Source organism: Ambystoma mexicanum, chromosome 6q (assembly GCF_040938575.1).
Source record: "Ambystoma mexicanum isolate Mex_15411 chromosome 6q, UKY_AmexF1_1, whole genome shotgun sequence".
Lineage (NCBI taxonomy): Eukaryota > Metazoa > Chordata > Amphibia > Caudata > Ambystomatidae > Ambystoma > Ambystoma mexicanum.
The window spans coordinates 158,311,619-158,599,976 of record NC_090937.1 but is presented as its reverse complement, the minus strand read 5'-3'; the positions used below and the strand labels follow the sequence as shown (position 1 = coordinate 158,599,976).

At 44.0% G+C, this 288,358-nt stretch overlaps 1 protein-coding gene and 1 long non-coding RNA gene across 2 annotated transcripts; one reads left to right on the top strand and one right to left on the bottom strand.

Annotated features, from left to right (window-relative positions):
- The first annotated feature begins 59,391 nt into the window (after positions 1-59,391).
- LOC138515839 (uncharacterized) lies at positions 59,392-273,445 on the top strand. Its single transcript, XR_011282171.1, has 5 exons — positions 59,392-59,513; positions 99,131-99,199; positions 181,523-181,561; positions 232,277-232,576; positions 258,321-273,445. It is a non-coding gene; the product is annotated as an uncharacterized lncRNA (long non-coding RNA).
- Positions 112,960-198,230, bottom strand: LOC138515838 (uncharacterized). The gene is made up of 2 exons (XM_069630583.1): positions 198,141-198,230; positions 112,960-115,908 (listed from the first exon to the last, which is right to left on the bottom strand). The coding sequence occupies exons 1-2, from the start codon at positions 198,221-198,223 to the stop codon at positions 114,762-114,764; spliced, it is 1,230 nt and encodes a 409-aa protein (XP_069486684.1). The 5' UTR covers positions 198,224-198,230; the 3' UTR covers positions 112,960-114,761.
- Positions 273,446-288,358: the final 14,913 nt, after the last annotated feature.

Here is a 288,358-nt window from a genome sequence, read left to right as displayed (position 1 = left end):
TGATCTCTTGAAACAACCTCCCTTATCATCTGTGCACCCAAATATATATATGATCAAAATCCATACTTCAGAGTTACACAGTTGTTTGAAATTACATATACATGGTGTGGCTGAATTTAGCCATGTCTATGTCCAAATCTGCTCATTCTCGGAGCTTGCATTCAAAGAGTGTACATAATTGACTTTTTAACTGCTTTTTCAATTTCCGACATGGACCCAACTTTACATACATGTGTGCAGGGGGTAGGGACATTAACTGATGAAGTTTCAGATTTTTAACATGCACACATTTAGAGTAATATCCACTTTTCCGCTAAAAACCCCCTGAACATACCACCGGTTCCTACCACGTCTTAAACTGTGGGCAGAAAAATCACAAGAATTATGGTATCATTTATAAAATTTTCACATGTCCGCACTATGAATTATCCCCCTTTTTATAAAACCATATCCTTGCTGCAGGGGTGTGTCTTTTCAGGTCACATGGTACAGAAACCAGTCTTTCCAGTTTCTGCCAAGCCAGCTTGCTTCTCACAGGCAGTGCCCCTCCCAGCTTCTCCAGGAGGAAGCCACTTTTTACGACGTCTGTAATAAAAACCTTTGCCTGAGTGGAGAGGGCTTTGTTCACTCTCTGGCAGAGCACAGGAAATTCAATTATCAGATAGATGGCATATCCTTAGTGTGGGCAGCAAAAGGAACATTGGCCTGGGAACATAGTTGTGACTCAAGTTTCACTCCTGATGGGATCCGTTGCTAGGCAAAATCAAGTTCCTTAAGCCAGACCTTCAGCTAACTTTTTGTTGCTTTTAAAATAACTTGTAATTTTACACATGCAGCTAGAATGCTGATTCTAAGTGCAAAACTATGACATTTCAACAGTTACAAAGGCATGTGACACCAAACATAGGTCACTCATTTAATTTAACATTTTCGATTTTGGTGGTTTTAAATCCAGTTGCAGTTAGGCTTAAGCTGCTGACTCCATAGCATTTTTGTTATAAGCATTGTTTTTGGGCTCTTCATTTCCCAGATTTTGTAGGCACACAAAACTCCATTGTGCCAAATGTCTGCTGGTGTTCAGTGAATATTTTGCACATGTTGCAAGGTTTGAAATAGGCATTTTGCTTGCCTTCAGAAAAACACACAGTGGGTTTTAAAACGCCGGCTTTTGGATAGTGGTGAGTACTGGTACTGCACCCATTTTTGGGATTTTCTTGGATTAATGCATTCTAAACAGGAATGGTTCTTACATGGTAGTAAATCCTTGCTTAACATTGTTTTGATGGGGCTCCTTACAGTAAGATGGTTATGTGGAACCCCACAAAAAGGGTTGAATCTTTAAAGTGGTCCAATGAGTCACGATTTCAGCAACTTTTTGACATCAGTAAAAGTGGATTTTGTTAACAAGGACCTTTCTTTACCCTGGTGGGTGGCAAGTTAGGTAACCATTTTGGTGTGCGCACAACTGCGCAGCTTTCCTGGATTTCGGCGCACTTGTGGGTTTTCCGCCATCTTGAATTTCCTAAGCCCACAGCACCAAATGTTGTAGCAGGGTAGCTTAAACGTGGGTCAGGACACCCTACAAGCCCCAGAAAGAGAGTACTAAAGAAATCTAAAGCACACCCGATGTTTGAAACCATATGGGAAATATGGCGAGAAGGCAGGGACATGAAAAACATCACTATGTGGCCATCGCCACTAAGTCACCTGTGGTCCCCTGCCATCAATGACCAGATTCCTAACGTAGAGAGATTTCAATCCTGGCATGAGGCGGGCCTGGAGAGGGTGGGGCAACTTCTGAAAAAGGACTAATTTATCACACTCCCCGAACTGGAGGAGGCGCTCGGAATTGGCACACTATCTGTATCCACTGTCCTGACAAAGCCCGAATGGAAGGATAAGTTCGAAAGGGACCTCACCCCATTCGAGACAATATTGGATTCTAGAACCGAAACGAAGGGACTGATCTCAACCCTATATAGAACGCTCAGAGAGGCAGGGGAAGGATCAACAGAACCTCTTAGATTGAAATTGGAGAGGGACATTGGGGACAGTATTGGCCCAGAGATGTGGGACAAAATATGTCGGGCTGCACCCAAAGCTTCGATCGCATGCCAATTTAAACTGCACGCAATTAAACTACTTAACAGATGGCAATATGACCCGCGCAGGCTCTCCAAAATGTACCAGTCATCTAGCCCACTATGTTGGAGGGGTTGCAGATCCACGGCAGACTATTGGCACATGTGGTGGAGCTGCCCCCGAATCCAAGTGTATTGGAACAAAGTCCTGGATGGATTAAAGAACTAGATGGGATCCAGAGGATAAAGGACCCCCTCCTAGTAGTATTTGGCTTTGAAATATTGATGATGAATGGAGGAGGGTCACATATATAGCCGCACCGCTGTTGCTAGCCGCGAGGGCTCTCTTGGCCACGAAATGGAAATGTCCCACAGTCCCAACCGAAAGAGAATGGGTCAATGTAGCCTCTAACATGTGCACCATGGAAAAGATCACGTCATCCATTCATGGATGGAGTTCCTTACCAAATACATGCCGGAAATGACACATTAACGCCCAGAGGTCCACCAGCCCCATAGCCTCACATTGCGAGAAAACACCTGTCAATGGAATGCACGATCCAGGACAACGAAAATCCATGCTAACTCTCCAAACAAGGTGGTCCCCAAAGCTTGATACATCTACTTTGCAACTCACCACGCAATAGAAAGCACATTCCTCGGCGGCAGACAATGAAATCCTGTAGGGTGGGGGGAGGGAGGGGAGTGAAGGGAAAACAGGGATTATTGTTGACAATTATTGCTATTTTAAATGGAAGTTACATGGGAACGGAAAGTTCACGAAAGCCTCGTTGAAATGCAGATTTTGACTGTGTTCTCTTTGCTTGGTGACAACACCATCTTTTTTTGTTTTGATGCTTGTTAATTCCTGATGGAAATGCCTGTTTGACATAAAATCAAATAAAAACAAATTTTAAAAAAATGGTGGACACCTTTTACAGTTTGCCAGCGTAGCCATTGGAAATATCTCCCCTCTCGGGTCATTTTCTGGTGTTGATTAATGTTTTTTTTTAAATGTCTGGTGCAAACTCTTCTAAGAGGAAAGGTCAATTGAATCAAAGTCGTGTATTTCACTTTCAGATATGTTCACTTAGTGTCCGTATGTTTATAGGTGCCAGATTTTTGTTTTTGCTATAGGGCCAGAGGTTATCGCACCAAGTCATGCATGGAGGCCAAGTCCATCCCATACTCGAAGCACCACATTTACAGCACATTTTGCAGCAGCAATGGGAAAACCTGCTCAGTTGCTGTTGCAACATTCTGTTATGGGATTCCGTGCTTCCCCTATCAATTCCTGCACCCCACTAAACAGTTGTGGCCTGCTCACCCCCACCAATGAAGGCTCAGGGGGTACATTGACGAGGTTCCCTTCTCATTGTGTCTGCTGCTACAAAATAAAGCCTCACTGCATATTTTCCGATATAGGTAAATGCTAACAGTGACAAATCGTATACTGGACGTCTCCTCCCTTACTAATGGCAACGAGTTCTTTCTGCCCATGATATTTTGTATATTAAAGACGCATTCTGTAAAATATCGCGGGACACCATTTATCCAAATAAGGGGGCTCAGCCCATCCTATGCCACCTAGGGCCCTGCAAATCCTGGGGCCAGCCCTGAGTGTTTGTGTTTTGTGTAGGCATTACATGCTGAATGCATTGTCATGCATTGGGCCTTAATGCACATACACATGAATGTAAACATTGTAAAAATCGGGCCCGAGGTACCTATTTATGAAGCAGGAATGGAAGCTATATTAAGGGTGTATTACATGACTTTGAACGACGAACTGTGCCAAAGCTTCCTATGAGAATTATGTTAACGGAATATCATGGTGTCTTCCTCCATCTAGTGGTGTGTAAAGAAATAGATATTCCCAAGTAATTGCAATTGTGATTGCGTCTTTCACTGGTGCAAGAATGGTTTTGGGTCCACAAGTATGCGGTATTATCAACGAATCGAACATTGAGCACATGGTCATTATGTATGGATTATTCGAAATAAGCATAGGAATGGCTTCCTAAACAAATTCCCAATAACTAATAACCAATTTCCTTTATAGCTTAAGGATGAGTCAGGTATGCTTGAAGAACACAAACAATAACCCTGTAAAACCTCAGTGGGGCGCCAAAACAGCTGCCTCTATGGTATTGCAATTGTAATGTTGGGATTATTTACTGGTATTCATTACTCCTAGATCTCAACTTCCATTTGGCAGTACTTACTTGTGAGGCAACCTTAACTCTTCACAGGAGCCCCTTTTCTATTTTCATTATTTTCTTTCTGGTCCCGCCTCCTCCCTAAGGGGCTTATCAGGCCCCTGCCATCCTCTGACAACAGTTATGTAAACTGTCGATAGAGACTCATGCAATCTAACAGTCATGGTGGAAGAGGTGGGAAATAAGTGCCGTGACAAGGAAGAGTGAGGGCTCGAAGTAATAAAAATTACCAGTAAGTAATCCCACCATAACCTTCACGTCCCTCTTCCTCGTGCCAGTACTTACTTGTGAATTGTACCAATTTGAGGTAGTGAGTGTATGGGCCTAGAACGACAACCACAGGGTGCCAGATGGTCTGCACACGATCCGTCACCATTTTATTGCAACACCAAACAACAGACAGCAGGAAAAGTTAATGGTAGTACAGCACTGAGCATCCCAATACCGAAGGAACCTGCCTCTTGATGCTGCAGATTGAGCATATAGTGTCTGATGAAGGTATTAGAGTCCAACCAGGTAGACACTCTACACATGTCATGTGTGGAGTCACCCTCGGCCTCTGCCCATGAGGCAGACATTGCCCTTGTTGACCTTCCGTGTACTGCAGAAGAGGGATCTAGTCTGACCCAGAGGACAGGCAGCGCAGGCAGATAGTGGGCCTCATTATGAGTGTGCCAGTGTGGTACATGCCAGTATTATGCATACTGAAATGTTACCACACCGGCACACTCCATGTTTGGTGGTGGGGTGGCCGGATTTACCTGCAGCTCAGGAGCTGCCGGTAATTCTAGCACCCCACCAACAACAAATGCTGGTGTTATTGGCACTGACAATTCCCTCCATGGAGTCCACTGGGACTGTGACAAACCTACTTCCAGGGCACCAGTGGTCCAGGGATGAATATAGGTTTATACACCATCAATCAGCCCCACACCTCTAATACACCAGAAGCGATCCGAACAGATTGGAAACACAAGCAAATTATAATCCTCCTGGTCCAATTTTGGTAACGTGGACAGAACAGCAGGCTTAAATCCAAAAGGTCGAGGATTCTATGTCAAGACGGAGGCGAGCATTATGCTTCATCTTCTCATTTATTAGCTCTCCAGCAGTTTCAACAAATCAAATAAAATGTCCATCTTTTCGTCGAAAACCAAACATTATTTATTTTATTTTTTTTACAAACTTCATTTCCCATCAACCCTAGGTCCCTGTTCCCAGGGTCCTGGTCATGTGACTCAGTCCTTCCTCTTCCTGTAACCTCCTCTTCTTTTCCTGCTCTCCAGAGATAAGTACCTCTTTCACTTAGCTGCGTATTCAGTCAGCATCTGTTTTGTTTTTTTTTCGTTTAATTTCGGATAATTAAAGATTTCCGTTATCACATAACGCTAAGATAGTGCGCAGGGACCGCGCAGCGTAGCGAGCATTACTTAATCCGTGAATAAGAAGATTATTCGGCGGCCCCGTGCTGCAGTATCAGCACTCCGGGGGTTTGCCTGAGGCCGTTTCGGCTCACTCGCGTTATGCGCGAGTGAGCAAAGGAGCCCCCACCCTCGTGGGGGCGGAGCAGAGTACGCGGAAGAGCCGGGCAGAGTTGGCTTCACCCGCTCATGACAGGCGCGAAGGAGCGAGAGCCCCCACTCTTGGGGGGGCGGAGCAAACGCTCTGGAGCGAAGGAGCGGCCCATGGAGAGCCGCTCGCACAGCCCCCACCCTCGCGGGCGCGGGGCTTAAAGCCGGAGAACCCGGCTACTCAATCGGGAGAGCGCAAGGCCCCCTCCCTTGGAAAGGAGGGGCCAAACGCTTCGCGGGCATTGCGCTCCGGTCTCCCTTCAGTGACAGATCGAAATAATTAACGGAAAGCCCAGAATATACTCTGGTAGGAGAGAAAGGGTATAAACACGTTACAGCTCAAGTCAGAGCATAAGGTGAACTCAGTGCCTACACTGAAGGAGAAAGAAGCTGCTTAGCAGCCCAGGTGCAACCTCAAGAGAGGAGAGTGAAGAGTGGACGTGCCAATACACCTGTTCAGGTACTATCAGGCACCTACCAGCACACAACATGGCTGAATTTGAATGGAGTGAGGAGGAGCAGGAAGCCACATACTCTGAAGACTTGGCTCAAAGCTTCAAAGATGTGCTGGGCGAATCACTCGTAGAGGCAGTGGCTGTAGGGGTTAGACCCCTGCAGGAACGCCTGCAGACAATTGAATCATTCCTGAGTCAAAGAGACAGAAGCACCACACCACGAGCAAGCACGTCCATAAGGGCCGCGCCAGAGGGCCCTCAGGGGTGTATTAAGGCCCGGAAGAGCGCAACCTCTTCAGACCCCCCGGGCCAACTTGAAGGGGTAGATCCAAAGGCCCCCGGAGGCGACCAACGCTTCCATAAGGCTGGAAGAAGCCTTTATGTCCAAGTCGGGGGTGCCGAGCCTCATGACCCCCTACCCAGGGGAAGAAAATATGGGAGACACAGAAGAAGAGGTTCCCCACGAAGAGGAACCCGCAGAATCTCCGACATCCTCGCAAGAGGAAGTTGATAAGGAAGGAGATGAAGGGAGTTTACCGCCTCCGAAAAAGAGACTGAGAAAGAGGAAGAAACCTCGGATATGTTTCAGCCGGAGGAGATCAGAAACCCAAGATCCTCAGAATGGGTGCCTTCTCCAAGAGTGGCGCGAGACATGACACAGAGGCTGTGCAAGGCTCTTGAGAAGGAGGTGAGGCAAAGGATGAGGGCAGAATGCCCTAGACCGGAACTCCTAGGAAAGGTAGCAGAAGCACCAGAATTGGATCCTAAAATGCTAGCTTTCGTAGCTAAATCAAACAGGGACCCTAGAAAAGGGATCGAACGCTAATGGAGGAGTTGCCAGGAGAAGGTCCTGGATCTAGCGGGTCCACTGGCCAAGATGATGGACCTGGCAGAGCGTGCTAAGGATACAGGGGAGGAGATTGGCCCGGAAGTGTTAGCAAATTGGGCTCAAAGAGCCGTATGTCTTTTAGGTAACGCAAACTGTGCAATATCCTCTGAGCGCAGAAGAGGACTACTGTTGAAAATAGACCAGAAATTAGGAGACCTGTCCTCATACGAGGCGGGTGAAGCTGCGCAGGGGCTGCTGTTCGGTGAAACATTCGGAAAGCAGATGGGGAGGTTCGTAGGGACCTACACCTCACTGGAGAAAGCACAAGCCTCAATAAAAAAGATCTTCCCTGGAAGAGTTTTTGGAGGGACCGGTCGGTACAGAGGCCGAGCGACCGGTCGCTATCAGACGACCAGAAGGCCTCAATCAAACAGAGCACAATACTGGGAAGATAAGAAACCAGACACTTTCTTCCAGCCCAGAGGTCGCTTCCCCAGAGGAAGGCGAGGCAGAGGACAAGGAAGAGGACAGTACGTCCCCACAGGTGAGAGCATCCACATATCCTTCAGTAGGGGGGAGGACAGCGAAGTACTAGGAAAACTGGCGCGCGCTCTCCAACGACGCTTGGGTGCTTCAGTCAGTCAGGGGCTTACACATACAATTTACCCAGACCCCAATCCAGTACAATGCCCCCAGACCAATAGTAGCAGCGCAAACAGAGAAAGATTTGTTACACGCAGAACTACAGAGTCTAGCGAAGAAACAAGCTATCAAGCCATGAAAAGCTCCGAAGTTCATAAGCAATATGTTCCTGGTCCACAGAAAAGAAAAAGTGAGACCAGTCATAAATTTGAGGGACATGAACAAGTGGGTAGTTTACAACCACTTCAAAATGGAAGGGACTCACCAGTTGAGAGACACGCTCGGACAGGGCGACTGGCTCGCAAGAATAGACCTGAAAGACGCATATCTCACGATCCCAGTAGAAAAAGAATACCGATCCTTCCTGGCGTTCGACTGGGACGGGCAATTATGGCAGTTTGCCACGATGCCGTTCGGATTAGCGTCCGCTCCTTGGGCGTTTACGAAACTGATGAAACCAGTAGCGGCAGCGATCAGGGAGAAAGGGATACGGATCATCATCTACCTAGACGATATCCTGATAATGGCAAGCAGCGCAGATGTTCTTCGCTACCAGACCAGCTGGGTAGCAAACCTCTTAGCCTTGCTGGGATTCCTAGTGAACCGAGAGAAGCCGGAGATGGTGCCAGCAAGGAGGATATAATTCCTAGGTTTTAACATAGATACCAGGTCAGCGACCCTGGAGCTGCCGAACAGGAAGATTCGAGATATAAGAAGAGAAATAAGGAACTGCCTCGGCAGTCCAACCACATCACTGCGAACGATTGCACAGATTGTAGGCCTGTTAGCAGCATCAATCCAAGCGATATTCCCAGGACCCCTGCATTACCGAGCACTACAGAGGCTGAAAATAAGACACCTTCAGCAAGGGCTCAACTACCACCAGCTAGTGCCGCTAGACCAAGAGTCCATGACAGAGCTAGAGTGGTGGCTCCAGAACATGGAGGCATGGAACAGCAGTGCCATTTTCGGTGACTGCCCGGACATGATAATAGAATCAGACGCCAGCAGGGCAGACTGGGGAGCCCAATCTGGGAAGCTCCAAACGGGAGGCAGATAGAGCTCGGAGGAGCTCAAACTGCACATAAACTGCCTGGAACTATTGGCCGGCTCGTTTGCGATCAAGGCCTTCACCAAGGCAAAGTGAATTCATGTATGTTACTGAAGATGGACAACATCTCGGCAGTCAGATACATAAATCACTTAGGTGGAACGAAGTCCAGATTGTTGGCAGAGATAGGCAAGGACCTTTGGCACTCCTGTCTGGAGTCAGGAACTGCTGTGATAGCAGAATATTTACCAGGCGCTCAGAATGTAGTGGCGGACTGGAACTCCAGACATCTAACAGACTCCAGCGACTGGAGCCTGTACAGAGCAATCTTCCAACAGATAGAAAAGCTCTGGGGGCCGATTCACACAGATCTGTTTGCGTCCAGACTGAATGCACAGAAGAGCAGATTTTTCAGCTGGAGGCTAGACCCAGCGGCAGCAGGGACAGATGCCTTTCTACAAGATTAGAGAGAAGAGACACTATATGCGTTTCCTCCATTTGTAATGATAAGCAGAGCTTTAACGAAAGTTCGCAGGGAGGCAGCAAATCTGATAATAGTTGTCCCGATATGGAAGTCGCAAGTATTATTTCCAGCTCTGATGGAATTGATAGCCGACTATCGAAGAATGTTGCCGCAAAGAGAAGACCGTCTCACGGACCCAGTTGGGTCATATCACCCTCTGAGAGCGAAGGGGACGCTGCCGCTGATGGCGTGCAGGATAGCAGGAGATGTTGGAATCTCCCAGGAATTTCAGCACAAGCTGCGAGCCTCATCGCAGAGTCATGGGCTCCGTCGACTAGAAGGAGCTACGACGCAGCGTGGAACAGATGGTCAAGGTGGTGCAAAAGGAGAGGTTTTCATCCCGTTTCTGCCCCTCTAGTAGAGATTCTGGATTTTCTAGCAGAACTTTTGCAGGATGGCAAAGCCTACCGAACGATAGGAGTATATAGATCAGCAATATCAGCAGGTCATACAACTATCGAAGGAGTACCAGTAGGGGAGAATGTAGCGGTGATCAGACTTCTAAAAGGGATAAGATTTAAGAAGCCACTGCAGCCAAGATACAAATCTCTATAGGACGTAACAGTCGTACTACAACTATTAGCAGACTGGCCCAATAATAGATACCTATCGTTAGGCAGATTGTCTGTAAAGTTGGCAATGCTTCTGTGCATGATTTCATGTAGAAGGGTGGCAGATGTCAGGGCATTAGAAATAGACAGAATGGTATACGGACCAGACGGAGTGACTTTCCATCTGGCCAGGAGAACGAAGACAGATTCCTCATCAATAACATACCCATATATGCAAGATCATCCTAAATGGTGCGTGGCCGCATGTATAAAAGAGTATGTAAATAAGACAGCTGAGCTGAGACCGATGGGGACGACGCAATTACTAATAGCGCGCAGGAAGCCGCATAAGGGCATAGCGACAGCCACCATAGCGAGATGGGTCAGAGATGTTATGACTCTAGCAGGGATAGACATGGCAAAATTTGGAGCACACTCAGTGCGAGGAGCAGGGGCATCCAAAGCACTGAGGCATGTTACAAGATATACTGAGAGCAGCCGATTGGGCGAGTGCTAACACGTTCAGAACGTTTTATTTTAAACCGATTAACACACTGGCAGAAGCTATGGTAAGAAGCTTTGAACAAGCATAATGCTCGCCTCCGTCTTGACATAGAATGAAGATTCCCCCTGCTAATAGCGCAGGGAGCTCTTGATTCTTTTAAAGACAAGAAGGTGAGCATTACTTTCCCGCCCTAGATACACCGGAGAGACAAGATGATGACAAAGAAATGTACGGTGATATGTATGTGAATGAGTAACAAGATTTTCCTCTCAGAATAGGGTGTGTATCCGCCGCCCTAACATGTACTGTTGTTTCGGTCTTAGGAGACGATCAGAAGAACGGCTGAAAACGTTCCAGAAGAGAACAGGACACATTGATCAAGATCGCAAGTTAGAATGCGAGGGATCTTTTCCGCAGAGTTCTGCAGTTCAGAGACTTTACGGAACAAGTTGACAGTTTAGTAATGGTTAAGATTGCAGTTGAAAAGCAGTCAAAGAAGAGGAGGTTACAGGAAGAGGAAGGACTAGGTCACAATACCAGGACACTGGGAACAGGGACCTAGGGTTGATGGGAAATGAAGTTTGTAAAAAAAAAAAAAATGTTTGGTTTTCGACGAAAAGATGGACATTTTATTTGATTTGTTGAAACTGCTGGAGAGTTAATAAATGAGAAGATGAAGCATAATGCTTGCCTCCTTGTCTTTAATAGAATCAAGAGCTCCCTGCACTATTAGCAGGGGGAATCTTCTTTGCTGGTTAGCTGCAACACAGCAAAAATACAAATATTACCCAATGATAAAAGGGACTGTCTAGTCAAGGTTGTATAAAAATATCTACTTCATTATTATCACATCAGACAGTTCTAGCACACTACGAAATCCAACCCACTGTGTGACGGAATTCAGAGGACAGGCAGTTTCAAAGAAGGAAAAGGGATGAACTCTGGATCCTGACAGGAGGATAGGCGGTTTAGTAAATAATCGCAACAGTTCAAGTATACTTGGTTTCAGCACAAAGGGAGAAATGGGTCATAAAATATCTATAGGGGCCTTCAGAGAAGAACCAGAGGACAGAACCACAATTTACCTTGTGCAGTAGATGTTCTTGATGCTCGACAGGGTAGAGGCAGTTTCACAGCGCTTTGCAGCTTCTGCGACAGATTCCAAGTCTGGAGACAGCTGCATGTATCAGGCAGCATTCAGTTCGGTGGCCGAGGCTGGATGGAAGGCTGCAGGCTGGCCTAAACGGCAGCTCAGGGTCAGGAATCTTTGTCTCAGTGCAGGTTGGTGGTTCTGAAGCACTGGTCGAGGCTTCTTGGATGGTGTTAGCGACTGCGGCGTAACAATAGTCAGTGGTGCAGTCAGTTGCAGCTCGAGGGGCTTGACTGGCACAACAATGTCCTTTCAGGTGGACATCAGTAGATGTATTTATTTATTTATTTATTTATTTATTTATTGGACATTTATAAGGCACTTATACAACAAGACAGAGTTTCAAAGCGCCACAAGGCACATGGGAACAAGGGAGAAAAATAACCAAAGGAAATAAAAATGAATAAATAGAAAGAGAGAGCAGTCCTACTAGGCCTTGTGACATTTGGTGGTCCAAGTGAAGTGAAAAGAAAAAAGAGGGGTGGGATGAGGCTAAGTGCTGTTAGGGTTCCCTGGGGGGAGGAAGTACCACAGGTGCCCTTTTGGGAGGCAACAGATAAGTGCATTGGTGGGGACATCCCAATGGAAGAGCGGGGTCTACCGCCCAACAGGTAAGTGAAGGGCAGAGGCAAAAACCAGCCAACAGGTGGATGTGTGCCGTGGCAGTGCTGGAGGGTTTTGGGGCGATTGGGACCCTATTTGACTCTTGAGGGGCCAGGCTGCCAATTTCAGCAATAGAGGGGACGGTTTGCACGGGAGGGGGAGCGGGAAGGAGGAGGAGAAGAGAAAGTTCTTGAGTTGTTTGCAGAACTTGAGATGGTCCGGTTCAAGATGGAGAGAAAGAGGGAGACTGTTACACAGGAGGGGGCCAGCTGAGGTGAGAGGTTTGCCCTCAGATTTCTGCTTGGAGAAATGTTTGTTCAGCAGATAGTTGGAGCCAGAAGATCAAATGGATCTGGAAGGAGAGTATTTAGTAAGAGATAGTTGCAAGTATTGTGGACCGAGGCCCCAGACAGCCTAGATTTTAGAGCTGGAGAGACACAGTCCCAGGGCTTGAGGCCAAGGATAAGTCTTGCAGCCCTATTCTGGATTAGTTGAAGAGGATGGCACAAAGAAAGATGTAGGTTGAGGAAGAGGCTGTTACAGTAATCTAGCTGGAGAGGACCAGATCTCTAGAGACATTGAGCTTCTGGGGGAAGGTGAGGAAAGGGCAAATGCCTCAAAGGAGGTGAAGATGAAAGTGGGCCGTTTTGGCAAGGTCAAAGGTCCAAGATGTGAGAAGTAAAGGAGAGAGAGGAGTCGAAGATGACCCAAGGTTTCTGACCTCAGTTGAAGGAGGTGAGCCCAAAGAGGGTGGCCAGAGTGCAGGAGGGAAACTGGGAGCAGGTTGCCCAATAGGCATGATATCAGTCTTACTGGCATTAAGACAGAGATCATAGGAGGTACACCAAGACTGAATAGCAGATTTGCAGTCAGGGATGATAGAGGAGGAAGAGGAGAAGGAGGAAGAGGGGAGACTGAGGAAGAGTTTTGTGTCATCGGTGTAACACTGGAAATGAGGAGAGAAGGCAGAGATCAGGTGAGCATGAGGTGCTATGTAGATATTGAATAGCAAAGGCAAGAGGATAGAGCCCTGTGGAGCACCACAACTAGAGAGATTGGTGAAGGAGGAGGAGGATCCCAGGAGCACCTGGGAATGGCGGTCAGTAATGAAGGAGGTCAACCAATCCAGTGCCTGGTCTGAGATACCAAGTGTATCTTGGTGCCATTTTGTGAGGATAGAATGATTGACCGTGTCAAAGGCAGAAGAGAGGTCAAAGAGTATGAGAACAGCAGGAGAGTTAGAGTCAAGATCTCCAAGCAGGTGTTTAGGATAGCAGTTTACATGCCTCTAGATGCTTGGAATACAGATTGATGGTCATGTAAACAACCAACGAACTCAGTATGTTGGATCAGTTGGGGGATGACCAACTCCTCCAGGAGTTTCCCAAGGAAGGGTGTAGTAGAGATGAGGCAGTAGTTGGCTGGACACGAGGTGTCGGTAAAAGGCTTTTTTAGGAGGGGTTGCACAAGGGAATGCTTGATAGAAGAAAGGAAAGAGCCAGATGCCAGGGAGTGGTTTGAGAAGTTGGCAAGAGCCAGATCAAGGGAGGAGATGTTATCTTTAATTGTTCTAGAAGAACAAGGGCACACATGCTTGGATGAGACCTTCATAGAGCGGACTACTCTAGAGATCTAATCAGTTGTGATAGGTGTGAAGAAAGACCAAGGGAGGCAGGGCGAGAGGGGGAGGGATGGAGAGAGGGGAGAAGGAGAGAGAAGTCAGAATGTCTTGAGTTTTAGAGGAGAAATGGGTGGCCAGTGCACCACAGAGGGCCTAAGAAGGAATAGGTGAGGTGGAGACTGCAGATTGATTGGCTAGTTTCTTGCACATTTTGAAGAGTTCAGCTATGTTGATAGAGGCTCCAAAGATATGGGCCTGGATGTGAGCCCTCTTCTTGCAGTAGATAGAGACGGTATTTTCTTTGGAGAACGTGACAGGGAAGTTTGTCAGGTTATGAGACCGAGGTCTGCCACTTCGTTCAGTAACTCTGCACTTGCGTTTCAGAGCAGCTAGATTGAAGCCGTACCAGCTGTTACATTTGGAGGCAGGTTTCAGGCAGATCCTCGTGACAGGGGCTAGAATGTCAAGAGTGTTAGTGATAGCAAGATGAAGATTGGAAAGGACAGAGTCAGAGGAAGAGTCAAGAGGAGGGGAAGGAGAGGAAGGAGGAGGGATGAAAGTGGAGGCAAACACAGCAGCTGACCCCTATTCCATCGGACAGATGACCGCGAAGGAGGCTGGCAATGCTGGTGGAGGCTCAGTCAGGGGGTCAAGAGGTCCCCGATGAGTAGAGAGAAGAAAGTGGTGAGACGAGGAGTGAGGGGTAGTGAGAGTGTTGGAGACTGGGAGATTTGCAGGGATGAAGGCATCAAGAGTGTCTCGACAGAGTGGGTAGGATCGGAGGGGACAATAGTGAGGGAGAGTTACAGGGATGCTTGTTGATGCACTCCTCCTAGCTTCTTCAATGGGCTTGTGTCATCCTTTCAGGCGAACGGCCCAAAACTGGGGAGAGTGTTGCAGGCAGCTACCTTTTCCTATGTTTAGGGTTCAGAGACTCTCTGGCACTTCTCACCTAGGAAGCTTGCTGCAGAGCCTTGCATGGCTGGCTGTGTGCTGGCTGGGTACTGGCTCTGGCGCTACTGCATGGTCGTCTGGATTCGGTATCTCCCTCTGTTCCCTGGGAGATGTTTAGGGGGGATGCTGCTTCCCTCTTGGCCTTCCTTAAATGGTGGAAGATGTAAGGCCGACTGTACCTTCAGTCAGGCTTCAGTGATTAATTGTTTCTTCTGTTTCTGATGAAAACTTCATATGATTTGTCAAACGAGGGGTTCAGCCCTCTTTTAAAGCCAAATGGGCCACAGGGATTGGTGTAGGCTACGCCTACCTTAATGAATCAATCCTAGATCCTAGGCCAATGATATCTTGTACTCATGAGGTCATAACCAGAGTGTGTTGCAACAGAAGAGGTAAAGGGGTGAAAACATATAATACTATGTCCCACCCATCTTCCTGTCTGTTGTGGATCAAAGGGTCCTTCTGGTTAATGGAGCTCTCTGTCATTTCTGATTAAAGTGGCAGGTCTCCCTTGAATCTGCAGGGAACTTTCTGTCTCCACAAAAACCACATACTCGTACCTTCTGAATGGGGTGCCCCTTCAGGGATGACTAGTGTAAATATGCAGTCCCAGACATGACATTTCACTGTCAATCAATACCAAGGGTGAGGCATGCATCAGGTTGACACAGTGCATATGAAAGGGTGTTGGTGTGTCATGTCGCCTTTGTTAGCCTCATCAGCCAGGCCCCATGTGGGCCTGTTTTAATTAAACCACCAGCACCAGGCCCAACAAAAGGAACGGGCAGATCCATGGAGCCTTTGTAAATTAATTAGGCTGTCCATGGCAGGCAGCATGTTTGGCCCTCCCCATTCTGGAGAGGTATTGCGTACTGGCAGATCCCAACTAAATACGACAGGGGGGCTGCATCTCTGGGCTGTGTCCATGCAGAGTACATAGACTTGCATATGTCATGCGGTGAGCATAGAAAAATGTGTGCAGATTAGCCCCACACATTTTCCTAAGGTTAATCTACCATCATTCAATTTCATTTAAAATTTCAAAAAAGTCCAGGCAAGCACACACCCAAGGTGGGGATGGCCAAATTCCTCACAGGGACTCTATGAAACGGGAAATACCCACCCTTACTGGCACTTGTAATCTGCTGGTAATTTCGGAAGAATAAGTGCCCATAACGGTAATATTGTTTGTTGGTATCCTGCCAGATTTACCGGCGGGATATCACCACACTAATAATGAGGCTCAGTAGTATCTCTCAGCTACTGGCTGATCATAGGAATTTAGTCTTTCTCCCCCGGGATGCCCCATCAAAGGTGACAAACAAGTTATTAAATGACCAGAAATTGCTACACTCCTCCAGATAGATGTATTCTGCCCACCAAGTATTCAGTGTACTCCATCACCTTTCCAGAAAGGAGGGATTAAAAAAAAGGAAAGGAGGACAATTTCTTATGATGTATAAAAATTTGAAATCACTTTGGGTAAAAATGAGGGCTGGCACTTTAGAAATAGGGTATCTGGACTAACCACCAGATATGGAGCTAGACAAGACAGATAACTAATCACCCCTATCCCCCTTGCTGATTTAATCACCACCAGAGAGACAGTGTTAAGAACTTCAAAACATAGAACTTCATAACACGTGCACGATACGCACAGGAATGATCATTTATTGAACATCCATTCATCCCTTTTTCCATCCTGACGAAGGCCACCCAATTCTAAGCACCTTACAACTGCCACAAGTGCTGCTACAAGTGGCCAAAACACAACCTTGTTGATGACTTTCACACACAGGGGATCATTACAAGGTAGGAGGTAGCCATGCTGCTATTTAGCATGGTTACACCCTTACCGTGTACCGGGTCTGGGTTTCTCGAATAAGGAATTACCGGGCCATTCCGACCTTGGAGGGCCCGGTAATTCCTCATTCGAGGAACCATTCCCCATTCCCATTCGAGTCCCCATAGGGCTTAATGGGAATGGGGAGGGTGCTAACAATGGGCCTGTTAATAACGGGCCCGTTGTTAGCACCCTGGTCTGCTCGCAGGACCACTAAGGGCGCCTGGTAAAACCAGACCCCCTTAGCGGGTTCCCGCAAGCAGACTGGTAATGAGGAGGTTAGGGGCTCCGGCACCATTACCAGCGCCGTCAACCCCTTACCGCCTCACTCGGAATGACCCCCACAGTATTGATTGCTCATACTGTTCATACAGCTGTTTGGTTCAGCCAACGAAATGACTTATAGCTCCAAATAGATGAAATCGGACCCACATACTTCTTGCAATATTTTATGTAAAACGGTTTGTCTTTACATGGGCATTTGCATTTGTTGTTTCTAACATTCATTTTTCTATGTCCTGTGAACACATCAAACGTATATTATTGTTTACGAATGATCTTTTGTAATGTAATGTCTATATTTTCTTTTCAACTTACTTATGAGTAAATTCATTCAAGTATCTATGATCACTGGAGTCTTTATATATTTGGGCACTCACTTATCAAGTTGTGTTTAGTATCTACTTCCATACCAGAGAAATGATCAGGGAAATGCCAGGAGCCTTTTAACTTATACAAAATCGTGCACCTCCAGCTCTCTCTGCACCTCTGCATTTCCACTGCTTTCTATTCCACTACAGCCTGATCTTTGAGATATTTGCTTTGCCATTCCCAGGGCTTGGTTCCATTCCCCTGGTTTGGGCTTTTGTCTATGACTTGCACATGTGTCTGATTATCATTACTGGCCTGGGATTGGTCATGCTGTAAGACATCACAGAATTCAGATGTGTTTAGTGATTCCTTTGATGTTTGCTTTTGCTACATGGACTCTGTCTTTAGTAAGTTGGTCCACTATCTTGGAACTCCCATGGGGAAACATATACATAGAGTTCACAAAGGGCAGTCAGAGGGGCCACTGCACCTGTGCTAGAAATTGGTAATTCTAGGAACTCTAGTAAACACTGACTCTCTAGTGTTAGTTTGTGCTTTCCACAGATTCACTTGAACATGTGTTGTAGCAGTTAACTCTGCCTATTGTGTTACTTCCTTTTAAGCTCCAGTAGGGGAAGTCAATTCAGCATGGTGGTCCCTTGCCTCAGGCTCTCGGGGGGAACACAGCATATTCCCATAGGGCAGATGATCTGCACCTAGCACGCGGTGAGGCCTAACCACTGTCTCAACCCACACACCATAGCGCCACAGAGAGGACATTATTGGATACCTCCTACCTTCAATAACTCCCTGTTGAAGATGCAATGGTGTCTTGGTTTAATGATTTGATGGTGGACTGAGACTCCCCTTTGGTTATATTGATGGGCCACTCTCACATACCCTAAACAGTCACTCCTTGATCTCTTTACCAGACAGATGGAGTCCTTGTTTTTTTTTATTATTTTGTATTTATTTATTTATTTATTGAAACTTTTATTTACAGAACATCAACATTACACACAATAGAATATACTCCATGAAACATTAAAATCCCTGAAACAATCAAAGCATTTTACAAAACAACTATGTACATTGCGAGACATAAATCATACATAGCCCCCAACCAAATCCATAACATCTTGCAATTACCCACCCCACAACCCCCATTTACACCTGTACAATACCACGTCTAGTATAACTGAAGAAATGTACCCCAGATTTTCTCAAAAAAACCCAATTTCCCCTCTCTTCTGTAAAGCATCCTCTCCATTTGCGCCACGTCTCGCATTTCAGTCAACCATGTCTCAATATTCAAAGTCAATACAGATTTCCATTTTCGCAAAACAATTTTCTTATCGATCATCGCCCCTCTGAACAACCACTTCTTCTGATTTTGAGTAAGATCATCCAAAGACTCATCACTCCCCAATATCACCACCTTGAAGTCCAGAGCAGGCAACTTCTCAATCACCTCATCCCACATCCGACCAATCTCACCCCAGAACAACCTCACCAACCTGCAGTCCCACAACATATGTTCCAACGTACCTAACACAGATTCCTTGTTATCACAACCAGGACTACAAGGGGCTGCTCCCGGCTTCACCCACATGACCAGCACACTCACACAGCACCAAGAATGATCCACACACATACTCCCAGCTTCACCTCATGGACCATATTGGTGAGAGGCTGAAGGAGGAGCCTAGGGTGATAAGAAGGACCAGGACGCATCAGCAATAGCGGCAGGCATGGGCATCAAGCCCCCACTCTCAGCACAAGATCCTACAAGATTATGAAATTGTGCGGGATCTGAGAATATTGGCAACAAACTTGTCAGTTGTTCTATTTAAACCCCACCCGCTGTACTGCATGTGCTCAGCGTTCGGACTAGAACACATTGGCATTGAACCAGAATCTTCACGTTCAGAATCAGTCTTCTCTCTTTAAGATATTCTGTGAATGCAATCCTTGATTCACGCCATCTGATTTAACACGCCCTAGAGCACAATCCCACCTCACAATTCTGGAACAAGAAACAAGCTATAATTGGAATTGACAAGGAACACAGTGGAGCGACCAAATTATACAGGAATCGGGTGATTTGGGTTTAAAAAACCACTTACATAACAAGGGTCCTTTTCTTGTGTTATGCTATGCTTACAAAGTCAGAGCAAAAAACCTCCAGACAAGAAAAGAAGAAAAGAAAAAAGGGGGAGTGAAAAAATAGGTTTTATATAAATGTATACATTTTATTCAAGCACATGTACAAAAATGTATGCAAATGTATACAAACTTTATTAAATCATTGGAGAGCAAACCATGAACGTCAATGTTACACGTGATGTCTCTCATATACATCTTGCCAAAACACACACCTACACAACAGGAGTACAAAACTTGGTAAAAACTAGACACCTAATTGGAATTGAAATGCTATTTTATTTGTATGAAGAATTGCAACCACAGGTGGTCCCTAAAAATGATGCTGTGGAAGTCACCACAATAACTCACAGTCACAAGTAGTTTGTCTAAAAACAGAAGAGTTTACCTGCCTATAAAATCTCACTACTTTTGCACTCACACGTAATTATGTGAATCAAGGAAGACTAAATCTAAACACCTATTTCTAAATGGCACAATACAATTTTCATTTACATTTGAGCATTGCTGCTTATCGGCTGGTGTAAGTTAAAGACATTAGCAAACATCGGCCATTTGAGTCGCTTTACATTGACTGAATGTAATTATTCCTTTATTCCTTGCCTTTTTTAAATTACCTTGGTATTGATGTGATCTGATATGTTATTGTGCTTGTTAACGTTTATTAGATGCTTTTTGGTTACTTGTTGATGTCATCGGTTCATTTGTTGTTGTATATTTAGTTTATTTGAAAATAAAAACTTTACATTTTACATTGACTGAATGACACATTCCTGGAAACACTTTATGCTCTCCTATATCAATAACAAGTACTGGTATCAGAGAAATGTTGCATTGTTCCAGAAATATCACACCAGTTTAGATTACACTTAATATGTTTACCCCATTGGTAGTGTATTCCTATGTGCAGATATGGCTCTGTGGGTTTTCGAGCATATGCATGTAAGTGAAATACAAGCTATGGTAGATTGCTTAAACATCTACAAGTTAAGGTTTAGGGAAGCTGTGTGATCCATTTAGAAGACACAGAATATTGGTCAATCTCCAAATTCTAGGTATACCATTTTAGGATTTTCGGAAAGCATAATAAGTATCCTTTCCACTTCACTTTACAGATTGGGATTATCTAGTGTTTACTTAACTTTTTAAAGTGCGGACCTAGCCCGAGTGCATCTGAGCTGTGCAGGATGCAGGTAGCCAAGTATTTGGCTGGCATCTTTTAACAGGAGCACAATAATGTGAGTTGCGGTTTGTGTGTCGGTATGTGCGTCCATTGGGATTACTACTCTGTCTTCCCCTTTTTGCACCATGTCATGACAGTGGTTGCAATGTTCATTTAAATGTTCATCATTTCTATGGCATGGAAAGTGCGGCTCCGCTAATTTTCCCTTTCATAATGACTAGGCCTTCACAGGTATCAAACTATTAATTATTTGTTAGGCCATGGAGCACTGTGCATAGGTTCATAGCCCCTGTTGTTGAGTATACCTATGAAAACACGTGTCGAATTTACATGGCTGATTTACACAATGCTGCATGTGCTGTGCAGAAATGCTTATTTGTTCTAAATCAGATCTCAATTGGCTGTGCATATTGAGAGAAAGTAAGATGCATTTCACACTAAAATACAAAAGCATTATTTTTGGAGTCATCCCCCTAGTGGCATCCCTCCCAGTTACCCCCATTCCAGGGTCTTCGCAGATAAATGATTCTAGAAGGCATATATCTAATTCTATTGGATTGTGTACTCACTTTCAGATAATGTTTTAATGCACAGTGCCAGGATGTACCCTCGCAACCACCAGGTAATCTCTCCACTCAGGTATACCTATCCACTGAATGCTTTATTCATCTCAGGAAAATCAGGTCTACATCAGGTACAATTTGCTTTAGGCTCCCTCTTCAGCAAAGTCATTGGTCTCCTCTTGAGATATTATCCCGGTCAAGGTCACCTCCATTCAGACAAAGGATCCCATCTGGAGATATGCTATGATATGATGTGGCATTTATAACGTGCCTGTACACAAGTGTTTCTAGGTGCGACAAGACAAGGAGGGGGAAACAAAGATAGGACAAAATAACAATCTTACTAGGCCTTGTGTCATTCAGATCACGCAAGTGCGGGGAAGAGTGGAGGGGACAAGTGCCCCGGGGGAGGGTAATGGTGAAGTGCAGTTAACTCACAAGTTCAGCAAGCAGGTGGCTCATGAGTGCAGAGAGAAGGGACTGTAGGTTTGCAGATACAGACCCTTAAGTTCTGGGGAGTCCGGAGGCAGTGCAAGGTCAACCAGACATGCAGGTGCCTGGGCCTGAGATCAAAGCGTGACCAGATGACTACTGCGCAGAGCAGTCAGGTGCATCAGCAGGGGAGAGGAAGAGAGAACGCAGAAGCGAAAAGGAAAGTCTTGAGTTGCTTCCAGAACCGGAGGTGGTTCTGCTCAAGTTTGAGAGAGGCAGGGAGACTGTTCCAGAGGGAGGCCCCAGCAGAGGAGATAGATCTGCTCCCAACTCTCTGCTTGGAGAAAAGTCAGGCCATCAGAGAGTTGGAGGTGGATGAGTGCAGAGCTCGAGGAGGAAGATGTTTTTGAAGAGAAAGTTGGAGGTAGAGCAGTCTCAGGCCCCAGAAAGCCTCGTGGATGATGCAGAGGGTCTTGAGGTTGATCCTTGCAGCCACGGGGAGCCAGGGAAAAGATTTCAGAGCCGGAGAGATATGATCACAAGTCTTGCAGTCCTGTTCTGGGTAAGCTGTAAAGGTCAAAGAGTAGAGGCAGGAAGATTTATAAAGAGGCCGTTGCAATAGTCTAGCCTAGAAAGGACCAGAGCCCTGTAGACAGTGACCTTCTGGGGGAAAGTGAGAAAAGAAAGAATACCTCTGAGGAGGTGCAGCTGATAGTTTGACTTCTTAGAGACGTCATATATTTGAGGAGAGAAGTAGAGGGTGGGCCAAGGATGACACTAAGGTTCTTAGCCTCACAGGAAGGAGCAGGAAGAGGGCCCAGAGTGGGCGGTCAGAGAGAGAGGAAAGGAGGGAGTTGGTGTCCCAATGAGGAGGATCTCAGTCTTACTGGCATTAACGGGGGATCATTGGTGGCACACCATTCCTGAATTGCAGCCATACAGTCTGTTATGAGAGAAGAAGCAGAGGTGGCTGAGGGGAGCCTGAAAAAGAGCTGAATGTCATCCGCATAACATTGAAAATTGGAGCAGAAAGTAGCGATGCTGTGGGCAAGAGGTGCCATATAGTGGTTGAACAGCCAGGGAAAGAGAGCAAAGACCCCAGTTGGACCTGAGAGGGTCGGTCAGTGAGAAAGGAGGTCAATCAGGCCAGGGCCTGATCAGTAATACCAAGTTAGTCGCTGAGGCGATTGAGCAGGTTGGCATGGTTGACTGTGTCAAAAGCAGAGGATAGATTGAGGAGAATGAGGACAGAAGGGAGATTAGAGTCAATGTTGGAGAGCAGGTAGTCACGGGTGATCAGGAGAGTAGTTTCCATGCTTCATGCAGCTCTGAAGCCAGACTGGTGGTCATGGAGGACACCAACAGATTCAGTATGTAGATTAAGCTGGGAGATGGCCAGCTTTTCCAAGAGTATGCCCAGGGAAGGAGTGATGGAGATCGGGCGATAGTTAGCCAGAGAAGAAGGATCGGCAGAGGGCTTCTTTAGAAGGGGGTGCACAAGAGAGTGCTTAAGGGGCAAGGAGAAAGTAATTACAGAAATCAGCCAAGACTGAAGGAAGGGTGTCGATTTGGTCCTTGATGGTTCTGGATGCACAGGGGAGAACCTGCTTTGATGAGACTTTCATAGATTGGACTTGTCTAGAAACATCATCAGGGGTGAACAGGCGAAAGGAGGAGAAAGGAGGAGGAGAGAGAGTTGTAGAGGAGGAGGAAAAGGAGGTAGAGGAAGAGAGGGTGGACAGGATGTCCTGAGTTTTAGTAGTGAAATGAGAGGCCAAGGCTGTGCAGAGGGCCTGGAACGGAACAGGAGAGGTAGAGACTTCAGCAGAATTGGCCAGCTCCTTGCAGTAGGAGACCTTCAGTAACCCAAAGATCCCCCTCTACTGTGTTTTCCCTCGTATACAGGCTCTAATTTTCCCCACAGTGTGCCAAATGACATCACAATTATGGATCAGTTGATTCAACCCATTGATTCTAACAAGATGCTGATATTTCCCTACAGAAAACATCCTTGGATTTGATTGATGCATCATACTTTTGGACATGTGACAGGGGTGGTTCTTTGCAATTTACATTCAAATTAATATTTTCTGCCAGAACCTTTAAAAGAAAGGTTTCCCATTATTAAAATATGGGGTTTGAGAACAGCACCATCACGCTGATTTCAGTTTTATGCAGCATTTGTTTGTAAGATGAAAATCAACTGAATTATTAATATTTACATCATTGATACATTATCAATATGTATCAATATATCATGAATTTCTTGTATTTGGGGCACATTTGCATGGTTTCAGAACATATGTTATTTTGTACTAAACCTAAGCATTGGTAATTTATAGCAAAGTGTGTTTTAGCATTGTGGGTGTTAAAGTGAACAGTTTAATTTCTGTGTAACTCATGTCAGCATAATGATTTCTGTTAACAACTGTCAGGGACCGCTTTGTTTCATTTCATTAACTAAAGCACAGATGGTATATTTATGCTAAAGGCAAAATTGGAATAGTAATTACATCTTGTCTCTCTGATGAAAACCAGACCCATCCACCATTTGACCAACTTCCAGATTTGATCAGCTAGGGGGACCATAAAGAAATTGAATGTGGGCCTATTTTCTGTATTTGTGTAGGCCCTGAGCATGTCATTCTACCTGGCCAAATGGTTTTCTTTTGTAATTGATGGTTGGTCTGCTTTCCCAGATGGCTTAATTCGCGACCATTCTGGACCTCCCCATTTCTTATTTTTGAGTGCAAAATTTAACGGAGGTTACCTTGTCTCATATGTTTTACGTGAAGGGCAGAAGCAATACATATACTTTACAAAGTTAAAACAACGTAATTTTTCAAATATTCATCTTTACACCAAGAAGTTCAGCGTTCTCATAAAAGTCATTTTCTTCATTCTTAAAATAAGGCTACACTCCATTTGAAACAGCATGGTAGAATTTTCCAGCTGATGTGCAACAGCACACGCACACGAGTCCTTTGACATTCTCACATGTTGGCATATGCAGTTCAATAAATATTTATCAGTCAACGTTTGTGGTGAGTTTGACACAATTCAAGAGAATTGTGTTACATATTGTCGGAAGAAAATGTGTGTTGGTCTGCTATTCACAGGCTCTGCATTTCTTGTTTGTAGAGTTTAGCAACAAGCATTATGTTCTAGTGTAGATAAGTAGCACACGTTTTGCTTATAGCTGGAGAAAAAGTATGCCATATGTAAACACCTAAAATCACTATTTCAGCAACTCATGCTCTGATTACCAAGTTGATATTTCTATTGATATTCCCCCTACATCTTTTTCAAAGACTTTATCAGAATTGGACTTTCTCAACTGGTCAGAGATTGGGGTTTTGGTTGAGGGAGTAAAAGGATCACTATCTTTAGGGAGGTTGTCTGAGGTATCTGAAGGAGGATTATGTTGTATTGCAGAAGCTACTCTTAAAACAATGTGGGGGTAACCCCCAATTCTAAGTAATACCACTTCTGACACCTGATGTCACAGTGATGTGGGGAAAACAAGACCAGAAAAGTAAAAAGTGTTTTTAGAAAAAAGAACTATACTTGTAATTCATAGTAACAGTACAATAGTAATGTGCAGAGGGTTTCTTCTTGGGAATACAACAATAAACATGCTAGAAACAATACCATGGATAAATATCCATAGCACCCTTCTTCGGTGAGGGGTCAGGGTAAGTCTGAAATCAGGATGACTTTATTGAAAATAAATTCTCTCCCATGGTTACCTTTATTAGGTAGTGCATAGTGCATGATTTAATTGCTTTCAAGGTTCCATGGGGTCCACTTTAGATCTCCATTCTGTCAATGGGGACCCACCGGCCATCTCTTGGGGTCTCAACATCCATACCAGATATGTTGAAGACTGAATCCAAATTTGTAAACAAAGTTACATATTATGTATTACCTCTCCCTAATATAGTCTCGCTCTAAGTCTCTCTCTTATGTCACTCACAGGCCTTGACTCTGTAATGCTCAGATGAATTTAAGTCTAATAGATGGATTGCTTTCTTTGGCAGGTTGTTAGTTGTGTAGCATTGTGGAGGTAGCTCTGGCAATTTTCTTGGGGATCGAAGCACCTCATGAGAAGTCTCCAGAGAATCCCCTGAAGGTGAGCTAGATCAGAAGAGCAAATAGGTGGTGGGTTTGGCTCACCTCAGGTTCCTGGATCAATTCCCCAAGTCCAGCATGCGGTCCTCATCACTGTGCCGATGCTGACTTAAGCCTATGGGCCTCTTTCTAAGTCACATTTCTATCCCTCAGGTTGGCTGTTGACTAACCTCCTTGTCAGTCTGCCATTAGCTCATTCATCCAACCACTTCTCCTAGGAAGTTTGATGTTGTCTTCTCTGGCTATCACTCTCCCTGCACCCTTAATGAAATTCTCATTGACCTTCTTTCTTGTGCCTTGCTTCTTCTCCAACTTTCCAATTAAGGACCTTTCCTGCCTTGCCTGGACTCATCCTTGCCATCTTCAGAAACTTCTTCTCTTTCTATCTCTACTTCATTCCCTCATTCAACCTCTTCTGTTTTCACTGTTCTTTCTTAACTTTAACCTCCTTCGATCTCTTAGCACTTCCCCTTCTTTGATGTTCACTTCCTCCAACCTCTTATGTATTCTCCCCTCTTACTTGTTGTTCTCCTTATCCAAAATCGTCTGTACTCTCCTGCGTCCTTGTTGGTATTCTCCTTTAAACTCTACTTCATGTTTCCCTTCTTCAACCTCTTCTATAACTCTTCTTCTCTAAAACCATTAGCTCCTTTTGCACCTCCTCATACACTTCAGCTCTCTTTGCACCTCCACCGCCACATGTACTGTCAGATCTCTCCACACCTCCACTTACCCTTGCATCTTCAGCTCCATTTAAATACCTGCATCTGCACTGCTCACTATCCTGTTACTCCAAACACACTCACCCTCTGTATCTCTGACTGGGCTTTAATTATGCTATAGTTCCGCCCTCAAGGTCAGGCCTATGTCTACGACTTGCACATATGTATGAACATCATTTTGGGCTTAGGATTGGTTATGCTCTATGACTTCAGGAAACTCATTTCTGTTTACTGACTTCCTCGCTGGGTGCTTTGCTGCATGGAAGGAGCCTTTTACATGCCAGCTTCCCATCTTTGGACTCTTGTTCCCATGCATTTTCAGGAAAATGCATATGTGGAATACATGAAAGGGTGATGGCAAGGCCAGCATCTCCTCTGTGTCCAGCTGGCAGGCCACTGAACCCCCAGGAAAGTTGTAATTGGGACTAAATCTAGTAAACATGGACTCCCTTCTTAGTGTCAAGGATAGCTCTGGTCTTCTAAACAAGCCTACACTGAGCAGCACAGGTTTGGTACTGCACTTAGAGGTTAGAGTCTGTCATGAGCGCAATATAAGAAACCAATTTAATTGTTTTTTTCTTACATGATATCTACACGTCCACATTCAAATGGGCTTTGCCAGTTAACTCTGCTTCCATAGTTTGATCATTTAAAGAACTAGCAGATTCAGTAGGTTCAACATGGTGTCGCTCTCTGTATTGTTCATGGGGTAACATGACTTTTCCCATAACAGCCCGGGGCCCGCATCACACATAGGGTCATGGAACCTCTCCCCTAAATCCAGTAGACAATTTGAAGTTTGTAGACCATATGAGTCATTTGGGTAATTGTTGACAGTAAGTCCTTTCTTGTTGAATATGTCAAAAAAAGGGGTGCCATTTAAATGTTGAAGAGGAGGGGAGAGAGTCTGAATGCACGTGGGACATTCCAGGTAAGGTTTTTCTGTGTTGATTTCAAAGGAGGCTGGTAGGTCCCTTCTGTTCTATTTAAGAGATATGAGCCAATATACCATAACACTGTCTGCGCAAGCACTGATTCTGCTAGTCTGTTGGTCAGGATTGTGTAGCTGACTGCATCAAATGTAGCTGAGATGCCCAGAAGGACCAGGGCTCTGGGAACTCAGAATCTGTTTTGCTCTTAAGATTGTCCCATATGTCCAGAGCCAGTGCGGATAGCTGTTTGCTTTTTAGAGTTTTTAAACCTAGATAGCTGCATATTGTCTTTAGAACTTGTGGGTTGCTTCCTTTCAATCGAGCTCATGAGTGAAGTCTGGAAGAAGTGGGACCATCATGGTTGTTGCAAGATGGTTTATAGATGCTTGGCAGCAATGGGTTCTCTAGTGATAAAAGCTTATATTACAAGATACATACTATGATATAACAAAAGGTGTTCTGAAAGATAATAAAATACAACATAAAAAATGCAAATGTACCCAATCAAAAATGGAAACAATTGTAAACAGACCAGGTATGCAGCTTAACAGGTAACATAGAAGAGATGACTTTTAGAGGCTTCAAGAACATATAATATCCATTTCTATTTTACTAACACTCTGGTCTTACGCAATTAATACAGAACACACTTGGTTGACTTCATTATTGTTGAGAACAATGTGTTATGTGTCTCAGATTTGTTCTTACTTCTAATATTTTAATGTATCAACATTCGTATTAAGACCCCAGGTAAAGCTGCCATTATTTCAGTATAGCCCATGTAAAGTAAAAATATATAAAACACACATTATATAAGATTGAATCTATTGAAGATCTTTGAGCCAAACAAGATGGTCTATCATGCAAAGACTGCTTTGCTAATGGGTACTAAAACATAGGTTTTACAAGAAAATTACATTTTCTTAAAGTAAAATTTAACTTCAGTGAACTTCATGAATGAGGATCATATTTTGCTTACTTATACCAATTCTTTGGCCCGATTCACAAAGATTGCATTGGAGAAACTTAGGAGATGCCCTGAGGATCTTTGATTTTCTCCTGCTATTGCACACATGATACACAAAGCCTAAAACTAGAGTAAATCTGGAGTTTCCTGCAGAATTTCTGAGATGTCCTTAAGCACTTTTAAGTGACTTTTATTTGCACATGGGAATCTCAAAGATGCTTCAAGCAGCCCCAGATGTGCTGCTGTTTTATGCTCTGGAAATAAGGTGTAAGGCTGCAGGAAGAAATCTGCCATGTTCAGGTCACCTCCTGTTTTGCACCAGTGTTTATCTTTGTGAATCTGACCCTTTGTATATAGCAGAGAATGTGGATCTCACTTTCAATGTATTGCTTTCCTTCATGTCAATGCTGTGATAATGGATGCCCGCCTTCAACTTAGATTCCATTAACCAATAGAGGCCTTCTTGAGCCTCAAACGCAAGATTGACCTAGGCATAGCCATCCCAGTTACCTGCGTAGACTATGTCAATAGCTCCTATACAGACCTATAAAAGAAAATATTTCATTTTCAAAATTCCAATTGCTCCAAAACAATGCAGCTTCACAGGTCCTCACCCCATAAGACAAGTCAACAGAACACTGGCCCTGAAATGCCTCCAATAACTGCTTGTGAAACAGAGGATTATCTTTAAACTAAAATGCAGCACCCATGGAGCCTATTTAACTAAAATGAGGATATGACAATTCACAACCCTGCAAGGAGCCTAAGATTAAACAACAAAGTCAGACTTTTGATATGCAAGGTTCAACAATGCATGTGCAGAGGAACATTCTTAGTGTACTAAGCACAAACCTAAGGAACAAGATACCATGGCACCCAATATAACAAAATTACCTCTAGTAACATAAGACTTCCATTATGTGAAGACTTCAAATGTATGACTTTAAAGTATGTAGTGATTTAGGGACTCATCACGGGTTGGGCGGAGCGGTACAAATTTGGCGTGAAAGCTATTGCTACCACATTACCGCTCTGCCCAATCCCGAGTTTGGGCGGAAAGTTGGGAGATTCTTCTCCAGCTTTGAGCTGGAGGTAAATCTGCGGACTTTCTGCCCATTTTCAGTGCATTTAACATGGTAAATTTTCACGCGGGAAATGCAATGTAAATGCCCCATGAAGTCCTATGAGCTCTGAATGAAATGGGGATTTGCAGCCTTGCCACAACTCGGGATCAGGCGCTAATAGCGCCAGACCGATTTGCGGCAGTGCTATTTGCATTGGCCAGTATCCCGGGGGATTTCCTGCCTGGATACCGCCTAATTTGTGATGACCCCCATAGGGATCTGTAATGTGATTGCCATCTACCTATGAAGATGATAGGACAAAGACCAACACACCGGTCCATCCTGCTTCCCTTCTCTCCTCCCTTTTTTCTTCTTAGCACTCTGAAACATTTACATCAGCCCTACAGAAATCACCAATAAAGAGATAATTAAATAAAGAGGAAATAGAAGATTTGATTGGTATGCTTATCTAACGGAAGCTTTAGCAATGACTTTTTTTTCATATTTTAATAATTTTTATTGTTCAAGATATTGTTAATGATACATGTGTTAGCAAGTTACAGACTTTGAGTGAAACAGTTAACCATAACGCATGAACAGAGTAACCAATTTTAACAAGCAGGAATATAATCTCTGTCCAAGTCATTAATTAATTGAATTACCTAATAGTACCAATTTAAACAAGAATAGAATAGAAATTGGAGATATTGCTAATTGAACATGGATTATTATATAACAACAAACAAGCGAGTACACTAACCACTAGCTACCCACCTCTAACACACCAAAGGGGCTACTTATCAGAAATGTTCCTCAAAGTGGAAGTTTCATCAGATTATATCTACCACCACGATCAAGTTAATACATTTAGCATATTTTAATCATTATTTTCTCAAAGCATAACACTAAAAAACATAAAACACCATTTAAAGCGTTCGTCATTTATGAAAACCACAATAGAGAGAGAGAGAGAATACCACTTCACATTTCTGGCTGTTGTTGACACCAATGTGTTTACAGTTTATAGGCATTCGTTGGTTTCTATGATGTTAGTAATGGTGTGACTTGATCACATTACAATTATACACAAACATAGTATAATGGCGTCTACAATCTGATTTGTTTCTGGGGCAAAGGACAACATTGTTGCAGTCTAACGCTCATCAATAGTGTCCCAGGACCCATCTTCAGGACGCAGTAAGTTTAGAACCAGGTTACACTATCAGCATGGCGCCTATGTGTCAGTATGGTAACCTATAGAATGGATAAAAATTGAGGCAAATGTATGACTTACTCAATGCATATAAAAGCCTTGTATCGGCAGTGTGATTGTCATAAACAAGAGAGTAGCCAGCTTGCTAACCTTATGGTAATTTCTTGTGGTGTGATGGGCGAGGTGATTGCGCAAGTCAATCTAGTTATGGCGGCAAACAAGTCTGTCCAGGGAGTACAAGCTGTAGATCAATACATATTTTTAATCAATAATAGTGTGACTTTGAGACAATTCCTGTCACAGTTGTATATTTAGATAATAAATATTTACCGTCTTGTGTGGACCTCAGTCAAATTAAAAATTCCCACGTTGCGTGTTGGCAGTGAACATTAGTCATGTAGATATTTGGGCACTACATTTCCCACAATGCATCATGCAGTATATAGAAGATAAATAAAGATGTATTTCAATTCCGTGTTGGTTCTACTTATTGTCAGTATATTAGTTCCAGGTACCCACCACTTACTTGATAGTATGTATCCAAAGTACTATCTTAGTTTGTATCTCCTATTTCGTTATTGGATGTCCGCTCGCGTGTTTCTCACTCCAAGGGGTTTAGTTCTGTATGGGGGCAAGGAGAACAGGTCAAAACGCTATTCGTTTGTGAAATGACCGTGTTATTCCTTCATGTATATGATAAAGAATCATAACAGGCTTACCTCTCATACCAGTGCTCCCAGTGAAAGGATACCGCTGAGAAACACGGCTCTGTTCGTGCAATGCCTATGAATTCAGCAAGCGCGCGTAGACATCAAGGAAGGACTGCCGGCATTATTGTGTCGGCATCCTTCAACTTAGACGTCGAGGACAGACTCCCCATATGCTGTAAAATGGGGAGCCATTTTAAAGTGGGTAAATATACTGTTGCAGGCTGCAAAGGGCAAATTAATACCCTAATTTGGGGACGGAGATAAGGGACAAAAGGATGCATCCTCTCATAAATATTATTATGACCACCATGTTGCATAGTTTTCGTGTGCAAGTGTGTATAAGCCATCCACTGCCATTATTTATAATTTAAATTCAAATGACAGCTAGTCTTTCTTCAGACGTTTTCACCGTGATCAGCTTGCTAGATAAGCAAGTAATGAACCGTGTGAGCACTCAGGCATTTCTTCATATATTTAGTCAAGATCAAGCTTGTTCATATGCTGACTGTGACCATCAGTCTTGACAAAACGATGGACAATTGTGTGTAAAGTGTGACTAATATGGAGAAAAGAGTAGAAATATGGGGAAACGTACTGGGAGACGAACAGGAGACATAAAAGAAACAGATGGGAGCAGGGTGAGGGGTGGAAGATGGGTATAATATGGTATGTCATAAAACTGATCTTTCCATTTCTGTGATAATAAAAAACAGGCATTTGAATATGAATATAGACATCAGATTAGTGAAGTGAATATGAGAATATAAATTCATGAGCCATGTGCAGGAGCCTTGAAACAGTTAAGATAGCATGTGAAATAGTACCATTTTGCATTGTATTTAGGAATTGTATTTTGATTATTAGCCATGCACATTTCCAATTTATGAGTGTGACAAATAGCGTTCCACCATGCTTTAGTAGAGAGCAATCGAAAGTCTTTCCAGTTAGCTGTGATACATTTTAAGGGGATACATATGAATAAATCGTATAATCTGGTAGAGTCTGGTGGAATATATGTTGTAATGGCCAAACTTCCTAAAAATATATTCACAGAAGAAAACAGAACATCAACAGAGAAGATACGCTTAATAAGCTTCCAGATATCATACCAAAATTTGACAATATATGAGCATTCAAAGAACATATACATATATGTAGCAGGAGATAGGCCACATGACCAACATTTAGCATCATAATTGGGGTTAGCTTTGGCTAATTTAGCCGGAGTAATAAAAGCTCTATGAATGAAGAACTAGTAGTGTTGTGTAATGTTTGCGGAGACCGATAATTGTTTAGTTTTAGAAAACAGGTGGAGCCATATCTGATCGTCAAACCTATATCCCAAGTCAAACTCCCACTTCAGACGAATTGGGCATACTTGAAATGTTGAGGTGAGCATATTATATATTTTTGAGGCTCTAACTTCGCCGGTCATGGTTAGTTGTAGTAGTCTGAGGGCGTCTGGAGAAAGAATCTCGTGGGAAAAGTGACCAAGAGCATCAAGACAGGAGTTGATTAATTTATTGTAAAACTGAAAGTCAGTCTTGGGTATGGTAAATATGGTAGAGTATTGATGGTAGGAGAGAATAGAAAGACCATCTATAATATGTTGGATGAATCTGATTCCTTTTTTGATCCATGCTTTGCGATTAAGGATCTTTTTATTTATTACTATGTTCTAATTATGCCATAGTAAAGGGGAAAGGTACTTATTGGGAGTTTTAGTATGGGGGAAGAGAAAGGTTTGTAGGGCTAAAATGGATGCTTTAACAGATTCTAAAATGTTCTTTGAGGTATGGTCAGATATGTATATATAATCAGTGATATTGTGTGGATGAACCGTGTGTTTTTCTAATGTACACCATGTAGGGGTATTGGCGAATTCGGGATCTGTAAACCATTGGCGAGACTGTTTTATGAGAAATGCTGAGTGATATAGTTTAAAGTCAGGAAATCTGACCCCTCCCATTTCATAAGGAGCTTTAAGTTTAGTAAGCGCTATTCTCTTGCTTTTTCCTATTCCCCAAAGAAAATGTAATAATATGGAATATATAGATTTGAAAAAGGAAAGGGATAGTGGAACAGAGAGAAGCTGAAGATAATATAGTACAATAGGGGTTAGCATTATTTTAATTGTGTCCAAACGCCCCCACCATGAAAGATCAAGGGGAGACCATCTGGATGTAATGTCCTTAAGAGTATCCATTAACATTTTAGTGTTGAGCTTGATGGTTTCATGAATTGTTGGGGCAAAGCGAAGTCCTAAATATTTTATGGAACCACTGCACCATTTGAGACCAAAAATGTTGATGTCGTGCTTGAGGCAGTAGGGATTTAAGGGCATGATTCAGATTTTTGTCTGTTTAGTTTATATCCTGATACAAGACCAAACTGAGATAATGCATCTAAGAGGTTAGGAATATGAAGTTTGGGGTTTTTGATTAAGATAAGAATATCATCAGTGCATGCAGCAACAGCGTATGGAAATAGAGGCGCTTGCTTGAATTCCCAGGATATTCTTGTTGGATCTAATTAATTCTAGTAATCGTTCAAGTGAAAGAATATATAATAATGGTGAGAAGGGGCAGCAATGCCGCGTTCCTCTGAACAAGGGAAAGAATGAGGATGTTTGTCCATTTAAATAGATAGCGGATTCGTGGGAAGAGTAGAGGAGTTTGACTAAAGATATACACTTTTCACCGCAACCGTGCCAGCCTAGGGTTTGAAACATAAAATTCAAATCTACACGATCAAAAGCTTTCTCAGCATCTAATGCAATGGCAGCGAAGCTTTGATTATCTTTTTTGTCTTTATCTGCTAGATTAATGGCATTAAGAAGAAGTATAGCATTAGAGGATTTATTGCGTCCTTTTACATAGCCAGTTTGATCCGCTTTAACCAGATTTGGGAGTGAGGATTCAATTCTGTTAGCAAGTATTTTAGCAAAAATGTTGCTTTCTATATTGATTAGGGAAATGGGTCGATAGTTACTGGGGAGGGAAGGGTGTTAGTCGGGTTTAGGGAAAATTATAAGAAAAGCTTCTGAGAAAGAACCAGAGGAAGATTTTTGTGATATGAAGTAAGAAAAAAGTGTTTTGAGTTTTTAATACTTTGTGTAAAATTTGTGTAAGGTTTGTGTAAAATTTAGTAAATAGTCCATCTGGGCCGGGTGCTTTGCCTTTACCAAGGCTGTGAATAGCTTTATTGATCTCTGAGGAGGTAATATCATTGTCAGGGTGAGAAAGATCTAATTTGGGGTAAGAAGTGCGGCTAATATTATTAAGAAAGGAATCAATATTGTCTTTTGGAATAGAGCTTTCTGGAGTTTAGATATCAGTATAAATTTTCTAAAGAATTCAAGTATTTCATCAGAACGGTGATGAGATATGCCTTGTGTGTCTTTGATATGAGATATTTGCACTTTTTCTTTTTTGGTTTTTAAATAAGAAGCAAGTATTTGCCCACTTTATTTGAAGTTTGATATATCTTTGTTTTGTATTTAAGTATGGTACCTGCTGAAAGTTCTGTGATTTCCTTATTGATTTCAAAGCATAGTTCTAAGACTTGTCGTAAGTTTGTTAAGTTAGTGTCAGCGTAGTAGCGATGTTCAGCAAGGGTAAGTCTAGAGTAAAGGTCATCAAGGTGTTTTTTCCTAAGTTTTTTGTTCATACCGAGAGGCCCATTAAGTAACCTCTTAAAGCAGCTTTGAATGCATCCCAGTTATTAACAACAGAGGTATCACAGTCTTGATTGTTAGTAAAATATTGTTGGATAAACGCTTGAACTGATTCCTTAAACTGTGGTTCATTTAAAAGGAAGTTATTAAGTTTCCATCTAGTAGTAGTTTTGTTCGCTTTTGCGAGGCAGAAGGACGTTATAACCGGTGCATGATCTGATATGATAACATTAAGATTTTAGAATCTATAATAGATCCAGAGAGGGTTTTACTTGTAAAAATATAGTCAAGGCGTGATAATGTGTTGTGTGGGGGAGAATGCAAGGTGTAGTCCAATTGTGTGGGATGAGATAGTCTCCATGTATCAATTAACCCCATTTCCGCTAGGCAATTAACAAATGATTTGTGAGTTTTATTGAATTTGAACATGCAGCTGGATTTTCGGTCTAAAAAAGGGTTAAGAACTTAATTGACATCTCCGCACATAATCAAATTGGTAAAGTTATTTTTAAGTATCATTTGTTTCATTGTATTCATTGGTAAGTATTCATTGGTAAGTAATATTTAAAAAAAACACCTAATGCACAGTTTTCATGTTGCATGAGGTGGAGCGGCACTCTTAGGCAGCCATCCTCCTTGGCGCGTAGCCACGCCCCAATTAGCAATGACTTTCAGGAAAATAGGTTTGGACTGCCCCAGTTTTTTTTTCAATGGTGCACAGTTTGTCATTCGCGTGTAAAACTTCTCGCGCACCTCTGAAATACACGCGTACAGGCCAATCGCGTCTGAAACTTCTCGCGCACCTCTGAAATACACGCGCCCAGGGCTATCGTGTGTGAAACTTCTCGCGCACCTCTGAAATACACGCACACGCTCCCCCAGGCCCGATCGCGTGTGGAACTTCTCGCGCACCTCTGAAATACACGCGCCCAGGCCAATCACGTGTGGAACTTCTCGCGCACCCCTGAAATACACGTACCCAGGTCATTCGCGTGTAAAACTTCGCGCGCACCCCTGAAATACACGCACACGCTCCCCCAGGCCCGATCGCGTGTGGAACTTCTCGCGCACCTCTGAAATACACGCACACGCTCCCCCAGGCCCGATCGCGTGTGGAACTTCTCGCGCGTGTAGAACTTTGGCACACATTTTTTGCCTGCGCAGGGACGCTACCGCCTTCTTTCGTGTGGCGGACATGTATGGGCCTGTGCGCATCTTTGGCCGTGCACTGTTTTTCCCTATTCCATTCCATGAATACGTCTTTTAGGCGAGCGTGTGGGCGTTCCGCCCTGTGACGCCCACATTTTCACGAGTTGTTCCCCATTCTGCGTGTAACGCCCCGTGTTACGCCTACTTTTGTTATGTGCGCCACGCTATGTGCGAATTCGCTGTGGCCTTATCGCACAGCGTTCGATGATCTGTGTGCCAGCGTGTGCCAGCGTGCTCCGCGCACTTTTTCAGCGCACCTCCAATATTTTTCTCGCGCACTGACTTCCATGAATCGATGTACGCTGGTTTCCCTGCGATTTTCGCACTTGCACTGCGATTTTCGCTCTTTCACTGCGAATCGCACTTTTTTGCACGCTTGCGCCGACATTAATTCCATGAATCGGCCTGTAAGTCTGCCCAGTTCCCAGCATTAGAGGTTAATGTGAATATCTTTTCAATTTTGTTTTTGCTAAAGGATGACCCTTAGGCCTCACTATAGTTGCTTTAGCAAGATATTGGATCTTATCGTGATTAAGCCACATATTTCTGATATAAAACGAATCAGTGGCAGCTTTAATGCCACCAATTTTCCATGCAACATATCCCACCATATTTTGTCAGGGATGACTCTCTCAGTATTTGAGACGAATTTACCAAAGCTATTCAGCCGTTGTGTTCTAATTGATTCACACTCCAGTAAAAGATCTCTGAGAGTTTCCTAGATGGGGAAATGGGGCCAGGTTTATCTTGGTCCATATGCCTAATACTCTGGACACCACCTAACACCGATTTAGGAGAAGGGCTATACACTAACCGTACATTGCTAGAGTCGGCAATAGGTGGTTCCCGGAATACTCCCCTCTAGCATTAGTGCAGTGTCGGGCGCAATGACCCGCTTCTCAATTCCAATTACTGCATTAGAATGTTTTCCCAGAAACACGATTATGTCATTCAGGCAGGAGGTATGGAGTTTAAGTTCCGACAATATTGGGAGAAGCAACTTAGTGTCCTGCAATAATACCTTTTCCCTAGCTTGATCTAACTTAGGTTGAGTCAAGGGAATCACATTGTCCGCCTCTTCCTGTCCCAGTGGATACTGATATAAAGCAAGTCATGTTACCTCCCCTGACTGAAATGTGGGAGGGGTGTCCAAAAAAGACTGTTGCAAACCTCACGATTTGCCCCCCCCCCACTCGTCCTCACCCTGAACAAAATCTCTTTGCCACCATTCATTATCTCAACTCAATATATGAGAATGGGTGAGCCCTGTAGGAGATTGTGTCTTATTGGGGTAAATTCGGTAGTTGGCGGTATTTTCTTACTGTAAAAATTTTGGCGGTAATTTGGCAGTATAGTAGTCTTCCATTTAGATTGGGCCTGGTGTCATACTATTTTTAGGGACCCTACCTTGTTAGCTTGTATTGGTGGTAGTTTTAGTTGTATCTTGCTTTGCAGTATTTTCAGAATTATATTATTCCTGTGGTATGGTGGTGAGCATGGTTCCTTTTTTTTTTACTATAACCCCATTATATGAACAAACCTTTCCTTTCCATTAGAATATTTTCTATTTGCCTGTAGAGAACCGCAGACTTAGCACATCTTGTAGAACCCAATGATTTTATGCATAGCACCACCTACAGTTTGTAGCTGGTGCTACTGGCTTATGTACATCCAGTAACCTATCTGTCAGATTAGACACCCCCTTCCCATCAGCATGCAAGCAAGGGCTCATTCATCACACTGCACACAACCCTCTACTTTGTAGCTGTTTATTACTAACCGTCTCTTGTTTGCTATTTTAGTGACAGTGGTAAATTGGTAAATACACTACTGCACTGATATGAACCTCCCCTTTGTACTTCACTTATGTAAATAATTCACAGATGCATGAATGACACAAAAATCCTAATTGTTTTTATATATGCTTTTTGTATTGCATCTCATTTACAAGTCACATTTTTACAGCATCTTCTGCAATATAAAAGAACAAACAGAACAAGCAGATATTTTGTAAACATGGATTAATGTTCCCACACTTTGAATAGAAAAAAAAATAAACATGCAAGGATTTCTAACTTCTCTTTACTGCAAAAATCCTAGCCACACGCACAGCTGTTAGGGAGAATTCTCTGTTTAGGCTGAATTTCCTAACCTAGTGAGTCCCCCAGCAGCTTTGCTGGATTTTTGGGGTTTATTTTTTTCTCCTGCCAAGAGTGAGACTCTTTTACCCTCACTGATGTGGTAATGGAGTTGGGGGAGGAGGATAGGAAAGAGTATGAATGTGTGAAACTAGCTTTGATAGCTAGATTTGGGAAGACCCCTTCCCAGTATCTTAAGAGGTTTAGAACCCTCAAAAAGAATGATGGTACCCCTTGGGCTACCTGGGTGAGAGAGTGTTTGAAAAACTTAGAGGGACGGATTAAGGGTTACAAGGTGAACACTTATGAGGGAATGAGAAATCTTGTAATGTTGGAGTCAATTTATGATGCCTGCTCTCCTGAGCTCAGACAGCACTTGGCTGATTCAAAGGAATTAGATCCTAGAAAGCTAGCTAAGGCTGCTGACTTGTGGGTTGCCAACAGGGCTACTCACAAGGATTCAGGGGTCACTCAGAAAAAGGATGAGGGAAAGCAGCCACCTAAAGTGAATCCAGAGAATTCTAATACCTCCCATACCAAAGAGGGCCACAAACAACAAAATAACCAGGGTAAGCCCCAGGGTAAACCGAATCAGGCTAGTGTACCTTCTGGTCAACAACCAGAAGGAGGTCAGAACAAGCCACCCTTTCAGAGAGCATTTGGACATTGCTATATCTGTAAGGCTACTGACCATATCAAAGGGTATCCCAGATGTAAGGGTAAACCTGCATGGATCAGCACAGACTCTTTAGCCTTCACTCCTGAGGATGAAGTACAGATGGCTAGTGCTCACTTTGAAGCTTTTGCTGAAGAACCCTTGGGTCTTCAAGCAACTGTGTCTACAGAGTCCATGGATCTGGTTAAGTCCCAGAATAGGGTTGTGTATAACTCCCTACCTGCAAACTCTAAAGTATATTACATGGACAGTGTTCTTGTCAATGGTCATGATACCCCTGCCAGGAGAGACACTGGGGCCAGCAGAATAGTAGTGGATGAAAGCTTCTTTCAACCTCAGGATGTAGCAAAAGCACCCAAAGGTCCCACTAAGATGTCTGGAGGCCCTGTCCAAATGGTTCCTATTCTACCAGCCCTCATTCAGTGTAACAACATGACAGTGAGGGTCCCTGTCAGTGTGCAGACTGAGGTGCCTGGGAAGGTCCTGTTGGGGAATGTCCTGAGAACTCTAGGAGTAGTGTCACATACCCCCAGGCCTCCCAGTATGGAGAAACAGAACCTAACCAAATTGGCTAGAGAGGCCACCTTAAGGGACCACTCTAAGCCTGTGGGAACCTCTACTGAGACCCCCACTACAAGCCCAGGTGTTAGTAAGTTGACCTCTAACCCAGGCACATTTCAGGCTAGTACATTAGGGAAATGGGAGCCCCAACCAAGCTCCATCATTGTTTCCCCGGTTTCAGAGTCTGTGACTCCCCCTGCTTCTGAGGAAGAGGAGGATAGACCTACTGGACCCTTACCTAGACCTGAGAGAACTGGTAATTCTCAATGCTGGTGGAAAACCAGGAAAGAAAAGTCTAAGGCCAAAAACCTTCAGACTGTTGGACCTTCTACTGAAGATCCCAACCCAAATCCTAAACTTAAGGGGGGAAACTCCTAAAGTAGGTAAAGGTAGATCTAAGAGGAAGTAGAAGCATGTACCTTGCTTATCTCCAACCCCTCCAACCAAGAGGCCTAAGACCCAACCCAAACTACTCCCACAAGAGAGGTAGTGAGGAACCTTGGAGGCCCCTCTAGATCTAAGGGAATCCTTTAGAAGGACCCCTTGCAAAAGCCTAACACAGGTTCAGAAGTTGTACCAACTTCTGAGGGACTGGTCAACCAGATCCCCTATAAACTCAAAAACACTGATGTTCCTCAAAGGGTTTGTAGGTCATATAGCTTACAAAGGAAAACCTTTGATGTCACCATTGAGCACAGGTCAGGGTGTCACCATCAAAATGCTGATGGACTCTCTAGGATGTATGTCATCGACTAGTGGTGTGAGGTTCATCCAGGAGTGGATTAAATCCTCCTGTCCCTTAGTCTGGGGGGGGGGCGAGTGTTAGGGAGAATTCTCTGCTTAGGCTGAATTTCCTTACCTAGTGAGTCCCCCAGCAGCTTTGCTGGATTTTTGGGGTTTGTTTTTTTCTCCTGCCAAGAGTGAGACTCTTTTACCCTCACTCTTGGACATGATTTGAGTGTGTTCCTTTGACTCTAGATGTGTTTAATGGGCTATGGGGTCTTTTACTCCATAGGGCTTCATGTGTTTGTGTGATGTGTGTTATACAGCACCCTCAGTGCAGTAACACAGGGGTGTCATAGTGACCCCCCAGTATAGACTCCATACCCTGGGACTGAATACTGTCTCCCAGGGCATGTAAAGTCACCATTGACTTTACTAGTCTTGAATTCTGAACAGAACCAGTACAAACCATCATATTGTGGACGTACAGGCTGGGGAAATTTGATTGCCCCGGGGTCTGTTAGTCGAGGGGGCACGTCTCCGTCCCCCCTGATCGAGTTTTGGCTGGTGGCAGTGGATACTACTTTTAATATTCAACTGCGAATATTTCTCTATGGGATTTTCCCATTGTTCGAGGCTACTATCTTTATTTATTTAATTACGATAGCCTCGAACATACCGCCGGTTTATTTATTTATTAGTAATTCTCCGGTTGGTATTTTTTGCCAAAACCCGGTTCTAAAATGGCGTTTGTGTTCTCTTCTGTGACTCCAAACCAAGTCGAGCCCTTTGTTCCACTTTTTGGCGGGCTTCTCCACAGAAGCCCTCCAAAGTGGTGCCACTCTGTCTGGGGTACTTAGGAGGGGTGGAGGGGGATTGAGGCACCCTGGACTGAGTTTCCTAGGCAACTCAAGTCGCACTCCGTCGTGATAGGCCCAAGTGGTGAGCCGGCCGGCTCAGCACTTAGCATGTTTGAGTGACAGCTAGACTGAGTGAATGGGGGTTTTCTGCATAAAAGCAGGGCTTTGGGGACTGGAACTTCAGAAGTCGCCACAGGACCTAAGAATCTGACGAGGGAAAAGCTGAGCCGACCTGCCACGACGACACCACCGGTGGAGCCCTGCTGGACCGTCTCACCACTTTTCCCAACGACAGAGGAGATCTCCCGCCGGAGAGTCTTCTTCCTTTGACTGGTGGGGATAACCAGTTTCACCGTCTTTTCGCCTTCCCAACACATCTCGTGGCCGCCTTGCCTGTGCCATGCACCCCGGCAACCGGAATACCACGTTTTACCACGACCGCGAAATAAAGGATAATACCTTTAACCGGAAAACTCTGCGGCTGGTTTCTTCCCTCGCAGTGCAACGACCTTCATCTTTCCTCCAAATTCGAGATCTTCTCTTCCCCTGGACGACGCCGAGACTTGCACCCGCTGCCAGGAACAACTGCCACCGCTGGAGGATCCTTCCCACTTAAGGTACCGTGTTCCGCCTGGCTTCCCTTGCCAACGACTGTACGGGGTAGATTTAGCCCCCGGCTTTCGAACCTGGGTTAGCCTGGGACACCCTGGCTAAACCTTTCTGAGCCTCTCTAAACTCTTTTTGAACTCTCTGCAAGACTTTCAAAGCCTAGTGTAACTGTGTGATCTTGGGCGCATTTGTGCTCTGCTCTCTCTAAGAGGGGGCCCAGCCTATGGACTTTGGCTCACAAGTGACTTTTGCTCTTCTGCCTTGCTAAAAGTGTTCCTAAATCTTAGAGTGGTGTATCTTCACATATTCTTCTCTTTCCCTCCCTTTTTCATGAACTTATTGGAGTGCCATCTATAGTTAAGCGCTCACCTCTGTCTGGAAATAAGTGGTGTTAACTAAGACTTGTCTTATAAGGAATAAGGGTTGTATATATCATAATAGTAACTGTGTTTAGAGTGTTTTACAAATAAGAGTGCTGGAGTGTTTCAAACAGTGTGTGTTTAAATAAATAATTATATACTTTGATACCAAAGCTCTGGTCAGTGTTTGCTTGTGCTATTGGATCTGAGTGCCTATTGTGTATATTTTGCATACTGCCTAACTCTTCTTGAGGGAATTCTGACTGCTCAGCCACAGCTACCAGGTAAATCTGGGTGGTACAGACTTCTACCAAGTGGGTTTACTGCTAACACCTGTAGTCCTAAATCTTTTGCAGTGTTCCCAAAGGGAACTGCACAGGTTTCTGCCTAACAACAGCATACAAATTCCTCACTTGGCACAAATCCCTTACCAAGGCCAGTTGATCTTTGAAGTCTCTGCACGACCTCACTGGATCTCGCAGTCCCACTCTCAGTGCGAAATGTTTCTGTATATGTGTGGGGAGCGCCAACTGATTATTTAAAGTTAGCGCTCAACCCTTTAAAAACCCTGTCTGTCTGTCTTCTGAACTCAGCAAGAACTGCCAATTGCTTTTCTTTCTCTTTCTCAAGAAAACCTTTACCCATCCCTTTATTGACGTGGATTGTCTGCCTACATTTGCTACCAATCAGGGTAAAAAAATGGGCTCTGTGCCAGCCTTCATTTTCAGAACAATGAAAGCTTCATGTCCAGAGTAACTGTTTCACTTTTGCTTCCTGCATCTTGCATATTTTCTTTCCTCACAAGCTGAATAAAACACTAGTGTGCATTAAAAATGAATTTTACATGGATTTAACCTCATTTTGCATAGAAGACTACATTCTCATGTTAAAAGTTAGCACATAGTAGTTATGTTAATAATGTTAGTCGGTTATGTATTCTAATGTAGTCTTCATACATGAAGCATCCAAAATACATGGTGCACCTCATTAATGTAACCTGGCAGCACACCAAGTTTTTCTATGTGCTCTGAATATCTGCATTTTCAAATTGGGTCTGGCTGTGTACTTTGTATGCTAGCAATAACGCTATATATTATACTGGCAAAAAAAAAAATGCTATAAAACCTACTGGCAAAATGCTATAATATGCTGGCAAACATGCTATCAAAAATGCTATACATGTCCTTACATCCCCCCTCCTGTTCCAGCATCAGGGAGTCGGTAATATCAGGGGGTGATGGCAGCATTGTTAGTGCCATTCACATTGTGCCTTTGACAGGTGTGAATACGAGGGGCGCGCATAGGATGTCATCAAACTTCCACACCCCTTGTAATTTCACACTTTGCGTGTGCAGTCCAGACTGCATTTTCAAATTATAACAGTATTATTATTATCTGGAAAGCCTAATATGCCTGGAAACAGTCGGGTCCAGTCTGATATTTCGACCGGATACACAATAACAATGGTTTGGTGATTTTCATCACCCACATATAACTCACATGACATAAGTGTGAAACCAAAAATAAGAGAGAAAAAAAAGAAAGAAATATGCTAGAGATATAGAGGAAGGTCCCCTGTTGTTGCAACAGGCATAACAGGCCACTTCCCAGGGCACTTTCTGCAAGGGCGCGCGCAGGACGCGCGCGCGTGCCATTTTGTAGAGAGGCAGTAGTCAGGGGGCGTGGCCTCTAATAAATTAAAGAAAAAAGAAGTTTTAATATGCAAAATGTTCAATTAATGTATAAGTGATTTTAAGTAATGAAATGTCCAAAATAATTTGACATACAGCAGCAGTAATAACCACAGGTGTGGCAAACATTGCAGCGTTGTTGAAGTCCAAAGTCCAATATTAGCCGAGTAGAGCAGAGTGAACAGGTATAACAGGCCACTTCCCAGGGCACTTCCGCAAGTAGTATTCATGTTGTCACATTAGTGGACCTCAATTTTGGAGAGCTCCTAACGTTCTATGGTTTTCAATACAATCAATGGAGTCTATATGCCTGTTTGTGCTATGATTTGTCTGAAAATCTGAATTTTACGGAAAGTAAGGAGTGGCTTTTATACGTTCTACTCTTGATGGTGTTAAAAACGTGCACTTGTGTTGATCAATATCTTGATGTTGTTTGCTCTATTGAAAATTGTTACATATTCAATTTGATTTAAGGAGTAGGAGGTCACATGCTATGGTTGTAATATAGGTGTTGGGGTTGAGCTCTCTGTTTGTCATTACAAAAAGCTACCTTTGTGTAACCGCTTTTTAACATGGAAAGTGAAAGTGAATGTTTTTCTGGTCACTTACAGCCTCATAGTTAAGAGCAAGATACAAGAATTGTAAACATGGTCAATTCTCTTTTTTTCCTTTTAGGGTTGGGGTTTGAAAAGTGCAGTAATATATTAAGAGTTTTCAGAGCTCTTTCATTATGTTGGCTCATAAAATGTAAGTTATTAGCATATGTTTAGGTCAAATCAGAATAAGTGTACGTTCTTCATGTTGGCTGTTTCAAATGGAAAAAAGTATCTATTTTTCTTCTTCCATTCAAGATTTTATCCAAGGCTGGTGTATCATTAGTGTACGTGTAATTAGGCTCAACAGATAGATCTTCCACTCTAGGGCCAGAAAACTCCATGTACGGCTTTAATTTCTGTGTAGGTTCTATTTCATTTGAAATAAAAAGAAGTAGTGAGTCTTTTGGTAAACTTTTTATCAAGGATAATTATATTTATTTTTAATGTGAGATTGAATTGGCAGTCTGCAACCAGCAGAATCCCTGCTGTCGTTTCTGTGCTGTACACAGACCTTGCTTCCACAAGTGGGTTCGGAAGAACATCAGTGTATTTAAAAAGCTGTTCTCCCTGAGCACCTTGATTACGGGGTGTTAGCTACTCTTAAGTGTTGTAGCGAAGTGACTTCATCTGTGTGGCCAAAACAGCTTTCCTATGAACCTTGTTTTAGTCATGTGCGTGAGAATAAGTCACCTCACAGACAGAATAAAGAGATGACCCACCCAGAGGAATAAGAGACTTGAGGCAACAGGAAATGAGAATAGATGATGGAGAGTCTGTGCAAAGAGGAAGCAGCTGAGGTGAACCACTGGAACCTGAGGGTGGAGAAATAGGCCGAGTGGGACGACACTGGCATGCAAAGAGAAGCTCACCAGCACTGCCCACAAACCAGGGTACGAGAGAGAGTCCAAGACCATACCAGAGAGGTTTGCAGATGCATACTAGGGGGTCGATGCTAATGGGTGTGCGACTCAATATCTCTGATTCCAAGGCATGGGGACTCATTATTGGGTTGGCAGTATTAGCTGTGCTGATACCACCAAACTGAATTACCATATGAGGTAATGGTTTTTTACTGCCCTATTTTGAGGCTTGATTATTACACAATATGAAGTCGCATTTGACTCCATTTGGGATAGACAGACGTACCTCAGGCTGTAATGCGTCCTGGTCTACTACTGCCATTGTAAGTGGAGGCGAGACCTCCACTTACAGGCAGGCAGTGTTTTGGCATATTGTTGATGACATCCGTAACTATTAGGAGTGTTAAACATGGTATTCCAAAATACTACCTGCTTAACCATTACTTGATTACTTGTAATGAGGCCTTTAGTCTTCATTCTTAAATCCTAGCCCTATAATTGAAACATAGCGCAGAAGAGCTAGCCGAGGTATTAACGTATCCAAATGTATTTAGTAAAAAAGTAATCACTATTTTGGTATATTAGAGTAAGTCAAATTATACTACCTACAATTTAATGTAATAGAAATAGATGACAGATATAATTTACTATTAACATTAATTCAAATGCAGAAAAAAAAACAATACAGAAGTACTCTGCTTTTCAACATATCAATTGTACGAACGCAAGTGAGCTCATCAATGTTTTAAGTGGTGGTGGCACATATTTCGGCATACAGAAATGTTGTAATTCTGCCACCTCTTTATCAGTGCCAGTGCTGTAACCCTAATAAACTTAGAATAAATCTGCCAATGGTAGGGAAAAAGGTTTGCATGGACGCTCATTTGGGGTTTGATTATTTAAATCATTCAAAGAAAAAGAACATGTGAATATTTACATTAAATCGTATTTTAAAAGAATGTGATAAAAAAGGAGTAAAACAAATGCTTGTTGAATTATTTGCTGTACCATTGAAAAAAGCTTATAATGTTTGCCCTGCAGTGGGGGCAGTCCAAGGCTCCTCCTGTCAACGTTCTGTATGAACCAACTGTCACTTTATCTTTACCTCAGAGAGAACAAGCGTTCTTAGCGTGTTCCTGCTTATTCTTCCGAATCCCACAGCAAGAGAGCAACTCTGCACTTCCTGCTCCAGGAGTGTAACATCAAGCGGCCATTGATTGTTTTCAGCTAGAATTATATGGTTTTCCTGAAAGATCATCTGCTTTTATTTAGAAATGGTGGTATTTGTTAACTCTGTGTCATTGTAATCTGGCCTCCCCAGTGACTAAGAAGGGGCTCTGCTCCAGTGCACACGAGTGGCTCAGGCCCCAGCAGTAAGGACATCTGAAGTCTTGACTGAGCCTGTCTTTAGCTAAAAGTAAGTTGGCAAAAAGGTTTGTGGTTTTAAAATGTGCGCAATATTTTCCTGATTGTGCATACTGCAGCTGTTCCTTATATATATATGCTGATCCCTATAATATATAGTACAAAAAGCAATTATTTCCCTGATGCTTACATCTCTACTAACCCATATGCCATCTGACGACACCACCTTGGCCAACAAGTCGAGCCAAGTGGCTAATACATGTTTTGACTGAAAATGGAAAGAGGGGAAATCTTCACATCTTTCTACTGTTATGCACCAAATGTTTGCTTTTAGTGATGACTAATTAGGGCACATCTTCTTCGATTGGGAATAAAAATAAGAGGTGAAGCTCTACAGACAAATTTGTCAGACCATTCTTTTCTGCTTAGCTTTGACGTGGCTTGTTTTATTGATGCCGTAATAGGTTTAAAATCCAGCTGTTTATGTGTTATAGAATTAATGTGCAAAAATAGGCCAATATACCATGTTGTAACTACAGTGTATTCATAAAATGTTTAGTAAGGTGTCTAATGTTATCTGTTTTAACTGTAGCATATTTATATATAGTTTTCTTTATTACAATGTCAGAAGCTCAATACAAACTTGTTGTTGTTGTACAAGCCAGAATGTTCGTTCTCAGCGATCTGAGGTCAATTTAGTATTTTATTGAGATTGTAGAACATCTGCACAGTATTCGCTGTGTTAGTCCAGTTTTGATACCTTTGTGGAGCTGTATAGGTGTTAGATAAGATTAACACAGCACTGCATTGCTTGCCTGCCAGCCTTGGATGTAAAACTCTCATCCCTGTTCTTTCCACTTACATTTGTTCATTACTATCTGATGAATAAGATCAATGCCTCTTTGAGAGTACACTCTTTATACCATCAGAGCATATTTTAATTTAGGCCAAAAAAGGTGTCAACATTTAAATGTGTGTGATTGTTGTACACTGAAAGGGCAGGTTCAGTTTGAGGTTTGGATTCCTCTCAATATCTTTAGTTATATAAACTGCCACTGCTTTAAAACTGTAAAATGTTGAATGCACCACTGTTTGTGAAACATTTTGCAGCTTTTAAAGTGCCACCAATTTTAAAATGCATTCTAGCATTTGAATCAGCCTATGCTTTTAAATACACTTTAACTTTACACGTGTCACTTTTCCTAAAGCCATCCACCTTGACTCTGTTATAAAGGGGAATCTCTTTTACTGTAGAAATGTTTTAATGAGTGTTCTACTGTTTAAATGCTACTCACCTCATGCACTTCCTAAAACTCAGTAGAGTGAACACATCTTATGTGTTGAGTGTTCCTTTATGTTGTCTTGCTCATAGTGTTGTCTTGAAATGAGGTTTGGTGTAGTTACATCCAAACCAGTGAACAACCCCAGGCTAAAGGAAAGGGCTTAGGTGCTATAGTCCTTCTGGGGATACAATGTACCCCACTCCTGTCTCCAGGTGAGTGCTAATACATTTCAGTATACTATTGCTTAGAGTAGAAAAAGAAAAAGGCACCCTTAAAGCAGTAATTAGGATGTTTGACCATAAAAACAACTAACGTGCAAGGGTGGGAACCCCAAGCTGGTACCTTTCATTTAGCAGGAGAGCAAAGAGGTGAATACATCAAATACCTGCATCGAGAACTTGGCCTATCGATGAGCCTAATTGGAGGTACTGCTTGCAACTAGTCTGCAGGAAAGCACATAAGTGCAATGGGGGCCTGACTTCCATCTCAAATAAACTCTGTGGGATTGGATGTCTGTGGCAGTTTCAATACTTCTCATTGTGAGTCCATTTGTAAGGTCTGATGCCGTCTTTGTAACTCCACCGGGATTAGCTCATTCTCTGAAGAAGCTGCACACTACAGAGTCTAGAACATCTACAATCTGGCCACCGAAATCTCATTGCAGAATCTCAAGCTGGTAGGATGAAAGACAATATCATTCTTGGCTTGTGGGTCATAAGTCAAGTCTGGTTCTAAGTAGATACTTCTGGTTTCATGTTGTGTATTCTATATTATTTGTCCTATGGCAATAATACATTGTTTACTATTACTCTAGGGTAACATAACTCAGTAGGTTAATGGACCTGCTGAAAATATCACTGTGCCACACGTGGATCATAGGTTTCAAACCGGGAAGAGAGAAATCAGTCTTTCACCCTCTTAAGTAAAAAAAAATATATATCATTGAGTTGGGAAATAACTCTTAATATTGGGCAAATACATACTTTGATGAGTAACTTTGTAAGTGGGAACCACAAAAGGGATTGTTTCTTGGCGCTAGTCTTTGAAAGAAATAACATGCCGAATGCAGGTGTCTGTAGTGGGTGGGCTTTGAACCCCCAAATAACAGGAACGTTGTTTAGGGGTTGCCAGATGTAGCAGCTTTTACCCCTAGCTTCCCCACTGACCTCTCTGGCACTGTCCATGTAACCTTAGGTCAGGCATCAGAGAAACAGAGCCAGGGAAAGGGGATACACGCGGCCTGTTTATACTATAGAGACAGAAGAGGGAAGAAGAGATCCACCCACGCCCCGGTGCACAGAAAGTGTGCTTTAGGTAAGGGAGAACAAGAGGAAGCCATCCAGAGAATTGCTCCTAAAGAATGAAAAAAGGTGCGACAGGGGTCTCAATCCCCTTTCCTCTTCCCTCACTTTCAAAAATATGTTTGCCAGACCTGTTCCTCCATTTTCTGACTCCCATTCAATTTTCTCCACTCTCCCATTCGATCTATCTTTCATATTCCATAATTGCCACTGCTATTTTGTAGATGGAGGTAAACTTATTACACCTTTGACCATCATATCATAATTCAAAAAGCTGTGGTTGCCCAAACGAGACCCATTAGCTCACCGTGTAGAGCGTGGGACTGGCAATGTAAAGGATGTAGGTTCAAGAATGAAAGTAAAATTGTGCAACACACGAAGGGAAAGGGTTAATATTCTCATTTGTATTATTCGAGAATTGTTTAATATTGATTTAATTACAATTGACCAATTGATAAAAGCAGTAATCCTGATCCTTAATGCCACTAATATTTTGTAAAGGGAGATTAATGTATTTCACCCTTGACTCATGCCATAATTGAAAAAGCGTTGGTTTGTATATAAAAAGTCTTTTTACTCATGGGATACAGCATGGGACTGCCAGTGGGAAGTTTGTCAACAATAAAACTACTCAGAAAGGAATGTTGTGCATACAAGGGGGAAAACTGGTTAATTCCTGTTTTATTTGTATTTATTTTTAAAAGGTAAAAGAGGTATGATTTTAATGTTATTAACAAAAGCAGTAATCATGATCCTAAAGACCACTGTTAATGAGCACATGGAGGTAACTGTATTACTCATTGGACCATAATGTAAAAAGCTCCTTTGTTTAAAGTGAGACCAATTAGCTCAGGGGATAAAAGCATGCACTGTGCAATGTCAAGGCTATCAACGGGTAAAAATGCTCAGAAACTAAAACTGTATGAAATACATAGGAACATCAAGTTATTGATTGCTTATTATTCAAAAATATGTTTTGTTTTGTTTAATTTCTTTAGAAGTGACTAAGAGCAGTAATCTTGATTCTAAATGCATTGAACATTTTTAAATGGATGTTAACTCACTTGATATTTAACCATAATGTCATAATACAAAAAATGCTTCTTTACCTAAAGTATGCAACTTTGAGTTTGCAGGCTTTTTTCTTTGCAAAGGACAACATCAATTTCCTTTGTTACAAATCCACAAAAATACTTCTTAAATATTATATTGTGAATTCAATGTTAATTCTCATGCACACTTACTGGTGATTCTCGTGTCAGCTGCATAAGTAAATACCAGCTGGATTCTCCAAGTGATGCACTTGGATTCCTTATCATTATTAATATGGATTGACACTTCAAATCAACAAATTTTACAAATGCATTGTCACAAAAAATTACGTAATTCATGATCTGTGTTTAGTCCTACAATTGTACTGCGTAAACAAATATATTAATTTAGTGTTTTGTTGCTTTAATGTTTTGTCACAGTCGCCTCTTCTTGTCATCAAATAAAAATACTCTGAGCGCAAGGTTTGTGCATCATGCATAGGGAAAACAGGTAACTTTTTTCATTTGTTTTGCTTTATAAAATGATATAAATATATTACTTTCTTCATTACAATTGATAAAAGCAGTAATCCAGATTCTAAAGGCCACCTAAACTTTGGAGATGTAGGGTCGCTGACTACACCTCTGACCATTATTCCATAATGAAAAAAAGATGCTCCGTCCAAAGGGAAACCTGTTACATTAGTGGGTAGAACATGGGCTTTTCAATTTAAACGCTGCAGGTTTCAGGCTGCTATAAACTAAAAATACTCAGAAAGTGAAGCGTGGTGAATGTGTCGTAAAAAGAGGTTATTTTTTTTTAAAATGTATGTTTTTGTGTTGGACTATTCAAAGAATAGGCATGCCCCCTTTTGCCTGCAAACTAAAGATCACAGGCAAAAGAGGGCACACACTAAAGACCGCAGACCACTGAGGCTGGCCAAGCCCCGCTTCATGCTGTACACAAATGCACATGGTCTGCAGAAGAAGCAAGATGTGGCCACGGACAACACTTGAGTGTGTGTGTGTTTATGTTTGTGTAAGTGTGGGGAGGGGTGTGAGCTACACGTGTATGTGAGGCAGGAGCATGCTGTTAGTGAAGCAATAAAGGGAGGAGGTGTAGCAAGGAAGGGGGCATAATGGTGAACCCCCCCCCCCCCCGATTTTGAGTTAATTCCAGCAAAGCAGGAGAAGATGGGGTGGGGGTTCAACTCATTTTCCCACTGGTTAAATGCTGCACCAAATCGACCTAAAAAAACAGCCTTTTTGGTTTGTAGCCTTCAACCGATGGCCAACACACATTGAACCAAAACAAAACTGCATGATTTCTTTCATTCCAAGTGACTATCAGATACCAGTAATGTTGATCCTAACTCCCACTAATACTTTGGAGATAGAGGTTAACTCACTGCACCTTTGACCGTTGTGTCATCATTTCTAAAAACGTGCTCCCTAAGTAGAAACCTCTCAGCTGTGTGGATCGAGTATGAGACTGTCAATGTGAAGGTTGTCATCAAGTAAAACTACTGAAAATGCAAGGTTTGCTCAGTCATCAGATGGGCAAAACAGGTGACTTTTGTCATTTGTATTGCTTTTTAAAATGTATGATTGTTTTCATTACAACTGACCACTTCATAAAAGCAGTAATCCTGATCCTAAAAACCATTGATACTTTGTCAAAGGAAGCGATCCGCTTATAGATTTGAGCATCATGCCATAATGCAAAAGCTACTCTTCCACAGGAGATAGCAAATAGCTCAGTGCATATGGGATGGGCCTTGTAATGGGAAGGCTGTAGATTCAAGGCTGTCAGTCAGGTAAAACTGCTCGGATAGTGAAGTCGTGAAGCGTATGTGAACAAAACAGTTTTTTGTACTGCTTTTTTATTATTCAAAAATACTGTTTTATTATTTTCATGATAAGTGGCTAACAGATAGCAGAATTCTTGATCCTAAATGCCACTCACATTTTGTAGATGAAGGTTAACTCATTACACCTTTGGCAATCATGTGATAATACAAAATGCTGCTCCTCCCACAGCAAGACCAATCAACGCAGTGGGCAGAGCACGACCCTTACAGTCTGAAGGGTGTAGTTTAAGGTCAAAGTGAACAGGTAAAGGTGTGCCATGTAAATGTGGAAAATGGGTTTATTTTTTCGTGTTTAATGCTTTGTAGTATGCAAGTAAATAATTGCACCAATTTGTTTTCAATACAAGTGAGCAATAGATAACAGAAATCCAGATTCTAAATGCCACTTATCTTTTGTACATGTAGGATAACTCACTACACCGCTGCCAGTGATGTCATAATGAAAACAGCTGTTCTTCTTAAAGAGAAAACCCTTAAGTTTGTGGGTAGAGCTTTGGACGTTCAATGTGAAGGCTCTAGTTTCAAGGTGGTCATTTAGTGAAAATGCACACACGGTTGAGTTGTGGAGCTTAAATGCGGAAAACAGGGTCTTTTTTATTGCTTTGAGTTTATTTTTAAAATTAAATGATGTTTATTTTCATCACAAGTGAATAGCAGATAGCAGTAACATTTAAGCTAAATGCTATTGAAACTTCTCATTACACCTTTGACCGTTATGTCATAATCAAACAAAGTTGCTCTTCCTAAAGAGAGACCGGACAGCTCATTGAGTAGAGCATGGGACTTCCTATGAAAAAGTGTAAATTCAAGGCTATCATCTGGTAAAACTACCACGAAAGTGTAGTTGTGCAGCATATGAAGATAAAACAGTTAGGGCCTCATCCCGAGTTGGGCGGTATCTGGGCTGTAATACTGCTCAACTATATTAGCGTTAGCACCCACTGATCTGGCGGTATTACTGCCGGATCACAGTTTGGGTGCTAACTGTAAGTCCCCATTCCCCATTGGGTCCATTGCTGCTGCCACCAAGTAAAACTCCTCAGAATGTGTACATGGGGAAAACAGGTGATCTTTTTGCTTTGTATTATTCAAAAAATATGCTTTGATTATTTTCATCATATGTGGCTAACATCCATAATCTTGATCCATGAAACATTGTGGTTGGGTGTTAACTCACCACACATTTAAACATCATGTCATAATACAAAAAGCTGCTTTCCCAAAAGAAACATTCATTTGCATGATGGGTTGAGCATGGGGCGTTCATTCTGAAGGTCGTAGGTTCAAGGCTGTCATCCAGTAAAACTACTGGAAAGTAAACGTGTGCAGTATATAAGGTGAACACCGGTTAATCTGTCATTAGTATTATTTGCAAAATGATTTTATGATTGTTTTAATTACAAGTGACCAATACATAGCGGTAGCCCTGATCCTAAATATCACCTATATGTTGAGGATGGAGGTGAACTCCCTACACCTTTGACCATTATGGCAGAATGAAAAAAGCTACACTCCCTAACACACGCCCTGTTAAACTGGTGAATAGAGCAGGGGCCTTTTAATGTTAAGGCTGTGTGTTCACAGCTGCCATATGGAAAAGAACTACTCAGAAATTAAGCCTTTGCAACATTGATAAAACAGGCTATTCGTTTAATTGTTATTGCTTTGTACTATTCAACAAATAATGTAATGATTATCGTCATATTAACAGATAGCCGTAAGCCTTATCCCAAATGCCACTAACACATTGTCGATAGATGTTAACACATTGGAACTTTGACCGGTAGGTCATAGTTTAAGAAGATGCACTTCGTAAGATATGTGTTAGCTCAGTAACTAGATCATTGGAATGTCAATCTGAGGGTTGTAGATTCAAGCTTGTTGTTGTAATAGGTAAAACGGTTTTAGAAGTGAAGGTGTAGAGGAGAAACCATATTAGTGTTTTCCTTTTTATTGCTCTCTATTATTTAACAAATGATTTTATGAATGTGTTTATTACCAATAGATAACAGCAGTAATACTAATGTTAAATGCCTCCTATGCTGTGTACTTGCGACTTCTTTGACCAGCATGTCATAATAAAAAAAGTTGTTCCACTTTATGTCAAATTAAGGTCCTATATAAATGTATATACTTTAATTAAACACACTATCTACAAATCTATCCCTAAGGAAAGAACAGGGAATAGTCAAATGTAGGTACATGCAGCACTCTGGGTACTGCATCTGGGTTGAAAGGCAAGTAAAATCCACAATGTTCCTTAAAAAGGATATGTTCTTGAGTGCAAAAGTGATTAAAGTGACCTAACTGGTCTCTACTGCCCAAAGAAGAACCAAGATTGCAGTTACCAATCAATAGTACCGCTTTGTGATTCGACAGTGTCGCACCAGGCTTCTTGGTGCTGTGTGAGCTCTTCAAGCCAAGTTCAGGTGCAGCTGATTGTGTTAACTCAAGTAGAGAGCGGGTGGCGAGCTGGTTCAAAATGGTGTTTCAGAGCAATTCAAGTGTGGCGTTCAAGCAAATCAGCTCAGATGGATCACCAGGGTCGGTTCAAAGGTAAGGTCCAGTTCACATCATGGTAACTGCCTTTTAGAGACAGTGTGTGACACTCCAGCAGTTCGAGTCAATGTCCGGTGAAGGTTCGAAGCTGTGATCCCAATTATCCAAAGTGTGGTTTGAAGACTCAGCAACTCAATGACAAGCCAGTTTGAGTAATTTGGTAAACAACTAGATCAGGTCAGGTTGATGCATAACACAATGCTTCCAGCAGTTTGAGATGAGGTCTAACAAATGAGTGGTTGGTTCAAGCCAAGCAATTGAGGGGCTCTGCTTGTGCTGGACAGTGTTGACCTACAGCTCAGTTCTAAGAGGTACTCAACCAAGTGCGAATCATCAGGGCCATCAGGGTCGGATTGACAGTTGGTTGCTGGTGACGGGAGGGGAAGTTTGGTTGGGTTGGGCGGTTGAGTAAAGTGTTTGAAGGTCACAGTTCGAAGAAGCCCCCATGGTCTGTTTGACTGTCAATGAAGATCTGCAAGGAAGATGGTGGCAGAGAGAAGTTTGAAGGGCCAGGGTCTGCAATGGTTTCTTGTTTGAGCTGAGGCAATGACACACTCAGCTGGCTCGGTGTGGCAGTGAACTCGTTTGAAAGATGCCAGAACAGGCCAGTGCAAAAGGAGGCCCATAGGGTCATTTAGGTTCAACTTCGTCACATAAAAGTAAAGACCGGGTATGAACCTTTACAGTGGATCAAATAATTCAACTGAAAAAGGGAAGAAAGAATTAAATTCTAGCCAATCAAATTTATTGATGAAAAACTGAAAACATTTTAAAATTGCTCAAGGAACAAGTGTTTAATTAAATCAGCAGACATTCATTGACTGTTGCTAAAAAGTAGTTAAATACTCAATATTAAAATAATAGGTGCAGAAAAACAAACACTTACAAACTTATTGAAAACCCCAAATAGTAAAACAAGACAAAATACCATCCAACAAATAACACACAAACTCAATTAATCAAAATACTATACAATCACAATACATTGATAAGTGTAAATCAAACATTAAACATAATACATCATTAAAATATAATTTATAAATTAAAACCTACAAAGATATGTATAGGAAGCCTAATGAAAGTCGGTCAGGCCAATAGCAAATTAGCTTGAATATTGGTTCAAAGCAGTTCTATGGTGAAAACCTTGGTATCCTGGCTGTTTCGACTCTGAGTTTGCTGTGAGTCCCAGTCCAGGAATGTAAGGATTCTCAGGCTCCCAACAAAGGGGAGGCTGGTGCATATGCAAAGTAGTCCTTCAGCATGGCGTGGTCCTGGATACAAGTGTGGTTGCCAGAGAGGCAGGTCTTGCTCCAGCAACAGGTCACTCCCAATGTGCCCTGGGAATGGTTAGAAAGCAGTGTTTGCCTCTACCTTCAACACTCAGTCTTCACCACCAGCGGAGGACTATGTAAAGTCAACCCTTGAACACAGAGGACCAATGAATTCATCCTTATGTGTTTGTTCCAAAGTGCATCAAAGAAGGAGTGGGAGATCCCTTTATTTAAAGACAAACATCCTCCAGTGGTTGGACTAAAAAGCAAGCCTGCTTTTTGGGGTCCAATCCCTATGCTTAAGACAAATGTTGTTTGCCTTCTGACATCACTCCCAATTACTTTGTGCTTAAGGGAGTGGACAGGAAACAAAGAAAGGATAGAGATAGCAAGATAAACTATAGTGAAATGTTCCTCAGCTGGTCTGAGCCCCCCCTTTTGTACAATAACTTCTCCCCTTCCCTTGTCAATAGCATCAAAGTCCCTTTTACTATGGAGCACCCTAGTGTGAGGCTAGCCCTTTTGGGATTGGTGTTTCCTTTGATCCCTGTTTCCAAGGCCAGGTCCTACTGGGTGGCTTACTTACCAGAGGTGTTACTCAACTTCACAATGGATCAAAGAGAGGCAACCCCTAGGGCTACAGTCTTGCAGGGAGATACAGCCTGGCAGGGGGTAATACACATAACCCTTCTGAAGATGAGCTGGGCTGACACCTGTTTGATATCAATTTGATGTGGCTGCAATAATTATGAGAGATACTAGCCACCATACCTTAAACTCAGTATGGCTTATAGTTAAAGTTTACATCTGCCACCAGGATTCTAAGTCCCATAGTTATGTGATTTTGGGAACAGGGAGGCATATCTTAAATGCATCCCCTGTTGTTTAATGATTTGGCTGTCAATGCAGCTGTCAGATGGGCACCTTTGACCCCTGAGCCTGCTCTTTGCCGATAGAGAGCAGGTGCAGAAGGATACTCATTCAGCAGGGCACATATTTACAGTATGCTTTTGGCACAGACCTTTTGAAAGGGAGATCGGATTCGCCAATTTCTTTCCTAATATGGAATTACTGGTACAATTGTATTTATTTAATAAAAATCAAAAAGGCCAGGGCTTCTATATCATCTCCAGAAGGCAATATGTCACAATAAATGAAGAACACTACCGAAACCAATAGTATTTGAAGTTTCCTATAGGCACTGACTGTGCATGTACCACAGGCAGAGCCGCACCTCGACCATGATTAGGGATATCATTCTGCAAGAGGAAAGCAGTGATATTATTAGCTGAAAGGAAGCAGCATCGCAATAAGGCTGTGAGGCTTTGACGTGCTTGGGGTCGGTCCAGGCCCACCACGTGACATGTGACACGTCACACATGAGAGCACGGTATTCTTGCCTAAGAACTAGAATAGGGGTCATGCAGGATGCTAGTCACCAGACCAGGGTCCATTACATACGATGGAGAGTTCTACTGTGGATGGAGAGTGTGTCTCGTGGATATGCTGAGCAGAACTGTACCGACCTAGCATGGTGCTGTTAAGCCCCGCCCCTTAAGGCTGAAGTGTGTTCTGTTAAATGTTCATAGTTAATGTAACCCACGTAATGTATAATGCTGATTTTGTGTATGAACCTCACTGTGGAACTCTTTAAAAGCCCTGAGAATGCAATGCTCGGGGGCCTCTGCTGGGAAGGGGATACTGTGCACATGTCTCTATCACTTTCTGCGCAGCTGCTTGGCAATTAACCTGACTCTGCTTCCTGGTTTCAATCAATGAATTCCCCAGGAGCTATCTACAACTTGTGAGTAGTAAAGGGAGCCAGGATGGGGAAAATGGGCAGACACTTGTGATATTACAGCGAGATCAATATTTAGCACATTAATACACCTCTGACGTCATTAATGTGCTGAACTCAGTTTTTATACTATCACAAAATATATGAATGAGTCAGTCTGGTTATTATAGCAGTTTCATTAGTTCATCAGCCATGAGATTTCTTGACACTGCCTTAATGTATGGTTTTATAGTGTTGAATTGTTTGGCACAACTGCCCGTGAAAGGGGCGACTAATGTTTAAGCCCGTGTGCGAATGAACAGCGTTTGTGGAGCGTTATGTGCATTCGGTATTACTGATTCGTAAGGGAGTATTTGCAGTTGAATTCCTTAGTAGAATATCATGCCCATAACTAAGCCTAAATATTTTCGAACTCCAACCCAGGGACATCATTTAGGAGTAGCCAGGGGTCGCAATTGCAACCCCTAAAGTCTCACTCACCTCTGTGATCTCCCTTGCAACCCCTAAAAAACAAATTGGCATGTATTTATTTATTTACTTATTTGAGGCTCTGGGTTGTGGACAGCGGCATGTGGCTCTATGTTTCTGAAGCAGCTGCGTTTGTGGTAGCTATAGCCAGTGATATAGCTCAGTGGGTAGAGTGCTTGCTGCTGCAATGTGTGTGTGATCTACAGGTTGCAGGTTCGACTCTAAGCAAGGTCAACTCAACCTTTTTTTCCTGCTGAGGTTCATAAATGAGTACCTGCACAGGTTGGGTGATATTGTATGTATATGTGTTCTATATGAAGCGCTTAAGCGTAAGTGTTATTTAATAACACATTATTATCGTTTGGCCTTGGACGTCTACTTGCATTCACAGCATTTTGGTAATATGGGCCTATACGCACTCATATTAACAATTGTTTATGGTGATCCATTCTTGAATGTAATGTATATCACTTTACAGTATTACTGTAACAATATTTGTCATAGCTATGTGATGCCACTTCCTGCTTTGTCAAGGGGTGAAAGGTCGTGTTCTATCACTTCCCGTGATGTCACTTCGGGGTGGGGTCAGATGACACCACTTCCTGTGGTGTCATCAGAACAAGGGTTGTGTGATGTCACTTCTGCGACCCCTGTCATTTTGGTGAAATGATGTCCCATAACTGGTTTGCAGTGTCCAGGGGTGGACTTGGAACCAAAAGAGGCCCTGAAAATAATGTTCAATTTGGCCACATTTACAGCAAGCCCAACCCTTTTCCTATGAGAAAATATGGAAATAAACTCGGTTACCACACAAAAGAGGCCGAGGGTGCAGCGGCCTAACGGGAATGCTAAGATTCAAGATTGACAGCATGTCTTCGTTTTCTCTGCAGAACTAATATGCATTGTACAAGTTAGCACAGCTAGATCCATGGCAGGCTGCCGGAGAGGACGGTGTTTTTTGTTGTAATAAACTATGTTTGTGCTGAGTGTGGTGGCTGTGGTCAGTTGACAAATGCTTCGGCAACGCATGGTTAATAGGTGTTTTTCTGTTTACGGCATCCGTGCTATTTAAAGTTTATTTCTTGAGCATTATTGAAACATGAACCTTACTTAACCTGCCACATACAAACCAATTATTTTTTTTTAAAAAAAACGAGTCGAGGATGTGTGTTCTCATGTCATCCTCTGACTCATGTCAGAGTGAAAATCCTCATTGGCTGGACTCGAAAACAACGAACGTGCAACACGCCTGCTGGCGGGTGCACTGCGCGAGAGCACCAGGCGGGGAGTGGAGAGGACAGACGCACGCTCTGGATCGGCCACGCTTGGCGCGTGAATCGTAAGTTACTCTACTCCGCTTCCCTATTAGTGCAATGCCTGTCTGTGATTGCTTCTCTTGCAACTTACTAATTCAGATCCATGCGGTACTCGGTTCACATTAATAACGCTGTCTTAGATTTCCGTCCAGGTGACGGCACTTATGATTGCGGTAAATCTGTGTTATTTTGTTTCAAGGCATGTGCAGTGTACTTATTTGCTGTATCATTAAGCGTGGAGTTTACTTACATAAGTGTATAGTTCTTATATAAACTCTCATTCAGATTTTGGATTTTCAGACAAAACAGTACTGTTATTTATGTCAGAGAAAAGATCTTCTTAAGTCAATCAGACAACAATACTGCAAACTCCACATACCGAATGGCCATTTTAGAGAAGAAATATGGAAAACTAGTGTGATCACCCGTGATGTTAAGCAAGGGTGCGTGCTGGGCCCCTTTCTTTTTAACCTGCACACCCATAGACATAGCTGCCCACATACTCAAAATCGCCCGAGCTGATGACAAGACAGGGTTCTTTGTTGACCTTTTCGAGAACTGCATAGCCTTAATTTTGTCACAATTAAGAACGAGGTCGTTTTCATCCGCATATAAGCATAACTCTTTAACCGTTCTTGACATGACCATAAACATATGGTCGAAAGCTGCAAGATCATTTGCGTGAAGGCGACATACAATACATTCATTTCCAAGTTTAGGAGGACAATTTGCCACGGAGTGGAGTCTGGCTGGAGATCCACCAAATAAAGGTTAAATAACAGAGCTGTATGGTAGCACTAACTTAATAATTTGGAATAGATAAACAGGGCATCCCATCTTTTCATTCTTACCCCCAAAGTATATTGTGGTTAACCCTATAAAAAGCAGCCCGAAAGTGAACAAATGTAGTGTATACCTGCAAAGGGCCTCAGCAGTTAACCTATCAACCATCCTTCAGTTATGTGAAGTGGATGAACCCAGTCTGAAAGCATCCTGGAAGACCTAAAGAATGCAATTGAATTCTACCCACAACTGGAGCCGTTTTGGGGTAAATGCAGCGCGTTTTTTCCCTGTCATATCTAGCATCGGAAGTATTCTTTAATTCAACGGTGATGGGCGGGGACCTATTTTATATACAAGAATCAACCATGCATGACGTTAGGAATCTGGAATCATTTTGTTATGACAAACCTTGGTGTGATGGTATCTAATAACTTAACCCAAATATCTGGGTCTCTTGGGTTCCACACTTACCAGACCATTTGGGCCAGTGGCCCTCGATCTCTTCAATTTACTGATAACAGTCTGGATGCTTTCCTGATCTATATCAAGTGACCAATCAGCAGAACCTGTGCTCGTAACAGATGATTTCTCTAAGTATACATTCATATTTTCAGAAATGTAATCCTCCCAACAATCGTTATTAATAATGTTCACAATTATTTGATCTTTTGGTCCCTTGGTTGCACATAAAATGTGCCGCATAGATCACACGTTGCCAGATTTGACAACTGTGAACATACGCTGTCACTGGGAATTTTGTACACAAACTATTCCTCCTCTTTACCCAATTTCAAGGCTTATTTTTATTTTTCTAATCCTTTCCACAGCTTTTAACACCTCCATACCTGATTTTTGTACCTGCCTGATTTCCAATTGCGTGGGACACTTGGCGTCTCTTATATTCCTATCGAATGCCTTAATGTGCATTTTGGAATTTGAAGCACTATAATGACAATCGTCAAACTTTGGAACCATTGTTCAATTTCATTCACCATTAAATGATTCAGATTCCGAAGGTATCTACGATTTAAGTTAGAGAGAAAATCTATAATCTTTCTTATATTTACCTCAAACCAATATACTCAATTACCTGCGTGATTAACATAAACAATTTCCCACTTTGCATATAGGCTGGTCCTGCACAAGGAATTGCAAATGTAAATACATGAATCTGTGATCACTCCATTCAGAAGTGCGTACCCTCAAGTGTTTTACATTTTGAATCAGGTCATTACTACCAAAGAAATTATATAAGGTAGCTTGAGCTTTGCCGTTATTCTAAGTATTACTGGCTGGATGATCAACTACTGTCCACCCAGTTAACATGGTTAGTGCCCAATCGTGAAGATATTCCAACCAGACTCTACCCTGACTATTTAACACTTTGTGTGCCATGATAACATTTTGCATTTAAATCTCTACCTAATAAAACCGACTCACCTTTACACTCATGACCCCACATAGTTATTAGCAAAGTGACTTGTACGAAAATCAAACCTGTTACACCTGCTCCAGGAGGATCTTAGACGTTTATGATGAGTCCGCATTTAGGTGGATTGTCTGACATCTGCACTTCAATGAACAGAATATTTTCCGTAGAAATTAAATTGCTCACCTCCCTCGATTTGAGATTATTTTTAATCCTAGTTATTAAACCACCATAAGGTCCCCCAAAGGGGCTTTTCTTAGCAGGGACCTGAAAAATGTGTAAGCCGTCCACCTGCTTTGAAGATATTAACCATGCTTCCTGTAGGATATAAATATTATATAAGCAATAGAACCCATAGGTAAGGACCCGAGCGAAGCGAGGGCCTTACCAAAGGCCCCGGGGCATTACCAGAGTCGGTAATACCCCCGACGCGAGGGTTATATTGCTATTAGTACCCCGGCCCGCAAAAATTGCGTGACCGGGGCACTAAAAGCTTTTTTTTTGTCCCGAAACGCTGCAGCGTTTCGGGCGCTGCAGCGTTTCGGGAGAAAAAAAAAAGAAAATGGCCGCCGCCATGGAAAACGGAGTCCGTTTTCCCTTTCCAATGCAGCCATCGGGAGCGTACGCTCTGAGAACACAAGTGTTGCCAGCGCGTCCGCTCCCGAAAAAGGATCAAAAAGAAGGTAAGTGGGGTTGGGAGGGCGGGAGTGGGTTGGGGGGAAGAGGGAAAAAAATGGCCCCGCTCCGAGTCTCCACGCGGCTGGAGGCTTCCCTCGTCCCCGCCGGGGATGCAGGACCAAGAAGGTAAGTTGGGGGGCGGGAGGGAGGGAAGGGAATTAAAAAAAAAAAAAAAAAGACTTACCCGAGTCCCCGGCGCGGGGCGAAGGCAGCCTCTCAGCCGCGGGGAGGCTCAGAGCGGGGATGGCCCCACTTCAAGTCTCCTCATTGGCTGAGGGGTTGCCATACCCCCCGCCGGGGACAAAGGCCGTGGAATCCTGACGGAGGGATTCCCGGCCGGGTAGGGACCTGGCGAGAGCCAATCAGAATGCTTGTTGCATTTAGATTGTCTCTCGCCGGGTTACTTATTGTAATTAATTCATTAACTAAGGCTTTTTGGCTCAGAAAATGACAATGGCCTTGTGTATTCCATGAGCTTATCGTATAAATTCATTCACCCGATTTTGGTTTCGCAGGCAAGAACCCCATTAACCATTCAGACCCTTGCATATGTACATTTTCATTAGAAGACCTAATCAAAGCTGAACTGCTCCTAGTCACGTAGACTTTAGGAAAACCTTCACTTTGATCACCTTGGTGACTTGAGGCAATGTCACACAGAACATCTAAATTATAACCCATCTTCTGAAATGTGTCGAAATGGGAGTGAATAAGTGACGCTGTATCTGCCATACCTCAATGCATTTGAGAGGAACGGCCATCGCCTAGATCTAGGGACTCTACAAAAAAAAGTCTTGAGTAGTCAAGACTCATAGTGTAGGTATTTGTCGGAGTATAAGGAGCAGTTCTAATCAATTTATTCTCTTTTTGTGCTGGTCTGGAAATATACTCATTATAATGAATATGTTTTCATCCAGGCCCAGCTCACTGTTTCTCCTTGTGACTAATTTACTTTTTGCATAAGTTCTTTGAGTCCCAATAGTTCCTGCACAGCCTGTTTGCTGAGGTCTTTCTTCAGGGATATTTACATTGCTTAGCATCTCAATTATAGATTGATTCTCCAGGGGGGTTTGCTCCATCACAGAGCTTGTTTTTCCCCCATCAACCAGCTTGTCAAAGTCCCTAGAGATTTTGTGAGTCTTTTCTTGTGACAAGTGTCTTTCTTTCTAAATTTCTTCAACTTGTGGAAACAAAGAAATTGATATGAGGCCGGGAAGCCCAAAGGAAACACACCAACACAGGTTACAAAGAACATACAAAGTTCTTTATTCAAAAGCTACAACAATTACCAAAAAGTCAATTGACAAACAGATAGCTATTCGGCCCTCAGAGTAACAGAATGAACTATCAACGGTAGTTAACTGTGTTAGCGTGAGAGACCGTACATTGGGATACTTGTGCTTTTATACTTTTTTATCCAGCTCTGGCCAACCCCCTCGCGTGTTAACCATTCTTAGGACCAGGCCTAGAGTTCGTTGCCAGGTCAATCCCATAATGTATGCATTTCGATCAGTTTCGCTGATACAGTTGTTCATTTACACATAGGTCAGGGATAGGACAAGGTCTCAGTTCACGACCCCAACAAGTGGCCTGCAGGCATATTATTCATTCATGTATGCGGAGGTCACAACGGCCAGAATCCCACTCGAAATATCATTCGGCCTCCATTTTGATGTTCAGTGTGACTTCCACATTGCAAGAGTACCTAAAATGGTGGCTAAATCCAAGATGGCCATTTACACAGTACATTAAGGTCAAGACCTTGCCGCGGAATCTATTTACACAATGTTTTTAGACAACTTGGCGTAGGCCAACACACATTCAAACAATGCGATAGGAGGTATAATATTATTTCGATTCCGACAGACCCTCCTTTTGGCCTATGCCAAGTGCTAATCATCATTCCTAAATAACAGGTTCCCTGCCAATCCTTGGGCAACCAGGGAAATGCTAAACTACCACAAACAAAATAAACAGGCCCCCCTACATACAGAGGCCTGTTTTCCCCAGTCAAATTTACAACGTTTTTATAAGCTTCAAAATCTCCCATTGGCCTAGTGCCATTTCTCTGTACACAGAAGGGAACTGAGTCGGGACTATGATTTATAGAATAAGAAGGAGGTAAAGCATCCTGATTGCCTATCGGAGCCATTTTAAAGGAAATCAGAGTTTGAAAAAGGAAGAGATAGTTTGTCAGACGGCCTAATAGAAGCGACGTTAGGCTTACTTCTATTTGCGAAAAGCGAGCATCCCAGGGGAGTCAATTCACGCTTCTCGAAATCATTCAAATTAGTTCCATCAAAGTTCCCTGAGATGCTATCATTCCATCGGCCAAAGAATAGTGCTCTAAGAGAGGCATAGCAAGCAGTCGTTAAAGGTAGAGGATGTATATACCATCCCAGTCCCTTGTTCCCATGTTGCGGTAAATGAGTACAAATCCAACAATTACTCTTATTAAAAATGGCATGAGTAGCATTCATTACTATCATCAGAGTGTTATTATGATACTTGTGTCTATGTTGGGAGTCTCTAGGGGACAGAGTGTGAAGGTGTACAGAGGGAGTCAAAACAGTTGGTACAATCTCGGTCGGTAATAAAGGTTTCAGAGGATAGATTTCTTCGAAATACCAAAGTCCTACCGCAGCAGTTGCAAAAATAACAATTATCATTATCAACACACAACAGTACGTTTTTGGGGCCCAGGCACATTGTTCATTGTCCAATTTGGTCACCCCCTTATTCACAAGTCCAATGCAGGGGGCAGCAGCGGAGGTGGCAGGCATCGTAGTTCCTCAATCGACGACCCCAATGTTCATTGCTGGCGACGCTACGGTCGCGCGATTTCTTAGTCCTTCCCAACCCTAGCCAGCAGAATCCTTTTTGTTCAACAAAACTTTCTTTTAACAAGAGAATTTCCGATCACTTCCTTTTTTCCGAATGCACGCAAAACTCGTGCCGTAGTTCTATTTCCTTGATCGAAGGTTGTACCTGGTGGTACCCAAAATTGACTGGCCCGGAAGTAAGGTATCGTCACTTCCTGAGGGAAGCGACGTGTCGGAAGCGACGCAAGTCGCAGAGCTCGAAACAGTGTTTTCCGGAAGTGATTTTTTCAGAGAGTGCGGAGACGGAATGGACTGTTCCCCAAGCTCCTCGGGCTCAGAGAACTTCTCCGACGCACTCACAGCGCTGTTTGCTACTCCAAGATCAGAGACTGTAGCGTCAGCAAGGGGTTCTGCTTCTTCTGTAGCGTGTGGCGTCGGGTGAGGAAGTTTCTTGACATGCGTCGCGTGAATCCAGTTCTTCTTTCCAGCCACCCGCACTGCTGTCCTGGTGACCAATAACACATGATGGGGTCCCCGCCAGCGAGGCGCGAGACAGGAAGACCTCTCGTAGGTCTTCACTAAGACCCAACTTCCGGGCTGTATATCGTGTCCTGGGCCCGTGAATCGTACAGGTAAAGCTGAATAAACCTGATGATAAATGAAATACAGGTTTTTAGTTAACTGGTTACAGTAGTCTACAAGCAATACATGTTCCACCGCTCTCAGGGCTTTAGGTTTTGGGAGACCCCAAATGTTAGCAGGTCTCCCCATCACTACTTCAAATGGAGAAAGCCCAGTTCTAGTCTGAGGTGTGGTACGCATAGCTAATAACACAATAGGTAAGGCATCTGGCCATTTTAGTTGGTATCAGCACATGTTTTTGCAAGTTTATTCTTTAGAATACCATTGTGTCTTTCCACCAACCCAGCGCTTTGAGGATGTCTAGCTGAATGAAATCGTTTCTCAATACATAGGGCTGTACATATTTGCAAAATTACTGCTGCGATAAAGTGAGGGCCATTATCCGACCAGATTATCCTCGGGAGCCCAAATCGAGGAAAGAATTCTTTTACCATAATCTTTGCAGTGGTCATGGCGGTAGCATCTTTGACGGGGAAAGCCTCGACCCACTTACTGAAGGCACAAATAATTACAAGAACATATTTTAGATTATTACATCGTTCCATCTCAATAAAATCAAAGTGAAGAACCTCAAAGGGGACAGAAGGGGGCCCAAAGCTTCCCCTTGGAGTCGCTGTCCCCTTCCCCACATTGTGCTGTAAGCAGATCATACAGTTCTGGACGTGCCTCTTTGCAATCTCCAGAATCTTGTCATTTACCCAAACTTGTTCTAGCATTTTCGTGATCTGCTGGGCACACACATGCGTAGGACCGTGTGCCATGGTAACCATTGCCAATACATATGAATCAGGGAGCAACCATTTCCCTTCGGATGTATCCACCCAACACCCTTCATCATCCAGTTTCCCCATCCCTTCGGCCCACCTTTTAGATTCCTCTACCGTGGCATCAGTTTGAATATCTCGCACAGACCCAATACCTTCATCCATTATGCAAGCATCTCTCATTTCCCTCGAGGCATACATGTCCGTGCTAAGGTCTGTGGCCATTTGTCTGGCTATCAGATCTGCAAAAGCGTTCCCTCTGCCCACATTATCTATGACTTTCCGATGTGCTGCACATTTTATGATCGCTAACTGTTTAGGGAGTGAGAGCGCCGAGAGTAATTGCACTATCAAGGGGCCATGCTGGATCTTGGTCCCATGTGAGGTCAAGAACCCTCTTTCCGACCAGAGCTTTCCAAAGTTGTGAGCCACCCCAAATGCGTACTGACTATCAGTATATATATTGACTCTATGCCCTTGGGAAAGTTCACAAGCTCGGGTCACCGCTATAATCTCTGCGGCCTGCGCGGTGTTATGCGAAATTCTCTTAGTTTCGACAACTTTGCTCAATGTAGTAACTGCATAAGCAACTGTAGATGTACCATTCGAAAGTTTGAAGCAGGAGCCATCACAAAACAGCTCCCCTTCTGAATTATCCAAAGGAGTATCTATGAGATCTATCCTGCCCTTCGTTTCTTGTTCAGTGGTATGCAGGCAGTCATGTAATTCTTCGTCACCACAAACAGTGTTTTGCGGGAAAGGTAAGAGTTCAGCCGGATTAAGAACACAACACCTCTTAATTTGAATATGAGTGGCAAACAGAATTAGTTCATATCTTGTTAACCGCGCAGAAGTGAGGTGTTGCGTTTGGGTTTTGTTCAATAGAATATCAACAGAGTGAGGTACCATCAAAATCAAATCATGGCCTAGGACCATTCCCTCACTCTGTTTTACAGACGCGGCAGCAGCAGCGACAGCGCGCAAACATCTTGGCAAAGCGCATGCGACAGGATCAAGGGCGGAGGAGTAGTAGCCGCACGGCCTATTCTTCCCTCTGTGTTCCTGTGTTAACACAGCCAAAGCACATCCATCACATTCATGCACAAACAACACAAAGGCCTTGTCATAATTTGGAGTACCCAGAACCGGTGCCGAACATAGCGCGGTTTTGAGAAGCTCAAATGATCGTTGATGTTCCGATTCCCATGGCAGTGGCAGAGAAATGCCCTTCTTCGTCAAAGCCAACATTGGTTTTATCACTTGTGCGAAATTCGGGATCCACAACCTACAGTAAGAAGCCATACCTATCAGGGCTCTGACTTCCTTCTGTGTATTTGGAACAGACATGCCAGAAATGTGTTGTATTCTTTCAGGTGTCAATCTTCTCCCCTCCTTTGACAGGAGGTAGCCTAGATAGGCAACCTCCTGACAACAATATTGACATTTTTTAAGCAAAGCTTTGTGACCATTTTTAGCTAGATGAACAAGCAACAGTACAGTGCCTTCTTTACAGGCACTCTCAGAGTCTGCAGCCAAAAGCAAATGGTCAACATATTGAAGCAGCGTGCAAGTAGGTAGCAATTCAAGGGTGTTGAGCTGCTCTTTCAAGGCTCTACTATAAATGCTGGGACTTTCAGTATACCCTTGGGGTGCCCTTGTAAATGTAAATGAGCGTCCCCCCAAGGTGAACGTAAACAGATATCTGCTTTCTTTATGTATAGGAATACTAAAGAAGGCGTTTTTTAGATCCACAATGCTAAAGTGTGTAGCCGTAGCAGGGATCCTTGTCAATATCGTCGTCACATCAGGCACAATAGGAAATTGTGGGGCGACCACTCTGTTAATAGCACAGAGATCGATTATGAACCGGTATGGAATTGCATTGTCGCCTTTCTTATATACAGGCAAGATCGGACGGTTACATAAACTACCTGTAATCTCCTCGATCACCCCACGATGCACAAAATCGGAGACAATGCATTTCAAAGCGCGTTCGCCCTCTACTGATATTTTATACTGCGGGATGCGTGGCAGTTTCACTCCATGTTTCAGAACTATTTTAACAGGTTCAATCTGTAACACTCCGACATCATTGTCGTCCACTGCCCACAAACATTCTGGGACAATGCTAAAGTCGGGGGGTAAAGGTCGAATCAAAAACTGGGAATTAGGAAGTTGCTGTGGTGAAACCGTCAGCCGTACTCCATCCGAAGAGCAATGAATTACTGCGTTCAATTTCTTTAACAAATTCAACCCCAGCAAATTCTCTCCACAATTTGAAGTGAGAAGAAAAGGACAATGGTCCGTAAAGGGACCCAAAGAAACAGATACCGGCGCAGAAACCGGACAGACAGTTGGTATACCAGAAAACCCTACAGAAACATTTGTTTGCCCTGACAGTGGGATGTTTGGAACCCGAGAATGATCAATGGAGCACTTCTGTGCTCCAGTGTCAATCAAAAACTGGTGTTTCCTATTCCCTACTAATAATTCAACGTAGGGGCCTTTCTGATTAACGGGAATAGGTGAAGGTTCCAAACCCTGCTTCGGGCAATCCTAATGAAACAGAGCCTCGTCAGAAGGAAGCTCTTCAGAAAGGTAGGCAGCAGAAGGGTGATCAAATATGTTTCTCGAGTCCATACTCGAGGTCTGATTTTCCCGTGAAAAAGGTTGCTGGGGATCTTGTAAGAGCTGACCTCTATCAGGGCCCCCTGCTCCAGGGCGGCCCCTAGGTCGTCTACCCATACCCCCAAACGCACTGCTTGACCTCTGTCGAAGGACAGGGCACTGTGCTCGCCAATGACCTTCCTGGCGGCAATAAGCACATTGATTAATATTCACAGGACTCAAAGGAGCATTTCCTTTTGGGACATACTGACCTCTAGTCTGTGTCGTACCTCCTCTGGGGTTTCTAACAATTTGCTGTAATAATACTTTGGTTTTCAAATCTCCCTTTCTCTTTTCAATTTTTTCCTTCTCATTATTAACACTGTTCTCATAATACTGAGCCATGTGCAAAACCTCAGATTGAGATTTTGCCTGCCAAGCGCTCCCAGAGGACATAATCTGTGACTGGATGTCAGGTAACAATCCACGTACAAATTTGTCCACGAACAACCTCTTCCCCGACTCTGTACCTAAATCCTGTCCACTGAAGTCAGAAAATACCTGCTCGAATCTATTAAAAAATTTGGTGGCGCCTTCAGTTTTCCCTTGGACACAGGCCGTAAACTTGTCCCAAATGATCCTTTTCTCTAGAATTATAGTTTTTAGTTTAGCGACAATTCTATCAGGTAAAGTAAGTATTACTTGTGGTGGTTTCTCACCAGCTGGTCTTTCTCCATCAATTCTAATCATATTAGCCCACGTATCTCCCAACCCCGGCACATCGTCTATAGTCCGAACCTGTTTCCATACATCTACGGGTAGGAGTACAGGGAATAACAAGTCAATGTCACTCAAGGTGAACACAGAGGACTGTAAAACGGACTCTATTTCTTTGTAAAACCCTGTCGGGTTTTTCCTAATATCGGGAACTGATTGTCTAATTGTGTTCACTTCCTTTCGTGAAAATGGGACGTGAACAAATTGTGATACATAATGTGCAGGAATATCCACAGCGGGGGCCCCAGTCCCAGCGTTGGCGGGGATCTCAACTTTTGGGACAAAGGTCGGGGGAACCTCTCTCATAGGCAACTGAGATATAGGTACCTCCGGCCGCTTACTAAGCAATAGAGCCAGGTCGAGCACTAAGGCAGCTGTAGAAGTGTCGGGCAAAAAAGCCCTTTTACAAATCCCCAATAATTCTATGGGGCAACTAACCCTCTTCCTTACACATTCCTCTTGCAGGTGCTGTACCATCACCTGAATTACCTTTCTTTGCATTTCTACTGTATACTGACTATACGTGTCACTTCATCTGGCGGTATCGATGAATCCGAGATCCATCGAACCGCATCTTTAGTACAAATTTGTACTTCCTCAGGTGCCGATCTACGGCACGGAAGGAACCGTGTCTGTACATATATTCTATCATCTACGTCGTCCTCATCTCGTGACTTTTCAAAGTCTTTCCTAAACTCAAACAATTTTTCAACATGTCCATATACTTTCTGCTCCGTGTCCCTCGAAAGTGCCAAAGCATTCAGATCTCTCACCCCTTGTGGAAGATCTGAATTTTGTGATCTACCCCACATCACATATAAATGAGTCCCCAGACCTTCGATAAAACATTTTTCTCGGGAAAACTATTCAAATTAGATAATGTAGAAAAAACATTAACTTGATCACCTTTCTCCATGCAATGCTTAGCCCATGCAAACAATTCCTGTTTCTTATCTGCAGAAACAGTACTACGAGTCATAATCTTTGATCCTGCACCTGGATCGACTTCAGTCAATACGGGGCCACTCGGGAGCGAAGGTATAGGTAAATTTAATAAAGGTGCAACTATCGGTGTAGAGGGAAGGGGCGGCGCGATAGGTGGAGGAACAACAACCAAAGGACTAGGAAGAATAGGCTGTACAGGGGGAACAGGAATAACAACAGGAGCGACAACAGGAATGGGCAGAGCGCCCAATATAGGGGCATACGGAGGTGGCGCTGAGGCATCAGGCCTGCGTTCATTTAATAACTTCTCAATAAATTCCTCAGAAACATGGAAATCTTTAGAGGGGTAAATTTTCTGGATTCCGAGTGAAAAGGCTCTATCCATATGTTTAACTGATTCTGAACGCTTTTCTTTATCATATAGTAATGCTTTTTCAGCGTTTGTTTTATGACGACGTGCATGCTTATCCCTACTTTTAAGCTGTTGTAATGCTTCTTTCTTCCAATTCTGTAACACATCAAAGGCTGCTGGTCTGGCCTTTTTCTTTAACAAGATCGATTCTAAGTATTCAATACGGGGGATCTCAAAACTACCGTTGATTGGCCACTGAAATTCGGAGGCATATCTGGTCTGTCTGTGCCAAATATCATTAAATACTATACTTCCAATGCCATACTTACAGTACATAGTACACGCCGGCAACCCCTCCTGTGGTGCCGGGCGGCTAAATTCCAAGGATTGTCGATCGCTGCGGAACAGAGCCCTAAAGCAGCTAGACAATTTCCCAGGCATTTCACAAAAAATTGGTGTTACCTAGGTCAATAATTGTGTCTGCAGATACAATACGCCAAATTCAAATTGTCAGGGTTAAATTAAGAGCCGGGTCACGACTAAACCTGACCAAACCTAAGGAGGACCGTACGGTTTATCAAAGAACTTACCTAACGAATTTTACCTTGTGTTTGGTGGTTTCGGCAAATCTGCCCGCCTCAAAAATGGACCCTCATCAAGATGCCGTGTCAGACCACACGACTATCGTCCAAGGATCGGATCGTGCAGCGCTGCCGAGGTATCGCGTCTCGATTGGTCGGGCCCGCAGAATCACGCCGTCCGATCCCGGGTCGATAGTCTGTGTCAACCTTCAATGATCCGGCACCAATCTTGAGGGTCCCTATTCGGGCGCCAACTGTGGAAACAAAGAAATTGATATGAGGCCGGGAAGCCCAAAGGAAACACACCAACACAGGTTACAAAGAACATACAAGTGCTTTATTCAAAAGCTACAACAATTACCAAAAAGTCAATTGACAAACGGATAGCTATTCGGCCCTCAGAGTAACAGAATGAACTATCAACGGTAGTTCACTGTGTTAGCGTGAGAGACCGTACATTGGGATACTTGTGCTTTTATACTTTTTTATCCAGCTCTGGCCAACCCCCTCGCGGGTTAACCATTCTTAGGACCAGGCCTAGAGTTCGTTGCCAGGTCAATCCCATAATGTATGCATTTCGATCAGTTTCGCTGATGCAGTTGTTCATTTACACATAGGTAAGGGATAGGACAAGGTCTCAGTTTGCGACCCCAACAAGTGGCCTGCAGGCATATTATTCATTCATGTATGCGGAGGTCACAACGGCCAGACTCCCACTCGAAATGTCATTCGGCCTCCATTTTGATGTTCAGGGTGACTTCCACATTGCAAGAGTACCTAAAATGGCGGCTAAATCCAAGATGGCGATTTACACAGTACGTTAAGGTCAAGACCTTGCCGCGGAATCTATTTACACGATGTTTTTAGACAACTTGGCGTAGGCCAACACACATTCAAACAATGCGATAGGAGGTATAATATTATTTCGATTCCGACGAACTCACTTCTGGTGCCTTAAGCCACCTCTGCTTCCATGATTGATACATTCCAGAAGTAGGATTGGAAACATTGTCCTCTTCATTTAAAACAGGGTCAACATGTTCATTAACCACACCCTCCCCTACAGTTGTACTAATAATGGACTCAGTTGATGCATCATAAGCTTTATTTGCCATGCTGTTAAGTAATTCAGGTTTCTCATCCACGATCTTCACAATCTGTGTAATCAGTTTGCTCTATGATGTTAAATCCTTGTGGACCCTTCCACATAGTTGGTGCAAAATATTTGCCGCAAATGTGTGTGTTGCCATACAAGAAGTAACGCCAAACGATTCCACACCGTCCGAGCTTAGATTATGCACATTCTCAGAATCAGCGTATAGAACTGGAGTAGTGGATAACCGTTGAGTGATGTTCTGAGGAATAACTGCTGGAACGTCAACTGCTGGGACCATAATAGCAGTCGTCACCACTGCTGATGCATTTTTTTCTATATAAGTGGTGCTCTTTTGTAGTGAATAGCAAAGTTCACATAGAGTTATTATCAATATTGAAAGTATTTCCAATGCTGGGGGCCCAAAATGTGACAGCAGTGATATTTTTCACTATTTCCGAAGCCCTGCGGGAGGTCTCCACAGTTCGATATCAGGCTGGAAAAAAGCCATCATTTTTCCTTTGGATGATTTATCTGTTACTTTTTTAGAGGCTTCCCCTTCATTATGGGGGACTTTGAAGAGTCACCGTTTTATCCTCCTCTTCAAAAATGGATTTAGAGTTGTTTACGGCCTTATAGTACATCTTTTTCTTTCTCAGATTGTATGATTTAGTTTAAGTCATTACTTTGCCCAGCCTACTTACTGACTGAGCAGAGAATATTAATGTACATTTTTAAGTATTAGGTGATGATCTTACCTTCCAGCTACAGTTAGACTCCAACCTCCCACCTCACACCGTGCGCCAAGCTGCCGACTGCAAGACTTTAGTCATACTTTTGCCCACACTTCTAGGTGTGCAATAGGTTGCAGATTCCACAGGCACCAACATTCGATCGCCGTACAATGGCCCCACTGCACTTAGGAGACCTGCCTCACAAAGGTAACAAAGTAACTCACTGTAATCCCAAATAATAGTCCAAAATGACTGCAAGATTGTAGCCACACTTTCAACCGCACTTCGGACCGAGGAACATTTGCCTGGAAACGTGGCAACTCTATACAAGAGAAAGTGACAGAATTCCCCTTCACGGGCTTGCACCTCAATGACAGAATCAGTGATAAGTCTAGAAAAAGGAACATGGTCAATAAGGCTAAAGCAGTGATGAGTTGCCCTTCTTGTATTTTCTTTGCTGTCTTTGGATCACAGCATATAAGCGAAACTATACACATGATATTCTATGGTATTGAAGCCAAGCGCTGGCTGGATTTTGATGGTCTATGGCTCTATACGTTAGGAGATAAATTGTCAAAATCGGCAATGGGTTTCTCAGGGTATGGGTAGTGCTTGTACAGTATATCTACAATGAGCTTGGACTGCTTTCTCTGGCTAGTCAGGATAAAATTAGAAAAGGCATACAATGTTTGAGGATGCAGATGGACAAAAATGCTCTATCGATGATACTAAAAGTAGCTGTTTCTAGCAGGAAAGATGAGCAACTCTTACATTTTGAATTTATTTTCCAATGAGCCTTTTTGTGAAATTATCAATTTGCGGGTGGCCTGATCCCTACAGATGACACGCGTATTAAACAACTGAAAAATAAAGCAGCCATTTAAGACTGGTTCCATAACACTGCAAAACTCTGGCCGTGGAATATGTCAAACATTTTCCTCAATATCTGGAACCCCAGCTGTTGGTTCATCTGGTCCCAGATAGCTATAACAGACACAATCTGGAATTTAATTTAAAGAAACAGGAGTCTGTAGGATTCGTAAGCAAGAAGGGGAAAAGGAGACCTTAAAGCACTTAAATGAGATCATATTTAATTTTCAGAGAAAACTCACAAGGGATCCTGCAACTATTCAATTGGAGCCCTTAGGAGTAGATTCATGCACGACCAGCAAATCTGCTTGATCATAAAGCTTTTACATTCTTGAGTAAAGCTTTATGAAGTAGCGAGCAATTGAGACGAAGAGCAAAGCTATGTTTAGAGTGATGTTGATTAGTACGTACTAAGAAGGTATATCAGATGCTTTATAATACATCTTGTTGTTCGTTTTCATAATTATATTGTAATTTTGAATATTGTAATGTGAATATTTTTTCGAAAAGTGTGTGAAAAAAATTAAATTGAATAATGATGTTTAATATTTGGCGAGGGAGTCCATGTTGCTTTAAAATTTTCAAAAAAGAGACAAAAATGTTTATTTATTGCAAGCTCTGTTCTAATGTCTTGAACATTAGAACGAATAACATTTCGCAGATATAAACAATAAATCCAATTAATATCTGCAGTAATAGCCATGACAACACAACATTCATTAGCAGAATGATTCAAAATGGCTGAAGCATTTTCATGTGGACGGAATTATTGGCAAAAGCACGTGCGCGCAACAGAACACACTAGCAAATCAGTCACTTTGCTACCTGGTAACAAAGACAATATTAGGAGTAGTCAATTCGCAATAAAGTTAATATCAGTAACACAGACTTACTGCCGCTTTACCCTAAGTAAGTCAGGGTTACTCAGAGAGTGATTTGCAGAAGGGTATTAGGACATAGGAAAGGCCAGAAATGCAAAGATGCGTTGTTGTTTTCGAGTCACAGACAGATGCAGTGTCTGTAATGTTTCTTTGCTTGCTGCCATCACCCAGCGCGCAGAACAATCAGCAGATCTGCTCGAACGTAGCATAGGGTGCCATCTTATTTAAATATAGATTGACAGCATTTTGAATGTACCAAACCACCGCGTTCACAGTGGTGATGGCAGTATGCAGTAGTTTGATTTTGAAAAACCTGTTTCCAGTGCTAGGAATGAAAAAAAATGAACTCTGGGATTCCACCCGTGTGAGGGGGGCTAGGAGGCCTAGTGATGGCGGAATGGCTGTCAGGTGCAAAAAAACCACATTGATAAAATACAGTGGGCCTCATTACAAGCATGGCGGTCCGGGAACAATGGTGCCGGTACCGTAGATCCCGGGCCGCTATACTACAGGCTGTGCCTGTGGGTGTCTGACAGCCCACCAGGTTTTTCCTGGCGGGCTGACCGGCACCCGCGAGCACAGCACGTCGGATGCACCGGCACAACTCTGCATGTGCCAGTGCATCCGATGTCGCCATCCCCATTCAGCCCTATGGGGCAGAATGGGGATGAGGAGGCCCTTGATTCCGGCACCCGAAAATGGGCAAGTACCGGGTCCGCTTAACTCTGCATGACCTGGTTCTTGCCCATTCACGGGTGCCGGAAAAAATGCAACTCCGGCGGCACGGCTAATGCCAGAGTTGTAATGAGGCCCAGTAACAATGTTTTGAAGCAGGCGCGGGTCTCATACTAAAACAACCTGACAATACATATACTGTTCTAGTTACATCATGAGCAAAATGTGTATGATAGCTTCCTGCCATTTCTACCATGCAAAGTAATTTTAGACTAACAAAATCTAATGGGGGTTTAATTTGACTATCAAAACTGAAAGAAACACAGTGAAAGAAAATGAATTCTAATGAGATGAAGTCATTATATCACAGAGCATGCAGCTTTATGCAGCCCACCCATTTCTAATCGCACCCAGGCGCTCTTCTGGAAGCTCATCACTGCACATTTAGTGGGCTTGTAGATTTTTCATTTCCCCAGATTAAGAATCTGGGGAGAAAATACTACCGCCTCTTTCTAAATCTGCCCGTCTCTACCCTTCGCCCTTTACAACTTATCCAGAACAGGACTGTGAGACTTATACTTGGCCTCAAGCCCAGGGATCATACACCTCCAGCCCTGAAATCTCTCCACTGGCTCCCTGTGGCTGTGAGTATCAGGTTCAAGACCCTCTGCATCATCCACAAGGCTTTCTGGAGCCGGGGACCACTCTACATCCAACTTTCTCTTCCTAAGCATCTTCCTTCTCGAGCCCTATGATCATCCACCTCCAACTCTCTGAGGATCAGCCGCTTCTCCAGGCAGAGAGTGGGGAGTAGATCTCTGTCCTCGGCTGGGGCCTCCCTCTGGAAAAGCCTCCCTGTCTCTCTTAACCTTGAACAGGACCACCTAAGGTTCTGGGTAGCAATGCAAGACCTTCCTTTTAGCTTCTTCTTTCTTTCCCTCTCTCCCTTGCTGATGTCCCTGTCTGCTGCGCATACTGGTTACCTGGCCACCCACTGAACTTACGGGACTAGGCTCCGGCACGACCAGTTGTCCTTGCACAGCCTCCTGGCCGCCCAACCACTTAAGGGACTGTATTTGCAACCCTACAGTCCCCAGACTCTACACTTATGAACCACCTCGCGGCAGCACTTACGTGCTACTTGCACTCTCCCCTCCACACCCCTCCAGCACCCCCGGCACATCTCTTCCCTCCCACCCACACTTGCACGATCTGAATGACACAAGGCCTAGTAAGATCACTATTTGTCTTCCTTCTGTCCTCCTTTTTTTGTTTTGTCACGCCTAGAAACACTTGCGTACAAGCACCTTATAAATGACTTATCATATTCTATCATATAATACCGGTTTTAGAATCCCAGGAAAACCAGCCAAATTCCAGCACTGCCTGTTTCAATCCAGTTAGAAACGTAATGCAAGTCATGTTGATTTTCTGCTCATTCATTTTACAAAAAGTGAGCAATCTGTGGTCACTTGTAAACGAAGCAGGTACAATTTTGGAGACACAATTATAGACAATATTTTTTAGCAATTCGCCAACCCTAAGAAGTTATTGAAAAGGAACAAGAATTGTAAAAGTGTATTACAGTTTAAGAATGAATGGGAAACAGAAAAATGCTGCAGACAATGCACTGTGACTTTTATGGGGCATTTAGAAATTGCTGCCAAATGCATTTTATGTGAAATAAAGAAAGACAATGGTGCAGTTTTGAAGCACATCTGGGCTAATCCAATGTATTTATGCATATGATTTTAGACAATTTGCGTGAATTACTTCACGCTTTTATTTAAAGAGCTGAGCAAAATGCTGTACTTGTTTGCAATTTTTAAGTGATTTCGTTGTCAGACAGATTAGAGATATGATACAGGTTAAAATACCTTTGTATGGTTACGTTTATAAAAGCATCTAGCAAACAGCAAAAATGGTTATACAAGTTTCACCTGGAATATAAAAATAAATAGGAAGGAAGGAATGAATAAAAAGCCAAGAACTCCCAAACGGACAGGCCCCAAAACTCCACACTTCGCAAAATCAAACCATTCATCCCGTTGCAGGGCTTCCAGACTGTAGTTAGGCCTTGGTGGTTTTATACATTGATGGGGGAAATGCCTGGGATCCTAGCCCCTCACTTGGCTCCCCTAAAAGCAGTGCACTGCACCGCAGCACTTCTTATTATGGGTCTGAGGAAACTTGACTGAATCACCCCATTCCTTCGCAAACTACATTGGCTTCCACTGTAGGCCAGGATACTGGTCAGGACTGCCTGTATCATGCATAGCACAGTCACGAGCAACACACCAGCATACGTTGTGGAAAAGCTGCACACAAACAATCCTTCTCTTATCACGCACCCACCCTCTGGAACTCAATCCCAGTATCGGCGCGCAGTGTCACTAAAAATCTCCAATTTCACAAATCTCCCAAAACTTGGCTTTTTCAATAATACCTGACCAGGGACGAATCCCAATGGATGCACAGACCACAACTCACAGTACTACGCTAAAAGATGTAAGTTCAAATGCTGGCTACCAGCACCCTGTACAGCGCTCCACTGCTTGCAAGCTAGGTCCACGCTTTAAACAATAAAATGAAATAAAAAAGTAACATAATATACAAGGCCAAGGACCTTTAACTGTTCATAAACAATGGCAAACTTTTCTTTTCATTCAATGCTCGTCAATTCTCTTCATTGGAAGCAGAAGAAAATTAATCAGTCATTGAAAATTAGATTCTGGCTTCCTCCCGGGCCACCAAAACCCTTTAGAATTACATATGGGGTTGGAAGGTTCACACTACACACTAATACACATCCTGACACCTAGAGGAACAAGCAAAGTAATGTTGCAACTGGCACGCCTCACAGCAAAGCTAAAGGAATTATTATTTGAAGTTGAGTTTCTTCCAAGATGGCAAAACACTCAAGCAGATTGCTTGCCATGGCTTCCCCTACCACACAAATCTCACAAAGGTTGGAATGCAAACAATTGTGTATTAGCAGTGGTACACGATGTGAAAGAAAATGCTATATCCAGTGTATCTGTGTCTAAATGGAAACAGCAAGTTCAACAGGACACAACACTGCAAATTGTGGCTAACAACACAAATAATGAAAGGACTCCTGAAAAAGACCTTACCCCAGGTCTATGACTATATAGCAACATTTCAACAGAAATATCAGAGGAACTTCGTTTATTACGCAGACATGACAAACTTATTCTTCCACTACTCTCATCATAACCCCAATGGCTTTGGTGCATGAAGGTCACTTAGGCAGCACACTCTCAGAATGAGAATGCTTCTGGTGGCCAAACATGGACAGTGACATGGAGAGACACATTGTAGCTTGCTCTGCTTGTAATGATGGAGACAAGAGAATTGTCATATGCACACCACCAGTGCAATCAGTGGAATGGACTAGAGTTCTGTGGCAGAAAGTCAGAATAGACTTCATCGGCCCAATGGAGCACATGCCTCCGGAGCACACCTATGCACTAGTTGTCGTTGACTACACATTGAAATGAATAGAAGCAACATCTTTTGCTAACAATCGCAACAGCCACTACAATCAAAGCAATAAATGAAATATTCTTGGAATAGTACCAGAGAAATTAGTGCAATTGGTCTCGAACGAGATGGTAGATTTCATCAAACTGAACAGCATTCGTCATCTAAGAGAAGCACTGTGCCACCCAAGAGGCAACAGACAAGTGAAAAGAGCCAAAGGAATGAAAAAGGAATGCATAAAATTAGCCAGAACTAATGGGTCAGACTGTCACAAAGCAGTCCAAAGAACATCATCGGCAAATAGAACTTCCCTTCATTCCATTGAAGGGGTCAATCCTTTCCAACTCATGAGGGGACACAAAGAAAACACAAAATTGAATCCTTCATGGACACATACAACCTCCAACAAATTGAAAAGGAGCACCCAAGTGACCTAAGAGATAGTAGAGCAGGTGCAGAGACACCAAAGAGATTTGTTCAACAAAATATAGATGACATCAACCAGACGAGTATGCATTAGAGACCTAGTGAAGATCAGAAAGCTGCACAAGAACCAAAACACTTTATCAAAATATAGGAGGTCAACGATGTCTACAGCCATACACAATGACACCATTACTGTGGAAGGGGGCTAGATATGGAATTTGTCATGAGTTGCTGTCTACAGGAGAGAAGAAGATGATAATTGATCGAGACATAAAGCAGTAGGACATCAAGGAATGAGTGAAACCATTTCCTTTGCTGTAACTCCAGCAGAAGCACATGAACAACTGGTGGCGATGGACAAAATGCAGAATGGACAAGAATTCAGCAGCATGGAAGGAGGCCAGCTCATGAGAGACAACAGAGAAAGTAGACATCTAGGTCGCAATATGCCATGAACAGACCTTGCAGAAAGAAGAGCGTTCCTGAGAGATGTAGTCAGTATGAACTTTATTGATTTCCAAAGGGGATAAAGTAATGTCAGGCTCATACGTGTTCCGTCTCTACGCTACATCACTAACGCGCCTTTGTGTGAGGATATAGGCACAGGGCTTGGTGGCACAGGTGAGCGCAAGAAGAGCCTAGCATCATCATAGAGTGGATGCTGAACACAGCGTGCCTCACTTCCCTGTGATTCAGCCACAATTGTCTATATATTATATATTGATTTTCTGTATATACAAAGTACTGGAAATAAATCCAGAGTTAATCATGCCTGTACTCTTCTTGTTTGTGCTCTACACAAATCCTCACAATTTGGCTGAGAAACTTGGGAGTAGGTTATCAATAAAGAAGAGTACAAGATTTGATAGACTACAGTGTTTTGAGTCTGGTTAGCCACTGATTTGGAAGATTGAGGTAGTGTCAAGACTTGATGGTCGTGTAGACGATGATACCTCCGTCCCCAAGTACCACTCGAGCAAACAATAAGTTACTGCCCGAGCGATCCTTGAAGCCACAGGTGGTGAATGTCGTCAGCCGGAACCAGGAATGCCGGAAGATGCCCCCCCGACCACTGTAAGGCAAATAAGTGGGTTAGATAATAAACACAAACCCAGACCCGAATACTTAATGAATCTACAAGGGGCTTACCCTGAGTAGTTGGTTGGAACCCAATGTTGGTGTAGGGAATGTTGTCTGAGGCAGCCGGCAGAGGTTGACGACAGGATGGCAGCCTGGCAAGGCACTTGAGAAGGAGTAGTCACCACCTGATGTAGGAAACTTGAAACTATGAGCCACTCAGGTAGAGGAGACCTGAATAGTACGTGATCCAAAGAACAAAGTCAAAGGCTGTAACAAAGGGGAAATCCAACAACAGTCCAATGGGTAAACCGAGGTCGTGTCCGGAGAAAGCAAGTTCCAGCAAAGGTACCAAAAAAGGAAATCCAAACCAATCCGAGAGAGGAGCCGAGGTCGTATCCAGGAGGTAGCAAGTTCCAGGCAAAAGTACAATGAGGGGAAGAACCAAATCAGAATCCAAAATTCAATCTGAGGTCGAGGTAGCAAGGTTAGTCCGTAGTCCGAAGAAATGCCAAACAGGAATCAGCTGTGAAGCGCTGAATGGCAGTCAGCGCGTCGCTTTTGAACGCTGAACCACGATCACATGACCGTGACGCCGTCACCCGTCACGTGATCGAACGTGCTGAGAAGGGCTCCCCAGGCGTCGGAAACGGAGACGTTGCAGGACGCCTGTGGCGCGTCTCCACGGCAACTGCCAATGCCGAAACGGGAAATGAGGCAGAAGTCGGCGTTGACGTTCCTGGCCAATCCCTTGCTGACAGGCCTGCAGGTGAGAGCGTGTCCTGACACGTGTGGGGACCTGGTGTGCTTTATGTGCCTGCCGTGTTTTCGTGGTGGTGGGGGTCGGGTTTCGGGGTTTGTCAGAGAGGAGCGTGGATGGGGGCTTGACAGAGCCCCCCCTCAAGGGCCCATGACCCCGTGGGCTAGAAGGGTGTTCCCTGTGGAACTGAGCCACCAATAACGGAGCATGAACATCAGAAGATAGAACCCAGGACCGTTCCTCAGGACCATAACCCAGCCAGTCAACCAGATATTGCAATCGCCCCCTAACAACCCGGGAACCCACTACAGCGCTAACCTCGTATTCCTCTTGGGAAACCACAGAGACAGGACCGGGAGTGGAAACCATGCGTGTGGTATCAGGACAAGGCTTGAGGAGAGATGTATGGAAAAAAGGGTGCAGCCTCCATGAAGCGGGGACATTGAGGCGATAGGCCACCGGATTCAGGACCTTGGAGACCCTATATGGGCCGACAAAGCGGGGCAGCAGTTTACGACAACCAGGTATATGTAGATGACGTGTAGACAACCATACCCGATCACCCTGTTTGTATGCTGGGGCATCTTTCCTTCTTTTATTAGCGGCAGTCCTCATCGACACCTGGGCCTCCTGGAGATGGACAAGGGTTTGGGCATGTACGGATGCGAGATCTCGGACACAATCGTTTGCCGCAGGGGTACCGGTACGTACTGCAGAGGCACTGGTAAGGTCAGAATCAGAAAACGGCAGGGTACGTGGATGCTGGCCATAGAGCGAGTAAAATGGAGAAAAACCAGTGGATGAATGCAAGTCATTGTTATAAGCAAATTCCGCTAAATGCAGTGAATCAAGCCAGGTATATTGAAATTGCAAAGCCAAACAATGTAAGTACTGTTCCAAGGCCTGGTTTACTCTTTCTGTCTGACCATCGCTCTCTGGATGGTAGGTTGAAGAGAAACGGGCATCTATGCCTAGTAGTTTGGTAAGGGCTACCCAGAAACGTGACGTGAACTGAGGCCCCCGGTCTGACACAATGACACATGGCAAACCGAACAGACAAAAAACAGATTTAAAGAACATCCTAGCCAATGAGGGAGCAGTAGGAATGCCTTTGCATGGTACAAAACGGGCCATTTTCGTATACGAGTCTACCACTACCCAAATCGTATCGTAGCCTTGTATACGAGGTAAGTCCGTTATTAGATCCATTGACACCGTATGCCAGGGTTTCGGGGTATGGGTAACGGTTGTAGTAGTCCCAGTGGACAGCCCCTGCGAGTCTTGCATTGTGCGCATGTGGAGCATGTGTTAACATAAGTCTCAACGTCTTGCCGCATCGATGGCTACCAGCACCAGCGTTTTAACAATTCTAGGGTACGTCGCTGACCTGGGTGGCCATTGATTAGAGCATTGTGGGACCATTCTAAAGCTTGGTTGCGAGTGTCACTGGTGGGCAAGAACAGTTTTCCTTGAACAAAGGGTAACCCATCCTGCATGACGGGATCCCAATCAGTCAATACCTGGGGATGATGTGTAACCCATTGGCGTATAGCCGTTAACATAGGAGGGGATGGAGTGCAAGCACACACAACATGGCCTTTACCCAAGAGCGTTTCAGGATATGACGGAAGAGGAACCCCCCCAGGTGAACGGGACAGGGCGTCAGCTTTACCATGGATCATCCCAGGTCTATGCTTGACAAGAAAGTCGTAGGCGGCAAAAAATAGGTGCCAACGGACCTGTCTACTATTGACACACTTCAGTGATGCTAGGTCCTGTAGGTTTTTGTGGTCTGTGTAGACTATAGTCTGGTGTTTGGCCCCAGAAGATGGTGTCTCCAGACTAGAAACGCGTCTCTGATAGTTAGAAGTTCCTTTTCAGTGATCGTATAGTGTGTTTCGGTCGGTGTGAATTTCCTGGAATGGTAAGCCACCGGGTGTAGTGCCCCGGTGGTGGGACATGGTTGGGACAAGACGCCACCTAACACAAACGAAGAAGCATCCGCTTCAACGACATGTGGGAGCTCCAGATCCGGATGTTGCAGGACTGGAGCTGTGGTGAACGAGGTTTTGAGGGTGTCGAAAACTGCTTGATGTGTAGTGGTCCAATCAAACAATGCCGCGGGACTTGTCAATGCGGTTAAGGGGGCCACAATGGAGGAGAAGTTTGCGATGAATCTTCTGTAAAAATTAGCAAACCCTAAAAAGGATTGCAGTTGCTTCAATGTGACAGGGACCGGCCAATTTGCAATGGCTTGGACTTTGGACCGATTCATTGTTAGCCCCCCAGGTGAGATGTGGAAACCCAAGAACTCGACTTCGGCTGTGTGAAACAGACATTTCTCGGGTTTAACATATAACGAGTTCCTTCTGAGTCTGGTGAGAACTTCTCTGACGTGAAGGACGTGTTCAGCAAGTGTTTGGGAGAATATCAATATGTCGTCCAGATACACTACGACATAAACGTCCAGAATATCACTGAATATATCATTTACAAATCATTGGAAGGTGGCTGGGGCATTGCAGAGGCCAAAAGGCATCACCATGTACTCATATAACCCCTGGTGAGAGCAGAAAGCTGTTTTCCACTCGTCGCCAGCGCGCATACGAACTAGATTATATGCTCCCCGGAGGTCCAACTTAGTATATATTGAAGCATTGGTCAGTTTGTCTAGCAGGGTAGGAATGAGCGGGATGGGGTAGCGGTTTTTTATGGTGATCGCATTCAGACGCCTGTAGTCAACACAAGGGCGGAGTTCTCCCTCCTTTTTCGGGACAAAGAAAATTGGACTGGCCACAGGTGAAGAAGAAGGTCTGATATGACCTAAGTGTAGAGCGTGGTGAATGTATTCCTTCAGGGCCGTTTCTTCTGATGGTGATAATGAATAAATGCGTCCCTTGGGAAGCGATGCCCCGTCGATCAAATCAATGGGACAATCATATGGCCTGTGAGGGGGCAGCACCTCGGCAGATGCTTTATCAAAAACTGAATGAAAATCATGGTACTCTGGGGGTACTCCCGACATAGTGGCTCCAACCGTATGCGTTATTTCGGAAGGACCACCCTCCACTACAGGGACCAAGTGTAGCCCCCCAAGTGCCCTTGCCGGGTTGTTAATGTTTTCGTCTTCCAATAAACAAAAGTGTTGGCAAACTTCTGATTCAAAGGACACCTGACCCGTACCCCAATCGATGAGTGGGTTATGTCTTTTCAACCAGGGAAGGCCAAGGATTATTCCGAACTGTGGTGTTGATATCAGGTCGAAGGACAGCTGTTCTTTATGATTACCCTGGATGATCACGTCCATCTGAGCGGTCTGTTGTTTGATCGGACCAGAAATGAGAGAGGACCCGTCCACAGTCTGGACAGGCTCAGGATGTGTCTTGGTCACCAGTGGAAGGTTCATTGCTTTGGCCAAAGAAATATCAATGAAGCAACCGGTAGCCCCTGAATCAATGACAATATGGACTGTGTGTGAACATTCTCTAGCAGGATGAAGCACTGCCTGAACGACTACCGGTCTCACTGGGCAGAAGGAAGGAACCCCGGGGTTGTGAACCGAGCTCGTCTTGTCCCCCGTACTCAAGGACGAGCTTTCTGAAAACCCGAAGTCTTATTCTTCGGATGGCGTGGACACTCTTTGACAAAATGACCATTGAGGCCACAATAGAAGCATGCATTGTCGATTCTCTGACGTTCTCTTTCGGTCTGGGTGATGGGACTTCATAGACCTCCTATTTGCATGGGTTCACCTGCGCCACCTGGTGAAGAGGGCAATGGTTTTGCTAAAAAACCAGACTCCGCCCGACGTTCGGACTTTCGAGCGTCTACTTGGAGGGCTAGGTCTACTAGATCAGAATATGCATCTGGAAGGGAAGGGACGACAGAAAGAGTGTCCTTCATAGTGTTACACAGATCCTTGTAGGACACCACGGCTTTCTTGTTTTCAGGCCATGAAGTCTCGGCTGACAATTGGTTGAACCGTGTGATGTACTCTATTAAGGTCTGTCTACCTTGGGATAATTCCAGTAACTCTAAATCTCGGGACTGGGCTTTATACCTGGTGTCAAATACCTTGGCCAACTCGCTTACCAGGAGATCAAAATCGTAAAGGGCCGGGTGATCGTTCTCAAGAAAGGGATTAGCTCAAGTAGCAGCAACACCGGCCAGGTGGGAGAGTAGGAAGGCGGCTTTTGTGGTGGAGTCATGGAACACCAATGGTCGACAAAGGAAATGTAGCTTACACTGATTGATAAATGTGCGATATTTCCTGGGGTCTCCCTGGAACTTCTCAGGTGGTGCCAAAGGAAACTGGGTAGGCAATACCACAGGAGCCGGTGGTGTGGGAGGTACGGAAGGACCCCGGTTGGGGGTGCCTGGTCACCAAATTCGGCATCAGCCGGTAACAGATTGCGGGTGCTTTGGATATTGTCTAAGCGATGATGTATCGCGGTGGTAACAGCCGCTACTTCAGTTCTAAGGGATGCAACAGCTTGCATTAAAGCGGCCACGGGATCCCCGGCAGCGGTTTCCATCGTCTGGACGACCAAAATGGCTTCACAGTCTGTCAAGACTTGATGGTCGTGTAGACGATGATACCTCCGTCCCCAAGTACCACTCGAGCAAACAATAAGTTACTGCCCGAGCGATCCTTGAAGCCACAGGTGGTGAATGTCGTCAGCCGGAACCAGGAATTCCGGAAGATGCCCCCCCGACCACTGTAAGGCAAATAAGTGGGTTAGATAATAAACACAAACCCAGACCCGAATACTTAATGAATATACAAGGGGCTTACCCTGAGTAGTTGGTCGGAACCCAATGTTGGTGTAGGGAATGTTGTCTGAGGCAGCCGGCAGAGGTTGATGACAGGATGGCAGCCTGGCAAGGCACTTGAGAAGGAGTAGTCACCACCTGATGCAGGAAACTTGAAACTATGAGCCACTCAGGTAGAGGAGACCTGAATAGTACGTGATCCAAAGAACAAAGTCAAAGGCTGTAACAAAGGGGAAATCCAACAACAGTCCAATGGGTAAACCGAGGTCGTGTCCGGAGAAAGCAAGTTCCAGCAAAGGTACAAAAAAAGGAAATCCAAACCAATCCGAGAGAGGAGCCGAGGTCGTATCCAGGAGGTAGCAAGTTCCAGGCAAAAGTACAATGAGGGGAAGAACCAAATCAGAATCCAAAATTCAATCTGAGGTCGAGGTAGCAAGGTTAGTCCGTAGTCCGAAGAAATGCCAACAGGAATCAGCTGTGAAGCGCTGAATGGCAGTCAGCGCGTCGCTTTTGAACGCTGAACCACGATCACATGACCGTGACGCCGTCACCCGTCACGTGATCGAACGTGCTGAGAAGGGCTCCCCAGGCGTCGGAAACGGAGACGTTGCAGGACGCCTGTGTCGTGTCTCCACGGCAACTGCCAATGCCGAAACGGGAAATGAGGCAGAAGTCGGCGTTGACGTTCCTGGCCAACCCCTTGCTGACAGGCCTGCAGGTGAGAGCGTGTCCTGACACGTGTGGGGACCTGGTGTGCTTTATGTGCCTGCCGTGTTTTCGTGGTGGTGGGGGTCGGGTTTCGGGGTTTGTCAGAGAGGAGCGTGGATGGGGGCGTGACAGAGCCCCCCCTCAAGGGCCCATGACCCCGTGGGCTAGAAGGGTGTTCCCTGTGGAACTGAGCCACCAATAACGGAGCATGAACATCAGAAGATAGAACCCAGGACCGTTCCTCAGGACCATAACCCAGCCAGTCCACCAGATATTGCAATCGCCCCCTAACAACCCAGGAACCCAGTACAGCGCTAACCTCGTATTCCTCTTGGGAAACCACAGAGACAGGACCGGGAGTGGAAACCATGCGTGTGGTATCAGGACAAGGCTTGAGGAGAGATGCATGGAAAACAGGGTGCAGCCTCCATGAAGCGGGGACATTGAGGCGATAGGCCACCGGATTCAGGACCTTGGAGACCCTATATGGGCCGACAAAGTGGGGCAGCAGTTTACGACAACCAGGTATATGTAGATGAAGTGTAGACAACCATACCCGATCACCCTGTTTGTATGCTGGGGCATCTTTCCTTCTTTTATTAGCGGCAGTCCTCATCGACACCTGGGCCTCCTGGAGATGGACAAGGGTTTGGGCATGTACGGATGCGAGATCTCGGACACAATCGTTTGCCGCAGGGGTACCGGTACGTACTGCAGAGGCACTGGTAAGGTCAGAATCAGAAAAGGGCAGGGTACGTGGATGCTGGCCATAGAGCGAGTAAAATGGAGAAAAACCAGTGGATGAATGCAAGTCATTGTTATAAGCAAATTCCGCTAAATGCATTGAATCAAGCCAGGTATATTGAAATTGCAAAGCCAAACAACGTAAGTACTGTTCCAAGGCCTGGTTTACTCTTTCTGTCTGACCATCGCTCTCTGGATGGTAGGCTGAAGAGAAACGGGCATCTATGCCTAGTAGTTTGGTAAGGGCTACCCAGAAACGTGACGTGAACTGAGACCCCCAGTCTGACACAGTGACACATGGCAAACCGAACAGACAAAAAACAGATTTAAAGAACATCCTAGCCAATGAGGGAGCAGTAGGAATGCCTTTGCATGGTACAAAACGGGCCATTTTCGTATATGAGTCTACCACTACCCAAATCGTATCGTAGCCTTGTATACGAGGTAAGTCCGTTATTAGATCCATTGACACCGTATGCCAGGGTTTCGGGGTATGGGTAACGGTTGTAGTAGTCCCAGTGGACGGCCCCTGCGAGTCTTGCATTGTGCGCATGTGGAGCATGTGTTAACATAAGTCTCAACGTCTTGCCGCATCGATGGCTACCAGCACCAGCGTTTTAACAATTCTAGGGTACGTCGCTGACCTGGGTGGCCATTGATAAGAGCATTGTGGGACCATTCTAAAGCTTGGTTGCGAGTGTCACTGGTGGGCAAGAACAGTTTTCCTTGAACAAAGGGTAACCCATCCTGCATGACGGGATCCCAATCAGTCAATACCTGGGGATGATGTGTAACCCATTGGCGTATAGCCGTTAACATAGGAGGGGATGGAGTGCAAGCACACACAACATGGCCTTTACCCAAGAGCGTTTCAGGATATGACGGAAGAGGAACCCCCCCAGGTGAACGGGACAGGGCGTCAGCTTTACCATGGATCATCCCAGGTCTATGCTTGACAAGAAAGTCGTAGGCGGCAAAAAATAGGTGCCAACGGACCTGTCTACTATAGACACACTTCAGTAATGCTAGGTCCTGTAGGTTTTTGTGGTCTGTGTAGACTATAGTCTGGTGTTTTGCCCCCAGAAGATGGTGTCTCCAGACTAGAAACGCGTCTCTGATAGTTAGAAGTTCCTTTTCAGTGACCGTATAGTGTGTTTCGGTCGGTGTGAATTTCCTGGAATGGTAAGCCACCGGGTGTAGTGCCCCGGTGGTGGGACATGGTTGGGACAAGACGCCACCTAACACAAACGAAGAAGCATCCGCTTCAACGACATGTGGGAGCTCCGGATCCGGATGTTGCAGGACTGGAGCTGTGGTGAACGAGGTTTTGAGGGTGTCGAAAACTGCTTGATGTGTAGTGGTCCAATCAAACAATGCCGCGGGACTTGTCAATGCGGTTAAGGGGGCCACAATGGAGGAGAAGTTTGCGATGAATCTTCTGTAAAAAATAGCAAACCCTAAAAAGGATTGCAGTTGCTTCAATGTGACAGGGACCGGCCAATTTGCAATGGCTTGGACTTTGGACCGATTCATTGTTAGCCCCCCAGGTGAGATGTGGAAACCCAAGAACTCGACTTTGGCTGTGTGAAACAGACATTTCTCGGGTTTAACATATAACGAGTTCTTTCTGAGTCTGGTGAGAACTTCTCTGACGTGAAGGACGTGTTCAGCAAGTGTTTGGGAGAATATCAATATGTTGTCCAGATACACTACGACATAAACGTCCAGAATATCACTGAATATATCATTTACAAATCGTTGGAAGGTGGCTGGGGCATTGCAGAGGCCAAAAGGCATCACCATGTACTCATATAACCCCTGGTGAGAGCAGAAAGCTGTTTTCCACTCGTCGCCAGCGCGCATACGAACTAGATTATATGCTCCCCGGAGGTCCAACTTAGTATATATTGAAGCATTGGTCAGTTTGTCTAGCAGGGTAGAAATGAGCGGGATGGGGTAGCGGTTTTTTATGGTGATCGCATTCAGACGCCTGTAGTCAACACAAGGGCGGAGATCTCCCTCCTTTTTCGGGACAAAGAAAATTGGACTGGCCACGGGTGAAGAAGAAGGTCTGATATGACCTAAGTGTAGAGCGTGGTGAATGTATTCCTTCAGGCCCGTTCCTTTTGATGGTGATAATGAATAAATGTGTCCCTTGGGAAGCGATGCCCCGTCGATCAAATCAATGGGATAATCATATGGCCTGTGAGGGGGCAGCACCTCGGCAGATGCTTTATCAAAAACTGAATGAAAATCATGGTACTCTGGGGGTACTCCCGACATAGTGGCTCCAACCGTATGCGTTATTTCGGGAGGACCACCCTCCACTACAGGGACCAAGTGTAGCCCCCCAAGTGCCCTTGCCGGGTTGTTAATGTTTTCGTCTTCCAATAAACAAAAGTGTTGGCAAACTTCTGATTCAAAGGACACCTGACCTGTACCCCAATCGATGAGTGGGTTATGTCTTTTCAACCAGGGAAGGCCAAGGATTATTCCGAACTGTGGTGTTGATATCAGGTCGAAGGACAGCTGTTCTTTATGATTACCCTGGATGATCACGTCCATCTGAGCGGTCTGTTGTTTGATCGGACCGGAAATGAGAGAGGACCCATCCACAGTCTGGACAGGCTCGGGATGTGTCTTGGTCACCAGTGGAAGGTTCATTGCTTTGGCCAAAGAAATATCAATGAAGCAACCGGTAGCCCTGAATCAATGACAATATGGACTGTGTGTGAACATTCTCTAGCAGGATGAAGCACTGCCTGAACGACTACCGGTCTTATTGGGCCGAAGGAAGGAACCCCGGGGTTGTGAACCGAGCTCGTCTTGTCCCCCGTACTCAAGGACGAGCTTTCTGAAAACCCGAAGTCTTATTCTTCGGATGGCGTGGACACTCTTTGACAAAATGACCATTGAGGCCACAATAGAAGCATGCATTGTCGGTTCTCTGATGTTCTCTTTCGGTCTGGGTGATGGGACTTCATAGACCTCCTATTTGCATGGGTTCACCTGCGCCACCTGGTGAAGAGGGCAATGGTTTTGCTAAAAAACCAGACTCCGCCCGACGTTCGGACTTTCGAGTGTCTACTTGGAGGTCTAGGTCTACTAGATCAGAATATGCATCTGGAAGGGAAGGGACGACAGAAAGAGCGTCCTTCATAGTGTTACACAGACCCTTGTAGAACACCACGGCTTTCTTGTTTTCAGGCCATGAAGTCTCGGCTGACAATTGGTTGAACCGTGTGATGTACTCTATTAAGGTCTGTCTACCTTGGGATAATTCCAGTAACTCTAAATCTCGGGACTGGGCTTTATACCTGGTGTCAAATACCTTGGCCAACTCGCTTACCAGGAGATCAAAATCGTAAAGGGCCGGGTGATCGTTCTCAAGAAAGGGATTAGCCCAAGTAGCAGCAACACCGGCCAGGTGGGAGAGTAGGAAGGCGGCTTTTGTGGTGGAGTCATGGAACACCAATGGTCGACAAAGGAAATGTAGCTTACACTGATTGATAAATGTGCGATATTTACTGGGGTCTCCCTGGAACTTCTCAGGTGGTGCCAAAGGAAACTGGGTAGGCAATACCACAGGAGCCGGTGGTGTGGAAGGTACGGAAGGACCCGGGTTGGGGGTGCCTGGTCACCAAATTCGGCATTAGCCGGTAACGGGTTGCGGGTGCTTTGGATATTGTCTAAGCGATGATGTATCGCGGTGGTAGCAGCCGCTACTTCAGTTCTAAGGGATGCAACAGCTTGCATTAAAGCGGCCACGGGATCCGCGGCAGCGGTTTCCATCGTCTGGACGACCAAAATGGCTTCACAGTCTGTCAAGAATTGATGGTCGTGTAGACGATGATACCTCCGTCCCCAAGTACCACTCGAGCAAACAATAAGTTACTGCCCGAGCGATCCTTGAAGCCACAGGTGGTGAATGTCGTCAGTCGGAACCAGGAATGCCGGAAGATGCCCCCCCGACCACTGTAAGGCAAATAAGTGGGTTAGATAATAAACACAAACCCAGACCCGAATACTTAATGAATCTACAAGGGGCTTACCCTGAGTAGTTGGTCGGAACCCAATGTTGGTGTAGGGAATGTTGTCTGAGGCAGCCGGCAGAGGTTGATGACAGGATGGCAGCCTGGCAAGGCACTTGAGAAGGAGTAGTCACCACCTGATGCAGGAAACTTGAAACTATGAGCCACTCAGGTAGAGGAGACCTGAATAGTACGTGATCCAAAGAACAAAGTCAAAGGCTGTAACAAAGGGGAAATCCAACAACAGTCCAATGGGTAAACCCCAATATCATAATCTATATGTCAGGTCCCCCAGGACTCTATGGGAATGGGGATTAACAAAATTGTCAGCCCCTGACTTTCCCACCGCCGGACTTGTAATAGCTTGGTGGTACCGGGAAGTCAGGAGTCAGAAATTCATTCCGAGTCTGGCGGCAACCTGCTAGTAGCATCGGCAGGGTTACCGCCGTACTTGGAATGAGGCCCTTATAAGGAACATCATTCCTCTTTGTAGCCCTTGCATTTTCTGGCTCAGGTATGGGGAAATGTTGGGCCACACTGGAAAACACCCCACCCTCCGAGAACAGCTGGAGAGGAAGGATCGCTGAGCAACCTGCAACATGAATATATTAAAATATATATGTTATGTAGTGAATATAATATATTAATAAATGTATACAACAAGAGATGGCCCATGCACTACTTTCTTACCGTATTCTGCATCACGCTACAGACACCAAGGTGGAATTCTTTAGAGCATTTTTATTTTACACAAAACACAAGAAATATATTACCCTTACTAATGAAAAACCTGATAACATTCCTATCCTTCAATCTCCTAGCGTGCTTTTCATCTGAGAGATTGGCCCGCCAGCCCACCTCTCCCTGAATGGAGTCAAAGATAGACCCTCAGGGTGGAACTAATGGGCCAGACCCCTGCTCCCAGCCTGGCATCATCCACGGTGGGGGAGGGCCAGGAATTGGCCCCAGTGGGTGGCTCCATCCCCTAGTTGGTCTTTAGTATGCCGCAACTTCCTTTAAGACAGGCTACCCATAGTTAAATCCCCTTTATAGTTGTTTTTTTTATAACATGCTTAATACAGAAGCGGTTTCTAAGCACGGACCCGGGATTTGAACCTGTGTTACCCTGCGTCGTCTTGCTTCCAAGACAAGCGTATTGCCATTAAGCTATACTACCCGTATACTACCCGTTTCCTAACAAAGCATACTAAATAACCTCATAAAGCCATGTATGCCCCTAAATGTCTAACAACCTATACCACTCTAAATAAATACATGCTCAAATATGTACATCACATAGTCAAACAATAATTACTATGCTATCCCCAATAAAACGAACTGCTAATACATGACTAATCAACATGTACATGGCACTTAACCTTTACACATTGGTAGTTTGTGTGTGAATGCTACAGTCAGCCACACCCTTATAGTCCCTATCTTGTCTTATGCCTGGAGGAGTGCAGATGCTGGTCAATGAGGCCCCCCAGCACCAGGCAATGTTCCTTTGCAGGTGGCGCCTCATCCCCCGCATAAGGCACCACTGCCACACTGTGCAGGGCACGTGCCTTGTCCTGTTTGTGGAAAATATCATAATCTTTATTTTTAAATAATTTAATTTGAGATGCTTTTTCTTTAAATATTCCTAATCAGGCTCTCTGTAAGCCAACTTCTGTATGATCGATAATGACCACTTGTTCTGCAGATGCCATCCTTCCCAGAGGCTCCAATCGCATGTTTTAGGGGAACACTATTTACACTATTACATTTTCTAGGGCAGAGGGAAGATCATCTGGCAAAGAAAGATTAAAAAGCAAAGGGGCAAGCACACATCCTTGCTTTAGCCCGCGATAGGTTTCCATACTCCTAGATATACTTCCTTCTGTGCTAAACTGGATGTTCATATAGCTGTATTATTGAATATAATACATATCATGGATTGTCCAGTCTTTTCTTGTCCAAGTACCCCCAGAGGCATTGCTAAAGGCAGCTGTATAATCTAAAAATGCCACATATACAGGAGGACGGCAGTGTGTTAAGGTGCGTGACGACAGAATATGTCTAAAACTAATAATTGACTGTAAACAAAAATGTGCTGAGCCTAGATTGGAATATTGGAATCATATTTTATTTTTTGGGCTACATGTTTTAGTTTTTTAATAACAATGATGCAAATATTGTATTACCTGGATCAAATAAGGCAATCATTAAATAATGTTGAGAAACTTCTTTATTGCCATTCTTGAAAATATGTGTCACAATGGATTATTTCCAGGATTTGGGGATAATCCGTGTAAAAACAGATAAATTTAACTTCCTGTTAAAAATAAGGCCCACATTCCTGGTTGGCTTAATATACCAATGTTTGCTTGTTCATCAGGACTGGGCACTCTAGGCTTTTTCAAACCATGAATAATGGTCCGTACTTCATCATGTTAGATGGCGCAGTCACTCCTTATTGATAAGTCTAGAAATATTAAATTGATTGCATTCTGGTATTGCAGCATGTCAGGTTGCAATATGCATAGTTCTTATTCTTTACTTAATGGATGTATTGAGCTGAATACATAGTATTATTTCTCGTATTAATTATTATCCAATATTTCTGTGACTTTAGATGTAATAGCCTATAGCATATACGCCCAGGCCTCAGACATTTTTGTTCTCTTATACAATTTTAACCATTTTCTTATATTTTATATTGTTGAATCAGACATGTTTTTCCCCATACATCACCATATACATTTTTTTGGTAAACGCCTCTCTTATAGCAGGCAGTAACTCCTGTTTCTGTTTTTGAATAACCATGTCATACTTTTTCGATGTTTTATCATTAATGTCACATAACAGTCTACTAGCAATGGGATTTTTATTTTATTTTGCATTCATAAATCTGGCCCCTAAATTCCTGTATTTCTGATGTACCTAAAAACTGGATTTGACCCCTAAAGCCCTGTATGCTCATGTACGTTGAGGTGATATGCTTCGAGGCGGCGGGCCCACCAGTAGGTTGTGGCACGCTGCACATGCTAAGGTCCTGAGCACAGCGAAGGTCCCTTAACAAGGGCAGCGGTACCATTACTGAGAGGGGTGGCCGCCACCAAGGATTTTTATCGCCATTAGCACCTGTGTAGTTTTCTACACAGCTGCTAATCCTTTTTTGTTGTTTAAATCAACAAAAAATGAAACTTCCCTTTCCTGTGCAGTGCTACTGAAAGCCGCAGTCTGTTTTCAGTGTTAATGAATGAACTGAGAGACAGCAACCCTGCGCGGACCAGCTCCATGCAGTAAGGGACGTTTCTTTTTTTTTGGGGGTGGGGAAGACATCATTAGCACCCGGGTGCTAAGGTGAGTGTTATGGGAGAGCAAGGAAGGAAGGAGGGCACTGGCTGCTCAGGCAGCTCGCAAAACAGGCTTGTACCATACAGTACAGCCTGCATTCCAAGCCTCCTGATTGGCTGGCGCCTGCCTGCACAGTGTTAATGAGCCGATATGCCCTGACGTGGTGGTCCCACCCTGTGAATAATGTCCTGCTGTCCAAGTTAAGGGTCAGAGTGAAGCGAGGGTCCCTTAACGAGGGTGGCAGGCCATTACCCACAGGGTTGTCCCAGCCGCTGAGGAGCATATCGTCATAAGCACCAATGTAGCATGCTATGCGGGTGCTCATTTTTTTAAAAGAATTTTCTTTCCGTGAATGGGACGACTCACAGCACCCCGTTCAAAGAGAGAAAATACTGTACCAAAATGGCCACCATGGAATAGGACGGCAGGGCTTGGTATGGAGCCCCTTTTCCATTTCCATTGCAGCCAGAGCAGGGACGGGAGCAGCAGCAGCTGCGGCGGCAGGACTCGCAGCTGCAGCTAACATGTAATGGAAATTGGGGGGAGGGATTAAAACAAAAAGCAGGGTCGTGGGGGGAAGATGGCAGGCGGGGGAGTTGGATGTCAGGCGGCATATAACGCAGGCTTTCACTGGTAGAGTCAACCGACGCTCCTAACCACCTGATTGGCTCTCTGCCCGCCCAGGGTGCTAAGAAAGAAATGTGCCTGACCTGTATATTGTGGCATTTAATAAACAAATCTGTCCCCTGAGGCCCTGTACTGTTTTCTAAAATTAAAAATGATCCTAATCTTAACACACTTAAGGAAATATGTATAATATTCACTCCAGCAATCTTAAGACTTTCTTTGGATGGTTGCGTATTACTGCTACTTTATTAACTCACCTCTGTAAACTGCAAGGCAGGCTCTAATCCGCCCAGGAGGGACGTTATGCGTGATTGAAATTGATGAGTAGCGTAAAGTGTGTTTGGAAGGTGTAATGATAGAAACACAGCACAAATGCTTATTTATAATCCGGCCCAGACAAGGCAGAGCACAGCTCATTAAGCTAATTCACATGTTTTACAAAGATGGGAAAAACATATACTTAACTTAATTGCAATAGAGTACAGTCCACCAGAGGTCACTGGTGGGCTGCCTTATGGTTATGATAAATACATGTTTTTTTCCTAACTGTCCCAAACGTGAGATCGCTCAATGAGAGTACAGTTCAACACCAACACATATGTTCACCCTAAAGAGCAGGTTGGAATCCCCAGTTTGCCTCAAGTGCGAGACCTGTCATACCATACAAGAATACCAATGTCTCCGGTGTTTTTCTTGTGCAAAATTCAGGTGCTGCACACAAATGACTCAAAGACAAACAAGCTCATTCATGGTTGTCATGAGATGCCCTGGTCGGTTGCTAGAAAAAGTATTTTCTCAGCACGAACCATAATTGTTTGCATTGTACCAGTGTTAAAGGCACCCTTGCAGGTGATTAAAATGTTCCACTAACGCAAATGTATGTTCCAACAATAGTCAGGAAAGGAGCTCAAAAGGTCCATCAAAATCGGGCCTTCGTGTACATGAATAATGTGTCTGGCGCTGTGTCATGACACTTTACATACTCACGGTGCACCCCTTCTTGCCGGCTCAGTCAGGTCACAGCATGTGTGGTTGGATTATGTGTCCCTCCTTCTTCATTATAATGGCTATTAAGCTCATAATAAGGCACCTTTGCTTTCCAGTCACTGCTGTGAAGAATACATTTTTAAGAGTTTCCATTATTTTAAGTCAGGTTTGCCAACATTATGGGGGTTATTTTGTAAAACGTTAGCACTTCCCTGTTGTTGGGTACCTTGCCTGCAATGTTCAAACAGGTGAAATCCTGGATGGAACTTTGCCTTTTTGTGTTAATTGCACGAAAGGGACCACTTGTCTTTGCAGACACGTCCCCTCCATGCAATTTGAATCGCTTGCACTATGAAGTGCAAAAAGTAGTTGTACAAATCAGCCACAATTGCCTTTACACTTTGGCTTTGCACTTTGCAGCCAGCTTCAAAAAAGGCCATGTTGGTGTAAAAGCAAGCGGTTTACGGTGGTGAAAGGGAAAAGGCACACGGAAATGTAACCTCCATTGTAAAGGCACACGGAAATGTAACCTCCATTCCGTATAGAGACATGCCTAGCACTTTTATGGCTGTCTTTAGCACCTTTATGCTCTGGGGACTCGCAAAGTCAGGCTCCCTTTGCTCTTTGCTTTTGCTCGCCATATTGTAAAAAATGTAACCTCCGCCTGCACATTACACTTGCAGAACACATTTACATTTCACTTGCGTCTATCAAAATGTTAACTTTTAAAGATCAAATTTCAGCAAAGTCCATTTTTATCAGCATTTTCATGAGTGTAGTGTTTTATTCATTATATGTATATGGTATGTTGTCTACCTGATGTGATGGCTATAAATCTATTAAAGATATTGTTGATCATGATGATTACATTTTGCAGAAGACATTTGCAATGGATCCCTGTGAAAAACACCTGCTTTATGCAGGTGCTAAAAAAGGGGATTTTGCAGGAAAATCCAGACCGTTTATACCTGCATGAAAATCTCATTCAGGCGTAAGAGCGGTATTAGGTCAAAAGACCTTTTTAAAAAAAGCAAGAAAAAAAACGATTTAGGAAGACCGCTTCTGTGACCGCCCACAGCGGTCTTTCTAAATCAAATTGTCAGCCCCTGTGACGCACACGTGTGCACGCAGGGGCTGACGGGCACGCCAGGACCGGGAAGCGGCCACGAGGGAGAACGGGTAAATGGATATGTGCGTGTGTGGGTGTTCGTGTGTGTGTTTGTGTGTGTTTTGGTGGGGGGGGGGTGTTGGGAGGGGAAGGAGGCACCGGGAGCCAAGAGAGGGGTAGAAGAGGGCGTGGTGGTTGGGGTGGCAGGGTAAACAATGTATTATTTCGATTTTTGTTGACCGACTAAAATCAGCTGAAAAAAATTGATCTTTTGGTTAGGTGACCTACAAAAATCGAAATAATGACATAGAACTGTAAGAGCATGTGCCCCTTGAAGTCAGAGGAGAAATTCACTGCAATATATTAATTCTGTTGAATGCACCTTTCCGCCCCCCAAATGCCTGTAAAATACCGTGGGTTGTAAAAGTAAGGCATACATGTCTAAAGTTTTGCTTTTACACCTTACTTGTACATTCAAGGGCTTTGAAAATGAGCCCCTATATTTTGAAACTCCATTTTGACATTTTGCTTTTATTTTTTATCCCATCCTTCGCGCTGTCCAGTTTCCATTATGGGGATGATTTTGAAATTCAAGCTCGCAGTGGAAAAAGAAGCATTTCAGTATTGTGCATGCATATTGGGTGCCTAAAACTGCGTATCTGAAACTATATTATGCCTGTTATCTTGCTACCTTTGATTAGAGTCTCAATAGAAATTATTTAAAAAGTTTGAATCCCGAAATGAAATGTATTTGACTTAGTTTACAGTTCTGAGGGTTAAATGAACACATTGGGAGAATGCATCTAATTGCTTTAAATGTTGTCATGTTTAGCGTGCTTGAGCAGATAGCCTAACCTAATGTGAAAGTACATGAGACGTTTGCATGAAAGAGTTCATTACCGTTCCCTTTTCTTTAACAGCGATTTGTGTGCAGCATGAACAGTGTGTTGCTGATCTGCCTCCTTCTCACCATTACCGCGTCCTCGGGTGTAAGTAATGCTCACAGTATTGTTTAGACTTTGTTACTCATAGAGATCATGTTGCAAAGCAACTGATGATGATGTGTAATACCTTCTTTCTGTTGACAATATCCCTTTTTCTTAATTAGGTTGCTTATCTGGTAAGTGAATGTTAGAATGCTTTTCTGGCAATCTGTCCAACGTAGTGCTATCAAGGCTCAGAGAAAACAAGCATTTGCAAGGCCATCACCTATTGTATGGGCACTAGAAAAGACATTTTGCAGCACTGGCATCCTATACCCAGGGATTTACACCTTTTACCATGATAGCACCATCGTCTGTCAGACATTGTCATGTGAGGTTTCTCTGTGTATCATCACTCTCTGCATGGTAAAGGTGTTTGACCATATGTCAAGTGCAGTTTCAAATGCCCTATTAGTACCCGGCGAGAGTCAAGCAGAATGCAACACGCATTCCAGCCGCCTTGTCCACGGCGGGGGTCGTGGCAGCCCCTCAGCCAATGAGGAGGCTCGCAGCGAGCCATCCCCGCTCCGAGCCTCCCCACGGCTAAGAAGCTGCTTTCGCCTCCTGCCGGTGACTCGGGTACGTTTTTTTTTTCCCCTTGCCTCTCCCCTCCCTACCCACCCCACTTACCTTCTTGCTCCTGCGTCCATGGTGGGGGATGATGGCAGCCTCCAGCAGTGTGGAGACTCAGAGCGGGGCCATCCCCGCTCCCCGCCTCTACACGGCTGGAGGCTTCCATCATCCCCTGGCGGGAACTCAGGTACGTTTATTTATTTATTTTCCTGTCCCTTGTGCCCTCCCAACCGCACTTACCTTCTGCTTCTTTTATCCCAATGGCCGCCATCGTTTTCCCTTTCCCGGCGGCCATTTTTTTTTTTGTCCCGAAAAATTGCTTTTAGTTTCCCGGTCACGCTTCGCTCGGGCCTATAATTATGGGCCCCGAGGCATTACCTGAGTCGGTAATGCCCCGCCGCTCGGGTCATATTGCTTAAATAACACCGCGCTGCTCCTTGCACAGTCACTGCATATACGCCTCGAAACTTCAAGAACACTGCTGTGGTGACTGGTGCAGTAGAACTGCAACCTTACACTACATGAGTGAGATTTACGTTTGCAAGTGCTGCCATCATATGCTAAATGCAGCCTCAGATGCCTCAATAATGCCATCATATGCCTGGTATAATCACTGTATGCAGGGAAAAGCCCTACATATCCAGGTTCTGCCAAGATATGCCATTTGCAGCCTCAAACGCCCCAATTGTGCAACAATCTCATCCTTGATATAGTTAGAAAATGTAATGGGCCTCATTACAAGTTCAGCGGTAGCCTTGCCGGTAAAACCGGCAGGGTGCCGCCGAACTTGCATTTTTTTCCGGCCTCTGGCAATGGGGCAACACAGTACAATACTTGACGGACTCTGTATATCCTCATTGCCAGGGGCCGAAATCCATTACTCCCCATGGGAATGGGGAGGTCGGATGCACCAGCACCATTCAGAATGGTGCCGGTGCATCCGACGTGCTGTATGGCCGCTCTGCCCACCAGGTACAACCTGGCGGGCAGAAATGCACCCACGATCACAACTCTTAGTTTGCCGGTCTGGGAACTACGGTATCGGCAAGCTTACCGGTACCGTAGTTGCGAGACCTGCAAACATGTAATGAGGCCCAATGTGTTGCTATCATATGCCAAGTGCAGCCTCAGATTCCCCAATAATTCAATCATATGACTGGTAGTCACCAAATGTTGGTTTAGTCCTCATATGCCAAGTGCATCCTCAAATGTGGCCCAATGTGGGCAATATAGACAGCTCACAGAGCAGAAAACCTGATGTGTTTAGTTTAGGAGGCATTAGGAGAGGCATCATCAGAGTATTTTGCTACAGTACCATGGAGGTTTGCCCAGAGCAGTGACATTGGTTAATGTTACTTTAAAACCTTCCACCCCTCAAGTTTTTGGTGATATTACGTAATTTTAGAATCGTTGATGTTAGTCCAGCCCTTCTTTAACTTCATATTAATTGTGTAAATCATGCATAAATCTCCTAATATATTTCGGAGATGGTTCAGCCAGGAGCATTTGTAGAACAGTTTAAGCATCATATTAATTTTAAGAGCATTTATTCTGTCGCTGATGGCAAGCGGAAACATGTTCTGTTGCAAAAGATCTTCTCAAAGTCGAGGACAGAAACATAGTTCAGGAAAAACAGATTAAATAATCTTCGAAATTCTAATCCCGGGTCACAACATCGCTGGGTGAGCAATTAGTTCAATGCGGTTTCAGTAGTGTCATAAGGGTTTGCCCAGTCTAATTATGTTAAAACTAGGGTAAGCAATCCACTCTAAGGAGTCACCAATAAGCATTTGTCGTCTACTGAGATCACACACTGGCCACCCATGGCATGGAGAAGCCCATATATCCATACACCATGGTCAGGGCACCTGCCCAACCAAATATTCATGCCCCTTCCTAAATAACCACATTCTCACCCCTCCTCCTTTTCCCTCCCCATTTGCTTTACATGCTGTGACATGTTAATATAACATGTCACACATAGGGAACCCATCCACCTTATAATCAATCATCCAGTTAGGAACTCCTATACAATCATCGAGTTATGATATATGTTCCAAATCCAGAAAACATCACGGCATATAGACTCCCAGTCCACAGGATCACACACGTACGAATCTAGATGTACCTCATTAATGACCATACTTAGATTAGACCCTCACCTACCATTGATGGGGTGTTTCAACCTGAAAACGTCACATATTTTGTGTTTTTGTGATCTGTTTTTGTCTTCCAGGACATGCGCTCTAGCAATTAATGGCACATAGGTCTCCCCTCCTCTGCATGATACGTATGTGCATTACCATGCAGTTTTGTGATAATGAACAATCCGCAAAATAACCCAAACCTAGACTGCATCATACGCACATGTCATCACATTGACATTGCATTATTAATGTATGATCCAAATTGGCAGTCGGAATCGAAAGATCACTGTCACAGCACAGAACATCTTGAAGCAGGCCTAACACAGCTTAGCAGGTGAGTGCTACTAGCCTATACAGGCTAAGCCACCTGCCATGTCGACATTCTAAGAATCATCCTTAGACCCAGGCACCCCTACCACTCCATCCCTCAAATGATATATCCTAATAACTCAGTACGCTCTGCATGTGCAATCACTGTAGCACATGGGGCAACATATTACCAACTAGCCCAGTGGCATTTACTGTGAGGCACACTTGCTTTCTATTGATCATGGTGCACAGGCACCACTTTTCACCCAGGGTCTCATCCAATACTTTGAGTGTGCATCGCTACTCAGAATAGGCACCCAGCCGACTGAGCATCCTATCCCACAGCAATGTTATGTACGGGCCACTCACCCACAATTAGGGGGCACTTGTTATCATTGCATGTGATACAAACCAGCCACTTCCAACTCTATTCGTTTTTCCATTGCTACTGCGATGACCCCCTTAATCAGGCCCATATATCTCCTACATGCCCCACAGTGCACTACTTTCACAACTCCTCACAAACCAGCATATGCTCCAAGCGATCCACTAAAGGCATTAATTACTCCTCATTTTTCCACAGATCATGCTTCTAATTCCTATGAAGGACCAACTCACCCTAGGATAATCCAAACCACACCATCATACTTTGCCCACCCTGGGCTTTAACATCTGTTATCCCATGCAAACAGACAAGTGCTAATTTTGCATTCTAGCCTATGTCTTATTGACACCCACACTGTGATTGTAATAACCACACTTCCCTTACATTTCTTTAACAGCTAGGCACCTCACTTGGGATTCATTGGAATCTCACTCGTATTTTGCATTGCCCTCACCAATTAAACTAAAGACCACCCGGTGAGCCCTGACCGCCATACCATGTGGCGCTTTGTGCACATCTGACACCAGGCCCAACGTGCCTCCTGTTAATTGACTAATGGACACTAATGATGTTCTCCTCTTCTCTCCATGGCCGTCCTCCGTCTCTCACCTTCATAATGTAGTCTCCCACCATGGGTCACACATGTAACTGATAATTGTATTTGCTACCATTACTCGTCACCATTATTATTGATTCTCTTATCAATCTAATCTGTGTACCAATACCGTATTTGTTGGGACACATGTCCAAAACTATCATTCAAAATAATTCAAAATGTATGGTGCTTCTCAATATCGGTGCCTATACCACTTTACTGGGAATCACTATTGAGGTTACATATCAATGGCTATTTATGTTTTTATGCCACATCATTTTGTTTACAACCTTGACAAAGTCCCAGGAGTGCCGAAACATGTGTTGGCTAGAATTCAAATGACATCAACCTGTATGGCGCACATAATTGGACTGGGTCAAATCTTTGTAGCCCTACTAAAACCTCCTTGAACTAATTGCTCACCCAGCGCTGTTGTGACCAGGGCTCTACCTTTGTATCTGTCAAACCCAATTAGGAATGGAAGGGCACCATCTCCCTTGAATCCCATCACAGGCAGCAGGGTCCCACCACAAGCTTTACTGATCAGCGCAGTGATCTAAACATTTGAGTGTCCTTCCTTTTCTGATTAGTCTAATACCAAAGTATTAGATGTTAATGTTAATGTTAAAGGACATTTGTTCCGTGCACTATCACCACCGTAGTGGTCCCTTGGCGCTCAGGCGGCTCTGAAAGAGGAGGGGAGGATGAGTTAGTGGGAGGAAGCAGGAAAAGTGCAAGAGAGCAGTGATGTACTGTTGGCGGCCTCAGCCCGCTGGGTCCGTTGGCTGAGCCTGGGGTGTTTGCGGCCGGTAGTCGTCGTGTACTGTTGTGCAAGGCTATGTGTGTTTTGTTTTGTTGTTGCCATGTAGGGAAGTTCGTGCGGTTTGTTGTGTTGTAGGTTTTGGTTGTGTTTTGGTTTGGAGTTTGAGAGGTGTATGCAGAAAGGGAAAATGTTAGTAGGGTTGGTTAGTTTGCGTCTATATCCAGAATTGAAGCGCTCGGCTTGCGTAGTCTCCCCTGTTGCGGCTCTGTCCTGATCTGGGTCTGACCGGCATGCAGATTCCATACTCCTCTAGTCCCCGCCTCTAATATGCTCTCTGATAGCTCCCCTTATCCTCCATTTAGACTCTAGTGGGCCTGCCAATGACACCTCTCGGGTAGTGGGGGAGGTTGCCAGTGTCTCGATAATTCCACACCAATGTGGTGCCTGACGGTAATTTAAATTAAGGGGCGGGCGAAAGTGTTGGTGGGATTGTCAGGGTTAGTCGACTCAGTCTCTGTGCGTGCCGCCTGTGTTCCTGTCTATCGATTAAAGGTTATTGCAATGTATTGATGTTTCTTGACCTAGATCCTGTGGGATGTCTGGTCTAGCTTGCAGTTTGGACAGCTTGAAGTTAATTTTGTAACCATTAATGTGCTAAATGATTTGAGAAGTTGAAGTAGAAATGGAAGAGCTCTTTTTGGATATGCAACATAAAATATGGCATCATGTGAATACATTGAGTTTCTGTTTTCTACATCACCCATTATTATTCCCTGCAGCTGAATCATCTTACTGATTTTGCATGCACATGGTTCCATGGATAAAATGTAAAATAAAGGGATTAATGGGCCCCCTTGCTGAGTTCCTGAGTGTAAAGTAAATGGGAGAGATGTATAGTCATGTGTTAGTACAGATGATTTAGGCCTATGCCAAAACATTCACATCATTTTGAGAAAAGGATTTATGAAGCCAAACCTTCCGGTACCGAGAACTAATAATCTCTTCTCACACAACCAAACACCTTCTCGGCATCAAGGGAAAGGATGGTGTCAAAGGGTCTTTTTTAAGCTCTGAGAGTTCGGCCAACTATACAGGGTTTCCAGTCTAGTTTTTGCAACATTACTACTTTAATGTTCAAATAAATCAATGAGGAAACCAGGTATTTCTACAATTCGCCCATAAATACTAACCATATTAACGTGTTACTGATCCAAGGTTCCCTAACCTCAAAGAATCTACTTTCTGGGTCACCAAATAAATCTCTACAAATAAACAGACTGCGCTTAGCCACTAAAATGTACACTTTTCTTTTCCTACTTTTGTATGAAGCATAAAAACCTAGGTCAACCCAACCCCTGCACATTTTCTTAGATTCTGCTACATCTAATTGTGTTTCCAGGAGAAGTTCTGCATCTACTCTAAGATCTCTAAGATCTCTAAATTGCTTACACAGTTACCTTGGTCTAATTGCATGACCAATTGCATGACCAATTCCCTTTACATGTTAGGTCACATAGTACAATAATGCCACAAATCATGGCCTTCATTCATGCTAATTCTTTCATGATGCATTCCACATTGTATCAGTTTTTTTTCTCCATTTGTTTTTAACTACATCAGTCAAGATCAAGTTTCATCCCAAACTGCAGACACCAATATGCATGGTTGTCTACATTGCTCTGAATCAAAGCAATTGCAAAACCGGCAAACTTACTAAATCAAAAAACACAAACATTGCATATGTCAAGAATATGTGCAAATTAATTTGACCAACTAGTCGTGTTCTGCAATACATATATCCAGGAGGCCAAAAGATGAGTTTTTCTGATCCGCCCTGCCTCACCAGGGTCTTCGTACCGTAATCAGGATGTCATTTATACATTCAATGAGCTAACACTTATATACAAGGGAAAATAGAGTGTCTAGTTTACGTTAAATAGCGAAGCAGCAACGGTTGGTCATATCTGGGTAAATAACAGAGAATTAGTATTTTCTACATTGCTCTTATAATGTTCTGTTTTCGACAAGTCTTTTTCTTTTCATCCGATTTTGTTTTGGTTTCTCTGGACATCAAAACCTTATCTGCGATTTTCTTATAAGGATAGTTTAAGTTCGAGCAAGCATCTTGAGAGTCTTTGTTATCTTTACATTTCTTAGTTTGATGTTTTCATGGCTTTCTCGTGCACTTTTTACAAGGAGCAGATGTTGATACGGAATTTGTTAATTCTTTCAGAAAACGCTTTTACCATTTGTCACATGTGCTAATGGGTTAGTGGGGATATTTGCATGAGCTGCAATATCATGTTGTCACACAATGTTGCACAATCAAATGTATCTCAATCATTGCTAATAAATAGATGCAAAGCCACTGCAAATGTAAAGGATTATCTGAAGGAGGAGCATTGCAGATGGTCAAGAACTGGAGACTTCCATTGAGAAGTAATTAAACATCCTAAGGATAGAGGTCTGCTTTTGCATTTCACCTTTTGCAGTACAGACCACCACTATTTTTTCTTTATGTTGGACATTTTAAAATGTCATTGTAATGATTTTTGTATGTTCTCCTTTATTTGGTTTGGGCATTGGTGCCCGGTGGTCCTGTTTAATTGGCATTGTGGAGATGCCTTGAACTCCCAATTCATTTTGGAATAAAGCAATGAGATAGGCAGACAGATCTTGTCCTTCTGCTTCCTCTGAAATCCCATCAATGCAGATATTATCCTGGGCTCTATGTTTTCTGTTAGTTGTATTTCTTTGATTGACGAAACAAGCTAACAGTCTAGATTGTCATGTAGGTACAGTGACATGGTTTTGCCACACTTCCTGTGCATGAAGCATTCGGACCCAGTGTACTTTTCTGTCATTAGTTCTGAGTTAAACTCTGCAGGAATCAGGGTTTGGATTGAATGCACACGAGGTCTGGCTTTCAGTGCAGGGAAGGGGCTGTTGTGTCAATCAGTCACTTGCTATATGCACTTCTCCAAAAAAAAGATCTCCCCACCATCATTCTTCGGATCAGTTTTCAAGTGTTCTCATTATTAGTACATGCTCTCAGTAAGATGTTGGCATCAAAGCTATCCTTATGCAGCCTTCGTGTTTGCTCATTAGGCCACACACCCCTGATTGCACATTGTTAATGAAAATATATTTTAAACATGACAAAACCTAATCCAGATAAACTTCAAAAATCTAAAACCATGTCCCTGTATTTGTAATCCAGTATTAAAAACAGATATATCTCAACTTCAAACATATGTTCAATAATTAAGTAGCTGTTATTAAATGTAAATCCACAATAAATATTATTGACCTGAACCGGAGTCATTTGAATAGTTTCACAACATATTTTGGGACATGCAATCAGTAGTCCACATCCCTTTTTCAAGTTTCTCTAAGAATATGTCTCTTTAAAATATCAATACCTTTTAAACCTATATATTTTAGTCCTGTCGTGATTGTCAGACTTTCATCAGAGGATTATTGACTGTGTAAAAAAAAAACAGCCAATTCTAAGTCTGTTTTAATCACTCAAGTTTCCTCTTCCTTTATGTTTCATTTCTTGCAAGGGGTCTTTACTACTGTATATCTGATCTTAATCGATATATATTATACAATACCATCAATTAGTACCCGGCAAGGGAGAATCAGAATGAAAGAGCCATTCTGATTGGCCCTAGCCAGGGCATTACCTGGATGGGAATCCCTCGGATTCCACACCTTTGTCCCCGGCGGAGGCGTGGCAGCCTCTCAGCCAAAGAGGAGGCTCGAAGCAGGGCCATCCCTGCTCCGAGCCTCCACATGGCTGGAGGCCACCTTCGTCCCCGCCGGGGATGCAGGTATGTCTTTTTTTTTGTTTGTCCTCCGAAACCCCTCCCCGCCCCGTCCCAACCCCACTTAGCTTCAGCCCGCTTTGTTCCTGGTGGGGAGGATGGCAGCCTTCAGCCGTGTGGAGACTTGGAGCGGGGCCATCCCCGCTCCGAGCCTCCACACGGCTGGAGGCTTCCTTCGTCCCCTGTCGGGGACCCAGGTAAGATGTTTTTTTCTTTTTTTTTTTCCCTCCTTCCCTTCCACCCTCCCAACCCCACTTACCTTCAGCCTGCTTTGTCTCCGGTGGGGGACGATGGCAGCCTCCAGCCATGTCGAAACTCGGAGCGGTTCCATCGCTGCTCCCACCCCCCACACGGCTGGAGGCTGCCATCGTCCCCCGCCGGGGACCCAGGTACGATATTCTTTTTATTTTTGCTTTCCCCCTCGCTCCCTTCCGCCCTTCCAATTCCACTTACCTTCTTCCGTTTATTTTTTCAGTAGCGGACGCTTCATTCTCGGGCCTATAACTATGGGCCCCGGGGCATTACCTGACTCGGTAATGCCCCCGCCGCTCGGGGCATATTGCTTAATTAATAGCAGGTGACTTCACATTGTGTTAAAGTCCTACGTTTTACTTTCTTCATCACTTTAGCATCCTACTGATTCCTTTTGTCATGAGTAATTATTCTGATGTCTTTCCATCTAATATTTTACTCCTGCTTCCTAACTGTTGGCGGTCTCCACGACCATCAATCTGGATTCCGGGCATCCAGATGCATGGAAAATGCTCTTCTGAACACCTGTGAAGAACTGCTCACATCCCTATTTTCCAACACCAGTGCTGTCCTCATCCTTCTTGATCTCTCCTTTGCATTTGACATGGTAAACCACTCCATCCTCATCGAAAGGCCCCATGACACCCTGGGTATCTCGGAGCGGGCACTGGACTGGCTCATCTCCTTCCTAACTGACCGTTCCTCCCAAGTAATCCTGGGTACCCTCTCCTCTCCTTCTTCCTTCTCCACCTGTGGTGTCCCCCAGGGCTCTATTCTCTCGCTTTGGCTCTTTAACATCTACATTACTCATCAAGCACTCCTCATCTCCTCCTTCTCTCTGAACTTCCAGTGTTATGCTGACAACACACAATTATTTTTCAAAATTCCTGCTGAACCTCTTGCATCTTCCATCCTCCCTGACTTCCTTTCTGCCATCCAGGCTGGTGCACTTCCAGTAATCTCTGCCTCAATTCCAACAAAACAGAAATTCTTCTGATTGGGACCCCTGCACCTGTCTTCTTCCCTTCACTCTGGCTTTCTTCCATGGACTCTCCTCGTGCTCCCTCTTCTGAAGCCAGAAACCTCAGAGTCATCTTCGACTTCTCTCTCTCCTTCCTCCCTGACACTCAGGACATTGCCAAGAAGTCCCACTTTCAACTCTTTCTTCGCAAAGGAATGTTACCCTTTCTCACCTTCCCTCAGAAGCTCAATGTTACCAGAGCCCTGGTTCTCTCTTGGCTTGACTATTGCAATATCTTTCTCCTGAATCTACCTTCTTCCACTTTGCGACCCCTCCAGCTAATCCAGAATGGGGCAGCAAGACTTATCCTTGGATTCAAGCCCATGGACCGCATCTCTCCTGCCCTAAATAGTCTGCACTGGCTCCCAGTTGCTTCACGGATTACATTCAATTCCCTCTGTATCATCCATAAGGCTGTCTGAAGCCAGAGACCACACTATCCACAACTCTCTGTTGATAAATATTCCCCCTCTAAACCTCTGCACTTCTTTGGCACCAACTCCTTGTTTGTAAAGCGTTTCGCTAAACAGAGGGCAGGAGGTTGATCGCTTTCCTCAGCTGGCTCCCTTCTTTGGAACAGCCTCCCCCTCCCCCTTCAGCCGGACTTTCTGAAATTCTGGAAGATCCTCAAGACCTCCCTCTTTACCTCCTCCTTCTGTCCCTCTCTCCTCTGCTAATCTCACAGTTGCTCTTTTGGTGTTAAGGGCCTTTATGCATCCTCGGTGCCCTGACCTCCCACACCGAATCACCCCAGCTTCTATCTATCCTCAGCACTTGCCTCGGCTCACCCTTCACCCCTGGAGGCTCGCACTTACCTTACATTGCACTTCACCTATTGCTCACCCATGAGCACCCCAGCACTTATCCCATTCCGTCTCCCTTCTGCACTTGCACATTCTAAACACTCACAAGGCAGAGTAGGTTTGCCCTCCCCCCACTGTATTTAATATTTGTGTATGTATTTTAATTGTTTGTCATTCCTTGTCACCTCCCTGTTGTCCTGCGGGCGATGTGAAACAGTATTTACTTACTGTATAAGCGCCTGTTAAGCCAACAATAAACAATTAAACAACCCCTACTGTCTAGCCACTTTTCTGATCTTCGGGGTGTCTCCCTAAAAGCCTACTGTATCAACACCTTTTGAACTTTCTAAATGTCCCTACTCTATCCAGAGGTTAATATTCTAAGTGATTGGAGTTGTGCCTTGCACTTGCTTGGTAGGATTTAGGTGATTGCACTCACACACACTGTCCCCTTACCCTTTCCACTCTATCTCCTTTTTATTCCTTAACTCCTCCACAGCTGTATTTCCAATGTTTTATTCCCCTGTCTCCTAGCTCCTCCCAAGGAGGTTAACACATTTCCCACTTCCACCCCTCCGATTCTGCTACTGTCACTCCTCCCATCCTACTACTACTCTCCTTCTACTACTCTCCATCCAATAGTACAACTCTCCTCCCAATATTGCTACTCTCTTTCTACTACTACTCTCCTCACCACTACTACTGTCCTCTTACCCTGAATGCTCGCATCTCACCACAACTACTATCCGTTTACCACTTGTACTCTCATCCCACTGCTACTGGTCCCCTCCCCACCACCACTACCAAAAGCCTACTGTATCAACACCTAAAGAACTTTCTAAATGTCCCTACTCTATCCAGAGGTTAATATTCTAAGTGATTGGATGTGTGCCTTGCACTTGCTTGGTAGAATTTAGGTGAATGCACTCACACACACTGTCCCCTTACCCTTTCTACTCTATCTTCTTTTTATTCCTTATCTCCTCCCACAGCTGTATTTCCAATGTTTCATTCCCCTGTCTCCTAGCTCCTACCATGGAGGTCAACTCATTTCCCACTTCCACTCCTCCGATTCTGCTACTGTCACTGCTCCATTCCTACTACTACTCTCCTTCCACTACTCTCCTTCTAATACTACAACTCTCCTCCCAATACTGCTACTCTCTTTCTACTAATACACTCCTCGCCACTACTACTGTCCTCTTACCCTGACTGCTCTCCTCTCACCAGAACTACTATCCTCTTACCACTAGTACTCTCCTCCCACTGCTACTAGTCCCCTCCCCACCACTACTACCACTCTCCTACCAGCATCACTATTCCTCCTCTTACTTCACAAGTACTTCTACAACACGCCCTTCTGTCACTCACAGCCACTACACCAACACTCCTTACACTAACTAAATTAGCTGCACTCACATCACATAAATGCTCAGTCAATCAAAAAACAATCAAACATTAGTTTCTTCGTGTAAATATTCATCAAACAATACTTCATTAAAAGGAGCTAAAATACAATAAAATAAGAAAAATTATACAATAGAGAGATTTACAATTCTTCAGCATCAACATCTAAAAGCTGCATGCAGGAAATGCTCATGACTAAATATAATCAGTTTTTTTTTGAGTTGTCATATATACATTATATGTAAATCTAGAGGTCAACAGATTTAAATTTCTCAAAACAGGTGCTATCAATCTTTGTTATTCCTTGTTATTTAAGGTACAGAAATATTGGGCATGTAGACTATTTCTGCCTGAATTTCCATCACACTTACAAGTAGGATTATATTCAATTACACTGTTGTCACAAGTATTTTGTTGTGGGACTTGATCAAATTGAGCTCTTGTGATAATCTTTCATTGTCTAGGATTAGTTATCACATTTAAGAATGATTTGTCAAGAGGCTGGAAAACAACATTCAAATAGTACAAACCTACTATGCTTTTCTGTTGAGTAACTCTGAAGACAGACTCTTACTTAGTCGATATAAGTTCCTTCAGAACACCTTTGTCTAGTTTGGAAATATTATACTTAGCCCAATAAAATGTCTCCAAATTTAAAGATGTTAAAACTGTCCTTACATAGGCTAGCCATCTAATTTCTTTAGTACCAGTCATCTTTAAAGCATCTTCTACAAGAAACTGAATTAGTTTAGCCTGAGGGTTGGACCAAACTGCTAAGCAGAAAACAGCTAGCATAGTTTCTCAAGTGACCTCAATCAGTTGCAATTGCAACTGTAAATATAGAACTTCATTGACCAATGTTTTCATCACTCCTAAAAGGCTTTAAAAAAATCCCATTTGTTTTCACCTAAAAAGACATGTTGTTTTACAGACCACACGCCTGCAGCATAGTGCACTCATCCACAGGTTTTAGCTCTGTATACCACCAGTGCAGGGAGTAAAGTGTAGAGAGTGTTGGATATTTTGTATAGATTTGGGGCCTAGCAGTATTTTCTTACCGCCAAAATGAAAATAATTCAGTAATAATCACTCTTTGCATTCAGATTGGATTTGGTATATAGTACTACAGTATATATATACATTATTTCAGCGCACAGATACATTTAGTGGTATACATTATGTTGGTATGCGTTATTGGTGGTATTTCTGGTGAGCATAATTCCTTTGTTTTATATGTAGCCCCAATATCCAGAACCCCTTATTTTTGTTTAGTTTGTTTGTGTGATCATTAGAGAGGCCTCAGGCTTACATTTCAGGAACACCACATTTTCATATGGAGTGCCACCATGGGCTGTCCTCACTGACTTATCTACGACAGCGAGCTAACATGTGGTATTCATCACCAATTTATCTACATTAGTGAACTATGTTCAGGGCCTCTCTTTCTGCTGACTCATGTACCTCCAGCAGCAGGCTATTTCATTATGTTAATATTATGTTCCTTTCAGAAAACACACACACTTATACACTGAATGGAATAGTGCACACAGCTACCGCCAAGTCTTATTTTTAGCTACCTTAAAAATGACAATTGCACTGTCTAAACATCTTCCCATATTACCAGTGCTATAATGGTAGATGCACAAAGAAAAGAGAAAAATAAAACACACTACCCGTATGCTTTCAGATATTTTTGTGTATTATAAACAATTGCATTTTAACACCATCTTACCCTTTTTACAGAAATAAATGGAAATTGCACAGTAACAACATTATCTGTAACAAAATGAGAAGAGAGCGGCGAAAACATATTCAATTTGCAACATTTAACATGTTGATAAAACACTGGAATTCCCTCTTCTACTCTGACTGAATACTTTTGCACGCATACACACTGCCCCCGCACTCTGCAATATAATTACCAAGCTTGTCCAGCGTGAATCCTTCGGCTGGTCGCCTTCTGGAAGTGGCTCAATGCTCCCTCTTAAAGCACCCCAGCAAGGACGTGCATCTGCCGGCACTCAAGCCAGGGATTATTGTCTGGAATTTCCCAGACTGGGCAGCAGTGCACTGGGACCTTCTTAGTCAGGAAACTCCAGCCACACCAGCCAAGTCTTTCCACAAGCTGTGTAAAATGTCTTCTCCCTTATTTCTTCCCCGAGATTCTACAGGAAAACTCTTGTTACCTCCCTTAATGTGACGTGCATCCAATGAAAATCCATCATGTCCTATACTCCTACTTTCAACAATGGCTTGGCTTATACAGTTGCAACTGTAACAAAACTGATTTCCTGCTTATTCGAGTCTTTGCTTCCTGCAAATACTGTGGACAGAGCAGGGATAGAAGCAAAGAGAAAAAAAATCTGGATGCACGTTTAAAATGTCTTTCAGAGCCTGTCTTTTCCATCTCATTTTGCACTGAAGAACACATTATATTATTAATGAGTTAGAATCATGTTAGTTTTGTTAATGAGGTTAGTTCATTAATCCTCAAATGTGTCTCCTGCAACAGAGACATTTCAGGTGAGAAAAACAAAATATGCTTTTAACTGTGAAAAAAAAATATTTGCATTTTAGATGTAGAAATCGTTTTTGACTGAATAGCCTGTTTTCATTTACATGTCCATGTCCCACTGGCAACACATGCCTTGCTGTACCGCATTATAGCAATGCACCAAACCCATGCAGTGGTGCTGCATGAAAAAAATGCTAAATAATCTTACATATTCCCTCCTTTTTTTTTTAGAATTTGGCTTCGATCCAGGCCAATTGGAAAAAAACAACTTGCCCCCCGTTCTTCTTTTAAAATGTGTGCATATTGGGATATCTTTCTCTTCCTGACGTAGTTACTAAGATTAGCAACATTTTCATTTTTACTGATAGCACAATCAACCATCCACCCATGATTAGCACCAGGACAGCTAAACCCACTATTGAACGTTCCCCCCATGTTCCCCAATTAAATCTTTCCACCTCCATTATACCCAGGTTACTAACTGTAATATTGTTTTTTCTCAGATTCATTTTCATTACATGTTTTTCTTTATGATTCAATAAAAACTCCACATCCGGATCTATTGGAAATGTGTCACTTTGAAAAAAATCATCATTTTCTACTTGGCTTTCCCAAATATCATTTGTCACGTGAAACAATGTTAACCCTCCAATTGACACAATTGTATCCTTCGGAAACCTGTAAGTAAAAAACATTATATTTCACCTGTTTAACCACATATGTTCCATGATTCAAATGTACTATTGTCATGTTCTTTAAATAGGTGCTGACCAACCATTTACCTCTGACCATCTTAGCCTGTGCCAGTTCTTCACTCCCCATATTGCTAATAATCACTTCACATCCTTCTGATATACTTGGGTCAGATTTCAAACCACAAATAGCATCTGTGGCATCAGGAACAAACGGTTTACACGGACACATATAATTTTGTTCTTTACATTTGACACACGTTTCCAAGTTTGGTATTAAGTAAACTTCAGGCTCCCATGACTGAAACACCACCACTTCTGGAGTCTTAATCTTAATAAATGTGTCCTCTTGCCAAAACCCCACTTGTGTACCCACTTGGTTTGATAAATAAGTTCAGGAGCTACATATGGGATGCATAGTAAAAAAACAATCTCCAACCTTTCCAAGTCCACATATAATGGCATTGCATTACCCATTTCAAATGCAATTTTTACTTGTACCACATCAATTTCCCTCCTGGTCAATCTTTCTATCATTTGATGAATAATATCCTGCGAAACAAAAAACAAGGGAATATGTCCTTGAATCAATTGTGAAACTGCAGTTTGAACTTCTCTCATATAATTCGTTAATAGTCTATCAACAGGACTCATTATATTCAATATTTCATTTAAAGTTCTGTCATGCTTAATAATTAGCTTAGTCGCCCGTTGCATCACATCCGCTTGTTCATTTAGAATGATTTCAGTTTCATTTATGAATCTTACTTGTTCATCCAATCCCCCTCTAATCCCATTTAATGTTTTTTGTATTATTTCTAGGACAACACTCAATTGTTGCGCTTTAGTACTCAGCATTCCTACCAAAATGGCATTGGCTGTTGATATTGTGGTACCTATTATGGCTCCAACTATAGACATTACCAATGACATCGCGAGCATCACCGCTCCTCTTTTTCCTCTCCTCTTCTTAATGTCTGCTGAATTCACAAATGTGTTTTCCAATTCCATCAATATATCTCTTATTGACTGCTTAGAGTCCTCTTTTCTTGTTTCCAACCACTCTTTAGTCTGTTCAATCTTAATTCCGGTATGTTTCAAATGTTTTTCAATCAAAATCTCAGGATTCAATGGTATGTAGATATTCTGGAAAATCATCCTTCTATCACTCATGATGAATCCTGGTGCCTTTTCTACCGCGATACCAGATGCTGGTCCAGGTTCAATGACAACCTGTGCTTCTGAATTTTTGAAGATCCCTCCGAATATCCTCATCATTAACCATATTGTTGGTATCATCTTCAATGCTGATCGCTTTGCAGCCTTGGTCTTCACCCCCCTTCGGGGCTTTTCCAGAATCCGTCCACGTGGGCTCCAGGACTCCATCGTCTCCCGTGACCTCCGGTACAAATATGTTAATATTCTAAATCAAATAGAAAAGAAACAGATTAAGTATATAGCACAATACCAACTTCACCCTTTTGCCAAAAATAAAACATGCTTTGTAAAACATTTCGCCCTTTTTCTTTCGCCTTCTGAAATTAAGCACAGGTTAAAAAGAAAACAATCATACATAAAACAGCATTCAATATTTAATACATTTTCATTCTGCACACCAACTCCATTAACTTCATCTTCTATTTTCTTTACATATATATATATTTACCTATATTACAGTGTTTACGTGCAATTATAACAATCAACCATCTTTATTTAACGTCTCTGTCACTAACTTCTGTCTGGACCCACTTACTTCGCTTTTTTTTATGTTCAAGGGACTTTATCTGTTTCTACACGCTCCAGATTTTTTATCTCATGTCTTGGATGACATGGCTTGATTTGGTTTACATTCACAAACTGTCCTGTTGCTGTTTCACCTTCAGTCTTTAACATTTTATAAACTACAGGAGAGACCTTATCTATAATTCGAAATGGCCCCTGCCAGGCTGCTAGGAATTAGGAATTTTTCTGTTTACTTTTTCCAAAATGAAATTTGTACACCTGATCCCCCACACAATACTCCTTTACTGATGTCTTTTTTATCATAATACGATTTGGCACTGTCAGCAGCTCTTTCTAGATTTCTCTGTACAAAAGCAAATGCATGTTGTAAATGCTTCCTCAGTTCATCAATGTATTCATGAACTGTGGATGCACTCACAAGTGTCTGCTCATGTGTTCTGTATAGCAGGTGTTGTGGCAACACCATCTTCCTACCTGTCAAGACCTCATGTGGGCTAATACCTGTTGCCTTGGCAGGAGTTGATCTGATTGCCATCAAAACCAAAGGTAAACGTAAATCCCAGCTGGAACCTGCTTCAGCCACGAATTTCTTTAAAATGTCCACAACAGACCTATTGCCCCGTTCAACTCCACCTGAGGAAGCCGCCCGATATCCGATATGTAGTTTCCTTTTCACACTCAGTATTTGCCATACCTTGCTCATTAGAGCACTTGTGAAATGACTTCCTCTGTCTGACTCAATACTTTGTGGCAACCCAAACCTTGAGAACACGTGATTCAATAGCAAGGTGGCTGCTGTTTGCACACTACAATCTGGTGCAGGAATACATTCAATCCACTTCGACATCAAACATACCACACTCAAAATATAACGGTTTCCTCTGCTCAACCTTTTTAAAGGCCCTACATAGTCTATTTGCAAATCTGACCATGGAAGGGTTAGGCCTCTTTTCATTAGTGGAGCCCTGTGCATTGGTGAAGCAGGTTTAAATTGGGCACATACTAGACATCCTCTAGCATACAATTCCACATCTTGGGACATATGTGGCCAATAAGCATAATCTTTTAGTATTTCCAATGTTTTTTGTGAACCTCTGTGTCCTGCAGTTATGGCATCATGTGCATGGTGTAGCATTTGCCCTCTAAATGAAAGGGGTACCACCCATTGTATCTGTCCTGTTATGGACTCTCTAACCATGAGTCCATCCTGTAATCTAATTTGTGTTTTATTCTTTAATAGCACCGTGAATTCCTCTTTTCCCACACAATCATTTTCTGTTAAAAGGTTTTGTCCAGGATCTATCAAATGGTTATAATAGATTCCAAAAATTCGATCATTCTTTTGTGCCTCAATCAAATCTTGGTCTGGGGTGTTGTAACTCCATTGTACACTGATTGTTCTGTCTCCTTTGGTGCTTTAGAACGTGTTACTGCATCAATCTGTATTTCACCCAGTAAATGTTCAATAGGTAGCAATTCTCCCATCACAGCCCCAATTTTAGCCAGGTGGTCTGCCTTATCATTCCCCTCTTTATCCTCTCCTGGAGTTTTTAAATGCCCACAAATTTTTCTCCAGTATATTGTCAAATTATTCTCTGACACCAATTTGTCTATGGCGTGTATCATTTTTCCATGCTTAAGTGGCTTTTTGTTGTATGTAATCATGCCTCTCGCTTTCCAGCCAGGTAGATATTTCACAAAGCTATTTCGTGCATAGTCAGAATCAGTCACCAGGACAATTTCGCTGAATTTATTATCAATTGCAGTAGCAATTGCTTTATAAATGGCTGCCAATTCCGCTACTTGACTGCTCCTAGCTCCAATTCTCATCCCTATGCTGTGGATACCTTCACATTTCAACCAGACATTTCCTATTCCTGACACTAATTGTTTATTACTGTCATTTTTAATGTGAAAAGCACAACCATCAACATATGCAGTTGGCAAGTCCTTGCATGTTTTTTCATCAAAAGCTTTGTGTGGTGATTGTTCAAACTCCTGTAAATTAGGTTCTATTTCCATTTCGTTTGATGCATGTTCAGCTGCACAGTCATGTAAATCTGCTAAACCTTGAGCAATTGGGCTCTTTTTATTTTGGCCATATCTCACTTCTACAGGAAAACCTTGTAATGCTAGCGTTCATGAAGTGATTCTGCACTGCGCTAGATTCCCTGACCTAATTCTTTTACTCTCTAAGAATTGCAAAGGTTGATGATTTGTTTCAATAATCACCTTTTCTCCCTGAACAATGGGGCGGAAATGTTGTAGCGCCCACACAGTGGTTAATAGGGCCTTTTCACATTCATTGAATTTCATTTCAACTTGGGAAAATGCTTTACTTGCATAGGCTATGGTTTTGTGATTCACATCATGTTTTTGTGATAACACTGCTGACATACAATGTTCAGAGAAACCTATTTCTATAAAGAAATCCCTGTCCTTTATGGGATATGCTAAAGATGGTGCCTTTACAAGACATTCTTTTAATTTAGCCACAGCCTCAGACTGCTCTTTTTCCCATTTCCAAGGTGTATTCATTTTTTAGCAGTTTAGTTAATGGTTGAGTGATTTTAGCATAATTTTCAATGGACTTCCTGTTATATCCTGTCATTCCTAATAAACTTTTTACCCCTTTCACATTTTTAGGGTCTTTTAGTTTTTGTATGGCCTCTATTTTCTTCTTTTATGGATTTAGCCCATATTCAGTTACTTCATGGCCTAGAAAATTCACTTTTTTCTTGCACCATTGTGCTTTTTGTAAAGACAATTTGGCGCCTGCTTTCTGCAATTGGCCAAGCACATGTCTTATTTCATCAAAATGGTTTTTTAAACTTTCATTTTTTATCAGGACATCATCCACATAAACTATGGTTCCTCTTTCTGCCGCATCAGGCATGGCCTTGCTCAAAAATATTCCAAATTCGCTCCCACTATTAACGTACCCGAACGGAGTTCTAACCCATGCGTATTGTGTTCTGTCAAATGTAAAGGAAAATAAATTCTTTATCTCCTCTGCCAATGGGACGCACCAATATCCAGAGGTGAGATCTAATGTGGTAAACACCTTTGAACCATGTACCTGAGGTAGGCCCTGATCAATGAATGGCAGTGGCCATCTGGACACTGGTACTCTTTTATTTAACTCCCTTAAGTCTGCACATAGCCGCCATTGACCATTTGGCTTTTACACACCTAAAATGGGCGTGTTGGATGTGCTGTGGATAGGACCGATGATTCCCCGCGATTATAAATTTTTAATAATCTCTGCCAATGATTCTAAACATGCCAGCGGTAGTCTATACTGGCGTACAAATACTGGACTTCTGCTACACCCTTCCGGAAGTGTGGCCACATGTAAATTAGTTAGCCCGCAATCATAAGCATCTTTTGCAAATACATCTTTAAATTCCATAAATATCTTCCTCAATTCATGTCTATCCTCATCGTTGTCACACGCATTCGCTAAGGAGATCTGCTATTCTACCATTTTGGAAAATTCTGGAAAATGTTCTGGTAGTGGAATCTCGGCGCTTTCCTCTAGCTGTGTGGCTGTGTCTCTTTGTAACGCTGCCACTTTTAAATGTTTTGGCATGTAAGCTTCCATTTCAACGGACTGATTTTCCATTTCATTTTCACTTAAATCAAATGTTATACAACTCTCTTGATAACAGCATACTGTCTCACTTGAATCATAAGGGTACACAGAATGAATTTTAAATATTCCTTTGGGCTGAGAGTCCAGGTATTCTGGCAACTCACCCTTGGCATCTACATACTTTTCAGGGATAATTCCAATCACCATGTTATTTAGATCTGCAGTATAATGTGATTTTTGTATGGCCATTCCTAATGGGGAGTTTTCCTCTAAATGAATATCTTGACAACCCTTATTATTTACCATCATTCTTACAGACCCTTCACCAATATCTACCAATGGAATGTATTCATAATCCAGGCCTTGATGTTTTATGGATTCATTCAGGCACACAAATGCATCGGAGTCTTTCATCTTCTGTCCATTTTTGTATTTCAGTGTTATTGCAAACTGTTTTGTAAATGCAGGAATAATAGTATCTTTCCTCATTTGTAGTTCAATTGCATAAGGAATCAGTTGTGCACAATGATAAGCCCTTCTTTTGTCTTCAAATTCAGGTGCCGGCACACCCAGGCGTGACCATATCTTTTGATTAAGGAAATCTAACACAATACACATTCTGTGCATGATGTCATTGCCCATGTAAAAGTCATTTTGTGCTCCACTCACTATCCATACATTATGGTAAATTGCTTTCTGCCCAATACTGATTTTCAGCATGCATCTGCCTGCAATTCGGTTTTCGAAGTCTGGACTGTCCAACCCAGAAACATATTGGTTTTTAATCCTAAATTTAGGGATCTCCTCCCTCTCCATTATTTTTTGCAACAATTTCTCATTGATGAAGCTCCTCTCCTTTTCAAGCGCTAAAGTGGCTTTTATTGTTTTAAAACAGTAATTTATACCAACATGAACCCATGGTTGCTTATCTTCCATGTGTATTTCAGCAAGAGTGGTAATGTGTTTTTCTGAATCTGTTTTAGGAGCAATATTCTGTTTGCATGTCTTCTCTTTTAAATAAAAACATGAACAAAAGTGTCCCACGCGGCTGGCGCACAGCGTGCCCGTGCGAATGTCTGCGCCAGCCGATTGTGCGATAAAATCAATTTCCGCGCACAGCGTATTGATGGATTCCCACCTCCAAAAGCAGACGTGGCGCAGAGTGGCGCAGCGACCCTGCATCAGCGCCAGTTACGCCCCCAAGAACGCCCTCGCGCAAGGAAAAGCCATCAAGATCGCAAAACCATCGTAAAGGGCTGCGCCTGCGAGAAGTATTACACGCGAATGGCCTGGGTGCGTGTATTTCAGGGGTGCGCGAGAAGTCCCACACGCGAATGGCCTGGGTGCGTGTATTTCAGAGGTGCGCGAGAAGTATTACACGCGAATGGCCTGGGTGTGTATTGCAGGGGTGCACGAGAAGTTCCACACGCGATTGGCCTGGGCGCGTGTATTTCAGGGGCTCGCGGGTGGTTTCACACGCGATCGGACCTGGGGGAGCATGTGCGTGTATTTCAGGGGTGCGCGAGAAGTTCCACACGCGATTGGCCTGGGCGCGTGTATTACAGGGGCTCACGGGTGGTTTCACACGCGATCGTGCCTGGGGGAGCGTGTGCGTGTATTTCAGGGGCTCGCGGGTGGTTTCACACGCGATCGGGCCTGGGGGAGCGTGTGCGTGTATTTCAGGGGCTCGCTGGTGGTTTCACACGCGATCAGTTCTGGGGGAGCGTGTGCGTGTATTTCAGGGGTGCGCGAGAAGTTCCACACGCGATTGGCCTGGGTGCGTGTATTTCAGGGGCTCGCGGGTTGTTTCACACACGATCAGGCCTGGGGGAGCGTTTGCGTGTATTCCAGGGGTGCGCGAGAAGTTCCACACGCGATTGGCCTGGACACGTGTATTTCAGGGGCTCGCGGGTGGTTTCACACGCGATCGGGCCTGGGGGAGCGTGTGCGTGTATTTCAGGGGCTCGTGGGTGGTTCCACACGTGATCGGGCCTGGGGGAGCGTGTGCGTGTATTTCAGGGGCTTGCGGGTGGTTCCACACGTGATCGGGCCTGGGGGAGCGTGTGCGTGTATTTCAGGGGCTTGCGGGTGGTTTCACACGCGATCGGGTCTGGGAGAGCGTGTGCGTGTATTTCAGGGGCCCGCGGGTGGTTTCACACGCGATCGGGCCTGTGGGAGCGGGGTACGTGTATTTCAGGGGTGCGTGAGAAGTACCACACGCGATTGGCCTGGGTGCGTGTATTTCAGGGGCTCGTGGGTGGTTTCACACACGATCGGGCCTGGGGGAGCGTGTGCGTGTATTCCAGGGGTGCGCGGGAAGTTTTACACGCTCGCCTACAACAAGTATTCATGGAAACGAACGTGGCCAATCCGGAAACACGTACGCCAGCAGGAAGTATGCGTATGTCCACCCGCACAGCATAAAAGTGCACGCAAACAACAAACAAGCTCAGACGCCAGGATGAACATACCGTTCCTAGCAGCAGTGGCCGTGGGATACCGCAGGAGGAGGAGGAGGATAGTCCGGCCCAGAATTTTTACACCCAGAACCAGCCTTTTTGGGATGCCTGATGACCATGTGTATGGGAGGTACAGGTTTCCACCTCACATAATACTCAACCTGGTCAGTGAGTGGGAGGATGACCTCACATCAACCACCCTGTGCTCCCAAGCACTCAGCCCCCTGGAGAAGGTCCTCAATGTACTGCACTTCCTGGCCACTGGATCATTTCAGCGGACAAGTGCCATAGTGGGGGGGGGTGTCACAGGCCACGCAGTCACGCTGCCTACACCAGGTCTTGGCCATCATCACTGCACGCCCATCAGTCCGCAGGCACATATACCTGCTCAGAACACCTGCAGAAAGGCAGGCTGTTGCCCAGGACTTCTACTGGGTGGCACAATTCCCCAAAGTGCTAGGTGCCATTGATTGCACCCATGTGGCTCTACGTCCCCCCAGGGCAAATGAGCACATCTATAGAAACCGCAAGCACTGGCATTCCATCAATGCCCAGGTAGTATGTGATGCCAAGGGAATCATCACCTCAGTATACGCCAACTATCCAGGCTCCACCCACGACAGTTTCATCTACAGAATGTCTACCCTAAACCGGGACATAGAAACTGGGCGGCATGGCGATACATGGCTGCTCGGTGAGTATAAATGCCACTGCGCATGCATGCATGTCAGATACTGAGTAATGTCACAACCCCACTGATGATACCCATCACCACCTCCCCAGGGGACAGTGCCTACCCTCTCAGCACCCACATGATGACGCCAATTCGGAACCCCACCACGCCGCCCCAGGTAAGATACAACACAGCCCACATTGCAACCCGGGGCATCGTGGAGCGCACATTCGGAGTGCTCAAGTCACGCTTCCGCTCCCTTGACCGTTCTGGCGGGCAGCTGTTATACGCTCCCCCAGTAGTGTGCAGGATCATAGTGGCAGCATGTGTCCTGCACAACGTTGCAACACGCCGGGGCCTGGCCGTGGACATGGTGGTGCCCCCACATCCCCAACCACATGCATGCCCACTGCACATGGGAGGGGAAAGGGCACAGGGTGAGGCAGCCCGTACGCAGCTCTTGGCTAATTACTTCACATAAAATCACACCCCTGTGGAGTGCACACAGCCCTGGCACATACCAGCTGATAATCAATGATGATTGTTACTGACAATTATGATGTGTCAATGGACAGTCAACTGTCACAACCATACCAGCCTGAGATTGTACATATGGAAGTGTTCCAATGTGTGCTTCCCAAACTACACAAACAGCACCAATGCTGTGTTCAAAAGACACACTTCTATGCTGCTGAAATCATTACCCCCTTGCAAGACACAACATGACAACAGTGCCATGTCACCCAACCCCTCCCCAGCACCGCCACCCAACACACCATGGCATGACATGCCATGTGAGAGCAAACAAAGTCATCCCCCAAACATGACATGTGTCACAAAGTACAGTGTCCCTAATGGAAACTGGCCACACACAATATGCCCACATGAATGTAGAAACAACAACACACATGACCAAATACTTACCACAATACAATGGACATAGCATAAACATGACAGTACTAAGGCAAAGGATACGTAGTCTTACAACATGAGAATGCCAGCACATCCACCACCTCCAACTGTACAGTGTTGTTGCCACACACATCTGGAAGTCCACTGCTCACAACATGAGCCCCATCTCCAAAGTGGACGGCCTTGTGAAGACATGAGGAATGAACCTGCAAATCAGGTGGGAGACATGGATGCACAAGCACACATCAATTCACCAAGCAGTGCACAATACAACAACAATATGCACTAGGAATGTATACACAGTATTGACTACAGACTGCCCACACAGCTCATGGGAGTCCAACTTCACTGTGTAATTCACTGTCACTTGGGCACACCCTTTGCAAGCCCATGGAAACGGGAAGCAGGAGGGGTGTGTGTCTCACTGACCCAAGCATCTAACCCAAACTCATGACAAGCCTGCATGTGCCCAGCCGGAATACAGTGGATGCCCACGGGAGCCACACAAGGCAACACACTGCAACAAAAAATCAAAAATCAAAAATCAAAAATCAAAAATGGCCATGTGTGGGCCAGGGGGGGTAGGGGAGGCCACCCAGGAGGTCTGAGGACAGGGTGCCCACCAACAGTCACCTGCGTGAATGTTGCGGAAAAAAAACACCTCCATGGGCTCATGGCCTGCACGGCTACTAAATAGTGGGAGATTCACTGCTGGATTCACTCTCCTCAACCTCTGCTGCTGCTGCCACAGAAGGTGGTGGTGCCATGGGAGGCAGCCCACACAATGCCCTAGTTTGGTCCTCCATGGCAGTAAGCATGTGGGCCTGGAAGGCCTCGTTCTGGAGGGATATGGTGCGGAGATCCCCATGCAACACCCGACGTGTTGCCCGGACCTCCTGCATCTCTGCTGAGAGCGTACGGGTGACGCGCTCCAGCAGCTGTTCCGTCCTGGTGACATTGGAAGCCTCAAGGTCCACAAGAGTCTGCCTGAGGTGCCGGACCTCTCCCCTCAGGGCTTCCCTCTGTCCCTGGGCATCTATTGAAATTGATTCCCTCAGATTGTCCAGGGCCGCCTGTCTGTCCCTGTTGGATGCCAACATGTCCTCCCTGACTGATTGGCAAATGGAGTCTGTTTCCTGCTGTAGTAGCTCCATCTGCCTTTCTGGGGGGACAATGGAAGTGGCCACCCTCTCCATGGCCTGAGCAATCATTTCGGATGATGCTGCCTGTTGGTTGGCCATACCGTAAATGCATTGCTCCCATGCGGTATTGCCTGGTGGCGGACGGCCACCGCGTTGGCGGGCACCACACCTGTCTGGGGCAAGGCGAACTGCACCTTGCTGTGTCGGCACTGCCTGAGGCTGCAGGACTGCGTTTCCCCTCTGAACTGCTGACCCAGGAACAGGATCAGATGTTGCGGAGTGTGGCACTGCATCCGTAACCACCACAGGCGCACCTACCAACACTGACATCCCCATAGTGGGCTCTACCCCTGATGCAGGTGGGTCGGACAGAACAGTATCCCTTCCATGAACACATATCTGCGAATCCACATAGGCCTCATCCGAATCAACACCTGAAAAGAGTTCTGGGGAGGTGCAGCCAGGGACACCCCGGGACAGTATGGCCTGCAGCAAGAGAGGGTTCTCCCCCACCACCAAACCACGTCCCCCACTGGTGCCTGGTCGTGCTTCAGATCCCTCCTGGCCCTGCACCATCTCCTCTCCCTCAACAGCATCAGGTGCGTCATCCTCTGCAAAAACAAGAAAGACAAAAAATGGAAACAGGCATTAGCACCATGGCACGCTATTAGGCCAGACAAGCCACAGTACCAGTACTTGATTTACACATGCCCCACATGACTATAACCCTCCCATGCATGCACTGTCCATGAGTTGGAAGGGGAGGAAAATGTCAGACACTGATGACACCAAGATGGGAGAGCAACACATCAGCTGCATGCTGGCTAGCAGTGCCATCACACATTGGCCTGTGAGTCGCATGTCCAATACACATACATGACACGTGCCATCACACAGATGGCATGTACCATGGGCATGACATATATGTGACAATGGGGCAGAGTGATGCGCAGTAGAACCAGTTGAATTCCTACAATCAGCCTGAATGAACACAGCTTAATACGGAACAATGTGGTAGCAAGATGCCACTTCAAGGGCAACTGGCGCAATGTAGTGCAAAACGCCTACTGTGGCCAGAAGGGACACTGTAATACCCAAATCCCGGGGCGCAGAATGCATTGGATGAAGCACATGGGTGGGACAAAACACTCAGGCACACACACCCTGACCTGGCACTCAACCGAATCCCCTCCCACAAACTACATACACATGGATCACACACACATGCATGTGCACTCACCGGACAATGCCTCGTAATATGGAAGTTCTCCCACACCTTGGATCTGCTCCTCTGTGACGTAGGTCCCAGCAACATGCTCATGTAGAGTGAGTTCTATGTCCTCTTGTGGAGACCCACCTCCAGTCACCAGAGTTGCGGCATGACTTGAGGCCAGCTTTTTCTTTGCCCTACGCTTAAGGTCGTTCCAGCGCTTGTAGCACTCAACAGCTGTGCGCCTCATAAACCCAAGGGCACTTATGCTGTCCGCGATGGACTGCCAGTGTGCCTGACGTCGAGCAGGTGTAATCCTACACCCTGAAGTGACCAACATTTCGGCGTCATGTTCGGACACATACTGCACAAGTGCATCCAGTTCGGCATCATTGAAGCTAGGCTTCCTTGGCGTGCCGGACCGTGTAGCTGTGTCGGGGTCATCAGCCTGTACTGGACGAGCACTCTTCCTCTTTCTTTTTGTGGGTGGTGGGGATCCGGAGTGCCCTACGCCGCTCTGGACACTAGAGGCAGGAGCACCGGTGGACTGTGTAGTAGTAGTGTGCGATGGCACACTGACCACATGACTATCTGCAGGCATTAGCTGAAGTGTGATTATGGCAGGGGGAACCTCAGTCTGATGTACCGGGACCAACACTGTCCTTGCTGGGGGAGTCAGAGCTGGGGTGGACGGAGCTGCAGCTGCCCCTGCAGCCTCCCCACCCCGCCTACTCGGGGCAGCAGATGACATGGCTGCCCCTGTACCACGTGGCCTGGTGACACTGGCTTGTGCCGCCACCCGTGGCCTAGACTTGGCGACCTGGAAGTCAGCCTGGGAGTCACCCTGTGCTAGGTCAGGTGCCACAACGGGCCGGTCCAACAAGGGCTGAGCAGGGATGGTGTCAGCCACGTTTCCCTCAACCATGGGGGGGGGGGATGTGTGTCCCTGACTGGTCCTCCACATGTGGGGGGCTTGGGGGAGTCTGCAAATCCTGGCCACGTCCCCTACCGCGCCCACTACGCCCACCTCTTGAGGCTCGGCCACCTTTGCCACCCTTACCACTTGCTCGCCTCCCAGCCATGGCACTGATGGAGTTGTGCGTATGGAAGTTGCAGTGGACAATTGTCCTGGGCAATTGGGGGTCAAAGGGGTAGGGTACTAGATGGAATTCATACCCAAGTGCTCTAGCAAGGCTGTATGTAACCCCTGGGGAAAGATGACGGGTCACGCAACGCACAGGCACCCCTAAAACAGAAAATGACGTGCACGCGACCCCTCGTAGACCACGTGCGTGGGAAAAGGAACCTGCACTACGCTGTGGCACTCAGGAACACAAAAATGAACGTATGCGTGTCACACGCAGCCTACAATGACCTCTGAAGGGGTACGCTACAAACGGGGCTAGCACAGTTGGTAAATACGTGCGCGACTCACCGTCTGCCTGGGAAAAGAGCGTGAAAAATACGCGCGTGTGCGCATTGGCAACACCCCCGCCAAAAGAAGAATTGTACACTGTGTGAGGAGACAGGACAAAAGGAGAAGTCAACGATGTTTGAGGAAACAGGTCGAAAAGAAAATCAGAAAAATACTGACAGAGGTAACAGTGAAGTAAATCGCGTGTGAACCGACAAGAAGTACAGATTTCACCCACTCGCTCTCCACGGGAAGCACGTACAAGGAAATGACGTACTACACGCACCTTTTAAACCACACCACACGTCCAACAACACTTCCGCGTATACGCACTGAGGCACTATCCTCCAATCACGCAGGCTGACACTCGGACGTGCAGTTTTTGGTCTTGTAACATTCCCCCGGGTACAGGGACACGCCCGCGCGTGTCATGTCACAAACGCGCCTGAGCTGTCAGGGCCTTTGGTCCAATGGAATTGCGTACACAGGCCAATCGCATGTGTAAACACCCATGAGCCCCTGAAATACACGTATCCCCCTCCCCCAGGCCCGATCGCGTGTAAAAACACCCGCGAGCCCCTGTAATAAACGCGCCCAGGCCAATCGCATGTGAGAAGCTTCTCGCGCACCCCTGAAATACACATGCCCAGGCCAATCACGTGTGGAACTTCACGCGCACCCCTGAAATACACGCACACGCTCCCCCAGGCCCGATCGCGTGTAAAAACACCCGCGAGCCCCTGTAATACATGCGCCCAGGCCAATCGCGTGTGAGTAGCTTCTCGCGCACCCCTGAAATACACGCGCCCAGGCCAATCGCGTGCGGAACTTCACGCGCACCCCTGAAATTCACGCACACGCTCACCCAGGCCCGATCGCGTGTGAAAACACCCGCGAGCCCCTGAAATACACGCGCCCAGGCCAATTGCGCGTGAGAAGCTTCTCGCGCACCCCTGAAATACACGCGCCCAGGCCAATCGCGTGTGGAACTACACGCGCACCCCTGAAATTCACGCACACGCTCCCCCAGGCCCGATCGCGTGTGAAAACACCCACGAGCCCCTGAAATACACGCGCCCAGGCCAATCGTGTGTTAGAAGCTTCTCGCGCACCCCTGAAATACACGCGCCCAGGCCAATCGCGTGTGGAACTTCACGCGCACCCCTGAAATTCACGCACACGCTCCCCCAAGCCGATCGCGTGTGAAAACACCCGCGAGCCCCTGAAATACACGCGCCCAGGCCAATCGCGTGTGAGAAGCTTCTCGCGCACCCCTGAAATACACGCGCCCAGGCCAATCGCGTGTGGAACTTCACGCGCACCCCTGGAATTCACGCACACGCTCCCCCAGGCCCGATCGCGTGTGAAAACACCCGCGAGCCCCTGAAATACACGCGCCCAGGCCAATCGCGTGTGAGAAGCTTCTCGCGCACCCCTGAAATACACGCGCCCAGGCCAATCGCGTGTGGAACTTCACGTGCACCCCTGAAATACACGCACACGCTCCGCCAGGCCCGATCGCGTGTGGGCCTTCTCGCGCGTGTAGGACTTTGGCGCAGATTTTTTTCCTGCGCAGTGACGCTACCGCCTGCTTTCGTGTGGCGGACATGTATGGGCCTGTGCGCGTCTTTGGCCGTGCTCTGTTTTTCCCTATTCGATTCCATGAATACGTGTTGTAGGCTAGCGTGTGGGCGTTCTGCGCACTTGCCTCCTGTACTTCCCCTGTGACGCCCACATTTTCACGAGTTGTTCCCCATTCTGCGTGTGACGCCCCGTGTTACGCCTACCTTTGTTATGTGCACCGCGCTATGTGCGAATTCGCTGTGGCCTTATCGCACGGCGTTCGTTGACCTGTGCGCCAGCGTGCGCCGCGCACTTTCTCAGCGCACATCCCACATTTCGCGCGTGCACGGACTTCTATGAATTGATGTGCGATGTTTTCTGTGCGATAATCGCACTTGCACTGCGATTTTCGCTGTTTCTCTGCGAATCACACGTTTTCGCACGCGTGCACCGTTTTTTCGGCGCACGTTGATTCCATGAATCGGCCTGAAAGTGTGCTCATCTATGGCAGTCTGCCATTTTTTCCTTGGGTACAAGTATATTTGTACAGGTAGTTTTTCTTTGTCGCTCTGCATTTTGTCTTGACACATTAATATAACAGTGACACTAGGTATGCAACTATTCTGGAGATATACCTCCACAGCATCATTTGTTTTGGCAACGGTGTGACATTCATTTATGTTGCTGTTTTGTGATTTTATTTTCTTAGGTCTCAATGGTTTTTTGGTTAAGGACCACAGCACTCCATTCACCCCATCTATGAGAGGAGACAATCTTTTCAGGCAATCTGCAAAGAAGCATAGCTTCTCAAGTGACCTCAATCAGTTGCAATTGCAACTGTAAATATAGAACTTCATTGGCCAATGTTTTCATCACTCCTAAAATGCTTTAAAAAAATCCCATTTGGTTTCACCTAAACAGACATGTTGTTTTACAGACCACACACCTGCAGCATAGTGCACTCATCCACAGATTTTAGCTCTGTATACCACCAGTGCAGGGAGTAAAGTGTAGAGAAGCAGATGTACACATCATCTCTATTGCCTACCCCCACACCTCCGTCATACTGGAAGATTACCAGGAAGACAATGTGTATGACACCAGGAATCATACCAATATCGCATTGAAGATACGAGAGATGTTATGTACTCAGACAACCGTTACGAATGTACCCTCACAAGGATGTGGTGGAAGGATGTCTGTATACCCCATTGGACATAGAATGCTATAAGTGAAATTAGACAAGAGTACAATTTCGTCATAAAGAGAAAACATGAGGACGCAATGAAAACAATACATGGATACTTAATAATGAAGATGTAACTGAAGTAACACAGTAAACATTTATGCGAACATGCAGAAATCATATACACTGAGAAGAAAGGTGAGAAGAGAATTAGTAGATGTATATATGCAGAAAACCAAGGTAGATTAGACATACAGAAGCTTGCTGCCGTAGAAACTATATCACAGGTAAAGTAGCCATGATGAAATGATGGACGTTGACTATCCATAAATAGTGAGCACGAAGATTGAAGAAGAGAAGCATGCTGCAGAGCTGACAGGCACTGGAAAAAGGCTTTGTGTGAAGAACAAAGAATATCTGTTTGGCTTAATATCAAGGATGCCACATCAAGAGGTAACTGCAAAGCACAAGGAGAGTCAAAGAGAATAAGCAACATACACACAACATATTTCTCTTACGTTAAGGAAAGGAGTGAACATTTACAAATGCCAAGTATTGAACAATAAAAGATGCAGAAAGCATATGCAAGACAGAGCAACCAACTCTCCAGAGGCCAAGAGGAGTATAATTGAATTAAATAGCACTAAATAAAAGACTAAAATTGACAAAATTGTGGTCTCCTCACACATGGTGCAAAACCAGATAACAAGGCCTATTTATTAAGCTCCAGCTGAAAATAGTCATATATCTACACTCCCCTAAAAGTCCAAAGTAAGAGAACAGTCCACAAGGTCAACTACAGAGATGAAGCCTTGGCTTAGGGCCTTACCGATGAGAGATTGTTGGCTAATTGGCCAAGTGGGCAGTGGTCTGACGCGATTCCACGCACCTGGTTTAGTTTTGCTTACGTGCTGCTAACAAGCCGAATGTCCATGGTTGGGAGAGAATGCCAACCAAACATGAGGGCATATGTGACAGGGTACCATACATTGTTGTAGATGCAAATCTGCTGTTGTTATTCTAGCAATATGTCTTATACGTAGTTAAGAGGTTGTTCAAGTCGTGCTTACCAGATAAGGGGCAGCAAATTATGTTACTAAAACTTAAACTAAGTATAGGTATATATGTTCCCTTAACTAATCCCTCCTTTTGGTAGTTTTTACTGTTTGCCATGTAGGATGACATCATGGCTGATGTACATCGAGATATAAAGCATTTGAGAAATTTGAATGTAGACCTGCCATTAGTTTGTTCACCAGTTTTCCCTACTTTATTAAAGTAGCATTTTGCCATATTCTTTGAGTCTGTCCATGTTTTTGGGTCTGAGATATTTTATTGGTAATTCCATCTTGCACTTGGAATGCTCGAGATGCTACTGCACATTTTGTTAGCTGTGCGGATGGTTCTGGTCCAGTCTGCAGGGCCCATATCTAGACTCTCAGATTTTTACGTATTCTTCCATTAGCCAGAAGATTGCAGGGGTGCCTATGGAGAGCGGATAAAAAACACATGTGTAAGAAAGAGACAGTCAGCAGGTACCCCTTTGACAAAATTCCTGTGCAGTCCCTGCAGGCGCCCATTGCACAGAAGGCGAAGTGGTCGATCATGGAAGAGTCGATATCGAGGGACTCAAGCTGAGCGACGTATGTAAGCATAACATCGAAAGTGGCAAATAAAGGGGAGGGATTGCATTGTAAGTGTAAATAAATATATAGTAAGGGGATTTGGGTTAAGAAAGAAAGAGATACCTCAATTCCTGGTTCGAAGGGGACGGAAAGGCACGCATTAAACTCCAAGTGGGGTATTTTTGGTGGGATTCCTGAGGCAAGGCTGATATGAGGAATGTGTGTCAAACTCCAAAATGGGGTAATCTTGAGATGAGATACATTTACTAAAGAAAGTAAAGGAAGTTGATCATAGAAAATGTAAGTGCACATTCATTTGGGGTTATAAATATGTCAGCGGAAAACTTTTATTTTATTAAACTAGGAGACATAATACGATAGTAATAATATAGCTGGTTATCTAAGAAGATTCTTAGAGTGTTAATAATAAAAAAGCAGGACAGCAAGAATGGATAGAACTATAAACAAAGAAATAAAGAGAACATCATTGTATTAGCTTTAAAATTGGTTAAAGAATTCTTTTTTGGTAATGGGCAGCAATTGATGGTGCTTGCCAGAATTGATTGTTGTGGCATAATTGATTAAAGTAATAACAGAATAAAAGGTTTGCTAGCTATTGACAGTTAAAAACAACTTGTCATTATGGGGGACACACCCCTGATACACTTGAGTAAAACACTATCGAGATACACACCCAAGATTAGGAAGTACCATGTTGAGTGGGTAAAAGGCAGGGCTGATAAAATGTTTATGCCTTGGCCTCAGGAAGGTTCATTATCAAGAACTGTATTGCAACACATGACAACATACTTACATGCTGCATATACAGGGAAAAAGTTACAGAAAAGGTTAGACATTTTAGAGCTATGTTAAATGTATCAGAGAAAGAAGGAAGACCTGCCTGAAAAGGAGTGGATGCTTAATCAGAATAAGGGGAAGAACGTAACACCCTTGGCTCTGCTTTTTCCTTCTGAAAAAAATAGTACAGACACTGAGAAACAAGGATTATGTCCTTTAGAGGAGTTAGAAGCAGCAGTGGGGTATGTGAATCCGACATACAAGCCCCCCGCTTATAACAGTGAGGACAACATGGAAGAAAGCAAGAACAAAGAACGCAAATATATGTCAACGCGTGATGAATATAAAGAGTGTGATGAAAGAGGGGACAGACAGTGATAGAGGAAGAATCTAAGAGACAAAAAGAAGGGAAGGACAAAGCCAATCAAATGATAATAGTGCAGAACAAGTGCATGGGAGGACAGATTTTACTCAAGTTAGACGGAAAGAGTATCGACAATGTTAGAGAAAGAGAGGAATGGGAAAAGAAGGAAAAGGAATGAGAGAGTGTATACAAAGAGGAGAAGGAAAAAGAGAGCAATCGAAAGGAAGAATGAAGAAGGCATGAGGAACAAAAGAAATTAAAAGAGAGGCTAGAGAGAAGAAATGTGATGAAATAGAAACACAGAGATTGAAAGAATGTAGGTTTGAAAGAAGACGACAGGAAGAAAAGAAAAGGGAGATGAGAAGAAGGGAAGAAGAAATGAGAATTTGTACGGGACAAAGGGATGATGAAATAGATTGCCTCGTTAATAGATGCATATTGCGAATTGAAGCACGAGAACGATGGGAAGAAGAGAGAGGGCCAAAACAGCCCCTTACGGAACTGAAAGGGATACAGCGAATACAAACATGGATTGATGAGCATGAGGCAGAAGACATAGGGAAAAGGATTGGGGATTTATATAGGCAAATGAGGGAAAAGATGGTTCAAAACCAAAGGGAGTATCGAAGGATCTCATTGAAAGAAACAGGAGACAGATTGGATGGCGGAATGATGGATAAGCATAGAACGCTGTCCTTAAGTAGACTAGATCATACAAGCTGCGGTATAATGATGACAGATATAGAAAGGGAGTAAAACGAAGGAGTACGAAGAGAAGCCTGGTTTTTCGATAGATCCAAGCATAGAAAGACTAGTAAAATTGTCAGATTTAGAAGACCCAAAAGAAAAAAACACCAACACCATATTCTGAATGACCACAAGCACGGCGGTCGCTCAGTGTACGAGATATATCCCCACCATATGTAAGCAGATTAAGGTTGTTGCCAGGACGATGACGAACGGGCAAAACTAGCCCCACCTGGAAGACGAGAAGTGTAGGTGGGTATGATTGTGGACCAGGATTTACACAATTGCCATTAGAGAAAGGGGGCGGACAAACCCAATATATGCTGTGGCCACAAATGAATAAAGATAATTTGAAATGTAAATTACCTAGTTTGACTGCAGGTGCAGGAAAATGGATTTATGAGTTTGAAAGAATGACTGTGGGATTGATGTTAGTAGTAGGTGACAGAAAAGGCCTGCTAGCAGCTATCCTATGGGAGAGAACTGACAACATTTGGAGACGAGCAGGATATGCGAGTGTGACAGCACAAAACATAACACATGATGGAGCGCTATTTAATAATTGCAGAGCAGACGTAGGGAGGTCACTTAGAGTACAATACCCTGACACATCAGACATGGGTGTGATTATGACAAGGAAAAAGGGTGATGACAAAGATCCTGTTGCTTTTATGTAAGAGATTCAAGAAAATTGGAGTCTTGAGAGGAGGAAACCGGGGATAAATAGTAGCATTATTCTATCATATTTTATGTCAGGAACTGCCTGAGACCGTGCAACAGCAGATTAAGAAACAGTTAGGGATGGAAGCGAAGCCATGGCCAGAAATACAGTTGACTATTGTGAATAATTGTCAATTATTACAAGAGAAGAATAAGAAAAAAGCTGAGAGTAGAAAGCAGGAGGAAGCAAAGTTAGTTCAGAAAGAATTGTCCAAATTCACCATAGAAGGAGCAGTATTGACAAGTGGTAAAGGTTTGGCAACACAAGAGTTACAGCCAGCGCAGCCAAGCAATGTAGGGTACATTATAAATCAAAGTGGGTTACATTTCTGGGAATGGACGTAGAGGAGGACAAGGCAGATTTCAAAACCTTCAAGGAGGAGCAGAATTTAATGGAAGACAACCACAGCAATGCTGGAATTGTGGAAGGACAGGGCATATGGCCCGAATGTGTAGAAGTAGAGTGGGCATGCAGCAGAACTGGAAAGCTACAAGAGGGGGGGTTGGGCTATTTTCTGCAGTATAATGCAGAACCGCAGGAATATTATGCCCAAGATCACATGCAGAATCAGACACGTGTTCTGCAAATACCGCAACTGCAGCAAGTTCCATGGTAAGCACAGTTGCCACAAGGGCAACCACAGCAAGCGCCTATGCAAACACAACCAGTACATCCCTGCGAGCACAGACACAGCAAGCGTTGGTGCCACAATGGAATGCAAGCACAGGAGTCCCACAAGCACCCACTCCTAGGGGAGTATGTCCGTGGTAGGAGGAAATCCTTTCACAGGTGCAGGGATAAATTTACATTCACAATAGGAAAGCCCACAGAATAACATGAAGTGTTCACTACTATCAGAGACACCAGACCCCCAACAGGAACCGAGGTTCAGGGTAACGATAAGAGGCAAGATATTTTCATTTCTTGTAGACACCGGAGTGACTTGCTCCTGTGTTCGAGAGGGAAGTACCCAATGTCTGGCATTGCCATGAATGTGCAGGGAATATCTAATGTCTGGCATTGCCATGAATGTGCAGGGATTCTTTAGGGCTATGAGTCTGTTCCTTTTACTTATGAATTACCAATTTTTATACGAGAGCATGACGTGTCTATGCACCATTGTCTTCTTGGCAGACACCAGTTAACTTATTAGGAGGCAACTTGATGACAAAACTAAACATGATGATATCTTTTACTGACAAGAGGATAGTGTGTTCCATTCCAGGGATACATTACATGAATATAAGACCATGTATATTAGCATTTACATGCCAAAAAGCATTACGAGTTGTGCCTTTATAGCCAGAAGTGTTTTTGTATGGAGTAAATATTTTGTTGACATGGCTTCCTAGACTGGTAGGTAAATTATTGAGAATATCTGACAAATTATTTTAGGCCAGAAATACCTATGGATGTTAAATGTTAAATGTTAAAGGTATTTGTACCGCTCACCGTCACCAACATAGTTGGTGCCCGGGCGCTCTGGCGGATCTGCAAATGAGAAGGTGGGATGGGTTAGTAGGTGAAGCGGGAGTAAGATAGTGAGAGGAGTGGTGTTCTGTTGGCAGCTTCAACTCGGTATACACCGGGTGCTGAGCTTCGGTGCGAGTATTGGATCGATGTCAGTCCTCGTGTGCTGTTGGTGTTGCTTATGTGTTGTTGCAGTGTTGTGAAGTGCGTGCGGGTTGTTGTGCGAGAGATGGTTGTGTGAGATTTTTGAGTGAGATAAATCAAGTCTTTTTGTTAGTCGGTTGTATGAGGTTTAACAGAAGTTCAGAAATCTGTCCGAGTGTGGCACTTGCCAATCCTCCCAATCTCATCAGGGTGGGCAAAGGGGCTACGCCTGGCAGGGTTTGGTTTGTGTGGGGCGCTCCCTGTGCTGTTCTAACGCGCTTTGTAAGTGTTCTGATGGCTCCTCGCCATTCTATTCTAGCCAGATCTGTAGGTGTTCTAATGTTGATGGATTGATTAATGTGGGTTGGGTGTCTATTCTCCTCCTTGGGTGCTGGGGCTGGTGTATTGGACTCCTCTCAAACTTTCTATCTAAATGCATCTGTCGGTTTGGATATGGTACGTCCGGGGGGAGTGGATGAGTCATTTAGGGCTTCTGTCTGAGTATGTGATCAGTCTCTGGAGGCCTCCTTTTGTGACTATTTCCCATGATATCTTGTGGTCTGACGTGTGGTCGGTTCTTTGGGTTTAGTGTTTGTCCATTTTGAGAGTGGCCGAGGTTGGTGTTCGTTATTTTAATGGGGTGGGCATTCTAGTGCGTCGCTGTTGTGGTTACGTTGTGAAGAGCCATGATTTGAGGAGTTTCCTGAATGTAAGGTGGTTTGTTGTGTTCCGTATATTCTTAGGTAGGTCATTGCAGGTTTTCGGTGCCTGGTGAGAGAAAGAGGATCCTTCGAGTTTTTCTTCTGTTATAGGGTTTTGGTTCCAGGCGGATCTTGTCGGTTGATGTAGGCGTAGTTTATCGCTTAGGAATTCTGCACCTTGTTTGTGTAATGCTCTGTGCGTGATGCACATGGACTTGAACTTTATTTGCTGTTTTAATGGTAGCCAGTGTAGAATTTTTAGCACAGGTGTGATGTGTTCTCTTCTGGGTAGCTTGACGAAGAGTCTGGCTGCTGCATTTTGTTTGCGTTGTAGTTTTTTTAGAAGTCGTTCGGGCCTGCCCAGGTATAGGCTATTGCCGTAGTCTACTCTGGACACATGATCAGAGCGATGATGGTGTTTTGTTGACAAACGACAGGAACGATAGGATCCTTTTGCTGCTCACAGGAGGAAGAAACATTTCTTCAGTAGAGAGTTTACTTGTGGCTATAGAGTGAGGTTGTTATCCATCAGGAGCCCTAGGTTTTTTACAGTTGATGATGGTTCTGGTGTGGTACCGAGCTCTCTTGGTCAGGGAATGTAGCTGATGTCTCCTCTCTTTTTTGAAACAATCATTATCTCTGTTTTGCCTGGGTTGATTTTGAGGTGGTTGAGGTTCATCCAGTTGAATATCTCACGAAGGCAATTCTCTAGTGTAGCGTTTTCTTCTCTGGTGTCTTGTATGTTGAAGATCATTTGAGTATCGTCAGCATAGTTGTAGCATGTGAGGCCGTGTTTTTTGATGAGTTTGATTAATAGGTACATGTAGATGTTGAATAGAAGAGGCGAGAAAGATGATCCTTGTGGTACTCTGCACGTGGAGTCTCTAGGTTTGGATTTAAAAGGTTTCATCCATACGGTTCTGTTCTGTTTGTTAGGAAGAGATTGATCCATAGTAGGGCGGTGTCTGTTATCCTTAGTCCTTCTAATCTCTTTATGAGGATATCATGGTTGACAGTGTCGAAAGCTGCAGACAGATCAAGGAGAATCAGGGCGGTGATGTTGTCCGAGTCTGCGTTCGTTTTTAGGTCGTCCCATATTGAGAGGAGAGCTGATTCTGTTCCTCTCATTGGTCTGAAACCAACTTGTGCCTGGTTTAGTAGGCAGTGCTCTTCTATGAATTCTTTTGTAGACGTACATTTCTATAAGTTTGGCTATGTAGGGTATGTTGGAGATGGGTCTGTAGTTGGACAAGTCCTCTACATTTCCTGTTGTGTCTTTGAGTAGCGGCTTGATGTACGCTGATTTGAACTGCTCAGAGATGATTATTGAGATGATTAATTTGTATTTTTCCTAAGTCGCACTTATTGGATTAAAGTAGAGAATAGAAAAATACCACAGAGAATGGTGTTGGGAAAAAAGATTTTTCCAGCAAGATTTAGAAAGGGACGTCCAGCATCTTATGGACCAGCAGTCCATATGATGTGGGCTTATTGAGTGGAGCAGGAGCAGTTAAAATTAAGCTTAAGCCAGGAGCAATTTTGCCACAAGCAAAGCAGTACCCCATGTCCAGAGAACCTGATGAAGGTATATTTTAAACAATTTCCGTTTTAATACAGCAGGGAACATTGGTGCCATAAGAGTCCCCATGTAAAACGGCTGTGTACCCAGTGAAGAAATCAACAAGGGGGTCGTGGAGATTTAGTCAGGATTTCCGTCCCCTAAACAATATAGTCAAAGCATAGTTTCCTCTTGTTTTCCGATTCCAGCTAAGATATTATGCAATATTCCAGCCACAGCCAAGTATTTTACAGTAATGGATTTAATGAACGCATTTTTTTTTAATTCCCCTTCATGAGGACTCACATGATTTGACCTCATTTTCATGTAGAAACTAGTGCTTGAAACACAAAAAACTGCCTCCGGGGTACTGTGATTCCCCTCGATATTTAATAGGGTCCTCCAGATCGACCTAGGTAATGAACAACTTGAGAGCACAATAATTCAGTATGTAGATGATATAATAGTGTGCAGCGAGACGGAAGAAAAGAGTAGAAAAGACTCTGTTCAACTAATGACAATACTAGCAGAAAAAGGATATAAAGTAGACACAGAGAAATTACTAAATTGCCAGGAAGAGGTCCTGTACATAGGACAGATAATCTCTCAATAAGGGAAAAAAGTGACACATGAGAGAACAGACACAATCATGAAGACTCCCAAACCAGCGACAGTGAGGGAAATGCAACAATTTTTAGGTATGTGTAATTATTGCAGAGCCTGGGTCTTTGATTACAGTACATATATTTGACCACTTTTAAAAGGACTCAATGAAGCACAGGTAGGTAAAAGTAAGATAACATGGACAGATGAGATGAGTGAAGGATTTGAAGAATTAAAAAGGGTGATCTGTACAGCCCCTGTGTTAGGGATTCCAGATTATAAGAGTTTTATATATTCTCATACTGAAATGGAGAAGTAATGACAGCAGTCATCACACAGAAGACGACATTAGGACATGCAAATAAACCATTATCTTACTATAATGGCATTGTAGACCCAGTAATGAAAGGACATTATCCTTGCAAACAAGCTTTAGCTGCTGCTGCTGCATTTGCAGTTGAAAAAGCTGCAAGTACTACTATGGGGTGCTCAATGATGTTATTTGTCGAGCATTCCTTATTTGCCAATTTAGAGAATCCCAAAAATATGTTGACTACACAAAGACCACCCCAGACACCTGTACAACTCCCCCAACTCCTAAACAGCTACATAATTCTCTGAACCATCCCCATTGTTTACACACAACACCCCCTATAACAGTACAGTTAGGGCATACCACTCTGTGCATAGGCACAACTCGCCTTGCACATCTTGGCTCCAGAACACCGGCAGTCCCTCAGCATATTACCGTACCTGTACTAGGATCACCTAGGCAAAGTAGAGTCTCTTCACGTACATGCCATAACTACCACCACACCTATTCTACTGCCCCAGTACCACACACTATTATCACCACACAGTTGGACTCACCCGTTAGCACACCACACAGTAAACGTGCCACTCCACAGCAGGAGCAGGGGCTGACAACGCAGAAGGACCCCATCCCAGCCACTCCCAGCACCGTAGACATGGACACCTTGCCCTTCACAGCAGCCTCCAACATCAGCCTCAAAGGCGCCCTAATCAATGCTCCCTCCTTAAGAGCTCATGCCATTGACATGCACAATCTATACTTGATCAACAACTAGACTTCCTAGCTATCACAGAATCTTTGCTACACCCAGCTTCATGCCCATCTATTGCACTAGCCATCCCTCCCGGCTACTCTATTCTCAGGACAGACCACCAGGATACCATAAGGGGTGGGGTAGCAGTAAACTACACAATTACTATGCAGCTCAGACCATACCCCATAGATGCGGTCCTAGGATACAAACTCCTGCTTCTGAAGCTCACTACAGACCCTAAAACAACCTTCAACCTCCTTCTTATTTACGGACAACCTAATAACACTACTAATGCTGAACTTGAAATCCCCCTGCTCATGACTCCTCTGCTGAAACCACACACCAAATGTATTATCCCATTATCAACCTTGGGTTTGAGGATATATTAGATCGCAAAGCCACTGCCCTCACCTCTGCCCTCCATGACATGTGTTTCACACAAACTGTCAACTTTCTGACTCACATTAAAGGAAGAATCTTTGACTGGATTCTAACGTCTAATGCAACTATAAATCTAGAATCCATCTCCAAAGTTACATGGACTGACCACTTCCTAATACATTTAAACTTCTCACCACTAAGGCACATGCCCCCTCATCCGCTAGTCATAGACCTATCTCTATCAGAAATACCCAAAAACTCAACACAGAAAATCTCTCCCCCATAGTTGTCAATGCGCTCAAGACTCATTCCGCTGTAGATACCAACCCAGTTTCTCCACTCTTTATCACACTTGCCTGAAATCCACTCTTGACATAGTAGCCCCACTCACTTCCAAAATTCCACACAAAACAAAGAGAGCAAACCTTTGGTTTGATGAAGAACTCATACTCCTACACCATAACAAAAGACCACTGGAGCACCTCCACAAAAATAACCCCTCCTCAAATACAATGATTGCACTAGCCACAGCTAATAGAAACTACAAATTAACAGTGATAGCTCACAAAGCAAACTTCCTCAACACTTGCATGACCAATGCATCATCAAGTACCTAAGAATTATTTTCCATACTTAGGGAATTAGAATCACTCACCCCCACAGTAGCAACTGCCCACACAGACTAAGCCTGGTGTACCAGCATGCAAAATGCACTGGCATATAAAATCCACACACTGCAAGAGAAAATAAATAGTAAAATAAAACTACTAGCGGGCAAATATGTGCCCTTACACTTACCTAGTATTAATGCTGCTCCCACTGCTCGACAATGTAAATTCAGTAAAGTATCCCAAGACCAAGTTCTAGCCACCATCTCCACCCTCAAGCCCTCTAACTGCAAAGATGATTGCTTTCCCGCCACATTGGTCAAACTCTGTGCACCAGCCTTAGTGCCTATTGTCACAGACTTTATAAATGCTTCATTCACCTCCAATTAAGTCCCAGCCAGCATTAAATCGGCCTGGGTAGCCCCACTACTTAAGAAACCTTCCCTCGATCCCACCATAACCACCAACTATCACCCCATAACCACTGTTCCGTTCCTACTGAAGATAATTGACCGAGTAGCTTACACCCAAATCCAACACTGCTTGGAAAGCAACCACTTGTTAGAAGCCAGGCAATCAGGTTTACGCCCTAAACATAGTATCGAATCAGCGCTACTAGACTTAAAAATCCTGATGGACAGTATCCAAGACTCTGGCAACATAGGCATACTACACCTACTTGACCTCTCAGCGGCTTTTGACATGGCATATCACAACAGGTTGTGCCTGGCACTGGTGGAAAATTTAAATTTTTCACCAGAAGTCACCCAATGGATTAAATCATTCCTGTCGGAACGCACATACAGAATTGTTATCCGTGATGAGGAAGCTGATCCCATCACAGTACCTATAGGTGTCCCTCAAGCCTCCTGCCTTTCACCAAGCTCCTCGCCCCTCTACACCGGAACTCTCTACCTCTCCTTATCCGCTCCATTTCCTCTTACCCCTCCTTCCGCTCCTCCTTAAAATATCATCTTCTTCATCCTCCCTCCTGACAGCTCCTTATTACTTCCTTCTTACTCTTCCTCTATTTTTTATCTTGTTCTTAGTTCTCAGCAAATTGTTCTGTATCCTGTTCTTGATTATTTGACTCTAGGTTTGTACTCCTGCTTCTAATGTAATATTGTTGTTGTAATGTAAAGCGCTTTGACGTAAAGCGATATATAAAATTTAATAAATACAAATAAATACAAGTAATACATACACCAAACTACTATTTGCAGCACTGGATGCCATGGATGTCATCAACACCAACTTCGCAGATGACACTGAGATATTGCTTCCCATCACTGGGGACGACAAACAAGACACTGCCACTATCAATAATATCTACGCAATTATCCAAAACTGGATGGCCACCCATAGTCTATGTCTAATTTATGAGAAAACAGAGATCCTCATTGTAGGCTCTCCCTCCCACTTAAAATCCCTAGACAATAACTACTCTGCCATAAATATGGATGGTACCGCTATATCAATTCTGAAACAACTCAAAACATTAGGCATCTACCGAGATGCTAACCTCTCCATGACCAAAAACATCAATGCCTTATCTTCCATTAACTGCTTATTTGACTAAACTTATCTCACTCAGTCAACAATTTCTCACTCCCCAGAATTGCCTGACCCTAGCATGAGCCCTCATCCTTTCAAAACTAGACTAATACAACATCCTCTTACTGGGCACTACAACCTCTAATCTGGCCAAACTGCAACTACTCCAGAATAAAGCTCTATGTGCTGCTTTTAGTCTAAAAAGAATGTATTACATCTCCCACATTAGAAAAGAAGTTCACTGGCTCCCTGTCAAAGCGGGAATCCTCTTTAAGGCCCTGATCACTGTCCACAAATGTATCATTAATGATGCCCCCATATATCTGAACAATAGCGTAACCCAAAAGATCTACATGCGTTCGGTAAGATCCTGCTCTTGCACATTCATGAATGTACCACAGTACAAAAGTAAAAGGGCTGGAGGCTCTAGCTTCTCATTAGCCGCATCAACACTGTGGAACACGCTACCGGCCCACATTACAAATAAGAAATCCCATCAGCATTTCAAGAAAATGATCAAAACATGGCTCTTTGCCTAATTTGACTATGGTCTTAACTAATGCCGATAATGTCTTTGAATATGTTGTAACTGATTATACATGTAGCAGATTGTAATGATGCAAGCATTTAAGTAACCAACGCCGTGATAACCTTGGGTTTGGGTGTGTAACAAATACAAAAAATAAATAAATATAAGAGCATCAGGATATGAGGTAATTATTTCAAACACATCAATTAAAATTGTTAGATGTAGAATAGTGAATACAGCGACATTCATAGCAGCACCAGTGCAGAAAAAGGCCTATGTACATGACTGCACAATGTATACTGAATTCTATGATGATATTTCCGATGTTAGAGAAAATGCCCTCGGAGGAGGGGAAATTCTATTCATTGACAGTTCTTCAAAAATTGACCAAATGACAAGAGAAAGGCATACGGGATCAGCAATAGTGAAGTTAAACTGGAATGGTGAATTTGAAGTAGTGACAAGTGTTAGACTGCCTTCACATTGTTCTTCGCAGGCTGCAGAATTAGTGGCATTTATTGCCACACTCCGGAGATATGAGGATGAGAAAATGACAGTGTACTCTGACTCCGTCTATGTGACATCAACCGCACATGCAGGACTGTCATCCTGGAAAAGGAAGGGTTTCCTTTGTGCAGACGGCACACCAGTTGAAAATGCGTCTCTATTGGATAAACTCATTAAGGCACTAAAGCTCCCATTGGCTAAGAGGGCAGACATGATTTCTCGCAGTAACAAAGCTTCAGATGTTGAAGCCAAAAGAGCAGCATATTTTACAAGCATTTCTGATTTTGAAGTACAACGTGTTAAGCAAATGTCAGGGCGATGTATGATGGTAAAGGAATGTTTTAATATGTTATCCATTGTACAGTTAATTGAGCTACAAGGACAAGCCACTCAGAAGAGCAGGATGTATTGAATAGACAGGGTGTTCTTTATCCCCCACTGAGACTCTATGGAGACAAAATAGTTTTGGAAAGCCAGTTATGCCTCTAGCATTATTGAAGGTGGCACTGGAGCAGCTTCACTACCCGGGCACACAACTAGAGAGAGTCTTGCTGCCATGACCGCAGAAGACTTGTTCTCACCAAATTTATTAGAACACGTTGCACAGTTTATTGTGAACTGCATTGTATGCCAGTAGCAGGGCACACTTTGAGAACAACAAGAGGGGCAATCCCCAGATCCAATGGTCCTTTTTAGCATCTACAAATTGATTATGTGGATGTTGCAAACATGCAATGTTTACAGATAAATGTTAGTGTTAGTATGTCCCTTTTCTAGATGGATTGAGGCAGGTCCATGAATGTACCCTGATGCAACATGTGCTGTCAAATTTCTCTGAGGTGTTTCCTAGATGGGGTGTATGCGAAATCCTACGGTAAGGCAATGAGCCCAATTTTGAAAATTAACTGTTTGAACAGATCACTCTTTTATTAGGCATAAAGCACATGTTTTCATCTTGCTATCACCCACATGTAAATGGTATTTGTGAGGGATTAAATGAACTCCTTAAAGAAAGGATAGCTAAAATAAAAATAACACTGAAGATGGAATGGCTACATTGCCTACTTTTTGGATTATTTTCACTTAGGAATCAGCTGGGCTCAGATCACCACCTGACTCCACATGAGTTGGTGAATGGACACTGCATGAGAGTACCTCTTGCTTCTCCCACTCAAGTAGGAACAGATGCCCACAGTGTAGCAAAAACTTTAGGTGATGAGATGCATGATTATTCAACAAATATGACCGCTGGCATTTCTTTTATTTCTCAACAGATCAAAAATTGGAGGGAAGGGTCGAAGAAGATTGAAGAAGACAACAAACTAGTTGATCCTAGTGACTTGCTAAAACAATCTAGTTTGTACCCAGGCGGCCAAGTGCTTGTAAGTAGTTTTGTGGGTGCTTGGAATAAGTCCCGCTTTGAAGGACCATACCTAGTAGACTGGGTCACTCCCACTGAAGCAAAAATCAAAGGAAGAAGAGCCTGGCTGCATCTGAATGATGTAAAGCCGTACAAAATATAGACCCTGCACCTGTTGACAGTGAATCAAGAGAAGAAGCTCCATGGATGATGACAAGATTGGCTACCAAGAGCCAAAGCAAAGACTTATTTAAATAAAAAACACATTTTACTTTAAAAAATCAAAAGGGACAGAACTAATCCACCTTACAGCAGTTCCAGAACTATTCCAGTTAGGTAAACTATTCCAGTTAGGTAAAAGAAACAATGTGTTAAGATAAATGCAAAGAAGAAGAACACACAACACTTTATGTTGCCTATAACAGTTACGTTGCTCACATTCTTGTGTGCTGTTTCCACTTGCATACTGCAGTCTTACCCAGCTTTAGTAAAATGACACGTTGATGTTGATGCATTTTTTGGAAATCCTAAAAATAGACCTAATAGTTTCAGGATCATCATTGCAATCATTTTACAATTTCTATTATAAAAAGTTTGGTTTATAAAAGTGACAAAAATTACACATCGAATAAAAGAGAATGGGAATTGTCCACGTTATAAGAGAATCACTGCCAGCAAGAAGAATGATATGTTTATTTGAAAAACTTCTTGTAACTTCATTTTGTACAATTATTTGTCCGTTCTTCTTTATTATTATGTAATTTTGTCTAATATTGATCCATAATGCAGATTAAATATTAAGTAATGAAACATCTATGTGTGTCCCTAACAAAAGCTCAAGTGATATTTTCCCTGATATTTTCAAACAAAATATTCGATTAAAAAGGGATGCTGAAGAGGATCATGAGGACATAAATACATCCCTTGATAATTCAGCCCATTTAAAGACTAACATGCGGTACCAGCACATGAAGAAGGTGGGAGGAGAACATCAGATGAGAGCTGCTATGCTATCAGCACAGCCAGAACATTAATTGTGAGAGAAATACCTGTACATGATGCGAGGTGTCTCAGCCATCTAGCTGTATGTACAAGAGGACAATTTGAAGGAAGATGGGCAACCCTACGATGGAGGTCAAGAATGAAATTTTCATATGAAGATGAATACATAAAAACACAGAAATTGGAAAAAGACACAGACTGGAAAAGTAGAATGCTCATGTACTCACTCAGTGGTGTGACTGGAGACCAGATAAGGATTGTTGAGCAAAAAATACTGGGTTGTGCACACGCATGGGAAATGCCAGGATTGCCAGGATGCTGGAAGAATCCTCAGCTATTAGTATATCGATCAGAAGCAACCAGCACAGGATGGGAAGATGGAATGCTAGCCTGCAGCACACATCTATTGATGACAGCACCGGTACAGATAGTGCAAGTAGTGAATGATGAATGTATACAATAGTGGGACAAGTTTTCGAAATTATTAATTTGTGTCAACAAAGCAAGGCCTGATTTATACTGCCAAAGAAGAATGCCATATTGTGCTTCAGAAACAGGGGTTTGACAAAGGTTGGAGAAAAATAAGAATGCAAGCAGATAATTGACGTACCAGGAATGAATGGAGGAACTGCAGTGCTAATGGACCACTATTGGGCCTGTGGATCCAGAGCTTATATGCAGCTCCCTAAGAATTGGGGAGGGATTTGCTCTATAGTGATCATATATGTTCCTGCACTGGTGATTCCCCAAAGGGATCTGCATATTGATGACTTTCCGAAGAGAGAACTATTTCTCAGCAAAATCAATAGAAGCCTATCATGACATTCCAGCTGAGGATAAACTGTTCAGTTGAACAGCAGTGATATTTACAGCTATATTCATGCAAGGAATTCAGACCACAGAGAACACCAACTGATTACAAATAACCAGGTGGGAGATGTTACAAAAAATAGAAACACAACAAAAAAAGATTTAATGTGATCAGAGAAGAAATGAGTGTCATTCATTCATGACCCTCCAGAACAGGTATGTACTGGACTTGATTACAACAATGGAAGGTGGTGTGTGCACCAAGATCTGGCCTTCCGTTAGCACATACCTATCTGCCTATGATGGAGAAAATGGAACCCTGGCAGAGGCTATAACTATTCTCTTGATCCTGCATTAAAAAATGAAGGAAGACGTAGATGAGATCATAGATGATGGCTGGCTCTCGTCCCTATTCTTGTGGGTTCCAACCTGCATTCATTTTTGCACAAGTTTTGTTATTAGAGCTTAATGAGTGGATTAGTGCCAATAATGTACTGCCCAGAAACAAAATCGGGTTTAGGAAAAAGTCAAACACCACGCACAACATGGTGCTATTAACTTGAGCGATTGAATACTCCTGGAAAAGGCAACAGTCGAGCATATTCCGCGCCTTCATTGATTTTACCTCAGCTTTCGGCTCTGTTCATAGGAATCGGCTTTGGAAGAAATTAAGTGAATGGAATATTGCACTAGGTTTTCTAAAAATGCTAATGCTACTGTATACAAACACTTCAGTACGCATTAGATTAGATGCAAAAGGAAAACGATCTGGCCTGCTACCTACTAATTGGGGTGTTAAACAAAGCTGCCTGGTGGCAGCCACTCTTTTTAACTTATATTTGGCCGATATGCAGCAGGGATTCGCGCTGCCTCTGTCGTGCACCATTAAAGTTGACACCACATTATTCGGTTGGTTGACATACGCCGAGAACTTGTTGTTGTTAGACTATACTCATGCAGGCCACCAAAGGATGCTGAATTCACTGGCCGATTACTCTGAACAAAATGGTTTGACGATAAATAGCAAAGTAATGATTTTTCCAGTGAAAATACCTAAAACAAAACATATGGTTTGGTGTATGAACCGCGAAAAAATGGCTTGAACAAGTAGAGCACTGCAATCATCTTGGTATAAGAGTAGATGATAAATTAAGATGGTAGGGACATTTGCTATCTGTTAGTGGGAAATGTAAAGTATCTGCCAGTGTGATCAGCGCCTTTATAGGAAGAAACAATGGTTACTTAGCAAATACTGTTTTAATGTTGTATACAGCTAAAATTCGATCTATGCTGATGTATGCCATTGAAATTTGGGGACACAAATATGTTACAAATGTAAAGAAACGTGAAGCCATGCTGCTGCAAAAGCTATTGAGATTACCAAAATGTATTCCCGCTGAATATTTATACCTTGAGTTTGACGTAAAGAGCATTGAATTCAAATTTATTAGAAGAATTGTAATGTGTTATGTGTACCTTACCAATCTAGTAAATGATACAATTGTTGTCACATATATGAAGGCCTTTGAACAAACTGAGAATAATAACGCTATGGGCAAACAAGGTCAAATTAAAACTGTTTATCTTAAATGGTCTGCCGGATTTCCCCAAGAGTTAGAGCATAAAATACATCTACGGTTCAAAAGTTTGGCTAAAGAAGAAGATGGCTATAGTTGTTCAAGAATATTGTATGATGGCATTAGCAACAAAAGTACATAGTGGCCCCTACTGCCAATACAGGCTTGAACGTGAATTGAAACCAAAATATATAATGCTGTTTCCTAGCCCCAAGATATTCTGTTTTTATCTACTGCTAAAATTCAATAATAGTGAGGCTCTTGAAACCAAAGGTGGCAGTCAGGTTTACCTAGACCCATGCAAATGTGCTGATTATGCGGCGAAGAGGTAATTGAATCACTGGAACACCTGATGCTATACTGTGACAGTTTGTTGGAACTGCGATTTAAATATCTTAAGTCGTATGATAAAACCTTGGATAGTAATAATCTTTCCAACATCTTATATAATTATATGGTTGTATTTTATTTAAGAATTGTTGATCTTTTTAAGTGTTTTAACATTTTGTAAAATTGATTTTAAATAAAGGCCAATCACAGAGCACTCTAAAACATATGTAAAGTGGTGTTAATATGACATTACAGGAGAAGCAGAATCTCACAGAATCTCAAATCATGTCATCATGTGATTGTTTGAAGGGTATGTAAAATGTGATATATTAACCACGAGATCTTTTTTATGCTAACATTTTAGAGGTTTCAATATTAGATTATGTATTTGAAATGATTTTAGACTTGTGTCTGTCATTGTAATGTATTAATTGTTGCATACACACAGCCTTCCGGCTATAAGTATAATAATAAGATCAAATCAAATCAGAAGAGGATTGAATGCGATCAGAGAAGAAATGAGGTTCATTCGATTCATGACCCTCCAGAACAGGTATGTACTGGACTTGATTACAGCAATGGAAGGTGGCATGTGCACCAAGATCTGGCCTTCCTGTACCACATACAATGGAAACCCTGACAGAGGCAATAACTATTCTCTTGAACCTGCATTCAAAAATTGAGGAAGCCGTAGATGAGACCAAAGATGATGGCTGGCTCTCATCCCTATTCTTGTGTGTTCCAACCTGGCTGGCAAATGCCTTCAAGTTGCTTGGAGCAATACTAGTGTTAGTATGGCTAGGATTCTGTCTTGCAAGAATCATCATAGGACAGTGCTCGAAGACAGCAAAGAAAGCTATTCGTATGAAGATAATGATCAATGTGAATGTTGAGACTGGTGAGCACACACAGACTAAAGGCACAACCTGTAAGCACCTGAAAGGAAGTCTCCTGGCAGGCCCGAGAATTAAGTTTTATTACCTTAAGGATCATAAGAACTATGTAGGACGTTGGGTATTCTGTCAACCAACTGGGGAGTGTTGCCATAGGAACTGGAGTATGGATGAGCACATAAAGAATACAGATGACCAGAAGGTGGTGACAAAGTGTGAAGAAAAGGTGAAGATTGAGGAGATGGTCGAGGACTCAACTTGAGGGGGGAATGTGGAGCGGTAGATGTAGACGTCATCTCTAGCGCCTGCCCCCTCGCCTACGTCATACTGGAAGAATGACAGGAAGACGTGTATGACACCAGGTATCATCCCAATACTGCATTGAAGATACGAGAGATGTTATGCACTCAGACAACCGCATCGAATGTACCCTCAGACTGATGTGGTGGAAGGATGTCGGCATAACCCATTGGACATAGAAGAGCTATAAGTGAAATCAGACAAGACTAAAGTGACGTCATAAAGAGAAGACACGAGGATGTACTGAAACGATATGCGGATACTTAAGAATGAAGATGTAACTGAAGTAACAGAGTAAACAATTATGTGAATACAAAGAAATCATATGCACTGAGAAAATACGTGAGAACATTTCTATTGTCTGGCGTGATAACTCAGCCCTCTTTAAATGGTAAAAAACACAAACCTCCACCATCCACAGGGCGTCCTCTCGGGAATTGCAGTGCATGCAGTGTCCTGTGCACATTCTGAATCATGAAAAACACTGGAATAATAACAAGTGATAACTCAAATATCTCACATGGTATGAAGCATACATTAATTGTCAACATGAATAGTCCACAAGAAGCTATGTCAACACAGTAACGGTGGAACCTAAACTGAGTTTCCACAATGCATCTAAGACGTTTTAACACACAATATAGTTGCCATTCACAATTTTAGATGCAGTATAGTAACAATATAACAACTAAGTAGCAAGCGTGGGGTCTTGAAACATCAACAACTGAGTGCCCTGCGCCTTAAGCAATGTCAACTGCCTGGTGAAGGTACAGAGAAAAAAAACCTTGCTTCGTATTTGTAGACACAAGATAGAGAGCAGAAAGCTCTACTTCACATGATAGGCAGCGCCAATAAATACTTAAAGGAGAGTTCCGGGACTTTTTTTTTATTGTCCCTACGGTTCGGCCATGTGTTTTTAAGCATAACTCGGTAGATCGTGGAAAACTTTCCTATGGACCTTACCCGACTTTTCGTCCATTAACGCACTCGAAATCAGCCGCCATTTTATGATAATCCTATCACTTGCCGCATCGCCCTGGCTCACCTGCTTTTGCGGCACTAAATCAAATCCCCCGCCCCTGAGCCTGACATCAGCAGACGCGTACCGCCCATTTCCCAACGCCAAAGCACGTTTCGTGTCAACAATCGCTGCGCCTCAGCTAATGACGTGTCGCCATGGAAATGGCAGGACGCCTCTTTCCTCAATAAGTATAAACACACCGTTTCACAACACACAGCAGCAGATTTTCGATTCCATTCTTCTCTCTGTGCTACTTTGAGTATTCTGTGACTCGTTTCTGTGCTCTGGTCAGCTACCTTCGCCGCTTCTCGGCCTTGTGAACACCTGTACCATCTCTGTAAATTATTTTACTTTCTTTACCACACAATGGCTACAATAATGCCGTATATGTACGAGCCCGAGTACACCGAGGAAGAACTACTGGAAAGGCAAGCACGCGAAAACGATAGGGATTCGGACGGCAGTTGGGAGGACCAGTCAACGGATGAAGAGCCTGGACCATGTCGCATGGACGGCGTCTCCACCTGGTGCACGTGCAATCGGTGCGAGCTAATGCCAACTGAGGAGGAGAACTGCTGCTGCCGTGAAAATTCCGGGTGCTTGGCCTACATTTCGGAAGGCGAGCCAAGTCCGCAATGCATCACCGAGCTGCCAGAGTTCAGGGAAGCCTGCCTCTCACGGACAGTGTTGAGGATGATGATGGTGCTTATGCACGAACTTTGCGGCACTGTTCGTCCGCGTAATCCGAGTAACGAGTAAGTATACTCTGGTTGTGATGTCAGTGATGCCACTACTATTTCATGGTCGTCTCCCACATATAAAACTACATCTACATATCATTCGAATGCATGTAAATTGGTTCCATGTTGTGCATTTTCTAGATAGATTTTTTTTCAAAGCAGAATGACATTTTTGTACCTGAATCGACAGTGATAAGAAAGTTGTCATTTTAATACAGTTTGCATCTTTCATTTTCACAGGTGGTACAGGCTGGTGGCCTATCGTTGCTTCACTTGGTGGCTTCACGGGAGGCTCGGACAACGCGTTCGGAGAGTAATACCTGCCTGTGCGGTACTTGCCATTAGACAACATTTCCCCAGCGACAGTGGACAATACCGCGGCTTTTCCCGGGATGTGCTGCAACCGCAACTTTACAATGTGTAATGTTTATTATTTATGTTCAATTGAAATTAAGATCTAAAATAAAACCCAACATATATTTTAACAATGGTTGTTTTGATTTTTTAAATGAATCTAGTGTGTCTCCATTGAATAGTCTTCCTGTGCCTTGTCTTGTCACACAACATGTCTCCGGCCAGCATCCTCCCTCACGCTGGCCGCCCACCTTCAATCCACATAACCGTTGAACCCATATGCAGCAGACATACATATGTTATTTTGCGGGTTGGCATCAAGCCTCCCGGCCTTGCCTCCTCCCCCAAAAATACTTACCACACCACTTTGTTCAGGGTCTCCAGGGTGAACTGCACCCATATATTCTCCTGGGAGGCTGAGGTATTTATAAACTCACCCCCCTGCCTTCCATGTACTAGATCCTGCAGCCTGCCTCTTACATGCAGTTAGATGGCCTCTCCTTGGTGAGGCCCTACGGCAAACGAGTCTTGTCTGCACGACCACCGCCCCAATCCACCCCCCGCCCTATCAAAGGCAGTTCGCACCGGGGTACTTGTGCTGGCAAGTGGAGCTGTCAGGGAGCGATAAAGGCCAAGAGGTGCCAAAGACCATGTACACTTCAAAGTGGTCTATAGAGCATGGGTTGTTGTTCCCGTGTCTCCTGCCAAGCATCTCCCCTCACGCTGGACGGCCCCCTGCAATCCACATAAGTGTGTCTCCATTCACGAGTCTTCCTGTGTCTTGTCTGCACGACCACCGCCCCAATCCACCCCCCGCCCTATCAAAGGCAGTTCGCACCGGGGTACTTGTGCCGGCAAGTGGAGCTGTCAGGGAGCGATAAAGGCCAAGAGGTGCCAAAGACCATGTACACTTCAAAGTGGTCTATAGAGCATGGGTTGTTGTTCCCATGTCTACCGCCAGACCCCGTGTCTCCTGCCAAGCATCTCCCCTCACGCTGGACGGCCCCCTGCAATCCACATAAGTGTGTCTCCATTCACGAGTCTTCCTGTGTCTTGTCTGCACGACCACCGCCCCAATCCACCCCCCGCCCTATCAAAGGCAGTTCGCACCGGGGTACTTGTGCCGGCAAGTGGAGCTGTCAGGGAGCGATAAAGGCCAAGAGGTGCCAAAGACCATGTACACTTCAAAGTGGTCTATAGAGCATGGGTTGTTGTTCCCATGTCTACCGCCAGACCCCGTGTCTCCTGCCAAGCATCTCCCCTCACGCTGGACGGCCCCCTGCAATCCACATAAGTGTGTCTCCATTCACGAGTCTTCCTGTGTCTTGTCTGCACGACCACCGCCCCAATCCACCCCCCGCCCTATCAAAGGCAGTTCGCACCGGGGTACTTGTGCCGGCAAGTGGAGCTGTCAGGGAGCGATAAAGGCCAAGAGGTGCCAAAGACCATGTACACTTCAAAGTGGTCTATAGAGCATGGGTTGTTGTTCCCATGTCTACCGCCAGACCCCGTGTCTCCTGCCAAGCATCTCCCCTCACGCTGGACGGCCCCCTGCAATCCACATAAGTGTGTCTCCATTCACGAGTCTTCCTGTGTCTTGTCTGCACGACCACCGCCCCAATCCACCCCCCGCCCTATCAAAGGCAGTTCGCACCGGGGTACTTGTGCCGGCAAGTGGAGCTGTCAGGGAGCGATAAAGGCCAAGAGGTGCCAAAGACCATGTACACTTCAAAGTGGTCTATAGAGCATGGGTTGTTGTTCCCATGTCTACCGCCAGACCCCGTGTCTCCTGCCAAGCATCTCCCCTCACGCTGGACGGCCCCCTGCAATCCACATAAGTGTGTCTCCATTCACGAGTCTTCCTGTGTCTTGTCTGCACGACCACCGCCCCAATCCACCCCCCGCCCTATCAAAGGCAGTTCGCACCGGGGTACTTGTGCCGGCAAGTGGAGCTGTCAGGGAGCGATAAAGGCCAAGAGGTGCCAAAGACCATGTACACTTCAAAGTTGTCTATAGAGCATGGGTTGTTGTTCCCATGTCTACCGCCAGACCCCGTGTCTCCTGCCAAGCATCTCCCCTCACGCTGGACGGCCCCCTGCAATCCACATAAGTGTGTCTCCATTCACGAGTCTTCCTGTGTCTTGTCTGCACGACCACCGCCCCAATCCACCCCCCGCCCTATCAAAGGCAGTTCGCACCGGGGTACTTGTGCCGGCAAGTGGAGCTGTCAGGGAGCGATAAAGGCCAAGAGGTGCCAAAGACCATGTACACTTCAAAGTGGTCTATAGAGCATGGGTTGTTGTTCCCATGTCTACCGCCAGACCCCGTGTCTCCTGCCAAGCATCTCCCCTCACGCTGGACGGCCCCCTGCAATCCACATAAGTGTGTCTCCATTCACGAGTCTTCCTGTGTCTTGTCTGCACGACCACCGCCCCAATCCACCCCCCGCCCTATCAAAGGCAGTTCGCACCGGGGTACTTGTGCCGGCAAGTGGAGCTGTCAGGGAGCGATAAAGGCCAAGAGGTGCCAAAGACCATGTACACTTCAAAGTGGTCTATAGAGCATGGGTTGTTGTTCCCATGTCTACCGCCAGACCCCGTGTCTCCTGCCAAGCATCTCCCCTCACGCTGGACGGCCCCCTGCAATCCACATAAGTGTGTCTCCATTCACGAGTCTTCCTGTGTCTTGTCTGCACGACCACCGCCCCAATCCACCCCCCGCCCTATCAAAGGCAGTTCGCACCGGGGTACTTGTGCCGGCAAGTGGAGCTGTCAGGGAGCGATAAAGGCCAAGAGGTGCCAAAGACCATGTACACTTCAAAGTGGTCTATAGAGCATGGGTTGTTGTTCCCATGTCTACCGCCAGACCCCGTGTCTCCTGCCAAGCATCTCCCCTCACGCGGGACGCCCCCCTGCAAACCGCATAATGCCACGACATATACACGTCATTCATTCACAAACACACCCCTGTTTCGAATTCTTTATAACCCACTTCATATTTCTAATGAGAACTTCTTTGCGCTTTGCTAGTCAACCCGTGAAGGTGCTGGTTATCTGCTCTTCGTCTCTGTGAACTTCCGTGACCACTTTGAGCAAACTCATCAGTTTGCAACCTGTGAACTGCTCCCTGTTCTACGACAAGAAACTACTCTGATCCCTGCATCTAACTGTTTGCTCGTCAAGGCAAGGCCATGTACCATACTCATTTTGCGTCCAATTTCTTTTCGTTCAAGACAGTACATGCAATGAACTAGTCACATGTTCTGAGTTTAGTCAAATTATTTTTGTATTTTTTTAAAGTTATTCAAATACTTATCCGCATGTGAATAACGTGTATAGTTCCAAGAACCAAAACATACCTTGCATTGAACCTTTTATGTATTTAATTTTTTAACACATTGGTATTCATAGAGAATTGTTGATCTTTACTTTTCAGAACTTTCCACAATGCCTGCCTGTTCCATTGGCGGTTGTCCTTCGAAGACCCATAATAAATCTGAAGGTAGTATAATGCATGTTTTCCCTAAGACAATAGATCAGATAAGAGAATGGGTCCGATATTGCGGATATCCACCCTCTGAGCTTGAAAGTAGAGTCCTAGAAGTCTTTGCGGACAAGAGGGGTGATCGATACCGCATCTGCAGCAGGCACTTTACCTCTGACATGTACTCCACATCATTGCTAATAAAGAAGAACACACCGCGAGCGAGGAGAAAATTGCTCTCAACCGCTATTCCCACTCTATTCGTCCACATCCCTCCCCTGGTGAGTCAAGTTTACGTATTTATCTCTCGGCCTTGCGGTAGTGTGTAGCATTAGCTAACAATAATTTCCCCATTTATGTATCCACTCAATATGAAGGCGGAAGATTCTCCATCCGTGTCGTTATTGCAGTCATCAGCCACTTCAAGCGCCTATCGGGTAATCTTACTTAGCTATTCTGCCATTGACTTGTTTTAGGCATGTAAATCAATAGTTTTAATTTATCGTGTAATTATTTTACCTAATGGTACACCCTTGTACTCGTCCTCTAGTCTTTGTTTTCAGTTATAATTATTGTTATCCAAAATAATTCAAGTACTGTCTTTCAGGGAGATGCTGAGGAGTCCAACGTATTGACGACTACCGTTGATGTCACTCAGATGCTCGAGGTACGTTTCAGGACAGTTCCATCGATGGAGATCATCAGATCTTGCATTCTTGTAGCGTGATTGTTACACACAATGTTTCTTTCGTTTTTAGCCATTGATATGTCCTTCTGTCGTCGCCCTCGTATGTGTCTTCTTTTTTCAATATTGTGTTCATTACTAATGAAAGTCCTATGTTTCAGGGAGTCGATGGAGCATTAGTCCAAGAAGAAGGGGGAGCGTGCAGTTACGGGTCGGCGCAACAGCTTGCAGAAGTGTGCACCGCAGTTACATCGTCCCTTGATGTTCTTATGCATTTCGAGGTATGGATACTGACAGCTCGATCAAGCGAGATCATATGACGTGATTACATCCGCTATACTTCCTTCTTTATTAACGCAAGTACTATGTTTCAGGGAGATGACGGAGCTTCTTCTACAAGAACATCACCCCTAGTAGTTGATGCAGATTTCTGGGTGGTGACACTTCCAACGATCGAGCAAATCGAATCATATTTAGATATCCATTATTTATTTTAGACAACTGATCATTTGTGCAGGTCTATTTAGATGAGCCGTTGACGCCTGCACAAACTTTATGTTCTTTTTATCAAAATAGAAACCCATACTAATGCAATTACTGTGTTTCAGGGAGTCACTGAAGCATCATCTTCAATAATATCATCAATGGAAGTCTATGAGGAGCCCGAGGTATGGATCTTGACAGTTCCATCTAACTAGATTGGTCCCCAAGTACATTTTGTGTTTTCAATATTATTATACATACTAATGAAAGTTCTATGTTTCAGGGAGTCGATGGAGCGTCAGTGCGTGATGGATGTGCTTATCAGGAAAACATAGTCGTTGCAGCGCAAGAGGAAGTGGAGACATATACACACGAGTCGGAGCAACAGCGTCCTGATGTTGAAGTTCGAGGCAAGAAAGTTTCAAAGAAAAGAAAGCAAAAGAAGGTTAGTGTCCTGGTCACTATATTATGTTGTTTTTCACTGTTAATAGTTCAATACTGTAAGTTGTGTTTAAACTGAACACCCCTTTTCCAATCTGTCCTCTAGTTGCGAGTGGGTGTACGAACTAGATCTACACAGACAGTGAAGCGAACAAGAGATGTTGCTTGTCAAACCTTTTGGCAGGGACTTGAGACTGGAGAAGCATCGTGCCAATGGGAAGAATATGAAGTGATTGACAACGGAGCTATACCACCACCAGCCATTGATAGTGAATGTCCTCCTGGTAGTTCGGATGCAGTCGGAGATCAATTCACAGAATCCACACCCGCAAAAACTAAGACCGCGAGAAAGTTGAAGAAATTGTTTTATTCACCCATCGCCGGAGAAGGAACAGATGTTGCAATGGAAGAGAATGAAGTAGACGACAATGAAACACCATCAATATCACTGAACATAGCGGAAGACGATATCAGAGATTCTACCTTTCATGTGAGTGACATGTCCTCAACGTTACAGGCCGAACCAGCTGGGATGCAGAGTGACAGTATAAGGAAAGAGGCCAAATTCATTGTATTCGATAGTTGTTTGATTGATATTATTATTCGGATTAAATGTGGGCATTTGGTAGGTGGGGAAGTATGTGGGGAGCCATTGATTAATGTGACTCGTGCAATTCGAGGCACTAACCTTAAAATACATGCCACCTGTACAAAATATCATCCTTTCACATGGTCTGCACAACCTATGCTGGGACAACTGCCAGCAGGCAATCTACTTTGTGCAGCGGCTGCACTTTTTAGTGGTTCAAGTTTTAAAAAATTAGAGTCTTTCTTTCAGTTTGTGGGAATCCGTTTCATTGCGAAAACTCAGTTCTACAAATACCAAACCGATTATCTATTTCCAGCCATTAGCGAAGCTTGGAGAATGGAAAAAATGTCTATTGATAGTACATTCGCGGGCAAACGGTTCAGGCTAGCCGGTGATGGACAGTGCGACAGCCCAGGATTTTCAGCCAAGTACTGCACCTACCACTTTCAGGACATGGAAAGTAAGAAAATTGTGAGTTCGGTGGTCGTGCAGGTGTCACAAAGTACATCCTCAGTGGCCATGGAGAAAGTTGGCTTTGTAGCATCATTGCAAGAACTACAATCGCGGGGAATGGTGATCGACCTGATAGCCACGGACAGACACGTTTCAATTGCCAAGACAATGAGAGAACAGTACAAAAATATAAATCACCAATTTGACGTTTGGCATCTTGCAAAATCAATCAATAAAAAATTGTCGGCTGCAGGTAAAAAAAAAGAATTGCAAGGTATTTCACAGTGGTCCAAGTCAATCAGCAACCATCTTTGGTGGAGCTCAAAAACATGTGGAGGGTCGTTGGAAATTCTACTGGAAAAATGGCGGTCAGTAATGCCACACTGTACGAACGTTCACCGATGGAACACGAACCAACATTTCCACAATTGTGAACATGGCCATTTGTCCACAGAGGAGGCACGGAAGAAGAAGTGGTTGATTCCTTCATCACCCACTCACAAAGCCATTGAAAAGATTGTATTTGATAAAACTATAACAAAAGCTTTGAGGGGACTCACGGAATTCTGCCACACAGGAGATTTGGAGGTGTTCCACAATATGTGCCTAAAGTACAGGCCAAAACGATTGCATTTTGGCATGGAGGGCATGATAAATCGGACTCTTTTAGCGGTCTTGGCACATAACCATAATGTTGGCCGTCAACAAAGTAGGACGACCGGAACTTTAGGGACGCTTCGCTACAATAAGGCCTTCACTAAAAGAAGTAAACAATGGGTGATCAAACCAGTGTTTGAGGATATGCAATATGAGTTTATTGAGAAACTTATTGTTGACGTCCTAGATAGGCACATAAATGGAGTTGTGAACGAACCTGTGCAGGGGACAACTGCATTGCCACCCAACATTGCATCTGTTCCATGTCCACCTAAAGAAGAACTCATTGAGAAATACACATCACGGTTTAAATGATTGTAATTTGATTGTCTGTTCTCTCAAGTCTCCTCATGTCGCAGGCCCATTGAATATGTGTATCTAGCCAACCTTGTTCATTTGCGCATTTAATTAAACCAAACAGTAATATAAATCATTTTTCAATAAATATAGAATCTCTCCGTATTTATGGTTCTGTGTGGCTGCAAAGCACGCAGACAAAATGCAAAGATGGAGTGTAAATTTCAAGTCCTGTGAGAATTCCTTACACTGAATGTAGCTAACTTGGAATGTGTGCTCGTTCGAAGTGAAGGTCAGCTGCTTTGATTTTTTCTCGGGTGCCAGAATGGCCCACGACTCAGAATAAGGTTCTATTGTATTTTGACCTTGACAGGCCTGGACCACGTAAGAAACGATAATGAATATAATTTCAGAAACGAAAGCCATTTCATGTTCGTTCATTAGAAGAAATAACGTCGGCATAGAAGGAGTGGTATTTCGGGGCTGCCCTACGCACAGACGCAATGGAAAATGCAAATATAATGTAAGTAACTCTTTAGATGAGTTTATACCGCAATTTAATTACTATACAGTTGCTTTAAAGACGGGTTAAGTTGTACTTGTTCGTTCTATGTGGCATGTTGTTTTGTACCGCGCACTATCTTGGGGAGAACCGTCTACTTGGCCCCCTTCCCGCCCCTACCTGCAAGGCTAAAAACCTCGGGGTCATCTTCGACTCCACACTCTCCTTCTCTCCTCATATATCTGACGTCTCTAAGAAGTCACACTACCAGCTGCACCTCCTCAGAGGTATTCTTCCCTTCCTCTCCTTCCCCCAGAAGCTCACTGTCTCCCGAGCCCTGGTTCTCTCTAGGCTGGACTACTGTAACAGCCTCTATCTTAATCTGCCTGCCTCCACTCTCCGCCCTCTGCAACTTATCCAGAACAGAACTGCGAGACTTGTCCTTGGCCTCAAGCGGGCCCTTTTTATTTATTATTTATTATTTATTATTTTATTACGCTACTTACCTTGTACTGCACTTCCCCCCCACCTCCTCTCCTTGCACTTTCTCCTTTTCCCCTTACCTCTGCACTTGCGCGATCTGAATGACACCTGGCCTAGTAGGATCGTTTGTCTGTCTTCCCCTTGTTCCCCTCCCTCCCTGCCTCGTCGCGCCTTGAAACACTTGTGTATAGGCGCGTTACAAATACCATATCATATCATATCATACTTTTATGGAAGCACCTCAAAACCTTTGCTTCTGCTTTCTCTCTCCCTCTCCCCTGCTACAACTGGTCCACTGTCTGCGATCTCGGTCCTGGGCCCTTCCACTCTCCACCTGCACTCCCTGTCAACCCCTGCACTGGGGGACTGTCTCAGTATCCTACAGCCCCCCTTGACGTTTAAAACCCAGTTGCACTGTCCTAGCTATGAAATAATTTCCAGACCTAATATATAAAATGAATAATTTTAATAAAGATCTGATGGTGAGACTAATTTCCTTTTTTTATGTTTTTCAAATAGATACATCGTCCATTATTGTCTGTGTCACGAGTACCAGACACCGGCGGATGGGTTTTTTAACCGCCAGTTGCTTCTCCGCGTGAACAACGTTAGCACCCTGACCATTTTGTGGGACGATCGCCAAGTACAAGTATGCCCTTACGCGGTACTAACGGCTAGATGCAACATACAGACCGTTGTGGTGCCCTAGTGCCTCGTTGTTGGAATAGCCATGCGATTATCAGTGCGACCGAAGAGCTTATTTTATCGTAAACCAACACCATGTCTACTGCACACGAACATCGCTTGCCTCAAGACGAAATATTTTGGATCGAGAGCAAATAAAAATTCATTTATCTAAGACCCTGTGTACAGCAAAGGAACATCGTGTGCCTCGAAACGAACTTTTCGGAACGTGAACAAATAAAAATGCAAAATGCTGAATATTCTCAAAACATTTGATGTCAAATAAATGTACTTTGCCAAATGTACAATCTTGCCGTTTGCTTTTAAACCACTGTTTCATATTCCGAATTGTGGCGCTGTATTGTGAGATGATCTAAGACCCTGTGTACAGCAAAGGAACATCGTGTGCCTCGAAAGGAACTTTTTGGAACATGTGCAAATAAAAATGCTAATCGCTGAATATTCTCAAAACATTTGATGTCAAATAAATGTACTTTACCAAATTTACAATCTTGCGGTTTAATTTAAAAGTACAGTTTCATATTCCCAATTGTGGCGCGCTGTGTTGTTTGAGCTCATCTGTGTTGATTTCCTGGTTCTGTGTGGAGTCGCGTAGAAGACGCCTGGGCGCGTTTGCCTACGCAGCTCAGTCACGGATAGAGGCGGGGAATATGAATGTTTTGATCAAGTCTGTTTCAGGGGCGGGGGATTTGATTTAGTGCCGCAAAAGCAGGTGAGCCAGGGCGATGCGGCAAGTGATAGGATTATCATAAAATGGCGGCTGATTTCGAGTGCGTTAATGGACGAAAAGTCGGGTAAGGTCCATAGGAAAGTTTTCCACGATCTACCGAGTTATGCTTAAAAACACATGGCCGAACCGTAGGGACAATAAAAAAAAAGTCCCGGAACTCTCCTTTAACACAAACTTTGAATTAAAGCAAAAGACTTGTATTTTTTGTGTGTAATGCCCTTCAGTGAGACACGTGTTTCGGCAGTTCCTCTGCCTTTTTCAATCAGGACTGTAGACAATTGTGCAAATATATGAATATAAATAAAATTAGCCGCATTCCGTTACCATCGTAGAAGTGAAAGGTACATATAACAGAAAAAATCAAACCAATAGGCCATGTAAATAAATGAACAAACGTGATACCAATAATGCACAAACATATGTGACAGTTCAAAGTTATGTCAAGACAGAGAAATGGGAAGGGGGAAAAGGGGTGGGTAATGTAGGGGAAGGTAAAAGAGAAAATTACGAGAAAAAAATCAATTAGAAGGATTATTCTCCAACTTCCGAGATGTCACTGTTAAGTTTAAATTTGAGTTGGTTTTCACTTGTAAAATAAAGAGTTGCTTACCCAATATTGAAATCTTGAATATCAAGTGTTCAATTTCAAATGGTTGCTAAATAACGGGTTAAATCACACCTGAAAAAGGCATGTTTGAATGGTCATAAGCTAAAATTCAGATAACTATTATGTTTCAAACAGATGAAGTCTGTTTAAGGTAGCGGCGGGGGCACGGGTGCGAGAACAAAAAAGGAGGAGGGAGGCAACCATCTTGAATAAATCGAACGTTTTCTGGTCCAGTAGTACAAGCAATGATTCTAAATTACACTATTTCCTTAAGATATTAATCATGCTGAATAATGTGTTGTCAGATTAGCCGGGGGCACCCTTAATTGAGTCCCATGTGTTTGTGACATTATTCGTAATTGGTCCTGCTTAATGAAACATAAATCGTGCTTAGTTCCAAGGTTTTTGCAACCTTAGCGTATTTCTGAAATGTCACTAGGTAGTGCAATTTATAAATAGCAAATCATAGAACGTCAGGCAGTATCGTACTAGTGTATTAATCACGTGTGAGGGCACCTTTGGAAATGACTTAATGTCAGAAAGCCGTTATTACTATTTAGCCACTACATCATTCCATTCTTAAACGTAAATGACAACGGTATAAGCAAGGGCGCCGTAATAGTTCTCGCGGTGCCGATGCGATGCTTACGCGTTGCCAAAGCCTGTTGAGAGCAGGAAGACAACAAATATCTCAGGGCTCACCTTGAAAGTTCCTCCCAATTCCTTTTTACAATCTTTCAGATCTTAGGACTCTCCAGTGAATATGTAGTGACATATACCATTGACGGATCAGACCTCACTGTTTTAGGTGCCAAAACTGGATCACATGGACTTCATTCAACGCGTTATCCAACTGTCTCAATCAACTCAATCTTGTATTTTCGTTGAACACATTTCGCTTTCAGTCGCTCAGACTGTGTCCTATGTTCCTCATGATAAGAGATAATCTGTCTATATCTTAAAACTGGGCTGAGGAATACACTTTCAAGAGTTCTCTTAGGGTGCACGCTTGGGCAAGGAACAAGCTATTTCTATCCGTGGGTTCTGTGAAATTGGTCATTTTTAATTCACTGCTTTCATAACATAACTCCACATCGAGAAAATTAATTTTAGTATAGCTGTATGTAGATGTGAATTTGATTTGTCGTTGGAACTGGTCCATACATTCAAAAAAGTTGTTAAGTTCCTGTAAAGTTCCCTTCCAAATACCAAAAATATCCTCTGTATATCTCAGATAACATGTCAATGTACTTGCCTTGTCACAACACCAAGCTGGTATATTTTCTAATTCTTAATGCAACTAAAAGAAACTGGTGTAGTGCCCAAGCCCCTACTTGAGCAGGAATTAATTTAAAATAAAACAAAACTGGTCCAAATGCTCTAAAACGCTTTTAATTAAAAAACAGTATTACGGTTTTCTTATGTCTCTATACTTGAGACAAAACAAAAATAAAATGAATTGTTATTTCCTCGATGTTTGGACAAGAAAGGGCAAAATTGTATTGCATCAAACGGATTCCTCCAGATCGCGAGAGCATGTGAAATAGGTGGCATATTCAATTTAAGACATACAATTAAGTAACTATCCAGCGACCTTGGGATCCAATTCAAATAACCTCTCTCATGCCAAATTTTACGATTATGTAGTATATAACCTGTTGCTTTTTTTTATCAATTCTCTGTCCTCCCTTTTAGTACCCCACAAGCGCTTTAGTGCATTTTAGAGCTCTCTCTTATCAATTTTAGTGTTAGAATTGGGAGTTTAAAATAATTTTCCCGATTAATTAAAAAAAAGCATTTTTTTTAATGGAATGGATCCACAGGATTTTATACGATTGATCTATGGCTAATGTATCAGATAATTATTTGTTCATGTTAGTCCAGACAGAGTGGACTTTGAATAGTGGTCTCAGCCTGTAATCATCTGTGTTATATCCCTGATTACATTCATTATTTACCAAAAGAAGTATGGAAAATAATGGGGTCCTCAGACCCCCGCATATCAGATACATAGATTGTGATTCCCTTTGGTTTTGCACAATAAAATCTCATTACCGTGTCTACTGAATGATACCCAGGACAGTTTCTTGTGATTATTGCTCCAGAAGATTGTGCCATGCTCACGGTCATTACATGCTCTCTGCCCTTCCCGTTCTGTGAGAATGCAGTTCCTAAGTCTGTACACGTGTTGCCGGATTCCAACTTTAGCCCATTTAAAGTGAAACAAGAAGAGTCTAATCTACAACAAGAATCTTTGATTTTGGGATGTTCACTGTCAAATGCCTCCTGAAGTTTGCGTACCTGTTGATAAGTAGCAACAGTGCTTTCAAAGTGAATGCAAAACGGACTACTGTATAACTTTAAAATGGAAAGAGTGGGCTCTCTAGCATCTGAACATCCAGATAACTAGCTTTCAACCCACCATCCATAGCTTTGGTATAAAAGTTAAATAGTATGAGGGCCAGGTTGCCATTTTCTGTACTCCCCTTGTAACCTTAGAAACATGTGTGCATTCTTCTCCCTACTCATAATGGACTGCCACGTCTGTATGATTGTGTAATAATTTAAAAACAGACAACAGGTTTAGGGTTATCTGTATCTGAAGCATTGCCTCCCATCACTATGATTTTGAAAGGCAAAGAGAGGTCCATAAAAGGCAAATATACTGGTTTTACAAAAACATTTGGCCGCTATTCCGAATCAATATAGTGCTTGTTCCTTTGTGCCCCTGCCATGTCTGAACCCACCCTGTGATTCTACCAGATTGATTTCATAATCATCCCAATTTAAAAGCCTTGTTAACACAAGTCAACCATATATTTTACTTGTGGTATCTACCGATGATAGGCCAATAGGGTTAGTGCAATCACCCTTTATAAATATTGCTACATCAGTGATTTATGCCAGCTCACTAGTGTCTGGCCCTTTTCCCAAACGGCATGTAATATTTTTGTAAGAAAAAGGGCCCACAAATATATAAAAGATTTTAATAAGTCGGTATGGCATCTGGCCCTGAACCTTTGTGCTCTGCTTGCATCTTACTTGCATCTTAATTACACCCCCAGCTTCATCCATATTAAATTGATTATGCTTAGCCAGTCTTGGTGAAACAACAATCTCACCCAGGGATGGCAAAAAGAAATATTTAGGTATGAACTTCAATCCAGCTAGTCTCTGTGAGCTTATGCTCCCAAACACAACCTCCTATGTTTGCTTTACACAAGACAATGGGCCTCATTATAAGTTTGCCGGTCCGGGAACTGTGGTACCGGTAAGTTTGCCGGTACCGTAGTTCCCCGGACCGGCAAACTACGAGTTGTGCTTGCAGGTGCCTTTCTGCCCACCAGGTCGGACCTGGCGGGCAGAGCGGCAACCGTGAGAGCACAGCGTGTCGGATGCACCGGCACCGTTATAAACAGTGTCGGTGCATCCGACCTCCCCATTCCGATTCGCCCCAATGGGGCCGAATGGGAATGGGGAGCATCTTTTTTTCTGGCACCCTCAAATGGGCAATTACGGGGTCTGCAGGGCCATAATGATCCGTTAATTGCCGATTTGCGGGCGCCTGAAAGAAAATGACACCGGCGGCAGCAGTGCCTGTATGACAGGCACGGCTACCGCTGATGTCATAATGAGGCCCAATCACTGTGATTGTCTGTGCCCTCAAACGAGTCATGTATAGCAATCATTCTAGTCAATGTAACTTTCTTTTCCCTCACAAAACATGTGAGAGTATGCATGTGTGTGTCACTGGAGACAACCACTATGATTTGTGTTCCCTTTCTAAAGAAATGATGTTTCATTGTATAATTCAAGCCAGTCTATGTGACCTTTAGCTCTCTCACACAATAAAACACTAAGGCCTCTAACTGTGATTGTTCCCTTTCAAAAACTGTGTGTTTGTGTATGTGTGTGTGTTGTGTGTGTGTGTGTGTGTGTGTGTGTATCATGCTTAAGCTATCATTGTAAATGTCTGCTCCCAAACAAATAAATCACATTTATAGGTGTCACCCATGAAAGTGTGTTATATCTGTCTTGAGTGAGATGAGTGCATGTGTTATGATGCATGTTTGTCCCAGTTGTCCTACATGCATAAATGGATAATGTTGGTGAATACAGATGAATGATTGCTCAAGGAATGTTGAGTAAATGTAATGTATGCATGATTCTGAGATTTGCAGTTGAGGCTGAACTGTAAGTTTCTGAAGATGGACCCGTTGTTGTCTTCAACATCTACAATGAAACCAGCCATGTACCCTGGTGACATGTGTGCGGTACAGTACGATGGCCATTTTCTGCTGATGCAATACCTGCTGGTGGGCTTCAATGTTGTTTCTGGTCTATGCTTGCTGGTTCAGGATTTGTGTCTCCATTTTATTCAGGGCTCTAGCTTAGATGCTGTCATTTTTCCAGCAGTGTGTCAGTGGGCAGGTGTGTCAGTCTTGGACCTGATGCGGCAGCCCGGGACATCGTACATTCTTAGAATTGTGGTGGCCTCTTCATTTGAACTTTGGTTGGTACCTGCATTACTCCCTATTATTTTTTTTCTTTGGTTGCCTGGCACCCCTCGAGCAGGCAGTTGGTGGATTTATGCTCTCCCAGTATTGTGGGACTTTACATCGCAGGTGTAGCAGGGCTGGCCTGCGTGTGGCAGGCCCAGAAATGAATATCATGATGGGTAGCTCTGCCCCAGTACTGTAGGGCAACATTTGTTTCCTAGTGGGCATACCAGTCCTGAGGCTACTTTGGTTTGGGCAACATGTCTTTCACCTCTTTGGCACAGTCCAGGTCCCAGGAATGTGTCCTCTAACCTTGTGGCCGGCTTAGTTGGTTGAAAAGGAGTAGTCTTGTCTTGTTCATGTGAGACTCCAGATGTATCCTTGTTTGGCTGGCCAACAGACATGGGTGGGGATGTGGTTTTGTTTGGTTTCACTTGGGAGAACTCTACTTGAACCTGCCTAATGATGGTCTCTCTCTTCCTTCCTGTGTATTTGTGTCTATTAACTTGGATCTGTGCTTGGCATGTGTGTGTGTTGAGAGGGGTGGGTGGATTATATCTGGATTAAGTGAGGTGAGTGTGTGTGTGCTGTTTTGTTGTGCTTGTCTCACTGGTCCTCCACGCATCAATGTAGAATGTTGGTGAATGCAGATGAGTTAGCGCCATGTATTTTAACGCCTGCTAAAAGCAGGCGTTAAAATCAGAATCAGGCGTTAAGGGTTAACGGTGGCGTTAACCGTTAACGCCTGAGTTGTAATGAGGCTATTGCACCAGTCAATTTCAAAAAGATCAATGCATAGAGGCTTTACTGGACATTCAAAACGTGTTTTGACCTCGTTAGACAATGTCTTCTTCAGGGGAAATGTTCTATATTACCAGTTGCAGGCAAAATATGCTCAAGTTAAAAAGTTCTGCAATGGTTGTGTCAACTCTGAAAAATTCCGTATGAATTTATAATAACATTCAACTAACCCAAAAATGACCTCACTTCACCCTTATTTCCTGTAACCGGTGCATTGCTGAGTGCCTCTAATGCATGATGTTTGGGTCTCTAGCCTTCTCCATTCCAGACTTGCCCCAAATATTCTACTTGTTTTTTTAAATGTACATTTTGACCTTTCAATTGTCAACCACTTCACCTTCAACCTCCTTGGAACTGCTTCTAGTCTTTTGTCATAATCTTCTACTCCCATCCCATATGTTAAAATATCATCCTGATATACCTTTGTTCCTTATAAACCTTTGAGCACATTTGACATCATACGTTAAAATACAGCAGTGGCCAGGGCCAGTCCAAACGGCATACAGTTATATCAGTACAATCCATATGGCGGGATGAATGAAGTGATGCCCTTATTCTCATCAGTCAATGGAATCTGATGGTATGCCACTGACAGATCCAGAGTTCTGAACAAAGTCGCTCCACTGACACAATTCAGCATTTCTGATATCTTTGGTAAAGGATACTTGTCCACTTATATATATTTGTTCACATGCGTGATGTCAACAGATTCCATTAATTTGCCATTATTTTTACCGGTAAATACTATGGGGCTTATCCACTCTGATTATTCAACTGTTTCCATAATTTCCTCTTTTTCTAGTCTGTCCAATTCCTTTTCCCTCTTTTCTCTTAGAGTGAATGGAATGCTACTTGCTCTACACATCATCCGTTCAGCTCTCCTGCTTTCAAAATTATTGCAAGTGCATATCCTTTAACACAACCTATGTTAGATGTACAAATCTGTTCCAATGTTTTATTTTCTTTCTCTCCTCCATTCCATACTGTAAGGGTGCAGAAGGAGGAGACTGACGCACAGGTGGCATGGCGATTTCTACAAACATTTTTTAAAAAAAACCTTTCCCTAACTCTAAGGGGGGGTTTCCCTGCCTCAGCTAAAACACTAAGGCTTCTATAAGAATGTCTGGATAAATCAATAGTCCACCGTCCTACGTCAGAAACCATAGTTCTGTCCCTTACACTTAAAGCTAAACTAGAGAAAAAGTTGACCTTCTTGGTCCAGAAGAATGACTCCCTTCTTCTGGATTGGGGATAAAAGTTCACTTCCAGGTTTTGATTTCTTCTTGGGGTAACAGAGTTCAACAACACCAGGGGGAATCCCTCCCATCCCTGGCTTCTCTTTCACTTTAGCAAGACAGTAGAACAAAACCAGGGGGAATTACTCCCTTCCCCTGGCTTCTCTTTCACATTAGTAATACAGTTCAACAACAACAGGGGGAATTACTCCCTTCCCCTGGTTTCTCATTCACTTTAGTATCACGTTCAACAATACTATGGGGGAATGGCTCCATTCCCCTGGTCTCTCTTTTAGGCTTCTCAGCAATACAGTTCATATACTGGTAGGGACCTAGGGACTCTCTTTCTTAGGATTACAGCTTGGTGGTTGGGGTACTCAAACCTTCCCCGGTGGCCAGTGGGATTATATCTGCCAGTGTAGTGAGGGACTTTCCCTCTGTGATTCTCTTGCTGCTGGTAGGGGTCCTTGACCCTCCCATGGTAGCCAGTGGGTTTGACCGGGCCACTGTGATGAGGGATTCTCCCTCTGTGCTTCTCTTGTTGCTGATAGGTGTCCTTGACCCTTACTTGGTGGCCAGTGGGTTTGACCCAGCTACTGTGACAAAGGACTCTCTCTCTGTGATTCTCTTGCTGCTGGTAGTGATCCTTGACCCTTCCCTTGTGGCCAGTGGGTTTGACCTGATCACTGTGATGAGGAGGAAGATTATAGGCCGTCCGTCCCTGGGGTGACACCATAGTGACGGGACTACATAGGATTCTAGGAACAGCTACCTGTATCAGTTCAAGTGGCACTTCCGCTTCCCCTCCATATCTCCCGTGCCACACCTTACCTCGTTCAGAGTTTTGGCACGTCCCCAGCCTGCCAGAGACAGCAGACGATCAGCTGACGTTCCCTGGTGTCTGGTTTCTGCTCTGCTATTTGGACGTAGTTCCTCGCCGTAGCCTGTGTTTGCTCGCTTCTTCGCCGACCCTCTGCACAAGTCTGCTCCTGCAAATCCTCCAGTGCCAATGCATGGCCGACTATCAGCATCCTCTGAGTTCCTTTCCTTCTGGTCACGAACACGAGTTTAAAACTCCTGCGTGTGGTGCATAGCACACCTGCAGTCACTCATGGTTGCCTGTTCCCCTGTTGGTAGTTCATTATTGGTCTTAATAAATTGTGGCCAGCCTCATCTGGTCTGGCTGTGCAAGTCCTTTATCTGTTTCCTAGGTTCTTCTTAGGGCCCTGTGGGGCCAACTCATCCCAGTATGTGAGTGGTTAGTACTACTGCTGCTCTTCCTCGCCCCAGTACCTTCTACGTGGCAATGATACATAGAGGTAGAAGAATGAGTGAGGTGGGAGGGTAAAGATGGGGGTAGAGACTGCGGAGATGAATTGGGCTTGTGTGCTGGAGGGTTGGTTTACCATGTTCTCCCGAGATGGTCTCATTTGTCCCCAGAGGGAAAGTCTCTTCCCATGAGATCCTCTCCCTGAGTACCACCCCCAGGATGACTATCGGGTAGTGCCCTCACCACCCTGGCCTTACGGGCAGGGGCTCCCCCTGGGGAAAAGTGATGACTTCTCAGGATTGGATTAATCGTATACCCTTCCCCTAATGCTGGTGGGTTCCCAATCTGAGTTTTCTTTGAAGTAATAGGTTTGTGGTTCTACCTTCATGGCATCTTCAGGGTTTTCCTGCCATTGCCAGACAGGGTTGTTACCCTGGAAACTCTCCTCATCCCATGTATCTATGGGAGAGTAGGCACTTGTATTATTGATATCCAATATTAGCTTTCCAAATCCTGGAAAGGCTGTGCCTATTATAGTTTCTTCAGGCAAGCCCGGCATTATTGCTGAATTCACAGTTTCTTTTCTCCTCCGGCTATGGATAGAGACTGAGCTCCTCGGGTAGACTTCTTGGTCCCCATAGACATATGTAATTCTGATGGGTCTGCTCTGTTGTATCTGGTTGGCATAAATAAGGACATCTCTCACCACTGTTTGTTTACTCCTAGAATCTATTTGGGCTGAGACTGGAGTATCATGAACCCTAATAGATGTGTGTGTCTGAAAGGGAGTGGCTAGACAGACATAATTACTAGCTTGTTCCAGATCTGTCTCTTTCGATGTATTAGTTCTTACCAATCTTCTCCTCCAGCCTAACTTCATGGGTTCCTCCTTCTGGTTTTTGGGGCAGGTTTTGGTTATATGTCCCCTTGTACCACAAGAGAAACATAGGGGAGTTAGAGTTGTGGGGCTTTTCCTTTCTTCAGTGTTAGCGTGTTTTCTCTAGGGTGCATAGACCTCTTTATGTCCCTCCTCTCAGGTCCTCGGCTTACACATTTTAAGGGTTTGACAGTTTTCTTGAGAGGAGGTTTGGTATATTTTGTAGGTATTTCCCTGGGATTGCATTTTGGACCTTTCCTTGTATCTTCCCCTTTGTGCATGGACCTTATTTGCTTTGATGCTTAATCATTTGTTTGCACGGTCTCAATAGCGATATTAAGTGTGGGTTTAGTGATTTGTAAAACCACACGCTGTAAGAAGGTGGGTGTAAGAAGGTGGGTAATCCATTAACCAGTTCCATCACTTCGGCCAAGGTTTTCTTTCCTAGCCATTGTGACAAGGTATTTTGAATACAAACTCCTAAATTGAGTGGTGTTTTGTTTGGGCCCAATTCAATTTCTGTAAACTTGTGTCTATAAAAGCAATCAGTATGGCCCACCCGATGTAGTAGACCCTGCTTAATTTCATTGAAAAAGTGTCCCCAAGGAGGTTAAGAGTCTGGTAGGAGGCTTGTAACTCTGCGTAAGAGAGGTGTGAGGTAACATGTCTTGATTTCCTCATTCCAACAGAACTGCCGAGTTAACCTTTCAAAATTCATGAAAACATTTCAGAGATCCTCTCCCTCTTGGTAAGGCTGTATAATATGATATGGGAGTATGGGTCTCTGTTGGCCAACCAACATTTATTCTAGACACTCTTGATGTATTAGATCTGCTTCTATCTGGTGATTTACAAGGCTTTATAACATGGCCTCAATTGGATAAATGTTTACTCTCTTAGTTATTGGATATGATATATTGGGGATTCCTTTGTCACTTTAGGGCCCCGAGTCCCTGGATGCTTTGGAAGTAGCTTCTTCCCAATACCCTGAATTTCCCTCATCTGCACGATTGCTCTCTAACCTGTTAGAGGTTTTACTGGGAGTCTTAAGGCACTGATTACGGGTGCATCGACTACTCTCCTGGGGACGGTTGTCCTTTTCCCCCTTGGTAAAGGTCTTATCCACTGGGTGTAATTTTAGGGTCTTCACCTATTGGCTTCTCTAATTTTCCCAGGAAAGATGTTTCTACATTTCCCCCACCCTATACATCTTAAGAGAGAGGATAGGTTAAGGGAGATGAGAAGTGCTGGGTCTTTTTAGACTGGGTTTGATCCCCAATAAACCAATAGCGAGTAGATAATACTTTCCCATTTAGTCCATACAATTTTTAGGGTCCTGCACGATTTACGAGGTGGACCAGCATCCCAACCCTGACACCATATACAAGTTTGCAGAAGGAGAAGTCTGTCACACAGGTGGAATCAGTGATTGCTACAAACTTTTATTGTTCGTGAACATGAAGAGAAAACCCAAGAGGGGTTCCCTCCCTCAACACAAAACACTAAGGGTTATGTCAGAATGTTCATATAAATCAATATCCATTGTCCTGCGTCAAAAACACTACTTCTGACACTTAGAGTTAAAACTAAACTACAGATAAATTATACCTTCTTGGTCCAGCAGAATGACTCTCTTCTTCTGGACTGGGCATACAAGTTCACTTCCAGGTTTTGGTTTCTTCCTGGGGAATGTCTCCCTTCTCTGCGTCAAAACTGCTCTCCAGCACAAAAGGCAAAGTTCACTTTCACAAATACTTCTCCTTTGCAGACACACTGCTTATTTCTTAACACCCTGTATCAGAAAGCCATTATAGCTTTGGTTGCCTGAAGAATGACTCCCTTCGCCTGGTATTTAAATGCAACAGTTCAACACAACCAAAGCAATGACTCTCTTCCCCTGCCCTGGTCTCATTCCAGTGGTTTGCAGTTCAACAACACCAGGGGGAATTACTGCCTACCCCTGGCCTCTTTTCCACTTTAGTAACACTGTTCAACAATACCAGGGGGCATGACTCCCTTCCCAGGCTTCTCTTTCATTTTACAAAGACAGTTCAACAACACGAGGGGGAATGACTCCCTTCCCCTGTATTCTTTTTCACTTTAGTATCACTGTTTAACATTAGCAGGGGGAATGATTCCCTTCTCCTGGTATCTCGTTTAGGCTTCTCAGCAATAGAGTTTGTACACTGTAAGGGTCCTCTGCTCAGGCTTCCCCACTGTGGCCCACTTGGGTAGCTATCCTGCCAAGTATTGCCAGGGGGTTTATCCATGTTACTGTAACAAGGGACTCTCCCTCTCAGGATTACAGCTTGTTGGTGGGGGCATGCGACTCTTCCCTGGTGGCCAGTGGGCATATGTCCACCAATGTAGCGAGGAACTCTCCCGCTGTGATTCTCTTGCTGCTTGTAGGGGTCCTTGATACTTCCCTGGTGGCCAATGGGTTTGACCAGGCCACTGCAATGAGGAGGCGGAGGATTATAGGCTGTTTGTCCCTGGGGTGACACACTAGTGACTGGCCTACATAGGACTCTAGGGACACTTACCTGTTCCAGTTCAAGGGCCCCTTCTACTTCCCCTTCAGATTGCCTGTGCCACCCAATACCCTGTTTGGGGTTTTGGCACCCTCCTGGGGCTCCAAGAGACAGCGGACGATCAGCGGGGCTGCCCCGCCATCTGGTTTGTGCTGTGCCCATAGGACAGCATTCCTTGTTGTAGCTTGCGTATACTCACCAATTCGCCAATCCTCTGTGCAAGTCCGTTCCTTCGAACCCTCCATGTCCTGACACGTGGCCGACTGCCAGCGTCCTCTGTGCTCCTCTCCTTTGGTCATGAACACAAGTTTTAAAATCCTGCATGTGGTGCACTATGCACCTGCAGTCACACATAGCTTCCCGTTCCTTTGTCAGTAGTCCATTATTGTTTTTTATACATTGTTGGCAGCCGTGTCTGTCTTGCTGTGCAAGTCCTTTGTCTGTTTCCTATGTTTTTTGTCCAGAACTCTGCAGGGCCAACTTGTCCCAGTACTTGGGGGGTTGGTACTCCCATTTCTCTTCCTCGCCCCAGTACCTTTTACGTGGCAATAATACATAGAGGTAGAAGAAGGAGAGAGGTGAGAAGGGGCAGAAAGGGATAGAGACTGTGGAGATGTATTGGGCTTGTGTGGTGGAGGGTTGGCATACCACGTTCTCCTGAAATGGTCTCCCTGAGCCCCAGCGGGGAAGTCTATTCCCATGAAATCCACCAACTGAGTACCACCCCCAGGAGGATTATTGGGTAGAAGCCTCACCATACTCACCTCATGGGAAGGGGCTCACCTCACGGGATTTGTCACAGTACACATAGCACTGGATCTTCCTGACATAAATCAAGTCATATTTTGAGTGCAGCTTGGTCCTTCCAACCTAGTACCTCCACACCCTGTTTTACAACATACACTTTGATTGCTGCCATTCTGTTTCTGAATTCAGATGATGCTTGAAAATATCCAATTATCTGAATGCGCGTCCCTTCAAATCCTCGTGGGTTTTTATTATCTGATTTGCCTATGGTTGCTTTTTCACCTCGCAGTGTCAACTCCTACTACTTCTCTCTAGATATTATGGTACATGGAGTACAACTGTCCACCATTACTTTCATTCTTATTCCCTCTACATGTATCTCACAACGCAGCTCTGACTTATTTCCATCACACCTTATTGTTATAACCCTTTCCTCATCAGAAGTATAATCCTCTTGTATCAAAGCAACTCTCTTTTTGTTTCTGCATATGACAAGAACATGTCCTCTCATGCCACAATTTGCACACTTGAGATTTGACGGTGGGCAATATTTTGAATTTGTGTAATGTCCTGAGCAGAAACATCTGTTTTTTTCTCCTTCGGTCTGACGCCAATTCTTATTCATGTTCCATTAATTATCTCTATCATTTGGAATGTGATGTTGTGTCCTTCTTGGTGTCCTTTTCCTTTTCTTCCATGATTCCTTTTGTCCTCTTCCTCACCACATTAACTTACGAATTTGCCATATTTCCTTCCTTCTCAAGCTGCACCTGTAAAACTTATTTTTTGTCTCCTTAATTTCCATTGAGCACAATTGTGTGTGCTCTATTGTGTGGTCTATCTTCTTCGCTATTGCAATAATGTCCACTAGGGTGGGATCCCCACACATCAACGGTCTCTTCTGTATGAGTGTGTTATAATAATCTGGTCTCTGATCAATTCTTCAGTTGTAATCCCCATTCCAAATTTGCAAACTAAAGACAACGTTTCCAATGCTGATACATATTCTTCTGTTGATTCGTCGACTTCTGAACTCTGGAATAGAAATTAAGCCTGTTGACAGCCAAATTCATCTCAGACGCATAATGTAGATCCAATTGTCTCAGAGTTCTCTCATAAATGTCCATGATGTCTCTTCCTGAGTCGGTTGCACTCAAAGGCAGCAGCTGCCTGTATTTCTGTTGTCCCTCTGGTCCAACTGAATACAAAAGTAGTAATTTCTTCTATTCTGATGTCAGTCCTTCGTGTTCCACTGTCTTCATGTAATTTTCCCAAGATTCCTTCCATTCCATCCACTGAACTTTCGGTGCACCAGGATTCGTCTGTGCTGTGACATGGAGTGCAGAATAAATGTGCAAAATAAATACGCAAAGACTCACCTTCATTAAACCAACGTGAAAAGGGCAGCTTAATAACAATTCAAATTGTTCAACAATCCGAATTTTTCAATATGTGACTTCTTTAATTCAAGGTGTCCTGTTTACATGAAACAATTATGCTCATGCTGCCAAACTCGGGAGGATGAAAAGAGAAAGGCAGTCATTAGACTATGTGACTTGAAGACTTTCTGCAGAAGGCTCCAAACCCACTGAGCAGCATACCTGACTAGCTTTGTGAGGAGATGCTTACAACTCTATTAGGTTGTTTCTTCATTTTTTTATCAAAAGTTGTTTTGGCCATCACAAATACTGTGAGGCACCGTTCAATTCGCTGAGGTATTATGTGTCTTGAGCAACGTGAAGGAGAAGTATGGAAAATGCCTCCTCTATGTGATGTATGCATTGAGTAATTTTACTTACCCTACATCTATACTAATGGTTCATGGTGGCTGTTTTCTCGGTATAGATTGATCCCATGGTAAATACTTTGTATGGACTTGTGGGTCCTCGGTGGTCATCCGATTAAATGATGTAGGAACAAACCTGAGACTCAGTTTCTGTATTCTGTATTCTGCAATTGGCTTTCTAGTTAGACATTTTCAAAAGGTGGTTGTATCATGTTATTACTATATTATTCATGGGTTGTTATGCTATGTAAATATGCTATGTCAATACGCTTTTATGCTATACGAAATAATCAGCATGGTACTTTCAGTGGTGCCCAGACCTTAATCGACTGAAAGACAGAAAATTGTCAAGAGGAGGATAAGAGGAATGGAAATCAGGAAAAAGATACTGCAAACATGGGAGGGATGGAGGGATTCAGTGGAGAATATTTTGTGATAGCATGGGTACTTGTCATCAGAATAGAAGAAAAAGGGAGGAGGAGGAGGATATTGATAAATATTCAGGTTAAACACATCTAATAAATATTGTATAGTAAGTGTGTGTATGGGAGGGGGGCACATTAGTGCAGACATCTTGGATATTAATGGAAATAGTGGACTTAAACTCAGTTAGTTACAGAAGAGGTTATACCAGTTCTTAACATTTCTGTTTTATGCTGAGCTGTGTAATGCCAACATTGGTTATCACAGCTGCAAATTTAGTGATTTAGAGCCAAATAAAAACCTAGTCCCCATCTCTGGTATCATTGCATTAAAATCACCAGAGTTTGAAAGTGATTTACATGGGCGAGCTCAACAAGGAAGCACGCTGTTTCCTGTGGTTATGACAAAATGGGGATAAGGCTTTAAGAGACACTAATCACATGTCATGATAACAGCAGTGGCACACGTAGCACTAGTCCTTCTGTGCTGCTCCTTCATATTGCGAGCTTTGGGGGCATGCGCCCTGCATTTTTTGCCAGTTTACCTTGAAAGGAGACCCCCCTGGCCCTCGGGCACCCAAGGGTTCAGCTAAAAAAACGCAGGGGTTTTCAGCGTAGTAACGCCAGAGATCTGACCGAGTGCCTTCAGCTTGGGAGACGGCAGGGAGCCTGGCCCGGCCCAGCTGGGCTTCCATGGTCAGGGTATTTCCCAGAGTGAGGGAGACCGATTCCAGAGCTCCGACTCGAGTTGGCCAGTGAACAGGAGGGTGTGATTCAGATCCAGGCAGCAGAAGCTGAAGGCGTCCCCTACATAGGCCTGCAGCCCATCTGTGCAGGGCTTGCTTCTGGCTGGAGATTGCTCGGAGGCCATGGTCCCTGCCGCACCAACATGGCTACTGGGTGCACCAGTGTGAATACCTCCACCAGCACAAAACAGGCTCAGCGTGATCCTATCCTGGCCGCTGGGATGCCAAGCTCCTGCAGTAACACTGTGGCAATGGTGGAGCACTCCATCCGAGTACTCTGTGTTCCGACTTGACACCTTTGGTGGATTTCTTGGAATTCTGTTCCTGGAGAGCCCCCGCCCGGGCACACAGTTCGGCAGTGGACAGTGGTGATCCTGTGTGACTCGCAGCATACCCGTAGTCGGGTAATGTGCACGCTTCTAAAGGACGCAATTGATGCAAGAGTTGAGCAGTTTTGCAGAGGCTCCAAAGGTGTGATGTCCAGCGGAAGCACAGGGAAACTTACACAGCACAATCCTTTGTTTCTCGGAGGAAATCGTTCTCGTGTAGCTGACTACTTCACCTAAGGATTGGTTGACCTCAAGGCAGAACGTGGCAAGGCAGGAAGGGTGAGGGGCTGCACTGGAACCCTCAATGGCATCTCGACACCTCCTCCACTGGAACCTGGATCCTTCTGGTTCCGTTTCAGACACTAGCAGAATGGCGAGAACACTGGTAAGCTTTATCTAACCAGAGGATCATATGCTCTGCTCACATGAATAGCAAAAGACATGAGACTTTTTATCTGCATGCCAAAGCATGCATGCTTGGCTTCTAGTTTCAAGACCTACCTGATTTGACTTTTGTACTTGAGTATACCTCTTGCAGCCCCCCTCAACAAGAGGTGTGGCTCCTCTAATCTATGCTCAAACCCGATTTGTCTCCTGCCTCAATGCATCCTGGATGCAGCCCCCTGCTATATGAGGTGTAGCTCATCACATCCATGCTCCTACGTGTCATGCCTTCTGTGTCTATGCATCCTGGATGTAGCTCCCTGCAACACGAAGCATAGCTCCTCCAATCTTGACACCTACCTGTCCAGACTCTGGCATTGGTACATACTGATTGCAGCCCCCCGCAACATGAGGCGTTGCTCCTAGCTCTGCACCTACCGAATTTTACTCTCACATACCTGCATACCGGATGCAGCCCCTGCAACACAAGGCATGGCTCTTCCTATCGATGTACTCACCTGACTCAACTTGAAGCATACTGGATGCAGCCCCCCCGCAATATGAGGTGTGACTCCTTACTATCTACCTGCCTGATCTGGCGCTTACACACTTGCATTCTGGAGGGAACTCCACTTGCATACTGGATAATGCCGCCCTCAACATGAGGCACGGCTCCTCCTAATTCGCATAATGCACATACCTTATAGATAGAACATTTGCATGTATGCTTACCAGATATAGCCCTCCACTTCACGTGATGTGGCTCTGAATCTTAATGCTTTCTTTACATGCTGCTGTAATCGTACGCCTATCAGCGTTTTCTATGCAACTAGCAAACTATTTGTTCCTGCTCCCTGATACTGCATGGTGCATCCAAGCCTTGTCCCAGTGTGTACACCCACACCGACTGTGATCGTAGCAAGGCTCATTATTTCCTTGTCATGTCAAGTCCCGCAAGAGGGTGCTTTCCTCTGAGTCTCATTATTAAGCTAATCAGCTTCAGCCAACTCCCACGGCACTGGGAGCGGAAAGCATGGCATTCCAGGAGATCGCCAGCTCCTCAGGTGCTCCCACTGACGTCACTATTCCCACATTGGATGCGCCGCCGTACAGAGGCCCATCCACCTAACCAGACACGCAAAGCACCTAGTTCAGCGTGCTAGGTAATTATCTGCTGATTAGCATTGTCTCTGAGTCTATGCAGCAATAGTCACAGCAATCTGTTGATAAAATCCTGTGCAGCACTTCGCGCTGTAACCATGGACAGAATTTTAGCCACGGGCAGAATATATTTTCCCATTCAAACGTATCCCGATTTTGAAAAATATCACCACATGGCCAGTCCTTGGTGGCCATGCCCACTTTAACCCCATTGCCAGTCTCTCATGGTCATGGACAGTAGCCAGATTATCTGAGTGATGGCCTTTGGTCATGACTTGAACAATCGGGCCATTGCCCATGGCCACAGGCCATGACTCGGACAATCTGACCACTGCCCATGGCCACGGGCTAATCCTCAGTCACCAATGGTATATCACTATTTTTTGTACCTGCATTATGACACTTTTCAAAAAATAAGACACAGACACATTTGCAAAACCATGCTTTTAAGTCCTTGACAATGCTTCTTGCACAACTTTCCTGCCAATCCATACATGTTTCATTTTTTGAAAAGTGTCAAAACCTATGTACATGAAATAGTCATATAACTTTGCTCCCAGTTGACAAAATCCATTCAGACTTTGCAGAAAAATTCAAGTTTGGGTCTATGATCTTTTAAAAATCTTGTGTGCACATTTGTCAAACTGCAACAAAGTTGTAACCCATCTAAAAATGTTAAACCCCCCTCTAATGTTGCCCCCTCTACACAAAATCCCTCCAAACTTTGCAAAAACATTCACTTTTGGGTCTTACATCTTTTTTGCTAGCATTTGTGCAGTTTCATGAAACGTAACCACGTGTATGAGCCTTTCAAATATTGTGGGGCCCCCTCCAATTGTGTTCCCTCTTGGGAAAACAGCACCAAACTTAGTAGAACCATTCATTGTCACATCTAGAATAATATCACAAAGGTTCATACAGTTTCCATGCGTGGCGCCAAAGTTATAAGCCATCCAAAAACTGCTTTTCACCAACCCAGTAATGCAAAAATATGTATGAATGCCCCGAACATCTGAAATGTTTGCGAGCATTACAGGTCTGGCCCGAACTGTTCACGGACTACGGAGATGAAAATCTGCCTGTTTTTTGGCTCCTTATGGCCATATCCCATTCCATCCTCATCACCCCTCGCCTCCCAGAGAACATTTCATTATTTTGACAAGTGCAAAGTTGTGTTTTTGAATATGTTTTTACTGCAATGTTCTCAGATAACCGGTGCTGTCTGCGAATCCAACATGGTGGGCGTTTCCCAAAAATATGACGCATCTCGTGCTTTTCACCATCCAATGAGCAGGAGTGTCGGATGTCCGCGTTCATCACATAATCCCGGCTCCCCCCGGACCAATCAAAGGGCTGCTCACAGACTGAATAGGGAAGTGAGTCAGCGGACTGAACCCAGATATCACTAATGTTGTTTTACCTACTTTCTGGCCACAAAAACGACTGCTTGGATTTACACCAAATGTACAAAAGCACGCTTTTGGGACCAAGCCACCACTCATGGTGCAAATTTGGTGAAAATCAGTCCAGCAGTTTGGGTTGTAGGTGTGAAGATTTTTTTCCATTGCGTCTATGGGAAAACCACACGTTTTGGGATCCCCCTATAACTTTTCCCTGACTGCACAAAACCTCACCAAACTTCGCAGGATCAATATAACGGGCCTTATTCTTTTTTGCAAAGTTTTCTGAGGATTCGTCCAGGAGGGCAACTTTATAAGCCGCCCAAAAAATACTCTTTCTATGGGTTGAGCAACTGAACCCTAACTACAGAGCTGCTACCGCAGGCCTTGTAATTTGTGCTTTTGTGCCTATCAGAAACTTGTTCTCTGTGTGTCATGTTAAATTGCACTGAATTATTGTTTCCTTTGTGTTTTACTTTACACAAATCTTTGAATATTAAATATACAATTGAATGGTGGGTTGCATCCATGGCACCGTGGGTTGGTGGTGCTGCAACATGGGCCACTTTGTTGTAATTTCCCCCCAGGTCAAAGATTTCCAGTGCTCCCCTGCAGCCGCCCCCACCTGACAGTTGTGTGACCAGAGGGGCTATGTTTTTTTGCTAAAGCAATCATGAAGAAAACAAAAAGGAATGTCTTTATTGTCTTACCATTGCACACTTTAAAAAAGAAATGCACACAATGTTAGCCTGATCTCAGGATAAGGATGGCATATGCATGCTCAGTTCCCAAAGCAGAGGCATTATACAATCATTATACATTTAGGATGTATAATGTGCAGTACAAGTGGTGAGCATGCATGAATGTTATGATCCAGAACTGTTGTTATTTTGATATATCGCATGTTTGAGGCATGTGTGAAAGCTAAAACGTTTGATAGATGAACAGTTTAGATCACAGAGTGAACTATTAAATAATGTACTAATTCCATGTCTAACCCTGCTGAACAGTAAATATGTAAATTGCATTATGAAGCACATTCTTTCCATGCATTCATATATTTTCTCTTGCAGCTTGGAAAGGCTCACCGAACAATCCGATCCTCCAGCAATGTAAGCTATTGATGTTTAGGTGCTTGTATGTTATGTATACTCTCTTAGCTTATATATTAACCATATTTTAGACCTCTGCACTGCACACCATGGTGGTGTTCTGTATCCTGCATGGAGACTGTGATAAAATTAACCGTGAGATCCTAGGAAACCTGAACCACACAGCAGAATATAATCCTGACCACATACCCTGATTACACTCTCATGTCAGTTGCTCAGGACACTACCCACCGATCTCTCTCTTTGGCCCCCATTTCCCTACCCCCTAAGCTACTCTGATAAATATCAATTCTGCATTTGATAGCGGATGAGCTGTTAATAGTCTATCACGCCTCCCTGGTCACCCATTCATTGGGCTCTCACTGTACCAAGCACTGATTAGCCCTTCAACAACTGTGACCCCATAGTTGAGCCTAGTCATATTATTTCGTACAGAACAAATGATTTGACATGAGGACCTGGGGCTTTATCTGTTTAATAATAGCTTATAATATACACAAATACAGACACTGCAGTGAAGGTCTCAATTGTGGCCATCACTTCTGTGTTGGAGGGGGCCACTTCTGCCATAGGCAGTAACATATTGTGTGCAGATAGAAAGGATTAATACTATTTCCCATTGATTGTGATCCCTTTAAAAATCTTGCTTCCCCTAAGAACCGACACCAATGGTTGAATGAGTAATTTGAAGAGTATTGACCACTGCAGACATCCTTACTTATTCCACATTTAGTTTGGAAAGATCCTCATAGAAGGTTGTTCAAGTGCATCTGTGCCTCCGTTTCATCGTAAAGAGCCATCGCTCTTTTATGGAGCACAGTTTGAAAGCTCATCGTCGCCAGTCTCACTTGCTGAAATCTCCTGGTAAAATGCTCAAATGTCATCTCGGCAACCATAATTAGGACTATTGCCAGGACGTTTATTTAAGCTTTCTCTAAGATTCACTCAGAGAACTTGTGTTGTCGTAGCCATGTTAGCACTTTCTGAATCCGCTTAAACTTGATGGACCATTTTCTTAATCATTCTCTCCATTTGTATGCTCCAAATTTTCGATAGAATCTTTGTGTCTACAATGTTAATGAGAAACTGCAACAGCCTTAATCTTCAAAGTGATCTTCTTCAAGAACATGTCAATCTCTTCCTTGATCCTTTCAGAAAGTCTATGCAAGTTCTCATAATAATCCTCAGATGCTTTTGCAATGTCGCTGTGCTTCAGTTTTGGATTTTCATGTTGGCCTTTTATTGCATGTGTTGGCCTATAGATTGCCTACTGTCCTAGTTGCTCTGTTTTTTGTATAATAGTTTGCATGTATTTGCAGTGGCTGACGCCATGGAGTTTACTTGTTTGATGAATGTAAGGGTGGAATCAAGGTAAAAGCCAAGGGTTTTTACTTCGTTGGCAACTTTGATAGGGCTGCCATCGGTCACGAAGGAGGTGTATTCATGGCCTCGCTTTTTAAGGTTGGATGTGGTACCCAAAATGATGAGTTCAGTTTTGTCATCATTCAGGCATAGACCATGAGCAGCCATCCATGCCTGGATGATGAGGTAGACTCTGTCCACCAAGGCCAAATCCTTGCCATAATCCCCAGAAAGTGGTAGAAGAATCTGAGTACCATCTGCATAGTTAGTGTAGGTGATACCAAGATGGTCCAGATCATCGAAAAAGAGCTTGGTGAACATATAGTCCAGAGTAGGTGAGTTGCAGGATCCCTGGGGCACTCCGCACGTGATAGGGATGGGGTCTGCAGCAGCTGAAGGGGAGAAGACTCTCATGGTCCTGCTACTTAAGAATGATTTGTTGGAGAAATGCGCGGCTGAATCTAAATGGCTCCATAGGACCTTGTGGTCCACAAGGTCAAATGCAGATGATAGGTCAAGGAGGAGTAGTAAAACTGATTTTCCCTTGTCCCTCAACTCGTCAATTTGAGCCTTAAGGTCGATTAATGCAGTTTCCGTTCCATGTTGTGGGCGGAAGCCTGATTAGCGAGCTCCAAGCAAGTGGTGAAGTTCCAAGTACTGCTTTATATCTAAGCTTATCAATGCCTCATTCAATTCTTGTACCATCCCAACTAATCTCAAAGAGTCGTGGGTTCTCCCACTCCTAAAAAAAACAGATATTAGACCTGTCCATACCAACTAACTACCGGTTTATTACTGCGGTGCCATTTCTTCTTAAAATATTAGATAAGGTTGCTTATAATCAAAGTCAGCAGTACTTGGAACTTCACACATTACTTGCTCAATAGGTCAAAGTGCACTACTGGCAAGAAAATCCCTGGGAGTATTGTCCAAGTGTAAAAGCATGAAGTGGTACAGCCTTTGACTGTCTTCTGGTTGGGCTTGTGTTGGTCAGTTGCTGTTCTGTGGCCAGACACTTGGAAGATACTGGAAGTCTGCGCTTTTGGCTTTAGGCCTCTTCGGGATGCTCTGTCTGTTTACAGTTCAGCCGAGGGATGTACAATAGTCCAAGTTGTTATCTTGAACATCTGCATACATTCACAATAATTTGGTATTATGGGTCTACACACACTAATATTAACGATACCTATGGTGATCCATTCTTGTATGAAATGTATATCATATTACAGTGATATAGTAACCATATTTGTCTTAGTATACTTTGGAACAATGCTATGTGATGCCACTTCCTGTTTTGTCAAAGGGTGAAAGGTCATGAACCATCACTTCCTGTGATGTCACTTATGGGCAGGGTCAAATGACACTCCATGTGTTGTCATCAGAGGTCAACGGTTGTGTAATGTCAATTTGACCCTGTTCTGGAGGAGAGGAAATCACTGATGGGCCGATAGGTCAGCGCTCACCCTCTAGAACTTGTAAGACAAGATAGCTGCACCATGTGAGGAAAGGGGGTGCAGGATTCACTTACTCCAACACGACTCAATAATGACGACTCAGTAAGTTGGCAAAGGGAAGTCGGTTTAATGACAAGTACATCAAACAGAGAAACAAATAGAAATCAGCAGCGTTGCGATCAACTGTCTCGCTCCGACTTCCTCGAACTCCAGTCGAACAGTCATTGTGATTGGCTAAGCTCGTCATCACTGACGTCTAATTCTATAAAAAATCATCATGCAATATAATTGGTTAGGAAAGGTAACTTAAGTATAGGCGTTATATCTGTATATGATAATAGGGCATGCGGATTGGATAACTCTTATCAGGTGGGCGTCTACGCCCATCCCTCTACATCACGCGTCATAGACGTCACTACAACTACAACGTCCTATTGGTTACAGTATCTATAGGACTCCAGATAACTTGGTCCATTGTGATTGGGCAGGTTACACCCCTGGACATAAATTTCCACTTTTAATTAGCAGCATGCAGAATGGACACCCCTGTGCCTGGTGTCCCAAGTTTCACCCTGCCTCCCTTCCATCAATCAAAGTTTTAAGGCGATGTGTCAATTAGTTGGCTAAGGATGGCCTCGAAACTGTAGTTATGGCATCCTCGGGTCCTGGATGACATCAGGCGATGGTACTTCTCCGCGCCTGGCTGGTCACGTGTTAGTCCACCATGAATCTGCTTCAGTTTCCAGCTTTTAGTGCATTTAATTCTGTTTCTGCCTCGCCACCTCCATGGGCCCCCCTTATCTTGACCTTCATGAGGCAGGCTGGTATGCTCTGAAGTTTGAGTCTTGTTAGCTGATGCTCCCCTCCCCTTCTCTGGGTGACCTTGATTTCCTAGGCATGAACCGCTCTTTGTTGAGTTTCGATTCCGCTCCTTCTCTTGCCTTGGCTGGGTTACGAAACTTGGCCTGTCAGGCCTCTGGCCGCCTGGGTACATTTCTGCTTTTATAAAATGGAGTTGCACTTGTATAATGTGCCTTATTGAGGTAGATATATGGTTGGCGCTTGCCGCTCTATCTTCTACTAAGCATTGCAAGCAGTATCGATTTCTTAGCATCTTGCGTTTCAAGCCGATTTACACACGTTTAACAGGTCAGTTGATTCCATCTTGTCTCGTAACACCGTTTCCTTAAGTTTTAACATTGTCTCTTCTCTGTGTCCATTACATTTATTTTCATAGTTACTCGTACTGGCGTGCTTGTCTTTGATAGCCGCTTTTGCTCATTCACAAGTCTGTTCAGGCCCTTGTGTTATTTCCAATGGCCTTCCATTAAGGCTTTTGGGGTCTCTTCGTGGACCGTGTGTAAGTACTCCTCATTTCGTAACAGCGGCTGGAATGGCTGTCTGATAGGGTACTGCGCTGCTCAGGGTTGTCTGGTTACGGGTGCTTCAACTGGTATGGATCTTCTGATGTATACTGGGCAGAGTCCCAGTGCAGCTCTTTGTAGGTTAATTTGCTCTTCATACGTCACATACCTTGGCGAGTACGCTCCTGGTACCTCGAAATGAGGGGATGGGGTGCAGGCCATGTCTGGGACCTCCTCTACAACCCGACAAGGTGCAACAAATTAAAATGATGTGAATAGGAACTAAGACCAGCATTACTGGAAACAATTGTTGGAAGTCCTCAATATCTCTAAGGTTAGTGAGAAGTCTTTTATTCCAGTAATGTTGCAGTAATATGGTGCTAATGCATAATCGGTACTTCTTTGACTAATGGATGTTGATGGATCCTTCACATGAGTATTTGACACAATGGTGGATTTTGCTTGTTTGATTTTCTCCATTAGAGTTCCCATTGTTTCTGGAAGATAGGGTCCAATTGATCCTGAGGACTTTGTTGGTTTGGATGACCCTTCAGATGTTAAATGGGGAGCTGCATTACTTTTTACCATGTTTGATGCAGAACATATTAACTAAAGACTGGAACAAAAAAGTGCAATGAAGCAGGAACTCTCTTAACTCTCTTAAGGCTAACAGGAAGAAAACAAACACGCATTGGCAATGCCAACAGTTTTAGGGCTATTGTGTTGTCACTGTAGCTTTTTAAAAGAAAAAAACAGTGTTTTCTTTAATGGTAAAGATTTGCTGTTGGCGTCTTTAATATGCCAAGAAATTAATTTCTATAGAACACAGCAAACCTAATATATAGTGGTTGCCCAGGATCACAATACTACACTGTGATTACTTTTCTTCTCTGCAGGCAAAAGCAGGGGAATTACAGGGACATCCTGTGTGGGAATCAGAAAGCAAAAGAGAAGATGGGGCATATAACTCTCACTGATACACTCTGATTTCACATGTTTTAATCCTTGCTCATTCCAGACCCGGACTGGCCTATAGGGCAATGCCCAAAGTACCACATATGTGACTGATTCAAGTCTGCAACCCTTCTGAGCACATGAGGTACATTAGCCTTTCTGCTTATTTCATGTATAATAACATCCTACCAGTAAAGTGAATGCAAACTATGAGTTATTTAGACCCAGTTGGAGAGGGTGAGCCTTTGGGAGTCTGGTATTGACTGGCGTGCTTTAGCAGACAGGTAGACGGCTTTCCTGCTCATCATTTCCTTCCCACTGTGTTATTGTCTATATTCCTAGTGCCATCCTGAGGAAGGCCCACCTCAGGGACAGCTCTGGCTACCTAGCCCCAGCCGACCTAAAGCACTGTGCAAATGCACAAGCACCACACCTGGTCCAGCACTACTGCAATGAGCTCCAGCAAATGCAATTCTCCCACATGCTGTTAATGTGTGCACCAGTTTGTTCTCGGTTCAAGGTGTCTCATGTATTTCTGAAAGCATGCTCCCTGTTTTTTTATGGTGCCTGATTGGGGGCTAGTTTCTTTCTAAGCACTTTCTTGGAGATAAGCAAATGGACGCTCAAGGAGGAGACAGTGGGCCTCATTATAAGTATGGCGGTAAGGCAACAACGGTGCCCGTAGCGCTACCGGCAACGTTGCTACCATACCACCATACTACGAGCTGTGCTTGTGAGTTCCTGTCAGCCCGCCAGGTCTGAACTGGCGGGCAGTGCAGCACCTGCAAGCACAGCATGTCAGATGCACCGGTACCGGTGCATCCGACGTCCCCATTCCCATTGAGCCCTATGGGGCTCAAATGGGTATGTACCGGGCCCGGCACTCGCGAAAGGGCAACTACTGTGTCTGGCTGGGCCGTAATAGCCCGGTAATTGCCCATTCACGGTTGCCAGACTTGGATGCGAGTTTGGAGGTAACAACCTCCATCCTCGTAATGAGGCCCAGTGACTTGCCCAAGTTATCACAATTTGGGCAATGGAGCAGCCTGTGCGTTTTTTAGACAAACCTGTTGCATATGTTGGCATATGGTCCTCCAGTAGGTGCTAGTGCACTGTTAGGTTGTACATTTTCGGTTTGTGAACAGAGCCGCAGCAACCAGCATCGTAATCAGAAAAGGGGCGCCCTCAGAACTCAGTTCCTTCTCTGCCCAGTAAACCAAGCCAAGGAAATCACATTTTCATATCCTTCACAGGTCTAAGTGTTCACCTTAATCTACTATGCTATTGCAATTTGTATAGCACCAAATAACTTGTCTGGGGGCTTTTCAATGAGTTACAGTTCCCATTTCACAGAGTGGTGGAGAAACTTTATTAATGCTGGCCATGTATATGCTTACACCACAAACTAAGTGGGCAATAAGCACTTAAATAAAAGGCACCATTATTACCTAACTTAACAGTACTCAGTCCAGGACCCTTGGAAGAATGAAGTGTGTGCAGGTTACACAGAGACCTCTGCGTAGGTGCACAGCCACATGGGTTACCTGAAAAGCTGAGCTACTGATTTGTTAAACGGAGCACAATCGTCTGGGCAGCTGAGCCAGCTATACCTATGCCTGCCTGTGCCTGCTCCTCCACTGGTACAATACAAACGAACCATGCACAAAAACTCATGATTTCATGGAGGGGATGTGCCGAAACTCTGCAGAGCCAGGTGCTGTCAGAACCCCTCTCTTTAACAACACACAATTAACCAAAGAGTCTCCAATTACAGATTTTCTTTTAATAACGAGTCAAGGATGGGAGCGAGGCTCATCTGTTCCTTTGCCCTTGTTCTACTCTGTGAGCTAGCTCTATACAGCAGTAACATTAAAATTGTCCATGCTAGTGTTATTTTTAAGTCGTCTGCTTAGATGTGATGGCTTAATTGTAATCGCTTAACCAAGTATGCCTTCAGCCACTTGATTTATATTCGTTCCTTGTACTGAAGTCCTGTTAAAAAAAGTATTGACGGAGATCCAAGATGGCCGCCGGCAGAAGCAGTCGCGTTTGAGTCGCGCTCTCGCCTGGCCGCCAACAAAAAAGCACTTTAATATGAAGATTTCCGTGCTGTTTAAACTCAGCTAGACGCCGGAACGCCCCGCGATATGTAGTGAGACGGGCCGTCGGCGTTTCAGCAAGGGAACTCGTTTTTTCGCCGAAAGAAACACCGGTGAGAAGCAGCGGCCCCTCCCCCACCGACGACAACCCAGCAAGGACGCAGGAACGGCGTAAGGCGCTGGGAAAGGAGGAGAATGGCACCGGGGGCCTGGAGCAGACAAAGGCACATACCACACGCCGCGGGTGCACCCAATAATTGACCCTGAGGCGGCGGACCCACGATTGCCGGCAGGCGGTCGCGTCCGGTGGCACGGGTAGAGCGGATGAGCGTGTCAGCTCTCTCCCACAGGCAGTGACAGCAGCGGCCAGGCCGCAGGCCGCCGGCGAGGAGCAGGGATAGCAAGAAGATCCCCGTCCCCCCCTCCTCCACGGAGACGGTAGGGAGACGCTTCCGGAGGCTGGTGGTGCCTTCCCCCCCCCGGAATCTACAGTAGTGGGGACGGTGGCGAGAGGGAGAAGCCAGACGGAGGAGGACCGGAGCGGAGCAGAGGCACCAGAGTTGGCGATTACGGGAGTCAGAGGTGAGTGCGTAGTTATAGCACTCCACCTCTCCCCATTGAGGGAGGCCTTGGGCAGTCCCCCAAGCGCCGATCCAGTACCGGTGGCGCTGCCTTTTATGCCATCGGAGAGGCGCTTAGCAAGGGGGAATTTTAGGGGTGAAGAAATAAGCCATCGTGGGGCCAGCACAGGGAGGGTTGCACTGAAACCCCGCACCGAGGTGGCCCTCCGGGAAGAAAAACACAGTGCGAAGCGAAGTCACCCCCCCAACAAAAGGCAACACACAGCTCCCTCATCCAGCACAGGGAAGTCTGGTGGGACCCCAGCCCTCGAACCGGCGAAGATGTCAAGGGCTAAAGCGAAGGGGGAGCGCCACAGACCGCATCGCAATCCCTCAGGCAGGACCCGAACCTGCTACAAATGTGGTCCACAGAAGCAACTACGACCTCAAAGGACAGGCCGGGAGAAGAACCCGTGCCAGATATCACCTCCCCTAACCAGAGCTCACTGCAGCCGACAAAGGACGAAATGCGGGCCTGGTTTGTGGAGCTCCAGGACAAGTTTATGTCCACGGTCCAGGAACAGTTCACCTTATTGAGGAATGACATGAAGCAGGCGGTCCAAGAGCTAAGGGTTGAAGTGGCCCAGCTGGAGGAACGGACGGACATCCTAGAAAGAATTGTACAAAATGTGGAGGAGGAAGCAAAACAGTGCAGTGAAACACAAGAACACCTGGTCAGGCTGACTCACAACCTGGAAATTCAATGTGAGGATCTCGAAAACCGCTCCTGCAGGTCCAATATCTGCATAAAATACATGCCGGAGTCGGTGCTGGATAAAGACCTGAAGAGTGCAGTGCAAGAAGTCTTTCGGGACATATTAGAGGAACAAGACGCAGAGATTATTGGGATTGACATAATCCACAGCGTGGGCCCGAAAAGATCGGCCAAGGGATGTGCTGGCTGCCCTATCATCATATCCGCAAAAAGAACGGATACTAAGGAAGGCAAGGCAATTAGACCACATAAGGATGAATGGGGTGTAAATCCAACTATACCAAGACCTGGCCTCGGCGACACTCTTAAAAAGAAGGGAGATGGCCCCCTTAGTGAAAGACCTCGTGGGGAAAGAAATCAGATACAAGTGGACGTTCCCTTTTGGCCTTCTGTTTGAGTGGGAGGGTAAACAGAGAAGAGTAACAACTTGTGAGGAAGATCTCCAAACAATGGGCCTGCAAGCAGAGGAGGGTGCGGAAGGTGGGGACAGGCCCCGGGGAGAACCGCACAAGAGGCCTCAGGGATGGGAGGTGGTAAGGCACATGAAAAAAGAAACTGGAGGGGGAAAAGCTAGACACCCCACGGGTGAGAAGTAGATATCTTCAAAAGGAACAAAGAGGGGAAGATGTTCAGAATGGAGAAGGCGGGTGTGGACGGACTCAAATGTATCACGGAATATCATATATGGGGCAGCCGGGCAGAGGTTCCGGAGGGTACACTACCTGGGTCTGTGAATGATGTGGGGTTTAGGACTCCCGGCACAGTTAGTCCTGAGTCATGAGAGGGCAAGGAGCGATAGGCGAAATGCCCTAGCAGCCTTAGGTACCTGGGCCCTCCTCGGGATCAAAGTTGAGTTTCAGTTACTAGTTGAGGGTAAGTTGAATGGGTTGGGGGGAGGGTGTGCCTCGGTGGGAGGGGTGGGATCACAAATAGCAGGTTGGGCAGATAGCAGTAACAGAGTAGATGAGATGACGAAGTTTAGAATCTTCTCACTAAATGTAAGGGGGCTGAATTCGCCGGTGAAGAGGAAAAAAGTGGAGGGACTGGTTAGGAGGGAGAAGGCGGATATTCTGCTCCTGCAGGAGACACATGTTAAGGCACAAGATAAAAAGAAGATATTTCTGAAAGGGTACAAGATATGGACGCAGGTGAATGTGGGGGGAAAAAAGAGCAGGGGTGATGATTGCGGTGAGGGGGGGCTTTGGGGCAATCCTCATAGACACACAGGTGGACAAGGAAGGGAGGTATGCATTTGCCAACCTCACGTTAGATGGTCTTAGGCTTACTCTGGCGTCCATATACGCGCCAAACACGGGACAGGATGGTTTTCTGAGAGACACCCTGGGGAAACTAGAGGGATTCGCGAAGGGGGAGATAATACTGGGAGGAGACCTAAACCTAGCCTGGCAACCGAAGCTGGATAGGAGCACGGGGGGAAGTCATGCTCAGGGAGCCCTGTCCAAACAATTGAGAAAAAAGATGAAAGACTTGGCACTACATGATGTCTGGAGAGAAAAAAAGGGCCAGGCCAGTGGGTTCTCGTTTTAGTCATACGTTCATAACACGATGTCAAGGATTGAGTTTCGGTGGGCCTCCTGGGGAAGATCCGAGGTATTGACTTGGGCGCTATTACAATTTCTGACCACGCTCCACTGTGCCTGGACTTCCAGATCCCAGGCAGAGGAAGGGGTCTATGGAGATGGAGAATGCCTCCAGACATCCTGGGGGACAGAGTCTTGGGCGGGACCGTGGGGGAAAAAATTAGTGAATACTTTGATCTGAACGACAATGGAGAGGTACCTCTGGTGTCTGTTTGGGAAGCATTTAAGGCGGTAACACGAGGGCATATAATAGCCCTAAAAGCCACTAAAGATAAGCAGAACTATGAGTGGGAAAGGACATTGGAAAGAAAAATAGCGGACATTCATGAGGAAATGTTAGATCACCCCAATAGAAGCCTCAAGAAGGCGCTGAGGCATGTGCAGGGCCAATTAGATATGCTCCAAAACCAAAACAGAGAAATCCCTTCTGTACTTAAGGCAACGCTACTACATCAAGGCCAATAAGGCGGACAGATACCTTCCAAGACAACTCAAAGGGAAACAAAATGCATTGGCAATTCTGAAAGTGATGGATGCCAAAGGAGAGACTCAAACATGCAACAAGGGCATAGGAGAGAACTTCAAGGCTTTCTACCAAGACCTTTACACGACGGAGCACCCGAACGTACATGAACAGGATAGGTTTCTACGTTCTCTCCCTATTCAAGCAATAACAGAAGAAGAAAAAAAGCGCCTGGATGCCAGGATTACAGAAGAAGAAGTCCACAGGGCAATAAAGGGCCTCCCGAACAATAAGGCACCGGGGCCAGATGGCTTCACGGCCCCCTTCTACAAAAAGTATGCGGACATTCTAGTCCCGAGACTAACTAGGCTGTTCAATACATTCAAGGACAACGGTAATATAACCCCATCCATGAATGAGGCGAAAGTCCTAGTTATTCACAAAACAGGTAAAGACCCAATCCTCCCTGGCTCATATCGCCCCATTGCCCTGATTAATTTGGATGCAAAAATGTACACCAAAATATTCGCTGCCAGGCTGTCACCCCTCCTCTCATCCCTAATCAACCCCGATCAATCAGGCTTTATTCCTGGCAGACAAACACATGATAATTTAAGAAGGATTATCCACTTAGTAGAAAAAATAGGCTTTACCCACACTCCGGCAGTATTGCTTTCCCTAGACGCCGAAAAGGCCTTCGACCGAGTGGAATGGTCATTCCTCTTTCGAACGCTGAAACACAAGGGGTTCGGGGACCAATTTATCAATATGGTAAAGGCCAACTACAACTCCCCGTCGATAAGAATCGCAATAAACGGGGAAGTAATGGATAAGGTCGAGATATCAAGAGGCACGAAACAGGTGGGTCCCCTCTCCCCCTCCTCTATGCTATATTCTTAGAACCCCTCCTAATAAAAATAAGGGAAACAGTAGGAATAAGGGGGATAGAGATGGCGGCAGACAACACAAAGTCATTGCATATGCAGACGATATGCTGCTGGCTTTGGAAAATCCCGAGAACTCCTTAACACAGACCCTAAAAGAACTGGATGTATTCGGGGGGGGGGTGTCAGGTCTAAAAATAAACAGGAAAAAATCAGAAATGTTGCTCTTGGCGGGAGATAGAGGGTCCTTGGGCAAGGTGGTGGGAAAGCTCGATCTAAAAATAACAGAAGGAGGCATTAAGTACCTAGGGGTGACACTCATGAGCCGGGTAGACCTGTTCTATTTAAACAATTTTCCTAAACTGCTGGAAGGTGTAAAGAAGCATCTAGACAGATGGTCCCCACTTAGGGTCTCTTGCTGGGGCAGAGTCCAGTCGGTTAAAATGAACATTCTCCCCAGGGTGCTCTATTATTTTCACGCCCTTCCCGTGACAGTCCCGAACTCATTCTTCAAAGCATTGTCCAAGGCCATATCGCTATTCGTATGGAACAGAAAACCCCCCAGGGTTGCAAGGGCCATCCTCACGGCACCAATAAAGGCAGGAGGCCTAGCACTCCCACACTTTCAAAAATATCACCAAGCGGCACAACTCTGGATCATGAGGGAATGGCTGGCAGAGGACCAAAGCACTACCTGGGCAACACAAGACAGGGCAGTGGCTAGGACCCCTTTGCAGGACCTGTTGTGGAAACACAAACAGCACAGACATCAGAATCTTCGAATTAGTGTGGTCTTGAAAACGACCATCGAGGCATGGGAAGCTCAAACCAGGAAGGGAATCATGACCACCCTACTGGGCCCCTTTACACCAATCTGTCGGAACCCACTGTTCCCTCCGGGATGCGAACCAGGGGGATTTGAAAAATGGGAGGAGGCTGGGTGCAGAAAAATTGGAGAAATGATCCAGGACAAAGAACTAAGGACATTTGCGGAGTGCAAACAAATGTGGAAACTGACGGATGCGGACAGATATAAATATGAACAAATAAAGCACTGGCTCACCACTCCGGAGAATTTTCAGGCAGCCACGAGAGATTTAACACCATTTGAAAGATATATAATATCCAAGCCAGGTGACAGAAAACTGGTGTCTACATTATACCAATTCATTAACGCACCAGAAGAAGAAATTAAATGGTCATGTATGAAAAGATGGGAGGGCACGCTGGGGGAAGATATTCCAAGACAACAATGGGAGGCTTTGTGGGTCGGTATCCCGAAACTTACCCGGGCCGTCCAAACAAGGGAAATGTGGCTCAAAATCATTACACAGTGGCACTACACTCCAGAACGGATCAAATCAATGTATCCGGAAATGTCGGATAACTGCCGGAGAGGATGCACGGAAAGGGGCACATGGAGGCATATCTGGTGGGACTGTCAGGGTGTGAAGGGTTTCTGGAGGGAAGTCCAAACGGAGATGACAAAAATATTTCCAGATGCAGCACAAATGGGGGAAGGGTCTGGTTGTGTGGACTAAAGGACCCTTAGGCCAAAAGACTCCATGTAGCACAATGGAGAAGCTTCATGGGCTTACTTATTGCTGCATGGGCCACAATCGCCCAAAACTGGAAAAAACAGGCCCAGCCTTTAGTGTTTACCTGGATACAAAAAGTGTGGTCACAAATGACAATGGAAAAGATTACACACCATCTCCAGGCCCAGAAGAACTCCTTTACGAAGGAATGGGGGGCGGTGTTGGAGTATTTAAGGTCGGACTATATGGAGCAATGGTGCCCGCACAATATCAAAATCTCAGACATTTTTGGTACATAACTTTTTGAAATCACAACGACATGTGATCATACTCTTCCGGGGGGGTGGGGCGGGGGAAGGGGGAGTTCGGGGATGATGTTATGATGTTATGTTTTTAAGAAAACAATAAAAATATGTTTTAAAAAAAAAGTATTGACAAAACCAACATTTTTGTCGTTTGAATAAGTATGAGATAGGCATTTGCAAAGCACTGCTATTATAACCCTAGGTAATCACACCATTGCTTAGCAGTTGCCATCTTATAACTAGTTTGTACCATCATGGCAATGCCTGGAAAAAGCCTTTCTTATGCCCATACAACATCCCCCTCCTTTCGTTTCCATCAATTCAATGTGCTTCCCCTTCCATAAAGCCAACCATTCAACGATTCACCCTGTATCCACCCATTCTTTCATTCTTCCTTTACTACCAACTCATACATTTTCCTTTCATGCGTCCATCCATCCATTCTCACTAAACCCATTCATTCATCTGTTCTCCCTTCATGCAAACCTACATCTAGTCTACCTTTTTGTGTACAACGTCCCCTTTCACTATGTTTCTTTCTATTACTTTCTGTCCCTTCTTTGTCCAAACCTCCAAACCTTCTTTCCTCTTTCTCTTCCCCACTAGCTCAGCTGTAGCAGGCCAGTTATATCTGCCCTTCAGGCTGATGGCTTACGATTTCAGAAGCCAGAATGTTAATGGACACAAATCAACATTTAGAAGATAATTTACATCAGAGCTGGTGAATTGTGTAGGTCCTTTCCTTTCTTTATGTTTGATTGGGTGATTCTGCTGCCCCTCCAGGCATTTTTGACACACAAATGTCTATAGGGACGGCCATGCCAGCATGTCCAATCTATAAAGGCTCCTGCTTCAACTAGAACACACAGCTCTCTCCTTTATATGACATAAATGACATAACTCAGGAGGTTCAGGAAGCTGAGAAAAGGACAGGAGCTTGGTTTGTGATAATTACAAACTCCAAAGCCATGGACAAGGAGGCCAGCCTAAGGGCATGCAGATGGTCGCAGGTGATCTCTAACGGAAATTACATCTTAAAGGAGGCCATTGGTCTGCCAATATTATCAGCCGGTGCCATGCTAAGTTGAGAGCATTGGATGTCGTGATATGCCAAGCACAGACTGCTGGTAAGTTTGATGCATGATGTATGCCGCCATTTCACTTGCGTCGCCACCCATTACATTTACATTGCGTTGGATGCTTGAGTTCCCTGGACCTGTGTACACTGAACAGGAATACAAAAGGCTGTACCTCAATTACTTACTATTGTAATATAGCCCTTAATATTGTTGAGCAGGATAAACAACCTTGCATATATCCATACTTAACATAGTGCCATAAAGCAGGTGGTAAGACATGTTAAATTAATTCAACTTCCTGGGAACTTCAGAGTACAGACTAGGGAAGGACTGGTCTCCACATGGATCTCATGGGCCGCAGCCATTTGATCTCTTGTTTTCACGTTCTAACGTTTTGCTTGAATGTCTTCCATCTGGACATGGATCAATTATATTCCTGTTTTACCTACCAGTAATAAATCCCCATGCAATACAGTCCATACACCGTTATGCAGGTAACTGGCTCACAGGGGTGAGTATTACACAGCAAATTGTCAAAAAGAATGCCTTTTAAGGAAGTAAGTAGGATAGTGGAATGTTTAAAGCACCATAAACATACAAGCACAGGTTACTAGGTGTGTTCAAATTGGAGCCACACTAATGCAGAGAGCAGATGATTTAGGTTGAGAACATGCTAAGTGCCGAAAGATAAGTTAATATTAGTGGTTGGTGGTCAGAGTTAACTTGATCCATTTACATCAGTTTCCTCTACATTGATATATTTCATACGACATGTCATGACAGTCGATATTTGTGCATCAATGTTATTCCTTTGAAAGCATGCAATATCGATAAAGATGTTGAATGAGGTCACAAATTAATTTAAAAAATGACCAAATCGCTCCCTTGTTTGGCCACTATGTCAAGATAGGTTAAATACTAGCTCCTTAGAGGTATCCCGTTGTTTCAACGAAATAAATTACTTTGTGGTAATTTACTTTCTTGTCATTACTTCGAATTATTTCATTATTAAGTCATTCTGTAGATGTGATTAGCATCCTTGGTGGGTGAGCCAGCCAATCAGGAGGCTGGAAACACGGGCTGAATCTCACCATGTTAGTCCGTGTGCCAAAACTTCCTAATGGCCACTTCCCCCACCTACCACCTTCCCCAACCCCACCCTTTTTTAACTAACCCCCCTCCCCACTTAACTCATTGAGGCACCAGCACTCGCAGCCACTGCAGCTGCTTTCTTCTTCCTCTTTTCTGCTGCGTGAGGACACCATGGAAAGGGAAGAGGGGAAGAGGTGCTCCATACGGGGTCCTGCCTTCCCTTTCCATGGTGGCCATCTTTGAACAGTTTTTTCGTTCAATGAACGGGACACCGCAAGGTGACCCATTCTCGTAACAGAAATACTTTAAATTAGCCCTGTCCCACCCCATGGGATGGGTGCTAATGGCGTTAAGCACCCAGGGCTGGAATGGGTGGTAACGGCCTGGGGCCCTCTTTAAACACCCTTGCTCCGGACCTTGGAACGGGTGCATAACACCATATGAATGATTAGTGTTTATAAGTGAGGTGGGGATGGGCTGCTGTAGGGTTCGTTTTAAAGGGGGAAGGGAGGCATGGGGTACACCCCCATAAAATAAATGTGAACATTTTTCAAAGTAATGACAACAAAGTAAATGACCACTAAGTAACTGAATTAATTAAAATAACGTAGACCCTTTCCTAGATGCTACTTTCATATTGATTGCATTACATGATGTATGTTCATCTGTTCTTCAAGTATAAGATCAAGGGCATCCATAATCACAAAAGGGCTGCGTTAATGCAAAGTCAGAGCCTCGACCTGTAAACAAATGTGTTTATGCATGGGATTTCCCCCAACAAGCATTATAGTGATTGTTAGAACAGTAACACCAAGGCTGGTGAAATTCATCAATAGATCACTATGGAGGGGATATTAACTGATCCTGTCGTTAACAGCCTGTCACCCAAATTAGGGGCCTGAGCAAAGCAAGGTTCCCTTTATGAGGGCAGTGCTGCCGTTACCGAGGGTGAGCCCAGCAATGAGGTTAATATCGCCATCAGCACCCGTATAGCTACTTACACAGGTGCTAATGGAGTTAAAAAAAAATAATTAAAACAAGAAACTTACATTGGGTGTCGGGCTCTGTGCCATACAGTACGTCTGCCAGTGAAGTCCCTTTTACATGTTGATGACTGTGGCATCATCAGCATAGAAAACGGACTTTGCAAGATAGCAGCACTTTGCAGTGCCGAACTACACACCAAAGGTAAGTTTCATTATTTTTCTTTGAAAAAAAAGACACTGTTAGCACCTGTCTGGAAAATTATATGGGTGCTAAATGGTGAAGAGAGAGAGCGGGGAATGGAAGATGGTGCTGGATGTCCGGGGATCGGAACACGGGCTTGTACCGCAGAGTACAGCCCACGTTCCGAGCTTCCTGATAGGCCAGCGCCCCACCCATGGTGCTAATAATGTCAGTTGACCCGGATCAAATGAAAAAGGGCCATGTGCAGTGTCCCTTTAAGAGGCAGATCCCATAGCTCCCAACTCACACGCTTTTGGCGGGTGTCACCCGCCTTGTAAACAGTGGACTCACCCGCCAAACCTCATGCACGCCCATTCATTTCAATGGGCCTCTCACCCGCCAAAAGTAAAATCGGGTGTTTTCACCCGCTTTTGCGACATAAATGGTTGAGAGCTATGAGATCCTAATGTGCTCTCTAACTATTGCCTAACCCCCACTCTATCTCTCGAGAGTATTTCAGAGATTGCAGTATTCACTCATTTGGGCAAATCCCTGAAAGAAGCTAGCTTTTTTGAACTCTCACAATGGCTGGTTAGCCACCATTCCCACAAATGATTATCACAGGTTATTGGCCCATATCCTGTACTTGGTGCGGATTGGCAGAACCATTCCTGAATAGTTATCATCTTGCATTTAGCGCACAACTAGCTGTTCTGTCCCTTCGTTTTTTCATGGGATCTGTGTGATTCTATTGTTTTTAGTTTGGGCTATTTAGTGTTGCTTGCTACACATATAAGCCAAAACTATTGCATTAGAGTACAAACACAAAGCTTGAAGGTGTTGTCTGGTTATTTGCCCACCCATTGACTGGCCAGGGCCATGCTGATCCCTATGGCCATTTCCACACAGTTTATGCTCCTACCTGCCCAAAACACCTACTAATGGGAACTCTCTGAGCTCTCTTTAGTCAAGCCTTACCATCAAACTTTGCATTGGAAGTGCCTGCCAGTGTAATTTCAAAGGAGTCTTCGGAGAGTACATAAGTTAATTGGAGTTGTAAATATACTGCTGGTGTAATAAAAATGTCTTAATCAGGTCTGCCTTCAGCCACTTGATTTATACGCATTGTGATTGTCCTTCTCGGAAGTCCTGTTAAAAATAAGCATTGGCAAAGCCACTCAAGTCCTGTTAAAAAGCAAAGTTTGACAAAGCCAGCAGTTATGGATTGTGTATAGGCAGTAGGCATTTGCCAGGCACTTCTATTAGATGCCAATGCACTCGCCTCATTTTGCACCTGCTACCATCAATGTCCACTTAATACCACTATGGCTGTGCCTGGCAACTGCTTTTACCATGCCTACACAAAAGCCCCATTGGTTGGCATTGCCAATGCTTGTTTTTATGCTAGTGGCAGACACGCTACCCACGGCATTGCAGTCGTGTTTTTATTACAAGAAAAGGCTAGTCTGTTCCCTCCTTACACCATCGGTAAGAGTTTCAGTTATAAGGGGCTAGTGTTTTGCCAACAAGTATGAAAATATGCAGAAAGACCTGGGAGGATTCACTGCGTATTTCAGGCCACTGGGCAACATCATTCAATGGCATCGTCTGTGTGTCACCAGGATGCTAATGACGCATGTATGTATGCTTCATTTCTGGGACAGTATGATATGATATGATAGGTTATTTATAACGCGGAGGTAGTACTAGATGCCTCTCTAATCCCGGATGATCTAGTTGATGGAGGACGCTGCTAGAATCTGTTTGGCCGAGGATCTCACTTGGATGGAGACAAATTGGTTAAAACTGATTCCAGGCAAGATGGAAGTCATCCTTGTTAGTTATGAAAGACACCTAAGGTGGCGTCAGGGAGACTGTAAACTGGCATTTATTTCTGGTGTGATACACAAGCTTGCAGCCCCGGAATTCAATTTAACCTTAACAAGTGTCTTGAGTTACCACACGATTTGAGAGGGTTAATTCCTCTCTGTGACATCTGGATGAGCTACCAGTTCGGTTTGCATGGGGAATTCTAGTTGGGCATTGTGGCTTTCAAAATCTTTCTGTCTAAACGGGCCACTTTATCTGCAGTAACATGGGGTGTGTCGAAGGGCAACTACGCACAAGTTCAAGTCTTCAGGGGTGTTAAGCCTTGTCATGCCAAGCATGCCATCCTTCTCAGCTGTGGTTCCAGTGATTTGGAATGTTCTGCACCTGCTTATGGGATCTACGACAATGACGTTCTATGTTCTTTTCTAAGATCCTATTTTTAGTTTTGGTTATTTCATTTTGCTTGGACGTCACCATTAACCTGAAAATATTTAATTTTGACTACAGACAAGGGATTTTGAATGTGGGGAGACACACTCACAGCTTGTGGGTTTGGTTTGGTTATTTACGCAGACATTGACTGCCCATCTGTATGATACCGCTGTGGCCATGTTGAGCTAGCTTTATCAGGCTGTGACATCAAACTTTCTGCTCTAAAGAGATGCCGCTATTATTTCTAAGTGGTCCTATGAGAGTTACTGGATTCAGTTGAGCAGTAAATGCACTATTGCTGTAAAAATATGTTTCAACCAAGTATGACTTTGAATACTTGATTTATATGTGTGTGTCATCACATCTGTTGCTCAAAGTGCTGTTAAACACAAACATTGAAGAAGCTTAAAGGTTTTATTTGTTTATGTTTTATTATCTTATATGGTTAAACAATAACCTTTAGCATTAGGAGAAAAAAAGGAGAAACAGATGTTGCAATACATATTACAATAGCATAACAACTTTACAATGATCAAAATTCATCAAGATGAAAAAGGGAATTTAGAAATTACTCTGAAGACTCTAAAAGAAAGAGAAGATATAAAACAGTACATTCTCTAAAGTGCATTATCTGTGTCTTCTATCTCTAGCTGCAAGGAATGCAACAAACCAGTTACTACTAATGCGGTAGAGGTTGTCCACCAGCTAAACAACAATGCCAGAAAATCTCTATATCAGCCGTTTCTAATGAACTTTTAAATATTTTGTAGTACATGGATCTTTCACCCTGCACAGCCAGAGAAGATGCCATGAGATGTTTTATTTGCTCCACGGTCTCGATTTGATTTTTCCCTTTACGAAAAGGGCAGATGGCAAATTCAGGCTGCAGTAGTCTATATCTAAGCAGAATTTCCCTAGTCAGTATCAGATTCTACCTGAATTGTAGTAAGCAAAGTCTATTTCTTCTATCTGGATATATACCAAGGTATGGAGCAAGAGTACCAGCTTTTTTTGTGCTCACCTGACAGATGGTTCAGTGATTCGCAGGCGTGCATTCCCTCCAGAGTAGCAACCCAGTCTACACAATACAATGTCTGTTTCACTTTCCCTGGGTTAGAAACCAGATCAGAAATCGCTAACCCAATTTCACTTAGCAGACTGAGGCAACATTTGGAAAACTCATTAACATATTGGTGCCCTTTCGAGTCCAATGCGTTCTCTATATCTGCATATAGCAAATCCTTCTTTGGGCTTAAAAAGTTATAATAAAATGATAAAAATGTCCAGCAAGCTCTAGATTTTAAGGAATATGCACCGAGTTAATATCTGATTGCTACAAGCGGCACACAAGTAGGGATCCGAAAGGGCTTTCCTCAGAATGAATCCTACTAAAATCGATAAAATTGGTGCTAACATGTCAATGCCAGATAACATTTTGGGGGCAATCTTCCCTTCATAAAGCCTCAATGTTGGGGCTAATGTAATACTTACTGTCTGTTCTGCATAGCTGATTCGTAAGTGCAATCGTGCAAGTCTTTAGCCATTTCTTAATGTAGTTTTTATGCATTTTCACAGTAATTGGGAATCCTAGATAAACAAAACTATCAACTTGTTCAACAGAGTTGTTTCCAACACTCCATTTGGTCTTGAGGTTTTAATCCTGGCTGCGCAGTGCATGACAGGCTTGTTTTGTGTATAGGTGTTAGATAGGCATGTGCCAGGTACAGCTATCAGATGCCCAGGTACTAACACCATTTTCTAGCTGTTGCCATTTTCTGGCCATGCAGAGCCATTATGGCAGTGCCTATAACATGTCTATCCTGTGTCTACACAAACAACAAAACGGTTGGCTTTGCCAATGCTGCTTTCTGTTTGCCTTTTCCCTCATGATGTACCCTAGGTATAGCGGTCAATATGGAGCTAGGACAGACCGACATTGGACATCCTGCTCAGCTACAACCAATCCTACTTTGGGTTAACTTATGGACATGCACTGAACCCAAGGTATAAAGGGGGCACTGCTGGGCCCTCTTGCAAACAATCACTCTAAACCGTGTGCCTGGTTTAACCACCTTAGGAACTGATGTTACCGTTTTTAAATTATGTAATGTCCTTCAGTAAATGCAGGAGCAACCTTAAGTGGGCGTGTTAGGAGCCTTAAATGAAATAAGTTTCAAGTCTATTGTGATATCACATAGCAGTAACAATGATGCCTCGGCTTCTTCATCGTTGTTTTTTTTTTTTTCTTTTTGTTTTACGACTCTGCATATTTGTATTTTGTATTCACGGTTTGTTACATCAAATAAGGTTCCTGCTCGAATAATGTGTGTGTGTGTGATTCGAATTTAAATACTGACGTATGAAAATTAAATCTCGAAATAAAATGTTCGAAACTATGTTTATTACATACGTTTTACTGCTCAGCCTTCATGTCCGAAAATGCAAGTTTGAAAACATTCAGTTTGTTAAAATGATGCCTGAAGTGTTTCCATCGGATGACACCCTGATAATCGCTTTTACTGACACCTCTCCTAACTTCTAGCTCATGTTCTCAACCTGCAGTCATTATTCGAATGTATTTACCGATCTTATAAATTGGCGACTCTCCCCATTTTCCCTCCAGCTGAACCTTTCTTTGCCTTTTTATTGTGATATAAAAATAAAAGAGCAAACCCGCTCTCTCACCTGCAAACACCCAAACTCTTCCTCCTGATTATTTTTGCAAGATGCTATTCTATCAAATTTTGATCTTTCAGACTTATTTTTCGAATGTAGTAGCAGATGCCACGCAATGTGCATACATGATATGACTGTGAAACCGTTTATTCGGTAGATTAGGTTTCCATTGTGATAACAAGCTGTGTGGCAATCCGGCAGCAGCGCCAGGTGGAGGCTGACATGCTTGCTCTCCAGTCACCTTTAATTTCTAAAGCTCTACTAATTATTGCACCCTCTGTCTGGGTACTACATGGCCTTCACATCTGAATCTAATCCAATGATTACCTTTTGGCAGCAGAGAGTAGAACGTGAGGCGTTGTGAGGGGTTAATGTCTCAGACATCCTAATCCGGCATAATGGATGCGGTGCTCTGTGGTCCAGGCGTGGCCCGCAGATGCGCGGTAAACGTAATGTCACGTCAACACGCTGTGATTAATGTTGCTTCATTTCTAACCCCAGACGCTGGTGCCGCAGTAAACAACATCCTGTTATGTATTAAATGTACGAGCGGGGACACGGAAGCCAGGTTAAGACGTCAGCCAAAGTAAACCGGTGTCAAAAGTTGATATTTGGAAGCTGAATCGGGGTTTCATACACTACATGGGAGTAAGGTGCACACGCAAGAGTGTATGCTGGCCCCTCCCCAACATGGAGGCCAGGTTTCATGTTTTAGGGCAGGTATTGCCCCCCACCCACACCCTGGTGCCCATCTTCTAGTGTCAACCTCCAGTGGTCTGTAACCTTTGGCTCTCCATATGTGTTGGAATACAATTCCCATTAGCCCTAACTAGCATAGTTCATGGTGAGAGATTGCGGGAGTAGTAGTCCACAGGTTGCAGACTCAGCGGCCTACGTTAGAGGAGATCATTTACAAATGCTACTCAGTCAGGGGTAAGAGGATTTTGATGAATGGGCATTGTTATGTTCCCTTAGTCCAGGATGCAGGGGATTCTATAGCATGGCAAGGAAGGTTCATATTATGCAGCTTAACTTTATTTTATGCGCCAGAGCAGTACGGACATTTTACAACACTGCAACCCCCAGCATCAACCAAAGGCTATTCCTTAGAAGAAGAGCCACTCACCACACAGTCCTTCCTCTTTGCTTAATGCGCCATGGCTCCAAAAAGATGAGTGTTATTTCCTTGCTTGCTTGGTACTCTTATGGAGTTTAACAGTTGTTTACTAGAAAAGGGATACACGCTTTTCCTAACTCAGATGCTGTTTATTCTAGCCAGTGCTAATTGGGGAAAGTTTTCTTGAAGTGATCAGTTTGCGGCATGTTGCAAAACTGCAGCCACGGTTTGGGGATCTTTCGTGAAGTTAGCGGTTCACTCCAGTGTGCACACGTTCAGAAATGCTGTTCCACTGCACCATGTCTTCTTTGCCTCTGTGCCGCTCGGTGAGGGGACCCACTTGCACCCTCGCACAGCGGCACTCTGATTAGCGTAAAGGACCTTTCAGCCTGTAGCGCTCGATCCAAGCTCTTTGATAAAGTTTGTGTTCTGATGCTCCTTTGTGATATTACAATCTAGGTGGTGGGGCAGTCTTCTCCATTGTATTCATTATGTTCCAAGAGGCGGGACTTCCTGGAAGACCCTCTTTCAGAGGAAGATGGGGAGGAAGAACCACAGGGTGACAAGGTGTTATGACTGGACTACTTTATGTCCTTTGTAAACTGTTCCTTGTCCCAGGCTGTGGATAAAGGCAGGGATAAGCAATTATCCTATTTTTCACTGTCCATGCAGGACTCTCTTTTCCAGGCATAAACCACCAGCACTTAATAAACCCTGTTGCCTCCGAGGAGTCACAGAATCAGTAAATAGAGCCATGGTGGCTCTTAACCCGTCGCCAGGAGCTTCAGGCTTGGACCCTACCCCGATTACTGTTGTAGATATCGAGGGCGGTGGTGCCATGTAAGGGATGATGCAGATCCACTAGGCACAGGTGAGGATCCGTCAGGTTTACAGGATTCTAGGGGTAATCCTATGTTCTGCCCAGATCTTTTCACCCATCCTGATTCTGGTGAATGGGCTCCTGGTACAGTAGCTGTCAAGCATCCTGGGACCTTTTTAAGGTGTTAGATGAACCTGACAGCTAGAATCAAAATGAGGGCAGAATGCCCTACACTCTCCCTGCTACTAGGTTCAGCGTCTAGCCCTATTATCAACCCATAAACAGTGCCATTCCTTTTAGGTATGGTAGAGATAATTTCAAGGGGGCAGAGAGGGCATGGCAGTCCTCTTGACAGGACAGACTCTTGACTATTTCATGGCCACCGGTTTGGAGTCTGGGGTTGGCTGCGGGTACCAAGGCTTTGTGTACTACATTAGATCCGAAGGAGATCAGCAGTTGTGCACTGAGGGCCCTTTGTTTCTTGGTGGATGCAAATGCTTCACTTCTTCAGGAAAGAAGGAATGGCATTCTCCTGAAGAGTAGCGCCAAATTGGAGGGAAGAAGCAGAAGTCTTTGGCCTTTTATTATTTGGGATTATTTTGTAAATGAACTTGCCAAGCATGTTAAACAAATTCACATCCTTGGGAAAGGCTCAGTCATTCCATAAGAAGAATGCGCAGGTCTCTACCCAGGCAAGCCATAGCTGGGGTCATTCGGCCGGCCAAAGCGAACACATCTCAGAACCCACGGTTGTTCAGCAAACCAATGCCAGGATCAACCCATCTTTCCTCAGAGAAACCTTTGCCCCACAAAGAGCCCAGGGGGAAGCCCTTGGGGCTTAAGAGGGAAATGTAGAGGAGGTGTTTTTTCCCAGGGTAAGTAATCCAAGGATCAATACTCCAATACGATTGCCTTTATAGCAAAATGGCTTTTTTAGCAGGATGCATGGGTATTGCAAACCATGCAGGAGTTTCAGATGGAATTTTCAACCACTCCCCTGAAGCAGCAGCCCTGGATGGTCTCTGGATTCTCAAAACAGGACTGCATTCTAATCCACAAGGAAACCACTAGTCTCTTTGACAAAAGGGCAGTTGAAAGGGCCTGAGTGCACCCAGAGGGTTTCTCAGCAACAGTTGTTGGGTAGAGAAGAAATACAAGGGTTTCAGGCCGGTCATAAACTTGAGGGAATTGAATTATTTTGTGGTGTACTGTAATTTCAAGATGAAAACAATCGCCATTCTAAAAGACCCGCTCTCCACAAATTCACATTCATCCCAAAAGCAACAAAGTAGAGAGTTCCACAGATGATTTTTCACTCATATAATAGGTTTTGCAGTTCTGCAACCAATGTGTGGGTTGATGGTTCACTAAATCAGATATAAGTGTGGAGCAGTTGGGGATGGAGTATGGTTTGGTCACTTACTATTTTCATCTACAGACTCTCAGCAAGGACTCTGTGAGGTTGGCTTTGGAGCACTGTCACCTTACCATAAGGGAGGTCATATTCAGGATCATGGCCTCAGGTTTGAGTGTCCTCAAAACATCTTAAAACCAAGACACATTCTGTGTGATGATAGAGTGTCCTGGTAACATCATCAACATTGTGCCATGTCAAATGACTACTGAACAAGGGTTGGCTTCAATGGGGGTGCACCTGTGATTCTGGTCCTTCAGGAGGATGCAGTCACTTGATGGACAGACTACTCTCAGCTTCTTTGTGATTTGATGACATCGTCATTGTGTGTTTTCCTTCACCATCCACATCATCTTGCACAGGCACTGACAGTTGCCAGCTGGGATGCCAAGGAATTTTGCAAGCAATGTGACAGCCACACAATATGTGGACCGGAGAACATTCCATAGAGTAGGAAGGGGTCTGATGATATTCCCTTTAAAAGTGGTTCAAAGCATGTTCTGGATCCTGCTAGACCGATAGCAATTTGCAGGATTTTCTTGGGAGTTCTCATACAACATTCGAATTCTACATTGACTTATGGCCGCTGAGGAGTACTCTTCAGGTATTATATTCCCGCAGTCTACAGGTATGTCAGCTGTTCCCACCCTTAACATGGGGACCATTGTTGGTTTTCAATAACTTTGGCAGCCCAAACACTGACAGTATTTTTTCCAGTTTAGAAATGAACACATTGACTCTGAGTGCAGACACCTTTTCAATTTCAATTTCCTGATATTGCCATTACTCATCCATCAGCACAGGTAAATGTTCTCCTTTTGGGAAAGTGCAGAAATCAGCAGTTCCAATTGTATTGCGTCTGGGGGATTTCCAACCCTGGTGATTTGGCTTTGTAGACATTCTTCTGACTGATTGCTCAAACATGGCATCAATTCCCAGAACCCATTTCTTATCCTTGATATGCACGCTTTCGTTTTTACTGTTCCCTGATGGGCCACGTGGGCCTATAGCACTTCCCTCACTCTCAGGGCTTGTGGTATTATCACGTGACTATCACATAGAAGAAGACCTTCAAGTCTCAACATTCATGGAGGCCTGTAGTTCAGTGTTGATTCCTGGGCTTCAGTGGTGGTTCTCTGCCAGGAAAGCATTCCACCTTCCAATCTGGTGAGCTTTTATGTGTGAGTTGCAGCACTGAATGGTCTTTACTGGCTTCTTCCATTTCAAGAAGTGATAGAGCAACAGGATTAGCGTGTTCCACTAATAGCGGCACAAACTCTTCTCATTGACGGGTCACCTCTGTCTCTGTATCTTTGTTCAGTCTGAGTTAGGCCTCAACTTGCATATGGGCGATGGACTGCACATTGCCCTGTCTGTCTTTCTGAGTGAGTACCACTCGTAACTGACACAGTCTAACATTCAGCACCTGGACGTAATTTTGCTTGGATCAAAGCCTGCCATGTAATGGTGTTGGACAGTACCTCTTTGATGTCTTGGAAAGACATTTGCTGAGTTCACCCCATATCCATTTTGTGTCACTCTACAAAAGTTCACTCTACATTAAACTCTGTATTTAACATATGTTAATGGGGGCTTTGGCCGTCTGTATATCTTGCACCTTTGTCAGGTTGACTGGCACGCCTTTCATCCAGAGCATGTGGGCAAATAATTCAATTGCATCTCAAAAGAATTCACATTTGCTTTTGTGAAGCATGAGGCCACAATCATGAGGCATCTACAATACAGCTGTGAGTCTTTCGTGATGTTGACTTGAATCTCAGGCATTTATCAGCATACCATCACTGATATTAACGCTACTCGGTATGATAGGTCATTTATAACGTGCTTAATACCCAGAGGTTCTAAGCACAGACCGGGGGATCGAACCTGTGGTGCTCCATGGCGTCTTGCTTCCAATGTGCGCACTTTTCCCCGGAGCTATCCTCCCGAGACCTCTTAACACTGCCATATTACATTTGGAAAATACCACTGCCTCAAAAGACATCCCAAAGCTCAGCCTCTTGTACCTTCTTAGGCCCAGGTGGGTAGTGAATCTTGCTATATATCCAGAGGCGCCCCCAAGTGGTGGCCAAGGGGGGCCATGGCCACCCTTATAAAAATGCTGGCCCCCCCACCGGCCACCATGTGAAATTTGAAGAAAAAAACTGTTTTTTCTTTTTTCTTCGCACTGAACTGTGCATTGAAAATAGCATGCCCAGCAGTTCAGTGCGAACAAAAAAAAGTATTTTATTTTTTTGCTTTTTCTTTTTTGCTGCGGTTTGCAGAAGCCCGCCGCCCACAGTGGACGGACATGGAAATAAATACAGCCTGAGCCTGGAGGCACGCATTTCTGCTTTGGCAATTGGCTCGTGCTTCCCAGGCTGTATTTATTTCCAGGTTTCCAAAGTTCTGGTTGCATGTAGGTTGTTGTGCCGTCTGCGCAGCACATACTGTGTTGTTTCACACCATGACCAGGCTGGCAACCCGAAGCTGCATCTGGAAACTCACAGGGACTGTAACTAGCCAGGTGCTTTTCGATGCATAGACACATTGCTGTAATTCTCGAGGTCAAGCATAATGCAAACAGCCCTATTTTGGACAGCTGGAAGCTCGCCTTCTTGGAGATGTTTAGGAACATAGCAGAGCAGTATAAAACAGAAGATAAGGGGACCGCCTGTAACTAGAATGTTCGATGCTGCCTACTTAACATCTGACATGGTGTTCAGACAGACAGTGGGAGGATTTCACCAATCTCTGTACCTATGGTTGCAATGGCAGAAGCGTATCAAAAAGTAACCCTCCATGGCTAACCTGCTATACTGACTTGGGTGCGGTCACCAATGGAAGCAGAAAGAGAACTACTTAGCTGGCACCCTGATCTCTGTTCATAATAACAGTGCATCCAGGGCGTTGCCGCCTCAATAATCCCCATCGCCCAGTCAAGGAGACTACTGTATGTATGCCACTGTGTCAAATGCTAATTATGTTGCGGATGACCTCTACCCCTAAAACATACTCATGTCCTATGCACATCCATAATGTAAGCTTCAGAACCATTACCTCTGAGTCAATAACTACAGCTGTGGAATGAAACATTGATATGAGCTTATAGTTTATGGGCCCTCAGGATGGATCTAAATTGTGTTTCTTTAATGATGGTAGGACTAGGCTTTCTTTCACAAGTTGTTGATAACTAAGCATGATTGCTCACAGCTACACAGGCTATTATGAGCCCAGAAGCCATGCAGGTCCATGGCAGTAAAGCTATTAGCAACTGGCCGCAGTGCCAGGTGCTAAGCTGAAGTGCCAGTTTGGGGGCAAAGTTAACATGCTGCCAATATTTTTGGATTGGTGGCACTGCAAAAGGAGATGGAGACCTGTGCTGCCCTGCGGCGCCGAGAGATTTATTTCCACCACACTTCACAGAGCTGAGGTTAGCAGAGTGTGTCTATGTGCCACCCTGACCTTTTGTTACTTTATTGGATGATATATGTCCAACTGAGCCAGACTGCCGAGCCTTTTTTTCCCACAATAGAATCATAACTTAGTCAGTTGGGAATCTTTCCATTCATGGTTGTCAGCAGCCCTGTTTCTTGGCCCGGGCGCACAACAGACCAGATGGCAACTCAATGTCACTTGGCACCTTGATTAGGAAAGAGGAGTTCATTGTGTGTCACCATGCAGACAGTAGTCCATGGCAAATCAATGCAGTGATGTGTGCAGCAATAATTTGTGTGCTGCACAAGTCACCACCCTGACCCTGTTGGTTAATGGTGTCAATGTGGTGCTCCCTTATGCAACAGTACATATACCTGTTTTTGTCTGATGTGCCTAATGTCCATATAGGAGCACACCGGACTGTTTTGTGTATGTGACTCTGACGAGCATGCCATACTGTCCCCACACTTAAACAAGAAGCAAAAGAGCCCTTGTATGGTGTACCCCATTTGAGTGGCTGATGTTGCAGCCATTTTATACTCGCATCCAAAAACGTAAGCTGTCCAAATGAGCATGTATGGTTCAAGGTACAAACATTTTAATGTTAGGGTGAGTATTGTGAACCCTGATGTGAGCAAAACGACATCCATCAGTTATGCATTTAGAGATTCACACATACAATCCTTTTATCACAGAGTTGTTTATCAAATGTAGAGATCTCTGATCACTGTTATAGTCCTGAAAGGCTCTGTGATTTAATGCAAAGTATACAGGAATCCTCATTGGTGCTATTTGTCCCCTTTCCCACTCTCAGAGAGGTATTTTGAAAGAGCACAATAAGAGTGTATACCAGACTGTCCATCTTGGAGTTATAACCTTCTATCCCCAACCCTCGTGATCCCCAAATGACGTCCCAGGTGCTCGGCCTATCTTGATAATTTTCACCAGCAACATTCCTGGATCTCTTAAAATGAGGCACATTCATTTAATAGACCTACTCCTATGTATTATTTCATCAGCATTTGTGGTGGTACATGTACCTACTAACTCGCTTAATCATACAGGGCTTGCCTCATAATAATTCTCTTGTATTCAACATTGATGTGTGGTAAAATATTCATTCAACACTGTGGACACTACATCATAATTATCTTCTCCTGTGTTGGTGAGCGTTAAGAAAATGCAGTGCATTTCACCTCCTCCCCACCATCAGTAGTAATATATACCTCTTTAATGCAGGGTCTGGTTCCTTGGTGCCCTTCATGGAGTTTTTATATCCTATTAACCACAGCTTGCATCTTGGGCTACTGGAGGCCTGGTTCTGTTGTGGCAGAAATGCAGGTATGGTGTCTTGAGCCATATGGGTCAGGTTTCCTTTCATGATCCCAGCTGGCTCTGTCTCCTCTAGGTTGTATTTTTTGGGTGCTTGGTGGATTTCAGACCATCCTTGATGCCGCCCTCTTCAGTCAGTTGTTTCTGTTCCCTTAGTCCAAGGTTGCAGGAAAGGAATAGCAATAGATTATGTATGTACACTTCAGGACTACCGAAGCACTTCTTCAACAAACACCTTCACACAGTAATATCGAGTGCAATATATTTATTTATTTATTTTGATTTATAAAGTGCCCAGCAGCCAGGGGCATCGTGGAGCTGTTACAGAGTATTTACTTAGTGCATGTTATGACAGTTGTTACAGAGGCAGTTATGGATATTCAGTGACAGTGTTGAAGGGGTGTTCCTAGATTACAGAGGAACAATGTTGGAGACAGACACTTAATTCACTATGAATTCAGACCCAATTAACTTTATGCATGTTATGACAGTTGTTACAGAGGTGATTCTAGATATTCATTGACATTGTTGAGGGGATGTTCCAAGGTTTCAGAGGAACAATGTTGGAGACAGTGCAGTAGGGTAGCGGTTTAGTTAAATAACTTTGTTTTTAGTACCTTTCTGAAAATTGTGAGGGATTCATCCTTTCTTAAGCTGAGAGCAAGCGCGTTCCAAGCTTTAGGGGCTAGTACTTCAAAGGTGGTGCCGACAGCTTTGGCTCTGTTGAATGCTGGGACTGAGAGTCGGTGTGAGTATTGGTCATGTTTTGGTCTGTGGGCAGGAACCTGGTGTATTCTTTCCGCTAGATAGGCTGGGGCGATCTTCGAAAGGCATCTGTGTGTGATTGTGAGGGTCTCGAATGTTATGCGTTCAGTAGCCAGTGTGCACCTTTTCTTACCTGGGAGATATGATCTCTCCTGGGAATACTGAGTGTGGCTCTAAGGGCATTGTTTTGTGCAATTTGCAGTCTATTGATGTTATTTGCAGAGGTGCCAAGGAGTAGGATGTTACAGTAATCCAGCTTTGTGCCAATTGTGGCTCTAGCGATGTTTAGGCAGTTCTTTGGAGACAGGTGTGGTTTCACAGCATTTATAATTTTAGAGTTAAGTTCTGCTGATGATGATATGGCGCTGACTTGCCTATCCATTGATAAGGTGGAGTCCAAGTAGACACCCAAGGTTTCACTGCAGCAGAGGTTGTAATAACCCTGTTCTCAATGCTGAAGGAGCTGTATTTGTCGTCTAGTTTTTTTACTGATTCTTTGGGGACCACCAGTAAGATTTCTGTTTTTCCCCATTTAGACAGAGGCCATTAGCACCTATCCAAGCCTGTCGGCATAGTTAGTAAAGACTATGCTTAACTCTTCTAGGTCACTGAATATGGGAAGAGTGAATAGCTTATAGAGAGTGGGGGAGGTGCAGGACCCTTGTGGCACTCCACATCCAATGGGGGATGGAGAAGTCAATGCCTGGTCCGAAAAGACTCTCATAACTCGACCATCCAGGAAGGAGGTGATCCATGCGGTGGCTTCTTGGGAGAAGTGAGCAGTGTCAGTGAAATGTTTACATAGGATCTTGTGGTCAACCAAGTCAATGGCCACTAAGAGATCCAAGAGTAGAAAGAGTGAGGACTTGCCTTTGTCCATGGCTTCAAGTAGTTGGTTCTTAAGGTCAAGTAGTGCTGACTCTGTGCCATGACAAGAGCGGAAGCCAGATTGCCTTTTACCGAGGATGTTGTGAGTTTCAAGGTAAAACAGAATCTGTAGATATGCAGCCTTGTCCAGAATTTTCAGCAGGAATGGCACAGTGGTAATGGGACAGTAGTTGTTTGGGGAGTCAGGGTCAAGGGTGGGTTTCTTTAAAAGAAGCTGAACCCAAGCTTCCTTAAGGGTAAGCGGGATCGTGCTAGTGGCGAAGGAAGCATTGATGAAGGTAGTGACAAATGGGGCCAGGGCTGTCGCACAGTCTTTGATTAGGTTGGCTGGGCATATGTCTCCTTTACATAGCAATGGTTTGGTACGCTTCATGATCAATAGGATTTCAATGCACGATTCATGGGCAGGGGGTTCCTTTTATTCACTTTCTGTGCATCCACAGCTGGGTGCAGGGTGACAGAGCATGCACGTTGGGGAGTTTAGTGTGACGGAAATACTACATCTCTGCAGGAGCACAAGGATGAATAGTGGCTATACGTCCTACTTAGCCCACACCATCAGATATCCCAATAATATAGGTGAAACAGGTACAGTCAAGAGAGATTTATCCTTCACCTTTTGTGGTAAAGTGGACCTAGTGGAGGCAATACTATTAAGAGGGATGTGAATGTGATAATAGTAGCAATCCAAACAACAATGGTCCACAGTTCAAAATGAGGTAATGTCCAATCAAGATTATATAAGCATCTATATACTTTAGCTAAATACACCACTATGCAATATTACCCATCTACAAAAACACTAACAAAAACCCTCTCCTTTGGAAATAACACAGAGTATCCTGAATATAGATGATGTCAGTATTCCGGGCAATGTAGTAGGGCAGGAAATGGCAAACAATGTCAACAAAAGGACATGTCTTGTCGAAAAACTTGAAAATGGGTGACTTATTAGCCACTAGGGTCCCAAAGGTGGACCCTTGGGGGTTAGGCCTCTCTACAGTACCCTTCTCAGTTCTTGGGTGTTCTGGTGGATTGGGGTGGACTGGGAAGGGTGGCAAGGTGCAATTGCCCCAGACTGGCTGGGATGTTGCCCCCTGGGCCACAGCTGTAAAAAGTAAAAGAAATAAATTAAAAAGACAACATCTTTCAGAATCCTGCCTTCATCAAAGGAATAAAGTGCTGCAAAGCCTTTTTGGCTTCTGTGTAGATGGGGCGATTTCAGCATTGATGTAGATGTGCCTGGGTGGGCTACCACACCTGGACTTCCACAGTGAGTGGGTAAGGGAGAAGAGTCTATGCTGCAGAGGACAGGTTCAAACGGCCCAATGACAATGAACACATTTAAATGACTGTTAGGCAGAATTATATGCAGAAACCTTTGGGAACACCACACACAATTAAGACTACAAGTGACAGTACAAATTCACCTTTGGTACATGCCTGAACTACACAGTAAAGTGGTAGCGATGGCTGAGCAGCCAGACTTATCTCAAGAGCAAGTGAGCAGTATCAATAGTTACACAAAAGGACAGCAATTACTATGATTCAAACAAACACTGACTCAAGGTTTCTGAGTAAAAGAATATAAATTTATTTACACATCAGTTGTATAACTTCTCACTAAAGTAAAGCAGTCAAAAAATCACACTCTTAATACACACACCACTCCCAATAGATTCTGGACAAGTTAAGCTCAAAATTGAAGCGTGAGCAAAATGACACTCCAACAATTTAAAAAGAGAGGGAAAGACAAAGTTAGATACAAATTGAGTAGCACCAACAGGTAAGTAAGCAGGGCAATCTAGAAAGAGGAACTACAGTGATGGAATCAAATCAAAAAGGCTTAGGGCCAAAGTCAATAGGACAAAAGTCTTTTGCTCAAGATCACACAGTTCAGGGTATTTCGCGGTTAAGTCTTTGCCAAGAGTTCCGGACGAAGCTGGTCGGCAGAAAAGTTAGTTTAAAGAGTAGAGAAGGACAAGCGCTCGGATTGGCGAAAGGTTTCACACACCTTCACCGCGGCTGGACGAAACGAACAACCGGATTTGCACAGTACCTTTAAATGGAGAAGAAGCTGTAGCTGAGGCGGACATTCCTGGCAGGTCCTCCAGGCTCACGGTTCCTGAATAGACTGTCGGACTGACATGAAGTAGGAAGACTGGAGGGTCCTGCACTGCCCAGGAAAGAAACCAGCAGCAGAGCAAAGCAACGAATGAAAGGTGCGCTCCTTTAAACCCAAGCAGGGTCCGACCTTCCCGGCTATCCGGTTCACTGTAGCTCTGTACAGCAAATTCGACCAAAGGAGGGAGACCTGGCTTGCAGTTTGGGCAAACTGGTTGGTCCCACCAGCTCAGGGGAAGAAGATTCTTGGTGGATCTTCTCTGTCATTGGAGTCTGAAGATTTGGACCTGCAGCAGGGCTTCATTGGGCAGTTCTGTCGTTGTAGGGGTCCTCTTCTGTCAGCTCCTCGTAAGTTCTTTAGTTCCAGTGGCAACTCTGCCTTTCCAATACCAGATACCCGCTTTTTATGCAATTTTCCCCCATTCACACAGCCTTGTTGTCAATCACGCAGCAGGGTGGCTGTCCTGGCGGGACAGTCACCTAGCCAATCAAACAGGAGTGCGACTTGGGTTAACAAGGGAACCCATGGCAGGGGTCCTAAAACCCCACCCTCACATCCTGCCTACCCAGACTTTCAGGTGCCTAAGGAGGGCTTCTGAGGAGAAGCCTGCAAAAAGACAATGAACAAAGGAACCACCAAACCTGGTTTGGCACACGGAGTAAAACACAACAAAGACATTTTCAAAAAGAAATGGCAAATAAACCCAGCCGGAACTGTATAAAAACGTATATGGTCCAGCGGGTTTAAGTATGAGGCTACCAATACCAAGGTTATTTAAGATAACCGCGGTAGAAAAAATAGGGTAGTTACCACTGCCACCAGCCAAGTCTTGATGAAAAGGGAGCGAAACAATGCTCCAAGAAAAACAGACAAAAAGGGATAAGTATTAACCCTTTCCAGAACTCTATTTAAGATAGTTCGTACTGGGTCTGTTAGTTTTAAAAGAGACTAATAAAGTCAATGGCAACTTTACATGTTCTGGGAGACAGTAGTCAGTCCCAGAAAATGGAGTCTGAGTTGGGAAGTCTAAAAGACAACCCTGTGTCACTGCACGGAAGGTGCTGTGCAACACATAGTAAACAGATGATGCCTATGGAGTAGGTGAGGCTCCACAGTCTATAAACACAAGAATGTTAAAACACACACAGCAAAACACATGTAAGAGTGGGGAAAAAAAGGCTCACACTCTTAACAAGTGAAAAAAATAAATCCTAGAAATCCAGCCGAGCTGCTGAGGGACTCAGTAGGTAAGGCAAATAAGCCATTCTGGAGAATTCTCCCTAATAATGACAGATGCTGTGTCCCTGGATGGTAATGCTGGCACCACTTTGCACCATACATCATTGATCTGTTACAATCCTCAGCAGCTTATCACCACTCCTACTTGCAAAGCAATCATGTGTCCATATCTTATCGCTGCTGGTGGTAACGTTAAACTTTTTTTAACATTCCTTTCCGCCATTTCTTTCTGCCGTTTTCACCTTCAAAGTGAAGTGAGAAATGGATGATGTACAGTAGTGTCGCATACCACTAATGTAAATTGTGTATGCACAAAAAGATCAATTCTGACCTTTGTATGCATTACATGGGTAAGATGGTGAAAGGGGGCAATCAGAGATGCCCACCTTTTCAACGATGAACATAGCCCTTTGTAAAAAAAAACATGTCACACTCTATTTAAGGGAAGAACCTATGCTTCCATTCTGTACAGTAAAAAGAAGTTTTAAAAATGTGGGACCAATTTGGATTTTTTACTTCTACCTATTGGTGGTAAAAATAGGTGCATGTCCTGCATACATTCTTCCTAAAATAGTGCTGTTTGTATTCCTATGGAATACCACCAGAGGTATTTGATCAAACTCTCAATTGGGTGAATGGTAAATCAGCAACATTTGCCAAATACTTCAGATGTTACTGTTACCACTGTAAGGGTGCAGAAGGAGCAGACTGGCACACAGGTGGCATGATTGTTCTCATAAATGTTTACTATACCAAAAAATAAAGAGAAAACTTAACCTGTTGTAATTCTGAGATGGGTTGCCCTGCCTCAACTAAAAAACGAAGGGTGTTGTCAGAATGTCTGTGCAATTCAATAGTCCACAATCCTTTGTCAAAACCTTGCTTCAGACCATTACACTAAATAGTAAAGTAAAAAGGTAGTCTATCTTCTTGTTCCAGAAGAATGACTCCCTTCTTCTGGACAGCGGCCCATAGTTTCAACTGTGGCGCATAATCTTTTCCCAGGGGAATGACTCCCTTCCACAGGTCTAAATTACCTTTTCAGGCACAACACACAGTTCCAATTTCTAATGCTAAACCACAGTTAAGTTCTCAGTTAGGGTTACAAGGTAAAGATCAGTCTCAAACAGCATTATTCCTTATTGCCCATAGTTTCTTCACTATTGGGTTCCTGGAGAAGGTCTCCATTCTCCAGGTGTCTTATTACCCATGTTTATACAATGCCAGGTCTCCCTTCCCCTGGGTGAAACACATTCACTTACTGTAACTAGTGCCCTGATACCTGGGGTTTGGTGCGCTGCAATAAATGCAGAGATAAATAAATAAATAAAAGGAAAAGTTTGAAACAGTTCTCCTTGTCAGATAAAGGGAATAGCTCCCTTTGCAAAGTTCCAGTACAGAAAGGCAATGTTTCACACATCCAGGGGTTTGACTCCCTTCCTCTGGTCTTGACTTCGAGGAGAATGACTCCCTTCTCCTGGTATCTTGCCTCTTGAATTTGTACCACCTTGTTTATTAGGATAATGCCTCCCTTCTCCTAGTATCTTGCCAGTTCAACACAACCAGGGGGAATAACTCCCTTCCACTGATTTTGGTTACCAGGAGAATGACTCCCTTCTCCTGGCAAGATTTCAATTGCCAGCACAGTTCCAGATCATCAATGGGAACAACTCCCTTGCCCTGGCCTCTCGCTTCAAACACACAGTTCTTAACATTTCTTCTTTGATTGAGATTCACTTGGTATCTTCCCTTTACCAAGTACTGTGGCAAGGAAGATGAATTGTGCTGTGTGTGGATTTTGGGTCCCAGACCCTAGTTTCTCATGCCATTCGATTCAGCCCACTTGGATCACTCTCCTGCCCAGTGAGACCACTATAAATACACTTCACTTCCTGGTTTGGGTCCCGGACCCCTGGTTCTCTTGTTTTTATGCTCAGCTACATTGGATTGTCTTCCCACCAAGTAAATAAAATAAACATTTTTAAAAATATTAATAATAAAGTAATGACACCTGTACCTGCTGCTGTTGTGGGGTAGCTCCCTGGTCCTTCCTGGGATTGGGCGTCTCTATGGTAGCACCTGCATTCTTTCTTGTTGTCTGTTCAGCTCCGCTGTTCTCTTCTCTGCATCCAGCTTCCTGCTAGCCACGCCAACACACAATTCCTCAAGACGGGCAGGGTGGTTGTCTCTTATGTGACCTACTTTCCTCGGTCTGCAGCTCTGCCTGGTTCTTCTTTTTTGCACACAAACTGAACTTTGTTGCGGGCTGAAGGAGAAGACACCAAGTATCTTTTCAGTTTCCATTTTATTTTGGAATCTCCACCCTAGTGCAGCATCCACACCTGCAGTGAGAGCTGACAAGTCAATCCTTACTCTTCCTAGGGGACACCTCATCCAAGTGCTAGGGTCAGGCAAACCCCTAGGGCTCCTAAGGATCTTCTTCATCCCAGTACCTTCAACTTTACAGATATTACAGAAGGGCATATACCTACTCTGTTCATGAGAGAGTGTGTTTAAATAGGGGTCTAATTACTCAGGGAGTGTGTAAGGTATGGGTGGAGGGTGTGCATACCATGTTCTCCTGAGATGTTCTCCCTTGTTCCCAGGGGAGGGGGGTCTCCTCCCAAGAGATCCTCCCACTGAGTACCATCCCCAGGGGGGCTATCGGATAGAGGCCTCACCACCCTGGCCTCATGGGGTGCCCCCCTCTGGAGAAGTGACAGCATCTTGGGATTAGTCACACCACAACACTCAGTCTCTCTAAATGTGTGATTGTTTTTCATTGGCTTGTCCAGAGCCTTCTTAACTTATGCTACCAGCAAAAGACACACATGCAAATCAACAACACTTTCAGATGCATAAATACAAAGTCACACAAACACAGACTCATCATTCCACCTATATTTTGCACAGTCACAAATACATTCAAGAACATCAACCTCAGTCAGAGAAACTGAAACACACACACACACACACACATGCAGAATCCCTTCGCTGTTCCCTCTGCTTCCAGGAACTGAAATAAGCAGCCAACTTTGCAAGAAAGTGCAATTTGGTAGTACAATAAAAGCCATGTCCCCTCAGCATCTTTTGCTCTGCATTGTCCAAGTACAGAGCATAGAGCCACAATTACCAGCAGTATCCTTACCATGGCCCCTTGTCATGTCTGGCAGAGGCTGATTAGCAAATCAACATCGACTACTGTCTACATGTGAGCCAGGGCAACAGATGGTGAGGGGCAAGAAATGGACCTGGTTAGATGAGCAATTAAAGGGGGTAATTGGCAAGGTATAGGTGACTAGGCAATTTCGGTAAGGGAAAGAGGTGCAGGCAATTTCGGAAAGGGAAGGGGATTGAGTTAAGGGTTAACGGATGAAGCACAAGGGGGATAGAGGTCTGAAAGTCAATTTTAAAGAACTGTGGACATTGAGAATGTGGTGCAAGGGAAGGACACAGGAGCGAGATAGGAAAGAGCAAATGAGACATAGAGAAACACACATGGAAATGTCAGCAGGTTGATTGACTGTTGTTGAGATCTGTGTATGACCTGTATTCCACTGCAACTGATTTTGTGTATGGCTTGACCCTTTTCTTTTTTCTGACGATGTGATGTATACTTCATTTATGAATATATGTTTCAAATAAGATGTCTCTGATATTTTTTGAGGTTGCTTTATTTTTTACTTGGTGCCTTGAAAGCACTAACAATTGTACAGACTAAGAAAATAAGTATAGTGAGAGTTCATTACAATTATCTACGTTTCTACAATTCTGTGTACTCTCCGGTGTACTCTCCGGTGACTTTGCTACCAGAGACAAATGATTTATTGAAGTGTGTACTAGTTTATCTCTTGAATAACAACTTTGCAGAAAGTGTTTTTTTGTTTCTAATATTGAAGATGGAATAGGATAAGATGAAGTCTTCCTGCTTTAAGTAATGTAAACTGTGGAACCAGGATAACAGGGCTCAAATCCACACTTTGTATATTATGTGATCCTGAACAAATCACTTTTGTCACTGTGCCATATTTTCCTTGACTATCTGTAGAGTCTTGCTCACATGATATGATATTTTATTTATAGTGGTGTTTTAAGGCACGACGAGGCAGGGTAGGGGAACAAGGGGGAACAAGACAACAATCTTGCTAGGCCCAATGACATTGAGATCGTGCAAGTGCAGGGGAGGGGGAAGAGTGAAGAGCCAGGGGAAGGGGAGAAGGAGCAAGTGCAAGACATTGGATCAAACATCAAAAAACAGGAAGTGTGGCCAGCAGGTGGTAGTGCAGGGTTAAGTGCAGAAAAACAAGTGATAGATAGGTGCAAGTAGGGGGGGTTGTAGGGTTGCAGATACAGCCCCAAGTGCAGGGTTGCCAGGAGGCAGTGTAGGTGTGCAACTGGGAGGACAAGGATCAGGGCCTGTGATTTAGATGGTAGCCAGGTAAGCAGTGCAGTGTCGCACAAGAGATCAGCAAGGTAGCGGCAGAGAGAAGGAAGAAGCAAAGAGGAGAATCTTGAGCTACTTCCAGGAACCAGAGATGGGTCTACTCGACATTCAAAGAGGCAGAGAGGCTGTTCCAAAGAGAGGCGCCAGCCGAAGAGAGAGATCTGCCCCAACTCGTTGCTTGGAAATGGGCTGTATATGGGCTTATAATATACAGTTTTAATCCACAAATTATAATATTAATTTTTTATATTTAAGTGTAATGGTGGGCAGACAGGATGCCAAGTGAGGGTCTAATGTTATGCGGGTTTATTTATTTATTTGTGTTTTATAACACGCCTTGTGCCATACCTGATTTCAGTTTCTAAGTTGGATCCAGGATTCAAATCTCTGTTGCTCTGTGTGGTCTTGCTTCCAAGACCAGCGTGTTGCACCTGTGCTATCCTCCATTCACATCCTGCGTTGGGTAGACAGAGTACCAGGTATGGGTTTTGTGTTTGTGGGCTGCGGAGGCACAAAGCCAGGTATGGGTATTTTGCTGTGCCAGCTCTTATTTGGTTGTGAAAGCGAAGTCAGACCACTGGTTGGTTCAGCAATGACTCTGCTCTACCATTATATTCTACAGTTTTGCCACCTCTCTAAATTAAAAGTAAAGATGACATCAGGTGGTATGGGAGGAGATGTAGCTTGCTGTCAGATTGCAAAATTGGACACAAGGAAATCTGGACTCAAATCCCAGCTTTTCCATTTCACCAATTATAGTATCCTGGTGAAATCATTCAACCAAGTTCATTATGTGAGGAGTTTCCTGGGCTGCGGCCCTCTAAGAAACCACAAAAGAACTGAAAAATATGTTGCATAAAAATGAAGTAATCTCAATAATATCCAATATATATACTTATTCTACATGTGTCGGGATCAGAGTCGGGTTGAGTCCTGCAGTCTCTGCATTTGGCTTGTCTGCTGTGTGTTTTGGCGGACTTGATTGGTTTTCCTGCCCTTTCTCCAATCTACTGGCCGAGCCTGTTCAAATATACAAAAGCTGGAATAGTGCGTATAAGTCGGAAGCAGAGTCAACATGAGCCTATTAAGGTGCTGGAAGAAAAACGTTAGTAAACCCCCCCCTCACCCCCGCGCCCCATTTGCCAGCATTGCACAATCGAACAGGACGCTCTACAGCAGTTTTAAGATCCGGGAAATCTCTGTCTGCAGGCCAATGAAAGTAAGGAAAGCCTCAGGGGTTAAAACTCCCTGTACCATGTTGAGCACAAACGTCACAATAAATGACAATATAGCTGAAATTCCACGAGTGAGCAAAGCCTCAGCTAACAAAGCAACTTGCCTTATGTCGAATGCAAATGCAATAGCTAAGGTGAATGCCAACGACTCTGTAATGGACCAAGTCGTGCTAAAATCACAGGTTTTTTCCACTGCTGCCATTAAAAGTCAAATTGTCAGCTTGAGCCCTGTGGCAGTGACATCAGGTGTACCATTAGTAGTGCCAGGATCTCCTACGACATCTATTAATATAGACAACAATAATTAGTTGCTGAATCTATGTTTGAATTCACATGGAGACACAAGTAACCTACCAAATCAGGTCTCTTTGGCCACTATTGGAACTACAAACACAAACCTTTTTACAGAACCTGATTCGGAAAGATTGCAGTCGCCATCCTCTGATGACTCATAGTCTAGTGATTCAATAGAAATTTTAAAGGAAAGCAGCTATATTTATGAGTCTGACTTGATACCAGTGTCCCTAACTGGGCTGCAGTAACAGCTACGCTATACGCTACCTTTGGCATGTGGTCCACGCTAATTAATGCGGGTGCAGCGGGACATGAAATTCATATAAGCAAGGGTTGTGGACATAATCTTAACAAACAATCAGGAGATACCCACATTTTTAGCATACAGGAAAGGGACGCAGCATGCAACCTTTCTTTGCTCTCTGATTTTGGTACACTGTTAATACTTCTTTCAAGATCCCCTAATAGAAATAAATGTTCAAATGAGGAAACACAGGAGAATTTAGAGGCCTCAACTTATTCGACTGCTAACAAAGGTATAGCTAAACATAGAAGAAGACGAAAGAAGATGCAGTGCTGCACAAGGAAGCAGTGCAGTGGACAAGCTGGTGTTGACAAAAAAGTAAGGTTGAACACACAGGCTCTGGCCAGAAGTAAACAAACTGGCCTAACATGCATTGAAGTTACCCTTGTAGTCAACCCTTGTAGTGAAATCATTGTAATGTCATGGAGCACAAGCTATCACCCTTCTTTTATGTCAAACCCAGAGGATAAGAGCTTGATCAACATTGCAGATATGTTTGCCCTACAGGAAACCTGGGCCACAGAAAAACTTCTGATAGATGGAACACATTAAAACATATTTTTGGACAGAACCGGAAAAAACAGATAAAGCCTACATTAGAAAAGGTGGAAATGAACTAGGTGATATAGCCTTTGATGAGGATGATATATATCTCAAATTATTATCAAGCGCAAGACTTCCAAATCATCAGGGCCTAACAACCTCCCACATATTGTAATTAAAAAGAATACACTCCTATGGTTTAAGGCGAACAATCATTCAACCGAAACCATATGGGATTGGGCCAGAGGAAGGGAGTTAGTACATTTAACTCACCATCCTTCCTTATGGCATACTTTTGACAGTTTACTATCAGGATCAGTGACATCCCTTTTGACAGTTTACTAGCCGGATCAGGATCAGTGACATCAATTCCTGTGGCCATCTTGGAACAGTAACATCTATTTGTGTGACTATCTTGGATCATCCTTCTCTCCAGCTGGAGGCCACAAGAGGCTCCTCTGGGAACATCAATAAGGAAGGAATTGCCTCATCAAGCAACACCAGGGACAATATCAGAGAGACTAACCACTTGTGGACTAGGCGATCAGGTAACAAGAGTGTGAGTAATCCCTTCTGAACTCTCTAGTTGCATCCCAGTTAAGGGTCGAACAGTAAAGGGTGAAGACCTGCATTTGACCAGCATCTTTGCCTCTTAGCCTATCAGCCTTTGCATTTGTGTGTCCTACTACTTGTCTGTAAGTGCCCTCAATTGATTGTTCCCAGCTGCACCCTCACCATGCATTTCTCATTCTATCTGTTCTGTTCCTGTCTACTTCTCTCTGGACTCTCCTCTGCTAACAACCATCTCAACTCTCTCAGCATCCCTATCATCTGTTCTCCTCGATGCCATCTTTCTTCTCGCCCCACTACTCTTTCTATTCACAAAATCTACTCCAATATACATCTACTACCAACACCTCTCTATTTCTCAGACTCAATGTTGCTGTGCTTCTACATCACACTCCCTTTCTATTGCTCTATGGAATACACATTCTGTCTGCAATAAAACCTCCTTTACTTCTGACTTCTTCCTTTCTCATTCTCTTGACATCATTATCTTTACTGAAAACTGAATCTCTCCCTGTGACTCTGCAACCCTTGGTGCCCTTCATGACCCTGCCTACACCTTCACTCACTCGCCCTACCACACTGGCAGGGGTGGTGACGCAGGACTGTTTTCATCTCTCCTACTCCCCTAACAACTGCATATTATCCCTCATTCGAATATACTAACCGCACAAGTACTACTCCCTATGGCATACATATTGTTTCTCTCTAACAGCCACCTGGTCCAGTAGGTCAATTCTTTGACCGTATCGCCCAACTAATTGACTCTCTCCCTCCTGATTACCACTTCATTTTAGTTGGTAACTTCAACCTCCCTTCTCCCACTGCTGCTCTATCAATTGGCTTTAACTCTTTTCTACTTAACCCCTCACTTGTCCACTCTATGTCCACTTATTCAAATGGAAACTCCCTTGACCATATTCACATTCCTATCAACTCTCTGCCTCTAATCGCTCCACTGTGCCTTTTCCCTCTGATCATTCTATCCTCTTTGCCTTACTCTCCACTCCTGCTTACTCTCTCCATCTACTACAACTATTACCAAGAGCATTGTTCCAACCTTCAAACTCTGAATAACTCTCTGACCCACACCACTCACTCTCCTCCTAGGCTGAACTCATCTTTCCATCCACTGGAGAAGCCTTAACCAAATCTAATACTTCTGTGTATGTTCCCATTTCCTCTTACTATCCTCTTACTACACTCACTGCTAAATCCTCCCCCCACAACCCTGGATTACACGTCGCATCCGTACCCTGAAAATACCAATGTGGAAAAAGCTTCAAACTTCTCTCACCTCCTAAACCCACCTACATCTCCTCTAATCGTTCTGGAAATGATCTTCCTCTCTACTTTGTATCTAAAATGTCTACCATTCACAATACCCTCACTAATGTCATTCTTTCCACTCCTGCTCACTTATCTCCACCACTCCTACCCTCCTCTCCCACTATTATGGCTTAATTTGCCCCCACAAACCCTGATGAGATTATTGCCTTACTCCTCAAGGCTAATCCAAACTGACCCACTGTCCATGCACATTGTGAAGCACATAGCACCAGTGTTGCTCCACATCTTACCTCCCTCTTCAGCTCCTCTCTTGACGATGCCAATTTTCCCTCATCCTATAAGTCAGCTACTATCATGCCCTCCTTAAGAAACCTGGTCTATATCCTAACTGTCCTGCCAACGTTTGTCCTGTCTCTCAGCTACCACACTATTCCAAAATCCTAGAGCGAGTAGTATTCAATTGACTCACTGAGTTCCTTGATACTCACAACCTCCAAGATCCTCTTCAATCTGGGCTTAAAAAAGGAAGGTGTGATCAGTGCGCAGATCCCAAAATTCCAATTGTGGAGTCCATTAAGCTTACTACAGAAATACGCTCAAAATCTGTTTTATTGTTCATTAAACAGCCGACACGTGAGAGGATACTTCTCATGATACTTGTCCATTCTGGGTGCAGTGGGGTTTGGTGCAAGCACGTGCGCTCAGCAGCTTTGTTGTCTTAGGTTCCTCTTCCGGTTGGGGTGTCTTTCAGGGCAGGGGGAGTAATTTGACCTCCTCTCTTCAGCGTCTCACTCGATCATGCTCAAATTGACTAAGACTGAAATTCTCAAATTCCCAGCTAAACAGGCCATATCTTCCTCTCCTCCTCTTCTTTTCCTCTCTCCTGACTACCTTCCTTACTCTGCTTCTGCTCATAACCTTAGTGTCATTGTTGACCCATCACACAACTTCTCACTTTACATATCCAAATCTGCAATACAGCCAGACTCAACCTCCTCAATATCATAATATTCTGTCAGCTTCTTTCTTTCAATACTGCTAAACAGCTAATCTCTTCCTTAGTCCTTTGCAGGTCTGACTACTATGGCAGTCTCCTCTATGGCCTTTCCAACTATGCTTTTCACCGCTGGACAAGTCAGCTTTGTGGTCCGCACACTTTTCAACCTTTCTCGCTTCATCTCTATCTCCTCTGCCCATCACAAGATTGGCTGGCTATCTATGAATCAAAGGGCTTAGTATAAGCTTCTTCTCATCATCTTCAAAACTATCCTTGGACCTGCCCCACCTTACCTATCTACTAATATCATTCCCTACTCTAATCCTAGCTCGATAAGACCTTTCTCAGCTCACCTCCTTGCCACAAATGTGCTCCCTCTTGCTTCGGCTCTCTCTCTCTTTCTCTCTCTCTCTCTCTTTTTCTCTCTCTCTCTCTTTCTCTCTCTCTCTCTCTCTCTCTCTCTCACCTTGCTCCCCTACTCTGGAATGCTCTTCCTCACCCTGTATGATGTACTCCAACTCTCCCACTACTTACATCCATCCATAAAGCTCTCCCTCTTTCTGAAGAACCTGTTTCCTAGCACTCTACACTACTGCATACTTCATCACCCAGTTTTCCTCTCTTGCTACCCTTCCTAGACAACACTACAGCACCTTTCCATCATCCTTCGATGCTTAATTCAGCCCTTTCTCCACCAACCCTTTCCCAGGTCATTCTGTCCTGTCCTCATCCCTGGTTTATGTTTCCACCTTCCCCTGCAAAATCTGGTCTTCAAGTCACATTCCCTCACCCCATGGTAATGGACCCAGGTGCTGCGCTCTGTTTTCAATGTTAAATTCTGCAAGCATTTTTGTGCAAAATAAAATGCATGCATCGCTTTACATGTGATTTTTATTAATAAATAAGTGCATTTTCTCCTACCGCAATAAGGTGCTTTTTAGGCTCAAGTTATTCTCACCCACCAGCCAGTGCCACCCTCCTGGAAAGCAGATCAATTGAGGATCTCAGGTTTCTCCTGTAGTTGCAACCTTATCAGTGGCTCTGATTTCTCTTCTTATGTAAACCTAGCTCATCCTCTGGGTTTGTTTGTCATAAGGTGAGGGTTCTCCCTTGAGTCTGGGTATGTGGCACCCAATATCCTATCCTATCAACTGCTTCTTGGCCACATCTAGCTTCTGCCAGTGTCTGGGTTAATACCATCAGCATATTTCTTACACCAAGCTCCCCATCTGTCCGATGTGCTGCATGGACTGGGCTAAATATAGTGGCCACCTGCAATGCTTTTTTTCTCCCTCTGTGAATACACAAAATGCCTGGACCTCTGTCCTGACTCCTTCGAAGTCATTTACCGCCTACCTTATATTATACTGCTTTGCTGGATTCAAACGTTTTAATTATATCAGGGATTGTCTGGGCCCATTCCATGTTAATTGTATGTTTCTTGGATGGTTAATGTTTACTTCCACACCTGTAGTTCACGTGTTTCCCCTCTTTCCATTGCTAGGTCCATGTGTTTTGGCTTGCCTAAGGGGCCGGGCTCTGTAATCAATTGGTTTATTTCACCCTTTGGAGCAGATGGCTCAACAAGACCATCTCCATCTTGGGATCAGACAACCCCAACATGGCAGGCTGGCATTCCCAGGCACCACTCACTCTCTGATCAGCAACTATTTGCTTGCCTCCAAGCACTGAACTCACTTCCATCTCTCAATCACTCATTAGGGTGGAGCGCCTTGTTTTCTTTAATCCCAGTGCATTCCACTGAACCTTTGGGTACACCTTGCAAGACTCCTCTAGGCTGCATCTGCATGCTTGGAAATCACTCTAGATGAGGAGTACAGTCTCTTGCTGCTTAGTACCTTCTGCAAACACACCCCTACTCCAAAAGGACAAATCTTGCAAACTTCTAACACTTCCCCATCAGTATACGGGTACTAAGGGGTGTTTCTTTCTTTCTGCATGGCACATTTCTTGGTACTCCAAGAGAGAAGGGCTTTCCTGACATGGGAGCTGTGCTTGACGAATCAAGGGAGAAGAGGGAAGGGTGGATGGACTTTGGTGCATCGTCACTAGAGAATAGGTTCGTGCCAAGGACCCACAGATCTCCCTTAGGATTCCCTCAAAAGTCACTTTGTTACACTCAATTGTTCATGTACCCTACTCCCATCAGTACCCAGCGTTTTGTGTATAGGTGGCTCGTGATGGAATGGGTATCTCCTCATGCCAAATTCAAAGCCATTTGTTTGTTTTTTCCCTGTTGAACGCCACTTCAAATTGACATCATGTCTCTCTCGGTGTAGGGGCGGGGGGGGTGCGTTGCTCATTGAGCATGACGATTGGCTTCAGTGTAGCCAAGAAGAAGCTTTTGCCCTGGCCTGGCCAGAGGTTACATCAGGAAAGCGTTTTTCTTTTCTTCAGCAAACAAGGGACGGAGTGTCGTAGTGTCTCTATCCTGACAACAGGATATTAAATTGCCTTTTTTTAGACTAAGGAATCAAAGCATCCGAAAGTCACTGTCTAATTTGCTTTTGGACTTCTGTATGTGATTATAACTGCTTTGGACAAGCTGACAGTAGATTGGTATCTCTTGTACTTCTATGATTGTCCCATCTTTTTAAAGCTTGATCAGCTGTTCTATTTACATATGTATCAAGTATGTGAACTGTGGTAAAATCCAACACATGCAGGGACGTCATTTGTTGGTCACCAGAGGTCGCACCTGCGACCCCTGAGGTATCCGTGCTACCCCTAAAAAAAATAAACTCCTGGTCTGTGGCCAGCGCCATGTGGCTCGTGGTTTCTGCGTGGTTGACTTTCTTGGTCAGGCCTCTTAAAAGAAAAACAGGGGGTTCCAGAAGTGGAACACTTTGAGTGACCCTAAATAAATAAGAAAGAATAGGAATAACAAATCATTTGTCTTTCTGGAATTCTATACAATACTTTATTTCAGGCACACTTCAGGGGGTGATTCATTGCTATAGTTTGTTCTAAAACACCTCAAACACCTCAAATTCACAATGCAGACAAAAACCTCCAAAAAGCATTTAGAGTAGAATAAGCACCGATTTCGGACTATGTATTTTGCTTTTTGCAGTTATAGAATGTTTTATTCTGCTGTTGTCTCTGTTACGATCAACAAAAGACATTGGGCCTCATTACGAAGTTGGAGGTAGTCATTGCGCTATTAGCCACATTCAAAGCCATTTGTTAGCACCATGACTACCTACAATACCGGTACCGTTCCGGTCCTGTTCAATGGGGACTTACCGGTCTATTCTGACCTTTGCGGTACCGGTAAGTCCCCATTGAAAAAGCCATTCCCCATTCCCATTTCAGCCCCCGTAGGGCTGAAATGGGAAGGAGGAAGGTGCTAATAACGGTACCGCAAATTGCGGTACCGTTATTAGCTCTCAAGTTCCTTAACGGGTCCCTTCCATAACGCCTGGTAAAACCAGGCATTAGGGAGGGGCCCGCTAAGGGACCTCGTAGTCGGGCGGTAAGGGATTACCGGCACCGGTGCCCTTACTGGTGCCGGTAATCCCTTACTGCCCACCTCGTAATGAGGCCCATTCTATCTCTGTGTCCTTTGCCACTTGACAAACTCCTTGTGCCTAAAATATTGTATAGTATAGACATTTTTGACCATAGCACATGAAGTGGCCCTTGATTTCATTGTGCCACAAATATGTTGTATGTGTCTATCTTTCCTATCTCCATGGCATGCTGTTCAGGATGTTTATTTGCATATATGAGGTAACGAGTGCCCAGTGTACAGGATGCTGTGTGAGTGCACCGCTTTCCCTGCGTTAATCTACATTTTTTAATACACAGTTATGAACCCTCCCAATGGTATGTATTTTGCCAACCTCTGAAGCCTGAAAAGTAGATCCATGTAGGATTGACATGTGTCCAACGTTTGCACCAGACCAGTAGATGAACTGGCCTGCTGTTAAATCTCAGTTACCAGTTTAATGGTATCAACTACAGAGTGTAATTTATATTCAGACATAATTCCTCATTTTACTAAAGCTGGTAAGATAGCCCAGTGGGTTGAGCTATCACTGCTGTGATGTGGGTGTGATCTGTAGGTCGTAGGTTTGAATTCCGGCAAGGCCAACTCAGCCTTTCATCCTTCTAAGGTTGGTAAATGAGTACTAACACAGTTAGGGTGACATTGTATGCATATTTGTTCCATATAAAGCACTTAAGCGTAAGTGCTATGTAATAACTTATCATTTGACCTTGGACGTCTGCTTGCATTCACAGCCATTTGGTAATATGGTCCTATACATGCTGATATTAATGATACATATGATCATCCATTCTTGCATGAAATGTATACCACATCACAGTGCTATTGTAACAATTTTTGTCATAGAGTACTTAGGAACAATGCTATGTGATGCCACTTACTGTTTTGTCAAGGGTTGAAAGGTTGTGGTCCATTGCTTCCCTTGATGTCACTTTGGGGTGTGGTCAAATTATATCACTTCCTGTAATGTCATCAGAGGTCAAGGGTCGTGTGGTGTCACTTCCGCTACCCATTTTGGTGAAATGATGTCCCTGAGCACATGTTGAAATCTGGTAATCAAAGCCACTTTTGGGAAGACTCAATTGTTAAAATAGATAATGGTGTATACACTGCTTTTAGTGCCCACATAAAACGGGCAATGGCAGGGTCTATGTTTTTGAGATCATACGTTGGTGTCAGTGGCGTGTCCAGCTCCTTTGACTGGGGTGGCCCAAGTGGGGCACTGACTTATGCAGGGGAGTCATGAAGTACGAGCGCACACCCACATAATGATTATAGTCTAGGATAATGGGGTGGCACCTGGACATATACCAAACATGGGCGCGTCCAGGGGTGGCACCCGGGCTGGGCAACCAGATTCTAGGAGTAGCACATGGTATAGTACACACCGTGTTTTTTTAGTTCATACACATTTTTCATTATGCCTTCTACCTTAATCATTACAAACAGATTTGACGTTTATTCTGAAATTGAGCAATCACGTTCTTGATTTCAGGGCAAAGTTTGGGATAACGTGTTTTCATCATTTATAATGCTTAAAAAATATATATGATCGGTGTCCACTTAAAATGTAATGCTAAGACTGCTTGTAGTATGTATACCCACACTTGTCTGACATTGATATGTTTTAAAGGGTAATGTGGTGGTATAATTCAGCAACATGGCAACTGTTAAGCTGTGTCTCGCATTTTTATTTTGGAAACTATTTCTCTATATTTTTCATTGGTTGGGCCTTGACACAGTGTCACAGATAATGGTTAATATATATTTTTTTTATTAGTGGAGTGTAATGTTCACTTTGGCTGTGCATGTTGGTAGTTTGTTGTCCCCTAACATCCAATGAGTGAGTGTAAACTTTAATCAAGCAAAATAAACTGGATCTGGAAAAATTGCATAACTGCATTTATAAGTCCATTACAGTTTTTCCTTTTTTCATAGATTGACTTTGTATTTTTCTGTGTTATTTTACTTTTTTATTTAGTGGAACTGTGTACATTTTGTTTTTAATTTTGGTACATTTTACATATTTGCTAGTGGATATATTGAAAAATGTGAACAAAAATAGCTGATCTCAAAATCACCAATTTAGGCACTAGCTTCTATTCTTAAGCAGCTTAAGTTCCTATGGCACATTTAATGATAGTCCTTATTTCTGTGTGAGTTTCTGGGTTTGGTCCTTTATTTCCTGTCTTATCATTGCTACTCTCCTGAAAATGTCCCGGGGGTCGGATCACATAAATTGCACTGCTTAAGTGCAGTTTTGCACTGGCGATGGGGAATTTACCACCAATATATGAACAGACACCAACAAGTGCAAAGGGTGGTTCTGGCACTCGGCTGTCAGTGAAGTGTAGTCGTTTCTGTACTGGGCACTCGGTTCCCTGCCCTTTTATACTGGTAAGTCAGTGCAGAATTGCCCATTAACTGAGCTAAATTGCCTATCACTGTTGCACATTATTAGAAATGGGCTCATCAGTTCTGTTCCTGCATCTGTTCCTTTGATTCTCACAACACCTTGTCATGTAGTCCAAGTCTTAGGAGGGGGCATCTTATCTGATCAACAGGAGTTATCAGCATCACAGTTGTTGAATGGATTGATCCTTGTAGTGATTCAAAATGCCTACCTCCCATTGGCTGGTGTGCTTGTGTAGTGACAAACATAAAAGTTACTGTTACATTTAGCTTCAAAGAAGACTTTTGTTAATCCATAGCCCTCATTATTGTTTCATTCTACAGTCATATGAACGTGTGCTGCACCTACAAAGGCCTCTGTTTAGGCTTCCAGTCAGATTTAGACCATTCCCGTACCCAGTGCCTGTTTTTCAATACCCGTGGCTGCCAACGTTTCCCATCTTTCCTTTTGCTCCTTTCATGAATCCTTCAACCATAACATCGCCTCCAACTACTACGACGAGCACCGCAGCCCAAGGAGGAGGCGGAGGAGCATCAGCTGGAGGAGGAGGAGGAGCCGGCACAGGAGGAGGTGTCATAACTACTACACCTGAAAGAAGAGGTGATGCATAGAATGCCATGAAGGTAAATGTGGCCGAATTAGAGTGTCAGAGGTTGTACTGATGTTCCCTTTAAAATGATTGCATTTTATCAAAGGGCCTATATGATGAAAACATTGTTGGCAACATTTACAATCTAATGGAACATTGTCCTGTCATTTGTTGAAGATCTAGGATAGAATTAAAAAAAGGTTTTGAGGCTTCTGTGGTGATGTGCCGGTCGGCTGAACATTTCTGTACCCCTGCTAGCACTATGGACCGAGTTGCGGCTGGTGAGGTACGAGGGCATGCATTTTGTTCGTGGTGTGCCCCCCGAAAAGCTATCTGCAAAACATCCATGGAAACTTTATAATGTTGTGCAATGAGATTGATGTGTGCCCGGTTGATGATAGTGTTTTTATTGCAGTAATGAGGTCAGGCTAATAAACAGGCAACGTTTTCTTTGGTATGGGACTTAGAAACATCTGTAGAACAAGCCCCTCGATGAATGCAAACAATAATGACCAGGGACTTCGCGTACTGTACCTAAAATTCTTAGAGCCTGGACTGTTTTTTATATAGTCAATGGAATCTCAAGCAACACACACATGTGAAGTATGTGACAAGAGGTGGACCTTTGAATAATCTGTATTTCATGCTCCATGTGAGCGGTTGTCATGGCTCTCATTCACAGGTTTTTAAAAAAGTCAACCATGTGGTGCTAGAGTGATCCAGAACACTTTTTCAAGTTTCTAAAAACAGCACTGCACAAAAAGGATGAAAATCTAAGAAATTTAGAAAACTAAAGGAAAAATTAAAACAGTTTTACATACGTCACACAAAAAGTTCCACTTTCATCGTGTTACCATCATGTGCCATAATTGTTCAAAAGAGGCTTAATAGTGTGATCTAGCCCCTTGAAGCGAATCTTGTGCTAGATTGAATTACAAATAAAGATCACTGACCAAATAACCGGACAGACTCAAAGAACATGGCAAAACACTACTTTATTCAAAATAGGGAGACCTGACAAAAATCGGAATGATGATGCGTGTACACTCACAAAGCAGCTTGATTGCACAGAGGTCTTTATACCCCAATATCCTTCATTTATGACATCATTCTACTTGGCAAAATACAAAACCTAGCAAGGGGAAGATATGGTTAAGGGATCACATCTACTTACAGAATAGATAAGGATTAGTGCATCATTGGCTACTCCTTATCTGTAGGGCACGCCTTGAACTACCTCTAAATATGTACAGCACTGATTATAAAGGACAAAATCTCAGTGGATTGGTCTATGCAACATTGTATGTTAGGTTGTACCTCTAACCCACTGATTGGTTGGCATACTATCCCAACCTTGGACTTTTGACTCTTTTAGCGGCACGTATGCGAAATGAAACATAGGTGTTTGATCCTCTCATCAGTAGGCCATAAGCCAAAGAACATTCAAGGGAGTGTAAGCACACCACTATCTTTGTCTAAGGCTTAATGAAAAGCCCTTGTTACCTTTGCCAAAATCACGTGTTTGCAGACCACGAATTTGTCCATTTCGACCTTCTATTTTCTGCTATTTCATTTAATTATGCTGTATGCACTTGTTCCTCTTGGCCTCTAGAGACTTGCTCACCCTATCTCATATGAACTTTGTACACTTTTAATTGAAAAACAGTTGGCTCTTGCAGATGTTTTCTTATTCATCAATCTATGAGGAATGTCCCATATTCAGAGCGTATCCATGTAACTCCCTTTGTGCTCTGTGCTTATTCCTTAAAATAGCATCCTTTATTTTGGGCCAACCTTGACTATTCGTCGGTTCTGCACACATAACTATTCTTCTGAGTCTCCTGATCATACAGCCTTAGTCTGTTTCTGAGGTAGTTTAGTTGTATCAGACACAAATCGGCGTCCATTTTCCAATCATGGTCGTCATAGCCACGTTATATATACCTTTGTAGCAAGCTTCTATATGTCTCCTTTCTACCTTGCGTTAGTGCATATTTACAGTTATTTTTTACCAATAAGTTCATCTTCTTTGTAGTCATGATTACTTTAGCTTTTAGGTACATGTTTCTCTTCGTGCTTCAGTTAGATCATTACTCTTAAGTATTTTTATATTGTTTCAACATAGGTTCATATATCTTCCTAATGACATCACCCTGCACTTGTTGGATTTCACTTAATGCTCCATGATGCCCATAGGTGCATGCTGGCATCCTTCCATGTGGCATCCTTCTACTGGCTGAACATAAGGGTACATTCTGTATGGTTGTCTGAGTGCATAACGTCTCTCATACACTCAATGTGGTATGGGAACAACACAGGGGGTCCCATTTAATGCTTTTCTCCGACCACTCCAGTATGCCGTTGGTGAGGGGGCGGGAACTAGTGAGAAAGCAGCTTTCTGCTCCTCTACAATAGCACATGGGCTTGTTAGGGGTTCACATTTAAAGACAGACTGCCCCAAAAGTCAACAAAGTGAGTGAACTCTTGGGTGCTACTGAACACCAGCAGTGGGACACCCTGAGTCCAACAAAGGCAATCTAATTAAGGATCTACCAACAAAGGAGGTCATTATAAAGGGCGCTGGGGAGCAATGGCCTAATTTACAAGTGGAAAAGGCTCATATTTTGCCAGCTGTAGTTTGCCTGATGGCAATGTTATTTTTACTGATTGGCAAAACGTTCCATGTGCTCGTTGAGCAAAGTGCTCAAGGAAATGCATGTGATGCAAGAAAAATATGTGCATAAGCATTGGGAATACAAGTTGTGTTCATCCGTCAACTACCTGAAGAGCACAACAATTTTGATTGAAGTGCTGCTTTGCAAGGAAAAAGAAACAACAGCAAAAGAAGCAACTCCAAGAGTGTTGCTCCACTTGAAACCACAACCTACACCAGCCAATAGAGTTAGGTTACGACCTGCTTCATCGGAGAGGTGATAGTAATGGCGATGCCTTTGGAACCATACAACCTGTGAAGTAACTCCAAAAGCAATTGCAGATCTGTAGGAGGCACAACTAAATCGCCTAGATTTTCCCACCCTGCAGAATGGGACAGTCCTCTTGGGATGAGTATTGTGATGATTTAAATCACTTATTAGCTGGTTCACAAAAAGCACTATGAGTAACCGCTTTACGCATGAGTAAAATCCAACCGCTTCAAACAAACACAGAGTGGTTCACTACATTTTATATTAATAGGTACGAATTAGTGCTGGCCTCAAAAACATGCAAATTAACTATTATTAGGTGAGCTGTTATAATCTGCTAGCTCGTTAAATACTTCTCTAACATTTTAAATCGTCAGCTGAGGAACAGATCCTGCATTTTACAAAGCTTATTATGAAGGCCCATTACATGTTTTTGAGCTTAAGGTCCTTGGAACCTGCCTTTGTAATGGATGGGATTACACCAGAATAATTCTTAGTCCAAATAACCGGACAAACTCAAAAAGATGGCAAGTTAATGTTTTATTAACAATTATCGAAAACAGGGAGGTTACAACGAACATCATCAGACTTGCGCTCAGTCTGTGAATGATTTCCACAAAAAAAACACTTCATATACTCCATTATGCGTCAGAGTGACATCATACTACGTGGCAATATTGAAAAACCTATCAGTTAAGAAAAACATCTAGATATACAATCATATAGGAGCTAGGATTGTTATTGGCTGTCCTTTATCAGGTGGACAAATTATGCCTGCCTGTTCAAACATGTTATTTAAGAAAACATTGTTACACTGTGTTTCATTGGTCTTCTGAACTATAAGGTCCTTCGTTATATGGACAAATACAATTGGTTGGCACACTTGTGCCATGTCTGGAACATTCAGTTCATTTAGCAGCACTTAATCACAGACCCAGGTGCAGGGATATAGGACATGAAGCTACCTCATCACCCAATTATCCCAACATCTCTCATCACTCATGCCTTCTGCCATGAAATTGTCTTTGTGCCTGGCCTTGCAGAGTATTCTCGTTCTTGGGAATGTACAGGAGTGAGGGAACTCAATATCGTGTCTGGAAATCCAAGTTCAAACTCTATTTCCATCCTTAGCTCATGTGACAAGAGACAACAATTTGGTCCATTCTGCAGCTTTTAAATGTTTTTAGATGAATTAAAGCTTGGCATTGTTTGTGTTCTTTCTTGCACCTTAACGTGAGAGGATTCATCCTCTGCACACTTGTTCTTCTTCTCAATTTCTAGGATCTTGACTGCAGGCCAGACAGCCTCGCCACGCAGCTCCACTATCCTGTTATTCTGCTGTGACACAGAGTTTCATTCCCCTTTCATGGTTTCTGGCTTGTTTGTTTCATGATACCAATGTCCAGTTTCTATACAATGATGTCTTCAGCTGCATTCTGTTCACTATTCATAGCTAGCCCATACAATGACTTGATCTACCTTGCGTTTCATCGTCTGTACATTTATTGAACTTCTGTTTTCTACAGCACTTTGTTAACATGTAATCTTCTTTTCCACTTTGATGGTTCACTTGATTCTTTACTTCGTCATTTGTCCTCTATGATCCATACATTGGGCCTCATTACGACCCTGGCGGTATGGTTAACAGCGCTGGTAGAGCTGCCGGTGCCGTTAACCCCATACCGCCTCATTACGAAGTCCGCTCGCGGGACCCGCTCAGGAAGCGTGGTTTTACCAGATGTCCTTAGCGGGTCCCGCGAGTGGCCCAGCATGCTAACAACAGGCCCGTCATTAACGGGCCTGTTGTTAGCATGCTCCCCATTCCCATTGAGCCCTATGGGGGTTCAAATAGGAATCGGGATGTATCAGGTCTGGGTTCCTTGAATGGGGAAATATCGGGCCCTCCTAGGTCGGAATGGCCCAGTATTTCCTCATTCAGGGAACCTGGACCCGAGTTTGGGGTAGCCATACCCTTATTAGGGGCATGGCTACCCCAAACTCGTAATGAGGCCCTTTATTTTTATTCAGTATCTCGGGACGTTGTGCACACTTTCTTATGGCATCATCATTTCATTTACTAAGTTCTTTCTTATATTTCTTCAGGGATTTCCTCCTGTAGGTTGTCATTAACATGCAGGGTACATTTGATGGGGTTGACTGAATGGATATCTTCTTCCAAATACTTGCTGCAATATTTGCACGATAGTTGATGTTAGACAAGGCACGGTCTCATGTCACCAATACAAAGGGTGTAGGGGGCAGGGTCTCCTGCGGATGAATACATTTGCTCCTCTACATTCCGCCCTCTGGTCAAGTCCTCTACCACCTCCTCAAGTTTTCCTGCTTCTTTGTATCGTCTCTTGAAGAAGGGTTTCTTGGGTGTCCATATCTTTATCACCCCCCTCAGGGTGCCTGCTTTTCTAATGTGTTCATCCACACTCCAGGTCATGTAACTGCACTCTCCATTTGGGATACAGAAGACCCATCATTCCACATAATTCTTATGATCCTTTGGATACTAGAATTTTGTTTCTTCAGGTGCCACAATACTTACTTTTATGTAGTCTCTGGTGCCACTATCAATCAGTACATTGTCTTCTGGTTCATCCTTTGTGTCAATCATGATCTTCATTCCCACTGCTTTCTTTACCAATTCCTGGCATTGTCCAATTATTATTCTTATCATACAGAATCCAATTATTATTATCACCATTATTGCTCCAAGGAACTTGAATAAGCTTGCCATCCAATAAAGAATCCATGAAAACAGGAGTGAAAACCAACTGTCATCTCCAATGGCCTCTCCCTCATCCACCATTTTTACGTGTAGATCTGTCAACATCAATATGGCCTCTGTCAAAGTCCTGTTCTCGCCGTCATGAGATGGTTTGAATGTACAACATGTTGGCCCAATCTTGGTGCAAACACCTCCTTCCATTGCTGTAATCATGTCTAGGACATATCTATCCTGGAGGGTCATCAACCTTATGGCACTCAGCTCGTCTTTTATGTTAAATCCTTTTATAGTGGCATTAATTGTTTGCAGCAGATCCCACCTGATGATCTGTATCCATTTGGCATTCACTGCTGTTTGAATTACAGGCATGAACATAGATGTGAACATCACCAGTTTGTGCTTGTCAGAAATGTCTTCATAAGCTGTTAGTGATTTTTGTGAGAAATAATTACCTCTCTTCATCCGCCGGAGATCTAGTGACCTTTTCTTTCTCATGTGCTCGTCCACTTTTGGAAATCCTTCAATCTTCAGGTCACTCTGTGGAATCACCAGTGCTGGAACATGCATATGTACCAAAGAACATACTCCACCCCAATTCCTGGGTAGTTTCATATATGCTCTAGATCCACATTCCAAATATTGATCCATTAAGACAGCGTCCCTCTCATCATTCAAGGAACGTCAATTATGTTCTTGCACCCTTTATAATGTCCAACGTGATTTTTTTCCTTGCTCTGAAAGCACAGTATCGCATTAACTCATGGGACTACTGTCATTGGGCATGATTCATCTTCCACCATGTCAGCAGTTTATAGTACTTGGCCCATGACTTTAGACACTCATCATTCACCTTCTGTACCTCTTCCACTGCTTCCTTCCTCAGCAGATGAGCTGCACAGGACATCATTCCATCTTCCCATCCTTTGGTTATATTCGCTCATCCAAAGATTAGCAGCTGTGAACGTTCCCTGGATGCAGGCATTCCTGTCTTTTCCGTCATGTCAGAACAATTCATCCTCTTAATTTCTTCAACAATCTCCTTGCCTTGTCCTGCAGCAGGATACATGAGTATCTTGTCTGTTCATCCAGCCTCCTTTTCCATCTGCTTTGTCTTGATATAATCATCCTGGTATGGAAATGACTGTCTTGATCTCCATCGCAAGGTTGTCCAGTTCCCTTGAAACTGTCCTCTAGTAGTACATGCTGCTAGATGACAGAGGCACTTCACATCTTGCACCGACATCTCTTATGAAAAGAAGGTTCTTACTGTAGACATGGCATAGGGGATGAGAGAGCAAACATAGCAATTCTCATCAGGTGCTCTCTCCCCCTCCTTTCATATGGGTTGGAACCTTATTATTCCCCAAGTGAGCTGAATTATCAAGATAGATAGTTATCCCCTGGTTATCTTCTTCTGCATCCCTCTTATGTCACCTGACATGCCCATAGAGGTTAAAGAAATGATCAAATGATCAACATGTGTACTCATACTGGGAAAATTCTTAGGTGTTTTCAATGGAATCATTAGGATAACAGAGACTTCAAAATGTGAGATGTGATATGATACGTTATTTATAACACGCTTAATACCCAGAGGTTGCTAAGCGCGGAGCCGGGGATCGAACCTGTGTCGTTCTGTGTCGCCTTGCTGCCAAGGCGAGCACGTTGCCGCTGAGCTATCCTCCCGATACACAAAGAAAAAGAAATACATATACATATAAATATATATATATATATCAGGCACAGAAGTCTAGAGAAACATTTGGTGTGCCATACCAGTACTCCTTGAGCTCAATCTCTTTAACCACATTTTCTTCTTCACAAATCATTTTAATAAGGTGTTCAGTTTACATTCGCAGTTGCACAATCAGCTCAATTATCGCAATCAGGAGTCTTCTTATAACAGGACAGTTTTTTGGGTCATAAAGAAAGGTGTGAATATTAACATCTCTTCTAAGAAGAGCAGAGTATGACTGGAGTATTGTCACATCCCTGACGTATACACAACTCATTCCTAGCCACGGAAGCCAAATGGAGTGACCCCTCCCACCTTGGTTGACACAAGCTCCTAATTTAAGAAACACAGGTACCCCGAGGCAGCCGAAGGGGGGAAGAGAGTTAGGGAGAGGTTGTGTATAGGGAGGGGGTAGCACATACAAACAAGAACAAAACCGTATCAGGCTTGCCTCAGTACTCTCCTGTCAGTATCCCTCTTGATTAGAATACTAATTCAACACACTGTATTTGCAGTTTTCCCTAACATAGCCACAAACATAAGCACATTAAACATAAATGGAACATAACATTGAACACTTGTAGACTCTTGAATCAGAGAAGCACATACTTCTTAATTAGTAATGCCCCTCAAAGGTGTGCTTCAGCGCTCCTGTCATGATACCTGAACTCACTGACAAATAGAACACAAGTATGCACATGACAATGATACAAAATGGAATGCAACCACAATCAACATAGCGTTACTTCACGATATGACTTGCCCCTTGCTTTAACTCTGCAAGTGTCTCTCTCAGTCCTGAAAACACCTGTGTTGTATTCACACTGGTATATGTACTTATAGACCCAATAATCATGTGTGTTTCCCAACTGCACTGCATGGTAGTGAATAATTCATAGCAAAAGTTCACAACGCGATACAAACTAACTCTGTCGGAAACGCGCAGTCACCAATACAAGCACATTCAACTAAAACACTTATCTGGGGCCTGGGGAGGGCTTGCCGGCACCACCCCAGGCAGAGAATACTTCCACGTTGAAACAGCTTCCTGCCGTGCACAACTCTGCTCTTCAGAAAGAGTTGTAAGTTTCATCGCCAGGCCCGGGACTGAAGAATTCACAGCCGGCCTGCTCTGCATACCAGCGTCTCCACGTGCTCCGACTGAGCACTCTGCTTCCAATGATCTTGATCTCTCTTCCAATTTCTAATCCGGAACTAAGGTTTAGGCACAGTACTGATGCAGTTTTATTTTTTCAACAAATTTCTAAAAAGTATGTTTTTAGCCTCTGGAATTCAATGCAAGCCATGCACTTCCTGCCAAAACTTGTAAGGAGTGTTCACTGAATTCCAGTCCAAAAGAAATATGTGCTAACCACACGCTGTTTTATCGTTCTTCTTCTTGTCTTGCTTCTTGGTCAACAGGTGCTGGAGGGGGGTCTCGCCTTTGTATGTTTTTACATCTCCTAAATGTAACCACGCTCTTCTTCCAATTACCCTAACTGCAGTAGGGGAAACTTCTTCTATGCAGAAAGGACCTTTAAATCTCAGTTGTTTGGGTGAAGTTCTTTATTAAGATTCGGTCTCCAACATACAACTTGGGTGGTGGCAATATTTAACTTGTATTGGTTACTGGGCTGTCCTCTTCCGTGTTCCTTGATCCCTCCCTCTGATGCTTGACTTAATCTGCAATGAAAGAAACACTGGTAGTCAAACATGTCAAATAATAATGCTTTTCATCACCTAGCGTCTGCGCTACACTCTGGACATCACTCTGGCTCTAGATGGGGGCGTAAGAAGGGTCCTCATGCAACACCCTGTCACTAACTTGTGGGGAGTACGATGGTGGTCTGAACCTGACTGATTTTGAAGGGCATGTAAGGCTAGGGGGAGGCAGTATAGCCATCCCCTTTTCAAAGCTAACCTGATCTTGGCTATCCTCTCTTTTAGGAGGCCATTGAGTCTCTCACATATTCCGTTTGCTTGTGGATGATAAGCAGAAGAAAACGTATGTTTTATTCTCAATAGATGTCCTATTTGTACAAATAGATCATTGGCAAAATGTGGCCCATTATCAGACCTCAGTACTTTGCACACAGCCCATCTTGGAAATACTTTGTGCACTAGAAACCTCACTGCACAAGTGGCATCTGGGTGTTTGTAAGGACCGGCTTTGATTCACCTAGAGAATGGACACCTGTATCCATTAAATGTCTGCAGCATATCAACGTTATCAATATGCAAATGAAGAAACTGACCATTTGGTCAATTTACTACTCCTCTAATTGTTCTCAGTGTATGCCTAGCTGTGAACTTCTGACACACAATGCAATTCACAATGAACTGTGCTACATGTTCCAATAGTTTGGGGACAAAACAGTCTTCTGCAATGGTGGCAGCAAGACTTTGGGCCTCATTATGACCCTGGCACTAAGGGATTACCGGTACCGGTAATCCCTTAGCGCCTGATTACGAGGTCCCTTTGCGGGTTCCCACCTTAACGGCTGGTTTTACCAGCCGTTAAGGAATGGACCCGCAAAGGGACCTTGGTGCTAATTACGGTACCGCAATTTGCAGTACCGTAATTACCGCCTTCCACATTCCCATTGAGCCCTATTGGGCAAAAATGGGAATGGGGAAGGGCCATGGTGAAATGGGGAAGTACCGCCCCGCCAACCTTGGAATGGGGTGGTACTTCCCCATTTCACCATGGCAGACTCGTTACAATACCGGCAGCAACCATGGTGCTAATAGCGCCATGGTTTAGCGCCGGTGTTGTAATGAGGGCCTTTCTCTGGTTATATGTGCAGGGTAATGCAACTGTTTGAGTGGGATTTTCAGCAATGCTGCTGGCATTTCTCTAATTCGTATATCCATTTACCAGCCCATGAAGTCAAACTAGAGAGCTTGAATTTTATGTTATCCTTATCCCTCTGAGGCCAAAGAATATATTGCAGTGTTGCTCCCCCCTTCTCTAGCAATGGGAAATGTGAGAAACTCATCTCATAGTTGGATCCCACTATTTGTTTGCCAAATGCAGGGGGTATCGTCCCTATTTATCTTCGTGCTGTTACCAAGCTTAACCTACTCACATAAGGTGGAGTTTCTCCTCTCTCACTACACAATCATCTTTGGGGAAGTTCAGCATATGGTATGGGATCTGTCTTCTTTTCTTAGGCATGCACTGCCTTCTGGGAATCCCCTCTGGTAAAACTAGCTCTACCACTGACCTTCACCCACAGCTTCTCCCTCATCTACAGACCCCCGGATACGATAGACATTTCACCAACAACCACTGTGATTCAATAGCTACCATTCAAGTAAATCACACATCTCTTACACTCCTAGCAGACCTTAATATCTGGTTTGATATCCCCAATAACCCCATGGCTCATCCGCTGGTTGACAGTCTTGATGCGCTCACCTCTCCCATCATACGACTGGTCCAACCCACTCAGGTGGGCACACCCCTGATGCAATTTTCAGTTGCCATTACCTGGTTTACTTATCCCGTCCCAAAGCACTCATCTGGACCGACCACTATGCCATCCCTTTCTCTATCCACACCCCTGCCCCACCTCCTACAGCTCCCCCTGCCTCCCTGCAACACCCTGCTTCTTCACCCCCCTGCAACGCTCCCCCAAAAGAGCCTTAACCATTGACTCCTTCAAAGCCTGGCTTAATGACTCACTAATTCCTCTCACCCCCTCGTGCCCCGCTTTCTCACACAATGGACCATCCCCCAAATGGTTCACGCCCCTCCTAAGGAATGCAAAAAAACTAAATAACTCTCTTGAGGGCAATTGTTCGAGCATCTAAAACCGATCTCAGCAGATCCATGCACCACCGTAACTACAAAGCTGAAATCCGAAAAGGCAAAAAAGCCTATTACATTAAAAAATTCTCTACTGTGACAACTGCAGCAAAGAACTCCACATGATCATATCAGAATTTGTCAAACCCACTTGCTCCTCTAACCAATCCACCCCCACACAATCACTCTGCGACTCCCCCTCCCTACACTTCTACAACAGCGCTCCTGACAGGATGACATCCCTTAGCAACAAACTGTCCTTCCCCCCATCATCAACCACTCTTGATCCCATTTCCCCGATGCCCAATTTCCCTACCTTTGACTCCTTCAAACCCATCTCCAGAGACAAGACACCTTAACTTACTGTCAGCCAGCAAACCCTCTCGGTCACCCCTCGACCCCTGCCCAGCCTCTGCCCTGAAAGCAATATTCACGTCTACCTGTGCAGGAGAACATGCAAGAGCCATTCTAAATGAATCCCTCACCTCTGGCATCTTCCCTGAGGCCTTCAAAATAGCGCATGTCAAGCCACTTCTAAAAAAGGCATCCCTGACACCCATGACCCCAAGAATTACAGACTGATCTCCAACACCAGATTTCTCACGGATCTCATTAACCGGACTGCATACTCCCAGCTCAACACTTTTGTAAAATCCAACTACCTCCTCGACCCCGCACAATCAGTCTCCAGACCGTGACATGGAACTGAAACCACTCTAATATCGATCTGGGATGCTCTCAAGGTCACTGCAGACTCTGACGGCTGCACAGCTTTGATTCGCCTTGATCTCTCTGCAGCCTTTGACACGGTTAACAACTCAATCCTCCTTAACCGCCTTCACGCCTTAGGAATCCGAGGCACTGCTCTCAAATGGATCGCCTCCTACCTCAGCAACAGGAAACAAATAACCCTCCTCTCCCCTTATGTCTCAACTGCTTGCTCAGTGAACACTGGAGTACCCCAAGGCACATGCCTGTCTGCTCTCCTGTTCAACCTCTATATGACCACTCTACCAGGAATCATCCGGATATACAACATCCCCTTTTACAACTACGCTGACGATACCCAAATTATCCTATGAATTACCAAGTCAGGCACCAACCCCCTTCCTGACCTTGAAGCCTGTCTCAGTGATATTGATTGATGGATGACAATAAATCACCTCCTTCTGAACCCTGCTAAAATTGAAATCATGATGTGCTGCAATACTGCCCTTCTACCACATCCGCTCCCATTTCCCCCATCCCTCGGCCCCACATGCCCCCTCCGATACAGTGAAAAACCTAGGCTGCACTATGGACTCAGGTCTGACCCTCTCCTGTCAGATCAACAATGTGTCAAAATGCTGTCACTACCACCTCAACCTTCTCAGACACATTTTTCCCTATCTCTCCTACGCATAACTGGTGCACCAAAGCACCCTACAACACCCTACTCTCTCAACTGACCTGGACTACGGTCCCCGAGGGCCTTCAACCTACCAGCGCTTTGAGGTCCTACCTATGATACATAGAGCGCTATACAAATTCCAAATAACATAACATAACATAACATGGTCCAGATCTGACCATCTCATCTCTTTATCCCTCTATTAACTTCCCAGGTGGGCGCATGTACCCTCTCTGTCTGTCTCACAACCTGTCTCTCTTTCCTCATCTGACATTGCAAGACCCCAAATAGTATCATCCCCCTCTTCCCTTTATAAATTTAATCTACTCAAAGACAATGCTCTGCACTCATCACTAAACATGTTATCCTCCTCATCCCGTGGTTTAGGTATCAGGGATCGGTTGCCACTCCCTCGAGTCCCATACTCGCTGTCCTGCCTTATTTGCTGATATATCTTGTCAATCCTTTCTCCAATACATTCTGCATCATATAGTTCCCCTTCTGTGCTACCTTAGGGGTTTCTTGATTCTTTTCTCTCATCGGGAGAACTTCATTTATCGTGTCCCATTGCCCCTTGTATAATGTATTTCATTGCTTGGTCTTATTCGTTCTTTAAGGATAAGACTGGCATCAATACCTTTTTGCCCTATCTTCGTCTTGCCTTTGTTCTTCCCTTCTCACTTTCCCCTTCATTCCTCTTCTTCTCTGTAATCTTTTTTCCTTCACTTTTTGTGCTTCTTCTTCCTCTCGCTTTCTTTCTCGCCTATCTCTTTCGTCTATCTCTTTCTTTCTAGTATCGTACTTCCTTTGTTCCTCTGTCCACTTTTTGTCTTTTTCTTGTTCTTCTCTACATATCTGTTCCCATCGTTCCCTGCTTTTTCTTCCTTGCTCATGCTCTCCCAACCTCTTTTGTCGTTCCTTATCTTTCCTTTCTTGCTCGTCCTTGCCTAACCCCCTCAATGCTTTTCCCATCTAACTGGAGTAAGATCTGTCCTCCCATTCATTCATTTTTTACGAGCATTACCTCATCAGCCCTATTCCTTTCTCCTTTCCATCTCTTAATTTCTCTGTCTATATCTGTCAATATATTTGATATCTCACCTCTTCTTTATCTCGTACAAACTTACAGGCATCTTCCTTCCTTTTGCTATCTTCTGGACTGTCATCACTACTGTAAGCAGGGGGTTCATATGTTGGGTTACTATACAGCACCGCTGCTTTTAATTCCTTTAAAGGATAAACTCCTATCTCGTCTGTATCTGTGCTCTTAATCTCGGACTAAGTAAGAGGAGCTGAGGGCTCATTGTTCTCCCCTTTATGATGATTAAGCATCCACTACTCCTGTACTGGATCTTCTTTCTCCTCTTGGTACATTTTCCAAAGTTCTAAAACTGGCAGACTTTTCTCTAATTTCTTCCCCGTGTACGCAGCGTGCACATATGTGTCCATGTGTTATAATACAGCTTTTGACAATGATCCCCCTTACGGCCATGGCATGAACATTTTATCAGCTGTGCCCTTTACCCATTCTGCACTGTACTGTTTGAGCTTGGGCACATGTCTGCGTAACATTTTACAAAGCAGCATAAGAGGAGTGTCCTCCATAATGACAAGTCACAATTCACTGTCGATACCAGATCGTTAATAAATCTCTATCTATCTGAAAGCCTATTCCTCAATACTTTTAATCTCAAAACAATAAATATGAGCAAGCACCATCAATCACTGCTCAATCCTCTTTTACTTCAAAAACATATCTGTCTTCTGATTGGCGCCAATCGTTTACTACACTTTAATTCAAAACAACGTCTCTTACAATATTCACAGCAAATTACCTCTCTAGACTTCATACATAAAATAATACTTAAAATAATAACACAATGCACATTAATAACTTTTATGATCACCTTCTCTTTTCCTTATAATTATTTATAGTAAGTGGTATTCTTTCCTCGCCTCCAATTATATACGTCACCTTGCAGAGTCCTGAATCTGTGTATTCTCTCTCTTAACTCTCTGTCTGGAATTTGAGACGTCTTCTTCTATCTCCCTTGAAATACGATTACTTAGGCGTTCCTTTATCTACACAAAACGTCCCGTTACCCAAAAAATATCACAATCCCACCCCTTTATATTGCCATTTCTCTCAGTCTGCTTAACTCGAGGCCCTATGCATCGACTCCTCCTCCAATGCAACCACTTTGCCTTCCTTCCACGGAGCGCCCGTGGAAACTGAGCAGGGATTTCTTCAAAGAGGGACCTGCCCACTGTCTTGGTTATTCTTGAAAGTTTATTTCTATCAGCCGCTCTCAACAGGAAACTCCACGATCTTAAAACTAATGGCGGAGGGTGCCCGATCGTCTGAAACTCTGTAGACAAACTAGTTTAGATCTGAAACCATCCTCTGCTACCATGTGAGCTTAAGGCCCTTGGAACGTGCATTTGTAATGGATAGGATTGCACCAGAATATTGTGGAGTCCAAATAACCTGACAAACTCAAGAAGATGGCAAGTTACTGCTTTACTAACAATTATCTAAAACAGAGAGGTTAAATCGAACTTCACCTGACGTACGAGTAGTCTCTCAATGATTTCCAGAAAAACTACATGTCATATACTCCATTATGCATCAGAGTGACATCATACTATGTGGCAATAGTGAAAAACCTATAAAGGGTTGGGATTGGTTAAGGGAAACATCTAGATATACAAAGATATTGGAGCTAGGTGTTGTGTCTTGACTGTCGTGTAGCCGAAGAGTCCTCTGTCCACAAGTGCCACACAGAGAGAATCAGAGTCACTCTCTGTGCCGCCTTTGAGGCCACAGGTGGGAGATGTTCTTTCCGGAACTGCGGTACTCGTGGAACCCCGAACCACTGTAAGGAAACACTGGTTAAGTGTCAAGCCAAAACAGTATCAACAACCAATCAACAAGTAAGTGGAACGGTCTTACCAAAAGGTGTCTGTGGAGTGGCGGTTAAACCTAGGGGAAGGTTCCGAGACCCAGCAAAGCTGTTCTTCCAGAATGTGAGTATCCCAGCAAGGTTGCAAGTGCCAGGCCCACCTGATGCCAGAATCCGCACAAGCAGGGCGGAACGTAGAAGGAGTCCGTGAAGCAGTCCGTGGTCGTAACAATGATCCGAAAGCAAGTATCAAAACCAAGGGTTATCCGTTGCCAGTCCGTGAAACAAATCCGAGGTCAAGATCCAAAAGGTGTGAAACAAAAGGTATGTAGCGCCGTACAGGAATCCGAAGAAACAGCTGTGAAGCACCGAAGCCCCGCAACAGAGCCGTTTAAATGCTGGCGCTGCTAATTCCTCCCAGTCACATGACCCGCGAGCGCATCACGTGAGTGTAGTCCAGAAACATGTGAGCGGAAGGCGGCGGTCATGTGACGCGGAAGAAGTCGGTCTAGCAGCCGCCACGGAAGACGCCAGGGAGGTCGACATCTCCACGTGCAAAGAGCATGCCGACCCAAGCTTTCTGGCAGTCGGCGCCGTGGCAACTGGGGCGAAGAGACAACCTGTGAGTCCTGGAACCGGGCAAGAGGGCGAGCGGTGTTCGGGGCACGGGGATGAGGAATGGGACCCCCAGAGGGAGTGGAGTGCGTGACAGAGCCCCCCCCAAAGGCCCACGGCCCCGTGGGCACGAGGGATGGTCCTTATGAAACCGTGCCACCAAACGGGGAGCCTGGACATCAGTAGCCGGGACCCAGGACCGCTCCTAGGGGCCATACCCGGATCAATCAACAAGGTACTGGAGACGCCCCCTAGAAATACGGGAACCCAGAATGGCAGAGACCTCAAAAACATCCGGAGTGGATAGAGACACCGGGGCCCCAGGATAGCGAAGCCGTGTGGGAGCGGGACAGGGCTTGAGCAGAGAAACATGGAAAACAGGGTGAAGCCGCCAGGAACCTGGGAGAGCTAGTCGATAAGACACATGATTGATAACACGAGTAATCGTATAGGGACCCACAAAGCGAAGTAGAAGCTTGCGACAACCCACCAAGTGCTGCAGATGTCGGGTGGATAACCAAACACGGGATCCCACAGTATACAAAGGGGCCATCACCCGTTTCCTGTCCGCCTGCGCCTTCATGGACGCCTGGGCTTCGACAAGATGAGTCGACACCCGAGCGTGAACGGAGGCCAGGTCCCTAACACATGCAAGGGCAGCTGGATTGGCAGAAGTGGGCAAATCCGTGAAGGGCAAAACACGAGGGTGCTGACCATAAAGCACGTAGAACGGGGAGAAACCAGTGGAAGAATGGACAGCGTTGTTGTACACGAATTCCGCAAGATGCAGTACGCTCAACCAGGAAGACTGCAGCTGTAGGGTCAGACAACATAAATACTGCTCCAGTGTCTGGTTCAGTCGCTCGGTCTGACCATCCGTCTCAGGGTGATATGCTGAGGAGAAACGAACGTCCATCCCGAGCAACCTAGTCAGGGCCCGCCAGAAACGTGAAGTGAATTGCGAACCCCTGTCCGAAATGAGAACCGAGGGAAGCCCGAAAAGACAAAAGACATTCTCAAAGAACAACCGGGCCAGTTTAGGCGCCGAGGGAATGCCCTTACAAGGGATAAAACGAGCCATCTTGGAAAAGGAATCGATGACCACCCACAAGGTATCGAAGCCCCGGATCCAGGGTAGGTCAGTGACAAAATCCATGGTCAGGGTGTGCCACGGTTTGGGAGGAACAGGTAAAGGAAGTAAGAAACCCACAGGGCGACCCCTACGGTGCTTACACTGTGCGCAAACTGCACATGCGTTGACGTAAGATTCAACATCCTTTCTCATAGACGGTCACCAGCACCACCTTCTCAGCAGCGCCAAAGTGCGTTTCTGTCCAGGATGACCATGAACCGGGGCGTCGTGGGACCATTCCAAGGCCATGTTGCGGGTGTCTACCGCAGGCACAAATAGACGATCAGAAACAAAAGGGAGGCCATCGTGAACCACCAAATCCCAATCGGACAACTGGCCTGGGTGTGAAGTAACCCAACCCCGTATCGCGTCAAGTAAGGGCTGAGTTGGAGTACACAAACAAACCACTTTGCCGACGTCCAGAAGGGTGTCTGGAAACGTCGGCAAGGCCACCCCCCCAGGGGAATGCAATAAGGCATCGGCTTTACCATGGGTATTACCCGGGCGATGTTTGATCACAAAGTCGAAGGTCGCAAAGAAGAGATGCCACCTGACCTGCTTGCTGTTGATACACTTCAGAGAAGCCAGGTCTTGTAAGTTCTGGTGATCAGAATAAACCGTGACACAGTGCTTAGCACCCAAGAGGTGATGCCCCCAAACGCGGAAGGCATCCATGACCGCCAGTAGTTCCTTTTCAGTCACGGTATAGTGAGATTCAGCATCTGTGAATTTACGGGAATGGAAGCCCACAGGGTGAAGGCGACCTGAAGTAGGGCAAGTCTGTGACAATACAGCACCTAAGGCAAAGGATGAGGCATCAGCTTCCACTATGAAAGGCAGTTCTGGGTCTGGGTGCTGTAAGATGGGAGCAGTAGTGAATGCTGTCTTTAAAGCCTCAAAGGCCTGTTGATGTGTGTCCGTCCATAGAAAAGGTGTGCGAGGGCTAGTCAGAGAAGTGAGGGGAGCCACCAAAGAAGAAAACCCTGAGATAAATCGCCTGTAAAAGTTAGCGAAACCAAGGAAAGACTGGAGTGCCTTCAAAGAATCGGGGACCGGCCAATCCAGCACTGAGCGAACCTTGGAATTGTTCATGGCTAGCCCTCCCGACGAGATGTGAAAACCAAGAAACTCTACGGAATCGGCATGGAACTGGCACTTCTCGGGTTTGGCAAACAAGGAGTGCATCCGTAGGCGAGACAATACTTCCCTGACGTGCTGTACGTGGTCCTTCATGGTCTGGGAGAATATCAGGATGTCATCCAAGTAGACCACCACAAAAACGTCCAGGATGTCAGAAAAGATATCGTTCATGAACCTCTGGAACGTGGCCGGAGCATTGCACAAACCGAACGGCATGACCGTATACTCATACAAGCCATAGCGAGTACAAAAGGCGGTCTTCCATTCGTCCCCGGAACGCACACGAACCAGATTGTAGGCACCGCGGAGGTCTAATTTGGTAAAGACAGTGGCATGTGTGAGACGGTCCAATAGGGGTGTGATTAGTGGAATGGGGTAGCGGTCTTTCTTGGTGATGGCATTGAGTCTGCGATAGTCCACACAAGGCCGTAAATCACCCTCCTTCTTGGCGACAAAGAAAATGGGACTCGCCGCCGGGGATGTGGAAGGAGGTATCTGGCCCAGACGGAGGGACTTTTGAATGTATTCTTTGAGGGCTAGATCTTCAGTAGGACACAAGGAGTGGGGACCTGTGGGGATAGTGCTGTCCGGAACCAGATCTATTGGGCAGTCATATGGGCGATGTAGCGGTAAAACTTCTGATGAACCATAGTCAAACACTTCTAGATAGTCTTGATATTGGGCCGGAATGAGTGCGGAGACCAGTCCAACCGTGTGATGTTCTGTGGAGGGGGCAAGGGAATCCTCTAGAGATAATTGAGCCATGACCCCCAATGCTTGAGCGGGTGTCTCAATAGTGGGGGCTGCGGTTAGACAGAAATGTTGACAGAGATCGGATTCGAAATGTACCGAACCCTCTCTCCAGTCAATTAAGGGGTTGTGCTCCCGTAGCCAAGGTATTCCCAAAATTACACCGAACTGGGGAATTGAGATGAGATCGAAACTCAGGGTCTCCCTGTGTATAGCCTGTATGGTCAAGAGCATCGGGGCTGTCTGCTGTCTGATTGGTCCGGAAACCAGAGCAGTCCCATCCACTGCTTGTACTGGTTCCGGCCGGGTTTTGGCTAGCAGAGGTAGGTTCAGGGTTTGGGCCAGTGTGATGTCCATATAGTTACCTGTAGCCCCGGAATCAATAATAATTGTAACTGGGTGTGAGATGTCAGGTGTGGGTTGTAGAATAGCCTGCACATATATGAGTCTGATGCGGCCAAAAGCAAACACAGGGTTCGGGGTATGACAGGGAGCGCTCAACCCGGACCCCGAGTCTAGGGTCGAGCACTCCGAAAACCCGATGGTTTTAGCTTGGGGCGACGAGGACACTCCTTCACGTAATGGCCTGGTAGACCACAATAATAGCAAGCATTGTCCACCCTCCTACGTTCCCTTTCTATGGGTGATCGGGCTCCTGATGCACCCGATTTGCATGGGTTCGGAACTGGTGTTTGAGGGGGCCGAGGTGGAAGGAGATGGGACAGTGGTGTGCAGGAGACCGGCCTCAGCCCTACGTTCAGAACGTCTAGCGTCCGATTGTAGAGTTAAATTGACTAGATCATGGTAAGAGGTCAGTAATGAGGGAACAACCGCAAGGGCATCCTTCATGGCGTTGTTTAAGCCGCGATAATACACAACGGCTTTTTTGGATTCAGGCCAGGAATTCTCGGCTGCAAGCTGATTAAACTTAGTAATGTATTCGATCAAAGACCCCCTACCCTGCCCCAGGTCCAGGAGTTCCAGGTCTCGGGACTGGACCTTATGGCGCGTATCGAACACTCGTGACATCTCAGTGACCAACAAATCAAAGTCGTAAAGGGCTGGGTTGTTATTTTCCAGGAGTGGATTGGCCCAGGCAGCAGCAGTGCCTGCTAAATGAGAAAGAGTAAAAGCTGCCTTAGAGGTGGAGTCTGGAAAAGCCATGGGTCTACACAAAAAATGTAATTTGCATTGATTCAAGAAGGTTCTAAACTTGCCGGGATCCCCATGATACCTCTCAGGGGCAGCCAAAGGAAAAGGAGAGGGCAGTACTACGGGGACGGGGTTAGGAAGGGGTGGAACGGGAGGTTGGACGGGCGAGGGGCCTGGTGGGGTATCCCCGAACTCAGCATCTGAGGGTAGAGGGTGTCTAGCACTCTGGATGCTATCCAAGCGTTGGTGAATGGCTGTATTAGCTGCGGCCATGTCCGCACGTAACACGGTTATGGCCTGAACCATAGTGGTCAAGGGGTCATCCGCAGCTCCCTCCATAGCTACACTACAGGATGGCTTCACTTGTGGACAGAGCCGAAGAGTCCTCTGTCCACAAGTGCCGCACAGAGAGAATCAGAGTCACTCTCTGTGCCACCTTTGAGGCCACAGGTGGGAGATGTTCTTTCCAGAACTGCGTACTCGTGGAACCCCGAACCACTGTAAAGGAAACACCGGTTAAGTGTCAAGCCAAAACAGTATCAACAACCAATCAGCAAGTAAGTGGAACGGTCTTACCAAAAGGTGTCTGTGAAGTGGCGGTTAAACCTAGGGGAAGGTTCCGAGACCCAGCAAAGCTGTTCTTCCAGAATGTGAGTATCCCAGCAAGGTTGCAAGTGCCAGGCCCACCTGATGCCGTAATCCGCACAAGCAGGGCGGAACGTAGAAGGAGTCCGTGAAGCAGTCCGTGGTCGTAACAATGATCAGAAAGCAAGTATCAAAGCCAAGGGTTATCCGTTGCCAGTCTGTGAAACAAATCCGAGGTCAAGATCCAAAAGGTGTGAAACAAAAGGTATGTAGCGCCGTACAGGAATCTGAAGAAACAGCTGTGAAGCACCGAAGCCCCGCAACAGAGCCGTTTAAATACTGGCGCTGCTAATTCCTCCCAGTCACATGACCCGCGAGCGCATCACATGAGTGTAGTCCAGAAACACGTGAGCGGAAGGCGGCGGTCATGTGACGCGGAAGAAGTTGGTCTAGCAGCCGCTACGGAAGATGCCAGGGAGGGAGCATGCCGACCCAAGCTTTGTGGCAGTCGGCGCCGTGGCAACTGGGGCGAAGAGGCAACCTGTGAGTCCCGGAACCGGGCAAGAGGGCGAGGGGTGTTCGGGGCACGGGGATGAGGAATGGGACCCCCAGAGGGAGTGGAGTGCGTGACACTAGGACTGTTATTGGCTGTCCTTTATCAGGTGGGAAATGTATGCCTACCTCTTCAAACATGTCATTTAAAAAAATAATTGTTACCCTGTGTTTCATTGGTCTTCAGAACTATAAGGTCCTTTGTTATATGGACTAATACAAATGGTTGGCAGGTTTGTTCCATGTCAAGAACATTCGGTTCATTTAGCAGCACGTAAGCCCAGACCCAGATGCAGGGAGATAGGACATTAAGCTACCTCCCCACCGTATTAGCCCAACATCTCTGATCACCCATGCCTTCTGCCATTAAATTGTCTTTGTACCTGGCCTTGCAGAGTAATCTCGTTCTTGGGAATGCACAGGATTGAGGGCACTCGCTATCGTGTCTGGAACTCCAAGTCCAAACTCTATTTCCATCCTTGGATCACGTGACAAGAGACTAAAATTTGGTCCGTTCTGCAGCTTTTAAATGCTTTAAATGAATTAAAACTTGGCATCCTGTGTGTTCTTTCATGCACCTTTATGTGAAAGGATTCATCCTTTGCACACTCATTCTTCAGAGTAGATAGCTGACCTCGATTTCAAGGATCTTGACTTCAGGCCAGACAGCCTCGCCACGCAGCTCCACTAGCCTGTTATTCTTCTGTGACACAGCTTTTAATTCCCCTTTCATGGTTGTCATCAACACGAGGGTAAATTTGATAGGGTTGTCTCAATGGATATCTTCTCCCAAATACTTGCTGCAGTATTGGCACGATAGCTGGTGTTAGACAAGGCAGGGTCTCACGGGTGTTGGGGGGGCGGGGCCACCTGCGGATATATACATCTGCTTCTCTACATTTTTATCTCCGTACCATCCCATCCAGCATGGCATGATCAATGTTACAAGACGCCTTTAACCAAAATGAAGCAGCTGCACATGATGTACAGCAGAATGTTGTAACCCCTAACAATCCATTCAGCACATCTGCAAAAAGTAGAGCGGTATCACTCTGAAATAGAAAACAGAAATGAAATATGAGACCATATGAAGAAAGCCATGTACTGCCTGATAAGTATTGTTTTCAGCCAAGACCCATCATCAGTTTGTCAGCCATGCCCACGCAACATGAAAGTTACAATTGACGTAAGGAAGAAGCAGTACCCAGCGGCCATATACCATTTCTAATTGAAAATCCTTAGAATAGATGTCATGTATTTCTATTTACATTTGACCTGACTGAAGCATCTGTTTTACTCTCTCTGTGCCTGCACGTTTCACAATAACACAGATTAAGTGCCCTGCATAGCTCACATCCTCCAACGAAGCAGGGCCCTGAGTATCATAATGTAGAAATACCACTCACACCCCGAAACACAGGCCTTACGGGCAGGGGGGTTGTTTTAGCATAACAAAGTGAAATTCTCATACATTAAATCACATGTTATGCTTTCAGCATCCAGCCACCTTGCAAACTCTCCGCCCATCCTTTAATTCTTTCATATTGTTCTCCTGTACTATTTCCATCCCAGCCGGCACCACACTCATTAGTAGGAGGAAGGGAAGGGAAGAGAAAGGTGGCGTAGATCTAAATGCAGTTTTCATAGCAGTGAACTGGGAACCATTGTGTGATTCACTCAGGAGGGAAGACTGCATAGAGATACTAGGGGTGCTTCACGATTGTAATGTGGCAAGCGGAAGATAGGGCCTGAATGAAGAACTGATTGGGCCATTTACTGAATGGATGGGTTACAGATAGGAGTGTGTGCTTGTCCCTCACTCCATTTATATTGCCCTGGAACTATTTAGACGAGAGTCTGACTGGCCAGCAACTGGATGTGCCCATGGGGGAGGTCAGGAAATTCTGCTCCTGCTACTTCCGGATGATGCCTTGCTACCCACTCAAATGGAAATAGGGATGCAAAAACAAGAGGTGTCTTTGTGTTACTGCATTTGCAAGGATCTGGTCATTACTAACAGGAACAGAAAGGCATTGGTGGTGGGTCCAGAATGAAAGTGTCCTAGGAGGAGTTTTTGTGTAAATGGTAGATGATTAGATGCAGTATCCCACTTTAACTACCTAGGCACCTGCTAAAACACGGTGGGACTGCTGACGGAAATGAGTGGCAACATATTGGACCAACTAACATCAGGGTTCTAATATTCAATAAAGATTGTTGGTCACATTCTCCTGCAAATACCCTTAATAAATATCAGTGGAAGTCTGTCCATGCAGCAATGAATGGTGATAAAGTCTGGGGTTATGCACAATGTGCCACTGTGACTGCTTCTGAAAATGTCTTCCTAGAAGCCTCTAATCGTTGTTGAAGGGAAATCTGACTGGACCACTGTGTCTAGAGACTGGGGTGTATCCGATTTCTCAAAGTGTCCCCCTCTTAACAATTGCATATTGCATTAGGCCATGGTGTAACGTGTACGCTTGAGTATGCCAAACCACACTGAAAGATACCTTACACTTGGATGCTTGTATGAAGATACTGTGACAGGTCTGGATAAAGAACAGTGTGTATGCTTTGGGCTTTAGAGCCATGTGGGTATCTTCCAAAGTGCTTACTATGGAGTCCCTCACAGAAGTCAGGGAGAGATTTTGAGATGGGAGGTGATGTGGGGGATAACTGACAAACACCCCATGCAGTCCTAGCATTTGAAACATAAGTTATATGGGGAATGTTGACTTGCATGCCCTCAAGTATATAAAAGGAGGTCAGAAAGCAATGTATGCAGTTTACATTCCTCCCACTGAGCTATATAACCTCGAAGTGGGGCAGGTCAGCTAGGACTGGGCTCTGTGAATGTGAAAAGAAGACTGTTGAAAGCATCGGGCACTTCATGGTCTTATGCCCACATTATAGCAGATGGAGATGTGAGGGGCTCCCAGGCCTCTTTCGGTCAAAATTATTACAATGTCTAGGGAAGCCATGCAATACTGCACATCCACTAAAGATCAAAGGGTCATAAGTGTAGTGGCCTGCTATCTCACTGTGTCCTGGCATGAAAGTAGAAGTTCCCTTGCTCCCCAGATTTGCAGCACTTGGTAAGACAGAGATAGGGAGTGCTGTGAGAAAGCGACATGGGGATTGTTCTGTAGAATTTTATATGTGTATTGCCTATTTCTTATTATAGTTTTTGTGTGTGGAGTGTACTCTACCCATTATATTTTTGGTGTATATTTTAATGAATATATTGAATGGTGTTATATAATAATTGCTTTTTCTACACAATTAAGTGATGATGGTGATGATGATGATTAGAAAAGCAAAGTGCAAGCAATACAGAATGTGAGACAGAGAGAAAGGTACATAGGTAGAGAAAGGCGAAGCAAAACGGCAGTGGGAGAGAGAGAGTTACCTTGACTAAGGGACCATTTCTGAGACAGTTGGACTAGGGTGAAGGGGAATAACTATTACAAAGTAGGACTGCAACAAAGGAGAAGGACTACGATGAATGACTGTGATCAAGGAGAAGAACTGTGACACAGGAAAAGGACTGTGAAAAGGGACTACACAAAGGAGAAAGACTCTGCTGAAGGTCTGTTAATACGGAGAAAAGTTCTGACGAAAGACTGCGGCTGACGACTACGAGAAACAAGAAGGATTGCGAGGAATGACTGTGATAAAGGTGCAGGGCTGGTTCTCAACACCCTTTTCCTGCCTGTACGCACCACAAAACAAAACATCCAACATATAATGCATAAACTAAGCTTGGCTGCATGCATGGCTGAAAGGGAAAAGAAAATAGAATTACAATGTATCCTTTCACCAATCCAAAAGCAGGTATATAAAGGAATACTTTGATAACATTGGCTTTGCCAAATTGCAACCAAAATTAGAATGAAAGTAAAAGTGGAACATTCTCACATGTACCTGAACTTAATAAATCAGCCCTATGTCCTGTAGGTGTCTGAAAGTTAATTTCAAAATACAGGATTTGATAATCCATCATCCAAATAACAAATCAAAACCAAGATGCAGTTCATTTTGAAAACGTGCTTCCAATGCATGGTGGCTGGGATCGAAAAAAAGGCTGCATGGTCTCAGCATTTACCATACCCTTCCAATTCAGTGAATTGTCAATTGATCATTTGTAAAGGAATATTGAATTTAATCTATCACGTGTCTACCGATTAAATGGAGTATCTTGCCAACTACTAGCCTCTCTAGGAAATGTGGCAAAGCATGTGGTTTAATGTACTAGTTAATGGGGGGGTTCTGCTATATATAGAGTTATGCATTTGCAAAGTCATTCCACGGTACAGCACAACCTTACTTTATTTTTTGCTTTTTTTTCACAGAGGCACATGACTTGGAGCCGGGATCATCTCTTCCGCCAAGCAGCATGACTATATTTAACCTTGCTCTTTATTTAGTATATTGCATAATTTGGTAGATCGAAACTGCAATTTATCATTTCCAGAGCTTCATCAATATTTTTATGTTATCTTCTAATTATCTTGTTTCCAAAGCTAGCAGGTGTGCACTATGTTTACTTCAAACACAAATTCCCTCGATCATTCAATGTTTATAGTTGCTCGTGTTCGGATGACATGTTGTATGGAATGTGTTAAAATGTTATTCTACCAGTGATGTGATTTACAGCGCTTGTTTGCATGTGAAGTTTGAACATGACACATGCACTACCCCTTACTCTCTCGTTTTTGTCTCAATAAAGTCAGTCAAACTCTTTATTTCGAAAGCAAGAAACACTCATAAAAGAACTTTACAAGCATGAGAATGGATAAAAACAAGAAATAAAAATAATTATAAAAATAGACACCAGCACGTTTCCCTCAATGTTAGAGATCTTTCAATATAACAATACACAGTAAGAGCAACATGTCTATTAAGTAGGGAATATAAATATGTTTAGTATCATGAACAGATCTAACATCAATTCCACCCTTAAAATTGGAACTAAATAGGTTTTCCGGGAAAGGTTAAATATAGAACAGAAGAATAAAAGGTGTGTTCAACTGAGGTATTACCACATACAAATCTTCAAATTCATCATTGACTTACATTCAACTTTAAAACCATCAAGTACAAGCACATCACACAACCATCACACATTCATTATCCCTGTTTATAAAAATCACTAAAATATTATTAAATAATATTAAAAGTGCTGGTAGTGGGAAAGAAAGGAAAATCCATTAAACAGATGACATGTATGTCAATTTAACGAAAAAAAAGAAACATGGTAAAAAACGGAAACCAAAATCTATAAATCATAATTTACAACATAATGATAATTGAGGAGAACATGCTTGCAGCCTTACCATGACATTAGATTCAATAACAAAATCACAGACACAGTTATGGCCCAGCAACATCTTGTAACATTGGGACCCAGTTTTTCATATCTTTTAATCCATGTATCCAACCCCTATGGATCTAGCGGGCAATTGTGAATACTATGTGGGGTATAACTGTATGTTTACCTAGGTTCACTGCATCCTTTGTAGTGCGGATCCCTACAGCTTTAAAAATTGGGTGCATATAAAGACCTCTTATCTTATTATACATTTGATACAAGTCAGAAGAAAATGTGAGCCTCTTTCCTCTTTCACCCCACAAAGTGGGTAATCCCTGTTCTCGCCGCTTTGCCATGACTTTGTGAATATTGCCATCGGTTATGTCCCATCCTGAAATGGGCGTATACTGATCTTTCAAATGGGGGATTGATTTGCTCTAAATAACATTCAAATCCCGGTCCAAACTTTAGCCTACTCACTGCTTCTATAAATTGGTCTCTTGATCTAATGTCAGCAGCCGTCATTATTCTCATGCGGGTTGAACCATTAACATTTTGTGGCATCTCCCAAAATCATCTGCTCCAAGAGCCATCAGAGTGTCCTTTACGTGTTTCACCCACCGAAGAATATTCCCTTGCCCCAAAGACAAAAGATGTCCCATGGCCTCTCCCTCCTTCTGTAATCCATCAGTGTGCCATATCCTCAGCCAGTACACTACTGCTTTCCAACTAATACATTCACCTGCAGTTAGAGCGTCCAGTTCCAGGAGCACAAGGGCTGAAGGAGTACTCTGGGGCAGTAACAGCAATTGTTTCAGGAAATTACATTCCACCCCCTCCAAAGCTCCTGTTTCCCCACAGCCCCAGATTTTAGCCCCATATGTTGCTGCAGGCAGGGCCTGTTTTTATATTATTCCAATGCAGGTATAACTGCTCCGCTCCCGTGTTTATTAAAAATGAATTTGGTAGCCCTGCTACATTTGCTGGGGTTTGCCCTGGATTTTTCTATCTGTGCTGACCAGTCTCTGTTTTCCAGGAACCGGGCACCTAAATAATAGAAAAGGCATTTTTTTGAGCGTTTGTCTCTGAAGACCAAGACCTTCCTCTTCCCTATATTCACCTCCATCTGTCCTCACATTTCCTCTCGAAGACGTTTAGGGTTGCCTTCAGGCCTTGAGGTGAGGTTGCCAGGATTACTGTGTCATCCACATAAAAAAGCATTGGATACTTTTCTGTGCCCATTTTCAGGCTATCCGGGCAACCCTCTAGTAGTGTGTTTATTACCTCCTGTATATACACTGAAAACAGGAGCGGGGCTAGCACACATCCCTACCTTACACCTTTCTCTACCTTGAAAGGCCTAGTTAGTTCGCCTTCTAAACCATAACGAACAACTGCACTATTCTCTTAGTAGAGCTGTTTTGATATCAACTTATCAACTGCTCAAGGACCTTCCGTGAACTGAACATTTGCCATAGCAACTTTCTGCATACCCCATCGATAGCAGACTTTCAATCCAAAAATACTGCATACAATGTAACTTGTAATATTACTTTATATTTTTGTATTAAAAGAAACAAGCTAACACACTGATCTGCAGTGCCCTTATTAGCCTGAAACCTGCTTGTAGGTTAGTGACTACATGGTTTGAATCAACCCACTCTGGAAGATAACTTAACATTGTTCCAAATATTTTACCAGAACTTTAATTGGCCGACATATCTCTACCACCTTTTTTGTATTTTCGGGATTATCAATGTTTGCTGGCAAGATAAAGGCACCTTTCCTAGTCGTATAATTACATTGAACATTTTACATAAGACTGGTGCCCAAATCATAATTTCATCTAAATAACAATCTACTGGGACAAAATCTTGGCCTGACCCCTTACACCTTTTTTGAGACTTAAGTGCCCTTTCAACATCCTTTACACTTATAATAAAAAACCTCACTCCTCCAAGATTATGACAATGGAAATCCTGCCCTTCTCCTCTTGCTCAACTTATCGGCAGCGTTCGATTTAGTCGACCACAATATCCTTACTAAACACCTGATCGCAGCAGCCTCCTTCTCTCCCAAAGCTGCCTCCTGGATTCAGTCCTTTCTTGGAGACAGAACTATGATGGTTTTCGCTCCTAGAGCCTCAGCAGAACCTGCTCCGATCATGTGCGGAATCCCGCAGGGCTCTTGTGTCTCCCCGACCCTCTACACATCTTTACAAAGCTATTGTTTGACCACTTAGAAGACCGGGGTGTCTTCTGCACGAATTACACGGATAACACACAGTTCTCATTACTCTCTCAGGCTCTTACGACAAAGACTCCAAACTACTGAACAAAACCTACCTCAGAATTCAGGCATGGATGGCCAATCCTGGGCTATGCCTCAATGACGAGAAGAGCGAGCTACTACTTATCGGCTCTAGGCAACATCTTAATAAATTTGATTCCCAATATAACTTGTTCAACATTGATGCAAACAACATCAAAGTATCCAATGATGTAAAAACTTTAGGAGGGTACTTGGACACTACCCTCTCCCTGGCCAGACAAGTTAATGCAACAACATCCACAACGGCTTACACCTCCAAGCTTATTAATGCGTGCAGGCCCTTCTTGACCACTAATAGCTGTATCACTTTGGCTAGAGCACTTATACTCTTGAAATTAGACTATTGTAACACTCTATACTTAGGCACCAGTAAGCGTAACTTGAACAAGTTACAAGTGGTACAAAATAATGCTCTCAGAACTGCTTGAAACATTCCTCGTTCCAACCACATCTCACAAGTAAGATGTAACACTAATTGGCTCCCAATACAAGACAGGATCACATTCAGAACCTTAATGATCACCCAAAAATGCATCTCAAACTCGGCCCCCAAATACTTGGTCGATACATTTTCCAAAAAGCAATCCATCAGACCTACTAGATCCAACAACTCTCACTGCCTTACTGTTCCCAAATACAGACTACAAAATGCTGGTGGGTCCAGCAGCCAAGACTTGGAATTCCCTAACCCCAGCACCAAGAGCTGACTCTTCTTTCTGGTCCTTTAGAAGCAAAGTGAAAACATGGCTCTTCTCCTAGCTTAATTAAGGAATACTCATTTCCCCAGTGCACCTCTTCTGTCTACATGAGTTACTGTGCCTAGATATGCAACACTAAGCACTTGCCACTCAAGTTCTCGATTGCCACTCAAGTTCTCGATTTAGAAACCATTTCTATTTCTGTATTTAACTCTCTTGCCAGGCAAGGCATGTATTCTTGATCTGTAACACAAGCTAACTGTCTACCTATTTTTCTCTCTATCGGATTACCTCCATGACTGTAACATGAGGAGTGAACCACATGTATGTAACAATTGTTGTATAAAGAGGCAAAAGCACCCAGATACCTTCGGGTTAGCTGAGCTATATAAGCAAATAAAATAAACTAAATTAAACTAAACAAGCCTCGGAACCATAGAGTTTTCATGCTCCTGATTGCTGTATAAAACGATAAAATGAGACTGCCATACCTCTATGGTAATACAACCATTGAGTTCCTTATCACCCCTTAGTTCTTCTCATTTACCAACTTCCAAAACAAGATATTATCCCCCTCCTCACTTGCTAAAAGGAGTTCATGCCATCGGGCCATAACAAAATCTCTCTTTTTTTGTGCGACCATGATTTTTATTCAGTTCTATATAGTTTTTGTTTTACTTTTGTCCACTTTGAGGCCTTGTTTTACACTTTCTGTAATCTTTGATTTTGTCTCGTGACACTATGCATCATACCATCCACCTTTATCTAAAACGCTCTTCTTAATTTGGCACCTCTGGAGAGTAATGAGGGGCATAAGGTTACCTCTTTGGGTATCAAATTCAGATAAAATATCAATATCTTGGCAATCGTTACTACATATAGCGCCAAGCTTATCTAGGATAGCCTTGTACAGGATGGTTTTTGATACCTTTTCCACTATCCCTGGCCATTTCAAAGCTTTATGCCCATGCCTGGTTATAATAATTTCCTGAGAGTTAAATGTTAACTGGGGGCTACCCATTTTCTTTCTCCATATGTACCCTCAAACTTAACGGCCTGTGATCACTATCAATTCAATCTATTACCCCAAAATCTTGCACCTGGTCCCAATCTTTGCCTGTAATAAAGATATAATCGATAATTGATTGACCATCATGACCTTCAAAAGTATTTTTTGCAGGTTTGTCTGTACCCCAGCGGCCATTACAGGCCCTTAAACTGAGGTCATAAAACAAAGGGGCTCTACCTAATGCTAGCCAATGGATTCTTTTTGCGGGTCTACCAACCAATGTGAGGATATCCCATTCCATATCCTGGTCTATCCAAATCCCTTCTAGTTCCCTGTTTGGTTCTATCTGTAAGTATATATCTCCTGGTACCAATGTGACTGTTTATACGCCCTTATATTGCTCCACTCTTTTTCCCTAGTAAAGAGACTTTCTAGCATATCCATTACCCTTGGTCATAATAGTCTATTATAAACATTAAAGCGTGATAATTCCTCCACCTCTTTAGTCTCAATAATCAGGTGCAGGAGGTCAGGTACACCTGTCTCATCCCGCATAACCTCCCAATTTAGTGTCACATCTATCCAAATGAGTAAACCACTGCTCAGTCTCCCTTTCGGACCTTTTATCACCTGTACACAATATGCACAGTACCCTTGTAAATTTGGTGTGTCTAACACCCTGGTTTCTTGCAGGAGTATTATTTGGAATTTCCTTATAAATTTAACCCATTCAGGGTCTTCAAGACACCTTGTGAGCCCTGCAATATTCCAGGAAAGCAGCCTAGAAGCAATAGGTTCTACTCCTATATTCTGCTCATGGGAGAGTCAATCTACTTCATCTAAATTGATTCTGATGTTACTCCCCCTTGTGTTACTCTTCCTTTCCTGTTGCCTTCAGCTACACAATTTATTTTTGTATCTATCCTGACAGGTTGTTCCGCTGGCCGAGTTTCTCAATTTCTATACCATGCTAAAAGAGGTACTGAGTCTTTGAGCGTTATACCGACATTCTCTGGTGGATAAGACCTGAAAACAATAATGGGCAATAGGACATCAACCAATTCCCATAATCTAATAAATACATGTATATAATCTAACCTTGTGTTCGTGATAGGTTCCCTAATACACCTAACAAGGTCTTCTCTAATCAATGAAAGACACCCTCTACATGACTTTATTAGTCAGGGCTTCTTGATCTTCAAAGGTATTTGGGCAAAGGCGTGGTACATTGGCCATTATAACAGAGGGACAACCTCTATTATGTCTATTATGTTGGGTACTACTTGTTCCCAGTGTGTTGCTGTTATCCCTTTCAAATCTCTCAGTTGTAATGAAATTGGGTCCCATGAGAGGTTTTTTTGTAGGCTCGGTAGGCTGTTATGGCCACGTCTCAGTCCTGGGTGGCGAGTGGACTCATGGGTATTGCTACTCTCAGGAATCAATTTGGTAGGATCAATGGAGCTTTAAGAGACTACACATCTTAAGTTACAATGATTCCCAATCACATTTTCTGAGTTCGCCTCCGCATTGTTGTTCTTATTCTCTACTATGGCGTCATCTGCTTTCCGCTTTGTCAATGAAACAATCGTATCCCTTAGCAACCTACTCTCATCTATTATTTCCCCTAGTTTATTCTCTAATTTGCTAGTGATTAAATCCTTAATCTCTGAAATCAACTCTTCTACCCTGTACTTGCCACACACATACCTGGCAGAGTATCAATTATGAAATCAGTTAAACTAGTCTGCAAGCTTTAATCAACCATCCTATGTGTGCGGTTCTGTAGGTTATTTCTTCCATTCTTTCTATGACCCTTTCCCACTGCCATTGGTGGGTTCCATCTCCTCCTTATTCCACGTCTGTAAGCTATCATAGTTTCAGGGTCCCCGATATCGGTCCCTTCCTTAGCATTTCCTTGTTATGGATTCCTTACAGCTACCCAGGGTAGGGTTGGAGTCATTAATCGTTGGCGATACCCTCACATCTCCCCTTCCATTCCCCTCTTCTAGGTTGTCACCATATTTCTTTTATACTCTGAAGGAGGAACTCAATTACATTATTTGTCCCTACTTCACCCTTGCTTTGCCCAGCCTTGGGGCCTTGATTGGTAGGATGTGGTTCTGCCCCCATTGTCCCAGTTTCAAGCTAACTTAAGCCAGGGGTCCTTGCTTTGTCTCTGGCCACAAACAAGGCACCTATTATTACCCTCTGTGGTGGCTTGGTCACAAGGTCCTATCAGGAGGTCAGTATCCCTGTGTTTTTCCGCACAATTGGATGGCCTATGGTCAGTTGTCGCTGTTGATGCACAGCCTTCTTTAGACCTCTCTTGTATAACTAGTTTATGAGGTTGGTCTGCAAGGTGGTCCCTGGAATGCTCTATTCCATCAACATCCAGGAGCAACCCCCTTTACCTCTGTTATTAGAACCTTCATGTCTTTTAGTGGTTTGAACATTCTCGAGATCTTTCTCTGTATATCTTCCAGGGAAATGGATATTTCTGCTTTCCTTTTCGCCATATTGATAAGATATGACAGGTCAAAGCTACAATGGGTAAAGCACGGAATGCAATGCAAGTAAAATACTGTGCAAAAGTTCTTCAAAGTGCAGTTATACTTTTCCAATCTAGTCCACAAATCTAGTACAAAAGCAACAGAAAGCCTTCAAAATCACATCTGGCAATAAAACATATTTTAAAATTGCAGGAAAATTGTTTCCAAACCCACTACCATCAAAATAATAGAAAGAAGTAGCCAATGCACCACTATAAATAACAGCTCTTTCAAATATATCCCCTTCAGCTCTGTACCTCTGAATATGCATGGAACGAGTACGCCTCGATAGATCGGGGGCTTCCTTAGTCTGACTCCACTCACTCCCACACTGTCCTTATCCGTTACGAGATTCCAAGTTATTTAAACATTAGCAATGGAGCTAAGATAAACCTTTGTTCCAAGGGTTACCACAGTTGCCAGAGTTACCAGTAACCAGTGCCAGTAATCCCTGCCTGCAGTATATCGCAGACCCGCTGCTCGCTGCAGTTACTCAGTTTCAATGTTAATTGGCTCCTATCTGATACAACCCTGTGAACACTTGTATAAATGGTATACACTTGTATACACTTGTAACCGCTTATGGATCACTCACAGATACACGGGTAAACACGGTTAAACCCGACAATTAAAAAGAGATGCAGGCAATGTTCACGCTACTGCTTTCCTATACAATATCCGAGAATGCCGAATAATTATCACATACTTTAAAGTATGGGTCAATTTCCACTCATCTGGACACGAGATACTGCTTAGCACGGTGCCATCTGCCATTTACACAGGTCTAGATGGATTTCCGATGGCCTCCACTGCTGCCGCTACTTACTCGGTAGCGGGGGTCCGCTGATATTCTCAAGCCTCTCAAGCGGTCTCTCAATAGGGCAGCAGAACCTAATAACGTTGGGTGAATTAATCCTTCAACGCTGCAACCTTCAACTGCGAACAGCCTTTGTCATCAAACAGCCACGCCCTTTGCCTGCCGCAGACTTCACCGGCAAGGGTGGGTGGGTGAAATTAAATACAGATGATGTTGTAACGAGGCTCCCCCCACCTGGACCTCTCCCCAGCAGTCTGATGCACTCTTTGCCTGAGTCGAACTTCTTAAAATTGTATTATAATCAGTGTTACAATTCCATGTTACTGAGGAAATTGGAAGGTGATTGACTCTCAATAATTAGATTGAATTTAAAATAATGTTGTAATAAGCAGTTTTCAAGCTGAAGAGCATGCCTCTGTTCGTTCTTCAGTACAATTAATCTAGAGCACAGAGATGTTATATCGTTTGTAGCCACTTTATATAAGGGTGTAAAAAATTCAGTCAAGCCCAGTAGAACAAACATCTTTTCTAGCTAGTTAAACCATTGACTTGTATAGGCCTCCGACTCCAGAATGACCAAATGGGTAAGATGCTGTTTTTATTGTTTGGACAGTCTAATCCAAAATTGTAGTGGTTTAAGACTGATCAGGTCTCTTACATACTCAAGACTGGCATCAAGGTGCAAGAATACATTTTCTTTTAGTTGGGTTGGGCTAGCAGACCCATATCCCAAACCTCAGCCCCATAATTGCCCCTTTTGTAATTGCCAATGCATGATATATGGGTAACATTGAATTGAAAGTTAATCCTCATAGGGCCCTTCCTTATTTAGGAATGGCATCACTTACCTCAGCCAATTGTGTGGGCAAACTAATAACATGTTCTTTCCAGTCCATCTCTTTACTAATAGTAATCCCTAGGTTGGGAAATTGATTGGCCCACTTCAGCCTCGATCCTCGAGCAAACATTGCAGGCAATCTGCTACTGCACAAGCCTATGCACATTGGATTAGATTTAATGGTATTCAAAGGTAAATAACAGGGAGCCATTTATGCTACATAACCATTCATATTTATCTCAATAAAAAACTCTGCCCACAACGGTACATGTTCTCTTCTTATTTTCATACTTACTCTGATTGTCCACTCTCCTTTCATTTTCGAAAACAATATGCCAAGGCTTGAACAGCTCGTACTTCAAGGAACAACTAAGGTATGTCATGGATCACTAACAATTTTTGAGTAATTAAATAATTGGGCTATTTGGCACGTACCAACACGACGCATTCCATTCAGGAGAAGTCAGACCATTCATGTATTGTTTATGCATTCAGGTACTATTAGCCCTGGATTTAAAACTGAACACTCCAGGATTAAAAGGCCAAGAGTGCAAAGAATAATAAAGAACTGGACTAGAATTGAATGAATGAAAAGGGTCTTGTTTGTACATAAAAAAGGCAATAGCGTGTTCTGACCTGCATAGGTCAGCAAACAGTGAATCAGTAAGAATGTGACCTTTGATATTTTACCAAAGCCCCAACACCCTTCTGACTTCTCATGCAAAAGGTCCAAGCAACTGCCATCATCATTGACACATACCACATTTTATTCTACAGCCATCTCTGCCTGTGACTTGTTTGCCTCAAATCATAGGTTTACCTTTAATAAGATAGTGGTCAATTTAAAGCACATTAGTACTCTTGTCCAATAAACCATTACTGCCGACTAGTCAGACTTTGGCACTTAAGGCTCAGAGTTTCACCATCTCTTCAAACATCACCAGCCTCCTGGCATGCCGATCCTCATTACACACCTCATTTTAATCAGTTCTGCAGATCCCCACACATGCTGCGTTCTGTCAAGTATGCATGCCCATTTGAGGCCTGGTGAGGGACAACTCCTCATCCACCCCTGCCCCCCTCCAATTGCCACTCTGCCACTGGAGGGTTCTCATCTCCACTAATTGGAATTGCACCTCTAGGCAACATAGACGCATATCGATGGGTTGCACAATCTCTGCCCCGCTCTGGAAGCATCAGAAATACAGTTGGAAATGGTGGCCTTTCTATTTGATGTGTTCACTGGCTTCAGTGTGGAGGAGTGGTTCATAACAGACCCCGCTACACCACCAGGTCATGTGCATGTTTCAAACACTAATCACCAACCGCAAAAACTGCTTTGATACCACTGCTCTCCCTAAAAAGTAAAATCCCTTTAATCTCGAAAAATACATTATACAGTAAGCAATGTGGACCAGGATATGTTAGAAATTAATAAGAATCAGCAAAATATGCCGACTTCTACATAGCAGGTTACAGAAACACTTCAAGGTTGGCTTTGTGAAAACAATATTTACACTTTACCTAAAATGAGTTGTGCTATACTACTTGGCTATACACCAGCAGGCTTTGTACTGCACGAGGCACACACCATGTTCTTGTAACACTAACAATAGAACAGGCTGCATAATAAAAAGCAGGCACAATAAACACCACCACATGCTTTTATAATTATGCCCTCAGGCACCTTCATTTTTTTTTGTCAGAGAAAACATGTAGACATATTTAATTTGGTATAATGATGAGCATATCAACATTTGTGACACATTGGCACTGAGAAATGTGAAAAACAATAACACTTTGCATTGGAAGGAAAACAAATATACTTTTGTTTTGTGGATCAGCATAGCGCTTCAAACATAAGTGATTTCCCTTTAACCAGAGACGCTCTGGCTGGCACCTTGGCTATGAAAGAAAATGCATTATGTATATAGCTTCAATTCCCATGGACAACTCTGCCCTTACATAAGGTTGGATTAGCATGGGATTAGATATTATGGACTCTCCTGCATAGCAGAACAGCTGCCAAAACTAATCTAGATTCAGGCAATTACCTTCATCCCTGGGTACCTTAGAAGTTAAGAGAGTTATACCTTTTGGGTCAGTTCGACACCTTGCCTAATTACCCTGCAAGAGAGTCCCAGGTAATGTGTCCTTATTACTACTCACTCTACTTCACTTGTGACTCTGGTGAACCCATCCCATTGGGTCAGTCTGCAACCTGGACTCCACTCGGCAGCAGCCCTTCCTTCCAGTTGACAGAATCCCAGGACACTGTGCCGCTCTGAGCTCTGTCATGCTGCCAGCTACCCACAGATATTGTCAGCTCGCAGACAGCCCTCAGAAGCTTTCAAGGCCTCAGTCCATCAATTGTGGTTGAAACAGCACACTGAATGAGCCGGCCCCGTTTCTCACTTGATGCAAACAGAGGTGGCTTAATCTCATTGCTCACCTCCCCGTCCAAAGCCCTTTGAGCTCTTTTTCTGGTAAGCCCCAAATCTCTTTCAAAATGTAGCAAACAGAAACCCCAGGCCTTGCTAGAAGTCAGAGTTCATTAAAACCCAGTCCAGTTTTAAAGTTTCAGAAAGGCAAAGACCATCCACCGTCTCACCTATTTCATAATGTCACCTGTGACCACCCCTGTGATCACCAGCCCCTTCCATGTGTCAATCCTAACTTCATCACATGGCAGATTCTTTGTGCATCTTCCAGCCCTTTCTAGCACCCAGTTCACCCCTTGTTGTTTGGCTCCCTTCCTCTGGTCTATGGCAAACTTTAAGCTGCATTCCTGCTCATTGTTTCTTCCTGCAGCTCAATGAGGGACATTAAACATTCTCCCAGCCTCTCCCTGTGCTTGCTTTGTGTGTACAATGAGCATTTATTTTCAAGGCCCTTGACTGCATGTGCTCTGCCTTGCAAAGGACTAGTGTCAATTCTCAATGTTGCATTATTTCTGAAACTGACAATGATCAGCCATTGTGTTGTTTTTGCGCCTGCTGCTGTGTCAACACTATCCGAGTCTGTGGGCACTAAAGCTAGCCCACACAAACCACCCCTATATTAACTGTTAGTACCCCATAATCACTGCCCTTTCAGTTCCTAACTCTACCTACAAGTTAGTACCCACTGCCCTTGTGGGTGGGACCAGACTGATATGCAAATGGTTATTGCTGTTCTGTGAGTGAAGGGTGTAGTGAGCTAAAATGTGATTGTAAAACCACCTGAGTGGAAGAAATTCCATACAACAGGGCATTTGACCCATGGTTGTTCTCAGTAGAGGGGCTCCCACACTCCTTTTTGATGGTAATACCCATATAAGTGATCCATGTTAATAATTCATGCATTACACTACAAGGCATGTGCTGCACACATTCTTTAGCACATAGCCCTTCCTACAAGCTACGACATTTATATAATGCATACATAACTCTTTCAAAATGCTAACAATGTGTTAATAGCCAAGTTTAAGCATCTATTCACTACCTTCACTGACAACTCCCTATCAACTGGAAGCGCAACGAGTTATGGTTGTTTCGGGTCATATGAATGACTCATTGATTCATAGTCACTGTGGATCCTGCCTTTGGAACAAAACAGCTGGCCCAATTTACTCCAGTAACATGACACCCAAACCCTTCCAAATGTCTTGTGTACATCTACCTTCATTCCATTCCCTCACCTGTCTCTATAAAGACCCTCCCTTCAATCAGCAAACATTCCTTATATAGTGTCTTCAACGTAGGGGGTACTACTGAATTTGCCAACTGTGCACCCTCTTTGCATGGTAATGTACAATTTAAATGCAAGTCAATATTATTGTTTAATGGCTCTTTGTGAAGGTTCAACAAAACTGGTGTATTATTCATTGTTCATCCTTATTTGTTGTGTACTCTTATTGTTCTTGTTATATCCTGATCATACTATAGGCCCTTCCAAATCCTGTTCGCATTCCCTTTCACACTAGTATTTACGTTTGATACTGATACCCTCTTGCTTTAACTTTCCAATACACTTTTTCAAACTTTTCCCATTAGTCCCTCCCTTCCCAACATGGACACTGCCTTTGCCACTCACGTTCCTCAAAGGTGCTGGCCCAGTTTCCAGTATACCTTGTATTCTCCCCAATCACTTCACTCTGGCATTGCAGGCTGCAGTGGGAACATCACTAAATGCTGGCACATGCACTAATACCCAGCGGCCCTCACCATGTTATCTTGTGGTCTTTGGGAAATAATAGATTTAAAATGCTTGGTGGGGGTTTTACTGATTGATAAGGGTGCCAGGAGCTTGTTAAATGACCCCACTGCACTGTACCATTTAACTTAATCCATGGGCCATTACCAGCCATTAAATCGCACTGCCTCAGGGTTCATCTGTTAAGATTGGCAGAAATGCATACTCCTTAAGGTGGTCCCTCTTACATGCAGAACATTGAACTCTGAAGAAGGGATCAAGTGCAACATCCATCTTAAAAAGTGTAATAGATATAGTGTGGCATTGAAACAGATAATGCAATTAATATTTCAGAGAGACAGTAAAGGATTATAAGAAGTACGTAGCAACAAAAAAACAAAGCAACCAATCATAAATATTTGAAAAATGCATACGTAAATTGATGTTTTTGCAAAGCTTATTGCACAAAGAACTATTTTCGCAACCCGGGACCCATCGTTAGCAGTGGTGAAAGTATTCAGTCTTCAACCCAGACTGAAGTTGGATAGCGACAAAGGAGTTTGAACAGTAATGGCAATATTGAAAGAGCTTCAGAGGAGACAGCAGATTCTTAAAGTTGAGGGTCAACGAGAGTTCCTTTATTCAAACTTCATCCCAGAAACCTTGACAAAAAAAGTAAGAGATGCTGGAAGTACGAAAGGAGCTGCGGAAGCTAATGGTGACTTCATCTCTGTGCGACAGCTGGCAAAGCAGAGTGTGAACCACAGAAGAAAAACATATGTGCTTACATAAACACAGGTGGCCCCAGACTTTCAAGCAAAACTGAAGAGGAATTTGGCCCTAACATAATGTTCTTTCTTTAAGGATGTATACACTGAACTGTCCTTATTGTTTTAGAATATGTATCTCTTTTGAAGGGCCCGGCTGGACTTGGATGTCACCCCTCATTGTCAGGTCTAAAACTGAAAAAGAAGATGGCTATTGGCTCTATGACCTGTTCTCCAATACATGTCATTTGCAGGTGGTGGTATTCTTATAGTGAAGCTGCTTTGGCTGCACCTACATTGCATGTGTCATTGGTGATATGTTTCAATTTGGGGATTGTTATTAAAAAAACTGAAAACGTATAATTGCATGACAAATAACGCACCTGTGTTTTGTCCTATGGTTGTGAGTAAAGGTCCTCAATATGAATGAGTTTGTGAGGAGAATCCAAAATACAAGTAAGATTCACTCTGCTTATCTGTAATTGAACACGTAATCTCATGTGCACTTCATTACAGGAACGTTTATTGGATTAACAAGGGACACCGTTTGGCCCGTTGTTACAGTTAAAGTAATGCATGGCTATTTTCATGAATCATTTCACATGCCCTAAAAATCAATGTTGATCGAAGAGCCATTGACTATGAATGTGTCATAGTAAGTGCCCATACATTTAACAGAGATTACTTATCACGCTATGATATATTTTCCTTTGCAGTTTATTCAAAAAACAAAGTTAATTTTGTGCATGCTTGCATTCATATAGAAATGAGCACATTTTATCTAAACCTGTTTTAGTGCCTCTTCATAGCCTATTATGTACAGGAAGTACAAACTAACGAACTAATATTCATAGCCTATAAAAAACATAGTTTTAAACAATTGTCGTGATTGATACCGCAATTAAGACAACAATGTATTAAAGATGTTGTGTTTTAATAAACCAGCCATGATACTGGTAAAATCATTTTTTATATTCTATCCAATACACGAGTGTGCAGTTCAATTTAAGAAATCTATGACTTTAATTGAATTAAATGTGTTGTAATGAAGATCACTTCTAGGATTAGTGGAAGTACAAACTAATGACCAAGGATCTTGCTGAAACTGTGAATGCTTTATATCTCCATCAGCAACTTACACTATGATACATCAATATGCTCAAAGAGACCAAACACCTTCAGCACTTGCTAGTATGTTCTCCTTGTCCAGGCGACTGCAACCTGTGACTCTCCAGACATTTTGCACTACAACTGCCATGATTCTTTACCATTGACTATGCTACCTAGGACTCATGGGATTGTAGTCCAAAACATCTGGAGAGCCAAAGGTTGCAAATCCCTGTCGTAGTCCAAAGGTATTCCACAACCTCCTTCCTATGAGCTAGGCTTTCAGAAAATGTTATACCTTAGACTAAACAAGATATGTTGCATGCATGTTAACAAAGAAGGCAACAGTGGCCTGAGTCCTTGCTCCTATGTTCGTCTCTATCTAGTAGGTTATGAAGCACATGTTTGTTTCTATCCCACTGTGAAATTACTGACATGCTGGCATTGCCTGCACTTGAACAAACAAAATGAAAATGAATACAATACATTAATATCTACTTCAAATTGAGTGGTTGGCGCATTTATGATAGCAAACTAAAAATATAAACCGTATATAAACCGTCACCCACAGGTAGGCTCAACCAGTTGCAATCCAACAAAGGCCCTGCGTACTTCCTCATGCACCCAGCCCCATCTTTTGGGAAACATTAACACTTGGACAGTTGTTTGGGATCACAGTCAACACTCACCCACCCATGCTGTAACTATGACTCATTGACATAAGGGCTCCATAGGATTCCTTACTTTCAAACACCCATAAACATTAGGAGGAAAGATAGCTCCCTCCCCATTGTCCATACATAACCTGAAGTCTAAAACTCAAGTTTTCCATCTGCCTTTCCTTCCAGTAACTAGGCCATAGTGTGAGCCTGTTTTCCAGCATAGGGAAACTAGGCAATCCTACCTGTGCATTTCCTTTACTTGGCTCTCTGCTGTTGGGAGTAGCTATCTACCCACCACTATAACCTATCACTGATCTCCAGGCACCTAATACAACTGAGTAACCCAGGGTAATCCAGACATACACTCTTTGCTCACTGTGCTTTAGAGAGGCTCAGCTTCACCTCAAGGAGGAGGCCAACAAGGCCAAACCATGTCTTGGGTTTCTGATGGTACTCTTGTTCAGAGGGGAATGCCTAGCATTTGGTGTTGGATGCCCCTAGTGGGTGGAATGAGATTTATATGGAAATATGCTCTGGTTCTTTCTAGGTTGGACTACTGAAACAGACTCTTTCTAAATCTTCCTGTCTCCACTCTCTGCCCTTTACAACTAATCCAGAACAGGACTGCTTGACTTGTCCTTGGCCTCAAGCCCTGGGATCGTATCTCTCCAGCTCTGAAATCCCTTCATTGGCTCCCAGTGGATGCTAGGATTAGATTTAAAACCCATGCATTGTCCACAAGGCTTTCGTGGGCCTGGGTCCAAAATACCTCCAATTATCCCTCTGTAAATAGCTTCCCTATCGAGCCCTTCGCTCCTCTACTTCTAACTCCCTCAGGGACAGTCATTTTTCAAAGAAACGTGCTGGAGGTAGATCTCTGTCTTTGGCTAGGTCCTCCCTCTGGAGCAGCCTCCCTGCCACTCTGAAACTTGAGGAGAACCATCTCCGGTTCCGGAAACACCTCAAGACCTTCCTCTTCGATTCTGCCTTTGCCCCTCTTCTCCCCTGCTGATCTGTTTTCTCTGTTGGAACCGTGCACCTCGCCACCCTCTGACCTTCAGGCCCAGGTACCTACTCACCCTGCCACGCTCCTGCACTGCCTCCAAGCCACCCCTTGCACTGGGGTCTGTCTCTGTACCCATACAGTCCCCCACCCACTTTTCTTCTGCACTTATCAGATATACCCTAACTGCATAACGTAGCACTTGCCACTTGCTGGTTGCACTACCACTATATATGTATTTATTTATTTTACTTATTATTAATTATTTTGTTCTCTTTTATGTTCCGCACTTTCTACATCTCCCCCTTCCATGCACTTTCCCCTTTCCCATGCACTTGCACGTTCTCAATGTCACTGGGCCTAGTAAGATCGCTGTTTTTGTTCTCCTTTTTTTCCCTCCCTTTGCCTGGTCACGCCCTGAAACACTTGTGTATGAGCACGATATAAATAAAATATCATTTCAAATGTATATGTTTTCTCTGTGAAGGGTGCAGTGAGCTCAAACGTGGCTCTAGACCCTCCTGAGTGGGATAAATTCCACAGAACCGAGTATTTGACCCATCTTTGTTCTCAGTAGAGGGGCTCCAACACTCTTGTTTATATTTTTCTGGACCCCTTAAAATTCTCCCATTTTCCAAACAAAGAGAAATTATGTCACCAGTGTAATATAATTGGTTAAATAGGAAAGCTGGGATTTGAGCACAATTTTCAATGTGTTACAGTTTGCAATTTGACAGCAGGTTACATCTCATTCAATCCCATCCTTATTTTTAGAACAATGTAAAGAGGTGGGCTAAGATATAGAATTCATTGGTAGAGCAGAGCGGTAATGGACGAAAATGTCACCCTCACGATTACGACAGCTAAAAATGCAGACTTTTTTTTTTTAGACCCCCTCCTTACACCACATGTATATGTGGGGGGGGTGTATGATACAATATTAATATGGTGGGGATGCAGGGGTCTCCTCCCGCATATATATGTCGTGTAAAGGGGGTTAAAAGAAAAAGAAACAAAAATAAGTCGTCATTTTCGGCCACCGTAATTATAATGGTCGCAGTGATCACATAGATCTGAGCAGAGCCATTGCTGAGCCAGGGGATCTCGTTTTAATCTCAGAGTCAATAATGAACTGGCATGGCAAAAGACCCATACCTAGCTTCCTGCCTGCCAAACCCACAACACAAAACCCACACCTGCACCCTCTGTGTAACCTCTGCAAAACATAAGACCCTCACCAGTATGATTAACATAAATTGTTAACATTATAATTATTAATAGAGCAACCCTATGGACAACAAACCCATAGGAGTGAGGCTTTCTCTGGAGATATTTACGGAAAATAAGTGGTAATTTGCTCATGGTCAGATAATTTATGAATTGTGGAAGGTGATTATTTGAGCCCTGTCTTCCTGGTTACACAGTTTCCAATTGAGAAAGCAGGGAAGACTTCATCTTTTCCTATTCCATCTTCAATATTACAAACAAAGAAATGTGTTCAGCAAAGTTGTTATTCAAGTGCTAAACTAGTATACTGTTCAATAAATCTGGTTTTCAAAGGACCAATTTATCAACAAGGGGGAAACCTATTAATCGTCTGTATCTGGAGGCAAATATATCTGAGAAACAGACTAAGATTATATTTATAATGAAAAAATACTGTAATTGCACTCTGAGTCTGTACAATTATGTGTACCTTCAAAGCACCAAGTCACATGATAAAGAAACTTGGAAAAATATGAGTAATACTTGACCCATATGTTCATAAGGCAAGTATGCATCACTTAGAAACAAGAAAGGAGTCAAGCCAGTTCCACAATCAGGTGCAGTGGAATGCAGGTCAGATAAACATCTCAGCAACAGTGTGTCCTTCCCTTGCAACAAATTCTTAATGCTCCCCTGTTTCTTACAATTACATTTTAGACCTCTGTTCCCCTTTTGTTCCATCCATTAGCTAACTCAATCTCCTTCCTTTACCTTACACACACCTCCTTGCCAACATTGCCTCGTTACCAATTTCTTGCCACTAATGCCCTTTATTTGTCCATTACACCAAGCCCATTCCAAGCCCTCAACACCTTCTGTTGCTCTGGCTTTCAGTTAGACATTAGACCACCTTGATTTGCCTGTCAGCCTCTGCCAAACATATCAAGAAGGCATAGTTGGTGTCTTTCTGGTAATAGTGGATGTGGAGTCTGCATTTGGACAATGAAGAGCGAAAGACAGAGAAGGAACATGTCTTTTTTTTTGCTCCCAGCATATTTCAACTCACAGCACAGAATTAGAGAGAACTGCAAGTGGAATATGCCTTGTGCCTGGTGATGGAGAGGGAGCAAGATGGCTTATTAAATCTGTGTGTATTTTCAAATAAGATGGAGTGTGTGTTTGTGTGTTTCAGTGCTGAGACAGGGGTCATGTGTTTGAGTGTACCTGTGGAAGTGTAAAATATAGGTGCAAGGGTGTATTTGTAATCCTGTGACTTTGTATCTATATTTCTAAATATGGTGTTGATTGCGATGTGTGTCTTTTGTTGGTTACCTGAGAGAAGAGTGTTCTGGCAAGACAATGAAAAACAATCATAGATTTAGGGGGCCATTCAGAGTTGGGTGGTAACAGTAAATCATCTGTATTTGACAAATAGTGCTGATTTTACAATCCACCCAATCCAGGGTTTGATCAAATACCATTGGTGGTATTCCATGGAAATACAGGCTGTGGTATTTTAGGCAGACTTTTTGCAGAAAATAAACCTTGAATGCTGAGGTAAAAAATCCAAATTGCCCCAAATGTTTTAAATTTGGCGTTTTACTGTATAGAACAGAAGCAATGTGTTTCCCTTCAATAGAGTGAAAAAGGTTTTTACAAAGGGCCATGTTGAGTGGATAGAAATATGGACATCTCTGATCATGTCCTCTCATGACCTTACCCATATCATGCATACAAGGGCCAGAATTAACCCTTGTATAAAAAAATCGACAGTATTGATATGATGCACTACTGTAAATAATTGTTGTCACTTCACATTGATGCTGAAAACAAATGTTAAAAGAACATTTTCACATAACCGTCATCAGAGGTAGTATTTCTGCAATAACATTGGAAGTATTCCAGAAATACCACCTCTGCTGGTTGTAAACTTTGAGTCGGGTGGATTCTCAGAAATACCACCAGTGGAGCTGGTCATTTTTGAGAGCCGTATTGAAGAATCTGCCCAACTCTGAATGAAACCCTTAGTTTGTTGTCTTCTTATAATTAATGCCTGAATATTTCACCTTTCTATGTGTATTTTATAACTGTGTCCAAAAGTGATTAACACAAACAGTCTAACAGCCATTTCTATAACCACTATATAAGAATCCGTGAGTGCTATTCAGGGTGTTTTTAAAACTCTTTTTGTATGAACACACTGGTGACTCACAAGGACATGGGGTGAGCATTTGTACAGAATCTCTTATAAGATATAAACCCTTCCTTCTTTGGCAGGTAGGAGTCATGTTAAGCTGCTGTGGATTGTATCAGACCAATGTGTATGGGGAGCAGTGGCACCAACCTTGCCATCCAGGGTGACAGAATCTGTTATTTAAATGCATCCAGTCGCACAGGGCGACATGAACAAGCTCCTGCAGCCTAGACCCCTCCCCCTGTCACTCACGGCTGATGCCCATTTGTGGGTGCCACCCAGGCACCTCTAGAACATTGCTGAAATCAAGATGAATGCCTCGCCCCATTTACACAGAATCTGAGCAGGCTTTGCAGCACCCTGGTCTATGTGGCAGGCTAGCCTCTGAAGGATTTTGTCATTTTCAATTTGTTTTCTTCTTAACATTTTGGAGCTTTGGCCTTGGGACAACAGCCCAGCCAGCCTGGGGAGAAATTGCCCCTTTGCCTCCCCTGCCAGTCCACCCCTGATTCCCACCACCTACCTGTCCCTCCCCACCCAAAACACATTCCTAAGGCACATCTTTGACCTCTCTCTCTGTTTGTTTGAGAGAACAGTGGCTTAATTGTTGCTATAAACCACACTTGATTTATAATCATTAGGTGTGTCTTTACTTTTCCTCCTTAGACTGACTTCATATTTAAAGTAAGAAGGGTAAAGCCAATTGTTTTGGCTCTTGCAGAGGCATTTAATAGGCATCTGACGGTCACTGCCAAAATGCGTCCAGGTGCTAATATAATTTGCCAGCTGTTACTATCTTATGGTCAGCTAGTACTATTATGACTGTTCCTGGAAAATGCTGATGCCTACGTAAAAGCCAAAACTGTTGGATTTGCCAACGCAGGTTTTTGTTCCTGTCACATGACTCGGAAAGGTCATCAATGCGGTTAACCATCTTGTATTTTGTCAGTGATTCCGATTATGGGCCTGATTCATGGATTATTTGCGCCCAAAAAAACGGGATTTGTGCGCCATTCTGACTGCAAATCCCCATTTGTTAAACAGGGATTTGCGGGCAGAATGGTGCTCAAATCCCGTTTTTTTTAGCGCAAATAATCCATGAATCAGGGCCTAAGTGTTTGGTGAAGTCACCATGTTGATCTGTTACTTTGTGAGGTTCAATAAAAGACGTGTTTTAGGTGACTCACCTTGTGTTGCTTCTGAGGTTGTGTTTGGTCAAAGTGACTGAGCAGGCATAGCCATTCATATTTGCTCTGTTCCTTGTCAGAGGTATTTATTTGCACATCTCAAAAGAAATCTAAACAGTACACATTGCTATCACCATGAAGAAATGTGTGCCTTCTAATTCCACCCACACCTGGCTTGCACTTTCATTCTCTGTGATGCAGTGGGGCAGCTACTAACCCTTGCTTCTGGCCTTTGCATTAATTCACAATTTAAATTCTGCACTTAGCACTCATAATAGTGCCCAGCAAAGAAATATTGTAACAGTTACACATTTCATATGTTAGCAAAGACAGTTCCATTCACCCAGACAGAAAACGAAAACAGATACTCAAACACAGGAGAAGTTAGATGTCCACCCTTGAGGAATTAGCCTGGTCTACCCCAGTGACAGCAGGCCTCTGCGAGAAGCAACAAATCTCTCACTTTATGAGCTAGCAAATTATTTCCTGGGTAACAAGACTTATCCTGCCCCAAATTTAGAGCCACCCATCCAAAGTTTGTTGAACTTCTCTGCCTGACATTTCTAAAATTAACAAGAGCCTCATTACCATTACCATGTCCTATACACCATGATGTACGGCAAGAAGCGCCAAACAAACTCTGTGATGTTACCGCATATGATAGAAGAGGTGTGCTGTGTAAAATGATGATGGCCTTGCATACAGTATGTATGTGGCTTAGCACTGGTGCAAGGCATTGGGGTGAACTGTTAGGGCTTTTGTCTGAGGGCTATTACATCATTTGGGTGGTATTTAGACTCATGTTAAAATGGCAGTATTTTAGTGTTGTAGTAAAATAGTAGTGAGCATATTTATGATAATGCCCTATATGATGAGACAAGTCTCCCCTCTCTTATATTTATATTCTGTTTAGGGATGACTGTAAGTGTAAACTAATGGACTTCGCACCTATACGAACAGAACAGCATCAGCTGTTTTGCTGGTGACTTATTTATTTATGAAACAGCCTGCCGTTTTTGATCGATCTGCTCAGCTGTCAGCATGCACAACTGAGACACACACAGACATACAGACACACAGACACACACATGCATCAAAGGTTTTCTAGCTTGCTAGCTGGTTCTCCAGTCCTTACCTCCCACCTTACCACATGAGGTAAATATTTTACCGCTCTTGGGTGCACTATGACACTTTCTTACTCTTTCCCCTTTTTTTAAATGATTCACATAGACACAAGGATGAGATCCCACTAATTCAGTTTTTGCAATTTTTATGTACGTGTTATAATGTCAAAATAGTTTTTGCAATGCACATGTTAAAACCAGTTACAATAGATACATGTCATCTTTGTTCATAGCGAAAAGCATTCATTTATCTTACCAAGACCTTGAAAATCAATGTGGTTACAGAGTGTAGTTATCTAAGAGAAAATATATAATACACCAGTACAAAACATGAAACTTTCCCCTTCATTACACTTCAGAGATTCCCCATTACACATGCGAAAGAAAAACAAACAACAGCTTTGTTCAAACTAACCATTTAACCTGACTGCCTAACTGACAAGAAACGCACATACTCTCATTGGCACGCTCCTGAAAGTTTTACCATACTTACTCCTAATGTGTAGAATTTCAGTGCTGAAAGAGCCCCGGTCTGGATTGTTTTATCTGCAAACGCAATGTTGCAAATGTCACAGCTTTTGGCAGCCCCGTTAGAAGTTGGCGACCTCACCACAACCTCTTTCGGATTGCTGCCTGGTATCTTGCTCTCTCGTGCATAGCCTGGCTATGCCCACATGCACAGCCCAGCTCCGCAAAATCACAACTGACTCTCCACCCGTTGTTCTAGCTAGATGTATACCATAGTCCTGTCAATCTTTACTTATCCTGCCTTTTTTCTGATGTCTCCTGTCACCCCATCTACCTTCTAGATTTATGGCATCTCTCTCTCTTCACCCAGCTTCTGAGCCTACTTGTATCCATTTTGCTTCCTGCAGCACACAATGCCCTTCAGAATGGAAAAGACAGCCCATTCATTTTGCACGCACATTTTACTTCTACTGAACGAAAAACAGAATTTGCTGTCTGAACCATTTTGCACTGCACTGTTAAAGGGTACATGAATTAATTACTGGGGAAATGTTATTTAATAGGGAATAGTACATTGATTAATCTGGGTTAGTTTATTCAATGTAAACTATATAGATGACAAATACACTATAATATAGAACATTGTACACGTGCTCTGCACATTGCCATTTGCTTTCTTTGCATTCATTTCACTTCCTCCATTGAAACTAATGTAATGCTATGTACTACTCTACGTAGGAGCTTTGTAATGTCATGTATCATTCTACAGAACAAAACCGTAGATTTCACTGAATATCATTTCTCTAATGAGATTTCACCAAATATATTTCACCGAAAATGGTAGGGGAAATAGTATATGCGTAATGCATAATCGGTAGGTTGTGGGGTAAGAATATAAGTTAGGGTAGGGAGGGGCGAGAGGGGATGATGGGTGTCTCCCCCCGAATTAAAAAACAAAAGTAGAAAAAGTAAAAAGTGGATTTAGTTTTTCAGTGAAATGGATTCAGTGAAATCTCCATTAGGCTAAATATATTCAAAGAAATCACATACAACCAAAAAAAAGAGAGGGGACTTGGGTTTTAGCATTACATAGCATGGCTTAGGCATAGTGTAGATTTAGTATAGGGTCTAACCCCTCACACATAACAAACTAAATCAATTAGTCATTAGAACCATGGGTGCAAAATGGGGCAGCAGGCACGTTACACTGCGATGCTGGTTTGAAAATAAAATGCACAAAACGAGAGCTGTTTGAAGAATTTGCATAATTATTCTGCCTAAAGTAGGTCCATTGTTAAAGCTGTCAGCGCAGGAAGCCAGGATGGACGTGTTTCAACTATCCATTTAGAGCTTCACTGAGCTGAACCCTGTACAAAGGTAACTGTGAAGAAGCATGTGTTAGACTTCTGGAAAATTACAGGCACAGGTTTGGTTGATGGATGACATCACAGCCAGGGCTGGAATATGATAGGTTTTATTTAGGGTGCCATAAGTATAGAGGAGGGAAGCAGAACTGGACTTAAAAAGGCTGAGAAGGAGGAGTTGGGGGCGTTTGGTCAAGAGGACGGGAAGCAAGAGGAGAGAGAAAAAGAAAAGAAAAGATCAGAGAGTTTGAGGTGCTGTGCTGAGCTGAGCTGCCGGTGTGCTGTGCTGGAAGAAGAAGGGAGAGTTGCAGTGGGCATACAGAGTGACAGAGAGAGAGGGAGAGAGAGAGGGAGAGAGAGAGAGATCCTGTGTCCTTCAAAAAGGAGTCGCTGTCAGTCAGCAGAGACAGAGCTCTTCTAAAAGTGTTGATAAGCATAAAAGTGATAAATGAAGAGAGATTCTGACATATATTAGATAGGTTTACACTTATTAGCAAAAAGTCAAATTAGGCATCAGAAAAACCCCTTTGTTCTTCATACGCTGGAGAGTAAATGCATTTTCCTATGCAAAGCTAGCTGTTTGCAGAATGAAGAGAGTTACCACGCTCTCAAAGCTGTAACAGTGCATGGTTCATATAAAAAAAGTGTGTGCTGTGCCAAATTTTCAGAAGGAGACATATTTTGCTGTCTGTGGAGGAGAGCATTTCGCTTGGCGTGAGAGAAGCCAGGAACTGATTCTGAAATTGCATCACTATTGACAGATTGTGAAAATATTATTGCAAATAAGCTGAAATATGTTTTTTTCTTCTCAGTTTCTTTTCAAGGTTACACCCTGTGTTTCTTCCTATTTTTTTTTTTTTACAATCTATAAAGTGGATTACAGAATAACAAAGGCTGCGCATGCCTGGTCATTGTATGATATGTTCATTTTCTTAATGTGTAGAGGGTAGAATTTGGTACGACTATTACTGCAAATGAAGGATAAAGGGAGAGTGTCCTGCACAATACAAAGTCCTCTCATTACCTTTAGTCAGATTCCCGAATAAAAGGATACATTTTGCAATGAGCTGATCTAGAAATCAGAGAAATCAGAAAAACACATACAACAGCACATGAGATTGCAGAGACCTGGAGATAAAAACATCCCACAGGCCAACGTGTGTGCATATGATTTTGAAGCTTGACAGAGGAATCCCTCCAACTACTGACAACATATAGGGAAGCAGGTGATTCATTTGTTTTCGGATCGATGAGAAGGATTCCATTAGCTTTGGAATTCATGCTAAAATGTTTGCCATAAAATAACACCATTAAGGGAATATATTCGTTATGAGACATGAGTTCAGTCAAACTCTATCCCCATCATCTCGTAATGTTCACAGAAGGCCAACTATGCGTTGCCACAGCGGGTGGTTCTATACCATGGAATAAGGTCAGAGTTGGCTAGGTGAGAAGGAAAGTATCATTTGCACAGTAGGAGGCAATGAAAATAGTAAGCAAAAAGTGTGTCACAGTGCAGACAGCAGCTGCCTATTTGAGTGTGCCATGAATTTGTTCAGATCTTTACTTATCCTAAGCAGTAACCCCTTTTGACCTTGGCTCACTGATACCCTTCTGGCAGCATCTAACAGTGAGACACCTGGAGGTGCTACTAAAGATGTACTGTTCCACTTGGATTCCATATGTCCACAACCATTATGAAATCTTTGAAATGATTAATGATCTCCCTTCCTCTCCTGACTGACTGCAACTCATACCTCCTTCCGTGGTCTCGCAAAACAAGTGTGCCCCTTCACATCAGCATATCACATCACTCTGACAACCCCCATATGGATTTCATGTGTCAGCTTAGCCTCAAAAACCCATCTAATCGATCCTTCTTTCTGTTCAATTCCTTTCATCAGATAACACAGCCAAACTTTTGACTGAGATTAAATCCACCAATAGACCCTTGTACTGGCCATATTTTCTGGCAGCCAATTTTTCTGCTTCTGGAAAGTACTAAACTTAATTCGACTCATCCCCATTCTCTGTGTATTCTGGAGCACTGCAATAGTCTTTACCCGCTCGTTTCCAGCTTCCACCAGGCAAGTGACACACAATCAGCTTGTGGCTCGGGTCGATCTCTGCATGACCAACAAGATTGACATTGTTGTTGCCCTAAATGTGTTCGAGATTTTAGCCCATTCAATGATGTTAACCATTCCATACTGATTGAGTGCCCAGAGGAGGTTTGTGGCCGGAACCATGGGCGTTAGACAGCACTGACCTGGTTTTCCTCTTTGCTGGCTGATTGGAAAAAGGGTTTCTTTACAACCTTTTCACCTCGCTCCTTTCTCTCACCCTCCATCTTTGAAGTGTTCCTGAAGGTTTGGCTTTGCCCTACAGTTACTCCTCATGCATTCTGGTCTCCAATTCTACTCCTATGATATTGATAGACAGATTCTGCTAGGACTTAGCCAGAATCTGAGCACTAGCTCTTGTCAGTTCGAGGTGTATATGAGAGACATTGATTGGTGGATGAAACATTGTTGGCAGAAACTCATCTCTGGTCAAATGGGGTTATGCCTTAGGCAGAGTGTAATCCCACTCTTGCCCTTTCTGCTCCTCCCACCTCCTATGTCTGCACCCCAGGTTTTCCGTTTTAACAGTATTTGTGGCTTGGCACTCACATTAAGGCTGTTAGAAGAAACTGCTGGTTTGGCATAGAAGATTCTGCTCAAGATCTTGACCTTCCTTCACAGTTAAATGCCAAATGGGTATGATCTCTGGTCTACTTTTTCCTCAACTACAGGAACATGCTTTACTTAAGTCTTCCTAACTATTTGTTTTACCATCTGCAACTTCTCAATAATGCCTCCACTCATCTTCTTGCTGGTGCTAGAAGCTTGACCCATGTTGTTCCTCTGCTTTTAAAGCTCTCCTGGAAACTGGTCATGAAGGATGGATGACATATGGTTCTCTGCCTGATCCCCGGACATACTATTGGACTGATCCCCTTTTTCTTTGGCCAAAACGTAGGCACTACCATCCACTGTGACCATTCTGGCTGGGCAATTTTTCTCTTGATTATGGCCCTTCATTTAGCTGCCTAATCGGAGTTGGAAATTCATTTGGTGTTCTGGCGCCCCATGTGTAACAGGAGCTTTCCATTCATGCATACTCCATCCACGGTCACCTGGCAACCACCACACTTGATAACTTTTCTCTTTGCTACTGATTACCCATAATCTGCCACCATACCCTAAGGCTTTATTCACCACTCAGAAGGTTTCAGTGTTAGGGTGCTCTAAAACACTGAAGGAATGAGCATTGTGAAACATAATTCTGTGTGAGCCTGTCAAAGGGAACCCAGTCATGCCAAGGCAAGAGGAGGGGACAGATCAGGAGAAGGTACCACTTGCACCAGGTACCAAAGTGGAACTGCATTGAGATAAGCTCCAGGGATCATAAAATCAGTTATAGGTCAGGTATTAGAATAGAATAGGGATAGAGCCTAATGTTTACCTCTGCCTATGTGTATATTATTCTGTTGTCATCTTCAGTGATAATACTAGAGGTGACGAGGCAGCAGAACATCACACGCACCCCATCATCTGCGGCTTGTGTGCTGAGCACTGTGATTGTAGAGCCTGGGAGTGCCCTGCCCGGGGACCCACTCTGTTTGGAGTGGTGTGGGTCATCCTCATAGGGACATTGGTAAGGTGCTTATGCCCACATTTGCATGAGACTGCTGCAAGTGGTGTTGCCCTGTGTGGCTTTTCCATGGGAACTTCTTGCTTGCCTATGACCATCCTTTCCTGATTACATGGCCATACTGTCAAAGATCAGATCATCTAATTTCAGCATCCTTTGCATTCTGTCTCTTGGTGAAAGCATCTCGTGTCTCACCGCAGGTGGCATAAAGCATTGATTGTCTCTTTGCCAAACACACACATATGATTCTGAAGATAGGTACCCAGTTGATCAGGGGTCATCTGTCAGGTCATCTTTTCCACATCCTACAGTTCAGTAGCATAGCCCCTGTCCCACAGTGGCATCCGTCAAGCAAGGACAGGAATATTTCATACTTGTGAGGGCATTGTGGTGAACCAGTACCAGCGTTTCCTTGTAGCTGGCCACATCCTTTCAACCTATTTCTGGTGAGAAGATGAAGGGAGTTTCGGCCATTGCAGGGACTGGCATAGTTTGATATGTGTAAGACCAAGGCAATGGGACCCACGTTTGGAAAGGTGAGTCAACTTATATGAGAATGACCCTGATTCTCTGCAGGAGAACAGACTGATCCCATCAGATAGATAAGCTAGAGCCATATAAGGGACTACAGAATGTTTGCTGAATAATTTGACCCTCATTGGCACATCAATTATGAGCACTATGGAGCTTATATTGTGCTCCCAGTAACAGGAATCTAATGCGTAAAAGTGTTGTGTAATGGGTTTACGCACTGGATTCCCGTCACAGCTAATTTTCCTCAATTTGTATGGCAGAGAGAAGGGGTGGAACGTCTAACATGTGTATGTCAACTGCTGAGAGAGTACATCAAAATGTTTGCTATGAGGGTCAGAAAGTTGGTGGCTTGCTGTGATAACCAGGTTTACAACTACGGGGAAGACATTTGGTTACACATTTTTAAAGGCTGCTTGTCCACTAGTTTAAGGAATTATGAAAGAAACATATATGATATTATGCAGGGGAGCAAGGGCAGATGTTCATGCAACCCAAATGGTGAAAGGAAGAAACAAAATGCAAATATGAACTGCTGCCAAAAGTCTTTGAAAGGAAACAAGGCATGGCATGTGAAAGTGAGTGAGAGATTGTAGCCTGGTGACAAAATGTGCTACTGGGGAAGTCGGAACATCGTTTTTCAAGAATCTGTAAAACGTCTGAGAAGATATAAAAGTGAGACAGAGATGGCAAGGACTTGAAATAATTCCTACCCAACATCAACCCCTTCCAGCCTACCTCCTCCATCGACTCTCATCGCATAGCAGACACCTCCAGCCCCCAAGAAGCATCACAAACTACTCCCATCGGCCAATCCACTATCACGAACCTCACTACCAGCAAATCCTATCCCTGCTCAGGCTTATCGAGACTTACCCGACTCAGATCCAGAACACACACACCCGCATCCTTCCTCAATCTAGGCAACAAACAAAATATAACCTTAACCAAATCTGCCCCTCCCTGCACACGCCCTACACTTCCGACAGACCAGATATCACACGGCCTGAACGCACCCTCCCCCCGCACCCACATCAAAAAATCATGCATCACCACCGAAACCATCAAAGGTGCACTCATCAATGCGAGATCTGTAGTCGCCCATGCCCTAGACATAGCCGACATTATTTCCTTCAATGATCTCGACTTCATAGCTATTACAGAGACCTGGCTCCACCCAGCGTCTGGCCCCTCTCTATCACTTGCTATACCCAATGACTATACCATCTACCGTGCAGACAGACAAACAGCTAAAGGTGGTGGAGTAGCCATTATTGCAAAAAGCTCCACCAACATAAGACACATACAAAACCAATCACTGCCATCAGCGGAACTACTCACCCTCAAACTATCCA

Excerpts from the sequence above, each read along its gene's own strand:
- LOC138515838 (XM_069630583.1), bottom strand. The coding sequence starts at position 198,223 with ATGCTGATGATGCCACAGTCATCAACATGTAAAAGGGACTTCACTGGC. Across the intron at positions 115,909-198,140 it reads CACAGAGCCCGACACCCAAT|AATATTAACATATTTGTACC; the intron begins GTAAGTTTCTTG and ends TATTTGATTTAG.